This window comes from Rhamphochromis sp. 'chilingali' (assembly GCF_963969265.1).
Source record: "Rhamphochromis sp. 'chilingali' genome assembly, chromosome: 10".
NCBI classification, from domain to species: Eukaryota; Metazoa; Chordata; class Actinopteri; order Cichliformes; family Cichlidae; genus Rhamphochromis; species Rhamphochromis sp. 'chilingali'.
The window spans coordinates 30,569,549-30,814,283 of record NC_137937.1 but is presented as its reverse complement, the minus strand read 5'-3'; the positions used below and the strand labels follow the sequence as shown (position 1 = coordinate 30,814,283).

The window sequence follows — 244,735 nt, the reverse complement described above, 5'->3', positions numbered from 1 at the left end:
TTCCTCACCCGAGCAAATCCACCTCAATTTGTATGAACTTAAAAAGCATCAACACACAAATGTGTTAGATTGTGCTTTCAAATATCTTCATCTAAAAGCACAAAACACGTTTCTCTTCATGTAAATGGTTTGGATCCAGTGGTACTGACCAATATTTATCAGCATCGCATTTTTTCCTCGATTTTTCTCCCTATGTATTTCTTCTAATGTCACCTTAACACGTTTAACTTACCCAGTGTGCGCAGAGCGGTGGACTCAGAGAAGCAGATCAAAGTGAGGACAAGTTCACCTCGACCTGGCTCATCAGTCAGTCCATTATTGAGTACACACCAGGAAGCAGCGTCCTCTTACATTTGGATGACAAGAGTGTGTCGTAACCAACGCAAACACAAGAAAATGCTGCCTTCACGTGACCTCCGTAAGCTCGTATTTTCGCCTTTCTCCCTCGTTAAGGTTTTTCTGTGGTGGTCCAACAAATCTTTTGATTCAGTGCGTCAAAGCAGTGCTTAGAGAATTTATTGAAACAGTAAAGCTGTAATGCCATGTAGTTCACTTTGATGACTGGAATATAATCAAACAGTGGCATGGCCAAACGTTGTATTGTCATATTAACACCATTACTGGTGGCAGAGTGTGTCATAAAAAATTTTGAGAAAACTGAAAAGACAGCCTTTTAGTCAATCCATCTTCTGTTCGCTGATGCCTCATCAGAAATGGTTTCAGTGGCTGTCAAGAAGCCAGTGGTAGAAAACAGGGAGAAAATGCTCAGTATGCCAAATTGCACAAGAACTGGGCTGAAAATCAGTGACAGAAGTTCTTATAGAGGGCTGAATCCAGATGTGAAATGTTTAGTTCAAATTGTCAATATGTATAGAAGAGGTTATGGTGGAGGTGCTGTCATGGTTTGGGGTTTCATTTCAGCCAGTGGTGTTGGGGATCTTATTAAAAAGCTTTTGATCAAACATGGAAAATCATGTAGGAAAGCATCTGCTTGGCAATAAGAAAATTTTTCACAAGACTGATCCCCAAACACACCTCCTATGCAGTGAAAGAATATTGGGATAGAAAAAACACACACACAACTGAACCCAGTCAGTCATGGATTTTCCTTCCCAGAGCCCGGAACTTAATATTACTGAAGCAGTGTGGGATTATATTGACAGAGAACAAAACCAAAGTCAACAAACATCCAAAGAATTACAAGAGAAGCACTCAAGGGAACAAGGCTAGGTTAAGAGAGTTCAGTTTGTGTTGATGAAAAAAGGTGGCCATACCAAGTATTGAATTTCAGGCTCATCAGAAATGTCCAATCAGACTTTTTTCTCAGTATACTGTATTTCTATTTTCACATTTTTATAATTTGCTACACCCATTTCCTAGATCCACATCAAAATTAAAAAAAAAAAAATAGGGGTGGGTAAGCCATTTGCACAGTATTATTTAGCTAATGCGCACATTGCTCTTTACATCAAGACATTTGAGATCAAACATTTATTGTTGTAACCAGATTATATTTTCTTAATGCACTATTTGATTTTTGCTACAGGGCAACACTTTTAATACAAAGCATCCATGTTTTATAATACAAGGATATGAACACACGTGGTCTCATAACACATTAACTTTTTAAACTTGAACTGTGTTTCAGTCTTCTGTAAATGTCCCTGATTAGTTCTTGGTCCAGCCTGCGTCCGTTTTTTGCTGTTGTTCAAGAAATTGAAAAAAAATGGACCATTTATTAATCATTTATGACCTATTGTGCACAAGTCTGTATCTTCAGATGTACTGCCTTTTCTGACACCAGTGACATCTACTGTAATGGTAAAATTAACTAAAAATGTTTAAATTCACCACTTTCATAGAAGGCGCCACTCTAAGCTAGGAGGAAAATAAATATCAGGTGCTGCAAACACACTTTAAATTCAAAACAAATTGAAGTATTAAAAAAAATAAAATAAAAAAAATAAAAATTGTTAACATGGAATACCAAACTAAATACTGATATTTTACTGTCAACTATTTTCCTTTTCAGTACAAAATACACAATAAAAGTGTGTTGAAATACCAAACAACACCTGAAGGCAGCATTTAATGAACTTTCTGTTATGGAAGTTGGTTCAGTTTGTGGCATTTAACTCTATGTAAACGTTTTCATGTAAAATTAGTTCACAGTGTAGAGGTTTCTGCAGATTTTACAGTAATAACTTCTCGTAAATAATACCTCCCTGCACAAACTACAGGAATAAAAATGAACTCTTGATGACAGTTGATCACGGCCATTATCCATTAGTGTTTAAAAAAAAATACAAAAAAAATTCTAAAGATTTTAAATACAGTGTGTCACACATAATACATTCACCATATTGGTTCAAAGTTTTATTTACTGAATCACATCTATGTTTAACAGCTTTACCATAAAAGCATTTTATAGGAAGAAGTTTAAAAATGCACAAAAAAGGAAACGTAAATATGTAAACGTACAGTTAGATAAGATATGAGAATAACAAAATCTAAAATGCGTAACTCAACACAACACTGGAAGGAACTTTCCATAAAATGGAAACCCAAATAAAAAAAACGTGGAAAAGACTGTTAGATTCCATGCCGCATGACGTGACGCTTCAGTTCAGAGCTGTTCACCAAATTTCTTCCACAGAACTCACAAGTAAATCGTTTCTGCTCTGTAACCGAGGAGCACAGGACTTCAGCAGGTTCTTTTGTTGTTGTATCTAAGGGAGGGGACAAAACAAAACAAATCAACAACGTAATTATCCCATACCGAAGATTCCTCAAAATCTATTTATGTTCACAACCCAATACTTACCTACAGTTAGTTATCACAAAAAAGTAGATAAAAGCTCAGAAAAAGAGTAAAAAATTACCATTAGAACTTAAGAAAAACCCGAGAAGTTCTCATATTTTTTGCTTGAATGACTAAATAAACAATGATCACACACATAGATCATCTCCTTTTGAATCACTTTTTATCATCAGATTTGTCTGTAATCACACACAGTTATTAAATTAATATTAGGAATGCACTAAGATACAGTCATGTGAAAAAGAAAGTACACCCTGTTTCAACTCTAAGGATTTACATATCAGCACATAATAAGAAAATATAACAACACTGTATATATGTAATACACTATATGTATTACTAATATTACATTTATTTAACAGAAACTCAGCCAAAATGCAGAAGCAGTGTGTGAAAAAGTAAGTACACCTTATATTCAGTATCTTCTAGAACCATTCTTAACAGCATTCATCGTCTGTATGACTTTATCAGTCTTTACAACATTGCTTCAGTTCAGTTTGAGGTTTTCAGGCATTCATTTAAGCACAGCCAGTCCTGTGGATTGGAAACTAGCCTAAATCATCGCCCCTCCACCACCCTGCTTGACAGGTGCTGCAAGGTGCTTGTGCTGTTATCCTGTTTGGTTTTCTCCAAATGTGATGCTTTGCAGTATTGCTAGACATCGCTATTTAACCCTTTAGAGCATAGGTGTCAAACTCTGGCCCGCGGGCCAAATTTGGCCCACAGCCTAATTACATTTGGGCCACGAAGCCATACCAAATGACTATCAAAGATGGCCTACTGGTATTATACAGCTAATATATATATTGTTTAGTATTAAGCTTTGTTTGTTCCATATTCAGTTTTTCAGCAAAACGTGTTTGAGTCCATAAGAAAAGATTCATTCTTATATCACAATACACAATATTGTGTATTTTGTTGTACAGTTATTTTATTTTCAACTTTAATTTATATATTTATCTTTATCTTATTCTTCCCAGTTAAATTTACCCTTCATTCTAATTTGTGTTGTACAGTTATTTCATTTTTAACCTTAATTTATATTTTATTCCTTCCTAGTTAAATTTACCCTTTTTAATTTTTCATATTTATTTCCTATCTTATTCATAGCCTTTTCCTTTTTTGTTCTCTTTAGGTCACGAGCAGTTGTCCAAGCATTTCACTACATATCGTACTGTGTATGACTGTGTACGTGACAAATAAAATTTGAATTTGATTTGATCTGGAGGAATAAATATATTTCAATAAATATTAACGTTAGCCCGCGACTTTGTTCCAGTTTTGAATTTTGGCCCACTGTGTATCTGAGCTTGACACCCCTGCTTTAGAGTCTCAGATGTAGCTCTTCTACATATATTTCTTTGGTTTGTCTGAGCATCTTCGCCTTGTGCATTGTTTTATCACACATGTGAATCAGATCAATGAACTGCCAGACAATTTGTTTTCATAGAGGTCACCATACTTGCTGATGATTGTAGCATCTGGCTGTTACTTACCTTCTTACATCCTATAGACGCAGCAAAGATGGCTCTTTTAGTTTTTCCACACTGCTTCTGCATTTTGGCTCATTTTTTGTTAAATTATTAATGACATAATAGTTCATCTTTAATTGTACTTATCTAAAGTCCTGACACATAAAACCTTACAATTCAAAGAGGGAGCACTTTTATTTTCATAACTCTATCATTGATGTTGCCCAATATCTGCATTTACCATCTCTTTTTCTGTACTTTAAACAAGTGTTAAAGTGTACTTAAGAGTGTACTTTTAAGTGTACTTAAAATATGTGTTTTGCTTACAAAAATGCACAAAAACTAATATTTTAATTCACTCATAATTTCTTTTTACCTTCAGGCTCTTGCAGACAATCATCATCCTTCATCCCGTCGTGGTCACCAGGCGCCTGATCTTGGTGTCGTTCCTCGTCTTCTGTGAGCATCTCAGATTCTTGGTTCTGCTTCTGCTCGAAAGGACCGTTCTCTTCTTCCTCCTTGAAGCATTCAGGAGAGTGCACTTCCTTCTTCAGACATTCTTTCTCAAGTACTGGTATTTCTGTGCAAGGTTTAGGTTCCTGTTCACTGCTTTGCTGAGTGTGCACTTCTTCCCGCTTTAATTTTGTAAACGAGACACCTAAAATATCGCCGGTGATCATCTTAAGTCGTGCACAAGTGGGCGGGAGGGTTAACATATGTCTTTCAATTTTTAAACTCTCCTTTGTCCTCGTGTTATTTACATGTGCAACATTTAGCTTTGTTAAGGCTGAATTTGCCTCTATACCAACTTGACTCTTTGGATTCTGGAACAAAGGGAAGTTGCTCTCTTCAGCTAATGGGATATCACTTGCCTCAGTGCCCTTCTCCATCTTGACCGTTTTACCCTCATCTGCCTTGTTATGCATCTTGCTGTCATCATTGGCCAACTGTAAGATATGACGCAGTATGTCATCTTCTACCTTTGCCTCAATGTTCAGTGTTTTATGCTCAAGTGCTTTAACGTCTTGCTTTTGAGCTGGTGTTTCTTCATCCACTTTGAAATCATTTCCTGTCTCCATTTGTTGTTTGTCTCCAGATTCTGTGAATTCAGGTTGGGCTTGGTTTTCATATGTCTGCCTCTCTTCCTCTGGATTGCCGTAATCCTCACATGGGGTATCTGTAATTTTCACTTCTCTTACACTTTGTTCCACATTTCCTGTCTCCTGTTCTCTTGCAGTCTCTAGCAGCACAAGCTCCGCTTGTTTTTGCAGCTCTTGTTGGACAGTAGAGTTTGGTTTTGCATTTTCACGTTGAATGCCTGATTCGGAAGTCTGGCCAGGACTTTCTCCGTTGGTTTCCTGGCATTCCCTGATCTGGAGTGCACTTTTCTCTGTGGTATAGTTTTCTTCCAGGTTCTCAGCTTGTGGAACCTCATCACAGTCTGCAAAAAGGTCCTCCATTTCTACATCTTCTCTGTCCTCATCGAGCTGGTCCATGTTAGACAACTGTTCCTCTTTTGTTACTGGCACATTACCAACGCTTGCCTCCAGCTGATCAAGGCTCACCTGACCCACGAGTTCATGATTCCTCACGACCTGCATAGACAGAATCAAGGTCCAAATTATGATACACTTTTCCATCACATTATATTGGGGTGAGGGTGGGGCCCTGATGATGTAGAAGCCTCAAAAACTCATTTATCCAATATAATACACTTGGAGTTATGGGGTTGAGATAAGACTCCCAGTCCTATAGTTTATGGGAAGCCAGACATGACATGGTAAACACTTTCGTGGTGAGTTTATGGGCTTAGTCCCTGATTTTGGAGGCATACTGAATAAAAAAAAATGGTAAATGGCCTGCATTTGTATAGCTCTTTTCTAGTCCCTAAGGACTCCAAAGCGCTTTACATATCCAGTCATCCACCCATTCACACACACATTCACACACTGGTGATGGCAAGCTACATTGTAGCCACAGCCACCCTGGGGTGCACTGACAGAGGTGCCCCAGGGTGGTAAAACATTATTACAACTATTTTGCAAATCATGTTTAAATTGCTTAAAAATGTTGGATTATCTTTTGTCTGCTTACTGCATAGAGATAGCAGTTTCACAGTCAGTCCCTCTCCTTCTCACCACATCTTATTCTTTGAAACTAAGATGGTTGTGGTGAAAATGCTAATCTTGGGGTATCAAAACACAATTTCAGAAACCAACGGATAATGTCACAGTAGTTGTCCATGTCCATCTTTGACATTACCTATGGTTTAATCCCCGTAAATGTAGCACTTTTCAATAGCCAAGGAATTGGGGTAGGATATGCACTGCATCACTCCATTAGGTGCAACCTTAATCAATCTAAGGAGCTTGCAAAGAAAAGCGTCTGGACTTCTTTGAGTTGCTTGAAGACGTTTCACCTCTCATCCGAGAAGCTTCTTCAGTTCTAAGGGTCAAATGGTGGAGAGACCCAGATTTAAACCCAGTGGGAGTTTCCCCCCACAGAGGGACAAAGGACCCCCTGATGATCCTCTACCTAATCATATGAGCCAAGGTGTGAAAGCGGGTGTGGGTCACAATCAGCCAGGGTTTCGGGTGAGCTCATTGTGAAGCCTGGCCCCACCCTATCATGTGATTTCCTGAGGTCAGATGGCCCAGGATGTGAGTGGGCGTTAAGGCATCTGGGAAGGGATCTCAAAACTGGATTATAGATGGCAGACAGTTGGTGTCATAAACCACCGCCTCTGTTCAAAGATGGTCGCTCACAGTGGACGTAAATGGCTTCTTTCACTCCTCTTTCAAACCATCTGTATTCTCTGTCCAAAATGTGAACGTTGGCATCCTCGAAAGAGTGACCTTTGTCCTTTAGATGCAGATGAACTGCTGAGTCTTGTACAGTGGAGGTGGCTCTTCTATTTTGTGTTATGCGCTTGTGAAGTGGCTGTTTGGTCTCGCCGATGTAGAGGTCTGGGCATTCCTCGCTGCACTGTACAGCATACATCACGTTGTTAAGTTTGTGTTTAGGAGTTTTGTCTTTCGGGTGAACCAGTTTCTGTCTGAGTGTGTTGCTGGGTCTGAAGTACACTGGGATGTCGTGCTTGGAGAGAACCTTGAGTTTCTCTGATACACCGGCTACATAGGGGATGACAATGTTGTTGCGTCTGTCTTTCTTATCCTCCCTCGCTGGTGTCTGATCTTCTTTTCTGTGCATCTTTGCTGACTTTATAGGATTCCACTTCTAGGATATAAGGATTCCACTTCTTGTCTTTTGATTTTGACCCAGGTGCCATCTACATATCTGTACCAATGGCTGGGTACTCTCCCTTTAAAAGAGCCAAGAGCCTTTCTTTCCACTTCCTCCATGTAAAGGTTGGCTCTTCAAGCAACTCAAAGAAGTCCAGACGCTTTTCTTTCCAAGCTCCTTAGACTACAATGACCTGGATGACTGAGAACCTTCACAGACACAACCTTAATCAATATTAAACCGATTTGTGGCAAAGTTTTTGAACTACAAAAACATTCAGACTAAAGGAATCAAATGGCCCAGTGCCAATGTCTCCGTAGCGAATGTGATATGTGAATAAAACCATTCTTTTGCAAAAGTAAGTCCACTGTCTATATGTAGCTTGTGAAAGTGATGCAGTGCTACTAAACAAGATACATGGTTGACATTTAAAAATGTCATTCTGATGAATTCTTTATGTTCATTTTTATATCTATTCATATTTTTAGGATGTATGCTCCCACTCTCTTTCGTTGGCTACTCCCTTCAAATATCAGACATGTTGACGTCTGACATCTAATTGCTGCTTACGTTTTTTATAGGCTTAAATAACTTCATTCTTCATTCAACTTCATATTCTCTTGATTTTCTAAATCTTCATGGTTATGACAGCAGTGTGTAGAACAAGAGCACTGTCAGCCCATCAGTTAAAGAAACAACGTTTTTTGACCCAAAGGAATTCCAAGGATGCACAGAAGGCTTTAGAGAAATCCTGACCTGATGCTTATCGCTCAGGTGTGCCTCCAAATCACTCAGCCGGGTGCAGTCGAAATAGCACAGCCGACACTTGTAGGGTTTGATGTCATCGTGCCTCATCATGTGCAAATGCAGGTTTTCTGGGCTGCCACTGGTGAAAGTACATTTGTGACAGCGAAAGATGATGCCTTGAAGGTAACGTGACAGTTTGGGGCGACGAACCTCTATTGGCACTACACGTTCCTCTGTAAAGAAAAAAAAAAGGAAAAAAGGGAATGCTTGTGTGACAGCGTCAGGTATCGGAAAGCAGAACACGTTCCTACAAATCCTGCAAATGCTCCAACATACCACGATGCAAGACAATGTGATCAATCATGTTGTTCTTGTTCTTAGTTTGGTACAGACAGAAAGGGCAGCAGAGGTCCTTCTGATGAGTAGGCTTTGACTGGCAGGTAGAGTGACCCGTCTCCATGTGCATTTCCAGAGTTTTCCTAATGACAACAGGAGAAATCAGTGATAACATTGCAAATCTGTCGGTGTTTGGTGACAACTCGTGTTGAGTAATGAGTAGAAATGACAAATTCAAGATGTCTGTCAAGTCAAATACCTCATAACACTCATCCAAGTTATTTCCATACATCTAAAATAATTGACAACAATGTCTAAATTTGAATAAAAGAAGCTTCTTCTTCAAAAAGGGTTCAAACAGCAGATAGCGCGGCATGTTTGATTTAGCACACTTTTATGCCAGATTCTCTTCCCGATGCCACCCCAAAGGGATTTGTGTCTCCTGCTTGAGGCAAACCAGGAATGCATTATGTCACCTGACTATAGAAACTAGTCAGATCCTGCACATCTGTGATGATGCAGAATTAAAAGTATTAATTACAATTTGCAGATTTTTAGTAACACACTAAATTTTATTAAAGAAAAAAAAAAAGGCCAAAAATCTTTTGTACACAGCAAAATACAAACTCTTGCAGCACCTTACCTTAAACCTGTGAAAAAGTTGCAGTCTTTACATCTGAGGATTTTCTTTCCATGCCGATTTAGGTAGTGCCGCCGGATACTAGACAGGTGTCCAGTGCTGAAATTGCAGAACTCACAGTGAAGCACGCTGTTCTCAGGTAATTTTGAAAGTTGCACGTTCACTTTAGATTTGATGCTGCTCTGTGCCATCATGGTGTAGTGGTTTAACTGGCGCCGCACATCTGGGGGCTCCAAGTACAGAGATCCTGTCAAAGTTTCAAGGACCCACAGTCTGTTAGTACTGCTACAAAACCAAAAACTGTTTGTTTTATGAAAACCAAGACCAAGTTTAAAAAACAAACAAACAAACGCACACACACACAAAAAAACATGAGATATGACTTGCCTTTAATCAGTTCAGGTCGCTCATCAATTTCAGGCAAGCTGTTCATTTTCTCTGATGAATTAGAGGACTCCTTAAACCTCTCTTCACTCTCATCTTTGTCTTCAGTCTCAGCTGCAGCCATGATGAGATCTAAGCATTCAGCAAAAGAATAACCAAATGAAAAAGGAAAGACATAAACGCAGACATAAAGCCACACGAAATCTCTCAAACCCCTTCTTGTGAAAGATGTGGCTGTCTTTAAAACTAAGCCAAAACCATCCCAGTCTGAACAGTTAAAGTCAGCTTCTAATATAAAATGCACCTGCGACAACTCATATTAACTTGACCAAATCCAGCATACAGAAAACTTATGCTAATAATCTACAACAAAAGACTAATTTTAAAAATTCTGGTGATTTTGAAATCAACGTTCGCAGATCAAAGACAATGCATTTGACACTTAATGCTCATAAGATACCACTGGTGATCTTACAAATGAGTTCTTACCATTATGCTTTTTCATAAAATGACTCCTCCAGAGGCCAAAGACTGTTGTCCGATAGGTACAGCAACTACACAGAAAAGGTCTCAGAGTTCCAGATTTGTGGATGAGATATTTGCTAATGCTGGTGAGGTAAAAAGAAAAAAAAAAGGTTCACAATCATTCAACTCTCACAAAAAATACAGCTTGGGGTGTTTGGGACTTGCTTTAACGAACAAAGCAATCAAAATTCAATTTCAACAAGCCTGCGAAAGATACATTAGTCAAACAGAGAGTAGATGAAGTAACTCCTAAAATCTGTAAAGGAGGTATAATTTCTTGACTTTGGTTCTCTTGTCAGAAAGCCATTGTTTCGATTTATGAGGAAACGGTCTTCTTGTGCAGTTTAAAGTTATACAGGAGTGGATAGAGGTGGAATTGAGGAAAGCGGGAAAGGGGAGTCTAACTTTTTATTTAACCAGGAAGTGAAAATGTTGAGATAAAGAAGCTTTTCTGCAAAGGTTTTCCAATACCCAGATAGGCACTGTACTTTTTCAGACTAAACAAGACCAACTGCTAAAATTTCCATTTGGCTATGTTACTTTTTAAGTGAGCCCACAAAAAAAAAAAAAAGCGTGGCAAAATGGGGTGACTGCTTTAATAGCATTATTAATACTTTTTTTTAGTTTAGTTTTTAACAATAAAAAAAGCCCAAAGTTCTTACTTGTGTTTTAATCCAGATGTGGAGCTATTGTCCAATTTCTTGATGGCTGCCAGGGCTGCGTGGCTGTGCTCATGGGAATGCAAGCCTTTCAATGACATAAACATCCGGCCGCACTGTCTACACGTGTGTTTGTCTCCATTCGATTCTAGTTCTGGCTGCTGTACATCAGAGAGTTCTGATGTAGCGGCGCTCTGTACTGGTGTCCCGTTCCAACGATTAACCTCGTTCACAGTTTCCAATGTGGTCGTTTCATCTTGCCTGCAGGGCTGGAAAAAAAAAAAAAAAAAAAATCACAGTAATGGTCAAATAACACGAGTAGATCAGAAGACAAAGAGCGTAGACAGGAATTACAGCGTCAACTTACCTCACTGGATTCTTGCTCTAGTGTTGTGCTAATAAGCGACTCCTTTCTCTGCGCAGCCTTGGCCTTCTCTAGCATCCTTGCTCTGTGGCGATCCATGTGATAACACAACTTTCTAATCCCATTTAATTGTGTGTTGCAGTGGTCACATTTGTAAACCCCTGTGGTTTTCTTTTTCGTCGATCCTAGTGACAACACAGTAAAGTCCAATTTCCACTCTGAGCGGTGAAAAGTACTATAGTGGTCAATGAGCAGCTGCGACGACTTGAATGTTAATTCTGGACATTTCAAACATTTAACCTTTGTGCTGTTGCCTGATTTAAGTATGTTGCTGGGAAAGTTCCATTTACGCTTATTATATTTCTCAAGAAGTTTGTAAATACTGACTGCATCCAATTTGTGAGTATTTTTGTAGTGGCACTGGAGGTATTTTCGATACAGTCCTTTATAGGTGCACATCTGGCACTTGTACAACTGTTTGTTGCTGCGGAGGCCGGACAGCAAAGTTGATGGGGATGCCTCAGGAGTTTCCGTTTGTGGAGCCTGTCTACTTTCCGCAATGCTTACTTCTCTCGAAGTTTTGTTTTTCACAGAGGCATCCTCCCATGCTGAGCCCTGAGATGTGTGAACCGGCTGGCTTTCAGTGTCTGTGTGCTCATACACTTCTGTGTCATGATGAACCCTCTTACAGTGAGCATTGAGTTTTGTCAGTGATCCATGGATTTGTGAACATTTTTTACACAAGTACCCTCTTTCATTAGAACCTTTTCCTAAAGTACAATTGACCATGTTTGATACAAAGACTTCACCTGTCTCAAGTTCATCTGCCCGGACTACAATTGCTGGATGCTTCATTTGACAGTGAGTGAGGGTCCCGTGGTAGCTAGCATTCACATATGGACAGTTTGGACACTTGTAGATCAAGAGGCTTTCTTCTGCTGTTATGCTAGACTTAAATGTCTCAGAGGCTTTTTCTTGTTGCTGAGTTGATGGGTCTTCAAACGGCGATGGCGCTGTCTTCTTGAGAGGCTGTTTGTATATGGGCACGTAGTATTTTAAATAAGCCTCCTTTCCATGCGTCACTGCATAGTGGCCTCCAAGATGCTTTTTCCTGAAGTAAACTTTAGAACACAGCACACATTTGTATACGCAGTCCTTTGAAATAGTATGCTTGTGGTTAGCAAGCAAATGGCGACCAAGAGCAAGTTTGGTGGTGCATGTGTAAGAACAGTGCTGGCAGTTGATCACGGCATAGATTTTCTTGCTTAAAACTGAAGTCTTTGATACAGATCCATGTGTACTGTAGGCTTTAGATAGAAGTATTTTACTTTTAACTAATGGCTTAGGAGCAGGTTTGGCCGTGCTTTGTGCTGTGCTTGCACCAGTCTTCTTGTGGTCTCGCTCGCAGTGTTTGTTCAGTTTCTCCAGGGTTGCGCAGATTTGGGGACAGGTTTTACACATGTGCCCACAAAGTTTCAAAGTCTCACCAGGAGGACTGCTTTTCCGGGTTTCGTCCAAATTTTCAACATACACCATATCCACATGGAGACTATCGGCCCTGGATGGGAGGTTGGGATGCTTCATCTGGCAGTGAGTGAGAACACCCTGATAAACGGTATTGACGTAGGTACAATACGGACACTTAAAGACATGCAGACGTTTTTGGAGCTGCTTTTTTGGTTTTTGTTCTTGTTCAAATTTTTTGATTACAACTTCCGGGTGTTTCATTCCACAGTGAATATGGAGACCGTGTTTGCTATTAAAATTTGCAGAGCAGTAAAGGCACTTGAACACTGTGGAGGACGCCTTTGCTTCATCCTGTGATTTACCAAACTGGTAGGAGTCAAATGAGCCAGGTCTGTCACTTTGGTCTTGCACCCGCCAGCTTGCGTTTGTTTTCTTGGAAAGTTTTGCACTCAAAGGATGAACCATTCGGTAATGGTGTGCCAGATCTGACAAAGAGTTAGATTTAAAAGAGCATCTTTTGCAAGACAAACCAGCTTTATTTTGTCCGGATCTTTGGGATAGCAATCTGTTTTCAGTGCCACTGCCTCCACTCTGCTCTAGATCAGGCTTCTTCTTTTTACAATGGACCATTCCAGGACCAGCATATAACCGAGAACTTACATACTCAACGCAGGGGACACGTCCTAGGTGGCGTTCCTGGTAGTGCTCATAAACTGCTGCAGCTTTTTCATGTCTGAAAACACAGAATTCACAATAATAGCCGCGCTCTAATGATCCTTGTCTAAAATAATATCTTAAAATATCTGTGACTGTACGCTTTACTTTGTGAATTTTCCTTAAATGCGTCTTCAGAGCATATATCACGTCAGTTTTGTATGCGCATGAGTAACAGTTCAGGGACCTCTTTGTGTGTGGGGTTGTCACTGAGGGTGTTGCTGAAATGACCAAAGATTTTGAATGCTTCTTTGTTTTTTTCTTTTTCATTTTCATCTTGAGGATTTCCTGAGCAGCTTCTTCATTTTGAGTGGATGTTAGAAGAGATTTCTGTGCCTGATCGTGGATCTTAGATGTATGCAGAAGGATTTCTGAAGGCTTCGCCTTAAATCCATGATGTGTTTTGCTGTAATGGCGCATTACCTGATCCAAAGTACTATGCCTGTAGTTACAAAAGTGGCAAAAAAAAGCTTTTTCTTCGCCTTCATTTATTATAGGAAGAGGTAGATGGGAAGAAGAGGAATCCTTTGCATTTGCTTTCCTGATTTCATCATGGATTAAAGCTGTATATTCAAGAACACACTTAGTGCTGGAATTACACTTTCGATGAACCTTGGCCTGATGGTTAATTACTCCTTTTACAGACGGATTTCCGAAGTTGCATTTGTGGCAATAAAACAAGTTTTCTGGACATGCGTAGGACTTGTTCTGTCTCTCTCCTGTTTCGGAGGCATCTGCTGTGTAATCCTCCTTATACAGATCTTCTTTTTCCCTACACATCTTCACTTGTTTACTAGTATTAAATTGGGAAGATGAAGGACTTTTTGACATCTTAGATTCACTCTGACGTTTCTGCATCTCAGCACTATACCATAGGACATCATCAGTACCTATTGGTGCATCCATAGAATGTTTTGCATTGTGATGACCAAGGATACTCTTAACCTTGGTACTTGTGTAACTGCAGAACTGGCAGTAAAATGTTTCATTTGGTAAACTGGATGAGGAAATGTCCAGTCCAGTAGTAATTTCATTACTGGATTTTGTTGGAAACTTCGAAGATTCCCCTTTCGTGGTTTGGGAAGATTCTGAACGATTCTTACAGGCTTCTGGTGTGGTCTCTGAATGATCTACTACAATCACAGAATCTGAACACTTCTCAGATGTCATCTCTGATGCTGCATGTGATGTGGGACAAGCTGACTGTTTGATTTTATCTAATGTGATTACTTCATCTGGGTGGCTTTTTTGGTAGTGAACATGCATAGCAACAACTGACCTGTGACTAAACATGCATTTCTGGCATTTATACAAGGCCATGTCTGCTCTTTTAGAAGAAGAATTTTGGGATGTGTGGGCACGCTCAGGAGAAATTCCATCTGATTTTTCTAAACTCAGCTGAGACGATTCCTTTTGGGATTCAGACATTGAATATCTGCAGAACAATAAGGAATTCTCCACTTCATATGTTGCATGCTTTGCCTTGTAATGTTCTTTCAAAGACTTCAATAGATTGGTAGTAAATTTACAAAGAAAGCATTTGAAAACCAAACTGAGGCCACATGATTTCATGGCAAATACATCTGGGGCATCTGGATGATTTTCCAAGTAGTGCCTCTTGAGGTCAGCTGTGCTTAAAAACTCAACTGGACACTCCAAGCAACGAAAGGTGGCACTGTGATCACTTGCGTCCTGAATGTAGACAGAATTGTATCTGATATAAGGGTGGTCACTTTGATAATGGGCAGAAATTCGCCTGATGCCCACGTCACTGTAGTCACAATGTTTACAAGAATACACTTTTGCCACGTCTGCCTCGTCTTCATCTTCGCTGACTTCAAATGAAAACTCGTTGCTGCTGGATGACTGCTGTCTTTCATTTTCTTTTTCCGTGAGCATCTCTTCGTTATCCAACTTGGCTTTTTTGACAGGATGACTTTTTAAACTTTTACCACTGGATCTCTTCACAGCACTGTCAGGAACAGTTTCTTTTCTGAATTGTTCCGGAGTTTTAGATGGTGTCAAATCAGTAGTCAAGTCAGTGTGCAAAAAATGGTACGACTTACTTCCGGTGATATCTATCACAGACTTTGCTGTGACTTTGAACACACCACTACTGTTTGGACAGGAGCTTGAAGGAGATTCCTGCAAAATGATAGTTCCTTTGGTTCCATCAGCTAATTTTTCAGCAGTCATTGCATTTGATTCAGATGACACTGAGAAGTACTTTGTAATGGTTTGCAATGGCCTCTTGTAGGTTTTCAGGTCCTTTAACGTGCATTTCCCTTCTGAGGTAGAAATATCTGAAAGAACTGATGGATCTTCCGATGTTCCTGCAGCTTCATTGTTCTGGTTTGCTGAAATGACACTTAAAGTGCTGTCGAGGTTTTCTGAAATGATGACACCTCCTGACACGTTAGGATTTTCTGAAGTTTTGTGACACAGTTCCTCGTGTTCACTTAAACCATCCCAACTACAAGCTTTAAAATCACACCTCTGGCATTTAAAATTATCTCCTGAACTGCTGCTGCTGTTCTCTGTGTTGGCTTTGTCAGTCCCAGGGCATAAACCAGCCTCTCTGAGAGAAATTTCTGTATTGAGGCCATGCACCTTGTTGAGGTGTTCAAAAAGGTACACCTTCGATTTGAAGACCAGCACACAGTGACTACAATGGAAAGCCTTAACTTGGGATTCTTCAGTGACTGCTTGGCTGATGACTTGCTTGATGTGGCCAGAGGTGGAGCACTCCACTGTATCTGAGGGGGCAGGCAACAGACCAGTATAGATCAGCATAGGTCAGTATCTATTCACAAAGACGTTGCATACCTCTGTGATACATACCGTTTTCCATCTTGCATGCCTCTTTTAACCCACAGCCTTACACATTAAGTGACACACCTAGACAACTGAAAAAACAGATTATTATTTTTCTCAAGGCACAGAAGCAGCACAACATAATCCGACACTACTTCGTTATCCGTTATTAAGTTAAACACACAAGTGAATACTTAAAAAAGAGAGCGAGAGAGCGAGATTGTACGCTTTGCTAATATTATCTTTAAATATGGCAGCACAAAGAACTCAACACCTCTATTTAACTTTCAGTGTAGCATATTCAACAGGAAGGAGACGTAAAACGAGTCAACCGAATAAACAGATCCTACCTATTTTAACAAAATGCCGAAATGTGCAACTCGCTAAAGTGCGCGATGCACGCAAGGTTTTTACTCACGCATGCACACAAAAACAGGACAAGGCTTAGGAGGCACCGTTTTGAACCGCTGCTGGAAGTCGCATGAACACGGAACACGTTTCCGCCATTTTTCCCGCGAGTGTGACTCTCCCTGGCCTGTGCTTCCGCCACCGCAACAAAACATCTTCACTTCCGTAGAATTCACCAACCCTTCAAAATAAAACTACCTGAAAACTACCTCCGCTGTGTAAGTAATTAAAATATCAGTTATAATGTTTTTTTCCAGCAGTTACACGAGATTCGATATAACGACAGGATATTTTGGTTTAATACGAACTAGGATTTCTTAATTGTATTTTTTTTAAATTTTATCAATTTGATTAAAAAAAATGTGTGTTTGTTAATATTCACGAAAACGTATGGAGTTTTTTGTTGTTGTTTTTTTTTTACTTCCACGCTTAGTTCATTGTGAAATCTGGGGAAACAGTAACCGGAAGTGCGTAGATTTCATGCCTTAACGCCAAGCCCCCCTTTTAAAAGTCTTTTCTGTTTTTGTGATGGTGTTGTTTTCTGTTTCTATGGCCGGCGATATAGGTATTATAATGTCCAGTGAAGGGTATTAACAAATCCTCCATACTGTAAGTGTTATATAGCACCGCATATTTAAATAAATGGGCGCTATTGTTATTAAAAACTTATAACAGAAATCCTTTTTTCAGGCTCGGTTTCTATCGCAGGCAGTTGGCCACGTGCTTGCAGTGACGATGCTTGCTGAGCTGCACAGGTCACAAAGAAAGCAAGAAAAGCTTTGTTTTACCAATATCACCTTGGTATCCCAGAGAAATTTTATACTGATGTTGCAGACTTTTGCAGAGGGTCTGGCTTTTACAACAAGATGAAAGCTAAAACATTCTAGGAAAAAAAATAAAGGATCTAGATTTGTGTCATATATCACGTCTTCACAGCATTTTTTGCTCAATATGTTTCAAATTCACTCTTTATATGTTCATGATGCGCAAATCCTTTCGAGGCAGATATCCTGCTTTAAGCAGGAGGCCGTTTGTGTAAAAAAGGAACGACCATCTCTCAAACGAGAAGGGGCTTAAGAGTTTATCTTTCACGATCTTATAATGCGGTGAATGCAGCCATTCCTCATCTCACAATGAATAGTACTCATACTAAAAAAGTACAAAATGAAAGCATGTTTCTCATTATCAACTGCACCACTTAACCAGCCACACTGCTCTGTTTCTATTCTCATTGTAGTCTTTGGGGCGATCGTGGCTCAAGAGTTGGGAGTTCGCCTTGTAATCGGAAGGTTGCCGACATACATCGCCGCTTTACGTCAACTCCGAAGCCCTTTGGAACAGGGCCCTGTGCAGCACTGTTCAGCAAGAGCAGTGAGGTTTCAGTTGTAACGCTGCTTACATTTGTCACATGTTTTTTGCATATGCAATAATGTTGCATATTCCACAGCCCTACCCTGTCTTGACAAGTAAATTTAAGAATCTGTTTAGGACTTATTTAGCTTATTACTCACTTTGAATTTCTTTTTTTATTGAAACTAAGCTTCTGGCTTATTGGTGTTATTTTAGTCATTATGCAGCCGTATTGTTTGTAAAGTTGGTGAAGCCTGCAGTCGGCTGAAACTGAAGAAGTCACATAGATAAGTGATAAAATGTTTCTACTAAACGCTGGGTCCAGATGAACAGAAATAAATTTCTAGGATCCGATCAGTTACTACTCCATGGTTGTTTTGTATGTTAACAAGAACAAAATAAGTGAAGTAGACTTACAGGGCTTGTTCAAAGAGGTTTTCCAACATATGGTTTTAACCAAAAAAGCATGGGTGCTTTTTCCTTAAAAAGTGCAAAAAAAGAAAGAAACAGGCAATTGTTAAGAACGCCTTAGGTGAAGCAGTGTTAGATAAACTAACAAAACACTGCTATTAAAAAAACTATTGGCATATAAAAGCTTCCATTAAGCTGAATATTATTTATATTATTGCATACATATGGTTGACAGAAAGTGACCTCTGTAGCTATTTCCCATTGAGGATTGCAAAAGAAACCACAAAAACGAATAAAACCAACTTACTGATTGTTTGTACATGTGCAGAGGAGGCAAAGTGGATATACTGGATAAAGAATGCTGAATATGGAGCTGCCATAATAAAAAATAAAAACTAGTTAGTGTGAGACCTGGTTTTTATTTAACCAGTAAGGAAATTGTGATGCACACTCCACACCAGTTGGAGGCGCTGGTCCTCCAACTTGTCTGTCAGCCTCAAAGAAGAGACGACCAATGACGACCCAGCAGGGAAGTATTGATGTGGTTGTCATCTGTCCAGTGTTTGGTCTTTTTAAAATCGGTATATTCTCTATTGTAACCTTCATTGTAAGCTTGCTTTGGCGTTATATCACACTAGAGTTAGCAAGTGTGTTGGTAGCATTCATTATATTTTCAGTGATAGCTTAGCCTTGTTACTGTAACACCAGCTTGTCTCATGTAGGTGTGTGCAGTGTCTTACCTAAACAGCTAAAACAGTCAGGTTGTTTCAGCCAAAAGTTTCACACATGTCTGTTTCTGTTGTACCAAATGTATTTGTTTAACCTTCTTTGCATGTGTCTTTCTGCTTCTGTGTGTGCAGGGGTGGTCTTTATGAGTGCAGAGACACCATGTTCCCAGCCAAGCTAGCTTTGAGCACTCTGAAAAGGATCCACCATGGAGCTTGTTATCGATGTCTTTCTACCTGCTTCATCCAGAAGGAAGGGATACAGGCTGGAGATGGGCCCCCCTCAGACTCCCGTGTGTGGAAGAGAAAGCCTAAGAACCAATCTGCAGTCTGGTCATCAATAAGACTTCTTGAAACACAGCAAAACGGGAGAAGACGGTTCAGTTTATCAGCTGCTACTATAGTAAATTCAGCACCAGTACACGTCCAACCGTACCTCCGGCTGATGAGGCTGGACAAACCTATAGGTTTGTACTTATATGAACATCACATTGTTGGGTTGTCGTGTCTTCATTCGCTCACCCCAACCAGTCGCGACAGATAGCCGTCCCTCCCTGTTAAAAGGGAGTTTTTCCTTCCTACTGTGACAAAGCAAGCTCATGTACTGAGGTTTAACTTCAGCAGGTCATTATGACCATGTCTACATGCTTAAACACATTCATTTTCTGCTATGCAATGACTTTTATCTGTGTCAGTTTAAAAAAAAAAATTGATATCTAGAATATTGCAGAATTTTGACTTTATTCCAAACATGCACTCTTTAAGCCCAGAACAATTTTTAGCAGCATTTTCACCATGTTAACAAAACAGAACAAAACAAGAAGCTATATAACATTAATACAGTCTTCAGAAAACAAATGGCTAAAATAAGCACGTCATCTTTGACCTTGTAGAGCTATTAACTGGCACTAACAGGGAAGCATCTTTGTAAGCATGTAGCCCTAACTCATGATGTAGATAATAATTGTTAAAATTGTTCTTTGAAAGAATCCTACCAAACTGTAAAACTCTTATGTAATTACTGTGTAAGACAATGAGTCTAAAATATCTTGCCCCTGCATTTTTTCAGTGTCACTGCACAGATGCATCTAAAACCAAACCACATTTAAAATGCCACCAGATTAATGTAGCTATTGGCTGCGCATTCATCTCTTTGTGGGCTTTGTTTCTGTTCTTATCTTACTTCCTTGTTTAATTCCCTTGAAATTCATTGCCTTTTAATCATAGGGACATGGCTGCTGTACCTCCCCTGTACATGGAGCATTGCTCTGGCTGCTAACCCTGGATGCTTCCCAGATCTGGGCATGCTCACACTGTTTGGTACAGGTGCTCTTCTCATGAGAGGGGCCGGCTGCACCATCAATGACATGTGGGACAAAGACTTCGACAAAAAAGTAAATGAGATTTTCTTACAGCTGACTCCAAACAAAGAACAGGACATGTTTTTGCAATAAAGTAAATTAAACTTCCATTTCTAAGCAGACGTTAGTCTTACCTGTGTCACTGTCACTCCCCTGCTCAAAGTGTTTCTTTATTTTTCAGCTCTGATAAATTGAAAGTGTTCGTGTTTTTGCGCAGGTGTCCCGCACAGCCTCTCGACCAATCGCATCAGGAGAGATTTCTCGAATGCAGGCGCTGGTCTTCCTGGGAGGGCAGCTCTCGCTTGCACTTGGGGTTCTTTTGTGTCTCAACTATTACAGGTACTCAGAATCAATTTTATGTATGAACGTTAATGACATTTTATTAAGAAAATATAAATAGAAGAATAGGAACAGGTATATAGGTTAGATTAAATCCTCCGAGTCATGAGAAAAAAAAATTAGTGCAACAGTTGAACTGGATCACAATATTACTACAGTGTGTTAATTTTCATAGTGTAACTAAAAGTGATTATTTATCCAGTTATTTTGCAGTCTTTCCCTCACATTGTTCAAAATGCTCTCACAGTATAGCTCTGGGTGCTGCTTCTTTATCTCTTGTTATCACCTACCCGCTGATGAAGAGGTTCACTTACTGGCCACAGTTTGTGTTGGGTATGTGCTGTGTAAAGTTATCTTGTAGTGTTCTTTGTCTAGAGTTAATATTTTACAGATTATCAGAACTATAGCTGTTCTCTTGTTCTCTTCTCTCACTTTAGGACTCACTTTCAACTGGGGCGCTCTGCTCGGCTGGTCCGCTATTAAAGGCTCTTGTGATTGGTCCGTGTGTCTCCCGCTATACTTCTCAGGAGTGATGTGGACGCTGGTATATGACACAATATACGCACATCAGGTAAAGTAGTGGGCCTGAGAGATCGCACCACTTCGTTCCTATTAAACACAATTCTTTCCTTAAACCAAAGGCTGAGTGCAGTAAATGTAAAAGAACGCTCTCATACACCAACACTACCCTGAACCAATGATACCTGGCAACATGCTTTTTTTAATGCCAAATTCTGACACTGCCATTTAAGTGTTGCAGCAGAAATCATGACCAAGGTCATCAGCACCAGACCAGGAAAGCAGTTTTTCCAGTCACCTGTTGTCCAATTTAGCTTGCAAATGATAGCTTCAATTTCCTGACAGGAGCCCCCAATGTGCTTTTCTGCTGCTGTAGCCCATCGTGTTGTGCGTTGAGAGATGCTTTTTAGCAGATGTTCTTCTGAGTGGTTATTTGAGTTAACCTTGCCTTCCTATCAGCTTCCTTTCTGTCCATTCTCCTCTAACCTCAGACATCAATAAGGGATTTTTGCCCAGGTGAACTGGTATACATAATAAAGTGACTGTTGAGAACCTGTAAATTTAAGAAGAAAGGAACCGAGAAACTGAAACTAATTTAAAAACAGTTTAAACTGTGAGTACATGGTAGCTGTTCCTTTATATTTAAGAAATGCAGTTTAAGGGATTGCAGTTTACTGTGTTTACTGATGTTTTTCTTTGAGGTGAACATGAGATTAATGTGTCCCGTGTTACAGTAGGGACCTTGATTGACTATGACCTCGTGTTGTTTTGTCTTTCATAAATAGGATAAGGAGGATGACATCAAAGTAGGAGTCAAATCTACTGCACTGAGGTTCCAGGAGCAAACCAAACCCTGGCTGAGTGGCTTCGTTGTGGCCATGATGTCTGGACTGGTATTAGCTGGGGTCAATGCTGAACAGACTCTCCCTTACTATGCTGTACTCACCGGTGTAGCAATGCACCTGACAAACCAGGTGAGGATCATGGTCAACTTTAATACAACATTTAAATGAGAAACATGCACAGATTCATGTGTTTTAAGATTAGGTTTTCCATTGAAGTATATTTATTTTCTTCTCTCGTAGATTTACACATTAGACATCAACAAACCAGAAGACTGCTGGAAAAAGTTTGTTTCAAACAGAAACCTTGGACTGTTGTTGTTTTTAGGTATTGTTGTCGGGAATTTGTGGAAAGAATAAAGACAGACTCTGAAGAAATGAACAAGCCTTCATATAATTAGAGACGATGTTTTATTACATTTGTGTTTTTTATGAGAAGCACTCTTTTAACAACTTAAGTATTTTCAAAAATGCCAGCAAATCTAAATTGAAATTGCTGCAATAAGTTTGACCACCAGGGAGCAGTATGATTCCTCCTACCTGATGAATGTACTGTACGCCAGTGGCCTCATTACTTTGTTTTGGTTCATAAAACACATAAATATCTGGGTCTTTGCGCGACATCCTTCATAAGTCACTGGTTGACATTGGTGCTCTTTGTTTTTATGCTGGCCAGGCAGCATTTACCCACTTTACCTGTGCTTATGTGTCAGAAACCACTTCCAGTTATTAATTATAGGACTTTGGTGAGAGTCGGCATGTAGATCTGCAGACTTTACTGGTTTTTATAGTGCTTTTGCAACATGAGACTGCTCTCACCCATGATGTTTCAGTACTCTAAAACTTTTAAACAAATTTGAAAGAGAATTCATTTACATCCAGTCCAGTGAAAAACTAAGTACATCTTCCAATATAGAAGGTATGTTTAGTTGCAATAACTTAATCATTTTCTCTATGAGTTTATCAGTTCCTTACATTGTTGTAGAGGAATTTCGGCCCACTCTTCTTTACAGTGTTGCTTCAGCTCGATATTTGCAGGCATTTGTTTATGCAAAAGTTTCTTAAGGTCCCACCACATCAATTCAATCAGGTTGAGGACTGGACTTTAACCAGTCAATTGCAACACTTTGATGTGTTTCTTTTTTTAGCCATTCTGTTGTAGATTTGCAGGTGTGCTTGGGATCAACGAGCCATAGTCAACGTTCTTTTTGCTTTAATAATATATCTTTGTTTGACTACTGTTCTAGTGAATTGAGGTTTAAAACGATAAAGTGCAGGATTATATTAACAAGTGGAAAAAGACCTATGTATGTTTTGGATAAAAGTCTCAAACCAGACGAATTTCTAAATTCTACCGCTATAACAATGCAGGTAACAATCATTTGAGTGTTTATCCAGTTTACAAAAGTGTAGATTTTTCTCTGTGTCGGTGTAATATTTGGGAAAAGGTTCCTGTGAATATGATGGTCTGCTTTCACTGTTGCTGCCCAGGTGAAAAACCCCACAAAGTGTCCTAAGTGTAAACCGTGCCACCACAGTGAAAAACCAAAGCACATGAGCAGTGGGAAGTGTTTGTGCCTTGCATAAACTAGTCTATGCAGCCATGAAGCTGTTGTGGCGTTCCAGCGACGAGCAAACTGTGACATGCATATCGATGCCTCAGTGGTCCAGAAGTCCCCATCGGATAGTCCGCTCCATTTGGAGAAATAGTCCCCAGATGAATCTTCCCAAAAGCCAAACCCTGCTGCGTTATTGAGGCATTCGCTGATCTTCCAGTGAGAGTAATACTGTATTCTTAAAACCAGTCCAAGACACCAGGTCGACAGGATGCCATACAGCAGACCTTCCCAAAGTGTTGGGCCCGCCCCTGGGGGGGGGCATGAAAAGGGGAAAAAACAAAGCTTGGACACTGCTAGCACGGCGCCCACACAAACGCAAAGCAGGAGCTGAAGCATAGCTGCATATGTTTCCAAACCAACTTCATTCTATGCCAAAGACTAGAAAATACAGTGAAGCATAACTTCCCTTTGGTTTCACCTGCACAAGTCCAAGGTAGGTCTCCCCTGCAGAATTGGTTTTCCCTTCGTCGGGAGCAGCGCTGGGCTCTCCAAATCACGGACAAACAGTATCCCACATTCTTGATTTTTAGTTCAAACATTTGTTGTAATGACTAACTACTCCTGACATTTTGGAGATGTTAGCTCTTTATACAGTAAAGTTACAGTGGGATACAAATAACACCAGGCTGATACTGCCACGATTTGTTCCCCCCATCTAAATCACGGACAAACAGCATCCCACAGTTGTTTATGTTTTTAAACCCATTTGGCACAGAGGCATTTTTTTTTTGAAAAATTTATTGATAGCAATGTTGAATATTACATAGGAAAAAAACAACTACATGTAAAATACACCGTGACGCCTCTGCCTTTCTAAATGGAGGGACAGTAACTGCGTGTTTATATGTAAGCATGTAAAACCTGAAGATGGAGACAAAATACTGTTAATCTGAATAGCTGCCATTCTGCAATTCCTCTCATGTAAACAATAACATTGCCCACAGCCTGACATGAATAAAGGCACATGCCTTTAATGTTGCATGACGAACTCTGTATTCCTCGTTCACACATAAACACAAAAAATGAGTTTTAAAAAAAAATCTCAGATTCGAAACACCATTTACGTGTGGACGAAACAGCTGCGTTTTCAAAAATACCAGTGTAGGCGTGGACGTAGTGTAAAAGAGTTAGTAGTTTATTTTCTTACTACCAAGGTTATTATTGCTAACGAAAACTAACGAAATAATGAAAACTAGAAGTGAAAAAACATTTTTGTTAATGGAAATAAAAATAAAAACAAAAAAAAGGAAAACTAACTAAAACTGTAATGAGTGTTCACAAAACTAATTAAAATTAACTGCATTTATAGCAAAACTGTGTTTAGTTTTCATTGATGTGTGCGTGTCATACAATAGTCAAGGGTGAAAATGAAGTTTAGTTTCCAGATTTTTTTTGCTGTCTAATTATGCCAGCAGGTGGCAGTACGTTAGTCGAGTCGTCTGTGTTGCTGCTCCGTCCACGCGCAGAATCATGTCAGGAGAAAGCGCCAGATTCCAATTTGGGATTACTTTGAATATGACTGTGTTTTGGATAAAGCAAGTGTCTTGTAGTGGAAAGAAACAAATTATGAGGGACATTTCTAAAGGGAAAAAATTCCCACAAACCTTAAAGTGCACTTGAAAAGCTCACACAAGAAGGCTAACCTAGCTTACCATGAGAATGTAAGGGAGCACACTCAACCCTCATCCCCAGAAAACAGAAGCTAACCCCAGGCAAGGCAGCGTGATGCATCCCGATGGTAGCTGGAATCGCAACATACTCAAGGATAAGCAGAAGAGAATGACTGATATGATGAAACTGGGATTTTGTTACACTTAATTATTGCAAACACAACTAAAACTATAACTGAAACTAATCAAAACTAAACTGAAACTAAGGATTTTCAACAAAATAAAAACTAAACTAGCAAACAATTGGTAAAAACTAATTAAAACTGATATAAAATTGAAAATCTGAAGTCAAAACTAAATATAAAATAAAAACTAATGAAAATTGCAAAACTATTAAAACCCTGCTTACTACCTGCAGATTACTTGTATTTGCTCAATTGTTTACTAAATGTTTGAGGTGTGAAATAAACCGCAATTGAGCAAAATATGGGTGTGTGTGGTTGGAGGATGTGTTAGTGCGTGCGTGCGTGGGTGTGTGTGGTTGGAGGATGTGTTAGTGCGTGCGTGCGTGCGTGCGTGCGTGCGTGCGTGCGTGCGTGTGTGCGCGAGCAAGGGGGAGGGGGCGAAGAACACTTTTCTGTAAAACAAAGGGGGGGCCCAGCAAAAAAAGTTTGGGAACCACTGCCATAGAGGATGCCAGGGTTGAAATCATGGATAAGATGTTTCAGAAAAAAGACAAGATAAAATCTAACCCACTCTAGCATTAATACTTGCATCAGCTTTAGGAAAACTACACCTAGAGGACTGGGTGGCGAGGTGAGGTTGATCCCCTCCATTAGAGTAATGAATTGTCCATAGGAATCCAAAGGACCACCAAGCAGTGTGGTAAAATTGAGGATGTAGTTGATTAGAGGGAGAAGCGTGACACAAGTCTGCCTTTTGGATGGTGTCAGTACGACTCGTTTCTCCTGAAGGTCCAAAGACACAGAGGTGATTCTCTGGGTGAGCAGCATCAAAGTGGACACTGCCAAGAACAGTCTGAAAGTGAAAGAGATATTGCTGTGATTAAATAGGATATCTGTATACATATAATGTTTTTACTTTAGATGTAAAAACATTATGTCTAACTTAGGCTAAGAGTTCATCTATAATGGTGAAGAAATGGCCTCTGACATTCATATCAGAGTCTTTTTAGTACATTAGCTGTTCTAGAGCTGTGATCACACAAAGTTGATTCTTGGAAACGGCATCTGAAAGGTTAGGCAACAACATAACAATTCTTGGAAACGAAACAAAGTCAACAGGCTGCTAAAACCACGTGATGTGGTTGAATGCTTCAAGCAACAGATTGTTTTATTGAAAAACACATGGTCGTTTTGAGTTTGACATATTTCACAAAAGTGTGATTAGGAACATTTTTGCCACTGTGTTTACAACCCTGTACGCGTTTGAAAACTGAAGGGACTGTGCTGTGTTCTAATCCTATCAAAGATCAGAACATAGCTTATATAATTGAAAGAGCAAGATAAATTGCTCAGGAGTTTCACCTCATCTCCCAACCGTTGTGGCAGACATCTGTCCCTCCCTGGAGGCTTCTTCCTGTTAAAAGGGAGGGTTACCTTCCCACCATCACCAAGTGCTTTGCCTATAGGGTATCATCTGATTGTTGTGATTTTCTCTCTAATACTGTAGGGTCATTGCCTTACAACTTAAAGACCTCACTTTTGTGATTTGGTACTAAATTCAAATGACGATTTTATGTTCTACATTGTTATGTTTCTAATTTCATGATGCAAATGTGTTCTTTCTTATGTAAATATGATCTTTCTTAAAAAAGCCGTTGTCTCTGTTGTTCTAAACCTAGTAGATACTATTAAGCATTAGTGATACCTTTGAAGGTAATCGATGCCTGGATACCATCACGGATACTTGATTTTGAAATATGTGCTAAGCATGAACTGCACCTTCTTAAAGTATCCAAAAATGTACTGCTCTGGTCACAGGTCCTCATTCTTTTTAAAGGTGCCAACTTTCTGTAACTTGTTATAGAAGAGAGAGGGGTTTTAAATATTTTTTTAAAATAAATACCATAGAGATACCATACAAATCACTGCATGCTGCATTATTTATATTTTATACAACATCCTAACTCTGAACAGGCTTGATTCATACATCTGTACACCCTAGAGAATATTCACTTACGAAAGGTTCGGAGGATATAGCATGAAAACTGTCCCATATGTTTATGTAATTTGTAATGGCAGAGTGAAATCAAGATTAATACCTGATGATGACTGGTTCGTGCAGGTAGTATTCCCTGTTAGGGCTGCCACAAACGATTATTTTGATAGTCGACTAGTCAAAGATTATTTTTGCAATTAGTCGACTAATCAGATCATGCGTCCACTGGACGTAAAAGTACATCTTATTGCACCAGCAGCATCTGCTCTTATATAACTATCATTAGCTTACAGCTTTAAGTGTTTAAGGTCTGTGCTAACTAAAAATAAAGACAAGATGGTAGTTTATTAAATTTTAATGAAATTTGCAGATTGTTTCGGTGAAGTTTAATAAACTCCTTGCTATCTAAAATATAACAGGACACTGGAGTCTATTCTCGAGAATCTCACACTTCTGATAATCAGCTGTCTGCTTGACGTTTATTCAGCTATGTAAAAACTATAACTTTAATCTCACCCAAACTGATTTACTCAGGAACAAATAAAATACTAAAAAAAGCTAAACAATAACATTGTTAAGTTATCTAAGTGACTTATATATGTTTAACCTGAGTAGCGAAAGACAGCGGTGGGTCTCAGGGCACTAGTGAGCCTAGCCCCCGGCTCGCTATCGAGCTAGTGGGTAACAGACGTCTCCGAAAACGTCGGAGCGCTTTTGAAAATATGTGGTGTCTTGATAAACTGAGCAGATATTTGAGGTTTACACAGCTACATTCTCGCCTGAACATATGTTAAACCTTTATTTTGTGACCCAGAAAGAATAATAAGAGTAATATTAAAACTAACTAGCTGCCGCCGTTTGAGCTGGGCTGCGCTATGAATTCTGGGACACTGCTTCTTCTTCTTCGGGGTTTAACGGCAGCTGGCATCCTTGTACATGCAGTGCTGCCATCTTCTGTATCAGTCCGTTATTACACTCTTAAATCCTACTACTTATTCCTGCGTCTTTTGTGATCTTACAAAGCTTCAAACGACGCGTCGACTATTAAATCAGTCGTCGATGATTTTGATAGTCGACGTAATCGTGACTAGTCGACTAATTGTGGCAGCCCTATTCCCTGTACTGTATAAGTAGGTGCCAGAAGGTTTGCCACAACATCTGCATAACAAATGCCCAGGTGTGGATACAGCTGTGATCTACACAGCACACGAGTAGAACAAAGGCAAGTGTGGAGGTGAACAGCTTGTGCTGTTATCCTGTTTGGTTTTCTCCAAACGTGATGCTTTGCAGTATCGCTAGACATCGCTATTGAAGCCTTTAGAGTCTCAGATGTAGCTCTTCTACATATATTTCTTTGGTTTGTCTGAGCATCTTCGCCTTGTGCATTGTTTTATCACACATGTGAATCAGATCAATGAACTGCCAGACAATTTGTTTTTACAGAGGTCACCATACTTGCTGATGATTGTAGCATCTGGCTGTTACTTACCTTCTTACATCCTATAGACGCAAAGATTTAGTTTTTCCACACTGCTTCTGCATTTTGCTTACAAAAATGCACAAAAACTAATATTTCAATTCACTCATAATTTCTTTTTACCTTCAGGCTCTTGCAGACAATCATCATCCTTCATCCCGTCGTGGTCACCAGGCGCCTGATCTTGGTGTCGTTCCTCGTCTTCTGTGAGCATCTCAGATTCTTGGTTTTGCTTCTGCTCGAAAGGACCTTTCTCTTCTTCCTCCTTGAAGCATTCAGGAGAGTGCACTTCCTTCTTCAGACATTCTTTCTCAAGTACTGGTATTTCTGTGCAAGGTTTAGGTTCCTGTTCACTGCTTTGCTGAGTGTGCACTTCTTCCTGCTTTAATTTTGTAAACGAGACACCTAAAATATCACCGGTGATCATCTTAAGTTGTGCACAAGTGGGCGGGAGGGTTAACATATGTCTTTCAATTTTTAAACTCTCCTCTGTCCTCGTGTTATTTACATGTGCAATATTTAGCTTTGTTAAGGCTGAATTTGCCTCTATACCAACTTGATTCTTTGGATTCTGGAACAAAGGGAAGTTGCTCTCTTCAGCTAATGGGATATCACTTGCCTCAGTGCCCTTCTCCATCTTGACCGTTTTACCCTCATCTGCCTTGTTATGCATCTTGCTGTCATCATTGGCCAACTGTAAGATATGACGCAGTATGTCATCTTCTACCTTTGCCTCAATGTTCAGTGTTTTATGCTCAAGTGCTTTAACGTCTTGCTTTTGAGCTGGTGTTTCTTCATCCACTTTGAAATCATTTTCTGTCTCCATTTGTTGTTTGTCTCCAGATTCTGTGAATTCAGGTTGGGCTTGGTTTTCATATGTCTGCCTCTCTTCCTCTGGATCGCCGTAATCCTCACATGGGGTATCTGTAATTTTCACTTCTGTTACACTTTGTTCCACATTTCCTGTCTCCATTTGTTGTTTGTCTCCAGATTCTGTGAATTCAGGTTGGGCTTGGTTTTCATTTGTCTGTCTCTCTTCCTCTGGATCGCCGTAATCCTCACATGGGGTATCTGTAATTTTCACTTCTGTTACACTTTGTTCCACATTTCCTGTCTCCATTTGTTGTTTGTCTCCAGATTCTGTGAATTCAGGTTGGGCTTGGTTTTCATTTGTCTGTCTCTCTTCCTCTGGATCGCCGTAATCCTCACATGGGGTATCTGTAATTTTCACTTCTGTTACACTTTGTTCCACATTTCCTGTCTCCATTTGTTGTTTGTCTCCAGATTCTGTGAATTCAGGTTGGACTTGGTTTTCATTTGTCTGCCTCTCTTCCTCTGGATCGCCGTAATCCTCACATGGGGTATCTGTAATTTTCACTTCTGTTACACTTTGTTCCACATTTCCTGTCTCCATTTGTTGTTTGTCTCCAGATTCTGTGAATTCAGGTTGGGCTTGGTTTTCATATGTCTGTCTCTCTTCCTCTGGATTGCCGTAATCCTCACATGGGGTATCTGTAGATTTCACTTCAGTTACACTTTGTTCCACATTTCCTGTCTCCATTTGTTGTTTGTCTCCAGATTCTGTGAAATCAGGTTGGGCTTGGTTTTCATATGTCTGTCTCTCTTCCTCTGGATTGCCGTAATCCTCACATGGGGTATCTGTAATTTTCACTTCTGTTACACTTTGTTCCACATTTCCTGTCTCCATTTGTTGTTTGTCTCCAGATTCTGTGAATTCAGGTTGGGCTTGGTTTTCATTTGTCTGCCTCTCTTCCTCTGGATCGCCGTAATCCTCACATGGGGTATCTGTAGATTTCACTTCTGTTACACTTTGTTCCACATTTCCTGTCTCCATTTGTTGTTTGTCTCCAGATTCTGTGAATTCAGGTTGGGCTTGGTTTTCATTTGTCTGCCTCTCTTCCTCTGGATCGACGTAATCCTCACATGGGGTATCTGTAATTTTCACTTCTGTTACACTTTGTTCCACATTTCCTGTCTCCATTTGTTGTTTGTCTCCAGATTCTGTGAATTCAGGTTGGGCTTGGTTTTCATATGTCTGTCTCTCTTCCTCTGGATTGCCGTAATCCTCACATGGGGTATCTGTAGATTTCACTTCTGTTACACTTTGTTCCACATTTCCTGTCTCCATTTGTTGTTTGTCTCCAGATTCTGTGAATTCAGGTTGGGCTTGGTTTTCATTTGTCTGCCTGTCTTCCTCTGAATCGCCGTAATCCTCACATGGGGTATCTGTAATTTTCACTTCTGTTACACTTTGTTCCACTTTTCCTGTCTCCTGTTCTCTTGCAGTCTCTAGCAGCACAAGCTCCGCTTGTTTTTGCAGCTCTTGTTGGACAGTAGAGTTTGGTTTGGCATTTTCATGTTGAATGTCTGATTCGGAAGTCTCGCCAGGACTTTCTCCGTTGGTTTCCTGGCATTCCCTGATCTGGAGTGCACTTTTCTCTGTGGTATAGTTTTCTTCCAGGTTCTCAGCTTGTGGAACCTCATCACAGTCTGCAAAAAGGTCCTCCATTTCTACTTCTCCTCTGTCTTTATCTAGCTGGTCCATGTTAGACAAATGTTCCTCTTCTTCTTCTGTTACTGGCACATTATCAACGCTTGCCTCCAGCTGATCAAGGCTCCCCTGACCTACGAGTTCATGATTCTTCATGACCTGCATAGACAGAATCAAGGTCCAAATTATGATACACTTTTCCATCACATTATATTGGGGTGGGGCACTGATGATGTAGAAGCCTCAAAAACTCATTTATCCAATATAATACACTTGGAGTTATGGGGTTGAGATAAGACTCCCAGTCCTATAGTTTATGGGAAGACAGACATGACATAGTAAACACTTTCCTTGTGAGTTTATGGGCTTAGTCACTGATTTTGGAAGCATACTGAATAAAACATTACTACAACTATTTTGCAAATCATGTTTAAATTGCTTAAAAATGTTGGATTATCTTTTGTCTGCTTACTGCATAGAGATAGCAGTTTCACTGTCAGCCCCTCTCCTTCTCACCACATCTTATTCTTTGAAATAGAAGTGGGCGGTATAAACGGTATACGGTAGAAACTATATAAATTTGGCTAACGGTAGAGATTTTGACTATACCGCTCTACCGCGATAGCGTATGTTGATGGTGTCATCAAGCTGCGCCTGTTTTGGTTGAAAGCATTGCAGCGACTAAAAACAACATCATCTGCAATTTTTACTGAGTGACAGTAATAGCAAAGAGACAAAGCACTTTTGGAATATGGGGATAGCCAAAAACTCCACTCCTCCACTTCCGTCCCATTGATTCATTCAGTGGGGCAAAAAAGTATTTAGTCAGCCACCGATTGTGCAAGTTCCCCCACTTAAAATGATGACAGAGGTCAGTAATTTGCACCAGAGGTACACTTCAACTGTGAGAGACAGAATGTGAAAAAAAAAAAAATCCATGAATTCACATGGTAGGATGTGTAAAGAATTTATTCGTAAATTAGGGTGGAAAATAAGTATTTGGTCACCTCAAACAAGGAAAATCTCTGGCTCTCACAGACCTGTAACGTCTTCTGTAAGAAGCTTTTTTGTCCCTGTTACGACCCGGCTCAAAAGCCGCAACATAAAAAAAAAAGGAGATGAATAACAGAGTGTGGGTGAGAAGAGGTTTCATCCTAAAATGGAAAACCAGGTTGGCTAAAATGGCTGGTGCCACCAAGGCAAAGACTAGTGCACTGCCGGAAAGCTTGCCTCAGGTATGCTTTTATCCACACCTGACTAGGTGTGGCCAATTAGCACCAGCTGAAAACACTGAGACGATTAAAAGCTGCAGAGGGACGTAACACCTCCTCCCTTAAAAGGGTTCCTCTAGGACCCTTAAATTTATTAAAAGCCCCTCTGAAGCCTTCAGTTCCTTGACCCACAAACCTGAAATAAAAGTTAAAGCTAACAGAAGCACAGTGTTCACGTTATAGTTGGCATCTCTAAGCATGGATGGGCATGAGGATTTGAAGTTGCCACACTGAACAGACAAAAAGTAACATGTGACCAACACAAAGGAGCACAACAGTCAAACCCAAAATTATTACCTGATCTGCTACAACACAAAACCAAAAGTAGCAACAAATAATCACAACTAAGTGATCTGTTGTCTCCACCACACAAACAGTCACATACAAGTGGCCCTATACCACAACAAGTTACTTTAATCCAAGAAGTTCAGTAAATCAAGCACACTAGTGACCAACCACAAAATGGAGAGCTATGGCCACACAATGATCACATCAAGGGTGGCTCAGCACCCCACAGTGTTATTGCCATCACCTGGCCAACAACACTCACAAGTGATCCAACAAAATAGCCATATTCCCCACAACACTAAAGGTCACAGCACAAAACACTCACCTCACAAGGATCTCATTAGCATCCATCCACACTGACATATGCACACACAGGGTGTGCACACAATGCCAACTTAAAAACAGCCTACCTGCCTCAGCTACAGACCATAATCAAGAATGGTCTCAAACCTCCTACCAAGTTTGGTGCCACTGATTTACTATGTGCAACTCCCAGCCTAAAACACTAAAAACAACAAAACCCTAACTTTACCTACCCTAGTCTTCAGTGGTGTACCAGGCTCGAGGCAACTTTAAACGCGAACTCGAGAGCAGGCAGCAGACCAGAGATATAGTCTCCTACCAAACTCTGAAGCGTACCCCCACCCAGGATAGCCACCAAACACAATAAACTAAAACAATAAAGCAAAACAACAAACAAGTGCTTCGATGGAAGGGCAGCACAGCCACCCAGCTGAAACACACTTACTAAAGTGAGTTTGCACAATTACAGTGACCACCATCACTCACCCACTTAAAAGCAAAACAAACTGACATTCAGTCTCCACTAAAATGTCCAAATATCCCGGACGTGCCACCACTTATGTTACGACCCGGCTCAAAAGCCACAACATAAAAAAAAGGAGATGAATAACAGAGTGTGGGTGAGAAGAGGTTTCATCCTAAAATGGAAAACCAGGTTGGCTAAAATGGCTGGTGCCACCAAGGCAAAGACTAGTGCACTGCCGGAAAGCTTGCCTCAGGTATGCTTTTATCCACACCTGACTAGGTGTGGCCAATTAGCACCAGCTGAAAACACTGAGACGATTAAAAGCTGCAGAGGGACGTAACAGTCCCCCACTCGTTACCTGCATGAATGGCACCTGTTTGAACTCATCATCTGTATAAAAGACACCTGTCCACAGCCTCAAACAGTCAGACTCCAAACTCCGCCATGGCCAAGACCAAAGAGCTTTTGAAGGACACCAGGAAAAGTATTGTAGACCTGCACCAGACTGGGAAGAGTGAATCTACAATAGGCAAGCAGCTTAGTGTGAAAAAAATCAACTGTGGGAGCAATCATCAGAAAATGGAAGACATACAAGACCACTGATAATCTCCCTCGATCTAGGGCTCCACGCAAGATCTCATCCCGTGGGGTCAAAATGATCATGAGAACGGTGAGCAAAGATCCCAGAACCACACGGGGGGACCTGGTGAATGACCTGCAGAGAGCTGGGACCAAAGTAACAAAGGTCACCATCAGTAACACACTACAACGGCAGGGAATCAAATCCCGCAGTGCCAGACGTGTTCCGCTGCTGAAGCCAGTGCATGTCCAGGCCCGTCTGAAGTTTGCCAGAGAGCACATGGATGATACAGCAGAGGATTGGGAGAATGTCATGTGGTCAGATGAAACCAAAGTAGAACTTTTTGGTATAAACTCAACTTGTCGTGTTTGGAGGAAGAAGAATACTGAGTTGCATCCCAAGAACACCATACCTACTGTGAAGCATGGGGGTGGAAACATCATGCTATGGGGCTGTTTTTCTGCCAAGGGGACAGGACGACTGATCCGTGTTAAGGACAGAATGAATGGGGCCATGTATCGTGAGATTTTGAGCCAAAACCTCCTTCCATCAGTGAGAACTTTGAAGATGAAACGAGGCTGGGTCTTCCAACATGACAATGATCCAAAACACACCGCCCGGGCAACAAAGGAGTGGCTCCGTAAGAAGCATTTGAAAGTCCCGGAGTGGCCTAGCCAGTCTCCAGACCTCAACCCCATAGAAAATCTGTGGCGGGAGTTGAAAGTCCGTGTTGCTCGGCGACAGCCCCAAGACATCACTGCTCTCGAGAAGATCTACATGGAGGAATGGGCCAAAATACCAGCTACTGTGTGTGCAAACCTGGTAAAGACCTATAGTAAACGTTTGACCTCTGTTATTGCCAACAAAGGTTATGTTACAAAGTATTGAGTTGTATTTTTGTTAGTGACCAAATACTTATTTTCCACCCTGATTTACGAATAAATTCTTTACAAATCCTACCATGTGGATTCATGGATTTTTTTTCACATTCTGTCTCTCACAGTTGAAGTGTACCTCTGGTGCAAATTACTGACCTCTGTCATCATTTTAGGTGGGGGAACTTGCACAATCGGTGGCTGACTAAATACTTTTTTGCCCCACTGTTAATGCTGAATTCTCTCGCAGCTGCTATATTCCCATGTTGTTGCAGTATATTAATGACTAACCTCGTATTGTGGATGGATTATCTCAGTTGTTCTCCTGACTGAAGTTTGGTCCGTTTACAGCATCCTGCCATGCAATTGCATTTGTCCCTAACCACTAGAAACCCTCACGTTAACTTTTATCGAGTGGGAAAAAGTTGGCATTCATCCTTCAGCTTCACTGTGCTAATGTTATGCTAACGTAGCTGTGTCGCTAGCAATCACGTAGGACATCATTATATACCAGCTAGCCCAACTTCAGTAACCTTACAAATGTCACTGCTGTTTAGTTTTCTGTCTTCATTTATGTTGGAAGTGATAGCAGAGCTGTACGTTTTAATTTTTTCAGAAATCTCTCAGTCAGAACATGCTATATGATGTTTAGGTGGAAGCTAGCGAGCAAATTTCCTGCTAACTTCTAACTCCATTCAATTTAATAGATTCTGTTTTCATGGATGCCTGGATGTTAAACTTAATTGTTACACCTGGTAGAGCAGAAACGCTGATCATTTTATTAAAGATGAAAGAATTGCGATAGTTTGTAACTCTCAGTGACGCTGCAGTGTTTGACTTTGGGACCTGAAGTGGACGGAGTTTTGGATTACTCCGCAAGGCTCCTGACTACGGCAGCCGTAATGCTCCGGCAATCCATCAAGCGGTGCGCTTTCATAGCTCTCCAAAGTCGTACTAAAACATTTTTTGATTTCTACGCACCGTGTAACACAAAATCGGTTTGAGGTCAGTAAGCACAACCAGAATTCATACATAAGGCACACTGTCGATTTTTGAGAAAATTAAAGGATTTTAAGTGTGCCTTATAGTGTGTAAAATACGTTATACAGAAGAAAAGAATATATCCTGATATATATCGTTACCGCACATGCTTCAAATTATACCGTGATATGGATTTTAGGCCATATCGCCCAGCCCTACTTTGAAACTAAGATGGTTGTGGTGAAAATGCTAATCTTGGGGCATCAAAACACAATTTCAGAAACCAACGGATCGTGTCACAGTAGTTGTCCATGTCCATCTTTGACATTACTTGTGGTTTAATCCCTGTAAATGTAGCACTTTTTAATAGCCAAGGAATTGGGGTAGGATATGCACTGCATCACTCCATTAGGTGCAACCTTAATCAATATTAAACCGATTTGTGGCAAAGTTTTTGGACTACAAAAACATTCAGACTAAAGGAATCAAATGGCCCAGTGCCAATGTCTCTGTAGCCAATGTGATATGTGAATAAAACCATTCTTTTGCAAAAGTAAGTCCACTGTCTATATGTAGCTTGTGAAAGTGATGCAGTGCTACTAAGCAAGATGCATGGTTGACATTTAAAAATGTCATTCTGATGAATTCTTTGTTCATTTTTATATCTATTCATATTTTTAGGATGTATGCTCCCACTCTCTTTCGTTGGCTACTCCCTTCAAATATCAGACATGTTGACGTCTGACATCTAATTGCTGCTTACGTTTCTTATAGGCTTAAATAACTTCATTCTTCATTCAACTTCATTTTCTCTTGATTTTCTAAATCTTCATGGTTATGACAGCAGTGTGTAGAACAAGAGCACCGTCCGCCCATCAGTTAAAGAGAATACCTTTTTTGACCCAAAGATGATGCCTTGATGGCAACGTGACAGTTTGGGGCGACGAACCTCTATTGGCACTACACGTTCCTCTGTAAAGAAAAAAAAAGGAAAAAAGGGAATGCTTATGTGACAGCGTCAGGTATCGGAAAGCAGAACACGTTCCTACAAATCCTGCAAATGCTCCAACATACCACGATGCAAGACAATGTGATCAATCATGTTGTTCTTGTTCTTAGTTTGGTACAGACAGAAAGGGCAGCAGAGGTCCTTCTGATGAGTAGGCTTTGACTGGCAGGTAGAGTGACCCGTCTCCATGTGCATTTCCAGAGTTTTCCTAATGACAACAGGAGAAATCAGTGATAACATTGCAAATCTGTCGGTGTTTGGTGACAACTCGTGTTGAGTAATGAGTAGAAATGACAAATTCAAGATGTCTGTCAAGTCAAATACCTCATAAAACTCATCCAAGTTATTCCCATACATTTAAAATAATTGACAACAATGTCTAAATTTGAATAAAAGAAGCTTCTTCTTCAAAAAGGGTCCAAACAGCAGATAGCGCGGCATGTTTGATTTAGCACACTTTTATGCCAGGTTCTCTTCCCGATGCCACCCCAAAGGGATTTGTGTCTCCTCCTTGAGGCAAACCAGGAATGCATTATGTCACCTGACTATAGAAACTAGTCAGATCCTGCGCATGTGTGATGATGCAGAATTAAAAGTATCAATTATTACTCATCCTGAATGCAAATGCGAGAATAAATGCAACATTTAAAACAAATGTGAAAACGAATATTTACTAGGGCTGCTCGATTATGGCAAAAATTATAATCACAATTATTTTCACTGAAATTGAGATCTCGATTATTTGACGATATTTATTTAACAATAACAATGTATTGAATAATGACTTTAAAGATTGTCAAAAAATAATATAAAATAGTGTGCAAATAGTGATAACAGTGCAAATGTTTGCAATATAAAAAATAAATGAAAAATGTAAACATCTATGTTTAGTGAACTTTGCAGTGTTGCTCTGTGGTGCAGCTACGACACTGTAGCAAAGTTTACACACTATGTCTACTTGATCCACGTCTGACTCCGCCAACCCATAATGTTTCCACACCACTGAAGTTTTTTTTACCTCTCTTTTCAACCAACAGCAGTCACTCTCCTCTCCAAATAACTTCTGCTTAGCTTTCGGAGCTTCCCTCGGGTCCTCTTAATTGTTGTGACACGTGTTCGAAATGCAGAGAGGTGCGCTCGATTTGCCACACGAAGCAGCGCGAGAGTAAAGCACGAGGGAGGGGCTAATAATCCGCTCAGTCATTTTTAATGATCGTTGAAAGCCCAGATCGTAATCGTGATTAAAATTCGATTAATTGAGCAGCCCTAATATTTACATAAAAATATTTTCGAAGTTTTCAATCCCAGAATATCATTTGTGTACATTTTCCATTTTCAAAAACAAAAGCTAAATAGTTAAAGCTAAGTAGTACAATTTGCAGATTTTTAGCAACACACTAAATTTTATTAAAGAAAAAAAAAGCCAAAAATCTTTTGTACACACAAAACTACAAACTCTTACAGCACCTTACCTTAAACCTGTGAAAAAGTTGCAGTCTTTACATCTGAGGATTTTCTTTCCATGCCAATTTAGGCAGTGCCGCCGGATACTAGACAGGTGTCCAGTGCTGAAATTGCAGAACTCACAGTGAAGCACGCTGTTCTCAGGTAATTTTGAAAGTTGCACGTTCACTTTAGATTTGATGCTGCTCTGTGTCATCATGGTGTAGTGGTTTAACTGGCGCCGCACATCTGGGGGCTCCAAGTACAGAGATCCTGTCAAAGTTTCAAGGACCCACAGTCTGTTAGTACTGCTACAAAACCAAAAACTGTTTGTTTTATGAAAACCAAGACCAAGTTTAAAAAACAAACAAACAAACAAACACACACACACACAAAAAAACATGAGATATGACTTGCCTTTAATCAGTTCAGGTCGCTCATCAATTTCAGGCAAGCTGTTCATTTTCTCTGATGAATTAGAGGACTCCTTAAACCTCTCTTCACTCTCATCTTTGTCTTCAGTCTCAGCTGCAGCCATGATGAGATCTAAGCATTCAGCAAAAGAATAACCAAATGAAAAAGGAAAGACATAAACGCAGACATAAAGCCACACGAAATCTCTCAAACCCCTTCTTGTGAAAGATGTGGCTGTCTTTAAAACTAAGCCAAAACCATCCCAGTCTGAACAGTTAAAGTCAGCTTCTAATATAAAATGCACCTGTGACAACTCATATTAACTTGACCAAATCCAGCATACAGAAAACTTATGCTAATAATCTACAACAAAAGACTAATTTTAAAAATTCTGGTGATTTTGAAATCAATGTTCGCAGATCAAAGTCAATGCATTTGACACTTAATGCTCATAAGATACCACTGGTGATCTTACAAATGAGTTCTTACCATTATGCTTTTTCATAAAATGACTCCTCCAGAGGCCAAAGATTGTTGTCCGATAGGTACAGCAACTACACAGAAAAGGTCTCAGAGTTCCAGATTTGTGGATGAGATATTTGCTAATGCTGGTGAGGTAAAAAGAAAAAAAAAAAAGGTTCACAATCATTCAACTCTCACAAAAAATACAGCTTGGGGTGTTTGGGACTTGCTTTAACGAACAAAGCAATCAAAATTCAATTTCAACAAGCCTGCGAAAGATACATTAGTCAAACAGAGAGTAGATGAAGTAACTCCTAAAATCTGTAAAGGAGGTATAATTTCTCGACTTTGGTTCTCTTGTCAGAAAGCCATTGTTTCGATTTATGAGGAAACGGTCTTCTTGTGCAGTTTAAAGTTATACAGGAGTGGATAGAGGTGGAATTGAGGAAAGCGGGAAAGGGGAGTCTAACTTTTTATTTAACCAGGAAGTGAAAATGTTGAGATAAAGAAGCTTTTCTGCAAAGGTTTTCCAATACCCAGATAGGCACTGTACTTTTTCAGACTAAACAAGACCAACTGTTAAAATTTCCATTTGGCTATGTTACTTTTTAAGTGAGCCCACAACAACAATAAAAACAAACAAAACAAAAAAAAAAACGTGGCAAAATGGTGTGACTGCTTTAATATATGAGTCTAAATTTAGCCATTATTACTTTTTTTTTAGTTTAGTTTTTAACAATAAAAAAAGCCCAAAGTTCTTACTTGTGTTTTAATCCAGATGTGGAGCTATTGTCCAATTTCTTGATGGCTGCCAGGGCTGCGTGGCTGTGCTCATGGGAATGCAAGCCTTTCAATGACATAAACATCCGGCCGCACTGTCTACACGTGTGTTTGTCTCCATTCGATTCTAGTTCTGGCTGCTGTACATCAGAGAGTTCTGATGTAGCGGCGCTCTGTACTGGTGTCCCGTTCCAACGATTAACCTCGTTCACAGTTTCCAATGTGGTCATTTCATCTTGCCTGCAGGGCTGGAAAAAAAAAAAAAAAAAAATCACAGTAATGGTCAAATAACACGAGTAGATCAGAAGACAAAGAGCGTAGACAGGAATTACAGCGTCAACTTACCTCGCTGGATTCTTGCTCTAGTGTTGTGCTAATAAGCGACTCCTTTCTCTGCGCAGCCTTGGCCTTCTCTAGCATCCTTGCTCTGTGGCGATCCATGTGATAACACACCATTCGAATCCCATTTAATTGTGTGTTGCAGTGGTCACATTTGTAAACCCCTGTGTTTTTCTTTTTCCTCAATCCTAGTGACAACACAGTAAAGTCCAATTTCCACTCTGAGCGGTGAAAAGTACTATAGTGGTCAATGAGCAGCTGCGACGACTTGAATGTTAATTCTGGACATTTCAAACATTTAACCTTTGTGCTGTTGCCTGATTTAAGTACGTTGCTGGGAGAGTTCCATTTACGCTTATTATATTTGTCAAGAAGTTTGTAAATACTGACTGCATCCAATTTGTGATAATTTTTGTAGTGGCGCTGGAGGTATTTTCGATACGGTCCTTTATAGGTGCACATCTGGCACTTGTACAACTGTTTGCTGCTGCGGAGGCCGGACAGCAAAGTTGATGGGGATGCCTCAGGAGTTTCCGTTTGTGGAGCCTGTCTACTTTTCGCAATTTTTACTCTTCTCGAAGTTTTGTTTTTCACAGAGGCATCCTTCCGTGCTGAGCCCCGAGATGTGTGAACCGGCTGGCTTTCAGTGTCAGTGTGCTCATACACTTTTCTGTCATGATGAACCATCTTACAGTGAGCATTGAGTTTTGTCAGTGATCCATGGATTTGTGAACATTTTTTACACAAGTACCCTCTTTCATTAGAACTTCTTCCTAAAGTACAATTGACCATGTTTGATGCAAAGACTTCACCTGTCTCAAGTTCATCTGCCCAGACTACAATTGCTGGATGCTTCATTTGACAGTGAGTGAGGGTCCCTTGGTAGCTAACATTCACATATGGACAGTTTGGACACTTGTAGATCAAGAGGCTTTTTTCTGCTGTTATGCTAGACTTCAATGTCTTATGCCTTCTTTTTTTGCGCTGCTGTTTTGGTTTTTGTTCTTGTTCAAATCTTTCAATTACAGCTTCCGGGTGTTTCAATCCACAGTGAATGTGGAGACCCTGTTTGCTATTAAAATTTGCAGAGCAGTAAAGGCACTTGAACACTTTGGAGGACAATGAGCGAGATCTGTCACTTTGGTCTTCCACCCGCCAGCTTGCGCTTGTTTTCTTGGAAAGTTTTGCATTCAAAGGATGAACCATTCGGTAATGGTGTGCCAGATCTGACAAAGATTTAGATTTAAAAGAGCATCTTTTGCAAGACAAACCAGCTTTATTTTGTCCGGATCTTTGGGATAGCAATCTGTTTTCAGTGCCATTGCCTCCACTCTGCTCTAGATCAGGCTTCTTCTTTTTAGAAAGGACCATTTCAGGACCAGCATATAACCGAGAATTTACATACTCAACGCAGGGGACACGTCCTAGGTGGCGTTCCTGGTAGTGCTCATAAACTGCTGCAGCTTTTTCATGTCTGAAAACACAGAATTCACAATAATAGCCGCGCTTTAATGATCCTTGTCTAAAATAATATCTTAAAATATCTGTGACTGTACGCTTTACTTTGTGAATTTTCCTTAAATGCGTCTTCAGAGCATATATCACGTCAGTTTTGTATGCGCATGCGTATGAGTAACAGTTCAGGGACCTCTTTGTGTGTGGGGTTGTCACTGAGGGTGTTGCTGAAATGACCAAAGACTTTGAATGCTTCCTTGTTTTTTTCTTTTTCATTTTCAGCTTGAGGATTTCCTGAGCAGCTTCTTCATTTTGAGTGGATGTTAGAGGAGATTTCTGTGCCTGATCGTGGATCTTAGATGTATGCAGAAGGACTTCTGAAGTCTTCGCCTTAAATCCATGATGTGTTTTGCTGTAATGGCGCATTACCCGATCCAAAGTACTATGCCTGTAGTTACAAAAGTGGCAAAAAAATGCTTTTTCTTCGCCTTCATTTATTATAGGAGGAGGTAGACGGGAAGAAGAGGAATCCTTTGCATTTGCTTTCCTGATTTCATCATGGATTAAAGCTGTATATTCAAGAACACACTTAGTGCTGGAATTACACTTTCGATGAACCTTAGCCTGATGGATAATTACTCCTTTTACAGACGGATTTCCAAAGTTGCATTTGTGGCAGTAAAACAAGTTTTCTGGACATGCGTAGGACTTGTTCTGTCTCTCTCCTGTTTCTGAGGCATCTGCTGTGTAATCCTCCTTATACAGATCTTCTTTTTCCCTACACATCTTCACTTGTTTACTAGTATTAAATTGGGAAGATGAAGGACTTTTTGACATCTTAGATTCACTCTGACGTTTCTGCATCTCAGCACTGTACCCTAGGACATCATCAGTACCTATTGGTGCATCCATAGAATGTTTTGCATAGTGATGACCAAGGATACTCTTAACCTCGGTACTTGTGTAACTGCAGAACTGGCAGTAAAATGTTTCATTTGGTAAACTGGATGAGGAAATGTCCAGTCCAGTAGTAATTTCATTACTGGATTTTGTTGGAAACTTCGAAGATTCCCCTTTCGTGGTTTGGGAAGATTCTGAACGATTCTTACAGGCTTCTGGTGTGGTCTCTGAATGATCTACTACAATCACAGAATCTGAACACTTCTCAGATGTCATCTCTGATGCTGCATGTGATGTGGGACAAGCGGACTGTTTGATTTTATCTAATGTGATTACTTCATCTGGGTGGCTTTTTTGGTAGTGAACATCTAGACTCAGCTGAGACGATTCCTCTTGGCATTCAGACATTGAATATCTGCAGAACAATAAGGAATTCTCCACTTCATATGTTGCATGCTTTGCCTTGTAATGTTCTTTCAAAGACTTCAATAGATTGATAGTAAATTTACAAAGAAAGCATTTGAAAACCAAACTGAGGCCACATGATTTCATGGCAAATACATCTGGGGCATCTGGATGATTTTCCAAGTAGTGCCTCTTGAGGTCAGCTGTGCTTAAAAACTCAACTGGACACTCCAAGCAACGAAAGGTGGCACTGTGATCACTTGCGTCCTGAATGTAGACAGAATTGTATCTGATATAAGGGTGGTCACTTTGATAATGGGCAGAAATTCGCCTGATGCCTACGTCACTGTAGTCACAATGTTTACAAGAATACACTTTTGCCGCGTCTGCCTCGTCTTCATCTTCGCTGACTTCGCTGCTGGATGACTGTTGTCTATTTTCTTTTTCTTTTTCCGTGAGCATCTCTTCGTTATCCAACTTGGCTTTTTTGACAGGATGACCTTTTAAACTTTTACCACTGGATCTCTTCACAGCACTGTCAGGAACAGTTTCCTTTCTGAATTGTTCCGGAGTTTTAGTCAAATCAGTAGTCAAGTCAGTGTGCAAAAAAGGGTACGACTTACTTCCGGTGATATCTATCACAGACTTTGCTGTGACTTTAAACACACCACTACTGTTTGGACAGGAGCTTGAAGGAGATTCCTGCAAAATTTTCAGGTCCTTTAATGTGCAGTTTGCTTCTGAGGTAGAAATATCTGAAAGAACTGATGGATCTTCCGATGTTCCTGCAGCTTCATTGTTCTGGTTTGCTGAAATGACACTTAAAGTGCTGTCGAGGTTTTCTGAAATGATGACACCTCCTGACACGTTAGGATTTTCTGAAGTTTTGTGACACAGTTCCTCGTGTTCACTTAAACCATCCCAACTACAAGCTTTAAAATCACACCTCTGGCATTTAAAATTATCTCCTGAACTGCTGCTGCTGTTCTCTGTGTTGGCTTTGTCAGTCCCAGGGCATAAACCAGCCTCTCTGAGAGAAATTTCTGTATTGAGGCCATGCACCTTGTTGAGGTGTTCAAAAAGGTACACCTTCGATTTGAAGACCAGCACACAGTGACTACAATGGAAAGCCTCGACTTGGGATTCTTCAGTGACTGCTTGGCTGATGACTTGCTTGATGTGGCCAGAGGTGGAGCACTCCACTGTATCTGAGGGGGCAGGCAACAGACCAGTATAGATCAGCATAGGTCAGTATCTATTCACAAAGACGTTGCATACCTCTGTGATACATACCGTTTTCCATCTTGCATGCCTCTTTTAACCCACAGCCTTACACATTAAGTGACACACCTAGACAACTGAAAAAACAGATTATTATTTTTCTCAAGGCACAGAAGCAGCACAACATAATCCGACGCTACTTCGTTATCCGTTATTAAGTTATACACACAAGTGAATACTTAAAGAGAGCGAGAGAGCGAGATTGTACGCTTTGCTAATATTATCTTTAAATATGGCAGCACAAAGAACTCAACACCTCTATTTAACTTTCAGTGTAGCATATTCAACAGGAAGGAGACGTAAAACGAGTCAACCGAATAAACAGATCCTACCTATTTTAACAAAATGCCGAGATGTGCAACTCGCTAAAGTGCGCGATGCACGCAAGGTTTTTACTCACGCATGCACACAAAAACAGGACAAGGCTTAGGAGGCACCGTTTTGAACCGCTGCTGGAGGTCGCATGAACACGGAGCACGTTTCCGCCATTTTTCAAGCGTGTGTGACTCTCCCTGGCCTGTGCTTCCCCCACCGCAACAAAACATCTTCACTTCCGTAGAATTCACCAACCCTTCAAAATAAAACTACCTGAAAACTACCTCCGCTGTGTAAGTAATTAAAATATCAGTTATAATGTTATTTACCAGCAGTTACACGAGATTCGATATAACGACAGGATATTTTGGTTTAATACGAACTAGGATTTCTTAATTGTATTTTTTTAAATTTTATCAATTTGATAAAAAAAAATATGTGTTTGTTAATATTCACGAAAACGTATGGAGTTTTTTGTTGTTGTTTTTTTTACTTCCACGCTTAGTTCATTGTGAAATCTGGGGAAACAGTAACCGGAAGTACGTAGATTTCATACCTTAACGCCAAGCCCCCCTTTTAAAAGTCTTTTCTGTTTTTGTGATGGTGTTGTTTTCTGTTTTTATGGCCGGCGATATAGGTATTATAATGTCCAATGAAAGGTATTAACAAATCCTCCATACTGTAAGTGTTATATAGCACCGCATATTTAAATAAATGGGCGCTATTGTTATTAAAAACTTATAACAGAAATCCTTTTTTCAGGCTCGGTTTCTATCGCAGGCAGTTGGCCACGTGCTTGCAGTGACGATGCTTGCTGAGCTGCACAGGTCACAAAGAAAGCAAGAAAAGCTTTGTTTTACCAATATCACCTTGGTATCCCAGAGAAATTTTATACTGATGTTGCAGACTTTTGCAGAGGGTCTGGCTTTTACAACAAGATGAAAGCTAAAACATTCTAGGGAAAATTAAAGGATCTAGATTTGTGTCACATATCACATCTTCACAGCAGTTTTTGCTCAATATGTTTCAAATTCACTCTTTATATGTTCATGATGCGCAAATCCTTTCGAGGCAGATATCCTGCTTTAAGCAGGAGGCCGTTTGTGTAAAAAAGGAACGACCATCTCTCAAACGAGAAGGGGCTTAAGAGTTTATCTTTCACGATCTTATAATGCGGTGAATGCAGCCATTCCTCATCTCACAATGAATAGTACTCATACTAAAAAAGTACAAAATGAAAGCATGTTTCTCATTATCAACTGCACCACTTAACCAGCCACACTGCTCTGTTTCTATTCTCATTGTAGTCTTTGGGGCGATCGTGGCTCAAGAGTTGGGAGTTCGCCTTGTAATCGGAAGGTTGCCGACATACATCGCCGCTTTACGTCAACTCCGAAGCCCTTTGGAACAGGGCCCTGTGCAGCACTGTTCAGCAAGAGCAGTGAGGTTTCAGTTGTAATGCTGCTTACATTTGTCACATGTTTTTTGCATATGCAATAATGTTGCATATTCCACAGCCCTACCCTGTCTTGACAAGTAAATTTAAGAATCTGTTTAGAACTTATTTATTTTATTTCTCACTTTGAATTTTTTTTTATTGAAACTAAGCTTCTGGCTTATTGGTGTTATTTTAGTCATTATGCAGCCGTATTGTTTGTAAAGTTGGTGAAGCCTGCAGTCGGCTGAAACTGAAGAAGTCACATAGATAAGTGATAAAATGTTTCTACTAAACGCTGGGTCCAGATGAACAGAAATAAATTTCTAGGATCCGATCAGTTTACACTGACTACTACTCCATGGTTGTTTTGTATGTTAACAAGAACAAAATAAGTGAAGTAGACTTAGAGGGCTTGTTCAAAGAGGTTTTCCAACATATGGTTTTAACCAAAAAAGCATGGGTGCTTTTTCCTTAATAAGTGCAAAAAAAGAAAGAAACAGGCAATTGTTAAGAACGCCTTAGGTGAAGCAGTGTTAGATAAACTAACAAAACACTGCTATTAAAAAAACTATTGGCATATAAAAGCTTCCATTAAGCTGAATATTATTTATATTATTGCATACATATGGTTGACAGAAAGTGACCTCTGTAGCTATTTCCCATTGAGGATTGCAAAAGAAACCACAAAAACGAATAAAACCAACTTACTGATTGTTTGTACATGTGCAGAGGAGGCAAAGTGGATATACTGGATAAAGAATGCTGAATATGGAGCTGCCATAATAAAAAATAAAAACTAGTTAGTGTGAGACCTGGTTTTTATTTAACCAGTAAGGAAATTGTGATGCACACTCCACACCAGTTGGAGGCGCTGGTCCTCCAACTTGTCTGTCAGCCTCAAAGAAGAGACGACCAATGACGACCCAGCAGGGAAGTATTGATGTGGTTGTCATCTGTCCAGTGTTTGGTCTTTTTAAAATCAGTATATTCTCTATTGTAACCTTCATTGTAAGCTTGCTTTGGCGTTATATCACACTAGAGTTAGCAAGTGTGTTGGTAGCATTCAGAGCATATTTCTCCTGTTTTGGCTTCCCTTCATTGGCTTCCTGTTAAGTCCAGAATTGAATTCAAAATCCTGCTCCTCACATACAAGGTCTTAAATAATCAGGCCCCATCTTATCTTAATGACCTTGTAGTACCATATCACCCTATTAGAGCACTTCGCTCTCGCTCTGCAGGCCTACTTGTTGTTCCTAGAGTATTTAAAAGTAGAATGGGAGGGAGAGCCTTCAGTTTTCAGGCCCCTCTTCTGTGGAACCAGCTTCCAGTTTGGATTCAGGAGACAGACACTATCTCTACTTTTAAGATTAGGCTTAAAACTTTCCTTTTTGCTAAAGCATATAGTTAGGGCTGGATCAGGTGACCCTGAATCCTCCCTTAGTTATGCTGCAATAGACATAGGCTGCCGGGGGATTCCCACGATGCATTGAGTTTTTCCTTTCCAGTCACCTTTCTCACTCACTATGTATTAACAGACCTCTCTGCATTGAATCATATCTGTTATTAACCTCTGTCTCTCTTCCACAGCATGTCTTTTATCCTGTCTTCCTTCTCTCACCCCAACCGGTCGCAGCAGATGGCCGCCCCTCCCTGAGCCTGGTTCTGCCGGAGGTTTCTTCCTGTTAAAAGGGAGTTTTTCCTTCCCACTGTTGCCAAAGTGCTTGCTCATAGGGGGTCATATGATTGTTGGGTTTTTCTCTGTATCTATGAAGCGCCTTGAGGCGACTTATGTTGTGATTTGGCGCTATATAAATAAAATTGAATTGAATTGAATTATATTTTCAGTGATAGCTTAGCCTTGTTACTGTAACACCAGCTTGTCTCATGTAGGTGTGTGCAGTGTCTTACCTAAACAGCTAAAACAGTCAGGTTGTTTCAGCCAAAAGTTTCACACATCTCTGTTTCTGTTGTACCAAATGTATTTGTTTAACCTTCGTTTGCATGTGTCTTTCTGCTTCTGTGTGTGCAGAGAGACACCATGTTCCCAGCCAAGCTAGCTTTGAGCACTCTGAAAAGGATCCACCATGGAGCTTGTTATCGATGTCAATTGTTAGATTATAATATTATTTTATGCCATGTTATACCCCTAACTAAAGATTGTGAATTATTATGTAGTTTTAGTTTGCATTATTCTCCTGAATTAGAAGAAGCTGATAACTATTGCATTCGTTAAACTGATTTGCATTACATTAGACTGCTGATTTATTGTGGATGAATGATATTGTTTTATGATGTTATAAGAAATACTGTTTGCAGAAAGTCATCGCCTTATTTGTCTGATTAGAAGAGAACAGAATATACTGGAGTTTTCTGCCCCAACTCAGCAGGAGCAGATAAACGGGGAGCCAAGGTCGTAGCTTAGGCGCCGTGTGAGAGAAAAGCATGTGAATGTTTAGGCTTTTATGATAAGGTGGGAGAACCAGAGGCTATAAGAGTTTGAGCAATGCTCCACCATTTTGAGATCTGAGGCTGTCTGCATCAGTGTCCATCTCCCACGTGTGTGATCATTAAAATCATCGTTTGACTTGACCCGGCCGGATCAGTGTTGTTATTGTGGTTTTTCTCTTGTCTCCATCCCCAATATTTTGAACCATAACACTTTCTAGGATACATCACTGAAGATGCGTACCAGTGCATCCAGGAGATGTGTCTTTATAGTTTAACTCTGGCTGAGCCAGTGACGCCTAGGAAGAGTCTAGGTGACAACCAAGAAAGTTTGGTGACGACTGGAGAGACAGATGACAGCTCGGAAAGACGGCTCCAGGGGCAGGGTGGGCTAGCATCCCGGTCTGCAGTTTTCGCGAGAAAGCACCCAAAAAGCTATGGAAAGCCCTAAAGAAAGATACCCCCAGGAGACCCCGAGAGGGGGGAGAATGAGGTCTCCAATCGGACGGACTTAAGGTTAACGACTAATGCAATGGAAAGGACTACGAGTAAGACATGTATCTGCGGCAAGCTGTGCAAGAACCAGCGTGGCCTAAAGGTCCATCAGGCTAGAATGAAATGTTTGGAGCGGCAGAGTGAGGTGCAACGCACAGGTCCTGAACCTGGTGAGACGCAGGAGGAGCCCGGCCAGGAGGCACCCCACAGAGCCCAGTCCCTCCATGCACAGGACTCTTCCAATCCAAGCAGTGTAGTTCCACAACAGCGGATTAAGTGGCCCCCAGCCAGCAGCCAGAGCGAGTGGCAGAAGTTTGATGAGGATGTCTCCAACATCATACAAGCTGTGGCCAAAAGAGGTGCCGACAGCAGGCTTAAAACAATGACCACCATCATAGTCAGCTACGCCTCAGAAAGGTTCGGCCTGATCGAGAAGCGTAACAACAAGACCCCTTACACCATGAACCGCAGGGCCATGAAGATTCATCAACTACGCCAGGAGCTTAGGAGCCTTAAGAAGCAGTTCAAGAACGCTGATGCGGAGGAGAAGCAAGCTTTAGAGGAGCTGCATAACATCTTGCGGAAGAAGCTGATTACCCTCCGTAGAGCAGAATGGCACAGGAGGCGAGGAAGAGAGAGAGCCAGGAAACGTGCAGCTTTCATTGCTGATCCCTTTCGATTTTCCAAACAATTGCTTGGGGTCAAGCGAAGCGGGCAGTTGGAGTGCTCAGCAGAGGAGGTGAATAACTTCCTTCATGAGACCACGAGTGACCCATTGAGGGAACAAGACTTGGGACCAAACAAAGCTCTCATCAACCCTGCCCCACCATCAGTAGAGTTCAAGTTGACGGAGCCAAGTTTGAAGGAGGTGTGTGAGGTCATCAAAGCAGCCCGCTCAGCATCCTCCCCAGGTCCCAGTGGCGTACCCTACCTTGTCTATAAGCGCTGCCCAGAGCTGCTCCGCCACCTGTGGAAGATCTTAAAGGTGATATGGCGGAGAGGGAGAGTTGCTGATCAGTGGAGGTGCGCAGAGGGAGTCTGGATTCCCAAAGAGGAGGATTCGAAACATAAACCAGTTTCGGAGTATCTCGCTATTGAGCGTGGAGGGGAAGGTGTTTTTTAGTGTTGTCTCCCGGAGATTGACCGAGTATCTCCTTAGAAACAATTACATTGATCCATCAGTTCAGAAGGGGGGAATCCCAGGAGTTCCTGGTTGCCTAGAGCACACTGGTGTAGTTACACACCTTATAAGAGAAGCACATGAGAACAGAGGCGACCTAGCTGTATTGTGGCTGGACCTAACTAATGCGTATGGGTCGATCCCACACAAACTGGTTGAGCATGCTTTGCACCTCCACCACGTCCCCAGCAAGATCAAGGACCTAATCCTGGACTATTACGCCAATTTCAGGCTTAGGGTCACTTCTAGGGCAGTTACTTCAGACTGGCACCGACTCCAAAAAGGTATAATAACAGGCTGTACCATCTCAGTTACGCTCTTTGCCCTGGCAATGAACATGGTGGTAAAGGCTGCGGAGGTGGAGTGCAGAGGGCCGTTAACAAGGTCAGGTGTTCGTCAGCCCCCTATCAGAGCCTATATGGATGACCTCACCATTACAACATCATCAGTTCCCGGGTGTAGGTGGATCTTGCAAGGTCTTGAGAGACTCATCTCATGGGCAAGGATGAGTTTTAAACCTTCCAAGTCAAGATCGATGGTACTGAAGAAGGGCAAGGTGACGGACAAGTTCCGGTTCTCAATTTCAGGAACCATTATTCCATCCATAACGGAACAACCAGTTAAGAGCTTGGGGAAACTCTTTGACTCCAGCCTGAAAGACTCTACTGCTATCCAGAAGGCAAATGAGGAGCTGGGAGCGTGGCTTATTAAGGTGGATAAGTCCGGCTTGCCTGGAAGATTTAAAGCCTGGATCTACCAGCATTCCATCCTGCCCCGAATCCTGTGGCCCTTGCTTGTCTATACAGTTCCAATAACTACTGTGGAATCCCTTGAAAGAAAGATCAGTGGCTTTCTTCGTAAGTGGCTGGGACTTCCCCGCAGTCTCACCAGCGCTGCCTTCTATGGGACAAGCAACAGCGTGCAGTTACCCTTCAGTGGTCTCACAGAAGAGTTCAAGGTGGCTCGCACACGAGAAGCCCTACAGTACAGAGATTCTAAAGACTGCAAGGTGGCATCAGCAGGCATTGAGGTAAGGACAGGAAGAAAGTGGAAGGCTGAGAAGGCAGTTGAGGTGGCGGAGTCACGCCTAAGGCAGAAAACACTAATGGGGGTCTTAGCAACAGGGGGAGCAGGCTTGGGGTACATCCCAAAGGCCCAGGTCAGCAGGGCACAGGGAAAGGAGAGACACCAGCTACTCCAGGAAGAGGTCCGAGCAGGTGTGGAGGAGGAGCGAGTAAGCAGAGCTGTAGGCCTTAAGCGGCAGGGAGCATGGACAAGGTGGGAGAGCACCTTGCAGCGCAAGGTCACCTGGGCAAACATCATGCAGGCAGACTTCCACCGGATCCGATTCCTAGTGCAGGCAGTATACGACACTCTGCCAAGCCCAGCAAACCTCCATTTGTGGGGAAAGAGCGAGACATCTGCCTGTCCCCTGTGCTCTGGAAGAGGGACCCTAGAACACCTCCTTAGCAGCTGCCCAAGGGCCCTGGCCGATGGTCGGTATCGTTGGCGGCACGACCAGGTGCTCAGAGTAGTTGCTGAAAAGATTGCCTCAGCAATCAGCATCAGCAAGCATCATCATGCTCCGAGGAAGGCAATCTCTTTTATTAAGGCTGGAGAGAAACCCCAGGGGCGCCCACATTTGACAACTGGCCTTCTCAACACAGCCTCTGATTGGCAGCTACAGGCTGACCTGGGTAAACAACTAAAGTTTCCTCAGAACATTGCAGAAACATCACTCCGGCCAGACTTGATAATTATTTCTGAGGCCTCAAAACAGCTGATCATGCTGGAACTCACAGTGCCCTGGGAAGAGCGGATTGAGGAGGCTAATGAAAGGAAACGAGGAAAGTACCAGGAACTAGTGCAAGAGTGCAGGGGAAGGGGCTGGAAGACTTTCTATGAGCCCATAGAAGTGGGTTGTAGGGGCTTTGCAGGACGATCACTCTGCAAAGTTCTAGGCCGGCTGGGCGTGGCTGGGGCAGCCAAGAAGAGGGCCATCCAGGCTGTGAGTGAAGCGGCAGAGAAAGCCACAAGGTGGCTGTGGATTAAGAGGGCTGATCCGTGGGTAGCTACTGGTACGCAAGTCGGGGCCTGATCACCCCCGGCTGGGTCGCCTGGGCGAGGGTGTATGATGTTGTGAGACCCAAAACACCTGATGACCCTAGGATACATCACTGAAGATGCGTACCAGTGCATCCAGGAGATGTGTCTTTATAGTCTACCTGCTTCATCCAGAAGGAAGGGATACAGGCTGGAGATGGGCCCCCCTCAGACTCCCGTGTGTGGAAGAGAAAGCCTAAGAACCAATCTGCAATCTGGTCATCAATAAGACTTCTTGAAACACAGCAAAACGGGAGAAGACGGTTCAGTTTATCAGCTGCTACTATAGTAAATTCAGCACCAGTACACGTCCAACCGTACCTCCGGCTGATGAGGCTGGACAAACCTATAGGTTTGTACTTATATGAACATCACATTGTTGGGTTGTCGTGTCTTCATTCACTCACCCCAACCAGTCGCGACAGATAGCCGTCCCTCCCTGTTAAAAGGGAGTTTTTCCTTCCTACTGTGACAAAGCAAGCTCATGTACTGAGGTTTAACTTCAGCAGGTCATTATGACCATGTCTACACATTCATTTTCTGCTATGCAATGATTTTTATCTGTGTCAGTTTAAAAGAAAAATATTGATATCTAGAATATTGCAGAATTTTGACTTTATTCCAAACATGCACTCTTTAAGCCCAGAACGATTTTTAGCAGCATTTTCACCATGTTAACAAAACAGAACAAAACAAGAAGCTATATAACATTAATACAGTCTTCAGAAAACAAATGGCTAAAATAAGCACGTCATCTTTGACCTTGTAGAGCTATTAACTGGCACTAACAGGGAAGCATCTTTGTAAGCATGTAGCCCTAACTCATGATGTAGATAATAATTGTTAAAATTGTTCTTTGAAAGAATCCTACCAAACTGTAAAACTCTTATGTAATTACTGTGTAAGACAATGAGTCTAAAATATCTTGCCCCTGCATTTTTTCAGTGTCACTGCACAGATGCATCTAAAACCAAACCACATTTAAAATGCCACCAGATTAATGTAGCTATTGGCTGCACATTCATCTCTTTGTGGGCTTTGTTTCTGTTCTTATCTTACTTCCTTGTTTAATTCCCTTGAAATTCATTGCCTTTTAATCATAGGGACATGGCTGCTGTACCTCCCCTGTACATGGAGCATTGCTCTGGCTGCTAACCCTGGATGCTTCCCAGATCTGGGCATGCTCACACTGTTTGGTACAGGTGCTCTTCTCATGAGAGGGGCCGGCTGCACCATCAATGACATGTGGGACAAAGACTTCGACAAAAAAGTAAATGAGATTTTCTTACAGCTGACTCCAAACAAAGAACAGGACATGTTTTTGCAATAAAGTAAATTAAACTTCCATTTCTAAGCAGACGTTAGTCTTACCTGTGTCACTGTCACTCCCCTGCTCAAAGTGTTTATTTTTCAGCTCTGATAAATTGAAAGTGTTTGTGTTTTTGCGCAGGTGTCCCGCACAGCCTCTCGACCAATCGCATCAGGAGAGATTTCTCGAATGCAGGCGCTGGTCTTCCTGGGAGGGCAGCTCTCGCTTGCACTTGGGGTTCTTTTGTGTCTCAACTATTACAGGTACTCAGAATCAATTTTATGTATGAACGTTAATGACATTTTATTAGGAAAATATAAATAGAAGAATAGGAACAGGTATATAGGTTAGATTAAATCCTCCGAGTCATGAGAAAAAAAAAATCAGTGCAACAGTTGAACTGGATCACAATATTACTACAGTGTGTTAATTTTCATAGTGTAACTAAAAGTGATTATTTATCCAGTTATTTTGCAGTCTTTCCCTCACATTGTTCAAAATGCTCTCACAGTATAGCTCTGGGTGCTGCTTCTTTATCTCTTGTTATCACCTACCCACTGATGAAGAGGTTCACTTACTGGCCACAGTTTGTGTTGGGTATGTGCTGTGTAAAGTTATCTTGTAGTGTTCTTTGTCTAGAGTTAATATTTTACAGATTACCAGAACTATAGCTGTTCTCTTGTTCTCTTCTCTCACTTTAGGACTCACTTTCAACTGGGGCGCTCTGCTCGGCTGGTCCGCTATTAAAGGCTCTTGTGATTGGTCCGTGTGTCTCCCGCTATACTTCTCAGGAGTGATGTGGACGCTGGTATATGACACAATATACGCACATCAGGTAAAGTAGTGGGCCCGAGAGATCGCACCACTTCGTTCCTATTAAACACAATTCTTTCCTTAAACCAAAGGCTGAGTGCAGTAAATGTAAAAGAACGCTCTCATACACCAACACTACCCTGAACCAATGATACCTGGCAACATGCTTTTTTTAATGCCAAATTCTGACACTGCCATTTAAGTGTTGCAGCAGAAATCATGACCAAGGTCATCAGCACCAGACCAGGAAAGCAGTTTTTCCAGTCACCTGTTGTCCAATTTAGCTTGCAAATGATAGCTTCAATTTCCTGACAGGAGCCCCCAATGTGCTTTTCTGCTGCTGTAGCCCATCGTGTTGTGCGTTGAGAGATGCTTTTTAGCAGATGTTCTTCTGAGTGGTTATTTGAGTTAACCTTGCCTTCCTATCAGCTTCCTTTCTGTCCATTCTCCTCTAACCTCAGACATCAATAAGGGATTTTTGCCCAGGTGAACTGGTATACATAATAAAGTGACTGTTGAGAACCTGTAAATTTAAGAAGAAAGGAACCGAGAAACTGAAACTAATTTAAAAACAGTTTAAACTGTGAGTACATGGTAGCTGTTCCTTTATATTTAAGAAATGCAGTTTAAGGGATTGCAGTTTACTGTGTTTACTGATGTTTTTCTTTGAGGTGAACATGAGATTAATGTGTCCTATGTTCGTTCAATCAATCAATCAATCAATCAATCAATCAATCAATCAATCAATCAATCAATCAATCAATCAATCAATCAATCAATCAATATTTATAAAGCACTTTTCATACAAAAAATGTAGCACAAAGTGCTTTACATAGTTAAAAGCAGCCCACCCCACCCTCCAACTCACTCCCCACACTCTCATTAACATAAATGATGTGAATACACACATATCCCCCCCCCACACACACACACACACACGCGCACACTTAAAGAGTAAAAATTGGGCTGGGTTCACATGAGCCAAGTGAGGAAACATTATAACAGAGAGCCGTCTGCACCGAGAGCCGGTCACAGACCGCAGCCTCCAGGCTGGGCACACAGCAGGAGGGAGGCAAAGGAGCCCCCCAGCCAGGCTGAGAGGACCCCCAGCGACCCAGCAGCCACGGTCGATCACAGCCCCGGTGCAGAGAGCCCCCTCCGAGGAAACACTGGAGATATGCCACAATAGGCTATATACAGGGTAAAATGATAAAATAAATAAGAAGGGGATACAATATAAATATAAATAGAGTAAGAAGATTAAAAAATGGATAAGAATAAAATCAATAAATATTAGGTAAAGCCTAAATTAATAATAAAATAGCAGGATAGAATAAATAAGCATAAAATAAATAAACGCTAAGTAAAAGCTAAATTAAAAAGGTGGGTCTTGAGCCTGTTCTTAAAAACATGTACGTTCTCTGCGGCCCTGAGCTCCTCCGGCAGGCTGTTCCACAGACGAGGACCATACCACTGAAAAGCTGCCTCTCCGTGAGTATGTGTCCTGACTTTAGGGACAATCAAAAGGCCAGTACCAGAGGACCTCAGGGTCCGCGAGGGTTCATATGGTAAAAGCAGATCTGAGAGATAAGAAGGCCCAAGACCATTAAGACATTTAAAAACCAATAAAAGAACTTTAAAATCTATCCTGAAACACACGGGGAGCCAATGCAGCGATTCTAAAACCGGTGTAATGTGGGCCCGCCCTCTGGTCTTCGTCAGCACACGAGCTGCCGAGTTTTGCAAAAGTTGTAAAGTTGAAATATTCTTCTTAGGAAGACCAGAGAGCAGGGCATTACAGTAATCAATGCGACTGGTAATAAAAGCATGCATCAGCATCTCCGTGTTGGCCCGAGAGAGAATTGGGCGGACTCTGGCTATATTTTTTAGATGATAAAATCCAATTTTGGTTACATGTTTAATATGTGGGATAAAACCAAGCTCAGAGTCAAAAATAACACCCAGGTTTTTCACTTGTAGCGAAGGACATAGTGAAAATGCCTCTAATTTAGACAAGAGTTTCTCTCTCTGAGCCTCAGGACCGACAATTAAAACTTCAGTCTTGTCCTGGTTAAGCTGTAAAAAGTTTTCTGCCATCCAAGATCTTATATCCAAGATACAGTTAAAAAGGGCATCCATTGGTCTGGTGTCATCAGGAGACACAGAGATGTACAGCTGCGTGTCATCAGCGTAACTGTGAAAGTTCACTCCATGCCTCCTGATGACACTGCCGAGAGGGAGCATATACAAATTAAAAAGTACAGGGCCTAAAACCGACCCTTGAGGCACACCACATGTCATTTTATGGATCTTAGAGGAGCATGTATCCATACTCACCATAAAAGTTCTGTCAGAGAGATAGGAAGTGAACCAGTTGTGTACAGCACCAGAGAGGCCTACCATGTGTTTCAGTCTGTTTAAAAGAATAGCGTGGTCTACTGTATCAAAGGCTGCGCTTAGATCCAGTAGCACCAGGACTGAGAGCTTTTGGGCGTCCCAGTTACATCTAAGATCATTTAAAACCTTTAGGAGAGCCGTCTCTGTGCTGTGGTTCACCCTAAATCCAGACTGGAATATCTCCAGGATCTTTCTATCATTTAGAAAATCATTAATCTGAGTAAAAACAAGTTTTTCTAAGATTTTACTTAAAAATGGTAAGTTGGATACAGGTCTGTAGTTATTAAAATCATTACAATCCAAATTGCTCTTCTTCAGAAGGGGCCTCACCACCGCCGTTTTAAAGGCAGCAGGGAAGACACCCAACTGAAGAGAGCAATTCATCATGTATAAAAGCTCAGCCTCAAAAAATCCATAAAGTGTTTTAAAGAGTGAAGAAGGGATTGGATCTACAAGACATGTGGTGGGTCTCACTGTGGAGAAAACTTTCTTAAGGTTCTCAGCATTAACCAGGACAAAGCTGTCCAGTGTCTCCTCAGGTACAATCGAGCCCGCAGATGTGTTTACAAACATATCGCGATTAGATAAAATATCAGATCTGATGGCGCTGACTTTTCCCCTGAAGTGGTCTGCAAACTGCTCACAGAGTGAGTCTGTGGGGGTTCTTTGGGAGCTGTTAAAATCAGGGTTAAATAAATGATCTATGGTGGAAAAGAGGACCTTGGGATTATTTTTGTTATTACTGATTATTTTGGCGAAGTATGAATTTCTTGAATTCCTTAATGTATTATTGTACACTTTAAGTTGCTCGCAAAATATTTGATGGTTGATAGTATTTTTATTTTTCCTCCACCTCCTTTCTGCTGCCCTGCAATTTCTTTTGAGTTTTTTGACTTCTTCGTTTCTCCAGGGTGATACGTGTTTTACGTTAATGTTTTTGGTGGTGAGTGGAGCAACGGAGTCAAGGCTTTTTTTCAGTTTGCTGTTGAAATGATTAAAAATCAAATCGCAGGGTGCAGGTAAAATCGCAGGGGGGCATTCGTCTAAAACCCTGGTAAAATTTGCAGCCACTTCAGAGGTTAGATAGCGCCTCCTCACAGTTCGCACCGAGGTCTCCCGCTGAATAAAACCGGTGATGTTAAAAAACACACAGTAGTGGTCAGAGACAGCCAAGTCAACAACAGAGGACACGCTGGTGGACAGCCCATGGGTGATGACCAGGTCCAGAGTGTGTCCTCTGTTGTGAGTCGGCTGTGTGACGTGCTGGGTAAAATCCAAACAGTGAAGAATGTTTAAGAATTCTTTTGATGCAGGGTCAGAAGGATGATCTATGTGCAGGTTAAAATCACCGGTTAAAATTATCATATTATATTTTGAATGTATGTTTGTTAAAAATTCTGAGAATTCCTTGATAAAAGCAGCACTGTCTTTAGGTGGTCTATAAATTGTGACAGATGAAACTGGAGGGCTGCTGAAAACAATAGCGTGGAATTCAAAAGTGGTAAAATGATCAAGTAAAATTTGTTTGGAGGTGAGTGTGTTGTTGGCTAAAGATGCAGTCCCACCACCTCTCTTACCACTTCTAACAGAAAAAGAGAAATTAAAATTTGGTGGGGAGGCCTCAGTGAGAACAAACTGGTGCATCCGAACCCAGCCATGTTTCAGTTAAAAATAAACAGTCAAGTTTATTATCTAAAATTAAATCATTAATAATAAAAGACTTGTTCAACAGAGAGCGGACATTTAAAAGTGCCATACTGATTGAGACTGGTGGATTTTTGACAATAGAGTTGAATGGATGTTGATATTTTTGAAGAGGCCGGAGGTTATTAATGTTTTTGGAGTTACTAGATTTATGATAATTCTGTTGCTCTCTGTTTGTGATTATGACGGGTATTGTGTTGACTGTGGGAGAGAGAGGTCCGAGTCCAGAGTTTTGTGTATTACTGTTAAAAGTGGAACAAATATAGGAGCAGGGACCAGGGGAACATCAGTCAGTGGCAGACAGATCTGCAGGTAATGTCAATTTGGGGTAGTGACAGGGCGATGTGCGGGAGTGCTGTACGCCAAATGCCAAATTGGCGGACAGCAAACGGCGTCCCCAGGCGTTGAGGTGGAGCCCGTCTGCCCCAAAAAGATGCCTCCTCTCCCAGAAGGCATCAAAATTGTTAATAAAACCCACGCCGTGGGAGACACAGGCGGAGGAAAGCCAGGTGTTAAGGCTGAGCAGCCGGCTGAAACGGCCTATCCCTCTGCCACAGGTGGGGGTGGGCCTGGAGATAAAAGCACTCACCTGCAACTGACCAAGGAGGCTGAAGAGTTGGAGGAAGTCCAACTTCAGCAGCTCAGATTGCTGTTTGGGGATGTCATTGGTGCCGATGTGGATGATGAGCCGGTTAACCTGTGGGTGGGATGCCAGAATGTTGGGAATTCTGTCCACTATGTCAACAACAGTGGCTCCCGGGAACGACAGCGTGAGCGCCCCCCTCATCCGCACGTTCCTGACGATGGAATCCCCGAGGACCAGCGTGGAGAGAGGAGGTGCTACCGGGGGCTGCTGGCCATCTGAGACGCCCGCGCCGCGGCACCGGGGGTGTTCAGATGGAGATGCGCCAGCCGGACTGCGTGAGTGACTCCCAGGTAGCCGCGCCGTGGGTCCTCTTCTCCGAGGAGCCGGGGTAAAGCACAGCTCTCCGCGGTGAGTTTGCACCACAGCGTCGGGTTGCCCACCGCGGCTCCGGGGGCGTAGTGGTGGAGATGGCGCAGACCTCAGCGACACAGCGGGATGGCGAGGGCTAGCGGTCAGAGGAGGAAAGTCCACAGGATCCAGGATGTTAAAGTAGGGACCTTGATTGACTATGGCCTCGTGTTGTTTTGTCTTTCATAAATAGGATAAGGAGGATGACATCAAAGTAGGAGTCAAATCTACTGCACTGAGGTTCCAGGAGCAAACCAAACCCTGGCTGAGTGGCTTCGTTGTGGCCATGATGTCTGGACTGGTATTAGCTGGGGTCAATGCTGAACAGACTCTCCCTTACTATGCTGTACTCACCGGTGTAGCAATGCACCTGACAAACCAGGTGAGGATCATGGTCAACTTTAATACAACATTTAAATGAGAAACATGCACAGATTCATGTGTTTTAAGATTAGGTTTTCCATTGAAGTATATTTATTTTCTTCTCTCGTAGATTTACACATTAGACATCAACAAACCAGAAGACTGCTGGAAAAAGTTTGTTTCAAACAGAAACCTTGGACTGTTGTTGTTTTTAGGTATTGTTGTCGGGAATTTGTGGAAAGAATAAAGACAGACTCTGAAGAAATGAACAAGCCTTCATATAATTAGAGACGATGTTTTATTACATTTGTGTGTTTTGTTTTTTATGAGAAGCACTCTTTTAACAACTTATGTATTTTCAAAAATGCCAGCAAATCTAAATTGAAATTGCTGCAATAACTTTGACCACCAGGGAGCAGTATGATTCCTCCTACCTGATGAATGTACTGTACGCCAGTGGCCTCATTACTTTGTTTTGGTCCATAAAACACATAAATATCTGGGTCTTTGCGCGACATCCTTCATAAGTCACTGGTTGACATTGGTGCTCTTTGTTTTTATTCTGGCCAGGCAGCATTTACCCACTTTACCTGTGCTTATGTGTCAGAAACCACTTCCAGTTATTAATTATAGGACTTTGGTGAGAGTCGGCATGTAGATCTGCAGACTTTACTGGTTCTTTTTAGTGCTTTTGCAACATGAGACTGCTCTCACCCATGATGTTTCAGTACTCTAAAACTTTTAAACAAATTTTAAAGAGAATTCATTTACATCCAGTCCAGTGAAAAACTAAGTTCAAGGTTCAAGGTTCTTTATTATTTGTCACATGCATAGTTACAAATAATAAAGAACCTTGAACTTAGTTTTTCACTGGACTGGATGTAAATGAATGTCCAGTGAAAAAAACTAAGTACATCTAAGTACATCTTCCAATATAGAAGGTATGTTTAGTTGCAATAACTTAATCATTTTCTCTATGAGTTTATCAGTTCCTTACATTGTTGTAGAGGAATTTCGGCCCACTCTTCTTTACAGTGTTGCTTCAGCTTGATATTTGCAGGCATTTGTTTATGCAAAAGTTTCTTAAGATCCCACCACAGCAATTGAATCAGGTTGAGCATGAAAAGGGGAAAAAACAAAGCTTGGACACTGCTAGCACGGCGCCCACACAAACGCAAAGCAGGGGCTGAAGCATAGCTGAATATGTTTCCAAACCAACTTCATTCTAAGCCAAAGACTAGAAAATACAGTGAAGCATAACTTCCCTTTGGTTTCACCTGCACAAGTCCAAGGTAGGTCTCCCCTGCAGAATTGGTTTTCCCTTCGTCAGGAGCAGCGCTGGGCTCTCCAAATCACGGACAAACAGTATCCCACATTCTTGATTTTTAGTTCACAAGCACTTGTTGTAATGACTAACTACTCCTGACATTTTGGAGATGTTAGCTCTTTATACAGCAAAGTTACAGCGGGATACAAATAACACCAGGCTGATACTGCCACGATTTGTTCCCCCCCATCTAAATCACGGACAAACAGCATCCCACAGTTGTTTATGTTTTTAAACCCATTTTGCACAGAGGCATTTTTTTTTTTGAAAAATTTATTGATAGCAATGTTGAATATTACACAGGAAAAAAACAACTACATGTAAAATAATTACACCGTGACGCCTCTGCCTTTCTAAATGGAGGGACAGTAACTGCGTGTTTATATGTAAGCATGTAAAACCTGAAGATGGAGACAAAATACTGTTAATCTGAATAGCTGCCATTCTGCAATTCCTCTCATGTAAACAATAACATTGCCCACAGCCTGACATGAATAAAGGCACATGCCTTTAATGTTGCATGACGAACTCTGTATTCCTCGTCCACACATAAACACAAAAGATGAGTTTAAAAAAAAAAAAATCTCAGTTTTCGGTGATTTGAAACACCATTTACGTGTGGACGAAACAGCTGCGTTTTCAAAAATACCAGTGTAGGCGTGGACGTAGTGTAAAAGAGTTAGTAGTTTATTTTCTTACTACCAAGGTTATTATTGCTAACGAAAACTAACGAAATAATGAAAACTAGAAGTGAAAAAACATTTTTGTTAATGGAAATAAAAATAAAAACAAAAAAAGGAAAACTAACTAAAACTGTAATGAGTGTTCACAAAACTAATTAAAATTAACTGCATTTATAGCAAAACTGTGTTTAGTTTTCATTGATGTGTGCGTGTCATACAATAGTCAAGGGTGAAAATGAAGTTTAGTTTCCAGATTTTTTTTGCTGTCTAATTATGCCAGCAGGTGGCAGTACGTTAGTCGAGTCGTCTGTGTTGCTGCTCCGTCCACGCGCAGAATCATGTCAGGAGAAAGCGCCAGATTCCAATTTGGGATTACTTTGAATATGACTGTTTTGGATAAAGCAAGTGTCTTGTAGTGGAAAGAGACAAATTATGAGGGACATTTCTAAAGGGGAAAAAATTCCCACAAACCTTAAAGTGCACTTGAAAAGCTCACACAAGAAGGCTAACCTAGCTTACCTTGAGAATGTAAGGGAGCACACTCAACCCTCATCCCCAGAAAACAGAAGCTAACCCCAGGCAAGGCAGCGTGATGCATCCCGATGGTAGCTGGAATCGCAACATACTCAAGGATAAGCAGAAGAGAATGACTGATATGATGAAACTGGGATTTTGTTACACTTAATTATTGCAAACACAACTAAAACTATAACTGAAACTAATCAAAACTAAACTGAAACTAAGGATTTTCAACAAAATAAAAACTAAACTAGCAAACAATTGGTAAAAACTAATTAAAACTGATATAAAATTGAAAATCTGAAGTCAAAACTAAATATAAAATAAAAACTACTGAAAATTGCAAAACTATTAAAACCCTGCTTACTACCTGCAGATTACTTGTATTTGCTCAATTGTTTACTAAATGTTTGAGGTGTGAAATAAACCGCAATTGAGCAAAATATGGGTGTGTGTGGTTGGAGGATGTGTTAGTGCGTGCGTGCGTGGGTGTGGGTGTGTGTGGTTGGAGGATGTGTTAGTGCGTGCGTGTGTGTGTGTGGGTGTGTGTGGTTGGAGGATGTGTTAGTGCGTGCGTGCGTGGGTGTGGGTGTGTGTGGTTGGAGGATGTGTTAGTGCGTGCGTGCGCGCGTGTGTGTGGTTTGGAGGATGTGTTAGTGCGTGCGTGCGTGCGTGCGTGCGCGAGCAAGGGGGAGGGGGCGAAGAACACTTTTCTGTAAAACAAAGGGGGGCCCAGCAAAAAAAGTTTGGGAACCACTGCCATAGAGGATGCCAGGGTTGAAATCATGGATAAGATGTTTCAGAAAAAAGACAAGATAAAATCTAACCCACTCTAGCATTAATACTTGCATCAGCTTTAGGAAAACTACACCTAGAGGACTGGGTGGCGAGGTGAGGTTGATCCCCTCCATTAGAGTAATGAATTGTCCATAGGAATCCAAAGGACCACCAAGCAGTGTGGTAAAATTGAGGATGTAGTTGATTAGAGGGAGAAGCGTGACACAAGTCTGCCTTTTGGATGGTGTCAGTACGACTCGTTTCTCCTGAAGGTCCAAAGACACAGAGGTGATTCTCTGGGTGAGCAGCATCAAAGTGGACACTGCCAAGAACAGTCTGAAAGTGAAAGAGATATTGCTGTGATTAAATAGGATATCTGTATACATATAATGTTTTTACTTTAGATGTAAAAACATTATGTCTAACTTAGGCTAAGAGTTCATCTATAATGGTGAAGAAATGGCCTCTGACATTCATATCAGAGTCTTTTTAGTACATTAGCTGTTCTAGAGCTGTGATCACACAAAGTTGATTCTTGGAAACGGCATCTGAAAGGTTAGGCAACAACATAACAATTCTTGGAAACGAAACAAAGTCAACAGGCTGCTAAAACCACGTGATGTGGTTGAATGCTTCAAGCAACAGAGATTGTTTTATTGAAAAACACATGGTCGTTTTGAGTTTGACATATTTCACAAAAGTGTGATTAGGAACATTTTTGCCACTGTGTTTACAACCCTGTACGCGTTTGAAAACTGAAGGGACTGTGCTGTGTTCTAATCCTATCAAAGATCAGAACATAGCTTATATAATTGAAAGAGCAAGATAAATTGCTCAGGAGTTTCACCTCATCTCCCAACCGTTGTGGCAGACATCTGTCCCTCCCTGGAGGCTTCTTCCTGTTAAAAGGGAGGGTTACCTTCCCACCATCACCAAGTGCTTTGCCTATAGGGTATCATCTGATTGTTGTGATTTTCTCTCTAATACTGTAGGGTCATTGCCTTACAACTTAAAGACCTCACTTTTGTGATTTGGTACTAAATTCAAATGACGATTTTATGTTCTACATTGTTATGTTTCTAATTTCATGATGCAAATGTGTTCTTTCTTATGTAAATATGATCTTTCTTAAAAAAGCCGTTGTCTCTGTTGTTCTAAACCTAGTAGATACTATTAAGCATTAGTGATACCTTTGAAGGTAATCGATGCCTGGATACCATCACGGATACTTGATTTTGAAATATGTGCTAAGCATGAACTGCACCTTCTTAAAGTATCCAAAAATGTACTGCTCTGGTCACAGGTCCTCATTCTTTTTAAAGGTGCCAACTTTCTGTAACTTGTTATAGAAGAGAGAGGGGTTTTAAATATTTTTTTAAAATAAATACGATAGAGATACCATACAAATCACTGCATGCTGCATTATTTATATTTTATACAACATCCTAACTCTGAACAGGCTTGATTCATACATCTGTACACCCTAGAGAATATTCACTTACGAAAGGTTCGGAGGATATAGCATGAAAACTGTCCCATATGTTTATGTAATTTGTAATGGCAGAGTGAAATCAAGATTAATACCTGATGATGACTGGTTTGTGCAGGTAGTATTCCCTGTTAGGGCTGCCACAAACGATTATTTTGATAGTCGACTAGTCAAAGATTATTTTTGCAATTAGTCGACTAATCAGATCATGCGTCCACTGGACGTAAAAGTACATCTTATTGCACCAGCAGCATCTGCTCTTATATAACTATCATTAGCTTACAGCTTTAAGTGTTTAAGGTCTGTGCCAACTAAAAATAAAGACAAGATGGTAGTTTATTAAATTTTAATGAAATTTGCAGATTGTTTCGGTGAAGTTTAATAAACTCCTTGCTATCTAAAATATAACAGGACACTGGAGTATATTCTCGAGAATCTCACACTTCTGATAATCAGCTGTCTGCTTGACGTTTATTCAGCTATGTAAAAACTATAACTTTAATCTCACCCAAACTGATTTACTCAGGAACAAATAAAATACTAAAAAAAGCTAAACAATAACATTGTTAAGTTATCTAAGTGACTTATATATGTTTAACCTGAGTAGCGAAAGACAGCGGTGGGTCTCAGGGCACTAGTGAGCCTAGCCCCCGGCTCGCTATCGAGCTAGTGGGTAACAGACGTCTCCGAAAACGTCAGAGCGCTTTTGAAAATATGTGGTTGTCTTGATAAACTGAGCAGATATTTGAGGTTTACACAGCTACATTCTCGCCTGAACATATGTTAAACCTTTATTTTGTGACCCAGAAAGAATAATAAGAGTAATATTAAAACTAACTAGCTGCCGCCGTTTGAGCTGGGCTGCGCTATGAATTCTGGGACACTGCTTCTTCTTCTTCTTCGGGGTTTAACGGCAGCTGGCATCCTTGTACATGCAGTGCTGCCACCTTCTGTATCAGTCCGTTATTACACTCTTAAATCCTACTACTTATTCCTGCGTCTTTTGTGATCTTACAAAGCTTCAAACGACGCGTCGACTATTAAATCAGTCGTCGATGATTTTGATAGTCGACGTAATCGTGACTAGTCGACTAATCGTGGCAGCCCTATTCCCTGTACTGTATAAGTAGGTGCCAGAAGGTTTGCCACAACATCTGCATAACAAATGCCCAGGTGTGGATACAGCTGTGATCTACACAGCACACGAGTAGAACAAAGGCAAGTGTGGAGGTGAACAGCTTGTGCTGTTATCCTGTTTGGTTTTCTCCAAACGTGATGCTTTGCAGTATCGCTAGACATCGCTATTGAAGCCTTTAGAGTCTCAGATGTAGCTCTTCTACATATATTTCTTTGGTTTGTCTGAGCATCTTCACCTTGTGCATTGTTTTATCACACATGTGAATCAGATCAATGAACTGCCAGACAATTTGTTTTTACAGAGGTCACCATACTTGCTGATGATTGTAGCATCTGGCTGTTACTTACCTTCTTACATCCTATAGACGCAAAGATTTAGTTTTTCCACACCGCTTCTGCATTTTGCTTACAAAAATGCACAAAAACTAATATTTCAATTCACTCATAATTTCTTTTTACCTTCAGGCTCTTGCAGACAATCATCATCCTTCATCCCGTCGTGGTCACCAGGCGCCTGATCTTGGTGTCGTTCCTCGTCTTCTGTGAGAATCTCAGATTCTTGGTTCTGCTCGAAAGGACCGTTCTCTTCTTCCTCCTTGAAGCATTCAGGAGAGTGCACTTCCTTCTTCAGACATTCTTCCTCAAGTACTGGTATTTCTGTGCAAGGTTTAGGTTCCTGTTCACTGATTTGCTGAGTGTGCACTTCTTCCTGCTTTAATTTTGTAAACGAGACACCTAAAATATCGCCGGTGATCATCTTAAGTTGTGCACAAGTGGGCGGGAGGGTTAACATATGTCTTTCAATTTTTAAACTCTCCTCTGTCCTCGTGTTATTTACATGTGCAACATTTAGCTTTGTTAAGGCTGAATTTGCCTCTATACCAACTTGATTCTTTGGATTCTGGAACAAAGGGAAGTTGCTCTCTTCAGCTAATGGGATATCACTTGCCTCAGTGCCCTTCTCCATCTTGACCGTTTTACCCTCATCTGCCTTGTTATGCATCTTGCTGTCATCATTGGCCAACTGTAAGATATGACGCAGTATGTCATCTTCTACCTTTGCCTCAATGTTCAGTGTTTTATGCTCAAGTGCTTTAACGTCTTGCTTTTGAGCTGGTGTTTCTTCATCCACTTTGAAATCATTTTCTGTCTCCATTTGTTGTTTGTCTCCAGATTCTGTGAATTCAGGTTGGGCTTGGTTTTCATTTGTCTGCCTCTCTTCCTCTGGATCGCCGTAATCCTCACATGGGGTATCTGTAATTTTCACTTCTGTTACACTTTGTTCCACATTTCCTGTCTCCATTTGTTGTTTGTCTCCAGATTCTGTGAATTCAGGTTGGACTTGGTTTTCATTTGTCTGCCTCTCTTCCTCTGGATCGCCGTAATCCTCACATGGGGTATCTGTAATTTTCACTTCTGTTACACTTTGTTCCACATTTCCTGTCTCCATTTGTTGTTTGTCTCCAGATTCTGTGAATTCAGGTTGGGCTTGGTTTTCATTTGTCTGCCTCTCTTCCTCTGGATCGCCGTAATCCTCACATGGGGTATCTGTAATTTTCACTTCTGTTACACTTTGTTCCACATTTCCTGTCTCCATTTGTTGTTTGTCTCCAGATTCTGTGAATTCAGGTTGGGCTTGGTTTTCATTTGTCTGCCTCTCTCCCTCTGGATCGCCGTAATCCTCACATGGGGTATCTGTAATTTTCACTTCTGTTACACTTTGTTCCACATTTCCTGTCTCCATTTGTTGTTTGTCTCCAGATTCTGTGAATTCAGGTTGGGCTTGGTTTTCATTTGTCTGCCTCTCTTCCTCTGGATCGCCGTAATCCTCACATGGGGTATCTGTAATTTTCACTTCTGTTACACTTTGTTCCACATTTCCTGTCTCCATTTTTTGTTTGTCTCCAGATTCTGTGAATTCAGGTTGGACTTGGTTTTCATTTGTCTGCCTCTCTTCCTCTGGATCGCCGTAATCCTCACATGGGGTATCTGTAATTTTCACTTCTGTTACACTTTGTTCCACATTTCCTGTCTCCATTTGTTGTTTGTCTCCAGATTCTGTGAATTCAGGTTGGGCTTGGTTTTCATTTGTCTGCCTCTCTTCCTCTGGATCGCCGTAATCCTCACATGGGGTATCTGTAATTTTCACTTCTGTTACACTTTGTTCCACATTTCCTGTCTCCTGTTCTCTTGCAGTCTCTAGCAGCACAAGCTCCGCTTGTTTTTGCAGCTCTTTTTGGACAGTAGAGTTTGGTTTGGCATTTTCATGTTGAATGTCTGATTCGGAAGTCTCGCCAGGACTTTCTCCGTTGGTTTCCTGGCATTCCCTGATCTGGAGTGCACTTTTCTCTGTGGTATAGTTTTCTTCCAGGTTCTCAGCTTGCGGAACCTCATCACAGTCTGCAAAAAGGTCCTCCATTTCTACATCTTCTCTCTCCTTATCTAGCTGGTCCATGTTAGACAAATGTTCCTCTTCTTCTTCTGTTACTGGCACATTATCAATGCTTGCCTCCAGCTGATCAAGGCTCCCCTGACCCACGAGTTCATGATTCTTCATGACCTGCATAGACAGAATCAAGGTCCAAATTATGATACACTTTTCCATCACATTATATTGGGGTGGGGCACTGATGATGTGGAAGCCTCAAAAACTCATTTATCCAATATAATACACTTGGAGTTATGGGGTTGAGATAAGACTCCCAGTCCTATAGTTTATGGGAAGACAGACATGACATAGTAAACACTTTCCTTGTGAGTTTATGGGCTTAGTCACTGATTTTGGAAGCATACTGAATAAAACATTACTACAACTATTTTGCAAATCATGTTTAAATTGCTTAAAAATGTTGGATTATCTTTTGTCTGCTTACTGCATAGAGATAGCAGTTTCACTGTCAGCCCCTCTCCTTCTCACCACAACTTATTCTTTGAAATAGAAGTGGGCGGTATAAACGGTATACGGTAGAAACGATATAAATTTGGCCAACGGTAGAGATTTTGACTATACCGCTCTACCGCGATAGCGTATGTTGATGGTGTCATCAAGCTGCGCCTGTTTTGGTTGAAAGCATTGCAGCGACTAAAAACAACATCATCTGCAATTTTTACTGAGCGACAGTAATAGCAAAGAGACAAAGCACTTTTGGAATATGGGGATAGCCAAAAACTCCACTCCTCCACTTCCGTCCCATTGATTCATTAATGCTGAATTCTCTCGCAGCTGCTATATTCCCATGTTGTTGCAGTATATTAATGACTAACCTCGTATTGTGGATGGATTATCTCAGTTGTTCTCCTGACTGAAGTTTGGTCCGTTTACAGCATCCTGCCATGCAATTGCATTTGTCCCTAACCACTAGAAACCCTCACGTTAACTTTTATCGAGTGGGAAAAAGTTGGCATTCATCCTTCCGCTTCACTGTGCTAATGTTATGCTAACGTAGCTGTGTCGCTAGCAATCACGTAGGACATCATTATATACCAGCTAGCCCAACTTCAGTAACCTTACAAATGTCATTGCTGTTTAGTTTTCTGTCTTCATTTATGTTGGAAGTGATAGCAGAGCTGTACATTTAAATTTTTTCAGAAATCTCTCAGTCAGAACATGCTATATGATGTTTAGGTGGAAGCTAGCGAGCAAATTTCCTGCTAACTTCTAACTCCATTCAATTTAATAGATTCTGTTTTCATGGATGCCTGGATGTTAAACTTAATTGTTACACCTGGTAGAGCAGAAACGCTGATCATTTTATTAAAGATGAAAGAATTGCGATAGTTTGTAACTCTCAGTGACGCTGCAGTGTTTGACTTTGGGACCTGAAGTGGACGGAGTTTTGGATTACTCCGCAAGGCTCCTGACTACGGCAGCCGTAATGCTCCGGCAATCCATCAAGCGGTGCGCTTTCATAGCTCTCCAAAGTCGTACTAAAACATTTTTTGATTTCTACGCACCGTGTAACACAAAATCGGTTTGAGGTCAGTAAGCACAACCAGAATTCATACATAAGGCACACTGTCGATTTTTGAGAAAATTAAAGGATTTTAAGTGTGCCTTATAGTGTGTAAAATACGTTATACAGAAGAAAAGAATATATCCTGATATATATCGTTACCGCACATGCTTCAAATTATACCGTGATATGGATTTTAGGCCATATCGCCCAGCCCTACTTTGAAACTAAGATGGTTGTGGTGAAAATGCTAATCTTGGGGCATCAAAACACAATTTCAGAAACCAACGGATCGTGTCACAGTAGTTGTCCATGTCCATCTTTGACATTACTTATGGTTTAATCCCTGTAAATGTAGCACTTTTTAATAGCCAAGGAATTGGGGTAGGATATGCACTGCATCACTCCATTAGGTGCAACCTTAATCAATATTAAACCGATTTGTGGCAAAGTTTTTGGACTACAAAAACATTCAGACTAAAGGAATCAAATGGCCCAGTGCCAATGTCTCTGTAGCCAATGTGATATGTGAATAAAACCATTCTTTTGCAAAAGTAAGTCCACTGTCTATATGTAGCTTGTGAAAGTGATGCAGTGCTATTAAACAAGATACATGGTTGACATTTAAAAATGTCATTCTGATGAATTCTTTATGTTAATTTATATATCTATTCATATTTTTAGGATGTATGCTCCCACTCTTTCGTTGGCTACTCCCTTCAAATACCAGACATGTTGACATCTGACATCTAATTGCTGTTTACATTTTTTATAGGCTTAAATAACTTAATTCTTCATTCAACTTCATTTTCTCTTGATTTTCTAGATCTTCATGGTTATGACAGCAGTGTGTAGAACAAAAGCACCGTCCGCCCATCAGTTAAAGAGAATACCTTTTTTGACCCAAAGATGATGCCTTGATGGCAACGTGACAGTTTGGGGCGACGAACCTCTATTGGCACTACACGTTCCTCTGTAAAGAAAAAAAAAGGAAAAAAGGGAATGCTTATGTGACAGCGTCAGGTATCGGAAAGCAGAACACGTTCCTACAAATCCTGCAAATGCTCCAACATACCACGATGCAAGACAATGTGATCAATCATGTTGTTCTTGTTCTTAGTTTGGTACAGACAGAAAGGGCAGCAGAGGTCCTTCTGATGAGTAGGCTTTGACTGGCAGGTAGAGTGACCCGTCTCCATGTGCATTACCAGAGTTTTCCTAATGACAACAGGAGAAATCAGTGATAACATTGCAAATCTGTCGGTGTTTGGTGACAACTCGTGTTGAGTAATGAGTAGAAATGACAAATTCAAGATGTCTGTCAAGTCAAATACCTCATAAAACTCATCCAAGTTATTTCCATACATCTAAAATAATTGACAACAATGTCTAAATTTGAATAAAAGAAGCTTCTTCTTCAAAAAGGGTTCAAACAGCAGATAGCGCGGCATGTTTGATTTAGCACACTTTTATGCCAGGTTCTCTTCCCGATGCCACCCCAAAGGGATTTGTGTCTCCTCCTTGAGGCAAACCAGGAATGCATTATGTCACCTGACTATAGAAACTAGTCAGATCCTGCGCATCTGTGATGATGCAGAATTAAAAGTATCAATTATTACTCATCCTGAATGTAAATGCGAGAATAAATGCAACATTTAAAACAAATGTGAAAACGAATATTTACTAGGGCTGCTCGATTATGGCAAAAATTATAATCACGATTATTTTCACTGAAATTGAGATCTCGATTATTTGACAATATTTATTTAACAATAACAATGTATTGAATAATGACTTTAAAGATTGTCAAAAAATAATATAAAATAGTGTGCAAATACTGATAACAGTGCAAATGTTTGCAATATAAAAAATAAATGAAAAATGTAAACATCTATGTTTAGTGAACTTTGCAGTGTTGCTCTGTGGTGCAGCTACGACACTGTAGCAAAGTTTACACACTATGTCTACTTGATCCACGTCTGACTCCACCAACCCATAATGTTTCCACACCACTGAAGTTTTTTTTTTTACCTCTCTTTTCAACCAACAGCAGTCACTCTCCTCTCCAAATAACTTCTGCTTAGCTTTCGGAGCTTCCCTCGGGTCCTCTTAATTGTTGTGACACGTGTTCGAAATGCAGAGAGGTGCGCTCGATTTGCCACACGGAGCAGCGCGAGAGTAAAGCACGAGGGAGGGGCTAATAATCGGCTCAGTCATTTTTAATGATCGTTTAAAGTCCAGATCGTAATCGTGATTAAAATTCGATTAATTGAGCAGCCCTAATATTTACATAAAAAATTTTTTTTTTTTTTTTTTTTTAAATCTTGAGATAAAGAAGCTTTTCTGCAAAGGTTTTCCAATACCCAGATAGGCACTGTACTTTTTCAGACTAAACAAGACCAACTGTTAAAATTTCCATTTGGCTATGTTACTTTTTAAGTGAGCCCACAAGAAGAAGAAGAAGAAGAAGAAAAAAGCGTGGCAAAATGGTGTGACTGCTTTAATATATGAGCTTAAATTTGTCTATTATCAATACTTTTTTTTAGTTTAGTTTTTAACAATAAAAAAAGCCCAAAGTTCTTACTTGTGTTTTAATCCAGATGTGGAGCTATTGTCCAGTTTCTTGATGGCTGCCAGGGCTGCGTGGCTGTGCTCATGGGAATGCAAGCCTTTCAATGACATAAACATCCGGCCGCACTGTTTACACGTGTGTTTGTCTCTATTCGATTCTAGTTCTGGCTGCTGTACATCAGAGAGTTCTGATGTAGCGGCGCTCTGTACTGGTGTCCCGTTCCAACGATTAACCTCGTTCACAGTTTCCAATGTGGTCATTTCATCTTGCCTGCAGGGCTGGAAAAAAAAAAAAAAAAAAAAAAAATCACAGTAATGGTCAAATAACACGAGTAGATCAGAAGACAAAGAGCGTAGACAGGAATTACAGCGTCAACTTACCTCGCTGGATTCTTGCTCTAGTGTTGTGCTAATAAGCGACTCCTTTCTCTGCGCAGCCTTGGCCTTCTCTAGCATCCTTGCTCTGTGGCGATCCATGTGATAACACACCATTCGAATCCCATTTAATTGTGTGTTGCAGTGGTCACATTTGTAAACCCCTGTGTTTTTCTTTTTCCTCAATCCTAGTGACAACACAGTAAAGTCCAATTTCCACTCTGAGCGGTGAAAAGTACTATAGTGGTCAATGAGCAGCTGCGACGACTTGAATGTTAATTCTGGACATTTCAAACATTTAACCTTTGTGCTGTTGCCTGATTTAAGTATTTTGCTGGGAGAGTTCCATTTACGCTTATATTTCTCAAGAAGTTTGTAAATACTGACTGCATCCAATTTGTGATAATTTTTGTAGTGGCGCTGGAGGTATTGATATCGTCCTTTATAGGTGCACATCTGGCACTTGTACAACTGTTTGTTGCTGCAGAGGCCGGACAGCAAAGTTGATGGGGATGCCTCAGGAGTTTCCGTTTGTGGAGCCTGTCTACTTTTCGCAATTTTTACTCCTCTCGAAGTTTTGTTTTTCACAGAGGCATCCTTCCGTGCTGAGCCCTGAGATGTGTGAACCGGCTGGCTTTCAGTGTCAGTGTGCTCATACACTTTTCTGTCATGATGAACCATCTTACAGTGAGCATTGAGTTTTGTCAGTGATCCATGGATTTGTGAACATTTTTTACACAAGTACCCTCTTTCATTAGAACGTCTTCCTAAAGTACAATTGACCATGTTTGATGCAAAGACTTCACCTGTCTCAAGTTCATCTGCCCAGACTACAATTGCTGGATGCTTCATTTGACAGTGAGTGAGGGTCCCTTGGGAGCTAACATTCACATATGGACACTTTGGACACTTGTAGATCAAGAGGCTTTTTTCTGCTGTTATGCTAGACTTCAATGTCTTATGCAGACGTTTTTGGAGCTGCTGTTCTGGTTTTTGTTCTTGTTCATATCTTTCAATTACAGCTTCCGGGTGTTTCAATCCACAGTGAATGTGGAGACCCTGTTTGCTATTAAAATTTGCAGAGCAGTAAAGGCACTTGAACACTTTGGAGGACAATGAGCCAGGTCTGTCACTTTGGTCTTCCACCCGCCAGCTTGCGCTTGTTTTCTTGGAAAGTTCTGCACTCAAAGGATGAACCATTCGGTAATGGTGTGCCAGATCTGACAAAGAGTTAGATTTAAAAGAGCATCTTTTGCAAGACAAACCAGCTTTATTTTGTCCGGATCTTTGGGATAGCAATCTGTTTTCAGTGCCATTGCCTCCACTCTGCTCTAGATCAGGCTTCTTCTTTTTACAATGGACCATTCCAGGACCGGCATATAACTGAAAATTTACATACTCAACGCAGGGGACACGTCCTAGGTGGCGTTCCTCGTAGTGCTCATAAACTGCTGCAGCTTTTTCATGTCTGAAAACACAGAATTCACAATAATAGCCGCGCTCTAATGATCCTTGTCTAAAATAATATCTTAAAATATCTGTGACTGTACGCTTTACTTTGTGAATTTTCCTTAAATGCGTCTTCAGAGCATATATCACGTCAGTTTTGTATGCGCATGAGTAACAGTTCAGGGACCTCTTTGTGTGTGGGGTTGTCACTGAGGGTGTTGCTGAAATGACCAAAGATTTTGAATGCTTCTTTGTTTTTTTCTTTTTCATTTTCATCTTGAGGATTTCCTGAGCAGCTTCTTCATTTTGAGTGGATGTTAGAGGAGATTTCTGTGCCTGATCGTGGATCTTAGATGTATGCAGAAGGACTTCTGAAGTCTTCGCCTTAAATCCATGATGTATTCTGCTGTAATGGTGCATTACCCGATCCAAAGTACTATGCCTGTAGTTACAAAAGTGGCAAAAAAATGCTTTTTCTTCGCCTTCATTTATTATAGGAGGAGGTAGATGGGAAGAAGAGGAATCCTTTGCATTTGCTTTCCTGATTTCATCATGGATTAAAGCTGTATATTCAAGAACACACTTAGTGCTGGAATTACACTTTCGATGAACCTTAGCCTGATGGATAATTACTCCTTTTACAGACGGATTTCCAAAGTTGCATTTGTGGCAGTAAAACAAGTTTTCTGGACATGCGTAGGACTTGTTCTGTCTCTCTCCTGTTTCTGAGGCATCTGCTGTGTAATCCTCCTTATACAGATCTTCTTTTTCCCTACACATCTTCACTTGTTTACTAGTATTAAATTGGGAAGATGAAGGACTTTTTGACATCTTAGATTCACTCTGACGTTTCTGCATCTCAGCACTGTACCCTAGGACATCATCAGTACCTATTGGTGCATCCATAGAATGTTTTGCATAGTGATGACCAAGGATACTCTTAACCTCGGTACTTGTGTAACTGCAGAACTGGCAGTAAAATGTTTCATTTGGTAAACTGGATGAGGAAATGTCCAGTCCAGTAGTAATTTCATTACTGGATTTTGTTGGAAACTTCGAAGATTCCCCTTTCGTGGTTTGGGAAGATTCTGAACGATTCTTACAGGCTTCTGGTGTGGTCTCTGAATGATCTACTACAATCACAGAATCTGAACACTTCTCAGATGTCATCTCTGATGCTGCATGTGATGTGGGACAAGCGGACTGTTTGATTTTATCCAATGTGATTACTTCATCTGGGTGGCTTTTTTGGTAGTGAACATCTAGACTCAGCTGAGACGATTCCTCTTGGCATTCAGACATTGAATATCTGCAGAACAATAAGGAATTCTCCACTTCATATGTTGCATGCTTTGCCTTGTAATGTTCTTTCAAAGACTTCAATAGATTGATAGTAAATTTACAAAGAAAGCATTTGAAAACCAAACTGAGGCCACATGATTTCATGGCAAATACATCTGGGGCATCTGGATGATTTTCCAAGTAGTGCCTCTTGAGGTCAGCTGTGCTTAAAAACTCAACTGGACACTCCAAGCAACGAAAGGTGGCACTGTGATCACTTGCGTCCTGAATGTAGACAGAATTGTATCTGATATAAGGGTGGTCACTTTGATAATGGGCAGAAATTCGCCTGATGCCTACGTCACTGTAGTCACAATGTTTACAAGAATACACTTTTGCCGCGTCTGCCTCGTCTTCATCTTCGCTGACTTCGCTGCTGGATGACTGTTGTCTATTTTCTTTTTCTTTTTCCGTGAGCATCTCTTCGTGATCCAACTTGGCTTTTTTGACAGGATGACCTTTTAAACTTTTACCACTGGATCTCTTCACAGCACTGTCAGGAACAGTTTCCTTTCTGAATTGTTCCGGAGTTTTAGTCAAATCAGTAGTCAAGTCAGTGTGCAAAAAAGGGTACGACTTACTTCCGGTGATATCTATCACAGACTTTGCTGTGACTTTAAACACACCACTACTGTTTGGACAGGAGCTTGAAGGAGATTCCTGCAAAATTTTCAGGTCCTTTAATGTGCAGTTTGCTTCTGAGGTAGAAATATCTGAAAGAACTGATGGATCTTCCGATGTTCCTGCAGCTTCATTGTTCTGGTTTGCTGAAATGACACTTAAAGTGCTGTCGAGGTTTTCTGAAATGATGACACCTCCTGACACGTTAGGATTTTCTGAAGTTTTGTGACACAGTTCCTCGTGTTCACTTAAACCATCCCAACTACAAGCTTTAAAATCACACCTCTGGCATTTAAAATTATCTCCTGAACTGCTGCTCTCTGTGTTGGCTTTGTCAGTCCCAGGGGATAAACCAGCCTCTCTGAGAGAAATTTCTGTATTGAGGCCATGCACCTTGTTAAGGTGTTCAAAAAGGTACACCTTGGATTCGAAGATCAGCACACAGTGACTACAATGGAAAGCCTCGACTTGGGATTCTTCAGTGACTGCTTGGCTGATGACTTGCTTGATGTGGCCAGAGGTGGAGCACTCCACTGTATCTGAGGGGGCAGGCAACAGACCAGTATAGATCAGCATAGGTCAGTATCTATTCACAAAGACGTTGCATACCTCTGTGATACATACCGTTTTCCATCTTGCATGCCTCTTTTAACCCACAGCCTTACACATTAAGTGACACACCTAGACAACTGAAAAAACAGATTATTATTTTTCTCAAGGCACAGAAGCAGCACAACATAATCCGACGCTACTTCGTTATCCGTTATTAAGTTATACACACAAGTGAATACTTAAAGAGAGCGAGAGAGCGAGATTGTACGCTTTGCTAATATTATCTTTAAATATGGCAGCACAAAGAACTCAACACCTCTATTTAACTTTCAGTGTAGCATATTCAACAGGAAGGAGACGTAAAACGAGTCAACCGAATAAACAGATCCTACCTATTTTAACAAAATGCCGAGATGTGCAACTCGCTAAAGTGCGCGATGCACGCAAGGTTTTTACTCACGCATGCACACAAAAACAGGACAAGGCTTAGGAGGCACCGTTTTGAACCGCTGCTGGAGGTCGCATGAACACGGAGCACGTTTCCGCCATTTTTCAAGCGTGTGTGACTCTCCCTGGCCTGTGCTTCCCCCACCGCAACAAAACATCTTCACTTCCGTAGAATTCACCAACCCTTCAAAATAAAACTACCTGAAAACTACCTCCGCTGTGTAAGTAATTAAAATATCAGTTATAATGTTATTTACCAGCAGTTACACGAGATTCGATATAACGACAGGATATTTTGGTTTAATACGAACTAGGATTTCTTAATTGTATTTTTTTAAATTTTATCAATTTGATAAAAAAAAATATGTGTTTGTTAATATTCACGAAAACGTATGGAGTTTTTTGTTGTTGTTTTTTTTACTTCCACGCTTAGTTCATTGTGAAATCTGGGGAAACAGTAACCGGAAGTACGTAGATTTCATACCTTAACGCCAAGCCCCCCTTTTAAAAGTCTTTTCTGTTTTTGTGATGGTGTTGTTTTCTGTTTTTATGGCCGGCGATATAGGTATTATAATGTCCAATGAAAGGTATTAACAAATCCTCCATACTGTAAGTGTTATATAGCACCGCATATTTAAATAAATGGGCGCTATTGTTATTAAAAACTTATAACAGAAATCCTTTTTTCAGGCTCGGTTTCTATCGCAGGCAGTTGGCCACGTGCTTGCAGTGACGATGCTTGCTGAGCTGCACAGGTCACAAAGAAAGCAAGAAAAGCTTTGTTTTACCAATATCACCTTGGTATCCCAGAGAAATTTTATACTGATGTTGCAGACTTTTGCAGAGGGTCTGGCTTTTACAACAAGATGAAAGCTAAAACATTCTAGGGAAAATTAAAGGATCTAGATTTGTGTCACATATCACATCTTCACAGCAGTTTTTGCTCAATATGTTTCAAATTCACTCTTTATATGTTCATGATGCGCAAATCCTTTCGAGGCAGATATCCTGCTTTAAGCAGGAGGCCGTTTGTGTAAAAAAGGAACGACCATCTCTCAAACGAGAAGGGGCTTAAGAGTTTATCTTTCACGATCTTATAATGCGGTGAATGCAGCCATTCCTCATCTCACAATGAATAGTACTCATACTAAAAAAGTACAAAATGAAAGCATGTTTCTCATTATCAACTGCACCACTTAACCAGCCACACTGCTCTGTTTCTATTCTCATTGTAGTCTTTGGGGCGATCGTGGCTCAAGAGTTGGGAGTTCGCCTTGTAATCGGAAGGTTGCCGACATACATCGCCGCTTTACGTCAACTCCGAAGCCCTTTGGAACAGGGCCCTGTGCAGCACTGTTCAGCAAGAGCAGTGAGGTTTCAGTTGTAATGCTGCTTACATTTGTCACATGTTTTTTGCATATGCAATAATGTTGCATATTCCACAGCCCTACCCTGTCTTGACAAGTAAATTTAAGAATCTGTTTAGAACTTATTTATTTTATTTCTCACTTTGAATTTTTTTTTATTGAAACTAAGCTTCTGGCTTATTGGTGTTATTTTAGTCATTATGCAGCCGTATTGTTTGTAAAGTTGGTGAAGCCTGCAGTCGGCTGAAACTGAAGAAGTCACATAGATAAGTGATAAAATGTTTCTACTAAACGCTGGGTCCAGATGAACAGAAATAAATTTCTAGGATCCGATCAGTTTACACTGACTACTACTCCATGGTTGTTTTGTATGTTAACAAGAACAAAATAAGTGAAGTAGACTTAGAGGGCTTGTTCAAAGAGGTTTTCCAACATATGGTTTTAACCAAAAAAGCATGGGTGCTTTTTCCTTAATAAGTGCAAAAAAAGAAAGAAACAGGCAATTGTTAAGAACGCCTTAGGTGAAGCAGTGTTAGATAAACTAACAAAACACTGCTATTAAAAAAACTATTGGCATATAAAAGCTTCCATTAAGCTGAATATTATTTATATTATTGCATACATATGGTTGACAGAAAGTGACCTCTGTAGCTATTTCCCATTGAGGATTGCAAAAGAAACCACAAAAACGAATAAAACCAACTTACTGATTGTTTGTACATGTGCAGAGGAGGCAAAGTGGATATACTGGATAAAGAATGCTGAATATGGAGCTGCCATAATAAAAAATAAAAACTAGTTAGTGTGAGACCTGGTTTTTATTTAACCAGTAAGGAAATTGTGATGCACACTCCACACCAGTTGGAGGCGCTGGTCCTCCAACTTGTCTGTCAGCCTCAAAGAAGAGACGACCAATGACGACCCAGCAGGGAAGTATTGATGTGGTTGTCATCTGTCCAGTGTTTGGTCTTTTTAAAATCAGTATATTCTCTATTGTAACCTTCATTGTAAGCTTGCTTTGGCGTTATATCACACTAGAGTTAGCAAGTGTGTTGGTAGCATTCAGAGCATATTTCTCCTGTTTTGGCTTCCCTTCATTGGCTTCCTGTTAAGTCCAGAATTGAATTCAAAATCCTGCTCCTCACATACAAGGTCTTAAATAATCAGGCCCCATCTTATCTTAATGACCTTGTAGTACCATATCACCCTATTAGAGCACTTCGCTCTCGCTCTGCAGGCCTACTTGTTGTTCCTAGAGTATTTAAAAGTAGAATGGGAGGGAGAGCCTTCAGTTTTCAGGCCCCTCTTCTGTGGAACCAGCTTCCAGTTTGGATTCAGGAGACAGACACTATCTCTACTTTTAAGATTAGGCTTAAAACTTTCCTTTTTGCTAAAGCATATAGTTAGGGCTGGATCAGGTGACCCTGAATCCTCCCTTAGTTATGCTGCAATAGACATAGGCTGCCGGGGGATTCCCACGATGCATTGAGTTTTTCCTTTCCAGTCACCTTTCTCACTCACTATGTATTAACAGACCTCTCTGCATTGAATCATATCTGTTATTAACCTCTGTCTCTCTTCCACAGCATGTCTTTTATCCTGTCTTCCTTCTCTCACCCCAACCGGTCGCAGCAGATGGCCGCCCCTCCCTGAGCCTGGTTCTGCCGGAGGTTTCTTCCTGTTAAAAGGGAGTTTTTCCTTCCCACTGTTGCCAAAGTGCTTGCTCATAGGGGGTCATATGATTGTTGGGTTTTTCTCTGTATCTATGAAGCGCCTTGAGGCGACTTATGTTGTGATTTGGCGCTATATAAATAAAATTGAATTGAATTGAATTATATTTTCAGTGATAGCTTAGCCTTGTTACTGTAACACCAGCTTGTCTCATGTAGGTGTGTGCAGTGTCTTACCTAAACAGCTAAAACAGTCAGGTTGTTTCAGCCAAAAGTTTCACACATCTCTGTTTCTGTTGTACCAAATGTATTTGTTTAACCTTCGTTTGCATGTGTCTTTCTGCTTCTGTGTGTGCAGAGAGACACCATGTTCCCAGCCAAGCTAGCTTTGAGCACTCTGAAAAGGATCCACCATGGAGCTTGTTATCGATGTCAATTGTTAGATTATAATATTATTTTATGCCATGTTATACCCCTAACTAAAGATTGTGAATTATTATGTAGTTTTAGTTTTCATTATTCTCCTGAATTAGAAGAAGCTGATAACTATTGCATTCGTTAAACTGATTTGCATTACATTAGACTGCTGATTTATTGTGGATGAATGATATTGTTTTATGATGTTATAAGAAATACTGTTTGCAGAAAGTCATCGCCTTATTTGTCTGATTAGAAGAGAACAGAATATACTGGAGTTTTCTGCCCCAACTCAGCAGGAGCAGATAAACGGGGAGCCAAGGTCGTAGCTTAGGCGCCGTGTGAGAGAAAAGCATGTGAATGTTTAGGCTTTTATGATAAGGTGGGAGAACCAGAGGCTATAAGAGTTTGAGCAATGCTCCACCATTTTGAGATCTGAGGCTGTCTGCATCAGTGTCCATCTCCCACGTGTGTGATCATTAAAATCATCGTTTGACTTGACCCGGCCGGACCAGTGTTGTTATTGTGGTTTTTCTCTTGTCTCCATGCCCAATATTTTGAACCATAACACTTTCTACCTGCTTCATCTAGAAGGAAGGGATACAGGCTGGAGATGGGCCCCCCTCAGACTCCCGTGTGTGGAAGAGAAAGCCTAAGAACCAATCTGCAATCTGGTCATCAATAAGACTTCTTGAAACACAGCAAAACGGGAGAAGACGGTTCAGTTTATCAGCTGCTACTATAGTAAATTCAGCACCAGTACACGTCCAACCATACCTCCGGCTGATGAGGCTGGACAAACCTATAGGTTTGTACTTATATGAACATCACATTGTTGGGTTGTCGTGTCTTCATTCACTCACCCCAACCAGTCGCGACAGATAGCCGTCCCTCCCTGTTAAAAGGGAGTTTTTCCTTCCTACTGTGACAAAGCAAGCTCATGTACTCAGGTTTAACTTCAGCAGGTCATTATGACCATGTCTACATGCTTAAACACATTCATTTTCTGCTATGCAATGACTTTTATCTGTGTCAGTTTAAAAAAAAAAATTGATATCTAGAATATTGCAGAATTTTGACTTTATTCCAAACATGCACTCTTTAAGCCCAGAACAATTTTTAGCAGCATTTTCACCATGTTAACAAAACAGAACAAAACAAGAAGCTATATAACATTAATACAGTCTTCAGAAAACAAATGGCTAAAATAAGCACGTCATCTTTGACCTTGTAGAGCTATTAACTGGCACTAACAGGGAAGCATCTTTGTAAGCATGTAGCCCTAACTCATGATGTAGATAATAATTGTTAAAATTGTTCTTTGAAAGAATCCTACCAAACTGTAAAACTCTTATGTAATTACTGTGTAAGACAATGAGTCTAAAATATCTTGCCCCTGCATTTTTTCAGTGTCACTGCACAGATGCATCTAAAACCAAACCACATTTAAAATGCCACCAGATTAATGTAGCTATTGGCTGCGCATTCATCTCTTTGTGGGCTTTGTTTCTGTTCTTATCTTACTTCCTTGTTTAATTCCCTTGAAATTCATTGCCTTTTAATCATAGGGACATGGCTGCTGTACCTCCCCTGTACATGGAGCATTGCTCTGGCTGCTAACCCTGGATGCTTCCCAGATCTGGGCATGCTCACACTGTTTGGTACAGGTGCTCTTCTCATGAGAGGGGCCGGCTGCACCATCAATGACATGTGGGACAAAGACTTCGACAAAAAAGTAAATGAGATTTTCTTACAGCTGACTCCAAACAAAGAACAGGACATGTTTTTGCAATAAAGTAAATTAAACTTCCATTTCTAAGCAGACGTTAGTCTTACCTGTGTCACTGTCACTCCCCTGCTCAAAGTGTTTCTTTATTTTTCAGCTCTGATAAATTGAAAGTGTTCGTGTTTTTGCGCAGGTGTCCCGCACAGCCTCTCGACCAATCGCATCAGGAGAGATTTCTCGAATGCAGGCGCTGGTCTTCCTGGGAGGGCAGCTCTCGCTTGCACTTGGGGTTCTTTTGTGTCTCAACTATTACAGGTACTCAGAATCAATTTTATGTATGAACGTTAATGACATTTTATTAGGAAAATATAAATAGAAGAATAGGAACAGGTATATAGGTTAGATTAAATCCTCTGAGTCATGAGAAAAAAAAATTAGTGCAACAGTTGAACTGGATCACAATATTACTACAGTGTGTTAATTTTCATAGTGTAACTAAAAGTGATTATTTATCCAGTTATTTTGCAGTCTTTCCCTCACATTGTTCAAAATGCTCTCACAGTATAGCTCTGGGTGCTGCTTCTTTATCTCTTGTTATCACCTACCCGCTGATGAAGAGGTTCACTTACTGGCCACAGTTTGTGTTGGGTATGTGCTGTGTAAAGTTATCTTGTAGTGTTCTTTGTCTAGAGTTAATATTTTACAGATTATCAGAACTATAGCTGTTCTCTTGTTCTCTTCTCTCACTTTAGGACTCACTTTCAACTGGGGCGCTCTGCTCGGCTGGTCCGCTATTAAAGGCTCTTGTGATTGGTCCGTGTGTCTCCCGCTATACTTCTCAGGAGTGATGTGGACGCTGGTATATGACACAATATACGCACATCAGGTAAAGTAGTGGGCCTGAGAGATCGCACCACTTCGTTCCTATTAAACACAATTCTTTCCTTAAACCAAAGGCTGAGTGCAGTAAATGTAAAAGAACGCTCTCATACACCAACACTACCCTGAACCAATGATACCTGGCAACATGCTTTTTTTAATGCCAAATTCTGACACTGCCATTTAAGTGTTGCAGCAGAAATCATGACCAAGGTCATCAGCACCAGACCAGGAAAGCAGTTTTTCCAGTCACCTGTTGTCCAATTTAGCTTGCAAATGATAGCTTCAATTTCCTGACAGGAGCCCCCAATGTGCTTTTCTGCTGCTGTAGCCCATCGTGTTGTGCGTTGAGAGATGCTTTTTAGCAGATGTTCTTCTGAGTGGTTATTTGAGTTAACCTTGCCTTCCTATCAGCTTCCTTTCTGTCCATTCTCCTCTAACCTCAGACATCAATAAGGGATTTTTGCCCAGGTGAACTGGTATACATAATAAAGTGACTGTTGAGAACCTGTAAATTTAAGAAGAAAGGAACCGAGAAACTGAAACTAATTTAAAAACAGTTTAAACTGTGAGTACATGGTAGCTGTTCCTTTATATTTAAGAAATGCAGTTTAAGGGATTGCAGTTTACTGTGTTTACTGATGTTTTTCTTTGAGGTGAACATGAGATTAATGTGTCCTATGTTCGTTCAATCAATCAATCAATCAATCAATCAATCAATCAATCAATCAATCAATATTTATAAAGCACTTTTCATACAAAAAATGTAGCACAAAGTGCTTTACATAGTTAAAAGCAGCCCACCCCACCCTCCAACTCACTCCCCACACTCTCATTAACATAAATGATGTGAATACACACATATCCCCCCCCCCCCCCCCCCCACACACACACACACACACACGCGCACACTTAAAGAGTAAAAATTGGGCTGGGTTCACATGAGCCAAGTGAGGAAACACTATAACAGGGAGCCGTCTGCACCGAGAGCCGGTCACAGACCGCAGCCTCCAGGCTGGGCACACAGCAGGAGGGAGGCAAAGGAGCCCCCCAGCCAGGCTGAGAGGACCCCCAGCGACCCAGCAGCCACGGTCGATCACAGCCCCGGTGCAGAGAGCCCCCTCCGAGGAAACACTGGAGATATGCCACAATAGGCTATATACAGGGTAAAATGATAAAATAAATAAGAAGGGGATACAATATAAATATAAATAGAGTAAGAAGATTAAAAAATGGATAAGAATAAAATCAATAAATATTAGGTAAAGCCTAAATTAATAATAAAATAGCAGGATAGAATAAATAAGCATAAAATAAATAAACGCTAAGTAAAAGCTAAATTAAAAAGGTGGGTCTTGAGCCTGTTCTTAAAAACATGTACGTTCTCTGCGGCCCTGAGCTCCTCCGGCAGGCTGTTCCACAGACGAGGACCATACCACTGAAAAGCTGCCTCTCCGTGAGTATGTGTCCTGACTTTAGGGACAATCAAAAGGCCAGTACCAGAGGACCTCAGGGTCCGCGAGGGTTCATATGGTAAAAGCAGATCTGAGAGATAAGAAGGCCCAAGACCATTAAGACATTTAAAAACCAATAAAAGAACTTTAAAATCTATCCTGAAACACACGGGGAGCCAATGCAGCGATTCTAAAACCGGTGTAATGTGGGCCCGCCCTCTGGTCTTCGTCAGCACACGAGCTGCCGAGTTTTGCAAAAGTTGTAAAGTTGAAATATTCTTCTTAGGAAGACCAGAGAGCAGGGCATTACAGTAATCAATGCGACTGGTAATAAAAGCATGCATCAGCATCTCCGTGTTGGCCCGAGAGAGAATAGGGCGGACTCTGGCTATATTTTTTAGATGATAAAATCCAATTTTGGTTACATGTTTAACATGTGGGATAAAACCAAGCTCAGAGTCAAAAATAACACCCAGGTTTTTCACTTGTAGCGAAGGACATAGTGAAAATGCCTCTAATTTAGACAAGAGTTTCTCTCTCTGAGCCTCAGGACCGACAATTAAAACTTCAGTTTTGTCCTGGTTAAGCTGTAAAAAGTTTTCTGCCATCCAAGATCTTATATCCAAGATACAGTTAAAAAGGGCATCCATTGGTCTGGTGTCATCAGGAGACACGGAGATGTACAGCTGCGTGTCATCAGCGTAACTGTGGAAGTTCACTCCATGCCTCCTGATGACACTGCCGAGAGGGAGCATATACAAATTAAAAAGTACAGGGCCTAAAACCGACCCTTGAGGCACACCACATGTCATTTTATGGATCTTAGAGGAGCATGTATCCATACTCACCATAAAAGTTCTGTCAGAGAGATAGGAAGTGAACCAGTTGTGTACAGCACCAGAGAGGCCTACCATGTGTTTCAGTCTGTTTAAAAGAATAGCGTGGTCTACTGTATCAAAGGCTGCGCTTAGATCCAGTAGCACCAGGACTGAGAGCTTTTGGGCGTCCCAGTTACATCTAAGATCATTTAAAACCTTTAGGAGAGCCGTCTCTGTGCTGTGGTTCACCCTAAATCCAGACTGGAATATCTCCAGGATCTTTCTATCATTTAGAAAATCATTAATCTGAGTAAAAACAAGTTTTTCTAAGATTTTACTTAAAAATGGTAAGTTGGATACAGGTCTGTAGTTATTAAAATCATTACAATCCAAATTGCTCTTCTTCAGAAGGGGCCTCACCACCGCCGTTTTAAAGGCAGCAGGGAAGACACCCAACTGAAGAGAGCAATTCATCATGTATAAAAGCTCAGCCTCAAAAAATCCATAAAGTGTTTTAAAGAGTGAAGAAGGGATTGGATCTACAAGACATGTGGTGGGTCTCACTGTGGAGAAAACTTTCTTAAGGTTCTCAGCATTAACCAGGACAAAGCTGTCCAGTGTCTCCTCAGGTACAATCGAGCCCGCAGATGTGTTTACAAACATATCGCGATTAGATAAAATATCAGATCTGATGGCGCTGACTTTTCCCCTGAAGTGGTCTGCAAACTGCTCACAGAGTGAGTCTGTGGGGGTTCTTTGGGAGCTGTTAAAATCAGGGTTAAATAAATGATCTATGGTGGAAAAGAGGACCTTGGGATTATTTTTGTTATTACTGATTATTTTGGCGAAGTATGAATTTCTTGAATTCCTTAATGTATTATTGTACACTTTAAGTTGCTCGCAAAATATTTGATGGTTGATAGTATTTTTATTTTTCCTCCACCTCCTTTCTGCTGCCCTGCAATTTCTTTTGAGTTTTTTGACTTCTTCGTTTCTCCAGGGTGATACGTGTTTTACGTTAATGTTTTTGGTGGTGAGTGGAGCAACGGAGTCAAGGCTTTTTTTCAGTTTGCTGTTGAAATGATTAAAAATCAAATCGCAGGGTGCAGGTAAAATCGCAGGGGGGCATTCGTCTAAAACCCTGGTAAAATTTGCAGCCACTTCAGAGGTTAGATAGCGCCTCCTCACAGTTCGCACCGAGGTCTCCCGCTGAATAAAACCGGTGATGTTAAAAAACACACAGTAGTGGTCAGAGACAGCCAAGTCAACAACAGAGGACACGCTGGTGGACAGCCCATGGGTGATGACCAGGTCCAGAGTGTGTCCTCTGTTGTGAGTCGGCTGTGTGACGTGCTGGGTAAAATCCAAACAGTGAAGAATGTTTAAGAATTCTTTTGATGCAGGGTCAGAAGGATGATCTATGTGCAGGTTAAAATCACCGGTTAAAATTATCATATTATATTTTGAATGTATGTTTGTTAAAAATTCTGAGAATTCCTTGATAAAAGCAGCACTGTCTTTAGGTGGTCTATAAATTGTGACAGATGAAACTGGAGGGCTGCTGAAAACAATAGCGTGGAATTCAAAAGTGGTAAAATGATCAAGTAAAATTTGTTTGGAGGTGAGTGTGTTGTTGGCTAAAGATGCAGTCCCACCACCTCTCTTACCACTTCTAACAGAAAAAGAGAAATTAAAATTTGGTGGGGAGGCCTCAGTGAGAACAAACTGGTGCATCCGAACCCAGCCATGTTTCAGTTAAAAATAAACAGTCAAGTTTATTATCTAAAATTAAATCATTAATAATAAAAGACTTGTTCAACAGAGAGCGGACATTTAAAAGTGCCATACTGATTGAGACTGGTGGATTTTTGACAATAGAGTTGAATGGATGTTGATATTTTTGAAGAGGCCGGAGGTTATTAATGTTTTTGGAGTTACTAGATTTATGATAATTCTGTTGCTCTCTGTTTGTGATTATGACGGGTATTGTGTTGACTGTGGGAGAGAGAGGTCCGAGTCCAGAGTTTTGTGTATTACTGTTAAAAGTGGAACAAATATAGGAGCAGGGACCAGGGGAACATCAGTCAGTGGCAGACAGATCTGCAGGTAATGTCAATTTGGGGTAGTGACAGGGCGATGTGCGGGAGTGCTGTACGCCAAATGCCAAATTGGCGGACAGCAAACGGCGTCCCCAGGCGTTGAGGTGGAGCCCGTCTGCCCCAAAAAGATGCCTCCTCTCCCAGAAGGCATCAAAATTGTTAATAAAACCCACGCCGTGGGAGACACAGGCGGAGGAAAGCCAGGTGTTAAGGCTGAGCAGCCGGCTGAAACGGCCTATCCCTCTGCCACAGGTGGGGGTGGGCCTGGAGATAAAAGCACTCACCTGCAACTGACCAAGGAGGCTGAAGAGTTGGAGGAAGTCCAACTTCAGCAGCTCAGATTGCTGTTTGGGGATGTCATTGGTGCCGATGTGGATGATGAGCCGGTTAACCTGTGGGTGGGATGCCAGAATGTTGGGAATTCTGTCCACTATGTCAACAACAGTGGCTCCCGGGAACGACAGCGTGAGCGCCCCCCTCATCCGCACGTTCCTGACGATGGAATCCCCGAGGACCAGCGTGGAGAGAGGAGGTGCTACCGGGGGCTGCTGGCCATCTGAGACGCCCGCGCCGCGGCACCGGGGGTGTTCAGATGGAGATGCGCCAGCCGGACTGCGTGAGTGACTCCCAGGTAGCCGCGCCGTGGGTCCTCTTCTCCGAGGAGCCGGGGTAAAGCACAGCTCTCCGCGGTGAGTTTGCACCACAGCGTCGGGTTGCCCACCGCGGCTCCGGGGGCGTAGTGGTGGAGATGGCGCAGACCTCAGCGACACAGCGGGATGGCGAGGGCTAGCGGTCAGAGGAGGAAAGTCCACAGGATCCAGGATGTTAAAGTAGGGACCTTGATTGACTATGGCCTCGTGTTGTTTTGTCTTTCATAAATAGGATAAGGAGGATGACATCAAAGTAGGAGTCAAATCTACTGCACTGAGGTTCCAGGAGCAAACCAAACCCTGGCTGAGTGGCTTCGTTGTGGCCATGATGTCTGGACTGGTATTAGCTGGGGTCAATGCTGAACAGACTCTCCCTTACTATGCTGTACTCACCGGTGTAGCAATGCACCTGACAAACCAGGTGAGGATCATGGTCAACTTTAATACAACATTTAAATGAGAAACATGCACAGATTCATGTGTTTTAAGATTAGGTTTTCCATTGAAGTATATTTATTTTCTTCTCTCGTAGATTTACACATTAGACATCAACAAACCAGAAGACTGCTGGAAAAAGTTTGTTTCAAACAGAAACCTTGGACTGTTGTTGTTTTTAGGTATTGTTGTCGGGAATTTGTGGAAAGAATAAAGACAGACTCTGAAGAAATGAACAAGCCTTCATATAATTAGAGACGATGTTTTATTACATTTGTGTGTTTTGTTTTTTATGAGAAGCACTCTTTTAACAACTTATGTATTTTCAAAAATGCCAGCAAATCTAAATTGAAATTGCTGCAATAACTTTGACCACCAGGGAGCAGTATGATTCCTCCTACCTGATGAATGTACTGTACGCCAGTGGCCTCATTACTTTGTTTTGGTCCATAAAACACATAAATATCTGGGTCTTTGCGCGACATCCTTCATAAGTCACTGGTTGACATTGGTGCTCTTTGTTTTTATTCTGGCCAGGCAGCATTTACCCACTTTACCTGTGCTTATGTGTCAGAAACCACTTCCAGTTATTAATTATAGGACTTTGGTGAGAGTCGGCATGTAGATCTGCAGACTTTACTGGTTCTTTTTAGTGCTTTTGCAACATGAGACTGCTCTCACCCATGATGTTTCAGTACTCTAAAACTTTTAAACAAATTTTAAAGAGAATTCATTTACATCCAGTCCAGTGAAAAACTAAGTTCAAGGTTCAAGGTTCTTTATTATTTGTCACATGCATAGTTACAAATAATAAAGAACCTTGAACTTAGTTTTTCACTGGACTGGATGTAAATGAATGTCCAGTGAAAAAAACATCCAGTCCAGTGAAAAACTAAGTACATCTTCCAATATAGAAGGTATGTTTAGTTGCAATAACTTAATCATTTTCTCTATGAGTTTATCAGTTCCTTACATTGTTGTAGAGGAATTTCGGCCCACTCTTCTTTACAGTGTTGCTTCAGCTTGATATTTGCAGGCATTTGTTTATGCAAAAGTTTCTTAAGATCCCACCACAGCAATTGAATCAGGTTGAGCATGAAAAGGGGAAAAAACAAAGCTTGGACACTGCTAGCACGGCGCCCACACAAACGCAAAGCAGGGGCTGAAGCATAGCTGAATATGTTTCCAAACCAACTTCATTCTAAGCCAAAGACTAGAAAATACAGTGAAGCATAACTTCCCTTTGGTTTCACCTGCACAAGTCCAAGGTAGGTCTCCCCTGCAGAATTGGTTTTCCCTTCGTCAGGAGCAGCGCTGGGCTCTCCAAATCACGGACAAACAGTATCCCACATTCTTGATTTTTAGTTCACAAGCACTTGTTGTAATGACTAACTACTCCTGACATTTTGGAGATGTTAGCTCTTTATACAGCAAAGTTACAGCGGGATACAAATAACACCAGGCTGATACTGCCACGATTTGTTCCCCCCCATCTAAATCACGGACAAACAGCATCCCACAGTTGTTTATGTTTTTAAACCCATTTTGCACAGAGGCATTTTTTTTTTTGAAAAATTTATTGATAGCAATGTTGAATATTACACAGGAAAAAAACAACTACATGTAAAATAATTACACCGTGACGCCTCTGCCTTTCTAAATGGAGGGACAGTAACTGCGTGTTTATATGTAAGCATGTAAAACCTGAAGATGGAGACAAAATACTGTTAATCTGAATAGCTGCCATTCTGCAATTCCTCTCATGTAAACAATAACATTGCCCACAGCCTGACATGAATAAAGGCACATGCCTTTAATGTTGCATGACGAACTCTGTATTCCTCGTCCACACATAAACACAAAAGATGAGTTTAAAAAAAAAAAAATCTCAGTTTTCGGTGATTTGAAACACCATTTACGTGTGGACGAAACAGCTGCGTTTTCAAAAATACCAGTGTAGGCGTGGACGTAGTGTAAAAGAGTTAGTAGTTTATTTTCTTACTACCAAGGTTATTATTGCTAACGAAAACTAACGAAATAATGAAAACTAGAAGTGAAAAAACATTTTTGTTAATGGAAATAAAAATAAAAACAAAAAAAGGAAAACTAACTAAAACTGTAATGAGTGTTCACAAAACTAATTAAAATTAACTGCATTTATAGCAAAACTGTGTTTAGTTTTCATTGATGTGTGCGTGTCATACAATAGTCAAGGGTGAAAATGAAGTTTAGTTTCCAGATTTTTTTTGCTGTCTAATTATGCCAGCAGGTGGCAGTACGTTAGTCGAGTCGTCTGTGTTGCTGCTCCGTCCACGCGCAGAATCATGTCAGGAGAAAGCGCCAGATTCCAATTTGGGATTACTTTGAATATGACTGTTTTGGATAAAGCAAGTGTCTTGTAGTGGAAAGAGACAAATTATGAGGGACATTTCTAAAGGGGAAAAAATTCCCACAAACCTTAAAGTGCACTTGAAAAGCTCACACAAGAAGGCTAACCTAGCTTACCTTGAGAATGTAAGGGAGCACACTCAACCCTCATCCCCAGAAAACAGAAGCTAACCCCAGGCAAGGCAGCGTGATGCATCCCGATGGTAGCTGGAATCGCAACATACTCAAGGATAAGCAGAAGAGAATGACTGATATGATGAAACTGGGATTTTGTTACACTTAATTATTGCAAACACAACTAAAACTATAACTGAAACTAATCAAAACTAAACTGAAACTAAGGATTTTCAACAAAATAAAAACTAAACTAGCAAACAATTGGTAAAAACTAATTAAAACTGATATAAAATTGAAAATCTGAAGTCAAAACTAAATATAAAATAAAAACTAATGAAAATTGCAAAACTATTAAAACCCTGCTTACTACCTGCAGATTACTTGTATTTGCTCAATTGTTTACTAAATGTTTGAGGTGTGAAATAAACCGCAATTGAGCAAAATATGGGTGTGTGTGGTTGGAGGATGTGTTAGTGCGTGCGTGCGTGGGTGTGGGTGTGTGTGGTTGGAGGATGTGTTAGTGCGTGCGTGTGTGTGTGTGGGTGTGTGTGGTTGGAGGATGTGTTAGTGCGTGCGTGCGTGGGTGTGGGTGTGTGTGGTTGGAGGATGTGTTAGTGCGTGCGTGCGTGGGTGTGGGTGTGTGTGGTTGGAGGATGTGTTAGTGCGTGCGTGCGTGCGTGTGTGTGTGTGCGCGAGCAAGGGGGAGGGGGCGAAGAACACTTTTCTGTAAAACAAAGGGGGGCCCAGCAAAAAAAGTTTGGGAACCACTGCCATAGAGGATGCCAGGGTTGAAATCATGGATAAGATGTTTCAGAAAAAAGACAAGATAAAATCTAACCCACTCTAGCATTAATACTTGCATCAGCTTTAGGAAAACTACACCTAGAGGACTGGGTGGCGAGGTGAGGTTGATCCCCTCCATTAGAGTAATGAATTGTCCATAGGAATCCAAAGGACCACCAAGCAGTGTGGTAAAATTGAGGATGTAGTTGATTAGAGGGAGAAGCGTGACACAAGTCTGCCTTTTGGATGGTGTCAGTACGACTCGTTTCTCCTGAAGGTCCAAAGACACAGAGGTGATTCTCTGGGTGAGCAGCATCAAAGTGGACACTGCCAAGAACAGTCTGAAAGTGAAAGAGATATTGCTGTGATTAAATAGGATATCTGTATACATATAATGTTTTTACTTTAGATGTAAAAACATTATGTCTAACTTAGGCTAAGAGTTCATCTATAATGGTGAAGAAATGGCCTCTGACATTCATATCAGAGTCTTTTTAGTACATTAGCTGTTCTAGAGCTGTGATCACACAAAGTTGATTCTTGGAAACGGCATCTGAAAGGTTAGGCAACAACATAACAATTCTTGGAAACGAAACAAAGTCAACAGGCTGCTAAAACCACGTGATGTGGTTGAATGCTTCAAGCAACAGATTGTTTTATTGAAAAACACATGGTCGTTTTGAGTTTGACATATTTCATAAAAGTGTGATTAGGAACATTTTTGCCACTGTGTTTACAACCCTGTACGCGTTTGAAAACTGAAGGGACTGTGCTGTGTTCTAATCCTATCAAAGATCAGAACATAGCTTATATAACTGAGCAAGATAAATTGCTCAGGAGTTTCACCTCATCTCCCAACCGTTGTGGCAGACATCTGTCCCTCCCTGGAGGCTTCTTCCTGTTAAAAGGGAGGGTTACCTTCCCACCATCACCAAGTGCTTTGCCCATAGGGTATCATCTGATTGTTGTGGTTTTCTCTCTAATACTGTAGGGTCATTGCCTTACAACTTAAAGACCTCACTTTTGTGATTTGGTACTAAATTCAAATGACGATTTTATGTTCTACATTGTTATGTTTCTAATTTCATGATGCAAATGCAAATTTCTTATGTAAATATGATCTTTCTTAAAAAAGCCGTTGTCTCTGTTGTTCTAAACCTAGTAGATACTATTAAGCATTAGTGATACCTTTGAAGGTAATCGATGCCTGGATACCATCACGGATACTTGATTTTGAAATATGTGCTAAGCATGAACTGCACCTTCTTAAAGTATCCAAAAATGTACTGCTCTGGTCACAGGTCCTCATTCTTTTTAAAGGTGCCAACTTTCTGTAACTTGTTATAGAAGAGAGAGGGGTTTTAAATATTTTTTTAAAATAAATACCATAGAGATACCATACAAATCACTGCATGCTGCATTATTTATATTTTATACAACATCCTAACTCTGAACAGGCTTGATTCATACATCTGTACACCCTAGAGAATATTCACTTACGAAAGGTTCGGAGGATATAGCATGAAAACTGTCCCATATGTTTATGTAATTTGTAATGGCAGAGTGAAATCAAGATTAATACCTGATGATGACTGGTTCGTGCAGGTAGTATTCCCTGTTAGGGCTGCCACAAACGATTATTTTGATAGTCGACTAGTCAAAGATTATTTTTGCAATTAGTCGACTAATCAGATCATGCGTCCACTGGACGTAAAAGTACATCTTATTGCACCAGCAGCATCTGCTCTTATATAACTACCATTAGCTTACAGCTTTAAGTGTTTAAGGTCTGTGCCAACTAAAAATAAAGACAAGATGGTAGTTTATTAAATTTTAATGAAATTTGCAGATTGTTTCGGTGAAGTTTAATAAACTCCTTGCTATCTAAAATATAACAGGACACTGGAGTATATTCTCGAGAATCTCACACTTCTGATAATCAGCTGTCTGCTTGACGTTTATTCAGCTATGTAAAAACTATAACTTTAATCTCACCCAAACTGATTTACTCAGGAACAAATAAAATACTAAAAAAAGCTAAACAATAACATTGTTAAGTTATCTAAGTGACTTATATATGTTTAACCTGAGTAGCGAAAGACAGCGGTGGGTCTCAGGGCACTAGTGAGCCTAGCCCCCGGCTCGCTATCGAGCTAGTGGGTAACAGACGTCTCCGAAAACGTCGGAGCGTGTTACGTTTCGGTGTTGTCAGTGTTTTGTTTTTGCGTGACTGTCATGTGTTTCCTGTTTTACTTTGAAAGTCTGTGTTATCTTAGTCTTTTAAGTTTACGTTTCCCTGTCTCGTCAGTTCTAATTTGCCCCAGCTGTGTTTCCCTCCTGTGGTCCATTCCCTGATTGCCCCTTCTATGTATTTAAGCCTTGTGTTTCAGTGTGTCATGGTCGCGATCTTCCCCCCGTTGTAAATAGTTTGACGTCTTGTGTTTGGTGATGTAAATAAATGTCGTATCTTGCTTTAAATCTCGTTTTGGGATTATTTTTGTGGAAGCCCGTATTAGTTTTTCTCGTGTGTTTTTGCCTTATTTTTATTTTCCTGCGTTGCACCCCGGTTGCCTAGGCCGGGGTGTAACATATGGGGGCTCGTCCAATCGCTGAGGGGTCCGAGGACCGCTTCAGCCGTCCGCCGTCGCTGGAGGGTCCGAGGGCCGGTCCAGCCTTCATCCGCCTTCGCTGGAGGGTCCGAGGGACCGCCCCAGCCTTCGTCGTCTGCTGGAGGGTCCGAGGGACTACTCCAGCCTTCATCCGCCTTCGCTGGATGGTCCGTGGGACCGCTCCAGCCTTCGTCGTCTGCTGGAGGGTCGGTGGGGCCGCTCCAGCCGTCATCAGCTTCGTCTGCCTTCGCTGAGGGGAGGGTCCGTGGGACCGCCCCAGCCTTTGTCGTCGCTGGAGGGTCTGTGGGACCGCTCCAGCCTTCATCCGCCTTCGCTGGAGGGTCCGAGGGACCGCCCCAGCCTTTGTCGTCGCTGGAGGGTCCGTGGGACCGCTCCGGCCTTCGTCTGCTGGAGGGTCAGTGGGACCGCTCCAGCCTTCATCAGCCTTCGTCCGTCTTCGCTGGAGGGTCCGAGGGACCGCTCCAGCCTTCATCCGCCTTCGCTGGAGGGTCCGAGGGACCGCTCCAGCCTTCGTCGTCTGCTGGAGGGTCAGTGGGACCGCTCCAGCCTTCATCAGCCTTCGTCCGTCTTCGCTGGAGGGTCCGTTGGAGGGACCGCTTCAGCCTTCGTCTGCCTTCGCTGGAGGGTCCGAGGCACCGCTCCAGCCTTCGTCTGCCTTCGCTGGAGGGTCCGAGGCACCGCTTCAGTCTTCGTTTGTCTTCGCTGGAGGGTCCGAGGCACCGCTCCAGCCTTCGTCTGCCTTCGCTGGAGGGTCCGTGGGACCGCTCCAGACTTCATCCGTCTTCGCTGGAGGGTCCGTGGGACCGCTCCAGCCTCCACCAGCCTTCATCCGCTTTTGATCAAAAATTTCACTTGGGGTTACATGTTTGATTTTTGGGTGGGGGGAAATGTTACGTTTCGGTGTTGTCAGTGTTTTGTTTTTGCGTGACTGTCATGTGTTTCCTGTTTTACTTTGAAAGTCTGTGTTATCTTAGTCTTTTAAGTTTACGTTTCCCTGTCTCGTCAGTTCTAATTTGCCCCAGCTGTGTTTCCCTCCTGTGGTCCATTCCCTGATTGCCCCTTCTATGTATTTAAGCCTTGTGTTTCAGTGTGTCATGGTCGCGATCTTCCCCCCGTTGTAAATAGTTTGACGTCTTGTGTTTGGTGATGTAAATAAATGTCGTATCTTGCTTTAAATCTCGTTTTGGGATTATTTTTGTGGAAGCCCGTATTAGTTTTTCTCGTGTGTTTTTGCCTTATTTTTATTTTCCTGCGTTGCACCCCGGTTGCCTAGGCCGGGGTGTAACATAACTTTTGAAAATATGTGGTGTCTTGATAAACTGAGCAGATATTTGAGGTTTACACAGCTACATTCTCGCCTGAACATATGTTAAACCTTTATTTTGTGACCCAGAAAGAATAATAAGAGTAATATTAAAACTAACTAGCTGCCGCCGTTTGAGCTGGGCTGCGCTATGAATTCTGGGACACTGCTTCTTCTTCTTCTTCGGGGTTTAACGGCAGCTGGCATCCTTGTACATGCAGTGCTGCCACCTTCTGTATCAGTCCGTTATTACACTCTTAAATCCTACTACTTATTCCTGCGTCTTTTGTGATCTTACAAAGCTTCAAACGACGCGTCGACTATTAAATCAGTCGTCGATGATTTTGATAGTCGACGTAATCGTGGCTAGTCGACTAATCGTGGCAGCCCTATTCCCTGTACTGTATAAGTAGGTGCCAGAAGGTTTGCCACAACATCTGCATAACAAATGCCCAGGTGTGGATACAGCTGTGATCTACACAGCACACGAGTAGAACAAAGGCAAGTGTGGAGGTGAACAGCTTGTGCTGTTATCCTGTTTGGTTTTCTCCAAACGTGATGCTTTGCAGTATCGCTAGACATCGCTATTGAAGCCTTTAGAGTCTCAGATGTAGCTCTTCTACATATATGTCTTTGGTTTGTCTGAGCATCTTCACCTTGTGCATTGTTTTATCACACATGTGAATCAGATCAATGAACTGCCAGACAATTTGTTTTTACAGAGGTCACCATACTTGCTGATGATTGTAGCATCTGGCTGTTACTTACCTTCTTACATCCTATAGACGCAAAGATTTAGTTTTTCCACACCGCTTCTGCATTTTGCTTACAAAAATGCACAAAAACTAATATTTCAATTCACTCATAATTTCTTTTTACCTTCAGGCTCTTGCAGACAATCATCATCCTTCATCCCGTCATGGTCACCAGGCGCCTGATCTTGGTGTCGTTCCTCATCTTCTGTGAGCATCTCAGATTCTTGGTTTTGCTTCTGCTCGAAAGGACCGTTCTCTTCTTCCTCCTTGAAGCATTCAGGAGAGTGCACTTCCTTCTTCAGACATTCTTCCTCAAGTACTGGTATTTCTGTGCAAGGTTTAGGTTCCTGTTCACTGATTTGCTGAGTGTGCACTTCTTCCTGCTTTAATTTTGTAAACGAGACACCTAAAATATCGCCGGTGATCATCTTAAGTTGTGCACAAGTGGGCGGGAGGGTTAACATATGTCTTTCAATTTTTAAACTCTCCTCTGTCCTCGTGTTATTTACATGTGCAATATTTAGCTTTGTTAAGGCTGAATTTGCCTCTATACCAACTTGATTCTTTGGATTCTGGAACAAAGGGAAGTTGCTCTCTTCAGCTAATGGGATATCACTTGCCTCAGTGCCCTTCTCCATCTTGACCGTTTTACCCTCATCTGCCTTGTTATGCATCTTGCTGTCATCATTGGCCAACTGTAAGATATGACGCAGTATGTCATCTTCTACCTTTGCCTCAATGTTCAGTGTTTTATGCTCAAGTGCTTTAACGTCTTGCTTTTGAGCTGGTGTTTCTTCATCCACTTTGAAATCATTTCCTGTCTCCATTTGTTGTTTGTCTCCAGATTCTGTGAATTCAGGTTGGGCTTGGTTTTCATTTGTCTGCCTCTCTTCCTCTGGATCGCCGTAATCCTCACATGGGGTATCTGTAATTTTCACTTCTGTTACACTTTGTTCCACATTTCCTGTCTCCATTTGTTGTTTGTCTCCAGATTCTGTGAATTCAGGTTGGGCTTGGTTTTCATATGTCTGTCTCTCTTCCTCTGGATCGCCGTAATCCTCACATGGGGTATCTGTAATTTTCACTTCTGTTACACTTTGTTCCACATTTCCTGTCTCCATTTGTTGTTTGTCTCCAGATTCTGTGAATTCAGGTTGGGCTTGGTTTTCATATGTCTGTCTCTCTTCCTCTGGATTGCCGTAATCCTCACATGGGGTATCTGTAATTTTCACTTCTGTTACACTTTGTTCCACATTTCCTGTCTCCATTTGTTGTTTGTCTCCAGATTCTGTGAATTCAGGTTGGGCTTGGTTTTCATATGTCTGTCTCTCTTCCTCTGGATTGCCGTAATCCTCACATGGGGTATCTGTAGATTTCACTTCTGTTACACTTTGTTCCACATTTCCTGTCTCCATTTGTTGTTTGTCTCCAGATTCTGTGAATTCAGGTTGGGCTTGGTTTTCATATGTCTGTCTCTCTTCCTCTGGATTGCCGTAATCCTCACATGGGATATCTGTAATTTTCACTTCTGTTACACTTTGTTCCACATTTCCTGTCTCCATTTGTTGTTTGTCTCCAGATTCTGTGAATTCAGGTTGGGCTTGGTTTTCATTTGTCTGCCTCTCTTCCTCTGGATCGCCGTAATCCTCACATGGGGTATCTGTAATTTTCACTTCTGTTACACTTTGTTCCACATTTCCTGTCTCCATTTGTTGTTTGTCTCCAGATTCTGTGAATTCAGGTTGGGCTTGGTCTTCATTTGTCTGCCTCTCTTCCTCTGGATCGCCGTAATCCTCACATGGGGTATCTGTAATTTTCACTTCTGTTACACTTTGTTCCACATTTCCTGTCTCCATTTGTTGTTTGTCTCCAGATTCTGTGAATTCAGGTTGGGCTTGGTTTTCATATGTCTGTCTCTCTTCCTCTGGATTGCCGTAATCCTCACATGGGGTATCTGTAGATTTCACTTCTGTTACACTTTGTTCCACATTTCCTGTCTCCATTTGTTGTTTGTCTCCAGATTCTGTGAATTCAGGTTGGGCTTGGTTTTCATTTGTCTGCCTGTCTTCCTCTGAATCGCCGTAATCCTCACATGGGGTATCTGTAATTTTCACTTCTGTTACACTTTGTTCCACTTTTCCTGTCTCCTGTTCTCTTGCAGTCTCTAGCAGCACAAGCTCCGCTTGTTTTTGCAGCTCTTGTTGGACAGTAGAGTTTGGTTTGGCATTTTCATGTTGAATGTCTGATTCGGAAGTCTCGCCAGGACTTTCTCCGTTGGTTTCCTGGCATTCCCTGATCTGGAGTGCACTTTTCTCTGTGGTATAGTTTTCTTCCAGGTTCTCAGCTTGTGGAACCTCATCACAGTCTGCAAAAAGGTCCTCCATTTCTACTTCTCCTCTGTCTTTATCTAGCTGGTCCATGTTAGACAAATGTTCCTCTTCTTCTTCTGTTACTGGCACATTATCAACGCTTGCCTCCAGCTGATCAAGGCTCCCCTGACCTACGAGTTCATGATTCTTCATGACCTGCATAGACAGAATCAAGGTCCAAATTATGATACACTTTTCCATCACATTATATTGGGGTGGGGCACTGATGATGTAGAAGCCTCAAAAACTCATTTATCCAATATAATACACTTGGAGTTATGGGGTTGAGATAAGACTCCCAGTCCTATAGTTTATGGGAAGACAGACATGACATAGTAAACACTTTCCTTGTGAGTTTATGGGCTTAGTCACTGATTTTGGAAGCATACTGAATAAAACATTACTACAACTATTTTGCAAATCATGTTTAAATTGCTTAAAAATGTTGGATTATCTTTTGTCTGCTTACTGCATAGAGATAGCAGTTTCACTGTCAGCCCCTCTCCTTCTCACCACATCTTATTCTTTGAAATAGAAGTGGGCGGTATAAACGGTATACGGTAGAAACTATATAAATTTGGCTAACGGTAGAGATTTTGACTATACCGCTCTACCGCGATAGCGTATGTTGATGGTGTCATCAAGCTGCGCCTGTTTTGGTTGAAAGCATTGCAGCGACTAAAAACAACATCATCTGCAATTTTTACTGAGTGACAGTAATAGCAAAGAGACAAAGCACTTTTGGAATATGGGGATAGCCAAAAACTCCACTCCTCCACTTCCGTCCCATTGATTCATTCAGTGGGGCAAAAAAGTATTTAGTCAGCCACCGATTGTGCAAGTTCCCCCACTTAAAATGATGACAGAGGTCAGTAATTTGCACCAGAGGTACACTTCAACTGTGAGAGACAGAATGTGAAAAAAAAAAAAATCCATGAATTCACATGGTAGGATGTGTAAAGAATTTATTCGTAAATTAGGGTGGAAAATAAGTATTTGGTCACCTCAAACAAGGAAAATCTCTGGCTCTCACAGACCTGTAACGTCTTCTGTAAGAAGCTTTTTTGTCCCTGTTACGACCCGGCTCAAAAGCCGCAACATAAAAAAAAAAGGAGATGAATAACAGAGTGTGGGTGAGAAGAGGTTTCATCCTAAAATGGAAAACCAGGTTGGCTAAAATGGCTGGTGCCACCAAGGCAAAGACTAGTGCACTGCCGGAAAGCTTGCCTCAGGTATGCTTTTATCCACACCTGACTAGGTGTGGCCAATTAGCACCAGCTGAAAACACTGAGACGATTAAAAGCTGCAGAGGGACGTAACACCTCCTCCCTTAAAAGGGTTCCTCTAGGACCCTTAAATTTATTAAAAGCCCCTCTGAAGCCTTCAGTTCCTTGACCCACAAACCTGAAATAAAAGTTAAAGCTAACAGAAGCACAGTGTTCACGTTATAGTTGGCATCTCTAAGCATGGATGGGCATGAGGATTTGAAGTTGCCACACTGAACAGACAAAAAGTAACATGTGACCAACACAAAGGAGCACAACAGTCAAACCCAAAATTATTACCTGATCTGCTACAACACAAAACCAAAAGTAGCAACAAATAATCACAACTAAGTGATCTGTTGTCTCCACCACACAAACAGTCACATACAAGTGGCCCTATACCACAACAAGTTACTTTAATCCAAGAAGTTCAGTAAATCAAGCACACTAGTGACCAACCACAAAATGGAGAGCTATGGCCACACAATGATCACATCAAGGGTGGCTCAGCACCCCACAGTGTTATTGCCATCACCTGGCCAACAACACTCACAAGTGATCCAACAAAATAGCCATATTCCCCACAACACTAAAGGTCACAGCACAAAACACTCACCTCACAAGGATCTCATTAGCATCCATCCACACTGACATATGCACACACAGGGTGTGCACACAATGCCAACTTAAAAACAGCCTACCTGCCTCAGCTACAGACCATAATCAAGAATGGTCTCAAACCTCCTACCAAGTTTGGTGCCACTGATTTACTATGTGCAACTCCCAGCCTAAAACACTAAAAACAACAAAACCCTAACTTTACCTACCCTAGTCTTCAGTGGTGTACCAGGCTCGAGGCAACTTTAAACGCGAACTCGAGAGCAGGCAGCAGACCAGAGATATAGTCTCCTACCAAACTCTGAAGCGTACCCCCACCCAGGATAGCCACCAAACACAATAAACTAAAACAATAAAGCAAAACAACAAACAAGTGCTTCGATGGAAGGGCAGCACAGCCACCCAGCTGAAACACACTTACTAAAGTGAGTTTGCACAATTACAGTGACCACCATCACTCACCCACTTAAAAGCAAAACAAACTGACATTCAGTCTCCACTAAAATGTCCAAATATCCCGGACGTGCCACCACTTATGTTACGACCCGGCTCAAAAGCCACAACATAAAAAAAAGGAGATGAATAACAGAGTGTGGGTGAGAAGAGGTTTCATCCTAAAATGGAAAACCAGGTTGGCTAAAATGGCTGGTGCCACCAAGGCAAAGACTAGTGCACTGCCGGAAAGCTTGCCTCAGGTATGCTTTTATCCACACCTGACTAGGTGTGGCCAATTAGCACCAGCTGAAAACACTGAGACGATTAAAAGCTGCAGAGGGACGTAACAGTCCCCCACTCGTTACCTGCATGAATGGCACCTGTTTGAACTCATCATCTGTATAAAAGACACCTGTCCACAGCCTCAAACAGTCAGACTCCAAACTCCGCCATGGCCAAGACCAAAGAGCTTTTGAAGGACACCAGGAAAAGTATTGTAGACCTGCACCAGACTGGGAAGAGTGAATCTACAATAGGCAAGCAGCTTAGTGTGAAAAAAATCAACTGTGGGAGCAATCATCAGAAAATGGAAGACATACAAGACCACTGATAATCTCCCTCGATCTAGGGCTCCACGCAAGATCTCATCCCGTGGGGTCAAAATGATCATGAGAACGGTGAGCAAAGATCCCAGAACCACACGGGGGGACCTGGTGAATGACCTGCAGAGAGCTGGGACCAAAGTAACAAAGGTCACCATCAGTAACACACTACAACGGCAGGGAATCAAATCCCGCAGTGCCAGACGTGTTCCGCTGCTGAAGCCAGTGCATGTCCAGGCCCGTCTGAAGTTTGCCAGAGAGCACATGGATGATACAGCAGAGGATTGGGAGAATGTCATGTGGTCAGATGAAACCAAAGTAGAACTTTTTGGTATAAACTCAACTTGTCGTGTTTGGAGGAAGAAGAATACTGAGTTGCATCCCAAGAACACCATACCTACTGTGAAGCATGGGGGTGGAAACATCATGCTATGGGGCTGTTTTTCTGCCAAGGGGACAGGACGACTGATCCGTGTTAAGGACAGAATGAATGGGGCCATGTATCGTGAGATTTTGAGCCAAAACCTCCTTCCATCAGTGAGAACTTTGAAGATGAAACGAGGCTGGGTCTTCCAACATGACAATGATCCAAAACACACCGCCCGGGCAACAAAGGAGTGGCTCCGTAAGAAGCATTTGGCTAGGCCACTCCAGGACTTTCAGTCTCCAGACCTCAACCCCATAGAAAATCTGTGGCGGGAGTTGGAAGTCCGTGTTGCTCGGCGACAGCCCCAAAACATCACTGCTCTCGAGAAGATCTGCATGGAGGAATGGGCCAAAATACCAGCTACTGTGTGTGCAAACCTGGTAAAGACCTATAGTAAACGTTTGACCTCTGTTATTGCCAACAAAGGTTATGTTACAAAGTATTGAGTTGTATTTTTGTTATTGACCAAATACTTATTTTCCACCCTGATTTACGAATAAATTCTTTACAAATCCTACCATGTGGATTCATGGATTTTTTTTTTTTTTCCACATTCTGTCTCTCACAGTTGAAGTGTACCTCTGGTGCAAATTACTGACCTCTGTCATCATTTTAGGTGGGGGAACTTGCACAATCGGTGGCTGACTAAATACTTTTTTGCCCCACTGTTAATGCTGAATTCTCTCGCAGCTGCTATATTCCCATGTTGTTGCAGTATATTAATGACTAACCTCGTATTGTGGATGGATTATCTCAGTTGTTCTCCTGACTGAAGTTTGGTCCGTTTACAGCATCCTGCCATGCAATTGCATTTGTCCCTAACCACTAGAAACCCTCACGTTAAAAAGTTGGCATTCATCCTTCAGCTTCACTGTGCTAATGTTATGCTAACGTAGCTGTGTCGCTAGCAATCACGTAGGACATCATTATATACCAGCTAGCCCAACTTCAGTAACCTTACAAATGTCACTGCTGTTTAGTTTTCTGTCTTCATTTATGTTGGAAGTGATAGCAGAGCTGTACATTTAAATTTTTTCAGAAATCTCTCAGTCAGAACATGCTATATGATGTTTAGGTGGAAGCTAGCGAGCAAATTTCCTGCTAACTTCTAACTCCATTCAATTTAATAGATTCTGTTTTCATGGATGCCTGGATGTTAAACTTAATTGTTACACCTGGTAGAGCAGAAACGCTGATCATTTTATTAAAGATGAAAGAATTGCGATAGTTTGTAACTCTCAGTGACGCTGCAGTGTTTGACTTTGGGACCTGAAGTGGACGGAGTTTTGGATTACTCCGCAAGGCTCCTGACTACGGCAGCCGTAATGCTCCGGCAATCCATCAAGCGGTGCGCTTTCATAGCTCTCCAAAGTCGTACTAAAACATTTTTTGATTTCTACGCACCGTGTAACACAAAATCGGTTTGAGGTCAGTAAGCACAACCAGAATTCATACATAAGGCACACTGTCGATTTTTGAGAAAATTAAAGGATTTTAAGTGTGCCTTATAGTGTGTAAAATACGTTATACAGAAGAAAAGAATATATCCTGATATATATCGTTACCGCACATGCTTCAAATTATACCGTGATATGGATTTTAGGCCATATCGCCCAGCCCTACTTTGAAACTAAGATGGTTGTGGTGAAAATGCTAATCTTGGGGCATCAAAACACAATTTCAGAAACCAACGGATCGTGTCACAGTAGTTGTCCATGTCCATCTTTGACATTACTTATGGTTTAATCCCTGTAAATGTAGCACTTTTTAATAGCCAAGGAATTGGGGTAGGATATGCACTGCATCACTCCATTAGGTGCAACCTTAATCAATATTAAACCGATTTGTGGCAAAGTTTTTGGACTACAAAAACATTCAGACTAAAGGAATCAAATGGCCCAGTGCCAATGTCTCTGTAGCCAATGTGATATGTGAATAAAACCATTCTTTTGCAAAAGTAAGTCCACTGTCTATATGTAGCTTGTGAAAGTGATGCAGTGCTACTAAGCAAGATGCATGGTTGACATTTAAAAATGTCATTCTGATGAATTCTTTATGTTAATTTATATATCTATTCATATTTTTAGGATGTATGCTCCCACTCTCTTTCGTTGGCTACTCCCTTCAAATACCAGACATGTTGACATCTGACATCTAATTGCTGTTTACATTTTTTATAGGCTTAAATAACTTAATTCTTCATTCAACTTCATTTTCTCTTGATTTTCTAGATCTTCATGGTTATGACAGCAGTGTGTAGAACAAAAGCACCGTCCGCCCATCAGTTAAAGAGAATACCTTTTTTGACCCAAAGATGATGCCTTGATGGCAACGTGACAGCTTGGGGCGACGAACCTCTATTGGCACTACACGTTCCCCTGTAAAGAAAAAAAAAAAGGAAAAAAGGGAATGCTTATGTGACAGCGTCAGGTATCGGAAAGCAGAACACGTTCCTACAAATCCTGCAAATGCTCCAACATACCACGATGCAAGACAATGTGATCAATCATGTTGTTCTTGTTCTTAGTTTGGTACAGACAGAAAGGGCAGCAGAGGTCCTTCTGATGAGTAGGCTTTGACTGGCAGGTAGAGTGACCCGTCTCCATGTGCATTTCCAGAGTTTTCCTAATGACAACAGGAGAAATCAGTGATAACATTGCAAATCTGTCGGTGTTTGGTGACAACTCGTGTTGAGTAATGAGTAGAAATGACAAATTCAAGATGTCTGTCAAGTCAAATACCTCATAAAACTCATCCAAGTTATTCCCATACATCTAAAATAATTGACAACAATGTCTAAATTTGAATAAAAGAAGCTTCTTCTTCAAAAAGGGTCCAAACAGCAGATAGCGCGGCATGTTTGATTTAGCACACTTTTATGCCAGGTTCTCTTCCCGATGCCACCCCAAAGGGATTTGTGTCTCCTCCTTGAGGCAAACCAGGAATGCATTATGTCACCTGACTATAGAAACTAGTCAGATCCTGCGCATGTGTGATGATGCAGAATTAAAAGTATCAATTATTACTCATCCTGAATGCAAATGCGAGAATAAATGCAACATTTAAAACAAATGTGAAAACGAATATTTACTAGGGCTGCTCGATTATGGCAAAAATTATAATCACAATTATTTTCACTGAAATTGAGATCTCGATTATTTGACGATATTTATTTAACAATAACAATGTATTGAATAATGACTTTAAAGATTGTCAAAAAATAATATAAAATAGTGTGCAAATACTGATAACAGTGCAAATGTTTGCAATATAAAAAATAAATGAAAAATGTAAACATCTATGTTTAGTGAACTTTGCAGTGTTGCTCTGTGGTGCAGCTACGACACTGTAGCAAAGTTTACACACTATGTCTACTTGATCCACGTCTGACTCCGCCAACCCATGTTTCCACACCACTGAAGTTTTTTTTTACCTCTCTTTTCAACCAACAGCAGTCACTCTCCTCTCCAAATAACTTCTGCTTAGCTTTCGGAGCTTCCCTCGGGTCCTCTTAATTGTTGTGACACGTGTTCGAAATGCAGAGAGGTGCGCTCGATTTGCCACACGGAGCAGCGCGAGAGTAAAGCACGAGGGAGGGGCTAATAATCGGCTCAGTCATTTTTAATGATTGTTTAAAGCCCAGATCGTAATCGTGATTAAAATTCGATTAATTGAGCAGCCCTAATATTTACATAAAAAAAAATATATATATATTTTTTTTAAATCTTGAGATAAAGAAGCTTTTCTGCAAAGGTTTTCCAATACCCAGATAGGCACTGTACTTTTTCAGACTAAACAAGACCAACTGTTAAAATTTCCATTTGGCTATGTTACTTTTTAAGTGAGCCCACAAGAAGAAGAAGAAGAAAAAAGCGTGGCAAAATGGTGTGACTGCTTTAATATATGAGCTTAAATTTGTCTATTATCAATACTTTTTTTTAGTTTAGTTTTTAACAATAAAAAAAGCCCAAAGTTCTTACTTGTGTTTTAATCCAGATGTGGAGCTATTGTCCAGTTTCTTGATGGCTGCGTGGCTGTGCTCATGGGAATGAAAGCCTTTCAATGACATAAACATCCGGCCGCACTGTTTACACGTGTGTTTGTCTCCATTCGATTCTAGTTCTGGCTGCTGTACATCAGAGAGTTCTGATGTAGCGGCGCTCTGTACTCGTGTCCCGTTCCAACGATTAACCTCGTTCACAGTTTCCAATGTGGTCATTTCATCTTGCCTGCAGGGCTGGGGAAAAAAAAAAAAAAAAAAAAAAAAAAAATCACAGTAATGGTCAAATAACACGAGTAGATCAGAAGACAAAGAGCATAGACAGGAATTACAGCGTCAACTTACCTCGCTGGATTCTTGCTCTAGTGTTGTGCTAATAAGCGACTCCTTTCTCTGCGCAGCCTTGGCCTTCTTTAGCATCCTTGCTCTGTGGCGATCCATGTGATAACACAACTTTCTAATCCCATTTAATTGTGTGTTGCAGTGGTCACATTTGTAAACCCCTGTGGTTTTCATTGTCTTCGATCCTAGTGACAACACAGTAAAGTCCAATTTCCACTCTGAGCGGTGAAAAGTACTATAGTGGTCAATGAGCAGCTGCGACGACTTGAATGTTAATTCTGGACATTTCAAACATTTAACCTTTGTGCTGTTGCCTGATTTAAGTACGTTGCTGGGAGAGTTCCATTTACGCTTATTATATTTCTCAAGAAGTTTGTAAATACTGACTGCATCCAATTTGTGAGTATTTTTGTAGTGGCGCTGGAGGTATTGATATCGTCCTTTATAGGTGCACATCTGGCACTTGTACAACTGTTTGTTGCTGCTTTTTTCTGCTGTTATGCTAGACTTCAATGTCTTATGCAGACATTTTTGGAGCTGCTGTTCTGGTTTTTGTTCTTGTTCATATCTTTCAATTACAGCTTCCGGGTGTTTCAATCCACAGTGAGTGTGGAGACCCTTTTTGCTATTAAAATTTGCAGAGCAGTAAAGGCACTTGAACACTTTGGAGGACAATGAGCCGGGTCTGTCACTTTGGTCTTCCACCCGCCAGCTTGCGCTTGTTTTCTTGGAAAGTTTTGCACTCAAAGGATGAACCATTCGGTAATGGTGTGCCAGATCTGACAAAGATTTAGATTTAAAAGAGCATCTTTTGCAAGACAAACCAGCTCTATTTTGTCCGTATCTTTGGGATAGCAATCTGTTTTCAGTGCCATTGCCTCCACTCTGCTCTAGATCAGGCTTCTTCTTTTTACAATGGACCATTCCAGGACCGACATATAACTGAAAACTTACATACTCAACGCAGGGGACACGTCCTAGGTGGCGTTCCTCGTAGTGCTCATAAACTGCTGCAGCTTTTTCATGTCTGAAAACACAGAATTCACAATAATAGCCGGGCTCTAATAATCCTTGTCTAAAATAATATCTTAAAATATCTGTGACTGTACGCTTTACTTTGTGAATTTTCCTTAAATGCGTCTTCAGAGCATATATCACGTCAGTTTTGTATGCGCATGCGTAACAGTTCAGGGACCTCTTTCTGTGTGGGGTTGTCACTGAGGGTGTTGCTGAAATGACCAAAGACTTTGAATGCTTCCTTGTTTTTTTCTTTTTCATTTTCAGCTTGAGGATTTCCTGAGCAGCTTCTTCATTTTGAGTGGATGTTAGAAGAGATTTCTGTGCCTGATTGTGGATCTTAGATGTATGCAGAAGGACTTCTGAAGTCTTCGCCTTAAATCCATGATGTATTCTGCTGTAATGGTGCATTACGTGATCCAAAGTACTATGCCTGTAGTTACAAAAGTGGCAAAAAAATGCTTTTTCTTCACCTTCATTTATTATAGGAGGAGGTAGACGGGAAGAAGAGGAATCCTTTGCATTTGCTTTCCTGATTTCATCATGGATTAAAGCTGTATATTCAAGAACACACTTAGTGCTGGAATTACACTTTCGATGAACCTTAGCCTGATGGTTAATTATTCCTTTTACAGATGGATTTCCAAAGTTGCATTTGTGGCAGTAAAACAAGTTTTCTGGACATGCGTAGGACTTGTTCTGTCTCTCTCCTGTTTCTGAGGCATCTGCTGTGTAATCCTCCTTATACAGATCTTCTTTTTCCCTACACATCTTCACTTGTTTACTAGTATTAAATTGGGAAGATGAAGGACTTTTTGACATCTTAGATTCACTCTGACATTTCTGCATCTCAGCACTGTACCCTAGGACATCATCAGTACCTATTGGTGCATCCATAGAATGTTTTGCATAGTGATGACCAAGGATACTCTTAACCTTGGTACTTGTGTAACTGCAGAACTGGCAGTAAAATGTTTCATTTGGTAAACTGGATGAGGAAATGTCCAGTCCAGTAGTAATTTCATTACTGGATTTTGTTGGAAACTTCGAAGATTCCCCTTTCGTGGTTTGGGAAGATTCTGAACGATTCTTACAGGCTTCTGGTGTGGTCTCTGAATGATCTACTACAATCACAGAATCTGAACACTTCTCAGATGTCATCTCTGATGCTGCATGTGATGTGGGACAAGCGGACTGTTTGATTTTATCCAATGTGATTACTTCATCTGGGTGGCTTTTTTGGTAGTGAACATCTAGACTCAGCTGAGACGATTCCTCTTGGCATTCAGACATTGAATATCTGCAGAACAATAAGGAATTCTCCACTTCATATGTTGCATGCTTTGCCTTGTAATGTTCTTTCAAAGACTTCAATAGATTGATAGTAAATTTACAAAGAAAGCATTTGAAAACCAAACTGAGGCCACATGATTTCATGGCAAATACATCTGGGGCATCTGGATGATTTTCCAAGTAGTGCCTCTTGAGGTCAGCTGTGCTTAAAAACTCAACTGGACACTCCAAGCAACGAAAGGTGGCACTGTGATCACTTGCGTCCTGAATGTAGACAGAATTGTATCTGATATAAGGGTGGTCACTTTGATAATGGGCAGAAATTCGCCTGATGCCCACGTCGCTGTAGTCACAATGTTTACAAGAATACACTTTTGCCGCGTCTGCCTCGTCTTCATCTTCGCTGACTTCGCTGCTGGATGACTGTTGTCTATTTTCTTTTTCTTTTTCCGTGAGCATCTCTTCGTTATCCAACTTGGCTTTTTTGACAGGATGACCTTTTAAACTTTTACCACTGGATCTCTTCACAGCACTGTCAGGAACAGTTTCCTTTCTGAATTGTTCCGGAGTTTTAGTCAAATCAGTAGTCAAGTCAGTGTGCAAAAAAGGGTACGACTTACTTCCGGTGATATCTATCACAGACTTTGCTGTGACTTTAAACACACCACTACTGTTTGGACAGGAGCTTGAAGGAGATTCCTGCAAAATTTTCAGGTCCTTTAATGTGCAGTTTGCTTCTGAGGTAGAAATATCTGAAAGAACTGATGGATCTTCCGATGTTCCTGCAGCTTCATTGTTCTGGTTTGCTGAAATGACACTTAAAGTGCTGTCGAGGTTTTCTGAAATGATGACACCTCCTGACACGTTAGGATTTTCTGAAGTTTTGTGACACAGTTCCTCGTGTTCACTTAAACCATCCCAACTACAAGCTTTAAAATCACACCTCTGGCATTTAAAATTATCTCCTGAACTGCTGCTCTCTGTGTTGGCTTTGTCAGTCCCAGGGGATAAACCAGCCTCTCTGAGAGAAATTTCTGTATTGAGGCCATGCACCTTGTAAAGGTGTTCAAAAAGGTACACCTTGGATTCGAAGATCAGCACACAGTGACTACAATGGAAAGCCTCGACTTGGGATTCTTCAGTGACTGCTTGGCTGATGACTTGCTTGATGTGGCCAGAGGTGGAGCACTCCACTGTATCTGAGGGGGCAGGCAACAGACCAGTATAGATCAGCATAGGTCAGTATCTATTCACAAAGACGTTGCATACCTCTGTGATACATACCGTTTTCCATCTTGCATGCCTCTTTTAACCCACAGCCTTACACATTAAGTGACACACCTAGACAACTGAAAAAACAGATTATTATTTTTCTCAAGGCACAGAAGCAGCACAACATAATCCGACGCTACTTCGTTACCCGTTATTAAGTTAAACGCACAAGTGAATACTTAAAAAAGAGAGCGAGAGAGCGAGATTGTACGCTTTGCTAATATTATCTTTAAATATGGCAGCACAAAGAACTCAACACCTCTATTTAACTTTCAGTGTAGCATATTCAACAGGAAGGAGACGTAAAACGAGTCAACCGAATAAACAGATCCTACCTATTTTAACAAAATGCCGAAATGTGCAACTCGCTAAAGTGCGCGATGCACGCAAGGTTTTTACTCACGCATGCACACAAAAACAGGACAAGGCTTAGGAGGCACCGTTTTGAACCGCTGCTGGAAGTCGCGTGAACACGGAGCACGTTTCCGCCATTTTTCAAGCGTGTGTGACTCTCCCTGGCCTGTGCTTCCCCCACCGCAACAAAACATCTTCACTTCCGTAGAATTCACCAACCCTTCAAAATAAAACTACCTGAAAACTACCTCCGCTGTGTAAGTAATTAAAATATCAATTATAATGTTATTTACCAGCAGTTACACGAGATTCGATATAACGACAGGATATTTTGGTTTAATACGAACTAGGATTTCTTGATTGTATTTTTTTTAATTTTATCAATTTGATAAAAAAAAAATATGTGTTTGTTAATATTCACGAAAACGTATGGAGTTTTTTGTTGTTGTTTTTTTTTACTTCCACGCTTAGTTCATTGTGAAATCTGGGGAAACAGTAACCGGAAGTACGTAGATTTCATACCTTAACGCCAAGCCCCCCTTTTAAAAGTCTTTTCTGTTTTTGTGATGGTGTTGTTTTCTGTTTCTATGGCCGGCGATATAGGTATTATAATGTCCAATGAAAGGTATTAACAAATCCTCCATACTGTAAGTGTTATATAGCACCGCATATTTAAATAAATGGGCGCTATTGTTATTAAAAACTTATAACAGAAATCCTTTTTTCAGGCTCGGTTTCTATCGCAGGCAGTTGGCCACGTGCTTGCAGTGACGATGCTTGCTGAGCTGCACAGGTCACAAAGAAAGCAAGAAAAGCTTTGTTTTACCAATATCACCTTGGTATCCCAGAGAAATTTTATACTGATGTTGCAGACTTTTGCAGAGGGTCTGGCTTTTACAACAAGATGAAAGCTAAAACATTCTAGGGGAAAATTAAAGGATCTAGATTTGTGTCATATATCACATCTTCACAGCAGTTTTTGCTCAATATGTTTCAAATTCACTCTTTATATGTTCATGATGCGCAAATCCTTTCGAGGCAGATATCCTGCTTTAAGCAGGAGGCCGTTTGTGTAAAAAAGGAACGACCATCTCTCAAACGAGAAGGGGCTTAAGAGTTTATCTTTCACGATCTTATAATGCAGTGAATGCAGCCATTCCTCATCTCACAATGAATAGTACTCATACTAAAAAGTACAAAATGAAAGCATGTTTTTCATTATCAACTGCACCACTTAACCAGCCACACTGCTCTGTTTCTATTCTCATTGTAGTCTTTGGGGCGATCGTGGCTCAAGAGTTGGGAGTTCGCCTTGTAATCGGAAGGTTGCCGACATACATCGCCGCTTTACGTCAACTCCGAAGCCCTTTGGAACAGGGCCCTGTGCAGCACTGTTCAGCAAGAGCAGTGAGGTTTCAGTTGTAATGCTGCTTACACTTGTCACATGTTTTTTGCATATGCAATAATGTTGCATATTCCACAGCCCTACCCTGTCTTGACAAGTAAATTTAAGAATCTGTTTAGAACTTATTTATTTTATTTCTCACTTTGAATTTTTTTTTATTGAAACTAAGCTTCTGGCTGATTGGTGTTATTTTAGTCATTATGCAGCCGTATTGTTTGTAAAGTTGGTGAAGCCTGCAGTCGGCTGAAACTGAAGAAGTCACATAGATAAGTGATAAAATGTTTCTACTAAACGCTGGGTCCAGATGAACAGAAATAAATTTCTAGGATCCGATCAGTTTACACTGACTACTACTCCATGGTTGTTTTGTATGTTAACAAGAACAAAATAAGTGAAGTAGACTTAGAGGGCTTGTTCAAAGAGGTTTTCCAACATATGGTTTTAACCAAAAAAGCATGGGTGCTTTTTCCTTAATAAGTGCAAAAAAAGAAAGAAACAGGCAATTGTTAAGAACGCCTTAGGTGAAGCAGTGTTAGATAAACTAACAAAACACTGCTATTAAAAAAACTATTGGCATATAAAAGCTTCCATTAAGCTGAATATTATTTATATTATTGCATACATATGGTTGACAGAAAGTGACCTCTGTAGCTATTTCCCATTGAGGATTGCAAAAGAAACCACAAAAACGAATAAAACCAACTTACTGATTGTTTGTACATGTGCAGAGGAGGCAAAGTGGATATACTGGATAAAGAATGCTGAATATGGAGCTGCCATAATAAAAAATAAAAACTAGTTAGTGTGAGACCTGGTTTTTATTTAACCAGTAAGGAAATTGTGATGCACACTCCACACCAGTTGGAGGCGCTGGTCCTCCAACTTGTCTGTCAGTCTCAAAGAAGAGACGACCAATGACGACCCAGCAGGGAAGTATTGATGTGGTTGTCATCTGTCCAGTGTTTGGTCTTTTTAAAATCGGTATATTCTCTATTGTAACCTTCATTGTAAGCTTGCTTTGGCGTTATATCACACTAGAGTTAGCAAGTGTGTTGGTAGCATTCATTATATTTTCAGTGATAGCTTAGCCTTGTTACTGTAACACCAGCTTGTCTCATGTAGGTGTGTGCAGTGTCTTACCTAAACAGCTAAAACAGTCAGGTTGTTTCAGCCAAAAGTTTCACACATGTCTGTTTCTGTTGTACCAAATGTATTTGTTTAACCTTCGTTTGCATGTGTCTTTCTGCTTCTGTGTGTGCAGGGGTGATCTTTATGAGTGCAGAGACACCATGTTCACAGCCAAGCTAGCTTTGAGCACTCTGAAAAGGATCCACCATGGAGCTTGTTATCGATGTCTTTCTACCTGCTTCATCCAGAAGGAAGGGATACAGGTTGGAGATGGGCCCCCCTCAGACTCCCGTGTGTGGAAGAGAAAGCCTAAGAACCAATCTGCAGTCTGGTCATCAATAAGACTTCTTGAAACACAGCAAAACGGGAGAAGACGGTTCAGTTTATCAGCTGCTACTATAGTAAATTCAGCACCAGTACACGTCCAACCGTACCTCCGGCTGATGAGGCTGGACAAACCTATAGGTTTGTACTTATATGAACATCACATTGTTGGGTTGTCGTGTCTTCATTCGCTCACCCCAACCAGTCGCGACAGATAGCCGTCCCTCCCTGTTAAAAGGGAGTTTTTCCTTCCTACTGTGACAAAGCAAGCTCATGTACTCAGGTTTAACTTCAGCAGGTCATTATGACCATGTCTACACATTCATTTTCTGCTATGCAATGATTTTTATCTGTGTCAGTTTAAAAGAAAAATATTGATATCTAGAATATTGCAGAATTTTGACTTTATTCCAAACATGCACTCTTTAAGCCCAGAACGATTTTTAGCAGCATTTTCACCATGTTAACAAAACAGAACAAAACAAGAAGCTATATAACATTAATACAGTCTTCAGAAAACAAATGGCTAAAATAAGCACGTCATCTTTGACCTTGTAGAGCTATTAACTGGCACTAACAGGGAAGCATCTTTGTAAGCATGTAGCCCTAACTCATGATGTAGATAATAATTGTTAAAATTGTTCTTTGAAAGAATCCTACCAAACTGTAAAACTCTTATGTAATTACTGTGTAAGACAATGAGTCTAAAATATCTTGCCCCTGCATTTTTTCAGTGTCACTGCACAGATGCATCTAAAACCAAACCACATTTAAAATGCCACCAGATTAATGTAGCTATTGGCTGCACATTCATCTCTTTGTGGGCTTTGTTTCTGTTCTTATCTTACTTCCTTGTTTAATTCCCTTGAAATTCATTGCCTTTTAATCATAGGGACATGGCTGCTGTACCTCCCCTGTACATGGAGCATTGCTCTGGCTGCTAACCCTGGATGCTTCCCAGATCTGGGCATGCTCACACTGTTTGGTACAGGTGCTCTTCTCATGAGAGGGGCCGGCTGCACCATCAATGACATGTGGGACAAAGACTTCGACAAAAAAGTAAATGAGATTTTCTTACAGCTGACTCCAAACAAAGAACAGGACGTTTTTGCAATAAAGTAAATAAAACCTCCATTTCTAAGCAGACGTTAGTCTTACCTGTGTCACTGTCACTGCTCAAAGTGTTTCTTTATTTTTCAGCTCTGATAAATTGAAAGTGTTTGTGTTTTTGCGCAGGTGTCCCGCACAGCCTCTCGACCAATCGCATCAGGAGAGATTTCTCGAATGCAGGCGCTGGTCTTCCTGGGAGGGCAGCTCTCGCTTGCACTTGGGGTTCTTTTGTGTCTCAACTATTACAGGTACTCAGAATCAATTTTATGTATGAACATTAATGACATTTTATTAGGAAAATATAAATAGAAGAATAGGAACAGGTATATAGGTTAGATTAAATCCTCCGAGTCATGAGAAAAAAAAATCAGTGCAACAGTTGAACTGGATCACAATATTACTACAGTGTGTTAATTTTCATAGTGTAACTAAAAGTGATTATTTATTCAGTTTAAACTGTGAGTACATGGTAGCTGTTCCTTTATATTTAAGAAATGCAGTTTAAGGATTGCAGTTTACTGATGTTTTTCTTTGAGGTGAACATGAGATTAATGTGTCCTATGTTACAGTAGGGACCTTGATTGACTGTGACCTCGTGTTGTTTTGTCTTTCATAAATAGGATAAGGAGGATGACATCAAAGTAGGAGTCAAATCTACTGCACTGAGGTTCCAGGAGTAAACCAAACCCTGGCTGAGTGGCTTCGTTGTGGCCATGATGTCTGGACTGGTATTAGCTGGGGTCAATGCTGAACAGACTCTCCCTTACTATGCTGTACTCACCGGTGTAGCAATGCACCTGACAAACCAGGTGAGGATCATGGTCAACTTTAATACAACATTTAAATGAGAAACATGCACAGATTCATGTGTTTTAAGATTAGGTTTTCCATTGAAGTATATTTATTTTCTTCTCTCGTAGATTTACACATTAGACATCAACAAACCAGAAGACTGCTGGAAAAAGTTTGTTTCAAACAGAAACCTTGGACTGTTGTTGTTTTTAGGTATTGTTGTCGGGAATTTGTGGAAAGAATAAAGACAGACTCTGAAGAAATGAACAAGCCTTCATATAATTAGAGACGATGTTTTATTACATTTGTGTGTTTTGTTTTTTATGAGAAGCACTCTTTTAACAACTTATGTATTTTCAAAAATGCCAGCAAATCTAAATTGAAATTGCTGCAATAACTTTGACCACCAGGGAGCAGTATGATTCCTCCTACCTGATGAATGTACTGTACGCCAGTGGCCTCATTACTTTGTTTTGGTCCATAAAACACATAAATATCTGGGTCTTTGCGCGACATCCTTCATAAGTCACTGGTTGACATTGGTGCTCTTTGTTTTTATTCTGGCCAGGCAGCATTTACCCACTTTACCTGTGCTTATGTGTCAGAAACCACTTCCAGTTATTAATTATAGGACTTTGGTGAGAGTCGGCATGTAGATCTGCAGACTTTACTGGTTTTTATAGTGCTTTTGCAACATGAGACTGCTCTCACCCATGATGTTTCAGTACTCTAAAACTTTTAAACAAATTTGAAAGAGAATTCATTTACGTCCAGTGAAAAACTAAGTACATTTTCCAATATAGAAGGTATGTTTAGTTGCAATAACTTAATCATTTTCTCTATGAGTTTATCAGTTCCTTACATTGTTGTAGAGGAATTTCGGCCCACTCTTCTTTACAGTGTTGCTTCAGCTCGATATTTGCAGGCATTTGTTTATGCAAAAGTTTCTTAAGGTCCCACCACAGCAATTCAATCAGGTTGAGGACTGGACTTTAACCAGTCAATTGCAACACTTTGGCTAAAAAAAGAAACACATCATTCTGTTGTAGATTTGCAGGTGTGCTTGGGATCATTGTCCTGTTGTACAACCCACTTTTGGCAAAACTTTAGCTGTCACACAGATGGCCTCACATTTGACTCTAAAGTACTTCAGTATACAGAAGAGTTGAAGGTCGACTCAGTGAATATAAGGTGTCCAGGTCCTCGGCATCCTGTGTTTTGGTTTTTGCCAAACGTAGTTCTGTGCATTATGGCCATGTTGGGTTTTTTTTTTTGGTTTTTTTTCTTGTGTGTCATTCAGTTGAAACTTGGCAAACCTAAACTGCTGCTTTCTTTTTAGAAAGAGATTTTTCTTCTGGCAAACAAGCCACAACTGTTCAGTCAAAATTGTACTGCCATGAGAGTCTGAGATGTAGCCCATATTACATCTGAATGCTCCGACCCAGAAACCGCTGAAACAACCGCTTTCATAGAGGTGATCACATTTGCTTTTGCTTTTGTTTTTTGATTAACAGCATGTGGCTGCTACTTACCCTCTTAATTCATATAGAAGACGTAGGGGTGTAATTAGAGTTTTATAATTGCATCTGAAACGTAGAAAGTGTTATAATCTAAGCCCAGTTATATGTTATGTTCCTGAAGCCAAAGTCAACGTTCTTTTTGCTTTAATAATATATCTTTGTTTGACTACTGTTCTAGTGAATTGAGGTTTAAAACGATAAAGTGCAGGATTATATTAACAAGTGGAAAAAGACCTATGTATGTTTTGGATAAAAGTCTCAAACCAGACGAATTTCTAAATTCTACCGCTATAACAATGCAGGTAACAATCATTTGAGTGTTTATCCAGTTTACAAAAGTGTAGATTTTTCTCTGTGTCGGTGTAATATTTGGGAGAAGGTTCCTGTGAATATGATGGTCTGCTTTCACTGTTGCTGCCCAGGTGAAAAACCCCACAAAGTGTCCTAAATGTAAACCGTGCCACCACAGTGAAAAACCAAAGCACATGAGCAGTGGGAAGTGTTTGTGCCTTGCATAAACTAGTCTACGCAGCCATGAAGCTGTTGTGGCGTTCCAGCGACGAGCAAACTGTGACATGCATATCGATGCCTCAGTGGTCCAGAAGTCCCCATCGGATAGTCCGCTCCATTTGGAGAAATAGTCCCCAGATGAATCTTCCCAAAAGCCAAACCCTGCTGCGTTATTGAGGCATTCGCTGATCTTCCAGTGAGAGTAATACTGTATTCTTAAAACCAGTCCAAGACACCAGGTCGACAGGATGCCATAGAGGATGCCAGGGTTGAAATCATGGATAAGATGTTTCAGAAAAAAGACAAGATAAAATCTAACCCACTCTAGCATTAACACTTGCATCAGCTTTAGGAAAACTACACCAGGAGGACTGGGTGGCGAGGTGAGGTTGATCCCCTCCATTAGAGTAATGAATTGTCCATAGGAACCCAAAGGACCACCAAGCAGTGTGGTAAAATTGAGGATATAGCTGATAAGAGGGAGAAGCGTGACACAAGTCTGCCTTTTGGATGGTGTCAGTACGACTCGTTTCTCCTGAAGGTCCAAAGACACAGAGGTGATTCTCTGGGTGAGCAGCATCAAAGTGGACACTGCCAAGAACAGTCTGAAAGTGAAAGAGATATTGCTGTGATTAAATAGGATATCTGTATACATATAATGTTTTTACTTTAGATGTAAAAACATTATGTCTAACTTAGGCTAAGAGTTCATCTATAATGGTGAAGAAATGGCCTCTGACATTCATATCAGAGTCTTTTTAGTACATTAGCTGTTCTAGAGCTGTGATCACACAAAGTTGATTCTTGGAAACGGCATCTGAAAGGTTAGGCAACAACATAACAATTCTTGGAAACGAAACAAAGTCAACAGGCTGCTAAAACCACGTGATGTGGTTGAATGCTTCAAGCAACAGAGATTGTTTTATTGAAAAACACATGGTCGTTTTGAGTTTGACATATTTCACAAAAGTGTGATTAGGAACATTTTTGCCACTGTGTTTACAACCCTGTACGCGTTTGAAAACTGAAGGGACTGTGCTGTGTTCTAATCCTATCAAAGATCAGAACATAGCTTATATAACTGAGCAAGATAAATTGCTCAGGAGTTTCACCTCATCTCCCAACCGTTGTGGCAGACATCTGTCCCTCCCTGGAGGCTTCTTCCTGTTAAAAGGGAGGGTTACCTTCCCACCATCACCAAGTGCTTTGCCCATAGGGTATCATCTGATTGTTGTGGTTTTCTCTCTAATACTGTAGGGTCATTGCCTTACAACTTAAAGACCTCACTTTTGTGATTTGGTACTAAATTCAAATGACGATTTTATGTTCTACATTGTTATGTTTCTAATTTCATGATGCAAATGTGTTCTTTCTTATGTAAATATGATCTTTCTTAAAAAAGCCGTTGTCTCTGTTGTTCTAAACCTAGTAGATACTATTAAGCATTAGTGATACCTTTGAAGATAATCGATGCCTGGATACCATCACGGATACTTGATTTTGAAATATGTGCTAAGCATGAACTGCACCTTCTTAAAGTATCCAAAAATGTACTGCTCTGGTCACAGGTCCTCATTCTTTTTAAAGGTGCCAACTTTCTGTAACTTGTTATAGAAGAGAGAGGGGTTTTAAATATTTTTTTAAAATAAATACCATAGAGATACCATACAAATCACTGCATGCTGCATTATTTATATTTTATACAACATCCTAACTCTGAACAGGCTTGATTCATACATCTGTACACCCTAGAGAATATTCACTTACGAAAGGTTCGGAGGATATAGCATGAAAACTGTCCCATATGTTTATGTAATTTGTAATGGCAGAGTGAAATCAAGTTAATACCTGATGCTGACTCGTTCGTGCAGGTAGTATTCCCTGTACTGTATAAGTAGGTGCCAGAAGGTTTGCCACAACATCTGCATAACAAATGCCCAGGTGTGGATACAGCTGTGATCCACACAGCACACGAGTAGAACAAAGGCAAGTGTGGAGGTGAACAGGAGGGTGCTGTAGATGCCCATCGTGAAGACTGCCAGGACACTACCTCCAGCAGAAACAAACAGGTACCTATAGAGGGGAAATCATGCTGAAGGTTCTCAGTCATCCAGGTCATTGTAGTCTAAGGAGCTTTAAGTTGTTTGAATACGTTTCACCTCTCATCTGAGAAACTTATTCATTTTTAGAGTCAAATGGTGGAGCTTCCCAGATTTAAACCCTAATCTGCCTAATCACATGAAGCCAAGATGTGAAAACGGGTGTGGGTCACAATCAGCCAAAGTTTTTGACCTCAGGAAAGGGTGGGGCTACATTTTACAATGAGCTCACCTGAAACTTTGGCTGATTGTGCAAAGGATCATAAGGGGTCCATTGTCCCTCTTGGGGGGGACACTCCCACAGGGCTTAAATATGGTACTCCACCATTTGAACCGAGAACTGAAGAAGCTTCTCGGATGAAACATCCTCAAGCAACTTAAAGAAGTTCAGACACTTTTCTTTACAAGTTCCTTAGACCATCCTGAATACTAAAACTACAATGATTGGCCAGTTAATCAGTGTTTTTTTTGTTTAGTAAATACCAAATAATTTATTTCAGGTGGCAGCTTCTCTAGTTTGATGATACAGTTTTTCTTTTGACATGCAATGTATCACTATAAGCTAAATTTCTTTCAGCTGATGATGTCAAAAATTTAATGTCCTTTTGTAACATTTTCTCACCTTAAACCAAAAACATAACAAATAAAATGGCTAAAGAGTAAGATTTGTGTGTATGAGTGTATATATCTATATATCTATATATATAGATAGATACACACACACACACACACTGATTCATATAGTTAAAAAAAACACCAAATGATATGTTTACTCAAATATGTGATCCATTTGATAGTATTTACAATCCAGATGTTACAGTGTTTGTATATGTAAACCCGGATAAGTTCAATACACTTAAATCGTTTGAGGAAACCGATTCCCTTCAAATGATTTGAGTAATCAACCCAAAACAAAAAATTAACTGATTTAGTCAAGTAAACTTAAAAGTAAAATTGTCACAATTTACTATATTGAGTCATCGCTACCTAAAGTGTTTAAGTATTCAATATTTCAAAAATAATTTGTTTAAGTACAGTTAACTTAATATTAATAGAAAAAACTAAATTGTTTAAGTGGTGCTAATATTACAAAACTCACTTTTTTGCGTAGTGTTTAATTAAAAGCGTCTTTTAATTAAATGTATTATTATTACTAAAACTTAATATGTCAAGGCAAACACACTCAAAACCAAAGACCACTAAAGTGTTTTTTGTTTTTGTTTTCTACTTTATTTATAACAAAACAAGACTTTTGTTTTCCTTTGAACAGTATTCCAATTTTTACACATGACGCTTCTTAGAAGACATTTCTTTCAGAAACAAACACAATATTTCAGTTGTTCCTAGCCACTTTTTGACAAGAATTTATTTGTGGTCTCTGAGGTAGTTTTTTTTGAACAGTAAGTTTTTTGTTTGCACAATTGGACTTCCAATAAAACATTTTCTTTAAAACAATCCTTTTAAACAGATAAAACTGTGTATCACAAGTAAAGAACTTTGGTGCGACACTCTGGGTAACAAGTTGTAACAGTAAAACTTGTTTTCACAAATATTTTAACTTGGAAAAATAAAAACTATGGAATAAGGAATGGCCCCAGCGAGACAATGAAATTAAAGGAATAGTTCACTGATTTTACATAATAAGATATGTTCTTACCTTAGCTTTGACGAGTTGATGTGTACCAGTCTTGTCTTTGTGCGTGCCCTCAGTCATGCAAATGGAGCAAAGCCTCTCCCATATATTCCAAATACCTCCACTTTTTGCTCCTTTTCGAAGCTACCGAGCTCCCCCATGTTTTCCCTATTTATGTAAAATTACATGAAAAGTGACACTCTCCAAGTTTAGTTTAACTAAATTTAACGTGTGGATTTTCTAAGCCGATAAGAAGGGGTACTATATTACAAGGTGTAATAACACTGTAGGAGCACTTCTTCATCCCCCCAGTAACTCAGTCTATGCTCCAGAGTGCACTAGGGTTACTGCGCGCTTGTAATATAGTGCCCCTTTTTATCGGCTTAAAAAATCTATACATTAAATTTAGTGAATCTAAACTTAGATAGTGTAACCTTTCATGTAATTTTACATAAATAGGGAAAACGTGGAGGAGCTCGGTAGCTTCTAAAAGGAGCAAAAAGTGGAGGTAGTTGGAATATATGGGAGAGCCTTTCTCTCGCACAAAGACAAGACAGGTATGCATCAACTCTTCAAAGCTAAGGTAAGAACATATCTCAGTATGTAAAATCAGTGAACTACTCCTTTAAGCCCTGGTTTTGCCATCCACTAAAAACAAAAAAAGACAATTACAAACACAATAATGACTTCCTGAACTTGAGAAAAAGCTGCTCAATGAAGAGTGAACATTCAATGTATCTATGCACACATTGAAAGCTCATTTTTTAGCCTTTGGAGTTTTGGAGGAGGATCGTTTCATCCCAGATTCAGCATAATCTGCTGGATAAACAGGAATGTATTCTTCATGCACTTTGGGTACTCCAAGTGGAGTGCATAAGTCAGTCCAAACAGGAGACACATTGCCAAAGGAAGACTGCAGATGGAATCCATTACCACATTGCCCTCTAGAAGGATCCCCAGCTGGCAGGGGTTCAGTTCTTGCTCTGGACTTCCGTTTTCACCATTGAAGATGATTCCTATTGGGATTTCAAGGTCACCATCAGCAGCATTCTACAGAGGGGGGAGGGGGGGGGGGGGAACTGTGAGTTAACCTGTTGGTGGAGAGTAACACAAGTATAAAAGGTCAAAGTATTGTATTTCTATAAATGTTGTTTATTATTTAAGTACAAGTTAATTGTTCAAATAAAATAAAATAAAAACAGGAAAATGTGGGGAATCTGTAAGGCTTATTGTCATCATACAACTGTATAATGAAGTTTGTCCTCTGCATTTGACCCATTCTTCAATGTTGATAAGGCAGCAACCCGTAAAGAGAATGGCGCTGCAGCGGCGCACATGTTAATAAAGTAAACTTTACGAGAGGCCGTACAGGTGCAGAGGAGCGGTGTTCAGCCCCTCGAGCCTCAGCGAGGGGCTGAGTGTCAGAGCTCGGCTGTGCAGAGAATAATGACAGGTTTATTTGTCCGTGTGAACGGCTGGAGGTGCCCGGCCGTGCTCTGGTCCTCCTCCTCTGACCGGGGCCGGAGTCCGGACCCGGGCTAACCCTGAACATGGTTTGGATGTGCTCACATCACACAATGGAACCGCGCGGTTTGGATGGACGAGGAAGATGCTAGAACCATTACGCATGAGCAGGGGTTAAGGCTGTGAGGGTTACAGCCTTAAAACATTTATAATAAATAATTTTCACTACTTTGCGGATTTCACTTATTGCGGGTTGTTTTTGGGACGTAACCCCCGCGGTAAACGAGGGTTCACTGTAGATTGAATTAGCGTGCACATTTGCGTAATGTAACATGCAACTATTTTTGCTTAAAGTTGAAATAAAAAGATTTAACTCACCAGTGTGCGTGGAGGTTTGAGGAAAAGTACTCCCTATCGACTGTAGACTGAAACAAACATGTCCAATCCCAGGCAAAACCACCAAAAACGACTTGTCTTAATTTTTCCTGACAAACAAGTCCAGACGTCTCTTCGGTTCCAGTGCCGGGAAAAATATGGGAGGGGCAACAAAAACTTAAAAATAGTGAAAGTGCTTTCAACTAAACATGATCAGTAAACATCAAATTTACTTTTATTATTTGAGTGTTGAGTTTAAAACTTATTCTCTTATAAAAAATTGAACTTAAACTATTTATTAGAATAAACTTAAAATAGAAAGGACCATGTTAAATGTATTCATTTTAGTGCATCACATGCAAAACAATATAGGTTAAGTGCAAAAAGCTTCCACCAATGAGTTCTGTCTGACAGTTATATGATTTTAGTTTTACAAAGAAAATTAATTACCATCAGTGATTATAGCTAAACCATTTGAATGCAAATAACTTTTGGGATTACAGTGTAGTACAGATCATTGTATGATGCAATCAATCAGTGGACTCATAGGCCATAATTATACTGTACATACCTGTATGTCAAGGATAGATGCCCCCGTTTTGCAAGAAAATAAAATAAGAAAGCAAATGGAAGTGAAAGACATTGATACATTAAAAAACGATGTTGCTCCCACGACCAGCCGATCGAGCCCATGTCTGCATTTCAGGCTGAATACCACAGTTGAACTCAGGCAAGCACAGTAGAGATTTGATGCTGCTGCTATCAAATGTAGGTAAAATATTTGTTTTATCTGTGGTTCCTATTGCAGTTTTATAGTGGTCATTTCTTTTGTCTGGCCTTATCAGTGCTGATTGTCTGTACAAACAGTACTGACATTTGTATGGTTTTGTAACTGTTTGTCTGAGAAAGCTTGTCCTTACATATTTCTGCAACTGTAGCAACCAAAAGAAAAAAGAAATGTCTTTTTATTTTGCAAATTAAACACTGACTGTTCATCCTTACTTTGTTTGGATAAGGTTTCTACTCTACCTTGACCTTCAGCAGTTTCTATAGGCTTGAATCAAATATACTTTTTATATAAACTCATATACTCCTGTATATGAAAGATAAAAATGAGGTGTGGTGGTGTATTTGTGTGACGGTGTAGAAAACACGAATGAGTTTAAACAAAGCAGGAGGCTAAAAGGTTAAAGATAAAATGAGGGGTCAAACACAGTCACGTGGGCATGTGACATTTGTACTCCAGCAGTCAACAGCAAACTTTTGGAATTTACTCTAAAATAAACATCCAGCGAAGAAGAAACTCTGAAGGTCAAGAGATTTGTCATTATGAGATTTCCTCAATTGACAATAGATTGACAATATTATTTTTTTATTAGTTTCTAATCATTTCTAAGCTGAGCTTCGGTTGTAACCAAAGAAAATGTGACTTTTAATACTTTTTTAATGTTTCTGTGGCTTCAGGGTTATTGTTGTTACAGTCAGAACCAGTTTGTTTCAGAAAAATAAGAATATATTATATAAAATATAAAACATATATGGAGTGCTGTAGAGATGTGGAAATTTCTATGGGGTAAATGAGTGAGAATGGATTCAGTCATAGAGGAGTAAAAGTACACCACTTCTGACGTATGCAGGTTGAATTTCTCCAGTAGCTACAGGACATGGATCCTCCGATGTGTGGGGTTTTTTTTGTTGCCTTTTTTTTTGGACAGACATTTAGCTTCCACTTTAAGTCGTGGGAGAAAGACTCGTCAATGTCCACTGGGCAGGCAGGATGATGGGGCAGGGTTCCTCCTGAAGTCCAAAATCATCTCCACTGTTTTGACAGCAGCATCCAGGCTGTTGCCTCCCCACCGTGTTGCCAAATTGGCAATTTCAGCCCAAAGGATAAACATCTGAGATGAGCTCAATGAGAATTCGTATTAAAGTTTGACATTGGTGACTGAACACATTTTTCCTACCAACTGATCCTCTTGAAGAACTCGCTCCTAATTCAACAGTCGGAATCTGCATCATTCAAGATCTTGTATTTGTCACGTGCATACTAGTACACAAGTATAACACTCAGTGAAATGTGTCCTGATACGCTCCTCGACTGTGCAAAAATAGAGAGAAAAAACATTATATACAGTAAGTAAGTAAATATATACAAAGAGGCCATTGTGTGCAGTAAGTGAGTGAATTATATACATTAAGTACATTAAATAAAATAAAACAATCTGTTCAAAATTTGGGAATGTACATTGTGTAAGTGGGGTCAAAACTAATCTGGGATTCCCTTAACTATCATAACTTCCATAGTATATTAGCAGTTCCATTTAATATCATTTAACTTTACTGTTGATTGTTTTTGCAACAGAGAGAGAGAGAGAAAAAATTACAAAGACCAGTCAGGAAAAGAAAAGAGTAGAAAATTATGCCATGAATTGTAATGTTACACCAAAGAGCACATCCTTCTCCTGTGAGCATCATTTTAAGTATATGAACAGATTCCTTTTTGCTTCAGGTATCAGAGAGACAGATCTGTGACCTGTAATGTCATCTCAGTGAGTCTATCTGATGATAAAGACAAAACAAACAAAAAAACAATTAGTCCCATGAGTAAGACCCACACTATGCAAATATTGCTTCAGTGACACTATTGTTGAGTGTTTGTCCTCACAAGCATCAGAGAGAGGAGACCAGAAAGCATTTTCACTCGTGAGGTTTGGTGTTTGGTTTCTAAGGGGTTGCATTATTAACAGGATGATGCATCATTAAAGAGCTCCCGCGGTAAGCATTTCAATGATTATGAGGCTCACTATTACACAACACAGGTCATGTGGATCACAATGACTTAGATATAATAAATATAGCATTGGTTTGTTACTATTGGTGTTTTTTTTGAATCATTGGCTCTGTAGTGGTATTTCATATGGTACAAATGTCTCAAATGTTCAAGGTGAGGTGACCTTTAGACATCTAGAAATTTTTTAATTAAACTGCTACTTGTCCTGGCAGACATCCTCCCCTTTCTTTTCCTCAGTCAAGTCGGTCCCGTATCTAACAAGTGAAAATAAAAAATAAAATAAACAATAAAAGATGAATCAAATAGATCATTACGGCAAGGCTGGGATGGTCCATTTGGTAAAGTAAATCCGTTGGGCATCTTTCTTCGCCTTTAGACAATAATTCTAAAAGAACCAAACGGGACAGGCAAAAAAAAAAAAAAAAAAAATAGATTTCTGGTGTTTGGTAGTAACTGCTGTTGTGAGTTGGTGCTTTTATTCAGTGACTCATATTAAGCTGGGATGATATTCATACTACTAGTTAAGGTACAAAAAAGAAACAGTAATTTAGAGTTCAGGGTTAGGGTTGGGGAGTTTAGCAGTGCAGCTGTCAGGACTGTTGCCTCGAGGCAAGAAGGCTTGAAACTGAATTTAACAAGTTCCCTTTCAGAATTGGCTGTAGTTGTGGGTGTGAGACTTTGTGCCTGTCTGGTATTTGGTGGGAGTTTTTATGGCGTGTGATATCCCTGTGATATCCTGCCAACCTGCGTAGACTGAACCTGCATCTTTCTTAGAAAGGGCTGGCACAAGCTCACATATAAACTGCTCAGCATTAATAAACTATGATTCACCATCAAGTTGCTACTTGATGAAAGCTAATACATCCTGTGACTATGAAACAGTGGTGTTTAATTCTTTTGAAATTTTAGAGGTCTAGAAAGTTATTTAGCAAAAATACATTATGCACAACTGATAACTGTTGTTATCGTTTTAAGATTATTCGATCAATTTTTAATCAGATGTTTGTAAATCTGAGTTTCTGCCAAATGTTTTTTCACTAGATCTTCACTGAGCCTTGTAGTGAAACTCAATTCAGTGGGAGCTTAGCAGCACATTAGCATAACACTAGAAACCTTGAAGGCATTGTTTCACCTTATATTTATATATTATTTAGATTAAGGAAAATGAAGGGGGGAGGGGGGATTTTACCTGGAAAGTTTACCCTGGAAAGCTAGTTTTTCTCAGATGCTTTCATCCACATCTACCTTCTACATCACCATGATGCTTGCCAAGTGTGTCTTAACTATTAACTTTTGTTTTCTTCTTTCCAACACCCATTTCCTTGTGCTGTAAAACTGTAACATGCAAACAGAATTAAACCAAAGGTCTCCTTATTTGTCCTTAACCTGTTATTAGAAAAACACATTTCAATGACACCTTTGTTTTAGTGCAGGCAGTATTGTACAAGTTAAATCACATACAGTCATGTGATAAACTTTTCCCCAAACTCTATGTAGTTTTGTGAGAAAGTAAACTCCATGATTCAGTAGCTTGTAGAACCACAGTTGACAACAATAACTTAAAGTTTATCTTTTCTTCTTTGCATGCTCTGCACTTTGGGTCTTGTGTGTCCAACAGACATTCTTCCATTAACATTAAACATGCTAACTGAGGCCTATAGAGTCTGAAATGTAGCTCTTGAGAAAGCACTGCATAGACTGATGTTGGGGTTAATTTGCTGGGGTGTCCACCATTGCATGTGTTTGGACTGTGGGAAGAAGCCCTAATACCAGTTGAAAACATGCCCAAGTGCGCAAGAAGGGCCCCAGAAGGCCAGTGGACTTGAACCCTGCCTTCTTGCTGTGAGGCACCACAATGCTTTTGACTTGTGAATTATATTTTTGAACGATTAACATATTTTCCACCCCTATTTTAAAATATGAAATTTGCAAATCAGAGATGGCAGTAACAGGTAAAACAAGTCTGAATGACTCACCAGGAAGTAGTGTGTGTGAGAGAAATAAGTAAACCGATCAGAGCTCAACTGAAGCTGTGGTGAGAAGAACAGCTATCGACTCTCTGCATCACTGACTGGACAGGCAGCAATCTATAATAACCACATGCAAGAACTCTTTACAGCACAGCAGAGAATAATCTGCTCTCTTATGTAGTTTATTTCATCCCTGCACAGTCACCAAAGGGTGTACAGATTATATTTCCCAGAGTCATCTACACAGAATAGAGCGACAGCGTTCACCACTGAGATAAGACCTGTGTGGTTTGGAAACTTACGTTCAAGATCTGAAACAGCTGCGGAGACACTTTAATATCATCTGACATTTGCTGTGAGTGTGTTTTAACTAATTTAATAAGCCAGTTTCTAATAATTTTATTTGACTTTACTGATTTTTTAAACTGTCTATCTTATAGACCCACTTTATTACAGTGTATTCACTTTTCCCATAGCTTTTCATTTCCTTTTATAAAGATTTTTCACTCAATTAGCTTATTGAGCTCCTTTAGTGTTTCTTTACCTGAAATATCTTTATTCTGTGTAATTTCTTTTAGTTACTTGTGTGTTTATTCTATTTATTGAGCTGTTGTGGATTAAGTTGTTTTATTACAGATTATTTTTATCTTTCTTTAAACAACGATTTATTGGCATGTTTTCATCTCACAGGTTGTGGCTTTGTTTGTGAAACTGGAAAACACAAATAACGTGTTTAAAGTTCAGGTGTAACCACTTGCACTCACAGCACGTGCTGTTCCTAGTTTGTCTGTATTCTTGGCGGGTCGACTGATGAAATAATTCTGGATCCATACCCAACCTTATTATTCTTGCTCAATTGAAGATTATGGGCACGTGAAAAGTTGAGCAGCTGGTTAGCCGGGGCTCGTCACCGCGTCACGCAGCGTCTCCGCTCTGATTGGTCCGCTCTTGTGCAACTGTGCAGCCGTATAAACTCAGCAGTTTGAAGGAGTTGGCTGTATCTCCTGCGCCGGTCTCAGTGGGTAGAAAGTCTACTGAGTTAAGGGAGGGAAAGGCTTCACCAGTTTCTGCACGCTTGTCTCTCAGTGTGATTTAGAGATGCAGAGCTGCGCCAAGTCCTGGGGGGTCTTTTTGGCCAAGTCGGTGAATCCCGGCGCACCGCGCAGGCATTTGAGCGATAAGAGCCGCGTGGTTTGGAAACTTCAGTGCAAGATCCGAAACAGCTGCGCATCCCTAACAACATCAGCCCGGGCTCTGAGGACCTCTGCAACCGTCTCCTCCAGGCAGATAGAAAGGATTTTACCCAGACATGATGATTTTGCTGAGCGCCACATCGGTCCAGGTGAGAAGGAGAAGAGAGACATGTTGGATGTTCTGGGACTCGAGGTAAGATTTACGTCGCTGTTTCCCTCCCTCTATGAAATGGGCGCAAAAAAACCCACTCCTTTCATTTTCATTAAGACAAGTTTCAGCACAAAAACACCTGCACTGAGTGGCGTGTTTATGTCACTGGGTAGCGGTTTACGCGCCTTTGTTCATTAAACTTCCCCTTTTTCCTACAGTCAGTCGACCAGTTGATTGAAAACACAGTACCATCTTCTATCCGTCTGCAGAGGAGCTTGAAGATGGATGATCCAGTCTGTAAGTTTGGCCTGATGTGCACGTATGTGTTAGTGAAACAGTAGCTGAATCTCTTCCTGTTATTATAGCGCTGCAAGCTGCTGCCTAAATCTCCCTCGATGCGCCACCAATCTCAATTTCAAATTGTAAATGTAATTCAAATAAGTGTGTGTGTGTGTGTGTGTGTGTGTGTGTGTGTGTGTGTGTGTGTGTGTGTGTGGAGCGGGAATGAGTGTTAACCTCGTATTGTGCCGCTTTATTTCAAATTTTAATTTATTTTTTTTAAAAACATGTCGAGCTTTTCCCACACCCAACGGGCGCTGAATGAAGCCAAGTGAGAGGCTGAAATGTAGGTTGCCCTTCTATTGTGTGGCGCGGAGCGCTCTCCCCTGTTAAGTCTTCCTTTGAACATATTTGGAGTTGTTTTTGCGAAACTCGGCGAGCGGCACCAATCTCCTGTTGGGAAGCCGATGCTCATAGGATGGCAACTGGAGTGTAAAGTTTAGCCTTGAGCTCCGGTCCCAAGTCCAGTTCAATCTGGTTACAGCGTTCACGTTACGTTACATCACAGCCGGGGATCCTAATAAGGTGGTTTCATGATGATGCATGGATGGTTTTTTTTCTTGCTCCTATACAACACGGATAGCCTACATTTCAGCAGCAGACGCAGACTGCTGTGTTTAATCCTATACAGCAGTCAATCTTTTTAACGCTTTTTAAGCTGCGGCTTTTTCAGCTCTAAGCTGATGGCTTTCTGTGTGAATTAACGTGTATTTTCATGTGGAGCTGTATTTTTGCTCAGTTTGTTTTGTGAAGTAGGCCTGTCCCTATCAAATGTGCAAAAATAGGGCTGGAGAGACAGGAGATTAAAAACATTACATATATAAATAAAAAAGCAGCATAAGTTACCATGGTTTCACAGATATGGCTCACCCTGCTAAGAATGACCTTCTTAATACAGAAAATCCAGATTCAATGCTGAAGTTACCTGGATGACATGAAATCCTGCTTCACAGTACAGACCTCAGGTCATCAAATTAGACAGATACAACCCCTGATGAACATGACATATCACACAATGTCTTTAGATGTTTAGCAAAAACTAAAATGCAGAAGCAGTTAGTGACAAACAAAGTGTAATTTAACTACCTTTAGCAGCGATAACTTTTTAGTAATCGTTTCAATCTCTCGCCTCATTGTGGAGGAATTTGGGCCCACTCTTCTTTACGGCATTGCTTCAGGTTGTTGAGGTTTCATTTATGCACAGCTCTCTGAAGGTACTTCCATTCAGCATATCAATCAGGTTGAGGTCTGGACTTTGACTAGGCCATTGCAACACCTTGATTCCCCCCTACCCCTTTCTTTTTTCCTTTAGAGATTCTGTTGTAGATTTTCTGCTGTGCTTGGGATCATTGTCCTGTTGTATGACCCAGTTTCAGTCAAGCTTTAGTTGTTGGACAGATGGCCTCACATTTGACTCCAGAATACTTGGGTATACAGAGGAGTTGAAGGTCAAATCTGACTGCAAGGTGCCCGGGTCATGTGGCTGCAAAAACATGTCCTAATTTAAGACATTGTAATGTCCTGATATGTAAAACCGAAAGAGAGAGTACTTTGCTTTTACCATGACTGTATGCTTATGAACTTGGATAAGCAAAAAAATAATTGATGCTCAATCAATTATGAGGGGGGAAAAAAAAGGGGGGGGGGGGGGGGCATGCAATCAAAACAGACCAATGTGTATTAGCTCAAAGTCTTAATTGGGGTCAATAAATGGTGAAATTGAATTGCACCCAACTTAATGCCAGGCTATTGATTTGAGGCATGTCTAAAACCTTTACACTTGCAATGAATGATGACTGAGCTCTTTATGCACAGTCGAAAGAGCTAAGTCATGACAGTTTTTCTAAATTTAACATTTATAGTAATAAAAGGATCTTTATAAGAGGTTTCTAATGCTCAGGTACTCTAACGTGTCTATTAGCCAGAGTGACGCTGACCTGCCTGTATGTCAGCCCCTCCTGACACTGTCAGTTTTCATAATGCAACAAGCCATGCTGAAGGAACAAACTGGAGGCCGTGCTGGTTTTCTGCTTGTTCAGCTTTGAAGGGCTTCAGTTTGCAAAGCCAGCAAAGGATTCTCTCTTCAACAATAGACCTCCTGGATGGTTGTGAATCAGCTTTTTTTGCTGCCCTGTAGAACTCTGGGACCATGGGAAAGCAGTCCAACTGAAACGAACTCCAGTTCGCACGTCTCATCAACTCACCCTGAGCGTCATCTCCAAATGTACTTTTATTTATAGTTTGTCCTGAATTTCCGAATACTTCTGCCTTTCCCCCCCATCTTTTAAAGAAGCTGTAAATATTCACTTGTATACTGGCTGTGGTCCCTCACGCCACCACGACTAGAGGTGTCCTCCTTTCACCAAAACGGGAGTAGCCAGGACTCTTGGTTCAAACGGGTGGTATTGTCCATTCCTTGGAGTTGCTAGGCAGCCAGAAAGGCCAGAGGAATCTCAGAGGCTGGTTGTGTCCTGGCAGAGCTCCCTTACAGGACTGGGAAATGAAGCTTAATGAAATTGAGGAAGTAACAATATGTACTAGATTTTGGGGCCAGTTTTTAGGGAACATAAGATGTATTTCTCTCAGTATTAAAATTTTATGTTATTAGTGATATGAAAAAGATGGTTGAGGCTCTCAGTAGAAAACAGATTAGCATTGGATTTCACTGACTTTTTAAAAAAAAAACTATTTAGACCACCTGACTGCTCACTATAATGATTTTCTTCATCTTGTTACACAATCAGTGGCTCACGTGAGGGTTGCAATGTTGTTCATCAGACCTTCAGACAGGTGTTGTTGTTGTTTAGCAGCAGACATGACAGATGTATCACATGATGTAATTTAAGTAGAACTGTTTTAACACTTACCAACATCCTGTATTTCTCACTTATGACTCAGTGACTGTTGTTTGGAATAAGTTTAAACAGCTTCCTTTTAAATATTTTGCAGGTGAGAATGAAGTTCTGGAGTCCCTTCAAAAGATTGCATCAAAAAACAAAGTATGGAGGTCCTACATCGGCATGGGTTACTACAACTGCTCCGTACCACCGCCCATCCAGCGCAACCTCCTGGAGAATGCAGGCTGGTGAGTGCCGTCAGGCTACCTTGGATCGGAAGAAATGTGACAAAAGTGGTGTGAGCTGGTTTCTTCTGTGGACAATTAATGATATTTATTCCTAAATTTGGGATACTAATTTGAAGCTTAACTGTCATGGTGCAGAGTAACGTGCCCTCAATAAGAAGTCTTGTGATTTGATTTCACTTGGGGTCTTGTGAGAACTGCATTGCTCCAATGTTTTGCTGAACAAAATTTTCTTTCACACAGTTCCAAGTCAGCTATTCCGACCCACATTTTCTCTAAACTCTTAGGGTCAGAGAAGACATACAATGGCCTCCCCTGACCAGTCTTGGGTCCATAAATGCCATCGACTTTGTGCTATTGTTCTTCTGTCCAGTCTCGCTCTGTTGAATCATTGTTTTGGGTTTTGTTCACAGGGTCACTCAGTACACCCCTTACCAGCCTGAGGTCGCTCAGGGTCGCCTGGAGTCTCTTCTCAACTACCAGACCATGATCTGTGACATCACAGGCATGCCTGTGGCTAACGCCTCTTTGCTTGATGAGGGAACTGCTGCTGCTGAGGCCATGCAGCTCTGTCACAGGTATTTACATGCTGACCTGTTTAGACAAAAGTGCTCAGTTGATCAGAATCAGAAACTTTATTGTCATTGTCACGAGAACAACGAAATGAAGAATCTTGAATATAGTCTTGTGAAATTATATTTTGGCCACTAGAATGGATCGTAGTCTGTGCCACCTGTTGTAGATTCAAGATGTAGTGTGTGTGTATTAAACCTGCCTTACAGTGGTCTGTTATTGATTTTTGCTTCTCACAGACAAAACAAAAGAAGAACCTTCTACGTTGACCCACGCTGCCATCCCCAGACTATTGCTGTAGTGCAGACCAGAGCTAAGTATGCATCATAGACAGTCAATGTATGAGGTCTCCAGTAACAGTAAATCATAAAAAAGAATCTAAATATCTTTAATATTAAAATTACAAGATTGAAGTAAAAAATATTGCAAAGGTGTTGTCCTAGGCAACTTTATTTTATTTTTTAAATTCCCTGAGGTGTATTCTCTGTTGTGCCATCATGTCCTCCTCGGGGTTCTGTCTTTGTGCACCCTGGACCACGTCAGCTCTCCTGCTACATTTACTTGCCTTTGCAGTGTGTCCTGGATCGTCTTCATGCTGACAAAATGACAGCCCGTTAAGTTAGTTTTATTTTGGGGAAGAGGACAAAGTGGCAGGGTGCCAAACCTGGCAAGAAGGCTTGGTGATGTGCAACACTGGTATTTCATGCTGCCGGTGAGCGGTTGTACCCTGGAACACATCCCAGTTGAGGTCAGGATGTGGCCTTGGTGGTGTTTCCTGACCTGATGCATTGCATTTAGTCTTAGACACTGGCTGTTTCACTGTTCCGTTTTTGAATTGATGGAGCCTTGCGTCCATTGCTAACGATGATCGTCTACGTCAATGTTGTGTGACTTTTACACACAAGACAAAGTTTGCTCATCCAAGTGTTCAGACCTGAACGGGGAGATTGAAATGTAGCTGCAGGGGTACTTGAAGTGGTCCAGAACTGCACAAAAATACTACCTTGAAGGGGAATTTAAATTGGGGGTGCAAGTTTGATTGCATCCTATGTCTGTATTTTGATCATTCAAGTTTTGACTGCTGTGTTGCAGCTATATTGGGGTAAAAACTGTTCTAAAGCTGCCTCATGAGATGGACTTCAGTGGACAAGATGTGAGCGGTGTGCTGTTTCAATATCCAGACACTGATGGCAGAGTGGAAGACTTCACTGCGCTTGTAGATCAAGCACACAAGGGCGGGGTAAGAAAGCTTTAACCACAAAAAGAAATGTAAAAGCTCCCCAAAAGAACCGTGGGAGCAGGGGATATAATTAGGCTTAAGAATGATCTTAATAACAAATGGGAACATCTTTGTTCATTTCCACTGCTGAGATTGGTTTTTATCTCCTGTCCAGGCCCTGGCTTGCTGTGCCACAGACCTATTGGCACTGTGTGTGCTACGTCCCCCTGGAGAATTTGGTGTTGATATCGCACTGGGCAGTTCCCAGCGGTTTGGGGTTCCTCTTTGCTACGGCGGTCCACATGCTGCCTTTTTTGCGGTTAGAGAAAACCTGGTCCGGATGATGCCTGGCAGAATGGTTGGAGTCACCAAGTGAGAAGCGACCTTCAGGGTTCAAGATTGCTAATCTTCTTTTCTGAGTAAACTGATGACAGTAGTAAGATGGTTGAATGCTATGCTGTTGTTGCAGAGATGCAGCTGGTAAAGAAGTGTATCGTCTTGCACTGCAGACCAGAGAGCAGCACATCCGCAGAGATAAGGCAACCAGCAACATTTGCACTGCGCAGGTACGATCCAGGTTTATATGCGTCCTTCATTTTGGTGAAATGCATTACTCTAAATTAATTACAAAAAATTACTGTTTTCCTAGGCTCTGCTGGCCAATATGGCTGCTATGTATGCACTGTATCATGGCCCCCAGGGACTAAAACACATTGCGAAGAGGACACATGGTGCTGCTTTGATCCTTGCAGAAGGTATATAAATATATATGCAACATTGCAGTAAAACTTCAGTCCTCACTCAAATTGAGAAATTGTTATTTAAAAAAAAAAAAGCTTTCCTCCTTGTGAACTGCGAATTTCTCATTTTACTTTGTGCACGTTCTCAGTAATGAGTGGTTAAAGACTGGATAGAGACAAATATGTCACCAAATTTCTGTTCTTTGTCTTTATCCAAACTTCTCCCCGTAAACATGCCGTGCACAGTTAATTTGTACATTTTCTTTCAGGTCTGAAGAGAGCGGGACACCGGCTGCAGAGCGAAATGTTCTTTGACACACTAAAGATCAGCTGTAGCGTGGCTGCCAAAGATATCCTGGAGAGAGCTGAGCAGAGGAAGATAAACCTGCGAGTCTACGCCGATGGAGTGGTGAGGATCAAAAAATGTTTTGGGGAAAGCGCTGGACTGATTAAGGTGGTCTAAGCCTGCAGAAGTGCAGCGACTTGCAGTTTTTGGATAATGCTTTGTAATTGGTGCACTGCAAAAAAAGGAGTGGAAATTAATGCTGCCTCATGTATATGCAGAAACTTTTTTTTTTTTTTTTTTTTTTTTTTTTTCTCTTCCTGCAGTAGTTTTCAGGCTGAAATGGGAGGGGATAGGGGATCTTTGCCCAGAAGCAACTGATTGTTGTAGCTCCTAGAAAACTCTGAATATGGCTTATAGGGATGAAGGGAAGTTTAGCACATTAATTAGATCTAAAACTGGATAAGATGAAAAATCCTGTAATTGGACATGTGGGGAAAAATGTTGGGTGCAAAAGAGAATTCTTGAGCGGATCAAGAACCAGTGAATCCAATTTAAACTTTGTAAGAGTGGATGTGACTTTTTAGCTAGTCTAACACACTTCCTCACTCATACAGGAAGAGCCAAAATATAGGAGTGCATAACAGCAGGTTCATTGGTTTAAACATATTGACAAATCTACAAATGATGCATGTAATGTATAATGAATGGATTGATACATAAATCACTTGGCATTCCTGAGATCAGTGTCAATGTTCCCTAATTAACTTTTCTGCAGTACAAATTTTCAATTTCACTGAGCTGGGATTGCAAACAAACCCACTGTTTGTTATAGATAAGCTGTCAGAACAAGTGCTAGTCTCAAGTTTTCACCCCCCCCCCCCCCCCCCCCCCCTTTTTTTACTGTTTAGGGTGAAAGACTTGAGTCGCTGGAACACTTTAAAAAAAAAAAAAAAAAATCCTCTTTTCGTCTTCTCTTTGAACAGTTGGGCGTCTCTCTCGATGAAACGGTGACTGAGAGGGATTTGGATGACTTGCTCTGGGTCTTTGGCTGTGAATCTTCTGCTGTATGTTGATGGTTACTTCCATTGTTTGTTTGTGCTGTCTAAGTTATTCATTACTTAATATGTTACTGGTTTTTAATTTGAGCAGTTATTGTTTTATGGTTATGGAGATTGGTGAGAGAATGACTTGGCTTTAATTTGAACCTTTCAGGAGCTGATAGCTGAAAAGATGGGCGAGCGGGTGAAGGGGATCATGGGAAGTCCTTTCAAGAGGACAAGCAAATACCTTACACACCAGGTCTTCAACAGGTCTGTTCCCAGTTTAAGGACTGTACTGTTCCCAAGAAAGGTGTGTGTGTGTGGCATTTTAGCTGTAATAACCTTTGATTAACTGCACAATAAGAACTTTAATGGTGTTGCAGTCATATCTTACAACACCAGTAGTTCCATAAATGCAGTCTTGTATCCAGGCTTCCTGTGTCTGAGCCCTACGTTTATTCTTTGACATGATCCTTGACATAAAGAGGGTAAAACTTTTAGTTAACCTTAGGTAGTGTGTGCACAGATCAGCCACAACATTTGGACCATCTCCCCAATATTGAGCTAGAGTATTGTTAGCAGTGGGGTGGGGCCACTTTGGATTGACCATATTCTAAGGGTGTAACAACTCCAAAGACGATACCCATGTTGAACTGTTACTGCCTCATCAATGAAAGCTGTAATGCATGAGAATTTTTAACCTTACTTTTGTAATTTATCCCTTTTAAAGAGGTTGTGGTATGAACGTGTCGCTCGTATGATTGATGTGTTTGGGATGTGGAAATTTGGAGAGTCGGTGCTTTAGGGTATTTGCGGTGTTTCTGGAGCAGTCTTGGTTGGCTGCTGCATGTCCAAGATCCAAAACATAGCATTATTGCCATGCGAGCCCTCTAAGTGTTCGTGTCTCTGCTTCTTGTTTTTTCCTTCAGTTACCATTCTGAGACCAACATTGTGAGATATATGAAGCGTCTGGAGAATAAGGACCTCTCCTTAGTCCACAGCATGATACCCCTGGTGAGGCTACCATAAGTCAAGGCAGAGGTTCAGGTTCACAGATAGTTGAAATTTATAGCATGCTTTATACTAGTGTGATAAAGTAGTGGGAAAAAAAAAAGTTTTTATTTTCAGGGCTCCTGTACCATGAAGCTAAACAGCTCATCAGAGCTCATGGTGAGTAAAAACAGGAACTAGTTTTTCAGTTTTCTTCAGGTGTAACATGAAATGCTTTTGAGTAATTATGTCTCACTGCTGTATCCTCTGACAGCCCATCACATGGAGGGAGTTTGCCAACATCCATCCTTTCGTGCCCCTGGATCAGGCAGAGGGCTACCAGAAACTCTTCAGACAGCTGGAGAAAGACCTCTGTGAGGTGACAGGCTATGACAAGATCTCGTTCCAGCCAAACAGGTGAGGGCACAAAATTATGTACTTGTTGGTGCACAGACCGTATCAGTTGGGTGGGCATGATATTTGGTAAAGACGGGAGCATGTTCCTCTTTAAGATGATTACTTTGATGGTTCCGTGCAGTGCAATCAAATTATCCCGAACCCTCCTTCTGGATCATAGAACCTCTGCAGAAGGAAGGAAATGCTCAAAGCAAGCACTTAGCAATACAGTTTTCCTTTACAAACATTTGTGAAAGAACCGTTATTTCAGAGAGCTCACTGAATTGGAGAGTGGTGCTGAACGTAGGATGGGGATGGTGCCTTTGCAACACAAAAGTTTGTGGAAAATCTAAAAGGGAAGAAATTTCGCAATCGACTTTTAAAGGGGAATCTCAGCAACATTATTAAAGCGGTGCATAGCTGGTTTCACACTTGCAGGATTAACTTGCAGGATATTACAGCTGATAAGCGACACACCCACCTCTGCTCTCTGTCACTGCTTATCAGTGTGTTCATGGTGGCGCATGCTACATTGGCCAAGAATGCATCTAGCTTCATCCCATCTTTCCCTCCTCTTTTGGTAATGTCTGCAGACTGGTCTTTGGACTTTGAGGCTGTGTGTGTTCTATGCATGACTATGGTGTCTGCCTTATTTTTCAGTGGTGCTCAGGGAGAATATGCAGGCCTGGCTGCCATAAAAGCCTACCTGAACTCAAAGGGGGAGAGTTCAAGAAGTGTAAGTGTCCTGGAAAGAGCAAAAGTCTAACAGGATTGCAGTCATGGTTAATTATGTTATTTTATCCAACCCAAAATTATTTTAAGCTAGAGTCTCTAGTCTCTGCAAGAAAATGGAATCCTTTTTTAATTTAAACTTGACTCTGAGGAAGAGCCTCATCTTCTGGAAACTCTAGAGTTAAAATGATGATCCACTGAACTTTAAAAAAAAAAAAATACCTGGAGGTATAGAAACTTTGAGTTTCTAAGTTTCATTTTCAATTAAAGTGCTTACAAATATACACTGTTTAGCCACAACATTAAAGTTGCTGCCCTGGCATTGTGCAGTTCTTCTTTTTTTGGGTGACGTAAAGGCGGGCGGAGTGCACAATGCTTGGCAAGTGTTTTTCTATCAGTTCAGAGGAATCCTTTTGCAACTGGCACTAGGATGGCAGATTCTTTGGGTCCTGTGGGGTCCAGGGTGACATGTCCATGGATCAGGCTTGGTCTGTGCATGCAGAGCTTGAATTTTTGAGAGCAGCTGCTTCTGACGTTTTCCTTTTTCCTGAGCAGTTTTTGCAGTGTCCTAGTAACTATGCTCCTGTCATTGGGAGAGCTATTGCTGTTTGAGGTGTGCTTGGTCTGCAACAATATATAAGCAGATGGTATGCATCAAAGCAACATTCACATGAGTGCCAAAGGTTTCTGAGCAGAACTTCATATGGCAACTAAGTTATCAATGTTTAGCTGTTGGTGTATCTAATCAGGTGACATTGAGAAGACTTGTAAAGACTATTTACTATCAGTATTATCCTTCCTGATACTGACAGGCTAACAGAGTATTAGCACATATGCCCTACAGGGTAACCCCCCCCCCCCCCATCAGTGACAGGGTTATTGTTGTAAATTGAAACATCTGTGATGTTAAAGCATTCTCAACAGTAGCTCCTAAAGTATCCTGACATTCTTATTGATTGTTGAAGGATGATGAGATGCTACCCAAAATTAAAGACTAGCGTACTGAAGTATTTTCTCTTCTGTCATTTTATTATTTTTATTGCTTCCTAATAAGTAAATCTTAGTAGCCTGATTCCTGGAACTAGTCAAGGTCCAAACTGGCATCTGTTTGTGCAAACAAGGAGCTGAAAATGCTGTGATCCCATAGGCTAGCTGTTTTTTAAGACTCCATATTTGGAGGTTTTAAGACTTTGTCAAGTGAGAGTTCCTGGAGTGACAGCAAAGCACTGTTTTTCAGGTCAGTCATGTCTTTTTTGGCTAACACCGGATCCATGTGCCCTGGTTTGCCTGTGAAACTGGGTTGCAAAATGCCAGACGTGTCACCCTAATAAGGGATAAAAATCAGTTAATGACCTGCAGGCAGGTTACTCATTAGTAGCAGAGATCAAAGAGAGCTGCAGTTTCCTCCCACTGAGACCTTAAAAGTTAAGTTTTTGTATAAATGAAATTGTAAAAGTAGCTTAAGCCACCAGTCTCACTAATTTAATTATATCTATTTTTGTTTTTATTTAATTGAGCTTCACTTTGGATCTGAAATATCTATGGCTTTAATTGGCTCGGTTTCTCTTGTTGCATAACCTGCAGTCACAGCAGTTTTGGCGTGACTTTGGATTATGGTTAGGACAATGACTCAAGCTGCATTTTGCTTGTTCTGCTTTGCTGACTATTTTTCACATTGCCTCAGGTTTGTCTAATCCCCAAGTCTGCACATGGGACCAACCCAGCAAGCGCTCAGATGGCAGGAATGAAGGTTCAAGTGGTGGAGGTGGATAAGGATGGCAACATCGATCTGTCTCACCTGAAGGCCCTGGTGAGAAAACGGATGCTGTTGTACAAGATTTGTGTTGTCTGCAAATATTAACAGGTTTATCCAAGACAGACATGTCCAGTTTCATAGGTGGATTTGAAGGGAATCTATTTTTTTGGAGTATTTTTGCTCTGCATGACTCACAGCTCAAAATAATCCTCATTTATTGTAAACTCATGCAATCCTTCACCCTGTGAAACAAGCTCTTTTGATGCCTCTGGTCTTAAGTCGATCCTCACTCTAATCCAAATGTGTTCATTAATCCAAGTGTGTTCATGAAGGACTGGAACTTTGACTTCATGTAAATGATGTGACACAGCTTTATTATTATTTTTTTTACATGTTTATCTTTCCAGGTGGACAAACACAAGGCAAACCTGGCAGCCATGATGATCACCTACCCCTCCACCTTTGGTGTGTTTGAAGAGCATGTCGGAGACGTTTGTGACCTTATTCACAAAAACGGTGGCCAAGTGTACCTGGATGGCGCCAACATGAATGCCCAGGTAATGCAATAAGTACAGTGGGATGCAAAAGTTTGGGCAACCTTGTTAATAGTCCTTATTATCCTGTATAAATCGTTGGTTGTTACGATAAAAAATGTTAGTTAGATATATCATATAGGAGAAACACAGTGATATTTGAGAAGTGAAATGAAGTTTATTGGTTTTACAGAAAGTGTGCAATAATTGTTTAAACAAAATCAGGCAGGTGCATAAATTTGGGCACCATAAAAAAGAAATGAAATAAATATTTAGCAGATCCGCCTTTTGCAGAAATTACAGCCTCTAAACGCTTCCTGTAGGTTCCAATGAGAGTCTGGATTGTGGTTGACGGTATTTTGGACCATTGCTCTTTACATAACATCTCTAGTTCATTCAGGTTTGATGGCTTCCGAGCATGGACAGCTGTCTTTAACTCACACCACAGATTTTCAATAATATTCAGGTCTGGGGACTGAGATGAACGTTCCAGAACGCTGTACTTGTTCCTCTGCATGAATGCCTTGGGGGATTTTGAGCAGTGTTTCTGGTCGTTGTCTTGTTGAAAGATCCAGCCCCGGCGCAGCTTCAGCTTTGTCACTGATTCTTGGACTTTGGTCTCCAGAATCTGCTGATACTGAGTGGAATCCATGTGTCCCTCAACTTTGACAAGATTCCCAGTCCCTGCACTGGCCACACAGCCCCACAGCATGATGGAACCACCACCATATTTTACTGTAGGTAGCAGGTGTTTTTCTTGGAATGCTGTGTTCTTTTTCCTCCATGCATAACGCCCCTTGTTATGCCCAAATAACTCAATTTTAGTTTCATCAGTCCACAGCACCTTATTCCGCAATGAAGCTGGCTTGTCCAAATGTGCTTTAGCAAACCTCAAGCGGCTCTGTTTGTGCTGTGGGGGGAGAAAAGGCTTCCTCTGAATCACTCTCGCATACAGCATCTCCTTGTGTAAAGTGTGCTGAATGGTTGAACGATGCACAGTGACTCCATCTGCTGCAAGATGATGTTGTAGGTCTTTGGTGCTGGTCTGTGGGTTGACTCTAACTGTTCTCACCATTCGTCGCTTCTGTGTATCCGAGACTTTTCTTGGTCTGCCACTTCGAGCCTTAACTTGAACTGAGCCTGTGGTCTTCCATTTTCTCAATATGTTCCTAACTATGGAAACAGACAGCTTAAATCTCTGAGACAGCTTTCTGTATCCTTCCCCTGAACCATGATGGTGAACAATCTTTGTCTCCAGGTCATTTGAGAGTTGTTTTTGAGACCCCCATGTTGCTACTCTTCAGAGAAAATTAAAAGAGGAGGAAAACTTACAATTGACCCCCTTAAATACTCTTTCTCATTATTGGATTCACCTGTGTATGTAGGTCAGGGGTCACTGAGTTTACCAAGCCAATTTGAGTTCCAGTAATTAGTTCTAAAGGTTTTGGAATCAATAAAATGACAACAGTGCCCAAATTTATGCACCTGCCTGATTTTGTTTAAACAATTATTGCACACTTTCTGTAAATCCAATAAACTTCATTTCACTTCTGAAATATCACTGTGTGTGTCTCCTGTATGATATATTTAACTGACATTTTTTTTATTTTATTTTATTTTTTATTGTAACAACGGGAAAATGATGACTATTAACAAGGTTGCCCAAACTTTAGCATCCCACTGTATCTGTTTTTTGTAAAAGGGTAAAGACTGAGCTTATATCAGTTTTTTTTTTTCTTTTCTTGTTTTTGCAAGGTTTTTCTGTAGAATATTTAATTTAAATAAAAAAATTTGTTCTTGCTCTGCCTTGAAGGTGGGCTTGTGTCGTCCTGGAGATTACGGGTCGGATGTTTCTCACCTAAACCTGCACAAAACCTTCTGCATCCCTCACGGTGGAGGAGGGCCCGGCATGGGGCCAATTGGAGTGTAAGTCAGTGGATATAAAGGGAGAAATGGTGACTAGTTTGATGTGAATTTGTTTATAAAAAGAGAGAATTTTTTTTCTTTTTTTTTTTTTTTCTTTTTTTTTTTGGTTCTTATTTTGTGATGATTCTCTGACCCGACAGTATATTCATCTATTTCTTATCAGGAAGGCGCACCTTGCCCCCTTCTTACCAAGCCACCCGGTGGTTTCCATGCAGTCAGTGAACATCAGCAGCTCACTGGGCACCATCAGCGCAGCTCCCTGGGGCTCCAGTGCCATCCTGCCAATCTCCTGGGCTTACATTAAGGTCAGCACAGATAAACTGAGTTGAGACCACATTGAAACACATTGGTAAACTCGTTTCCACTAATCTGTTAGCATGTTTGAAACTGTTACTTAACAGTGTGTGATTTTTAAGTCTACAGTCACAAGTCACTGAAAACTTCCTGGGCTCTGTTTTTGTCACATGAGTAGTTGGTCACCTGGCTCTCACTTCAACTTAAGACAACATGAACAAAAGTGTTAATTTGTGATAAACATCCAGGGAAAGAAGTCATTAACTTTAACAGCTACTCTACATAGCTGATACATTTTGAGGCAGCAGCCCGCCACCCAAACTCCACCCTGTTTACCAGCAGGTGGAGGAAATATGCACATTATATAAAAAGAAAAGCAAAAAGAGGGGCAGTTGTTGGACAGAGTGCTAATACTGCTAATAAAGAAAAATGTTATATTAAAGCTGTATTAAAATGTTCTTTTGAACATTGGGCTTTTTGAAGCCCAGATGCTTTAATTCTGTTTTGGTGTTTAGATGATGGGATCCAGGGGACTGCGGCACGCTACAGAAGTGGCCATCCTTAATGCCAACTACATGGCCAAGAGGCTGGAAGGTCACTATAAAATCCTTTACAGAGGCAGGAAAGGTATGGTGCCGTCTCTGTGGACGTGTAGTGATGTACTCTCATTTTAAAATAAATAAAACCGCATAACTAACTATCTTTTTTTCCCCCTCCTTCTTTTTGTGCACAGGTTTTGTAGCCCATGAGTTCATTCTGGACGTGAGGCCATTCAAGAAGACGGCTAATATTGAGGCTGTTGACGTGGCCAAGAGGCTGCAGGATTATGGTACCACATCACTCTGTCGGCCACAGTGTTTCATTGGTGGCCAAAAAATACCTTTGATTTGAGTATTTGTAGAATATGTATGTATGTATGTATGTATGTATGTCCCTTTCATAATTTTTATCAGATGCATATTGATACCTATTGTTTATTATTGTAGTAGTATTATATATTTTCTTCTCTACTATTTGTGTCTAGGTTTCCATGCACCCACTATGTCTTGGCCAGTGGCAGGTACTCTTATGATTGAGCCTACAGAATCGGAAGACAAGGCTGAGATGGACCGTTTCTGCGACGCCCTGCTAGCCATCAGACAGGAGATCGCAGAAATCGAGGAGGGAAGGATGGACTCGCGCATCAACCCACTTAAGGTTTCTGTGCTGAAAACATACCATACAGTGGTTAATATAAAGCTGTGATATCTGAAGTCGTCATGCAAGTGTATGTCTTTGTGCCTGCGTGCAGATGGCCCCTCACTCTTTGGCGTGCATCTCAACATCCAGCTGGGACAGACCCTACTCCAGGGAGTGTGCTGCCTTCCCCTTGGTGAGTACCTTTATCCCATTAGACTTATTCAATGCCCCACACTCCAAAACGACTACAACTGACTTAATATGCAATGCATATTGTAAATTTTTCTCCTTTATTAAATTGAAAAACAACAACTTCAATTATGTTTCCTTTGTTGCAGGAAAAAATGCATAATATGAAATCCCTGTTACTTTTGGGAAAGTCAAACTCGGTGAAAGCAGCTGTACTGTTTAAAGAACTTGTATTTATCGCCCTCTAGTGGTGAAAAATAAGAAGTGTAATTTGTCTCATGTCCTGTAGCCAACAACTTTTTCAGATTACTTAGCAATAGAGTTTTGGTTTTAATTAAGTTATAGATGCCCTGATTTAGTCAACATTGGTAATGGGGTTTGTTGACTGTTCACAGTTTACATTTAATGCAAAGCCGGCTACTTGAAATGAGCTTTGTATAAATGTATTGTTTGAATTTTTTGACCCCTCTTTTCTCCCTTCTTCACAGCCCTTCATAAAACCTGAGACCAAATTCTGGCCTAGCATCTCCAGGATCGATGACATCTATGGCGACCAGAACCTCATGTGCACCTGCCCACCCATGGAGGTGTATGAGTCTCCATATGAGGAGAAGAGAGCCTCCTCCTAGATACTCTCTGTGGCTCAGTCCCATTGTCCAGCCAGCGCACAAAACCTCCAATTTTAAACATCTGTGATTTTTATAGAAGTTCTATATAGTGGTAAATTTCCTCAAAACCTGCACTAGGGCTCTGAAATCTCCAGGGAGACCCTCGAGTTTCTTAATTTTCACAGTGAAGCAGATCTGAGCTGCCGCTGATGTAACGGGTGGAAAAGTGTGCGAGGTGGATGATGGGACTGGCCTCTCTCTGACTGCACCCTTTTTGTGGGGTTGTAGGCTTTTGCCCTGACTTGAACTACTCAAATTGACCAAAGGTGTGACTTATTGCTATTCCAAGCTTGCGAAAATAAGCGCACCATTCAACACAGAGGCCGCTCCATAGCCCACCTCTGAAATGCTGTACTTTAAGCCAAGTGCAGATAATGTGACATCTGTAATTGCTCTTGGTGCCTCTGTTCTGTGTAAAATAGCTGCTTTCATTTCAACTTTTTTTTTTTTTTTTTTTTTTTAAACTGTCAGTATAGGAGTAATTAAGCCTTTTTTGTAACACTTTATAATAACCATCAATTGAATGAGTAATTGATAAACTTTATTTGATTCTGTTAAACTGAACTTAACATGTATGTAAACAGTCATCTGGATGGCAATTGTAAAGTCTGAAATGTTTATACTAGTTGTTTTACAGAGTAAGTAGGCAAGTGAGATGTCGATGGAGTAAACGCTGTAGACTGTAAATATGGAGGTCGTACATTTTCCTGCTTCACTGGCAATTTGGTTTTGTTTTCAGCATCTCCAACATCCCGGTTTTTGCTTTGCTGGCAGTTTGGTTCAGTTTAAGCACCAAACGCGCACCAGCGGGTTTGATTAAACGGCAGTATTTTATGATTAATTTGTGTGATAAATAAAAGAATCTTGTAAATAACAGCCATTACGTTGTTTGATGGTAAGTTAATTAAACATTACACAATATCAGGTCACAAGTGATGGTTATTTTAAGGTGTTACTTTTTTGTGAATATCTCTTTTATTTGAAAATGTTTTTTAATGTAGTAACAAAGTAGGTAGTCCTCATTTAAAATCAGTTTTTCTAATCTAAAGTATTTGTCTGTAGGAAAAATGAATGTATTAAAAGCATTCTCTCCAAAGTGTGTACATGTTTTGTATGAAGATTAACAAGATACGCTTAGTAAACTACTCAATAAGACATTTTGCCAAAAAACTATGCATATAATTGATTTTTGTGTAATGGGATGGTTGTGTCGGAAAGGGCATCAGATGTAAAAGTCGGTGCCAAATCAAACACGTGGATCATCTACTTTGTCAAATCCTCTGGGGAAAATAGAAGAGCAGGCAGAAGTACCCACGAGATATATAAAAGTGTGTGCTTAAAAAAAAAAGTAACCTGAACTGTGATGGCTAATTAGCTGCAGTAGCTGTGTGTCATCTTTTCAAGTCTGAACATTTACAGTTCACTACATATACCATAAAAACTGCACCATAAAATATGTTTCTGATTTGACAGAAATGAGGCTTGCTGATTTTAAACCACAATGCATGTTTACACTGACAGAGGCGAGGCTGCCGGACACTGGCGCCACCGGTCCTCTGACCACCACCAGTAGGCAACGGGTGAAGTGTCTTGCCCAAGGACACAACGACCGAGACTGTCCAAGCCGGGGCTCGAATCGGCAACCTTCCGATTACAAGGCGAACTCCCAACTCTTGAGCCATGATCGCCACGATTATAACATTTTCAACTGCATTAAAGGTCCAAAAACCAACAATTATGACTCTGATGTAATTATTTTTCCTCTTAAAATAGATTCTTCCTCTTAAAAGCATTTCACTGAGCCACACCGCTTTCCTGGGTCACCTGATAAAGATGGGGACTCTAGTGTAGCACTCCCCCCATAAAAACTATTCATTCTTATTGCTAAAAGGAAGAATCTAAAGTCTACGGTATTAACCCATCCAGCATATATACAGTTTACTCCTGCTTGTGTAATGTTAACTAAATAATATACTGCTTGAGGTAGTTATTGGAATTATAAAGGCTAATTTGGTACCATATGAGATTTGCTTCAGCAGCCACCCCCCCTCCAAGAAACAGATGAATTTTGGGAATGAGTTCCTCAGGACATCATCAGCCTTGTTATTTAAACTCTGCTGGAACTACTTTCAGTCACTTCTGCAGATGAAGACCTGCCTCACATCTGCTACAGACGTACAGCTGCAGTGTTTCAGTTTGGTAATTCCGCTTGTTTTATTTTTAAAGACCAAAGTATTTATTTTTACTCAGATGACGTGGTCCTCCGGGCTAACTTTGGATAATTATAGTGTCACAAGTTTGCAGCCCATTAACGATGGGTTATACAATTCTGATTACAAAATGTGTGACTGCACAAAAGTTCAAGCTGAAACAATACAGCTCCTTTTTGTGATATCTGTTCCCTGGTGTGTCTTAAAATCTGTTAAGGGATTCGAGTAATAAGCTGGTTCATTTCTCTGATTGAACACAGAAGAATAAAGCCTAATGAGACCTGAAAAGCACGGGAATAAATTCACCAGGTCATCTCACACAGGGCATACAAAACCTGTTTAACTAGGTCAAATCACCTATCTGCTGGCAGAAAACTAAATAGCTGGATTTTTTTGTCTGTAGAGTAACCACTCATTTGCTCTACAAATGGCAAAGCAGTTATTTTGTACTCATTTTTATAATAGCAGATTAATCATATGGAAAATGCAGAGACTTCTCTACATTTATCTCACTTCTTCAAGTGCATAAAATTTAAATAAGCAGCTTCAGATGAGGTGCCAACAACCAGAAGCTGTTTGGGGTGTGACATCTAAATAACTGACAAAGGCTTTCAGGTCAAAGAATGAAGTACATTAAGAAGTCATTCCACTGTAAGCCAAATTATCTGCAATCGATCACAGTATCTGCAGTTAACTCTTTCAACTGTTAGACTGCAAAAAAGGTGTGTTAGTAAAATAGAGTTAAACTAGTCTGCCAGTGAACGTGCAACACGTGTTTAGCTGTGAACAGCAGGATTGTAAGACTGCTTCACAGGAGAAGCAACACTGAAAAATCACCCCAAAGTTTGGGATTATTATCTCAAAAGTTTGCCTTACACAGAAGTTTGAGTTAGTCTGTCAGAATTTTGCGATATCTACCGTGAAATCTACCTGTCAATAAATGCTTTATGTCAGTGGTGGAAACGAGCTTCGACACATACTCACTGAGAAGCAAACAAGTGAAAATTAAGTGAAAGTGTTGTTTTTGGCGGATCCTTTGTTGTCACACTGACTCTGCTGACTGAGCTGAAAACCCCATCATATCAAGTAGTCTGATGCAAGGCCATCAGTTTAACTGCAAGCAGATTTCTGAACAGGAACACCAACGAATATCTCAAAACAGGCAGAACACACAAAAACCCCAACACTAAAACATCCTGAAACTGAAACTATTCTGCACAGAAGAAAAGCTGATACAACAGACGGGAAGAAGAAGAGTGCTGCTTCTGATGGTGCTTTCTCTACACATAAGTACTAATTTTCTATTTTGAATAAATAATTTAAAAAAGCTAAGTTTCTTTGTGTTTGTGTTCAAGTATGCCACACTTATCTGTTAGGATCCTATAATAGAGGATTCCATGCTTGGTTATTCTAGTGAAATGAAATTTCCAGGTGATGCAGTTACCTTCCTACATCACTATCTGTGAATATAGATTATTTATAAAAATACATGAAAAAATATCCGCTGATATCAGTATGTGCCCCTAAAAAACAGTATGCACCCCACAACTCTGCTGGGTTCTCCCTTTATGTAACAGTGTCTGACTCGGCTTTTGCCGTTTCCCAATCCTCCTGCTGGTCGATGGCACAATAAACTTGAGGCTCTGCTGCTTCTCTCCTCTTATGAACCAGGCGGTCGACCAGGACGACAAACGCTGTGGACACAATCAGGCAGACGCCCGAGAGGTAGAAGGCGACGCTGTAGTTGTTTGTGTAATCCACCAGCCAGCCTGCACAAGTAATCCAGGACAAGAAGAAACATCACACCACCAGTGCTGATGAATAAATGAACACGGGTATGCGTTCATGCAGAGAAATGTTTGAGACATTTACTGTAAAAGAGGTTTTGTTCTTTGATGACTTCTAACAAGCAGTCTTATTATTTGACATAAAAGCCAACAAGATCATGTCACGTCAGATTTAAATATTTAATGACCATAAAAAATTTAAATTTTTTTGTATCTGCTCTGTAATGTTTAACTGAACAGTTCACATCTGCTAGATGTGGCTAACAAACTGCTGAGTGCACCTGGAGCCATGAGATCACAGCTATGCACAGCAGCAGCTCCGACACACATAATTGTCAAAATGTTTAGGTTTACTTCAAAGGTAAAGGAGCTAGTGCCGCTTTTATGTCAGCAAAACCTGCACCCTGAATTTATATCATTTCTGCTACATAACTTTGGACTTTTGCTGTAACGAAACAAATTTCCCACCTGTGGGACTAATAAAGGTCATCTTATCTTATCTTATCTTATCTTATCTTATCTTATCTTATCTTAATAACTATACAAATAAAATTTAATTTCATTGAACTAAGCTGAAATGAAATTGTGTGTCAGGCTTTATCTTCATATGAACTAGTTCTTATATAGCACTTTTCTACTATATTTAAACTTGAGTGCATTTCTATCTTTAGCAAAAAGTATCAACATTTCATATTAAAGTCAGTCTTTTCCAGAATCTGAATCAGACTGGTGAAGACTCCAATCTGATCCACTGGATGGCTTTGTAAAATGAGAATTAAGACATCAATTTTGGACTTTTAACTCTATTTTCATTCAGTTTACATATTTCCAATAGATAAAGACCTCCCCTTTATGGCCAGTTATACTTGACCAAAGTAACTAAGTTTTTTATTTACACATATACGTCTCAGAATTTAAGCCCAAAGAGCCATGTTTTCATTTATTTACCACAGCAGCATGTCTTTATTGATAAGAGAAACTAAGAGATACTGTTGAGATTGCATTTTTTTTGTTATATTAAGCTATCTCAGGGATTAAATGAGTTAAATGTCTGTACCCTGATGGAAAGGGCAGTTTCACTGGCCTGGTGCACATGATCTCAAAGATGGTTTTAATAAACTGCAGTAAAATTCATCAAAGTCAAAACGTGAAATAAAAAAGCACTAAATGATCCTCATTCAGAAAATTGTTTTGCGACATTTGTAGTTCCATAACAAATAACAAAAAACATAATTGATAATCCGCATTACCTGCAGCAGGTGGACCAGTGAAACCTCCAATGCTCCTTAAAAGCATAAAGAGCCCGAGTCCACTGTCGAAACACTCCAGGGTTACAATGTCCACAATAGCTGTGACGTGAATGGCCACCACACAGCCAAACAGGAAGCCGTAGAGTGAGGCGAACACCAGAATGGCCCAGTAGTTTTGGCTGATGGGCAGCAGCAGGAGCACCACGCCAAGGAGAGTGGCCACCATGGTGAGCAGTTGCAGGTTTCTTACCAGCCTCATGTTGGCGATCCACCCACAAATCAGCCTCCCTGCCAGGTCAGCTGAAGCCAGAACAGAAAGAATCATAGCAGGCCAGTACTTATCCATACCCAGGCTGCTAGCAAAGGGGACCAGAAAAAGAGGTGGGATGAAAAACCCTGCAGCTGAAAATATTGCAAACAGGATGTACAGAAAAAATTCAGGTTTTCTCATGAGGAAGCACTGGAAGAAGGTCCTTCTCTTGGCTAGGAGTGTGGTTGCATCTCCCTCTAGACTGTCTTTGGTGTCCTGTGCAGGTCTCGTGGTCTTCTTCAGGGGTCTCATGAGTGCACCACACACACACAGGTTCAGCTGAAGGCCTCCAATGATGAGCAAAGCACCCCGCCAGCTGTAGGTGTCAATGAGCCACTTGAAGAACGGACTGAACATAACAGCAAAAACGCATTCACCTGAACTGGCGATGGCAAAGGCAATGGGACGCCATCGTACAAAGTAGTGGCTCACCATGCTGTTGGCAGAGATCCAGGAGAAGGAAAGACCTGTTCCTGGAAATAGAGATGATGAAAATTATTAACCACCCACTATTTTTTTTTACAAGACTCAGGTCTGCCAGTATTAGCATTACTTACATGTCCCAGATTCGTTTTAATTGTAGCGCGTCACTTCTAAGGACATGTGTGTGTCACTGTAAGTCTTTGCATACCATTTCATGCTGTTTTGTCTGTTTCAAAATGCAAACATTAAAAGAGTCCATTGCAATTGTAGTAGTAGTGCTGCTGGTGGAAAAACATGTTTCTTAACATGAAATGGAACGTGACGATTATCCTCAAAAATCACAAAATATTGAACTTTTAGTAGCAGTGATACTTTTCTTTTCTGCCCTAAAAATCAGTTTACAAGGTTAGTTTTTTCATTCAAACCCTCAAAATGGTTCAATTTGCTTTGTAGGATTTAGAGTATGTCCCGGGTGTGCTACCTTGCAGGATGCCCATGGTGAGGTAGAGCCAGGGCAAACTGAGGTCCAGTGAAGCCAGCACCATTCCTAAGGTAGCCAGCAAGCCTCCAAGCATGATGACTACTCTCTGAGAAAACTGTAAGGTCATCGCACTGGCTGCTGGAGCTGCAGAGAGAATAACAATGGCTCTACGAAAACGCCTTTGGTTTAAAAACAACAGATTGAAAACCACTTATTTACCTCCTAGATGAAGCATAGCAATTGTTGTGGAGGTCACCCAAGAGGTGGTGCTGGCCTGTACTCCGAAGTGATTCTGGATTTCAATGAAGAAGTGTCCAAAGTTTTTGAGAACAGCAGCAGTAAGGCCCATGGTGAAGAAGGCTGACATGACCACCACCCAGCCATACCCACCGTCGGGGGGTTCAACTTTTCTGGACTTCATCTTTTAAAAATTATCTGCAGGCTTTTTTCCTGCGGATGAAAAAATCTCCAGTTACGGCGGCGATCAGAAACTTCTCAGAAGTGAAAAACTATACAACTGTATGAGTGACTACACAGGGGCGTGTCTAAAGGGAGTGTATGGGGTGGCACAACCCCCTCTGAAAGCTCTTGTCTCTTCTCGCTGTAGGCTACTATGTATTAAGTTGGATTATGACTTTTACTTAAGAAAAAGAATTCCTACATTTTAAGCTAAAAAGCAGGTATCATGCAGAAACTGTTGCTGTGAAGGACTTTTCTGCTTGTTTTTCTAATGTATTTTGTTAGAGAAACAGCAGTTGGTGACCTGTTGTGCGCTTCACTTGTGATTTTGCCAGTTTATCAAGATAATATTGGCAAATCAAATGTTTTTGGCACAGTGGCGTATTCAGATGAGGAATCTGCTTGTTAAAGCAAACAAACAGGACAACCTTCAAACCGGAGAGTCTGTTGCTGACATAAATGAACCTCCTTCCCTGTATGCTGATGCGGAGATGTGGGTAAAAAAGGGTGACTCGATGCCGATTATGCTTCACAGAAAACAAAAAAAGTCCATCTTCAAAGCAGAGGTTTTTCTGAGTTTGATATGATATTTATTTAAACTGATATTTTTCAAACTGATAGCACTTTGTGCTGTTGAAATTTGAGCTCATTTTATATTAAATATTAATGGTATGTGCAGGAGGGTATTTAAGTCTTGCGTATTAAAACTTTTGTTACATTTAATTGCATCATCTTTATCTGAGGAGGAAAATCCGAGAGTGAGAATATTGTTCATATTAATTTTATTAAATATACATTAGTGTTCTTGTAAAAGCTGTGGCTATAATAACTGCAATAACTGCTAATAATTATTCTATAAAACGTACACAGACAGGAACATGCTCATGTTTTTGTTTTGCGAATATGCTTATCTTACATTTCAAATTATTATAAGTTTATATGCCTCACGCTTGTTAAAGAGTCTTTTTAGAGGTATTTAAATGTTAAAATTGTATCATCCCTATTGTTGTTGTTGTTTTTAAAAAATATTTATTTCTAACATTAACATTTCTAACATTTGCAGCCGGGTTTCACAAGCTTAGCTCCCAATGAGCGGACTAAACATTTAAAATAATGTTCGATCAGCATCATTTGTCTTATTGTCTACAAGGCTGGTACACTCACTGCGTCTCCTTTACGTTAAAGGTATTGACATAAACAGAAAAAAGTGGAAAATCACCTGCCAAGCTAACGTCCTTCCCCGGGTCTTCTCGGAATATCTGCTGCTAACATACCGGCTTATGTAGTGTGGTGAAGTCGCATCTGCGCTGTGAAATCCAGCTCTCCTCGGAATTAAAGTGCACTCTCATTTGGACGTTTGTGGTGACTGAGAGGACAGAAAGAGGTTACCGTTGGGATGTGTGCCATTCAACTTTAAAGATTTCTTCGCAGTTATCAAAACCACGACAGCTCACAACCTTTAACGTCCGCTTTAAACACGTAAAGTCCGCCTACCATCATTAGCGAGTACGAAGTCACAGCTCAAACGTCGTCATCCGGATTTCAAAATAAAATATCAATTTCCATATATGTTGTATTATCTGTTGCTTTTGAATTAGCAAGTAAAAAGCAATTAGACATGTAAAGAGCGATTCATATTTACCGTGGAAAGCTACATGCAAGGTTCCTTTGTAAAGAGATCGGTGTGACCTTTTCCGCAAAGTCTATTTATAGCTTTTAGCAGTTTGAATCAGCAGCCAATGGACGTCAACTTACACCAGGAGGAAAAAACGAAAACAGCAGTAAAATAAAGAATGTGATCTTTTTATTAAAAAAACAAAACAATCACTATTTGACTCCAAAGAAGTTATTTCTGGATTTTTGACCTATTCTCTCTTTTTGCTGGTGTCACAAAATCAGAACAAAGTACTGTATGAGTAGCAGCAGAGTCTAATCTAGAGAGCCATGTGAAGCACATCTTAAGAGAAAAATCTGTAACAGCACACAGGGAATCAAAGACTTTGGTGAACACATCCACTAATCACCTTGACACCAATCTCAGATGATCCCTTCATCTCAAGGCAGCATTTTCAGTGAGAGCAACATTTCCAAGCGACTTCTTTCCAGAATCAGCTTTATGTGACTTTCTTACCTGGGTTATTGACAAAGACACTGGTGTAAATGTTTGTGAATCTTCAGTCATTTATTTTTTGCTGTTGCTTGGAAGGTTCTCATTTGTCACTATCCAATAACTGGCCCTATTAACAGCACGATACTTTATGCTGAAAAATGGCGTTAAAAGGAACTGAACACAAAAAAAATCTGCACAACATATACACAGTTGAATTATACCGTTTAATTTTCACACAACCTCTTACATTGCAAACAAAACAATTCTTAAAGTAATTTTTGCACATACTTCATTTACAATAACATGGCAGTTCAAATATAATATTTAGTTTAATTTTACAAAATTATAAAATTTTACTGGACATATATACACAAATATACTGTAGGTATATACAAACATAGATAGAAAAACAGCTTTTGTCTATTTCTCTGGTTGGACAAGGACAAGAAATGGCAAGAGCTAGCCCTGCTAGCTGTTTGTATAGACACAACAGGCACTCACTCTCACACAAACAGACGCTTGCACACAAAACTTGTTCGCAACAAGCATCTGTAGCTTTAGGCCTGGCAACAGTCTACTCACAGTCTAACACCTCAAAACTTTTCTGTTACAAATTTGACCAAACAGATTCAGAATTCAGGAACATCACCTTCCACTTTCAAACCGTCCAAGCTCCTCCTCCATTTCCACTGTGCTGTGGGCCAACATGGGGCACCTTGCTTAAAAGGCACTAGTTTATAAGCAGGCTCTCGTTCCAAACCTCAACTTTTCCATTTGCAAGCTGCTCTGCCACATGCTGGGATCCATCAGGAGAAGGACCTCACTTTGGGCTTTGTCCCTTTGCCACAAGTAGGGCAATAACATTAAGAGCATCTCGGGTGAAGAGGAGCAGGGCACTTTGGGTGAATTTAAAACGCTTTACTGTCCCTGAACAGGTCGATGCGCAGGGCCAGCTCCTTGAAAGAAGGGCGCAAACCAGGGTCTTTGTCCCAGCACTCCTCCATGATTTCATGTATCTGAAAAAGAGTAGGACACGAACAAATAAACAAACAAACAAACAAAAAACTACTGGTAGTGATTTGATTCCTGATATGGAAACGGAGTCATAACAATCCTCAGAAGGATTTCTGTTGATTTTCCTGATGACTAACAACAAAACTCTTGAATGTCTAAACTATTCTCAATGGGCAACTTGTTGAAGCTCAAACTGAACTTAGAATGGGGAAAAAGATGATTTAAGTGACTGTGAATGTGGCACAGCTGTTGATGCCAGACAGGCTGGGATTGTCACACACCTGCAGAAACCACTGGTAGTCATCAGTGCTTCCCTCAGCCTCCTAGTAGGCACATCTATGGGATCAATTTCAAACTCCTATGCTGCTTTGTACTCAAGTTATAACATTCACAGCCACAACCACAGTGTACCCATTAGGGCTGGGCTATATCATACCGTTCACGGTAATACCGGTGTAATTTTGGGCAACGATAGGAAAATGAAATATCGTGATAGAATATGGGTAAAACGCGCATGCGCAGTGCCTATGTTTACATACGCACATGGCGGTGACGCAGAATGAGAAGAGCGAAAGTGGATTGTTGAATGAAACGGATGAACCAGAAGTGGTTTGTAAAAGTGCTGCAACTTCAGTGGTGTGGAACTGGTTTAGCTTTCGTCCGTCAGATACACAACAAAGCACTATTTTTGGTAGCGCATGCTAGCCGGTCGTCGTTATTACCGTGTTGTTTGGAAAATACGACAGTGCCCCTTATAATCCTGTGTGCCTTATGTATGAATTCTGGTTGTGTTTACTGACCTCGAAACGATTTTATGTGTTAGACGGCGCTCGAAAATCTGTCAAATGTTTTAGTACGACTTTGCTAAGCTACGAAGCCGCACCGCTTGATGGATTGTCGGAGCATTACGGCAGGAGCCTCGGGGAGTGATACGTACTGTGCTTCAACATAATATTACCGTATTGTGTGTGTGTATAACCTCTTTTTAAGTTTTGTGGATATTATACATGGTTATGCTGAGGATATGCCGGCCAGTTTCCACTGGAAATGCCTTTTGGTTAGATTGTCAGCAAGGAATTTGCACTGTTACATTTTTATATAACTTTAATGCACATAAAAAACAGCTACTTGTTTAAGTGAAAATACATTGATGGGGTTTTTTGCACTAATAAAGTTGTGGAGTTGTAAAGTATTTTGTCTAGTGTCAATTATATCGTCAGTTATATCCTTATCACAAATTTTCAAATGTATATCGTGATAAATATTTTTGGTCATATCGCCCTGCTCTAGTACCCATTTTGTAATAGTAGCTCAGAGCATGATAAGACCACGTTACAGAGTTCTAATGATGTCAAACTCATTCCCCTAACATGACTGAGTTTACTGTAAGAATTAGGCCAACCACGAAGGCAAAAGGGCATACAACCCAGTACTAGGCAGGGAGTACCTAATAGAGTGGCAGAGAAAAGCATGACTTCAATTTAAAGATACAATTGCTTGATGTGTAACTAAGCAACTACTTGGGAATAAAGCCGTCCAATCAGTTTGTCTATGTTCTGGTCGAAATTTGTTAGGGCTGATAACTTGACAAGAAAAACAAACAACCCCAAAACAAAAGAACAAACAGCAGAGCACGATGATACCTCTGTAGGACATCCCAGGGGTTGAGGCAGCCTGCTGCCTGATTTGAGGAGCTCAATGAGGTGATAGACAATCAGCTGTCCTTGCTTGTCATTCCCCATCATGGCCATGAAAACCTGAGCAGGAGGAGAGGAAAAAATGTTTCAAATAGCTTGGCTTTCACCATATGACTTAAGCTAAATAAAACTTAAGCTCTTGAGAAAGCGCAAGAATATCCTTACAGATAAAGCAAACTGAAATCTAATCTAAGACTAGGCATGACTGGAACCAGCCTCTCCTTTACAAAATATAAAGTCACTTAGTGAATCAACAAAGTATAACTAAAATATAAAAAATACACTTAAACGTCTAATAATTTTAATGATTAATTTTAATAAAATAATGTCCCCCCCCCCAAAGAAAAAAAGAATCCTATCTCGGGCTCTCTGGAAACAGACGCTCTACCTGGAAAGTGCATTTATGTGCACACCTCGACTCAGCGATGCTTCAGGTGAGGGAGGGAGAAACAAAAAGAATGCTGCTGCAAAGCTTTTAACTAAGACACGAAAAACTGGGAGCCAGTTCATTACACTGGCTCCCAGTACATTTTAGAATTCATTTTAAAATCTTGGTGCTGACTTTTAAAGCTTTGAATTGTGATGCCCCTGCCTACATTTCTGATCTTTTAGAACCCCACGCTCCCTCTCGCAGCCTGAGATCATCTAATCAAAGGCTATTGGTAGTCCCACGAACTCGTTTTAAGACCAGAGGTGATAGATCTTTTAGAGCAGTGGCCTCCAGGTTGTGGAATGCTCTCCCTCCATTATTACGTTGCCTTGATTGCATTTATTCTTTTAAAAAGCAGCTTAAGACTCATTTATTTAGATTGGCTTTTAATTAGATTTGTGCTGTATGTTTGATTATTGATGTATTTTATGTATTTCTGTTTTTATATTACTGTGAAGCACTTTGTGGTTTTTATCCTGTGAAAGGTGCTATATAAATAAATTGATTTGATTTGAAAAAGAGCCTCTTTTTTTCCTGGAGCAGTCAGATAACCTTTCAGTTGTTGTCAGGGTTCAAATGTTATGATTTTTTGTTTTTTTTACAGAGTATGAATCACTGCATGATGTTAAAGGCATGCATTCTCCAAAAGACACATGCTGACAGGTCTGTGAAGACGTATTTGTTCAGTTGTTCAGTTGGAGGGGGTTCCTTCAAATTTATTTAGCATTTTTGTGTTTGAAGGGATTTCCTGGCTCACAATGAGCCTTTGGCGATGACTAAATGCTATTGTAAAAATGCTCTGTCTTAATAGATTAAAGGAATTAACTGAGTTCATTTTATTTCACTCAAGCTGGATATCAAAATAACCAAGTTTAGACAGTAATATACTCACTCACTACTCACTATCATAAACAAGCTAACTAGTTAACTCAATAACTGATGGATTAAAACTAACAGCATGTGTTCCAGTTTGTTTTATTTTGTTTGGGGTTTTTTTGCTGTATAGGTGGAGAGAAAAAGACCTCTTGATGGGGTTAATTTTTGCATTTTTTAAACAAAATGTCTTCCAATCTGTTTCAGATTGTTGACGGGGCCACTATCAGCATACTCTTTCCCCCTTGGACACCTACTAGTAGTAACTCTTATATAGCTTACTAGGGCTTCACTTGGAATATATATTGGCATAAAAGAAAACAAACCTCCATGAATGATTATAAATTACTTTTAAACGAAAACTTTATTTAAACACAGATATAAACCTGAAACTCTGCCCTATGCATTTATGAAGGGGATTAAATATGATTGCTCCATTTTTCCAGGCATATGAAAACTCCTTGAAAACTAATGTTTAGTTTGGTCAGGTGTAAAATTAAAAAAACAAAATACATATCTGATATGTGTGCGTTCTGAACACCATCTTATGTATTGTGTTGTACCTGTTACTTCAAAACAGCAGACTAGCTCATTTCTGTTAGGTCTGAAAGAAAATCTGAATTCACAAAGATTTTGAGGCGATTTCCACACACTCCTTTTTCAACATGAGAACCTTTTTTAACCGATGTTCCTACAAGCTATGAAGTTAACCTGAAGGGTGTGACTCAAGGATTGTCCAGGTGTGAGTCAGGTCACAACACTACTCCACTATTAACTAGAATAAAAAAACCACTATGGTGCAATGCCCAAAAGACAAAAGGCAATACTGCCTGCTAAAAATGGAATGTTGATCTGTTTGTTAGATGTCAGGGTGCAATGAGTGGATTTTGGTAATGCACACAGAGATGTGCTCTTAAAACTCTAAAGTTACTTTCTTTTTTCTTTCTATACACACATAAAAACTTGAAATGCACTGTATGTATGATGTATTACTTACTGCAGGAGGACTGCAGTTCTTGTCACTGTGGGTGAAGAGCTCATAAAGTACAACTCCAAAGCTCCAGACATCCGACGCCACAGAGAACTTGCTTTCAGTCAAAGACTCGGGGGCATACCTGTGAAGCAGCACACCAGGTCACCAGATTTCTCTGAAGTTAATTTATAAGGCTATACTAAACTAAAAATAGAGAAGAGGATCACAGTTAAATTCTAAAAAACAAACATATTCTGACCAGAATATGGGGCTCTCTCCAGGATCCTTCACCATGTAGTAGTCTTTGTCCTGAGGCAGGACTTTGGTGAGGCCGAAATCCCCGATTTTTACTCTGAGTTCGCTCTCCACTAGGATATTTCGTGTTGCCAAGTCTCTATGGATATACCGCTTACTTGATAGGTACTCCATACCCTATGTAAAGATGTAACAAAAACAAACAATTATATTTTATCACTAGTTTAACTGGTCAGAAAAACGAACAAACAAGGGACAAACTGGCCATGTCTGCAGTACCTTGCAGATCTGAGAAGTGTAATGGACAAGCTTCTGATGCTCGATTCGCTCTCGGTTTTTTATGAGGTAATCTCGCAGACTTCCAAAGGGAAGATATTCCATGATGAGACGGAGGTTTCGTCGACCTGAAGGAAGGAAAATTTCCAAAATACAAAATGCTCATCTGTAACCGAATTGTAGGAGGACATAATGAAGCCACACTGGGGGGAGGATACTAAGAAATATGTATGTAGAATTATTTTTTCCATTCCCACATAAGATAAAAAAGTAGAAAATGTTTGTACCATGCATTTAGTTAATGAAAATGTAAAACAGCCTGCTTACTTTGTTTCTGTAAGAGAAAAACCAAGCTACAGAGACGTTGATCAAAAGTACCTGCACTGTAGCAAACACCCTTGTACTTGACGATGTTCTCATGCTGAAGAGATTTTAGGATCTCGATCTCCCGCTCGAAGTCTCGCATGTGCTCTGCGGTGCTGTGCTGAAGTTTCTTCACGGCCACGACCTCTCCGGTGTTGTCCTGCAGTGGGTCATATCGACACATCTCCACACTGCCAAAGTTTCCCTTGAACAGAAGAACAAATAATTGAGCCGTCGTTGTTTATTCATAGTTTGATTTTTAATTGTACTGTATCCTTTTTGAATGCACATTTTGTTCAAAAATACCTCAACCTCCACATTTATCATACCTTGCCCAGCTGCTGTAAGAATATGAGGTGTCTCTCTTCAAACTGAGCTGGATCCTGATTGTCAAACCCACCAGATGCCCACGCAGAGCCCACTGTCCTATTTGGCAGGATGTCACTGTCCACGATCAACTCATAGTCTGGGAAGAAAGAAAGAAAGGAGAAAACTCTTGTGTCTGGATGGAAAAGACATTGGACTTGTCTGGCCTCCCCAGGCATGAATCATAGTTGAGGGATAATGGACACTTGTGAAATCTCTTTTTTTGTCATCAGGATCATGTAAAAACCAGCTGTGAAGTGGAGGGGTGAGTCTGACAGTGAAACTGCAGGCAGACCGACCCCAGGGTAAATACTACGGATGACCAAGATTTAAAAAGAGACTTAATTTTGCATTCAATATGACCCACTTCTATGAAACCGGAAGTTTGTTTTATTTTTTGCATCCACAGCTATATCCATCTGGTGGCCTTCAGCTAGAATCCAGATTTAAGGCACTTCCACATTATTTTTTTTTAATGTTGTGACCCAGAAGATACTACATTCATGTTTCTGGTTATGTTTTTACAACTTCAGTTTAGTTTTTGAGGCGTCTACCAACCTGGTGTGAAGAGGCTGTGGAGGTCACGGATAACGGCACGAAACGTAGGCCTGAATGTGGGCTCATAGTCCATGCAGCTAGAAATCAGATTAGCCAGTTCAGTCCACTTTGGTGCAGGAAGCTGGTGGTGATCCATGTAAAACAGGGTTTTCTAGGACAGAAAATTGGGGATTAATGCCGGTGTGCAGATGCAGATGGAGTGACTTAAAGCAACTCTTCAATTAGCATGCATTTATATGGAAACAATATATATATATGAATATATGTTTTACATGTTGCCACTCAGCTTTACCTTGGAGTTGTCTAGTGTTGCTAAAGGTTTATCACCACCACTGCAGATTTCCCACAGTGTAGTGCCAAAACTCCACTTGTCAGCAGCCAGACTCAGTTTGGCAGGGTCCTCAATACATTCAGGGGGCACCCAAGGGATCCTCTCAATGAGAACTGATTACAGACAAAAACATTTGACCTTCCACTTTTAGCTCTTCACTTACCAAATGCTTGCAGAACAAGACAGCAAATAACTCATTTTAGCTCTGTTTTTGTAACAAAAAAGTAATAAAGCTCACTGCAGTTACATTAATATATTAACTAGCTATCTACTGCCCCCTGCTGATCTTCGACACAACGGACAAACTCACTTTCTTTGGGCAGGACAGTGATGCTGATACCAGGATCACTTAGTTTGATGAAAGGTGGGTTCCCAGCCCTCCGATCCTCTTCTCTGATCAGGAGAACATTTTTTGCACACACATTCCCATGAACAAGATGTTTTTCTTCCTACAGGAACAGAAAAGAGAAGCTATCACACTTTCTTATTAACAAAACACTTCCTATGTTCTTACATTTATTTTTATAATGTACTTTAGTTTTAAAGTTTCACTTCTTTTTAAAAAAAATGTTTTCAGTACTAAACAGCTGTAAGCAACAAAGAAATCTATATTTATCAATATTTTAGCAATGACATGACCTAAAATGAAGCGGCACATATTTTCATACCAGGAAGTTCATGGCCCAGGCCAGCTGCTTCGCCACTTCAAGCTTCCACAGAAGGTTAATAGAGTTCTTGTTTTTCTTCAAGTAGGTGTCCAGTGAGCCGAATTTCACATACTCCTGAACCATGATGTCTGGAAAGAAGTTTTTAAAAAAAATAAATACAATGACTTAAAGATGTGGGAATTATGGTTTGTACAGTACAGCGATTTATAGATTTATTACAAAAACCAAATTCAGGAACTGAATGTTTCTAACAGAATCTCAGATGGGCTACAGCTCGGTTTTACATTACAATCAGTTTAGATACATGTTTTTAATATATACCCACTGAGTATATATAAAGAGTGGCTGTCACTTATCAGTCAGTGTGTCCTCGTCTTAAAGCCTCAATCTTTTTTCCAGTCGTCATCTTAACATAACAAGTAAACAGATCTGGTTTAAAAACTCAGCGACATTGCAGTCATACGGCAGCGGCTTGTTAACATTTTCTAAACGACCATCATTTAGAAAATGACCATCATGCTGTACTCAGAAACAGCTGGCGATTGACACCATAAAGCCACTGGTCAAGTGTTTAATGATGTCATAGCTTATGAAAGCTATGAGGGTAGCTTTCCTTTAGCCCAAAGTCCAACCAGGTCCAAATGTACTCCCCACAAACACTTTCACTTAAAACCTTCACAGTGGACTTCTGGCTGTTAAATAAACATGTTGACTCTTGAAGATTTACACAACCAACAAAACCTTAGTTTACATTGAAATATTTACTGATTTCTTAGCTCAGCAAAAACGGGTTTTGGCATTAAAAAGTTCTGTATTAGTATTACTAGTACTACTAATCAGTACTTGGTTGTAAGTACTAATTAGTATTAACGTTAAAGTCGAACGACAAGATCATGTGTAAGATGTGGGAATTTTGGCGACTGACCCCGTTGCATATGGATTTCTGGGACTACCTTTCTCAAGGATGTATGAACAGCCAAGTTCAGCCGGTCAAGATTGTGGTAAAGCATGGTGCATAGTTGGCACATTAGGCTTAATGACATGGCTCAAATTGTTTGCCAAATAAATAGGTACTGAGACAACTTACTCTCTTCTCCACAGACACAAACGCCGTAGTTTAGAATAAGGTGTACGTGAGACAACTGGCTCATCATGCTGGCGGCTTCAAAGAACGACTGCAGGACAAGAAAAAAAAAAAGAAAATATATATTTGTTTGCTGATGGAAAAAATACCCCCAAACAAAACTATATTACGTCAGTGTTTTAGCTATATTTGTCTAACAAAACCTAAGATAAGCTCCAATATTACTCCAAGAATACCTCCTACTCTAAGGCTGTGCAATGAATAATCAAATTAAATTTAGGGCTTCCAATGATTATGAAACCAGGATGATTGAGATAAAATTCATTTTTGCGGATCCTGTTATGCAATGGTGATCTTGTTTTATCTTGTTTTTTTGTCTTTCCTTTACAATGATGCACTTCTGCCCCTTTCTAAAAAAAAAAAAACAACAACCCCAAAACCAGAAAAAAAAAAAAAAAAAAAAAAAAAAGTGACTCAAGGCAACAAAATAAAAAAATTAAAAATAGATACCCTCTCCAGCAAACAGTCAAAAAAAAAATAGAGCCAAATGATGCTTTTATAAATCAGGAAAAGCTTATGAAAAGAAGTCACATGGCTCCTGCTTGAAATTTCCACCGTTAAAGAGTTCCTTAAAATATGCCAGTAAAGGGACTCAAGAGCGGTGGTGTAAATTTCCAGTGTTTATGCTGATGATCTAAAGCACACCACAAAATGAATTCAACTAACTACCAGTACTAGTCAAAGCCTTTGTTATGCCCCCCGACGTAAATATAATAGAAAATCTGGGCAATCACACAAATTTACAAAAATCAACGCCTCTGTAAGCAAAACATGCACAAAAGCCACAGACCTCAGAGAAGTTCCTGTGGGCCTGGTCCAGCACTTTCATGACTACTTCCGTTTGGTGCTCTCCATAGTCTCTCAGCTCCTTTCGAACCCCTTTAAAGATCTTCGTAAAAGTCCCTTGACCGAGACTCTCCATCTAAGAGAAAGATCATCATTGTATAAAAACTCATAACACCAGCACATTTAACTTATTGGTGAAAATATGGAGGGTATCCTATAAAGGTATAGCAATTCAATACTATAACATAATAATGCTGAACATTAGAAACATTCATGTAAAGAATGACTGGATAAATGAGGGCATACAGACATATTAAACGCTCTGAACATGTAAACTAAGCTTACAAATTCCAGATCTTCTTTCCTGATCTTGTGAAACACCATTTGACTGATGTTGTGTCGATGTAGTGATGGGGACAGTGGCACTTCTGAACCTTTGTTGCTCCTGCACACGAGGAGGCACGACTTTTCTGTTATTGGAAAGAAAAGAAAACATACTTTCAAGTTTTACTCGTTGGCACAGCCTCTACCTTAACCAAATCTCACAGTTTCTCCATTAATATTGAAAATTCCCCCTTCCTTCCACGCAGGTAAAGAGTTTGGGTGTTATACTTGACAGTACTCTCTCATTTCAGTCTCACATTAATTACATAACCCGGTCTGCATACTTTCACTTACGTTTTAGGTGTATTCATAACCTTGCCCCTCCTTATCTCTATGATCTGCTTCATATTACCACAGTTTCCCGCTCTCTCAGATCTTCATCTGCCACTCAATTTGTTGTTCCTTCTGCTCGGCTTATCACTATGGGGCACAGAGCTTTCAGTCGCTCTGCTCCTCGGCTGTGGAACTCACCTCCTTCAGCCTTAAGAAATATAGATTCCCTTCCCTTATTCAAGTCACAACTCAAAACCTACTTGTTTAAACTGGTTTACTCGCTTTAATGCAGATTTTACTTGCTGTCAAATCGTGTTTGGTTTTTTTGTTGTTGTTTTTTTTAAATTTTGTTTGTGGTTGTATTTTGCTTTTCTTTTGTATTTTAATTCATTAGAATCTATTTTAATCTACTGTTTTATTGACGTCTTTTTCTCTTTGTAAGGTGACCTTGGGTTTTAGAAAGGCACCCTCAAATAAAATGTATTATTATTAAGAAACTATTTACTAAGTATCCTGCAATAAAATGTAACAATCCAACTGAGAGAGAAGCACGGGAACTGATGACAAAGACTCGAGAAGTTCCATGCTGTGTTTCTTCATCAGTTTCTGGGAAAAAGACTTGTGGTAGAATTATGAAAGCAGACAAAGACCGAGGCACCTTTGAGTCATCCTGCCTGGTAGTTTGTGTTTCGTGCATTTTTCTTCTGTAGTATAAGATTGCTAGAAAATCAAATTTAGTACTTTTGTGACCTTTACAGAATAAAGAACACACAAAACCTCATTTACAGCTTTTCAAAATGCATGGCAAATGTGACATGGACATTTCATTTGGTACTCCACAAAAACATACAACAGAATAGTTTACATGGGGAAGTTGTTTTCAACTGTTCTACATTAAATATAAAGTTTAGGGTTTTTGCACACAACTAATGACAAATACAGAAGCAAAAGCTAAGACTATGAAATCAAGATTTACAGCCTAGACACCAGCAACCTCGTGGAAACTTGTAGTCACTAGGGAAAAAAAAAAAGTGTCCTCCCCAACCAGTTTACAAGCGGTGAAGTCAGTCAGAAAGTGGGTGCTGCATCAAAAACCTCATTGTGCTTGCTTTGGTGCCAGCAGATTCCCATGATCACCTCTAGTTTGTGTGGACTGTGATATCTCTGCAAACACTTGCCATTTAAACTCCGAACAGTACTAAAAACACAAGCAGTGCAACATAAACTGGAAATGAAAAACAGTCACCTTTGATAGTTAATGTTGTACCTGTGCTGCAACGAGCACACCTCAAACAGTGCAACTTTTACTTTTTACCGAATACACAATATAGTGTACGCTACTGACGTGTAACACAGACGAGCCAAAGATTGTTTTCTTTACATACTTTTTTTTTTTTTTTTTTTTTTTTTATGTATACATTTTAAGTATACATACTTAAAATGAGTATAACACTTGAATGTTTCTTTTGAATCCTTTGTCTTAACTTGTAACAAGCCAATATAATGTCTTGATTCATGCTCAACCGGCCAGCTAAATAAATCCCAGAACGTTGATTCTGTTCATCGGAAAGTTGCATTTTAAGTGGGAGAAACACTCCACCAAGTCACAAAATAGAATCTACTAATCACAAACTATACAGTTTCACACACACTACCAAGGCTAGTTGTGTACTGAATTGAAAAAACAAAACAAAACAAATGTCATCAATGATCACAGGCACCAGCCTGACCATCCCTGCCCAATACATTTGTTAAATTTATTTAAATTTCCATTGGTTAGAAAGAACTAATGTGTTAACTTATAAACGAATGCGAAGAGATAGAGTCATTATCCTTTCAGGATACAGTACATTTTCCATTCATCACAATTTGTGGAGTTTACAGACTCCACAAAATCCTTCTGATGCAATATCTACCATCTGTGCTCTGCTAACATGCACCTAAATTGGACAAATCCAGATTCTGTTAGTTTTACCTTTGGATTTAGGAGGGCAGCACTTGCTGAATTGGAAAATGATGCTGTCTGAGCGCACTGTTTCCTTCTGGTAGCAGCTGAGCAGTTCTTGCAGACTGCTGAAGTTTCTTTTGGTTCCACTGAGGTTGAACTCTCCACTTGCAGACCTGGTGATCTGGCAGTGCTTGTGTTCTATAGCATCATACACCTGGCAAACGCAAAGAGGACACCAAATTAACCATTTCAATGATGAATTTAATGTAAACCTAGAATCCTTTAATCATGAAAGACATCACAATAATACAATACAATACCAGAAAGAATTAGTAGGTATTAATAAACACATACTGGTGCATTTCAACAACAAATGTGATAACATGACAAAAGTTAATCTAAAAGATAAATATAGAATGTATGAAAGTTACTTACCTAGAAACTAAAAATCTAGCCAGCCAATTTGCCAGACCAAACCCACTCATGGACTCTTATGTCACATTTGGGCAATACACACAAACAAACAAACAAAAAAATGAAATGAAAGACCACAACTGAGTGTCACCTACCTCAACGGGGAAAGTCAAAAAGTATTTGTTGAAATCTTTCGGGCTACATCTCAAAATGTACAGTCCCCGTTTGTTTCCAGACTTCTGAAGCCAATTAACTGCAAACTCCATTCTACAAGAAAAACAACAAAATAAAATTGATGGAGGAAAATGCAGTATTACCAGTTAGAAAGCCTTTATTGACATCATATTTGGGATTCAATACAAGTGGGATATATAAACTCCAACTGCCAAAGGAATCTGTCTACATTTTGGCCACATTACTAAACATTAAATAGGAACACAATAGTATAAACATTTTAAATACCCATATTTATTTATGAGTGTAAAACACCTAAGTGTTTGTTTTAGTTTAGTCTAACCTAAAACAAACACACTTCCAATAAAAGCATAATGCAGGCTCAAATTGCAGAAATACCGTATTTCCCGGACTACAAAGCGCACCTAAATATTAGCCGCACAAGCTAAAATCAGGGGAAAATCCTGTTTTGTACATACATTAGCCGCACCTGACCAAAAGCCGCAGGTGTTTCAATGTTGACTTATCATATGTAAGAGAATATGCACAAAGGGAATTGTCAGGAAAGAGATGGCTGTTTGGAGACATCACTTTTATTAATATTTTGAAAAACAAGTTATGGGTACATATTTGCACATGTAGTACATAACAGTAACCTACAGCACACCAGAAAAATAGATTCGGACTACCTTTTAGGCTCAGGTGCAGTGACACAGCTTTAACAAGAAGAAAAGTCAGTCATTCACCACCATCTTTCTCTTCTTCCTGCGCACTAAAACCACCAAAGTCCTCTTCTCCAGTGTCGGATACAAACAGGCTCAGGATGGCTTCGTCATCCACTCTTCTTCTCTCCTTCGTTGTCACTTTCAAAACCAAAGAAATCCTCATTGTCAGTGTCAGAGTCGAACACCCTCAGAAGGGCCGTGGCGGTGTCCTCCTCTCCATCATGCAGCAGTCCAGCCCTTCAAAATCCGTTGGTGATCGTGGATGTTTTCACACTTTTCCACGCTGTCAGAATCCACCGGTGGAGTTGGGCATAACTTGCTTTTTGGGCATAACTTGCAAGTTTATCGCCGCTCATCATCCACGCCTCCCGCTGAATGTGTAGCGCTACTTTGAAGTTTGTTTTTCGCGCTACTTCGTACGGCACTACGTTGCCTGGCGGACGGACATGTGACTAACATACCACTCTTGAACCCCGATCCTTCCGCCAGGCAACGTAATGCCGTACAACAGCGGAACACACAAAACAAATCGTCTTACGATATGACAAAAATCACGGACAATCCATAGAAAAGCCGCACCTGACTAAAAGCCGCAGGGTTCAAAGCTTGTGCAAAAAGTAGCGGCTTATAGCCCGACATTTACGGTAATCATATTTAAACATCTAGGAATTATCTCACACTCTCTTTCACACACACGCAAATATATTATTACCATTTGCTGTTAAACTGACAATTTAGCATCAGCCAAAAACCTGCGATGACAGAAAATTAAAAAAAAAAAAAAAAAAAGATGACAAAAATATCAATATTCATGAAATTATCCATCCATCTGTTATAGTCACACACACACACACACACACACACACACACACACACACACACACACACACACACACACACACACACGTCTCTGTCTTTCTCATTAACAGCATAATGTAAATCTAGACTGGGAAACAGCTTTGCTAATGTGCAAGTGTTAAACTTACACATGCTCAGTGTTGCATATGCTCTGAGTTTAATGACCGACTCTGAAACATTGTAGACTGGTGAAAGTGGTAATGTTTAAAGATTATACATGTAAAGAATTAACTGAGAAAACACTTGTTGAGCTGAAAGGAGAGGAGCGGTTTTTGTAGAAACAAAGAATAATATATAGGTTTGCCTTTTTGTTTTAGAGACTGGCTGTTCTGTCAGTCTGATTTAAAAAGTAAACTGACAAGGACAGTTCCCCATAAGATGATATTAAGTGGTTTTACTTCTTTGATCACCCATATCTACAAAATACAGTACTGTGCAAAAATCTTGCAGCCACCCCTTATTTCTGAATATTGTGTTTCTAAGGAGCCAGACTTTCTTGTAGATTTTGAAAATGGTCTCCAAGATTCTGAAAGTGTTTCAAAGATTTCTTTGAACATTGGCTGCTTTTTCACTCATTGACAGTGTTGTCTTTGTATCTAACAATTTCAGAGGAATGTTTTTTTTTGTTTGTTAGGCCACTTAACACTGACCAATGAATCACTCAAACATAAAGGCCAGTAACACAAGGGGTAAACCACTATTCTGCTCACACATAGAGGACAACTCAGAAAATAACCACTTTTTAATTGAATCATTAGGCACTTTCTTTCGAGCAGCCTGTGGTGTGAAGTGTATCATTAAAACTTTTGAAGAACTTCAAAACCTTGCTTTAAAGAATTTTGAGGTCTTACAGCCTTGACTTAAACATAAATAAATAATCTTATTAAATACACACACACAGTCCCCACTGCTGCATAGGCCTAAAAGTCCTCAGTGAGATCATTAACATTAACTCACTCAGGCTATAGTCTACGAAATGGTTTAAAGTCAGCCACCTCCTCTGCATGGATGACATCAAGCTGTATGTCAAGAGCAAACAAGACATCAATTCATTGATCAACACCACTAGGATCTACAGCAACATTTGAATGCCATTCAGGCTGAAGAAGTGTAGTCGCATCAATCGCCAAATATGTGCAAAGGTTTAAAGCAAGTCTTGAGGATGAACGGGAAGAACAAGATCTAGGCAATCAATACCTACGCCCAGCTGGTGATCAGATACCCTGCTTGGATAATAAGCTGGGCAAAGTAGAAGATGGAAGCCACTGACATCAAGACAAGAAAGCTTGTTACTATTCATGAAGGTTTCCTGCATGGAGGGAAGGTGGGCGAGGAACAGTGAGTGTCAGAACCACGATCAAGCATGAAATAGCAAACATCCATGAGTTCATCTGGAAGATGGCTACAACTACTCACATGCTTAGTGAATACCTCAGGCAGCAGAAACCCAAGCAAGAACAGAAAACATCATGGAAGGAGAGAACCCTACACAGCATGTATCACCGCCAGATGGAAGTGGAAGCTGATATCTACTAATGGATGGACAAAGCTGACTGAAAGACTACATAAAGGCACTAATCGTGGCAGCACAGCAATTAGACCTGATCACAAGATCCATAGTCTGCTGCACCAAGTTGCAAGATGCTAGCAGGCAGGGCATATACGGAACGCCATAACCAAGTGGCTGGCATAGTATACAGGAAAATCAGAGTATGGCCTGGAAGTCCCAACGTCAAAATAGGGTGGTTGAGAATAACCGAACTAAGATCCTGTGGGAATTCCAGATAGAGACAGACAAACTGGTGATGACTAACCAACTGGACAAGCAGAGGAACAAGGCCATTAGGGCTGGGCGATATGACCCAAAATTCATATCTCGATATTTTTTAGCTGGATGGCGATATAAGATATATATCTCGATTTTTTTTTTAAAGCCATAAGTTAAGAACAAAAAGAGAGTTCTTAGTCACACTGTGTCCCAGATGTCACACGGGCACTTTTATTTACATACAGCGTAGATGTACATGAAGAAATTACTCAAAAATAAATTATCAGCATTTATTAAATAATCATGGTCCATAAATAAAAAGAAAATGTTGTTTTTGTGCATAACAAAAAGCTCACAATTGTGCAGTCAAAATGTAAACTAATAGACGCTGAGCATAATAACAAAGAGACAGATTTCACAGCTGCACCACGTCTCTGAACAGGTGCCATTTGTGGTCCTTATACACACACAGTACGTATCACTCCGCGAGGCTCCTCCCCGGTAGCCGTAATCCTCCGACATCAAGCCGTGCAGCTCCGTAGCTTAGCAAAGTCATATTAAAACATTTTTTGACAGATTGCTGAGCGCTGTGTACCACATAAAATCGGTTCGCGGTCAGTAAGCACAACCAGAATTCATACATAAGGCGCACTGTCGAGTTTTGAGAAAATGAAAGGATTTTAGGCCGTGCAGCCCCTCCGGGCTGCATGTCGTTAGCGCGGTTAGCTCGTTAGCGTGGTTAGCTCGCTAACACGTTGACGCCGTCCAGCTCTACTAGAGCTCCAAAGCCTCTAGTAGAGGACCCAAGCTTGAAGGATAAAGACTGCCCACAAGGCAAGTGGGAAATTTTATTCACCTATATAAATGAATAAAACATCAAATACATCGTGTTTTACATCATTCAAGCTGGATTTTTTTAAGGGGGAAGTTCTTACACATGTCGATGTTACAATATAATATTTTACATACGTGATTGGACCGTGGCAATGAGAAGATATGGCCTCAACCAGCCTAGGGGGAGCCACTTCTTTACAAAGGTAATGATGTGCATCTGTGGTCAGTCGATAGTAGCCATCAACGAGGGACACAAAAGAGAGGGCTTCAAGCAGGCTGGGGAATTCCAGTTCCTAAAATATCAAGAAAAATGTAACAGACCACATCGTTGATTTGTGTCACACAAACCAACAAAGAAATGTGAATTTATCGGTATATTAAAAGGCATGAGTAGACACTTAGGTGATGGCTGTGGTGAGAGTCTACAAAGAAATAGATTTATAAGATGAAATTACCAGATTCTTGCCATCTTGCTTGTTAATGGTAACCACCCGACTCTCTGCAGTGCCGTCTTTGTTGGCCTGTTTGATGCTGATGTTGGTGACATCAGGGAAATCACACAAGGTCTGTAGTTCCTGGCAAAACAGTGTAACATAGGAACTTAAAAGAAACAATAGTTGGGTTGCGGTCACGTGGTTCTGATGACGTGCGGAGGCAGCGCGATTTTTGAGTGGAGGGCGGAAGTAAACATGGAGGACACTGTGGAGAGTCAGGAGAGCAGCTATTGTGCAACTTTAGACCCCGTTTCTCGGGAGAGATATAAACAGATAGTTAAAAAATATATCGGACGTGATCCGTATTCTTTGAAAATGTCCGAATACACCACAGAAGTAAAGGATTTGCCTACTATCGAGGCTGTGGATATCACCAACTACTTGGTCCTCCAGACTTCTTACTACACTAGGCAGCAAATGAAAGCTTTCAAGAGTCTGGAGGCGTACAATTTTTTTGTCAGCGGGTGGGTCCACAACCTTGGAACAAAACGTCTCCGTGATGGATACAGTTTGGTGTTTGCAAGGGTGAGTGTTTGTTCTTATATTGCTTTATCTTAAACACGCTAACAGTTAGCGGTAGCGGCTTTAACGTCAACAAACATGCCACATCCTTAGGACTTCGTTAGAGTGACAGTTGTTTGTTTCAAGGTAAACCATTCTCAGAGGTCTAACGAGACACCTCTGAAGACTTGGGTAATTGCAAAGGAGGATGGAGAAGTGATTGCAGCTCATTGCAATTGTATGGCAGGGTTAGTAGCCTAATTAAGTAGGCTCAAATCCGGGCTCTCAGCCGTCTGTTGCATATCCAAAATCGCCTCTGCACATCGATGCTGTTCTGCCTTAAGCTTCATTCTTTTCTCTCGTTTGAGAACTGATTCCGATCTGGGTTTTCGTTCGTAGCCGAGATTGACCGTCGGAGCCCAGTCCTCCGACTCTTCGTCATCCAAAGCACTTGGACAGCCTATAGTCCCAATCAAGTCAATATTAGACTACTAACTTAAAAGCACTAAGTAAACGAGAATGTAACGACAACCTAATGCTAATAAGTTCGTTTGCAAACATAACATTACCTCTGACGAAGTGGTCGCTGCAGACACGGGCATTGGCAGACTCTGCTCCTCCCGACTGTAAACGTAAATTTAAAATCCATTTTTTCCTACGTTTTTCGGTTAGAATTTTCCATTTTTCTCCTCTTCGTTGGGCTATTTTTGGTACCCTAAAATACCGTTTATCAGTTTCTCGGGTCGACCTACTGGAGCATCCGTAAACACAACAGGACATAGGCATTTTGCGTACTGTCTGTCTGTGATTTTGCGCTTATCTTTTTCACTTCCGACCGCCAGTCAAATTTCGCGCTTTACGTCGACGTCACGTCTACGTCAAATGAAACCTGGCTATTACTACAATAACAATTCAATGCTGCATTAAGGCCCTTTTACAAAGAAAGCAGCATGTGCTGCACTGACTGATACCTAGGTGGAGTTGATAGTTTAAATCTGTTTTCTCAGAATCTAAACACTTGTTTGTTACCTCAAGGACTATCAAAAAAGATGTTCCAGTGAAACGTCAGTTTCTTTATCTTCCAAAATATACACTAACACAGTAGTACTCATTGTACCAACCTGTTCCGAGTCCTTACTCAACTCCCGACACCACTGTATGCCAGTATCTGCTGCCACCAGGATGATGCGCTGGACGCCTGATGGCTCCTTGACCTGGAAGGTCTCTGTATAGAAGGACTTCTCCAGAGACTCCATGCTGATGAGGTACTTAAGCTTAAGGTCACGAACTGTAGTCCGACACTGGCTAAACTGCTGGATAAAGCGCTTGAAGCGGAAGCGGATGCGTTTACGTGTCAAGAAGTTGCAGTCCTGGATCTGAGCTCGCATGTCCTTTGGCAAGAAGGACTTGTAGCTAAAAGAGATTCAGTAAATTCTCATGTCAGCGTGATATGCCAAGTATCATGAATCCTTTAAATGTCTCACAAAAAAAAGCTCTGCACTTCCACATATTTTGTACAAAATTATAAAATAAAAGATAGCAACACAAATTTAAAGAGTTGTTCTTTGATGTTTCAAGTTCAAATACACTAAATGGACAAAGGTTTTGGCCAACACCACATAATATTATGACCACAAAATGTTCACTTGATCAAGCATCTAGCCATTCAGTCTGCCTTTACAAACATTTGTAATCAAATAGATGGTTCTAAAGAGTTCGCTGATTTCCCATTTGGTACTTTACTAGGATGTCACCATCGCAATAAGTTTGTTCTTAAACATTCCATAATCAACCTTATGTAAAATTATTGCAAAGTGGAAGCATTCAGAAATCATGACAACTCAGTCACAATGTGGCAGACAGCATAAAGCTATAGAGTGAGGTCAGTGAGTGTTGAGGTGCTGTAAAAGTCACAGATTCTCTGCTGACTCCATAAATGCAGAGCTCCAAACCTCAGCAAAAACTCTGCGCCAGGAGCTTCATGGTATGGACTTTCATGGTATGGACTTTCATGGTATGGACTTTCATAGCTGAGTAGCTCCTGTATGTTTAACCTCCTAAGACCCGAAGTCTTCCATGACATGCATTTTTAATTTCTGTTTGATATTTGGGCATATTGGGGCCCGATGAATGTAAAAACAAAGAATTACCAGTTGTTGGGGTTTTTTTTTTTACCTTATTTTTGTTTTTAAGAAAAATAAGAGCCACATATGAGGATATTCGTTTAAAATTTCGATAGAACAGTAGCAGTATAATTTCCTCGTAAGTGGATATCAGGCACCTGTAGAGCAAAATTGAGTATTTTGGTCTAAATAACCCAAAATGTGTGGTCCACATATGTGAACACCAGGTCCTAGGAGGTTAAGTCTATAGGTGCCTCAGTAATTACGTTCACCTGGTGCAAATTTGCCAAATTCCTTTCACAGCTGTTTTTGTTAAGGCAAGTCAGCATTATTGATGCACAACACGAGTGAAATCAATTAGTAGCAGTGAAACAGATAAAACCCATAAAAGCAACTCTAAGTACCTTATAGAGTGATATATATCAAGAGGCGACAGCTGCTTTTCTTTGGCTGATCTTGTCATGTCAAGTACAGCCAAACCAAGGCACTCTTCTTGTGTCTCATGGGAGTTGGAAAACTTCACCAAGCCATTCAGATAGTCATTCCTCCACTGCGATGAGAGAAAAATACCAATCATTGTTAGTTGTATCTGCTAACGTTCAGGTGAGTGTACTGCTGTCTGTCCATATTTTCAAGTCTACCGTAACTCAACTTAAGTAATTCCTGTATACCAAGTGTAGGGCTGTTCGATAGAACAATATAAAAACAGTCTATCGTTTCATTTTACGCTATCGTTTGTTTCGTGGTGTCGCAAAATAAACTGCTTACGGCAATATTTGTTTCATCGTTTTGGCACTTGGTCACTGTAGTGGCTATATTAATTTCTTAAAGTTCTCTCTCTCTCTTATATTTAATATAACCACACTATGGACAGACAAGCGCCTGTTTTCTTAACGACGGTAAAACCATCGCGTGTCTGCTTGTTTATTTTCTACATAAACCTTTCACAATAAAGCTCAAGATCCTGTTGAGACTTTTCAAAATAAACTGAATCACGTGAAAGAGTATGCAGATTATTTACAGATGAAAAGCAAAAAAGAGCCGTCAGGTGCTAAAAAAAATAAAGCTTAGCCTCAATCGTTAGAACAGGCTTTTCCCCGCAGCACACGTGTAATAAATACTCACAAAGAAAACGGCGGCCGTTACAACTTATGTCTAAAAATGTATCGTTTCATGCATGTTAAAAACACTCGACTCCAGGTACACGACGCCCAGCTGGAAACAATTCATGCAAGTCGAGCTGCCCGAGATTCACAGAATTTACAGAAAATGTTACATTTTTGTGATTTATATCGTTATCGGACGCTAGATGTCTTATATCGGGATATGAGATTTTGGTCATATCGCACAGCTCTAAGCAAGTGTGACAGTTTTTAATTAAACCAACAATCTCAGGATATGCTCCTATTAAAGCACACAAAAGACTGATATTTAAAATGGGTATGGACCATACAATCACTACCAGGCTTACAAACAATTGCCTCATTTTTTGTAAGCTCAGTTATGGTGTTAATCCAAAGCAGGCAATGCTATCCGTGTTCAGTAATGTGCAACAATAAATTTAAAATTAATTCAAATTTATATTTTTATTGATCACAGCCTCATGTCAAGGTTCTTCCTCCCATTCTCTTTGCCTTGTTTTTTTTTTTTTCCCTATGTACAAATATTTCTCTGTCACCTTCTGACCCTAACAGTTTAGAGAAAAGTTAGGTACAACATAGGTTGCTTGCAGTGACTGGATCAAACACTGATTATGCAGGGTGGCTCTTTACCACAACTGACCAATGAATGAGCTTCCCGTGAGGCCCTCTGGCGTCATATTTGCAGCTCTTGTTTTGACTGTAATAAGAAGCCAGTGTGAACACTAAACAAGAGCAAAACTACAAGATAACGTTCAACCCTTTTTTTTAACATATGGCATTGGGCACCAATTACAAGCTATTGTTATTGTGTCTTCAATAAAACAGTTTTTTGTTATTACACCCAACACTGAAAAAAGGGTTTATTAAAATGACAGCAAATTCTAAAATTCAACAATGCCCCCTCATTTTGGTCTTGCCCTTTTACAAATTATCAACTTTCTTGTCAGAAGCACAGACTGTAAGCTGACTAGACCACAAAGAGTTTAACATATCCTATAAATGAACGCAAGCATACAGAATAGCTTTAACGGCTGCAAACACACTAACATATTTAAATGACCTCTTGGGTGGTACTTCATCTCTCCCTCTTAGGGTTTTGCCGGGCCACCACGACAGACTTCCATCGCCATAATTCCACATAATCCTAAATTCATGCAGAGTTCAACTTCAGCCACATTGTAGGCTTAAACTATAACCATTCACCTACCCTGGAAATATTTCTATTACATTGTGGTCACTATACATTACATTTTTTTTAATTGTTTTAACTGGCTGTACAGTTTCGAGGACTCTTCTGATAAAGTTTACTGCACTTGTCACTTTCTTTCTTAAATAGATATTTTTCATTTGTTTAATGTTAAAAAAAATGAACTGTATATAACACAATTTCATTCTAAACAAAGCAAAACAAATGCAAGTACCCAATGCAGAGTAATATTTAAATATTTAAATAAACCTGTGAATTTCCAGCAAAAACATACAGTAGCAGGTACTGGTTTTGTTATTGATCCTTACTGGTACCCTAACTGTACCTTTCAATAACAGGATTTTTCTTTGTATTACTGACTTAATTAATAGGCCTTAAATGCCAGTTACATTTCTGGACAGTGACAGAAGAGAAATATCTGTGAAATGCAAGTAAGGAACTTGCTTTCACGTTAGGTTTCATAGATGCAGAGGGGTAAATTGCTGTATACAAATGCTAACACTACAGTCACATCTCTCTCTTTCGTGTGAGGGAGATAATGAGATACACTGAAGTTGCCAGATCAGAGAGAATAGAATAAAATACACCAGTATCTTAGTTTCTTATTCATATCTTTATATGTATCCCTGAGTAATGAGGAAAAAAAAAATCATTTAAACATGTGACCTAACTCATAATCTACCAAAGTCATAGCTCTGCACTTCAAGGATAAAAGCTGCTATTTTTTAACACGTTGTCTACATTACTGGTAATAAATGCTGCTCTTGAATATTTTTGTTAAATTAACCTACATATAAACAATCAACTTCTAACCTATTTGGGGTTTAGGTGAGAGCATTTACCTGAAAGAAGAGGTACGACATTACAAAGTCATCAATGACGGGGCTTTCTGAACCTTTTGTGACTCCGTATCGATAAGCCCTGGATGCCCCACCACTATACCAACCAGGGAAGTAGTACCTGTGAAAACAGGTTAGAAAGAAAATGCAGAGAGTCATTAAGACGTTTTCATTTTAAATCTCAAAAAGACACAAGAGAAATTGCAGAGGCAAAATAAGATATGCTACCGTATTCTGAAAAACACATCTTCAGATGCAGTCTCATCAAGCTGGAAGATGTGGTTGGGTGAAAACCACAAGTGATCCTGCTCTCGGAAAAGACCAAAAAGGCTGCAATAAAGTGGTGATATACCTACAGTGACGAAAGAATGAGAGGGCACATTATGTTCTGTAAACTTGGATTATATTCAATTAGGTAACTAACAACAAATGAATGCTTTATTTAGAGGGAGCTCTGAGGACTATGCCTCAGGATACATAGAGTAAAAAGTGAAAAAGGTCAATAAGATTGTCTAAAATGTCATTTGTGTTTGTTTTATCATCAGATGCACAATGCACAGGTGAGTGTAGTCCCACTCTGCAAAGCCATACTGTTGATGAATTTTACCTCTTAAAAAGAAAAAGAACACAGTACAAAGCTAAGCAACTTTATTTTTTCTTATCATTAAAGACAATAAAGGCAAAGTTTAAACACAGCATGGAGATGAGCGAACAAACTACCAATTTTTCTGTTATTAGGTTTTACTGTGGCCTCTTGATAACCTTATCTTGGGATCTATGCTCCAAGTTACAGAAAAAAAAACATGAATGGGAGTTCTTTATGGAGACTTGCACAGCGTGAGTACTCACTGCATGCCTTTGCCGCATCTATGCACAGCTCTTCAGCTACATAGTCCCCAGGTGGGTAGCTTAGAAAGCTGCCGTCGGCCACTCCCTGGTTGGTGTGATATAAATGAAGCCTTAGAACAACAGCAGCTGGTCTTGTGTCTGCAGATTCCCGATGGGCAGTCCCATTTTGGTGCGCCACTGGACATGTGTCTGTCACAGTGTCCATGGCTGGCAGGGAGGCCATCAACAGCATACAACCTTCAGTAATAATAATAGTAGTAAAGTTAATTAGTATAGAACCCATCAAAACCAGCATTACAAAATGTTTCCCAGAAACATAAAAAAAAGATATATATATATATATATATATATATATATATATATATATATAAAAGATGCATATAAAAACCATTTAACCATAAATTAAAACTGACAAAGCAAACAAAAGTGTACGTAAAAGAATGACTAGGATAGTGTGATTCCATTGTAATAAATAACTTAAAATTGACATAAAAATCTAAACATTAAAAGAATAAAATGAAAAAAAAATGTCTGTTAACATTTGACAGAAAATAAGGTTATTGAGGATAGTTGGATCAGTGGATTTTACTGGGAGAAAGAGCTGTCTGTCATCAGCATGGTAGCAAAACTAAATGCTATTTGACTAATGTGACCTACAGGTAGCACAACAAAAAAACAAACCCAGTACAGACCTCTGAGGGACTTCATATTTAAGAAAGGAGAACTACCAGTGAAACCAATGTTGTTGTTGTTGTTTTTAAATTGGTCAGATATGACGTAAACCAACAACTGAGCTTTCCCAGACATACCAACCCAGTGGCACAGGAAAATTTTATAGTCTACTGTAACAAATGATGCACACAAGTAGCACAAAAGGAGAACACTGACCAGAATCAGCAGTTTTTAAAATATTACTTGATAATCTAATAAAGACAGTAATTCGACATCTGTGACGCTGACTAAAACCTGAAAATTTTCAAAGATATTCTGAAATAATGTTTCACAGTGACTGGCATAAACTATGATAAAATGTTATGGCTGATGTAGGGGACATCATTAAAAGAATCAGGAGATACTATTTTTGGATTTTACGTCATTAATTTTATCACTAAACAACGTTTTTCACTAAACATGGTAATCTTACTAAAACTTGGCTTAAAAAGACAGTCACACAAAGGAGGTCAAAGTCAGGAATCGGGAGGAATACCAATGGTGGCTGGAAGCACTGATGAAAATTTTTGTCCTGTTTTCTCATTAAACGAGCATAAGCATACTGACACGACCTCTTTTGGCTCTTCGCTTGGAAAAAAGATATCAGACAGAATCAGAATCAGTTTAATGTGACATGTCAGCATACAGAATGATACAGAGTTCTTCTTTTTCGTCTCCTTTTTTTAAAGCACTCTGTGATAAATTCAATATTCTGATTATGGTACATGGAATGAACTTTTACATAAACTGTTATCAAACGTGTTGCATAAAGCTGAAGTACAGGGGAACCATTGTCAGGGCAGAAAGATTATAAAAGCTGTATATCTAATTCAACCAATGGCTGCCTTTACACGTAGAAGTCATTTTTTTGTCAATTACTTACACTTAAATAGTAAAGACTGTAGATATTAAAGCTCTAAAATGAGTACAATTTGCACTTTGCCACAACAAAGCAGCATAAGGAAATCGTCTTTCAAACAGCTGCTAATCCGCAAACCCCTACTGCTCTTGCCCTAATCAAATTGAGAGCTGAATTATGAGTGTTATGGTACTTCTTACAAAATTAAAACCTACTATAAATAGCTTATGATTGTGGGTTAAATAGGATGTATAAATAGGCCATTATCACAGTCCTGTGCTTATTTTATTGGACAACGAAAACACTAAACATCTTCAATTTAAAATAAAATTTGTTAATAAACTTCTAACAGCAAAGAAATGACAGAAATTAGCTCTGCTCAAGTGACTAGTGCTATAACAAAATAAGTGGAACTATGCTGGAGTATAAATAACTCCCTTTCCTTTGTCGTCACTTTTTGACATCACTGAATCAAAGCGGATGCAATTAAACTGAACAACAGGGAAAAAAAACAGCAGGAGTAACTTTTAAGTTCAGGTTCATATTGCTTAAATTGTGGACACTACCTTATACACAAATTCTGTTTAACTTTTTCTTGTGGAAGAATTTATAGATTCTTATTTGTTTTGACATTGATTCTGTAATTTTCATTATTGTTGACACTAAAAAAAATTTGCTTAAGAGCAACTGGAAAACAAGGCTGACTACAGTTAGACCTACCTACAAACGATTTATTTCAGAAAACATCAAGAAAGAAAAAAAAAGCAATACATGCTTGTTAAAGTTTCATTTACAGAAACTGCAACAGCTAACCGAAAACAAAAGCTCAAATTAAAAGGAACTAGAAAAAGTGAAAGCGCAGCATTTTTCTAGATAAATTATTTTTTTCCCCACTTACATGATTAATTTAAAATTACACTGGTTTGTAAGCAAAAGAAAAATACTTTGAATGCAGTTTGATACTTCCCAGAGAGAAAGAGGAAACCCATGACATTAGCTTTAATAAATTCTGACGTGCAAATACACTGAGCAAAAGGGGGTTTGGCTACATATACCATCTCCTATAATTTAAGACAAGGTTCTGCAATAATTGTTTCCTCAAGACTCCTAAATTTCTCTAACTTTTATTAGGATTACATGATACTACAGAATTTCTGGACGCGTAGTACATTAACCCAAATGTGACAGGTAGCAAAGTCACAAATCGATAGTGCGACTGGGCATATCCAGTGATATTTTATAAACTTGGCTTCAGAACAAAGTCACCAAGGCCATGATCTTGCGTGCTACCGTTAGCTATAGCTTCATTAGTTTAATTAAGCTGGCGCTAACAGCCAAGACACGCACCCATATTAGCTTAGATATCATGCAAATAAAGTATATAAATGCATTTAGCAACTCCAGTATTTAAAAGTGAACCGTACAACCATGTCAATGAACAATTTACGAGTGTAAACACTTACTTTGGTTGAGGGGCCAGACGTGCAGCTAGGTAGCTTTCTCCTAGTTACCTAGGCCAGCAGTGCAGCCAGGATGGGAAAGCTACTGCCAGACACTTCTGCTTCGGTTTTTGTAAGACCGGTTCTTGATAGCTGTCCGAATAAATAATAATTCATTTATGGCCTAAAGCCACTTGGAAATATTGTTTTTTCCATGTCGCACTCGGCTGGCTAACTCGCCACACAAGCTAGGCTACCTCTGGTCAGCCCAGCGCTACTCATATCACTCCGGAGGAACTTCAGTTGTTATCTTCACAATCTTCTAACTTCAGCCAGTGTTAACTCAAACAACGTCGCGCGTGCGTACGACTTGCCCGACAGCACGAAATTCATTTAAAGACCGTCATCTCTTTGTACGAGAACATTTGACGAGGGCTACATTATTGACATTAACTAGTGAACGACTAGCTACTTTCCCAGCCGTAGCTACAGCGAAACCAAAGCTCAGGCGAGTCAACAAGCCAGCCTTTTCCATCATACCAATGCTGCATTTAGGGACTGTCGGAAACGAATTACCACTTGTATGTGGTTATTCATAATTCAAAATGTCACACGTAACAACATACACGAGAACCATCAGCGTAACATTCGAAACTCATTAAGCAGTGGCTTGAAAATTAAAATGTACAACTATGCTTAACATTAACTTATTTACCATACTTACTAAACATCTGCACGACAAGAAAGCAGGAGATGAGTAATGTAACAGGAGTACTGTGAAGATTGGTGTACAGCAAAGAGAGAGAGGTGGCAATGGAAAAGGCTTGTTGTCAGTTGTAACTGAGGCTGGATACTTAAGGAAGTAGAAAAGGACTTGTATTTATATGTTAGGTAAAGATCGAGTTGGAAAGGATGTGCAGCTCTGGGGTAATTGTTTCCTCGAGACTCCCAAATTCCCCAGATTTTCATAAGTATTACATAATACTGCAGCAATTTCTGAACGCTACTAGTGTGGCATATTCAACACTCACCCAAATGTGCACAACAGGAAAGGAGAAGATGAGGAATGTAGACAGGAGTAATGGGAGGATTGGTGTACAGCAAAGAGAGAGGTGGCCAAAGAAAAGGCTGGTAGTAAATTGTATATGAGGCTGGAGACTAAGGAATGAGACAATGACTTGTATCAAGATCAAGCTGGAAAGGATTTTCAGTAGTTCAAGATGATTGAAGGAAAGAGATGGAAATATACTCACAAGTGATGAGAGTGTGCTGGGAAGATGGAAGGAGTAATTAGAGGAGCTAATGAATAAAGAAAATGTAAAAGAGAGGAGGATGAATGGAGAAATGATTGTTAATCCGGGAATGCAGAGGATTAGGAATGAGAAAGTAACGGCATCTATGAACAGGACGGGCGGTCGACAATTCAGTAGAAAAGAGTAGAAAGACAGCTGATGCTGATGATGACATACCTGTGGAAGTATCCAGACCTCTATGAGAGGGCAGCAGACTTTTTAACCATATTGTATAACAGAATCTTGAAGAGTGAGAGGAATTCTGAGTATGGTATTGATTTTCAAGAACAAGGGTGATCTCCAGCACTGCAGTGACTACAAAGGAATGAATTTGATGAGCCACACTATGAAACTATAGGACAGAGTATTTGAAGGTAGACTGAGAAGACAGATGACAATCAGCAAGCAGCAGGATTATTCTGAGTAAGAGCACTACAGATGCAATCTCTGCTAGGAAGTGTTGATGCTGGAGTAATATAGAAAAGATCAGAAAGAGTTTGACTTTGTCTTTGTAGATTTAGATATCTCTAAATAATAGAGTGTCAAGAGAAGAATTGTGGTACTGCACGAGAAAGTCAGGAGTTCCAGAAAAGTATGTTAGGGTGGTGAAGAACATTCTCGATGTCCTGAGAACAGTGAGACACAGACGAAGTAGATGGGGTAGACTAGTCAACATCTTTGATGAGTTCAGTGACTGGAATTTGGGACCTTAGTGGCTGGTTCTTGAAAGGGCAGTCATTAGTGTGAGGAAAAAGAGCATGTGCTCTAACTGTCCAAACTGCAAAGGTGACTTTCTTCATCTTCACCTGCTCTTTCCTGTTGGACAGGAAGATGTTGCCTCACTGGCAGATCAGAGGGGATGCACTAAACTGGGAGAGTTTGGATCATTTGGTGGATGATTTTCATCATCATTTTGAATGCCAAGCTGAAATCTATAAACAGGATCCTTGCACAAGTCCTTTAAGGTGTTCTAGGACAGCGGTCCCCAACCCCCGGGCCTCGGACCGGTACCGGTCCGTGAGTCGTTTGGTACCAGGCCGCGAGAGTCGAGGCTCAGAAAACTGTATAGTTTTCAGGGTTTTTATCGGTTTTCAGCGTTATTTTGTTATTGTTTTTATCGTTTACTCGGTTTTCCTTGGTCTTTTCACGTGTGTTATGAATAAATTTTCTTTTTTTCGGTACCGGTACTAGTTTTATTTTGTTGTATTTATCCGCGACACCGGTCCATGAAAATATTGTCGGGCATAAACCGGTCCGTGGCGCAAAAAAGGTTGGAGACCGCTGTTCTAGGATGTATTATCTTCCCATAATGATTGCATCATCACACCAACACAGACCTATTTGCCCAGTAAGTAAATAACAGGGTAACCAGCAGTTATCCTGTAATGGTCTTCAATAATCTCAACATCAGATGTTCAAAGGTCTTCATGACCACATACATTAGAGCAGGGGTGCCCAATCCCGGTCCTCGAGAGCTACCGTCCTGCAGCTTTTAGATGCATCCTTGTTCCCACACACCTGAATCAAATGAATGGCTTGTTATCAGGCCTTTGCCAAACATGATGGCATGCTGTAGAGATCAAACCATTTGATTCAGCTGTGTTGGAGTAGGGATGCATCTAAAAGCTGCAGGACGGTAGCTCTCGAGGACCGGGATTGGGCACCCCTGCATTAGAGCAACACGCCTGTAGCCATTCAGTCCTGTGATGGGGACTGGAATGATGGTGAAATATTTAAAGCAGGATGGTAGCTGGCACAGCTCGAGGGATGTATTGAAGATCTAAGTGAAGATAGGAGCCATCTAGACCTAGTTCTTTCTATCTGCGGAAGAAGCTGCTCACATGAGTGTCATACAAATTGCTGGTGCCATTTAAGGCTGAATATAAACCACAAAACCAAATCCGCTTTTGCTAATTGTCCAGTATACTGATCTGGGAGTGCTGGAGTTAATCCAGTAATCATATTGCTAACTGACTATGTTTATTCTGAAATGCTGAATGTTGATACAATCATTAATACCATTGTTTTATTGAATGTTATTACGAATGTACTATTGTTTTTCAGGTTGTAATACTCATTGGAATAAGAAAAAAAGATTTCATGCACATGTAATATTGTTTAGTTGAGACCAGTAAGAAAAATAGGGCTTAAAATTTTTCATGAAGTGAATATCAGTGAAATTAGTTTTTAAAGCAAAATGAAGCCCTAATTGTTGATGTTCTAAAGGTATTTATATACATCTATGATTGATTTAATTGGTATCACACAGTTTCGACAGTTTCTATTAGATGAAATGTGAACATCAAGATTTCCAGAAGCCCAGAAAGGCAGCATCTTCAAACTGAATGAGCCCTCATGGTGAAAAACTACATAACCCACGCACCAAAAGTAGAATGGACCTGTAGCTGCACTGATTAAATTATATAAAATGTATGAGTCAATAGTTTTTGAACAAATGGGGCGACCGTGGCTCAGGGGGTTGGGAAGCGTATCTGTACCGGAAGGTCGCCGGTTCGATCCCCGGGCTCTCTGTCCTGGTCGTTGTGTCCTTGGGCAAGACACTTTACCCTACCGCCTACTGGTGTTGGCCAGAGGGGCCGATGACGCGATATGGCAGCCTCGCTTCTATCAGTCTGCCCCAGGGCAGCTGTGGCTACAACCGTAGCTTGCTTCCACCAGTGTGTGAATGAATAGTGGCATTGTAAAGCGCTTTGGGTGCCTTGAAAAGCGCTATATAAATCCAATCCATTATTATTATTAAATGCCAATTAACTGAAATAAGCATATCTAGGCTACCTATAGGATGTGCCGTTCCATGTACACATGTGTGATTAACAACAATGAAGCAGACTAACCTGTAATTAAGCCTTATTATACATTTCTTTCTGTCAAACACTTTGTAACTTAGTTAAGATACTACTACTAATAATAATAATGATGATAGCAGTAGTGCTATTACTGTGTAGTGAAAAAGCAGAATCATAAAAGATACGTTCCACATGTAAATGGGACCTGTAATCACTTGGTAGTTCAGTCACTTTAGCAAGGTTGGTGAGTTCACTGGATCTCAAAGGTGTTGCAGGGAGTTAAACTCAGAGCTCCTTGCAAGCCAGCCACATTATCCACACCCAGCAGGGAAACTACGTATTTACAGCACAAGTGCATTGTTTTGCTGGGACAGGAAAATGGCCCTTCCCAAAAACTGCTGGCACAAAGTTGTAAATAGACCATTGTCTAAAAGTGTGGTTAACGATCTACTGTTCAAGACCATAAAAGGGGGTTGCAGAAGCAATCTGCAGAAAGGCTTTTTTCTTAAGAATTGTTGACAAATTTACTATGCTGTAATAATTAATGTGCAAACATGTGCTAATGAGAACCAAGCATAGTATCAGTGAGGCTGAAAAATGTAATTAACTTTCAAACTATTTCATTGTAAACTAAAGGTCTAAAGGTTTACAGAAATCATTATCATTGATTTTCTTGTTCGAAACTTACTCTGTCAGGCTCAAAGGAGACATATTATATATAAATGATTACTATTGTTGTGTCTTCTTTTAAAAAGCTGCTTGTATCCCTTGCAGTTGACTGATGTTTGCTTGAGTCACCACACAAAAGTTCGTTGTGTCTTTCTACAGTGACAAATCTTAATCTTAAAATGGCATGACAACATTCTATTTAAGATTTTTTATGGAAGACATGCCAGTGAATCATAAACTTTATTAGAACATACCATCTGCAAAATGTCTGTACAAAAATAACCTCTCACTTTATCAAGTCATGGCACTAACCTTTGTCCTCTGGGCACCACAAAGGTCTGCACAAAATTACGGGCAAGCAGATATTTCAGTCTGGACTTCCTGACAAACAGCATTGGTGTCCATGCAGCTGGAATGGTGAAACTAATGGAGTTGAGAAGGCTTGTAAAAAAGTGGATAGGCCTATTGTGTGATTCTATGGGACAGATAGATAAAGAGGTACGGAAAGAGGTTTGTAGTTTTACAGTTAAAATAAGGACAGAGAGACAGACAGACATATATACATACGTACATCTATGGGAGGCAGACATTTATGTCCCTTAATAAAAACCCATAGGCTTGCACCTGACACACACTCCCATACACACTTGAATGAATTGAAAGCATTAAGACAGTCCCGGGGCAATCAGTTGACACACATACACACACAGAAAAAATATCAGGTGTTTGAGTAAACACATATTCACGCACGTACACACACACACACACACACACACACACACACACACACACACACACACACACACACACACACACACACACACACACGGAACAAAGGAGTGTGTTTTGCTCCAACACACCAGTGGATCTAAAACAGCATCCCAGCCGGTTTGCCCTCGGCAGAGAGAGACGAGGTGGAGGGAGGAAACAAATGAGAGAATGGGAGAGCAGGAGACATGGGGAAATGAGAACACCAGAGGCATAAAGAGGAAGGAGGACAAAGTGGAGGAACTGAGAGAAAGACAAGAGAAAACAAGGGTGAGGTAGTGGAAGAAAGGGAAGTTTGGAAGAGAGGAAAGGGAGGAAGATTTAATGAAAGCAGCAAAGCCTTCAGTATCATTGTTCTTTTTTTTTGCAGTGCATTGGATCTTTTTTTTTTTAAATTAGCTGTCTATATTATATCCAGATAACCTATTAAATAATTTTTCCAATAACAAGACTGATAAATCATCAGCTTACTGTCACTAAACAGCCCTGCTTATGCCATCAATACTGAGGTCAGCCATCCAAAGCCGATCGATCGTAACTATATTGTCATGTGTAGTGAGATTGGGGAGCAGGTGGAAGAGAGCCTGGAGAGGTGGAGATATACTCTGGAGAGAAGAGGAATTAAAGTTAATAGAAGGACGACAGAATACATATGTGTGAATGGGAGACAGTGAGAAAGGGGGAAGGTGACCATGCAAGCAATAGTGAAATAGATACTGAAAGCGGGGTCAAAATACTAAACAGTTTTACCCATTGTAGTTTTACTCTTTCAGCTTTGTAGTCCTGGTTTTTAGTTAAAACTTAATGCACAGAAAAAGAGTTGGGATATAAAAGGTAAAATGATACAGGACAACAGCACAGCACACCTGATAGATACATCTACACAATGTTGGTAGCTCCTCATGTTTGGCAGGTTTTACACCAAATGCCACTCCTGACACAACACCTGAGGGAAGTGTGTCTCCTCCCAGAAATAAGCCAGTGATTTTTTTGCTTGTGTAAACCAATACACTATAGAGTCACTATTCTCAGCCAAGTTTAAAAAAAATACTTCCAATTTAATTTACACTCCAATAATAACATTTCTTCATAGAAATTCTGATATTTATTCTCAATCATACATTTTTAGTTCTTACAATAGATTATAACACAATTTCTGCTTAAAAACATAATATATAACACAGTAGCTGTGTTGAATGATGAATGGGCAATCATGATCCAAAGATAACTACTTGACCATGTTGGAAATATCATAATTTTGGTGTTCCTCTGAAATAAACACGTGGAATAAAGTTGTTTAAAGACACAGTTATGTCCTATCATCCTAATAACATAAGCACTATATTATTATACTATGTGTTAAGTGTAAAAACACACATTGTAATGTTATTGTAATGATTATCACATGCGAAGTTAGCTTCAGGTACTAAATATACCTACAGGACAACTTTTGCACAGTTTCCTTCGTGTTTCACTAGCAATTTGCTGGAAGTGGATCTCTGACCTTTTCATTTCATTCAAGCCAGAGATCTGAATCATCAGATTTACAGCTTTCTTAACGTCAAAGACATTACCCAATGTTTTCTGACAGGGTGTGGTATGTGTTGACGCATTTCTCTGACATGTCAGTAGTGTGCCAGTCTGCAATGACAGCAGAGCCATGATACAATAGCATTTCTTCACTGTCAGGTTGCTCAACATCTGTTAATGCAGGGGTGTTCAACTCCAGCCCTCGAGCGCTACTGTCCTACAGCATTTAGATGCACCCTTGTTCAGACACACCTTAATTAAATGAATGGCTTGTTACCAGGCCTTTGCCAAACTTGATGGCATGCTGAAGAGGTAATTTAATCATTCAATTCAGCTGTGTTGGAGTAGGGATGCATCTAAAAGCTGCAGGACAGTAGCTCTAGAGCAGTGGTCCCCAACCCCCGGGCCTCGGACCGGTACCGGTCCGTGAGTCGTTTGGTACCGGGCCGCGAGAGTTGAGGCTCAGGTGTGAAATGTATGGTTTTCAGGGTTTTTATCGGTTTTCAGCGTTATTATGTTATCATTTTTATTGTTAACTCGGTTTTCCTTGGTCTTTTCACGTGTGTTATGAATAAATCTTCTTTTTTTTCGGTACCGGTACTAGTTTTATTTTGTTGTATTTATCCGCGACAAGGCCAGTCCGTGAAAATATTGTCGGGCATAAACCGGTCCGTGGCGCAAAAAAGGTTGGAGACCGCTGCTCTAGAGGACTGGAGTTGGACACCCCTGTGTTATTGGATGGTGTATCAAGTAGCTTAGATGTGTACTTCTTGATTGTTTCAGTTTAAAAAAAAATCTTGCAGTTTTTTTTCACATAAGGTCAAAACTGACTATGTGTCACATTAATTAAATAATTTTAGAACATTTGTTTTGCAGACATCAAGATGATTGAAAGGTGCTTTTCATAGGCCTTACCACTAGATGGGGATAAATACACACAACTTGTATGGCATGGGAGACTGAGGAATGCACACACCTACACACACACACACACACACACACACACACACACACACACACACACGCACATACAAAAGAGTGAATATGAAACTGAAAAAAAAAGCAGAGAAGCCCAATGACAAGATAGAAAAATTGAAAGAACAGAGGTAAAAATGTTCTTCTCTCAGTCCCCGGTGGTTTTCACAGAGCCTGTAACCCACCACCTGCGTCTCCTTTTCCCTCAGCCAAACACACACACACACACACACACACACACACACACACACACACACACACACACACACACACACACACACACACACACACACAGTGCCATTTTCTTTTCCAAGTCCTCTCTAAAATAAATTGAGTTGTTGGAGACTTGAGAACAGCATCAAGCCAGACAGTCAGACGCTTTCCCACATAAAAATAAACTGGTCCTGTTCAAATCAAATCAAATCAAATCAAATCACTTTTTATTGTCACATCACATGCGAGTGAAATTCTTGTGTGCGAGCCCCACAAGCAACAGAGATGTGCAAACACAACAACACAAACGAGCAAAATACAAGAATGGCCAACCTGAAACTAATAAATATATGTACAATATATAATAGTGTATGCATTTCTGGATGTGTATACTAAATATTTTCCTACGTGTGTGTGTGTGTGTGTGTGTGTGTGTATACACATTTTTACAAATTAAATAGTAAAGAAATAAAATAAAATAATAATAATAATAATAATAATAATAATAAAATATATAAAATATACAGAGTTGAATATGTGCAAAACAAGTGGCATTTATATACAGTGTGGAGTGCATGATGTTGAAGTTCCAGTAGTGAAGCTGAGGTGTCTATGACGTGTTCAGCAGTCTGATGGCCTGATGGAAAAAGCTGTCTCTCAGTCTGCTGGTACGGGACCGGATGCTGCAGAACCTCCTTCCTGATGGAAGCAGTCTGAACAGTTTATGGCTGGGGTGACTGGAGTCCTTGATGATCCTCCCCGCTTTCCTCAGGCACCGCTTCCTGTAGATGTCTTGGAGGGAGGGAAGCTCACCTCCAATTATCCGTTCAGAGCACCGCACTACTCGCTGGAGAGCTGTTCCTACATTCTGTTAGCTTCTTAGTTTCTAATTACTCAAAGTAGTACTTACATTTCCATTTTGTCTGTTGTTTATTTATTTATTTTTACTAACGTTGATGCTTTATTGAACAGATTGAACTTTGCAGTTTCAAGCATTTTCAGCTCTAGTGAGCAAAAGCTCCCCCCAAACATCTGGTAAACTAAAGATGAAAACTGACACTTCGAGAAGTCTAATTCTGCCAAGAGATAAGCAACAGTTGTTTTTGCTAGAAATCTGTCCTGTCATACAGTCACAGCTACAATTGGAAAGCTTATTAACTGCAATTCATCACTCAATTTAGCAAATAAGGTAAGGGAACTACATGTTCCTTCAGTACCAACTAATATCTTTTCAGCTTTTTTGAGACAAATTAGAAATCACTGTAATAGAAAGGGAGTTGGACTTCACAGACGACAAAAAGTTGGAGAAACTGACCTTAATGTTCTCAGTAACACATGGTACCTTTTCTCTGCATACTAATTTGACCTTTAAAGAATGAAAAAACAGACATCTTATTCAGGAAACTGACCCACAGAAGGACAAAATTCAGTACAGATTAGGGCTGCACGATTAATCGTTAGAAAATCGCGATCTCGATTCATACTTATGTGCATCTCATTTCCAAATGACAACGATTTAAAAAAAAAAGAAAAAAAAAAAGACAACGACGACGATTGTACCGCATTTTGATCCGGGACGTAATCTGCATGAAAACAAGCGCTCACTCTTCCTGCTCAACAAATGACAAGGGCGGGGCCTTATACCACGTGATACAGAAGCTGTGCCGTGTGATGCTAAAATTAGCAGGGAAAAAACAACGGAGAGCACGTCAGGGATAACGAGAAAGTGACAGGAGAAAATCCGTCCCGGTCAACCACCCAAACATCAATAACGGGAACCTTATACAGCGCTTCCCTATACCCGTACTCTGAGTCCCTCCCGGATGGCTGAACTTCTCACCCTATCTCTAAGGGAGAGGCCAGCCACCCTTTGGAGGAAGCTCATTTCCGCCGCTTGTATCCGCGATCTCGTTCTTTCGGTCACTACCCACAGCTCGTGGCCATAGGTGAGGGTAGGGACGTAGATCGACCGGTAAATTGAGAGCTTCGCTTTTACTCTCAGCTCCCTCTTCACCACAACGGTCCGGTGCAGCATCCACATCGGTGCAGCGTCTGCATCACTGCAGCCGCCGCACCAATCCGTCTGTCGATCTCCTGATCCCTTCTCCCATCACTCGCGAACAAGACCCCGAGACACCCTTTTCCGGCTGAGAACCATGGCCCCAGATTTGGAGGTGCTGATCCTCATTCCCGCTGCTTCACACTCAGCTGCGAACTGTTCCAGTGCGAGCTGGAGGCCTTCACCCGATGAAGCCAACAGAACCACATCATCCGTGAAAAGCAGATGAGATTCTGAGGCCACCGAAGTGAAAGCCCTCCACCACTTGGCTGCGCCTAGGGGCCTGGCTCCGGGGTGGGGCCCGGGTAACCCTATCCCGGGCAGGGTAAACTGTTCCCTCGATGTTTTCTTCATAATCTCAACAATCATATACAAAATATCATTTTGTTCTGTACATGTTTAAACAATAAGAGAATGTATTTTCCCTTATATACAAACACAGTTTATTTGATCCAGGGTAAGGTCAACTACAACTTAATATGGACCTGGCCATAATCTGATCTCTCTAATTGCCTTGCAATGTCCATCTTTCTGTCTACTGTACACACAGAACCGTCTCTTTCTCCATGAAGCCTTTGTCTAACGTTGACCTTACCTTAACCTCAACCGAATTCTTACCTTAACCTCAAAATTAAAGCGTAATGCTGAAATTTGAAGAAAGCCCAAATGTTCTTAGTTTCTAACAACGTTCTTATTCTCAAGGTCTAAAATTTAAATCAGTCCTCACAAAGACAGAAGTATGGGACGACACAAACACACATAGATGCACACGATACCCACTACCTGAAACGACTCAGCCAAGCCGAGCTGGGAGGCACAATTATGAGGAGCTGCCTTCTTGACCTTCTATCTGCCAACCAATCAAATTGAATGATGATTATCATATGAGCGATAATCTCTTTAAAGCACTTTTATATAACTTTTTCTTTTTCCCTCTGACTGTTTGTCTTTTTCATTTCCCTTCTCCAGTATCTTTCTTTCAGCGCTTTACCTGAATCTCTCTCTCTTACACACACACACACACACACACACACACACACACACACACACACACACACACACACACACACACACACACACACACACACAAATGTTCCTTCATCTCCTGTTATATCTCTTCTACCTTCTCACTTGCTCTTTCCTTCCACTTTGGAAAAGGGCTCCCAAACGTCTGCGTTAAAAATGTCATATCATAACTGATCTTATCCATCACAGTCCTGCACTGCAAGAGGCGCATTTTTTAATGGTGTGCAGAAAAGTTATGTGATACATAACTGAGTAATGCTGAAATATGTATTATGTATACCTTCAGTGTTTCACTGTTGTAGTAACAAATTGAGAACATAGGAGCCTTAGCCTTCAGGTGTGCTCTCAACTTTGAATTCATTTACATTTTATGCACAAAATATGTTTAAAGTTTAAACCCTCTAGATTTTTTTCTTGAACTCAAATACATTTTTTTCCTAAAACTGCAATTAAATGAATAGGCAGCATGGTAGCCGAGGTTTGCACTGTTGCCTCACAGTTCTATATATTATGACTGAATGTAATTATATTTAATGTCCATCCATCCATCCATCTTGTTCTACTTAAGGGTTGCGAGGAGGCTGGAGCTGCAGAGGGTCTTGGGTTTGAATGCATTAAAGGCAGGAATGGTTGTCTCTCTGTGTTGGGCCTGTGCTAGAATGGCGACCTGTCCGAGGGCCTTGCCTTTTCCCTGTACCCTGCCTTTTGCTCCGTGACACGTGGCATTGGCTCCATCCAATGGATGGATAAATGGATTGCCATTAAATATAATTACATTCAGTCATTATATATTAGTAGATTCGTAGTGGTAGAGTCCATGACTCCAATGCTGATTGGAGTGCAGATTGTCTGCCCAAGCAGGGATTTGTGTATAAATGTAGTTCAGTGCAATCTAGCCTCATTAGCCTAATAATGTCTATCAATCTCCTTCTATGTGAGAATCTATTAAGTCACTGCTAATGAAAATTGAATAGTTCCTGCTTTAATATCTGTTTAATAAAAGGATGATCTGATATCGTTGTATTGTTCCCAGATCATCATGAAAATGGTGTTCCACGTTCAACATCGCAAGTGACCAATCACATTGTTGTGACGTTATTCTTTTGCGCAGCAAGCCATTCGTGCATTTATGAAATTCCAATGTTGCAAGGACAATATCAATTCTGCTTACCGTTTAGGGTTACGGTTAGGGTTAGGGTTAGGTTTAGGGTCAGGGTCCATTGATCGGCGGACAGAGGCGGTTTCTCGCAGTACAGTTTTTGGTGTTACGGCGATTTTTCCCGAAGTCACAAAAGTATGACATCACAACATTCTGATTGGTCACTTGCAATGTTGATCCTGGAACAACATTTAGTATGATGATCTGGGAACAACACCAACACGACGATATCAGATCGTGCTTAATAAAATGGCTGAACTGGTTTGAATTTTATTGTGAAGAAGACACCAGAAACAATTAACTGTAACAAATTATTATTAACTTTATATAGAACAAATATAAAAGCTGAATAGTTTAGAGAGGGATAAAAACAAGTGTTTCAGTTGTTATGACAGTAAATTTCTTCACAGAAAAAATATAAGTAACAAGATGAACATGTAAAAAATGTAAAGTTTTAAAGGGTGCATTTTTTGTGCATTGTTTTGGGAGGTGACAATAAGTATTTTAAAGCTGTCTGTGTTTATCCCCAGCATTTTTTGTTTAAGTTAAAGTATCTTTTAAATTTGATCACACCTTAAAATTCTACAGTATCTCCTTAATTATTAGAGGAGTAAAAACAGTTTTTTTAACACTATAAACAACCTGTGATTAAAACATGGTTTTATTTATGTTGTTTTTCCACAGCTGGTCAGGATCGTTTATAAGTGCAGAGGCCTTATTTTTTAACAGCTCATACTATAGCCCTGAACTCAGAAATCCAGTTAGACCAGATGCTTAATTTCAGATGATCCCATAAAATTCTGAAAATGATGACGATCTGTCCAAAAGTGTTCAAGCGGTAGCTTCTACCATCTGTTGAGCTAACTGTTTGGTCAAGCATCATACACAAGAACATACACAGATTGTGATTAAAGCGAGCCTTTGTGTTACACACAGAGGATCTTTGGTTGATATCTGTTGAGCTGAATCTTTCAATTTCACACTGTTCTGTGAGCACAGTGTAACTGAGACTAACGAAATTTTTAACATTCACTTGCCAAATGAAATATAGATCAAAGTGCAGTCACTGAGTGTAATCTATGTAAAAAGCATGTTGTGTTCACTGCATGCAGAAACTCCTCACGTGCATAATTTTCTCACAACAGAACTGATTGAAGTCTCCCACACAAAAATAGTGCATCCTTTGACGACATATGAATATGGTAAAAGGTATTTGTCGTGCGTAATGAGCTTCATATTTTGTCTGGCCTGTGCATCTAAGAGGAGGCATCTAAGCGTGAAAGATCATGTTTAAACCACTTCATTAGCTTTCAATGAAGCAAAAATGCAAAAATGGTTTGGAAGAGCCAGCACACAACAGACTAGTCTGTACAAAAGATGTGATTTCTGGCAGGAGGAGGACTTTTGTGTGTGTGTGTGTGTGTGTGTGTGTGTGTGTGTGTGTGTGTGTGTGTGTGTGTGTGTGTGTGTGTGTTTGCTTGTGTGTTGGGACAAAACTCTGTTTCCAGTCACATTTTATGAACTTATACTTCCATTTTGGGACACAAATCTCATGGCTGGTTTAAGGGTTACTACTCGTAGAACAAACACACCACGCTCACTTGATGTGCATTCACATCCCATTTGGGCAACAAAGTTACACCTCTGCAACTTAAACCATTATTAATTTTAGGGTAAACTTTTGCTGGGGTTTGTTTCACTACTCAGGATGAACAAATAATTAGAAATTTGCATATTGCATGACTGCAATATATATCTGGATACTACTTTAATTTTATATTTATTGTCTTGTGTATTGTAGTTGTATGTAAAGAACATCAATTCTGCAGGAACCAATGCAGTACACACGCTATCAGAGGGAGTTAAAAACAAAAACCAATGTACTTCATTGTATACATTTGCCACATTAGTGAAAAAGAACAAGCTTCGATGTATCTCTGTGGGTATGTCTGGGGTAAAGTGTTATCTATCCAGTACTTGACTGGCCTTTAAAACTAAAACAACATGTGAATGAGGCTTGCATGCTTCTCTGCACTTGATTAAAATGAACATTAATGAACAACCAGAAATAAACGTGAAGTTGCAGTCTGAGTCACAAAGTGGTAAACTGCTGAAGATAAGGGATGTTTCAATTAAAAGGCTAAGTCATTTTGATTTGAGTTGATGAACATCAAGTTAGCCCAAATGAAAGTGTTGTAAACCCAGTGACTGATTGTTGCCCCTGTAATAAATTGCCTCGGCACAGTGTTCATAAGCACTGGCTCACTTTAATGTATAAAGACAGGAAACTATAGAAGCTTCCCTACAGTATAATTCTCCTGTTATTTAGCTTTAACCTGCTACAACATCTCCATTTATCTTTTACGATAATGATGGGAGCTTACGTAAACTTTAAAAGGTGAGCTCCAGCCTGGAGTGCCTTTTCCTCACACTTGGTTTAGTTAAAATATCCCTTTATTTGAACCACTGGCCATGAGAGAGTGTTTGAGCTAAAAATAGTTTTGACATTTAGAGCAGAAAATACAGATCAATGGTGAACTGAAACACAGCAAATATATTACTGTAAGTGTAACAGTGAAAGGGTCACATCTATAAAGTAACAAAATGAATTAACAGCCTTAGCAAGAAGAAGAATAAAATGAAGGCATCAGTGAGACTGATGTGAGTGAGTATGCAGAAAATGGATGAGAGGCTGTGATGGAAGGGGATGGTTAAAGTTTATCACTATATGACTCAGACTCACTGAAGGAACTAAAAGGTCTAAATTAGGAACATCATCTCTCATATGTAATTTCACTGAATCAATCTGCATGGGCATAAAGTCGTCTTGTCCATCTTTTATTCATAGAAATGAGAGAAAGAAAACAGAGGGACATGCTGGCTGGTTATTCTTGCCCATACGCCAGTCATTTCCATTTCCACCTAAACCACCCACCCACCACTAAGTCTGTGTCTCATTTGTCCTTTCTGCTCACACATTTTATGTACCCATGTAACTCTGTGCGTATGTGGTTGTCGGTCTGTGTGCCCATGTGTGTGTATGTCTGGCTTGGACGGTTAATTCTCTCTGCCAGAAAATGTCCTGCAGCAAGAATTTGGAGTTGAGAAAGTGTCCACTGCTCTGTCTATATGCGACATGGTGCCAAAACGGGCATGAAGCCCCTTCCTATTAGCATGGAGCACAGCCACAGCAATGCCAAAGACTGGTCGGGAGTGCTGAGAAAATCTCCATATTGCCAGAAACAAGTTTGAGATGCAGCTAAAAAAAATCCCCCCAAACTGCCAAAAACTTTATTAATCCATAATCACATTAATCCTGTGATTAATACAAAAAATGTAAGCGAAGAAAACGAAAATTTGCCAGTCTTGTGTGTTTTTTGTTCACTGTTGGCCAACAATTACTGAAAATTAGTAAAAAAAAATTAAGGAACACAATGTCTTGGCCAAAGCAGAATTATCCTCATGCTTCTACTGTCAACAAACGATTAGAAGAACACGCTAGTGGTTTTGATGTGTTTAGTCCAGAAATATTTGGATTTTTCCACATTTGTGCTTCTTGTTTTAGGCCAGTCAGCATTTTCTGTAATCCTTTATTGTTGTGCAGTAGGCTTACTGCTTACTGTTGGTAGAAGTTTTCATATCTGAGAGTTTAGACTTGGCTGCTGACAGTTGTTGGTACATTTGGGAAGGGCCAAGTGGAGTAGTCTCCACTCGCTATGGTCTGCTTGCCTAATATTTCTTAGGTCTATGTTGTACCATCAAAACGACAGGACTGATTCCCTGGCGCTTGGACACAGGAACTTTATGGATGTCCTGTAGTGTTACCTGGCAATGGATCCTTTGAGTCTCCTTCGTTTTGGGTACAGACTTGTGCTAGATCTAGATCTGAATGAGATCTTGGAAGATTATCGGACGTCTCAATATATTTACCTCTTCTTAAGCTGTTCCTGAGCAGTTTTTGGGGTGAGACTGCATTGTGTTGCCAGGATGTGCTGGTGCAGTGGGTGAGCGCTCAATCTAACACACTGTTTTGGTTGTAGTAAAAATAAATATTGAATACTAGAATCTAAGGTTTCCCAGGACACCACTGTATCATACTAACATGATAAGGTTTATTGACTTAATCTGGTATTGGCTTGCCTTGGTTGTTTTTGAGCTTTAGAAACCAAGAAATCAATTGAGTTTCGGCAGTGATTGGGTATAGTACTGGTAGAAAACAAAGCAGCTCTGTAGTAAAACAGACATAAGTTAATGTGAACTCTGTTCTGGGACTCAGACCTCGAACTATACGCTAGTTTCTTTTAATCTGTTTGATCTGAGCTTTGAGCCAGTCTTTCCAAAGTGTTAACTTGCACTGCAGCATTGCCTCCCTCTCTTTCTCCATTTCCATTTCCCTCTTTGTTTCCATTGTGCTGGCAGTATTTAGGGCCACAGTTAACAAGCCATTTAAGTCCCATCTTCTCTGCTCCCTAATCACACTGTCAATACCCATACATGGCTGTCACTCATGCAGACGCATTAAGCCTGTCATTCCCTCTCTGCTCTCTCGCCGTCATCTCCTCATCTTTGCTGTTTCCCTTCCTACTCTCCACCCCGCTCTCATCTGTCTCCCGCTTCCATTTTCTCCTATTTCCTCTCTACCCTCCCTCCGTCTCAGCCATTCAGTCTCCTCCTCTCTTCCCATCTGCATGCAAAAAGAACGCGACATCTTCAGTCTTTTCATGTGATCGACTGAGAGGGACTGTGTTGAAAACTGTTTATCTTTTGATAAAGATGCCATGTGCAGGATCTGCTTATTAATAATAATTTGCTGTAAATCAGCCATGATGATACATTCCGATGTATGCCTCTCACATTCAAGTAAAACCGACAAGGACCTGCTTGCCATTTTAATTTGGGTGAATATGGGAGCTTGATTGCCTGCAAGAGTAATTGTTGATGTACCCGTCAACAGTATTTTGACGACTGACATAGTGAAATGCTGCCTTAAAAAAACAAATCACAATTCTGCCAATACTGGGAAAATTGCACACAATGCTTGCAAAGTAGCTGTATCACTGAACTTTAGGTGAATAGTTCTTGTGTTGAAGTTGCTTCCCGAGGCAGATTTAAGCCTTGTAGTGAGAGCTGCAACTGAGGACAAATAATGTTTGGGAAGTTAACTGTTAGCACAATAGCCAGTCACAAACAGGCTATGGCTAGCCAATCAATAGTTTCCTTAGTATTTTTTCTGTACAGGGTTCAGAAAGCAGACAGCAACTCAATATTGTTTTAGTGTGCTGTTGTAGCTACATAGGTGACTGCAAGACCACACACACACACACACACACACACACACACACGGTAGGCAGAGACAAAGTGAAAACAATGCCAGCTACACTAGCAAAGCTAGTGACAAAGCTAGAAAGCTGTGACATGCTGACCTTTGAGAAAACTGAAAATCATAAAGACAGTGCAGGAAGAATAGTTTATTATCTAGGCGCCCTAAAAAAGACAAAATAGTTTACCAATAAAAACAAAAGAGGAACACATAGTATAATATTTATTTTAAATATACTTACCTGTTGGCTACAGAAACAAACTTGCCAACTTGACTGTAGGAGTTGAGAAGGGAATGGTAACCTCGTATTTTTTTTCTTTTTAATTGCATAATCATTTAAACAAAATGCCCATGGTGACTACACAAAACAATGAGACTGGCAAGCTATTGTGCTATCTTTTTTTTTTTTTTTTTTAGCTGTTTAGTGCGTTTACCACACTCCCCAGTGTGGTATACAATCGAATTTTTCATCTCTTAAGTCTGACGCCATTAGCCATTTCCGGGTCCAAACTGTTTTTGGGTTTTCAAACTCAAAAATCAACAATGCAGCATCACTGAGAGTTTAAAACTTCCCAGATTCTTTGATTGTTAACAAAATCTTCCAGGTGTTACAATAAAATTTTACATTCAGGCATTTGGCTACAAAACGGATTTACAGTTTAACAGAGTTTGATGTTAGCTCTAAATTAGCTTGCTAGTATCCATCTAAAGATGATATGCCATGTTCTGGCTGAGGGATTTCTAAAAAACTAACTGTACAGGTCTGCTATCACTGTGGATAAACATGAAAACAGAAAAACTAATCAGCAGCAATCTTTGTAGGGTTATTGAAGTTAGGCTAGCTGGCTTATAATGGCGTGCTACCTAGTGGCTAGCTACCAAGCTATGAACACGTTAACACAGTAAAGACATAGGATGAGTGCTAACTTTTTTGTACTTAATAAAAGTTAATCTCAACATCCCTGATGGATGGAGACAAATGCAATCACACTGCATGAAATAGATTCTGAAAACAGACCAAACAGTTAAGAGAATACCTGACATGTTTCATCCACAGCACGAGGTTCGTCTCTGTTAATATTCTACATGGTTTGGATGACTCGCTATGAAAAATACCTGATCTGAAGCTTCGACAAAACATCGACCACTGATTATTTTTAGGGGCTTTTTTTAAATATTAAATCAAACAAGATATGAAGCATTCCAACCTGTTAAAAAGACAACAGCCCTAATGAACACAGTAGGAGTTTAGACCCAGAAGCAGCGTTGATATGTTACTTAACAGCCTGTTAGAGGTGTGTAGCTCGGTTCTAAGTGCCAGCAGTAAGAGGGTCAACAGATCACTTTATATTCCTGTCCTACGTATTTTTTATTTTATTTTTTTTTACTATTTCAGTATAGACTGTTCACAACTCTCCATATAAATTATCTTTACCTAATACATCACCATATTATATTTACCAGACTGAAAAAAGTAGCTGGTGTTGTTTTTACCTTTGTGCATTTCATCATGTCAATATATGCTTCTGGAAACACCTAATCCTTCCTTCTGTTGTCTCCCTGTCTGTCTATAAAAGAAAGATGCTATAAATAGAGTGCTGAAGTAGCTTGAGGCTGTAAAACGGATGGCAACTGTGTTAATTTACCATGAGCAAATAGAATTCAGGCTCACTTTAATTGCTTAAAATTTCTCATTAATAGCAATATGCAGACAACTGTGCGAGCTAATAAGTCTTCTTCGCTCACTCTTTCTGTCTCTACCTCCCTTGTTTGCTCTGCAGTTCTTTCTCTGTTAACGTCACGTCGCTAATCAGCATGAGTGTGGATGGATATCCAAATGCAATCACAGGCAATTATGCTCCTTGCTGTGTTTGTGTGTGCATGTGTGTGTGCATTTGTGTGCACATTTAAGCCCATTAGGAAGTGACGCACTGATTAACTGTCAACTCTCATGCTGCCTGACTGCCAGTCACACAGACAACAAACAAAACACAACACTCCCTGACTCCCGAAGACACACACAGACGCATATAATTTGCTCTCTACCCATTATGCACTCAGGATACTTGTCACAGTCATGGTCACAACAGCAGGATAAACTGCGGCTAATTCTGTTGAGTAAAATAACTGAAAGACCAGGGGGACACGTTATAAAACACCTTTCCAGTGCTGAATAAGGACAATAATTCTGTCAAACTTTCTGAGCTTTTTTACTGTTGTGCTACTTTGCTCGGTTTTGTTTTAGACTCCTTCAGCCTTTATTGTGCAAGTTCAGCTGCAGTCATCTATTTCAGCCGCACCGTGTCTCATTCTGCTTGTGGAAAAACTGTGCAGCCTGGTCCATTCTCCAATGTGCTGACCCAGTTGTGCGACAAGCTCACCCACCATCTGCCACACTCTTTTAGTGTTATTTAAATGATATTATGGTGCTTCTGCTACATCAGGATACTATTCTGTGTACAGTTCTGGTGAGGAACTGCTGCAGTTGGTGAGATGGTTTGTGTTCTCGGGAAAGCAATAAGTAAGATTTGTGCTGACACACAGCACAAAATGACCATACTGAAATACTGTACATCTGTGGGAGTTTGTTGATCATTACCACCACCACTGAGTACATGTTGCAATTTTTGGATTTCACAAGACACTTCCCACTTTGCAGAGTTTTACAACAAAAACTCTTTACCAATGGTATTTTGAAAGCACTCCCTTCCCCACAACATGCAAACACACACACACACGCAAACACACACACACACACACACACACACACACACACACACACACACACACACACACACACACACACACACACACACACACACACACACACAGATCCTCAACAACTCAGTCATAAAATGGTGCAGACAAATGTCTAAAGGTACAACCTCTTGAACCTATTCAAGTAGATTTGTTATTCTTTTTCTTGTTTTCTGTCAAATACACTCACTTGACATCAGGTGCAATTTTCTAGTAGTGGTTTTGGACTGTGTTTAGCCTTCAAAACTACCTTAATACTTTGTCAACAAGCTGCTGGAAACATTCCTCAGAGATTTTGGTATACCGATATGATGGTTTAAGAAACCAGCCATTCGAAAATGGATACTCTGTGGTCATAAAGAGATGGACATGGTCATCAAAAATATTTAAACAATCTTATTGTTTAAGGAACTAAGGGGCTAAAAGTGTGCCAAGAAAATATCCCTCACAAAATTATACCACCACCTCGAGCCTGTGCTTTTGATACAAGGATGTATGGATCCATGCCTTCTTGTTGTTTAACTAAGGTTCTGACCCTGCCATCCTAATGTCAACGCAGAACTCGACACTCACCAGACCAGCCAATGTTTTTGAAATGTTTTATTGGAGAGCAGGTGTGAATTTGGCCATTTTTGGTTGACTCCTTTCGTGGTGGTGGTGTGAGCAGAATCATCTGCAGCTCAATGTTGCAAAGACCAAGGAATTGATTGTCGATTTTAGGGAGACCAGGAAACCCTTGACCCCTGTTTCAATCCAAGGGGTCAACATGGACATTGTGGAGGACTATAAATACCTTGGAGTACACACAGACAATAAACTGGACTGGGTTAAAAACATGACTGCACTTTACAGCAAGGGCCACAGTCGTCTCTATTTTCTGAGGCGGCTGAGGTGCTTCAACATCGGACACTGTAGGACAATGCTCAGGATCTTCTTTGAGTCTGTTGTGGCCAGTGCTATCCTTTATGCTCTTGCATGCTGGGGCAGCAGGTTGAGGGTTGCTGATGCCAACAGATTCAATAAACTGATCCGCAAGGCCAGTAATGTTGTGGGGATGGAGCTGGACTTTCTTAAGGTGGAGTCGAGAAGGCGAACGTTGTCCAAGATAAAGACAATGTTGGATAACACCTCCCACCCACTCCATAACGTGCTGGCTAGCCACAGGAGCACGTTCAGTGAGAGACTGAGATGACCAAAAAGCACCACTGAACAACACAGGATACCACTCCTGCCTGTGGCCATCTCCCTGTACAACTCCTCCATCTAATACACTGTAAAAACTACAATAGTCACACCCTTTTTGCACACACTCTGTCTTACTCGGTAATGTTGCTGTCAATTTTTGTGATATTTATTTATAATCACATCTGCCAACTCTGGATATTTATTATTTAGTGATTTGTATATATTGTGCTATTCCTTAACAAATTGTATTGTTAAATAGTTTAGTCTGTAAACCACATAATTTCCCTACGGATTAATAAAATATGCTGATTCTGATTTTCTTTGTCCTCTAACATCAACTGTATGTTGTGAGGCTGTAAATGACATAACAAAGTATTAGACTTAGTTGACCGTGCTTATATTTGATAAAAAGTCCACATCTCATTTCTGTGCAGTCTAACCTATTTTAAACCTATGGAAGCAGCCGATGTTGCTTCTGAGAGCTAAGAGATATGTGCTGTCACGAAGCACCTTCATTGGCAGTCAGCAAAGGCGAGAGTCCTTAACCCCTAAGACCTGACCCAACATGCCATACATATCTAGAAAACGAGAGGTCGATTAGTCCTCTGTAAGCAACAGTAAATATTGAGCTTTAGATTGTTACTTGTTAGAATTTCTACATACATTCAGCATTTCCTCCTGTTACACTCTATATTTCTTTATACCACAAGGCGCAAAGATCACTTCCAAAAAACAGCAGAAGTCTTTTTAAAGCAGCCTATTAACTGCTCGAAGGCCAGAAGAAAAAAAAAAACAACAGAAAATTATACTTTGAAATCAGCAAGCAAAGCGCTGCTTTGTGTCACATATGTGAGCAGCATGGATCACAGTTCATGTCACCTCATGTTTCTGCTTTTCAAAAGCCATTTGGATAATTATAAGGCTACATCACTTCTGCTCATTCCATTGCATACACACGTCTCAAATTTAAACTAATGAACAGCGCCAGTGAATAACATTATTTCTGTTCCCCATCATTTTCTTTTCCTTGCTCTTCTCTGACAGAGAAGCTCTTATTTCTACTTTATTTTTTGCCCTATTTCCCTGTTGCTTTAATTTGCCACGTTGTTCAGCAGCAGCATAAACAGAACTTTGATCACTAGAGGAAAATAAGAAGGCACTGGGTATATCTTCAGTGGCATCTTTTCAGTAGATTTATTTACTGGTCTACCTGCTTTCCCCCTCACTACTATTAGTTGTCAGCCTGGTTATTTGCCAGTCTTCCTGCATCTCAGCCTATCGTCTGACTGATTTCTTGCCAACCTGCTTGTGCTTGATCCCATGCAATTGCAGACATTACAGGAGCCAGAGCTGACAGCAATGAAATCAATGGGTCACCTCCCATGACAATTAAAGATTCAGCATTGTCACAATTGGCTTCTGAACTGTCACACAACAAAAAGAGTGAGGCAACAGGCAGAATCTGCAGCGAAACAAAGAAGGAAGTAGAAAAAACCAACCACGAGGCAATCGTAAAGTGTTTGCTGACACTTGAGCAATCATCTTTGTAGTAAACTATAGATTTGTGTCTTAAGTGAAACAAAGATGAATGTTAAAGATAGGTTTCACACAACTAAATATTGTTGTTGAATGTTCATTGTTGACTTTTCAAATTATAGTCTGATGAAATGCAGTCATTAGTGTAACCACAGCTCCACGATGTGCAATTATTCACTCAGTGTGAAAATTACACTTTTCATTAATAACAATGCGAATAACAGTGACAGACTGAGTGATGACGTAAATGCCTCCAAGTCAGAGAATTTTTGGTTTCACGTGACATCAGTGCTTCAATGTCACATTATAATACAGTAGCAACACTGTCTTGCTCTAAGTATTCTACAGTGCCTAAGTGGCGGATGTGGCTCAAGAAGTAAAGCAGGTCATCCGCTAATTGTCCACATGCTCTGGTCTACATGTCCTTGGGCAAGATATTCATCTCTAAAAATTGCCCCATAAATGTGTGAGTGTGTGTGGGAAAAAGAAACACAAATAACCCTCTATGAATGAACTAGTGTGTACAGTGACTTTGTGATCTTATCGCCATTGAGATGGTTCCTTCAAAGACCACTCGCAGTCATTTGCCATCTTCAGAGCAACTTTGCTGCATCAAGAGAGCAACACAAGGGGAATAAGATCGAGTCAGTGTGCTGTGACTACAGCCAGATTACATGCAATCTGCTCGTGATAAATTGGTGAAATTCCAAAATCTTTTTCTGTCTGCTCTCTACAAATTCAGAAATGTATATCAAACAGAAATTCATATTACCTGCTTACATTCATAGATCTGAAACAGAAATTCCTCCAAAAATATTGATGTGGTTGCTACATGATGGTGATATTGCTGGAAAATCACAGGTGCTCAGCAACCTTGCCTTTATATAGGAAAACTACCAGAATTCAACCAGCTGGCAACCAGTTGAGTTGAGTCCCCTATTGTCAAAATATGAATCGCAAATGAGTGGATTTCACTGGTGTGGACCTACTCATTGATTGCAATGTGCTGGCAATATGTCTGCATTTATAAATTAGCCAACAATTATTTGAAAACTTTCACCAATTTGATTGAGAGTGATTACAGTCAGATTCTTTGGACACAGGTTGTCTCTCAGAAGACGTCTTGTTGATCCTTACCTTGCAATTTGAAAGATGTTGCACAGGGTGTTACACACATTAACCAAATTCTATACAATCACCAGGCAATTACATATTTTTCCTAATTGCATGGAGGTTAGTATCCTACTTTTACACTTTTTATATACAATACTATACGGTGACCCTGAGAGGCCAAACGGACTGCAACTTAAGAAAACACCAGCTATAAGAAAAAGCACACAAAACACAACAGAAATAGGAAAAACAACAATGGAAATAGAAAAAACAAAACACAAATAGGAAAAAAGAAAACGGAAATAGGAAAAAACTGATTTCCAAAAGCACAAGGGAAGTGTTTCTGGGGAGACAATAACCCGATGGACCAGTTGCAGAAACCAAAATATGCAAATTGAATTGCGCTGGGAGACACGTAAAAGAAGTGGAGGATCTATCGGTTTTGTGACGAAAGAAAAGATGAGAGGTAAGTGTGTTAGCCTAACTATTAGCCTATACATCCGCCATCAGAATCATATGAATCATAATAAAACACGCCTACCACGTTTTGGGTTCCTGCAACTGGTCCGTCGGGTTATTGTCTCCCCAGAAACACTTCCCTTGTGTTTTTTCCTATTTCTGCTTTCGTTTTTCCTATCTCTGTTTTCTTTTCCCCTATTTCTGTTTTCTTTTTCCTTATTACCGTTCTCGTTTTTCCTATTTGAGTTTTGTTTTTTCCTATTTATGCTGCGTTTTGTGTGCTTTTGCCGGGTTTTTCTTATTGCTGGTGTTTTCTTAAGTTGCAGTCTGTTTGGCCTCTCAGGGCCACCGTAATACTACTTAAAATCTAGTCTTGGAAAACATGGTATAGGTGTACAATTTTAAACAGGTTCACCTTGAAGCTGGGTCTACAAGCCAGTAGTGCTTGTTCCCAAACCTGGATAAATGGGGAGGGCTGCATCAGGAAGAGCAACTAGTGTAAGACATCGGCCAAATCAAACATGTATAACATGAAGAATGGTATAGAAATGGTAAGTAATTAAATCATATCTATGTAATATTTTTTTAAAATACAAAAATGCATTTTGTGCACACTAATTAATCACAAGCAGAAAACTGGAGCAACTGCAGCACAACATTAGAAGCACAAAGCCAGTAAAGACTTCAGCACCAAATTAAAATGGATGTACATACACAAGCTTGCAAACACACTGATGAAGAATCTGGTTGTTGCTTTCTCCGTGTTTTCTGACAGTCACTTTCACACTAATCAGCACGATACTGGCTAATCAAACACACACATGCACAGACTCATACATAGAATAACACACATGGCACAGGCTATGATTGTCAGTGATTGCATCTGGATACCTGCCCGTCCCTCCACTGATTAGCATTGTGGCACAAATAGCTGTTGGTTCCTTTGTTTCACAAATCAGCAAGTATCAAAACACAAACGTATCAGGCATAATTTTATTTTTATCTGACAGCCCTGTCTCAACCTTGATGTAACATCTCTTCACGAGATTTGTTAATTCTTCGTTTGAAAAAAAAAAGTCTTGCATCTGCTTTGCAGCTTGTCTCCTTAAGATTTCTAGAAATAATTTTGTTGTTGTTGGTGTTGTTCTTGTCGTGGCTGTTATTTTCCACTGTGAGGGAATGCTGCCACAGATCCTCTGTAGTGGATTCAAAGGGCTTCCTAACCCCAAGATCACCACAAACTGTTGATAAATCAGTGCAAAAACAAAAAATACACGTCAAAGGTGTGCTTTGGAGAAAAACAACTTTTTCTGCTTTTGTTTTTTTAGATACAAAGCTTCTATAGGGCACCAGCTACATCTTTACATCTGTGCGGCCTTTGGCTTGAAGATTTAATGGTGCTGGCAGCTGAGCGGGTATATTTTTTTCTGTTTAAGGCTGTATTGCTTGTGTGTGTTCTTGAAATTGTACATTTGGCTTTGAGGTGTTTAGTTACTAGAGTTTATCTCATTATGGTTGGTGGCTGGCTCTCATAGTACAGTTTACTGCACTTTCCTCTTTAGATGGCACAGAAGAAGGTAAAACTACACACGCATCATAAAACACAGCTAACTGAGGAGTTTAAGGAGTCTCCAGCATGTCTGGTATGAGCAACCCTTTGGTTTTATTGATGCATGTTACAGTTTTTATATAGAAACTGTGTCATGATGCAGAGCACGGTTCAGAAGTGCGCGGCGTCAGACAAGAGCAGAATAGATAATCTGACCGATTTTTCAAAACAAAAGACCCCATGCAGACCAAATGCTCCACTTCTGAAATGCTCCCAGTGTGATTTGAAGCCATGCAAAGGGTGTAATAAAAATGCATTAAACATACCCACCCTGTATATTTCAGGGATAAGTGTGGATTTTTTCATTTATTTTTTTGTTATTGCAACTTAACGTTCCATTTTCAGTAGCAGAGTTTGTAGATGAACAACCGTTTCATTTGGGGGCTGTGACAATGCTCTGGGCAGGCATGTCCATGCAGCAGTCTGATAGGCAGCATGTGGCTGTCATAGAAATTTAGGACTTGGCCTGAAAAATGAAAGCATTGGAAGTTCCAGCAAGATTTGAAGTCTGATTGTATGGAAGTCTGTGGAAAAACAGCCCTTGGTTTCCTCAATCAGTGATCCCAGGAAGTTTTCCTATCCATGGTTTCAATTGCTAGTTTGACATCCTATTGAATACAGCACTATGTTTAATAGAGTTAAACCAGAGGATCAAGCAGGGTATGCTTTAGGCTGTTCTTTTTTGTGACTGACAAGTCACAAGCATATGAGCATGAAGTGTTCCTCTCTTTGTCAAAAGAAAGTGTTCAGTTCAAGGTTTTACAACAGGGCTTCAATAACCAGTGGGTGATATAAGGGTTGCTATGACCATCTTTTTTATCTTGTCTATGGGTAACAGTCAGTCAGTCCTTCTCTCTCCTCTGGTTTCCACCTTTGTTGAATTTTGTTTTCAGATAATAGACAAATGTCCATGTGAATTTATTTAAAATAAACTGCATCGATAGTTATAACGCATATGTTGTCTTCTCTGTTTTGTCCAGCTGTTTGCCTTTGTGTGACAGCTGACATAATGCAATAATGTAATAAAGCCGTTATCATCCCCAAGAGAGCAAGAAATAAACAGAGATGGAGAGAGACAGGAAAAAGAAGGGAATTGCTCCTCTATTAAGATGCAAACTGCTCCTGCTCCTTTGGGAGGACAAACAAGTGGGAGAGGCAAAGAGAGGAGAAGTAGAAGGAGGAGAAGAATAAATGAAGAGGGGAAAAATGAAATGGGAGGACAGGAGAAGATGGGTTGGTAGCGCTGATCAAAGTGCGAATATGCACAGCACTCTTCTCTCCAAGATTAAATACTAATTACTCTCAACAGCTGCTCAGTGAGCTCGCTAAGACTCATTATCACAATGTACTACATGTGTACCACTTTAGAAATACAGGGTTTCATAGCTAAACAAGACGTCCACCAAGAGGAAATAAAAACAGCACCTTCTTGGGTACACTAAGTCCAAGAGGAAAATTTAAAACTTTATTACAAATATCCTGTGAAGACCCCCAGCAGAAAGGCTGTGCTGTTTTATTAACTAATCAATAAATGTTTATCTGTCACATCTGATTATTATATAACAGTTACTGACTGCGACCTTGTAATGTGAAGTTACAATTTTCTAAAACGATCTATGTGTAAAAGCTGTGCGAGGTACCATGCTTACTTTTTCCTTCATATTAATGCATGTTTGGATCAGTATTTTGGTGACAATAATATCTTCAGCCTGTTAACAATCTGCTGTTTTGTTTTGACTGTTACACCGTGTGCCCGTGAGTTGATGCTTAACTTTCAGTCGCAGTGCTATCCCACTGTAATCTCCACAGATAACATTAAGTGAACTGACACGCATTTGTACTACATATGCAACAGTCACTTTATTTATATCGTCACGTGAAAAAGTTTTCAAAGGACTCTTGTAAAAACCTAAAACCACAATCAGCCAAGGTTTCGGGTGAACTCTTTGTGAAAAATAGCCCCACTCTATCATGTGATTTCCTGAGGTCAGAAGGCCGAGGATGTGAGTGGGCGTTAAGGCGTCTGGGAAGGGATCTCAAAACTGGATTATAGATGGCAGACAGTTGGTGTCGCAAACCACTGCCGCTGTTCAAAGATGGTCCTTCACAATGGACATAGGTGGCTTCTTTCACTCCTCTTTCAAATGATCTGTCTTCACTGTCCAAAATGTGAACATTGGTATACAATGTACAGCATAAACTACATTGTTAAGTTTGTGTTTAGGAGTTCTGTTGATGGGATGAACCAGTTTCTGTCTGAGTGTGTGGCTGGGTCTGAAGTACACTGGGATGTCATGCTTGGAGAAGACTCTCCTGACTCTCCTGCTAGGTGATTCTAGCTTGTAGAATCACCTTTAGCAGCAATAACTTATGACTTCACAAGACTTTCATATTGTTGTGGAGGAATTTTAGCCCACTCGACATTGCTTCCCATATGGAAAAGAAATAGAAATGCTTCATATAGCAAGGTCAGTCTCTTAATTGCCCCTTGGGGATAAATAAAGTCTTCTGTATCTGAATATTGTGAATCATATATAATGTTACGAACTTGCATGTCCATGTGTTTATAACAATAAGTTATATGATTTACTCATGAAAGTGGCCACTTTCTCATTACTTTCACATATTGTTTTAGGAAGTATCCAAAACATACAAGTTCCATTTATATAATTTTTCAAGGGATCTTATATCTGTTTTCACTCTTGTATGCTTTTTGTACAAGTTTCACACAAGACAGATACAAACCTTATAAGATTTATATCTTTTCCATATGGGTTTAGTTCATTGAGTTTTGTAGCTAATTATATCTGTGCAGCTCTTGTAAGATGCCATTACGGCACCTGATCCTTTTCTTTTTCAGTCATTCTGTTACACATTTGCATCTAATACATGTAACACATCTGTTACATATTTGGTGGCATGCTTGGGATCACCTCTTGGGAACGTTGTGCTTACACAGTAATTGCGCAATACCCATAAGGTCTTTTAACCTTTTTTAGCCTGGAGTCTTACATGTACATAAGCACACACACACACTCACATACACATGCACACCAGCCTCAGGTTGCACTGTGACTCACCAAAGCATGCTAAATCAAACCTGAGGCACATAAAGCTCCCCACTAACAATAGTTGAAGGGTGTTATAAACAAAGCTGAGCCCTTGTCTTGCCTTTTTGCTTCTGTCTCCTCCGGGGAGTTCTGCTGTCCCCTTCCCTCTTTCTCTGTCTCCTAAGCTTTACCTTCTTTAATCCTTTGTGCTCTTGTTTCTATTCCTCCTCTCCTGCCCCTCTTTCCCTTGTCACTCCTTTTGCATTTTGCATCCATCTGTTCATAAGTAATCAAGGCAAACCTCAATAATGACACGGAGACTCGGGCATAAACTCTGCAGGGCTCAAATTGGATCCAGGTGTACTGCCCAAATGCCTTACCTTCAGGTTGCTCTAAACCTAATGATAATAAACATTCAAACAAATAAACAGAGGAGCTCTCTGGCCTTTTCCCCTCTTATGGGGAAGATAGAAATTGACATTAGGTGAGCAAATAACACAACTGGCACAACAGTTTTTTTTCCTTTTCTTGCTTTGTGGCTGCTGTTAATATTCGTCTGTCCTAGTTTTCTGTGATGAGATGCGTGGAAGTTTTTAAAGAAGGCCACAAGAAGTAGTTTTACACCTTGAGTCATTCTGAAAGTCAGTGCACGTTCACTGTCAGCAGTGTCAATGTATTGTTTCTAATCAGGTTACAACTCCTCCCTTGTCTGGTAATACAGCAGGATATCTGGGAGCAATGGCCTTGTTTTCTCAATGGCTTAAAAATAAATTTTGCTTCAACTTCAGGAAATAATTGGAATGTTTGACCTATTTTAGCAGAAAAATTACTGCTTTTACAGGCCCTGCATCCTGAGGTTTCTGGACTGGTTTGCTAACAAGTTTAACTAAATGATCCTGTCAGTCAGACTGGCCTTTGATTGATACATTATATGAATTCATGTTATCAAATCACAGTAAAAAACAAAAAACATCATATCATACAGCTTCCCCGTGCAACCACAGTCAGTGAAAGTTATGACGAAGCTTACATTAACTTTAATCACTCAAATCACTCCTAGATTTGAAAAAGCCCCTTCTGTTCACGACTCCTTCTGTACCTTCATCCTCTCTAACCCTCGTAAATCGTGTGAGAATTAAGTATTTATTCAGAGATATAAAAACTGTAATTCAAACTATAGTTTATCTTGGCAATGAGATTAAAATTCAGCTCAGCAATGGGCTGGATTAGCTTTTGGGGATAAAAAGAATATAACCAGCTGATTAAAGAAAGTGAATAACTTGACAAAATGTAGAAAATGTAGATATGTAAAAATGCAAGCACATTCAAATATAACAAGGAAAGCATTTTATCAAACAGGCCAAAAACTTAATTAAGAGTTATTCCTACAAAAACGAACAGGATGAATGACAGGCTGTACTTAAAGGATGACTGTAGCTTCAAAATCTGAATGTGAAGCCACTGCAGATTTGCCTTTAAACTGCATTACTTTGATTGGACACCAGGAGGCAATTCCTCTAGTTGCAAAACAGTCAAACTATACAGTAGTTTGAGAAAGTCTTCTCACTTGACATTTTAAAACAATTTTTTGCCATTTATGGCTTTATTTTTGATAGGGACAGTGAAGACTGACACGAAAGTGGAGGGAAAAGAGAGAGGGGAAAACATGCGGCAAAGTGCTGCAGTTCCCAGGCTGGCCGTTCTCAGCCGTATACGGAATATGGTCGCCTGTTCATTCCAGTGAGCTAAACCAGCGCCCTCTAATAAGTCATTATTGCATGCATTGGGCATGGCCACAGAGCATGTCCTTGTCACACCCATCCCTGTCTCCAAAATCCTTGGTGACAAAACAAAGTAGAAGTAATAGTAATGGGACGAAAATGTCCAAGTTCAAGTCAAGATTTCAGAAAGGGAGTCATCAAACCATGCATACTAACTATGCATAATCAACAGTATCCAACCAAATGTACATCCACACATTTTTGGGTTAGAGGCGGTAAGAGCAGCAGAGCTATCCAAAGACACCCCCTTCTTCCTTTCCACCCTCTCTGGGTCTTCCACAGGGGCACTGAGGTCCTCCAAACCAGCTTAGTGATGCAGTCTCCCCAGTGTATCATGACTCTATCATGGGGTCTCGTCCTGGTAGAACATTCCTGAAAAACCTCAACTAGAATGTGCCAAAGGAGGCATGTCAGCTGCATCTTAGCTCGGTCCTGTTGGTGGAAAGGAGTAGCAGCTCCAAACTACTGAGGGAAAAATTAATTTTGCCAGGTTTTGTATATATTTCATAGCTCCACAGGAATAAGTGCTTCACATTTTCTTCCAGTTTGATATTTAATGAGAAATGAAAATGGACTTTCCTACAGTTAAAAACAACAAAAACTATTAATAAAAGTCTCAGTTTAGTTTAATAGTATTCTTTGTCATGTAGTGTTCCTATGGTAACAGAGTGGTATCGGTTTTTGCCAGGTTTTATTATGCATTTTATTTCAGCAGTGAGAAAAACACAATATACAAAAGGAGGGAAAAGAAAGAAGGGAAGTTGAGTGGGGACAGAAAGAAATGAAAAGGGCTGAGAAATAGACCAAAAAATCTATTATGGTTATTTTTTTTCTCACACACTGACAACTGATATTTTCCCCTTCGTTTCAGCTGTGATGGAGGAACAGGCAGCTTGCGCTATGTGACTCACAAAAAGCCCCATTACAATTAAACACAATGTGCGTGTGTGTGTGCTCATGTCGAGCAGGTACAGCTGGTGATTTCAGCGGGGAAATCAAAATGATGCTGAGCAGGGCCTGATGTGAAAGCAGTGACCTGCACACACATGTGCGCAAATGCACGCATGCACACACACATTGTCTAACACATGCCTGATTGTAATAGCCTTCCAAGACACATTGGACTCTTACCAGCTTGGATACACCGCAACACCTTTTGATGACAGTGTGACAGTAGTGCCTGATGGAAAGAACGGTACATGGCAGCGTGTGTGCATTTGTGTGTGTGGCTGAAATGAGCTGTTTAACATAAGGCCTTGCAAATGTATGGAAATGAATAATTTTCTAATTAGTTGGTGTTACCTAAAGGTTTTTTTGTTTTTTATATTTGCAGTCTCTGTGTCGCTACATTTCTCTATAGGTGTGATTAACTTCAAGCTTCTCTGTGTCTGCATGTAAATAGAGCTGAGACAATAAGAGGCAGACGCTCAAACCAAGAGCATTCTCGTATACATTCTGTATTCCTTTCAATTACATTGCTCCTTCAAGGTCTCATAGATATACACAAAGACATGCCAACACAGATACAGCACAAAGCCTATAAACAAACGGTTTGTGCTAATAAGATTTTAATAAGGCTTTTGACTTCAACTCATATGTACACAAAAATAAGAAGGCAGGTTGAAAATTCTGTAGGAGAAACAGATAATAAACACACACACACACCCAACAATGTTATTTATGTCTAAAGCAAAATCTCCTTTGATTGCCAGTCTGTCTTCAGCCTCCCTGCTGTTGAATTGTTCTTTATAAAAAGCTTTATACAGTTGGTCTATTGGCTGTTTGGGCCAAATAACCCGGAAAAACACTTTAAGATTTAAATTGCTCAATTTTCTAGTTTGTGTAATAGCAGTGCCGGAGATAACATGCACTTACACCAAAATGTGGAACTCTGCAGATGCCACTGTGGGTACAAGAAATGTGGTTAGCTTTGGCTTATTGTGCTTTTACCTGAAAATGTCCAGTATTTTTTTTTCTAGTGATGACAATAGCCTGCTAAGTTATCAAGAGGCAGATTGTTTCTGTCATGAAGCAAAAGCAGAATTTTACTTTACTTGCATGTTTAATCGAAATGTTCTATACTTTATAACTTTATTTTTTTGCCACTTTAGTTTGCTTTAACTTAGATTATATAAGAATTAAGTAAATGGTAGCTATATATTAAAAGTGCTTGGAGAGAACACGGGGGATTTTATGAAACAAAGTTCCCTAGTTAGATTCAGGCACTCATTGAATCATTCATTAACATGTTGCATGTAGTTGCTATGGGATTCATGAAACATGGGAAATTTTGTCCTCACCACTGTGCCTGTGTTAATGAATCAGAAACATTTTCTATCTGCAGTAGCCTGACAGCTAAAACTACAGAGGCGGGAGAATTTTGAAAATGAAAAAAATGAACATTTGATGAAACATTTGATCTGTCAAAGCAAAATGAAAAACTCACTGCAGTTAATATGTGCTGCTGACGAGAACTAGGAAGAAGTATTTAAAAGTCTTTTTGCATCATCTTTAGCTTCTAGTTGCCTATCACAATTTGTTACTTTAAAAGGATAAGTTAAGCAAAAGAATCATTATATTTATTTTAAGTGAACATCACCTTGGATAACTGTAAACTATGACTAAATTAAATTAGAATGATGTTGATGATTATTAAGTTTAAAGATTTGTGTAAATATCTGACATTCATCTTTCATGCATTGGTGCAGCTTCCAAATCTGTTATAGGTTGTGTTAAGAAAATATGAAGTATGAAGTAATTAATTTACAGTTGCTTGATTTGTATTTTGTTCTTGCAAAAATGCAAATATATATTAGTGTATGCAACCTTGCTCTTGTTGTTGAAAAGGGAAATACAGTTCAGGGCACTGAAGACCCAGCTGTTTCCACCTTATAGCCTACTGACAGTGGGACGAGCATGTTGCAAGGGTGCAATTTGTGTATTTGCTTAGTTTAACTCTTCTTAAATGTTGCTACTGTAGCCAAGATGCTCAAAAAGGCACAACTTTACTTTGAACAGTCTATGTTTGCAGCTTTTTATGTGCTTGTTCAATTTTTGTTGTACAACTTGGATATTGGAACCTTTTCTTATGTACTTATGCTTGTAGTGAAAGGTATTGCACTTCTTCATTTTTATGCAAGAATAAGACACTGTTTACTGTTTTTAGGCAGCATCAGATGCTGAAGAATGAGCTCAAATTCATCAGGACAAGCAGCACAAGTAAGACAGTGAAAATAGGAAATATCCCATAAACTAGCATTTTGCACTGTACACTTTAAACAACTACAGTACTTGAATTATACTTCATGTACGGACCTTAATTAACCCAGCCACAGGAGGGCCAGGAGCCAGTGTACTCCTAGTGCTGGTTCAAAGCACAGAAAAATGAGGAGGCTTGTGTCAAGAAAGGCAACTGGTGTATCATATCTTCCAAATTAAATATTGAGATTTCCATAGTGGATTCATTGAGGCCTGGGTTCACAACGACCACCACTGGTGCTGTTAACCTGCAGGATGCTGGGAAAAACTGTGGTGCTGTTGGGCAAAGATAAAGGAGAAGCAAACGAGGAAGGCGTGTTTGGAAGAAGGAGTGACGTTTATGTATGGTTTGAGGTAGAGGTAGGAGGTAGAGCCTAGGTGGCAGAGTTGAAGATATTAGCTGTTTTACTGGAAGTGACCAGGACAGACACAAAAAAGAAAAAGAAACTACAAATGAATATTACGTCATTCACTTGGCTGTCCAAGAAGCCTCTGCTCCAGTTATTTTGAGTGAAATTCTAATTCTATTTATTTTATAGAAGCAGGAAGCAGGGATTGGTCCCATTTGACCTATAAGCCAGGGTTAGGAGAAGTGTACTCACATGTTGGTGCTGTACTCTATGTCATAAACTGTGCGTGGAAGGCAGGATTGGATCCAAATCGAGATGCACAGATAGGAGAAACAAACTCAAAATCAGCTTCATTGCTGGACACAAGAAAAAACAGAAAACTAAACTAGGAGCAGATCACACAGCTGCGTATGAGGGAGATCGCAACACAGGACTGAGGGAAACGTAGACATAAATACACAGAAGGATAACGAGGAAGCACCTGCCAGCACCGGAAACGTGCTCGTCATCTCCGAGCATGAAGTAAGGAGAGCCTTCAAGAGAGTGAACACCAGGAAAGCAGCAGGACCAGACGGCATCCCAGGTCGTATCCTAAGAGACTGCGCATACCAGCTAGCTCCTGTGTTCACTGAGATATTCAACATCTCTTTATCTCAGTCGGTGATCCCCACATGCTTCAAAGAGTCCATCATTGTTCCTGTCCCGAAGAAACCCCACCCTGCTTCTCTCAATGACTATCGCCCTGTAGCCCTCACCTCAGTAGTGATGAAGTGCTTTGAACGCCTGGTCAGAGACTTCATCATTTCTTCACTACCAGACACACTGGACCCACTACAGTTCGCTTACCGTCCAAATCGTTCCACAGACGATGCCATCTCTCATCTCCTCCACACATCACTCACTCACTTGGACACTAGAAGGGGGAATTATGTTAAAATGCTCTTCATAGACTACAGCTCTGCATTTAACACCATAATTCCCTCCACACTCACCACCAAGCTGGAGCATCTGGGACTCAGCTCATCTATGTGTCAGTGGATCTCCAACTTCCTAACTGGCAGACCACAGGCAGTAAGGATGGGCGGACATGTCTTAGCCTCCACCACTCTCAGCACTGGAGCCCCCCAGGGGTGTGTTCTGAGCCCCCTGCTGTACTCTTTGTACACATATGACTGTGTGGCCACTACCAGCTCCACCACCATCATCAAGTTTGCTGACGACACCGTCGTGGTGGGCCTGATCTCTGATAACAACGAGACGGCCTACCTGAAGGAGATTAGGAATCTGGAGAACTGGTGCCAGAGGAACAACCTCCTTCTAAACGTCAGTAAGACAAAGGAGCTGATAGTGGACTTCAGCACTAAGCAGGAGAGGAACTACCAGACCCCCGTCATCAACGAGTGCCCAGTGGAGAGAGTGGACAGCTTCAAATACCTCGGAGTTCACATCACGCAGGACCTGTCATGGTCCTGTCACATCAACACCGTGGTGAAAAAGGCCCGACAGCGTCTCTACCACCTCAGACGCTTGAGAGACTTCCAACTGCCCTCCAAGGTGCTCAGGAACTTTTACTCATGCACCATAGAGAGCATCCTGGCGGGAAACATCTTAACCTGGTTCGGGAACAGCACCATGCAGGACAGACGAGCTCTACAGAGGGTTGTGCGGTCAGCTGAGCGCACCATCCGCTCCGAGCTCCCTGACCTGCACTCAATCTACAGCAGGCGGTGCTGGACCAAGGCCAGGAAGATCGTGAAGGACCTCAGCCATCCCAACAACAGACTGTTCTCTCTGTTGAGGTCAGGAAAGCGATTCGGCTCCCTGAAGACCAACACAGAGAGACTGAGGAGGAGCTTCTTCCCGCAGGCGATACGGTCTCTCAATCACACCACCACACAGTACTGACCCACACATATAGTTCTTACACACACACTGGACATTCTGGACTTTGGTTTTGCACAACACTGGTCACTATATTCTTCATTTCCGGTTAATACTTGTACAGCTGCTGTTATTGTGTATATATTTATTTATATTCAGATTTCTTCATACATTCTTATATAGTTCTATATTGTGTGTTGTGTATTTTGTTGTACAGTTATTTTATTTTCAACTTTAATTTATATATTTATCTTTATCTTATTCTTCCCAGTTAAATTTACCCTTCATTCTAATTTGTGTTGTACAGTTATTTCATTTTTAACCTTAATTTATATTTTATTCCTTCCTAGTTAAATTTACCCTTTTTAATTTTTCATATTTATTTCCTATCTTATTCATAGCCTTTTCCTTTTTTGTTCTCTTTAGGTCACGAGCAGTTGTCCAAGCATTTCACTACATATCGTACTGTGTATGACTGTGTACGTGACGAATAAAATTTGAATTTGAATTTGAATTTGAAGGGAAAACACGCGGGGAACACAGCTGACACAAATTAACACGACGCCAGAGGGGAAGCAAAACAAGACACATCGAACATGGAAACGCGAGACCTTCACAATAAAACAGGAAATGGAGGAACACAAGACTGACACATGTTTGACAGAGGAGTGGAGGAAAGGCAGACGAGAGAGAGCAAGGGAACACTAGGGAGAGAGAGGAGACATGACGGGCTGGGGAAACAGAGTAGAGCACGAGAAGGGAAACAAAATGCCAGGGCTCACACAACATACAGTGGCTTGCAAAAGTATTCGGCCCCCTTGAACTTTTCCACATTTTGTCACATTACAGCCACAAACATGAATCAATTTTATTGGAATTCCACGTGAAAGACCAACACAAAGTGGTGTACATGTGAGAACTGGAACGAAAATCAAATCAAATCAAATCACTTTTATTGTCACATCACATGTGCAGGCACACTGGCACAGCACATGCGAGTGAAATTCTTGTGTGCGAGCCCCACAAGCAACAGAGATGTGCAAACACAACAACACAAACGAGCAAAATACAAGAATGGCCAACCTGAAACTAATAAATATATGTACAATATATAATAGTGTATGCATTTCTGGATGTGTATACTAAATATTTTCCTACGTGTGTGTGTGTGTGTGTGTGTGTATGTATGTGTGTGTGTGTGTGTGTGTGTATACACATTTTTACAAATTAAATAGTAAAAAATAAATAAATAATAATAATAATATATAAAATATACAGAGTTGAATATGTGCAAAACAAGTGGCATTTATATACAGTGTGGAGTGCATAATGTTGAAGTTCCAGTAGTGAAGCTGAGGTGTCTATGACGTGTTCAGCAGTCTGATGGCCTGATGGAAAAAGCTGTCTCTCAGTCTGCTGGTACGGGACCGGATGCTGCAGAACCTCCTTCCTGATGGAAGTAGTCTGAACAGTTTATGGCTGGGGTGACTGGAGTCCTTGATGATCCTCCCCGCTTTCCTCAGGCACCGCTTCCTGTAGATGTCTTGGAGGGAGGGAAGCTCACCTCCAATTATCCGTTCAGAGCACCGCACTACTCGCTGGAGAGCTTTGCAGTTGTAGGCGGTGCTGTTGCCATACCAGGTGGTGATGCATCCAGTGAGGATGCTCTCAATGGCACAGTGATAGAAGGTCCTGAGGATGCGGGGGCTCATGCCGAATCTTTTCAGTCTCCTGAGAAAGAAGAGGCGCTGCTGCGCCTTCTTCACTGTTTTGTTTGTGTGTACTGACCACGTAAGATCCTCAGCCAGATGTACTCCAAGGAACCGGAAGCTGCTCACTCTCTCCACAGCAGCGCCGTTGATGGTGATGGGGGTGTGTACTTCTCTGCACCTCCGGAAGTCCACTATCAACTCCTTTGTCTTTGCGACGTTGAGGGTGAGATGGTTGTCTTGACACCAGTGGGTCAGGGCGCTGACCTCCTCCCTGTAAGCCGTCTCATCACCGTTGGTGATAAGACCCACCACTGTAGTGTCGTCCGCAAACTTCACAATGATGTTGGAGCTGTTAGTGGCTGTGCAGTCGTAGGTGTAGAGTGAGTATAGGAGAGGGCTCAGTACACACCCCTGTGGAGCACCAGTGTTCAGTGTGATGGGGGATGAGGTGATGCTGCCCAGTCTGACCACTTGGCGTCTGTCAGACAGGAAGTTAAGGATCCAGCTGCAGAGGGAGCTGCTCAGTCCTAGATCCTGCAGTTTCCTGTCCAGCTTCGAGGGAACGATGGTATTGAATGCTGAGCTGTAATCTACAAACAGCATCCTCACATACGTGTCTCTCTTCTCCAGGTGTGACAGGGCAGTGTGTAGTGTCAGGGCTATGGCATCATCAGTGGACCTGTTGTGGCGGTATGCAAACTGTAGAGGGTCCAGTGAGTCGGGTAGTGCAGAGCAGATGAAGTCCCTGACCAGCTTCTCGAAGCATTTGCTTACGATGGGGGTCAGGGCTACAGGTCGCCAGTCGTTCAATGAGGAGATGGTGGAGGATTTGGGTACAGGGACGATGGTGGCCATTTTGAAGCAGGCTGGGACTACAGACAGAGAGAGGGAAAGGTTGAAGATGTGCGTGAACACTCCAGCCAGCTGAGCCGCGCATGACCTGAGGACGCGGCCGGGAAATCATACATGATTCCAAACATTTTTTACAAATAAATAACTGAAAAGTTATTTATTTGCAAGCCACTGTAAACACAGACACACCGAGAGAGACACTGTCACGGGCTGGGTCTGTGACCCAGCACTTTGTGTTTATTTTCTGTATTGTTGACTTGTGTTTTTACTGAAAATATGTCTAGTTCTTGTGGCTTCTATTATTTGGATAGGTTTGTTTTATTAGATTAATCTAGTTATCTTAAGCCCGTAAGTTGCTTAGTCTTTAGTTCTGTTTTATTAGGTCACTTTGTGTCATCACCTTCTGTGTTTAGTTTATGTTGTTGGTTCATGTCGTCCCCTGTCATGTTTCATGTCTGTGTGGTTCATGTTTGTCAAGCTCATGTCATGTTTCCTGTTTATTTTGAAGGGTTTTGTTTCATGTTCTGTGCTTAGTGTACACTTCCCCCGTTGTGTCATTATGTGCATTTGTGTCAGCTGTTTCCTCATGTGTTTCCACTTCCCATGATCATCCCTTGTGTATTTAGTCTGTGTGTTTCCAGTTGTTCCCTGTCGCGTCGTCTGTGTTACCCCCAGTGTCTTCATAGCCATAGTTGTCACAGTCTTTGTATTCATAGTCATAGTTTTCTTCGTCATAGTCTTCTGAGTTTTCATAGCTGAATCACAGTATTAGTTTCCCAGTTTAGTTCTAGTTCTGTTTCGTCATTGTGCTTTTTGCCTTGTTTGGACTCAATGATGTCAGCCATAATAAAGGTTCGCTTTCGTTTAAACTCAGTTTTGTCTCCTCGCCTGTGTCTGTGCCTGGGTCCTCACTCCCTCACACACGGTCTCCCCCCGCAGACAGCCAGAGAGGGCAAAGACGCAAGAGGGAATCTACTAATCAATAATCTAAACAGGGAATAACAGAAACTCATAATAGAATAACTAAGACTACAAATGAACCTGAACAGAAACCATAATACAAAATATTACTAGAACACAAGAAACTCAAAACGGTGGGTCAAAGGACCCAGGACCATGACACTCTATGCCTTTCTGGCAGCTGTAAATACAGGTTTACGATACCACAGCAACTATCTGGCTATGTTAAACTTAAAGATTTTCAAAGGATGGCTGGAGGACAAACGACAGCAGTAATCCTTTGTCCTTCTCGTGGGTGTGTCCCAGCAGCTCTGACATTATGTGAAAACTGTGAAATCCACATGGATAAACTGAGCAAATCAAGTTCGATAGCTTAGCTGATCACTACGAACATGTTATGACCAAATATGGTCGATTCGGGCCCAAAGAAACAAAGATTGAATCGTACAGGCTCCCTTGTATATACAGTCTATGGTTTGGGGTTCTGAGCCTTATTTAACCAAATTTGTCAAAAAAACAAAACATAACAAACAAACAAACAAACAAACACCCCAGTTCGTCACGCCTGAAACACTCTGAAGAAAAAACTTTTTGAAAATGTCCTCACTCACAGGACGTTAAACTTAAACTGGTCTTCACAAAGATAGAAATGCAGGGAAGGCGCACATCACCTGCCTATTCATCCTGTGCATAGTGCACTCGCACGTGTGCACACACACACACACACACACACACACACACACACACACACACACACTGAGCTGAATGCAATGTGCTTGCCAGTGAATGAAAATCGATAGAGCAAGTTTAGTGTAATTGAATGAGTGTGTGTGTGTGTGTGTGTGTGTGTGTGCACTTGTATAGTGAATGGATAGAGGTAATTGAATGTTAGAGAGACTGTATACGTGTGTGCGTCAGCATGTGTGTGAGAGCCTTTAAAGTGAAGCGATAGGGGTAATCTGTATAAGTGCTGCTACACTACTAAACCTTAAAAAGACTTGTCTTGTGTGAGATTTACCTAAGTGTGTCTTTGTGTACTGCATGCGCTTCTGAATGAGTGAGGCTGCCTTCAACACCACTGGGAGGTCATTTTAAACAGTGTTTACAGCAAGTAAATGTAAAGACAAGAAAAACACTCCCACACAAGCACAAATGACATCAATAGTGTTGAAAAAGAAGGCCAACACCTGAAAGAAGCTGGAAGCAAGAGAACGTCTTGACATCAAATGGTGGAAACCATACATAACATGAATCGCTTTTCACTTGAATCCTTTAGTTTTTCATTAGGTCATTGATTGAAACCAAAAAGTCATTACTGAGGTATTAAATCAAATGAGAAGTAGTGTTATTTAATTATTTATTTTTTACAGACATCTTATTCTTACAACCTATAGACTGTACATAAAGAAGGACATAGCTTCCAGGTCCAAAAGTCAAGTCAATGTATAAGTACCTTAAATCTGCCTTCTTTTTAATGGCCCACTGGTGGTGACTGCTGTGGCTCCAAAAAGAAATTGATCCTAGACTTCACTGTTTTTAGACCTCAGTGAATTCTGTCCCATGGAGTTTGTTGACTCGATTTATAGATTTAAATTATATTGTTTGTTTTTGTGCTTTATTTTCAAAAATCAAACTTTGTTTTTTTGTTTTAGGAGAGGTGTGCATGTGAGTGGATGTAGTATGTGGTGAGTGAACTTTTCTGTCAGCAAGTGCTGCTGTTTTCGTAGTCAACAGCGACAACAAAAACAGCAGCACTTACCAACTGCTGTTAGCCGGCGTTAATGAAACTTTCACTTTAGTCTGAGATCAGTGCAATAGTGTTAAAAATAGGCTAAAGGAAAATTCAAAAGGATCCTGGGAAACACATAAAGGATATATGGGACTACCAGAGCTGGTAGTTGCAGTATGATAGAGGACTAAATCCCAAATTATGGCCACATGATAGCTCTGCAGGGCAATTCAATTAAATTCATTTTCATTTGAACCTCAAGGTGGATTATATTGAAAGGTAAAGACTCTACAATAATACAGAGAAAACCCCAACAATCACACGACCCCCTATGAGCAAGCACTTGGCGAGAGTGGGAAAGAAAAACTCCCTTTTGACCAGAACAAACCTCTTGCAGAACCAGGCTCAGCATAGGGCAGCCATCTGCCTCACTATTAAGTGGGGAGTCTCCTCTGCTTTACTGTTACTAGTATTATTTAAAGTGATAATGGATACAACAAAGTTTATTTTTTAAATTATGATCCGTATATCCGAGTTTTCATAGTTTCACAGTCTGATCTACCCCTGCTTGTGACACCTGGCTTCAAAAACCAGGGATGGGGATGGTAAATGGACTGATTCTTATATAGCGCTTTTCTACTCTCACAGACTACTCAAAGCGCTCTATACAACATGCCTCATTCACCCAATCACACCCATTCTCACAAGCACTTTATCTACACTTAGGGCTTTCTAACGACATTCATACACATTCATACTCCGATGGATGCATCGGAGAGCAAGTTGGGGTTAGTATCTTGCCCAAGGATACTTGACATGCAGAATGGAGGAGTCAAGGATCGAACCACCGACCTTCTGATCAGTAGGTGACCTGCTCAACCTCCTGAGCTAAAGCCATCCTGTGGATGGAAAAAGGCTTAGCTTGAAGCTTCACAATGGGACTTTTTCTAATTAATGTGTAATATCTATCTTCCATATACAATCCTTGTTGCAACTAGTAGTATCATTAGAACGATTACAGATTTGAGTAGCTTACATATGTCTGTGAAGGTTCTCAGTCATCCAGGTCATCGTAGTCTAAGGAGCTTGGAAAGAAAAGCGTCTGGACTTCTTTGAGTGGCTTGAAGACGTTTCACCTCTCATCCGAGAAGCTTCTTCAGTTCTAAGGGTCAAGAGTCCCAGATTTAAACCCAGTGGGAGTTTCCCTCCAAAGAGGGACAAAGGACCCCCTGATGATCCTCTACCTAATCACATGAGCCAAATCACATGATAGGGTGGGGCCAGGTTTCACAATGAGCTCACCCGAAACCCTGGCTGATTGTGACCCACACCCGCTTTCACACCTTGGCTCATGTGATTAAGTAGAGGATCATCAGGGGGTCCTTTGTCCCTCTTTGGGGGGAAACTCCCACTGGGTTTAAATTTGGGACTCTCCACCATTTGACCCTTAGAACTGAAGAAGCTTCTCGGATGAGAGGTGAAACGTCTTCAAGCAACTCAAAGAAATCCAGACACTTTTCTTTCTTAGCTCCTTAGACTAGCTTACATATGATTCGCATAAACAGTCTATATAAAACAAAGAAGATTGTTTTACGCAAAAGACGGGGTTCAAATCCACAGACCTGTTTGTGGTTTCAGCAACAACGTACCACATTTTTGAAGAGGTCATGTTTTGCTTATAGATGTATGTGTAAGTCAGAGTGGATGTGGTTCGTATCGAACCCAAACACAGTCTTCCCTTGACCTTAAATAAATAAGTGCCTGAAATGCCTTGTTATGACCATATAAATGAATGACGTCACTATGTGTACATACAATATGAGATCTTTTTTGCAGTTAAAAAGTAATTCAATTAACTTTGCAGTGTAAAGTTTACTTAAAATGTTTTTGCTTTGGTCAAATATGTCAATTCGTTTTATTGTTGTTTTATTTGTATAGAAGAAAGTATCTTGCTGAAACTTGTTTGCTTTTTGCAATTTTGTTGCGTATCACAATTTATAGGAGACTTGGTGAAGGAGAATATTTCTCTTGGACAATTGTGCATATTTGAAAGTACCCATTTGAATCCTGATAAAAATGATTACAAACATGCTCAGTAAAAATAGCTTCAGATATCACAAACACATCTCGAAGAGCATGATTTATCTTTCCAGTGTAAACAGATCAATAATATAAACAGATCAATGCTACACAAAGCCACGTTTATGTTTGGGGTTGTCGTAATTACTTGTTGTCGAGGCACATCTGTATTTGAAAGCAGTATTCCCGTTACAACATCCTCTGCGGTGTCTCGACAGATGAATCAAGCGCTAACTTTTAACGCGCTTTAATATAGAAAACCAAACGATGTAAACCACGATGTCTCGGGCCAGCGCGTTTTCCGATTAACAGACTCATCGCCATAAACGAATCGAACCAGAAATCTGTGTCGCTTTTGTTTTGACAGTTGGACTAAATGTCGCTGTAGTTATTTTCTGTCTCTGGTTTTTGGCTGCATATTTGTGTGTAGGTTCCAATGTGTTCACTGAGCACATTGTGCCTGAGTTTGTGTTTGAGTGTGTGTGTCTGTGTGTATGATACAGGTCACAGAGTATCAACAATGGAAAGAGATGAGTTCCACATGAACGGTTCACCACCTCGGCTGCCCCTGTCTCTCTTTTCTCACTCCATCCATCCATTTTCTCTCTCTTCCTCTGTTCTCACTCTCTACATCTCTTGCTCGGTTTTGCCGTTTTTCTCCACCGGGTCCACTCTGACTCTGTTGAAATTTTTGGTCCATATCCTACCCATCCTTTCATTCCCTCTGCCCACTTAACCTTTTATTTCCTTCATCGTTTTCTTTCTGTTTCTATCTCTCAGCTCCTCTGTCCTTGAAAATTTGAACTTTGCTCAAAGTTTTCTTCACTTTTCATCTTAACATGCTTTTATTCATTTACTCCACCTCGTTTCTATTTTGTGGAAAAGTGGATTTTAACATTGGGAATCAAAAATATACTACTGCTGGTCAGTCTTGCATCATCCCTCTATGACATTAGCGCACGTAGTCAAAGAGTCATTTTGAATTGTTTGCCCAAGTGGTCAATTCTAATGAATATTATTTCTAATAGACTGCACTTTAAAAACAACAATTAAATGGGTTGGTACTACAGGTGTGATACCCTTGTCAGGTATTTTTTTTTGAGTCATCATGAACAGCGACCACCATATCTAAGCGTATGCTATAAACTCAAACCATCTATCAGAAGCCCAAAACAGATTTAACCCTGCTAGAGTAACATAAAGAAAAATGTAAGGGCTATAAACATGGAAGTAATAAGAGAAGCCTGTTAACCACAGGTCCTCACACTGACTGGATGGGTCACTGTACAAGTACAACCATTTATAGAATTCATCATGCACCAGTTGTTTCCAATGGACCAGCTTCCACATCTAGATCTCTCTCTCACACATATTAAAGTATGTGTGCATATTACCAACATGTGGCAACCATGCTTCAATCCTTCTTTAAATACATAAAGTACTCAGGCATCAGAAGGTCATCTTTTGCTCTCGGGCTCAACAAAGTCATTGGCATCACTGTTAAAATCCAAAGTCCTGGAAGTACGCTCTGCTCTCTTCTCTCGTCCATCTTTTAAGCACCACTTTTTTATTTGCTTTAAAATGCCGCCGCACCGGCTAACTACCCAATAAGGCCTGTCGAAAAACAAATTGTTGCATAGTTGATGTCAACAGCTTTGGAGTTATTTTGCACAAATGACACGGAGCAAGGTTAGGAAGTACAAGTAATATATTTCCCTCCACGCCCCTCTACCCTCAGAACTTTTCAGAAAATGTGCCTACTTTAGGCAGTGGAGTGTAAAATGACTGAGTAAATATTTGCAGAGCTAAAATTCAATTCATCAGGAAAATGTAGACTGCATAAAAAAGTTAAGTTTGGTTCACAAGATAGATCACCGAATATCTGTGTAATGTAGAGCAGAGGTCCCTGTCATGGTCCCTACAACCTTCAGGACCCCCCTACCCTACTATGTCTTTGCATATATACTGTACTTAACTATAAGTAGCAGTATATAGCAGTTTTTTACTATAAGTCCCATTCACACAACATTTACGCATTCAAATGTGCTTTCTCACGCTCTGACAGATACTTGAGGATGCTTCAGCATGCAGACTGAAGGAGCCAGGGATCGATCCACTGACTTTCCGATTGGTAGATGACCTGCTCTACCAGTAAAATTCAAATTTGTATTAGGAACTTAAAACCACTGAGGTTTTAAATCGACATGAGCTTGACCTCAAATATAAAGTCTATGGACCATCGCTGAGCAGGTATGCGCAGAGGTCTACATAGCAAGAGAGGCTAGGGAACAAAATGTTTGGCTTTATACTGGACAATCAATGTTGATTTGAATGAAATCTCTGGAAATACATGGATTTGAAAAAACACCCCCAAAACAAAACAGCACAGTGATAAATAAACATGGGGAATTCTGAGAGATCTTGTCTGGGTTTATGTTTATGTTGTTTACGTACAAGAGCAAAAAAAAAAACAACAACCCCAAAACATCATCCTCACCTTACACACCAGTATGCAGCCTGCAACTGTAACTTCTGGACTAAAATCAATCATCAAAACTAAGGATGAACACATGAAGTGCAGACAAATGAAGACAGAGTAGCCACGAACATGCTTGAAAACACTTAAACTCCATAGTGCTTGCACATTTTAAGGCTGTCTGCATTTATGTCATAGTCTCAGTGGTGTCTCAATCAACATGCCCCTACTGCCCGTTTTTAACTCTGATCGCCTATTACCTCTAATGCTTTTTTCAGTTACACCTCATCCACTCATTCCGCTGTTCCACACCTCTACCACCACATCCACCTCTGCGTCACACTGTTTATTTGTTATTTGTTCGCTTTGGTCTGCTGCCCTCTCTGTCTCTGCTAGTCTCTAGGTTAAATAAGACACATGGGCATGCAAAGTGCAGACCCACACAAGCACATGCACTGCTTCACACATATAAGAACACTGTAAACAAGCGGTAATGATGAAACCCGTAACATCCAAATGCAAATAAGCATAGACATGCAAGTACAAACATTCATAAACACATCTAGACTGTGCAATAGTACAAACAGTTCCCCATACCTAGCAGGTAAGTCCTGGCAGTTCTGTGTTCTTACCACTTGAGGGAAGTAGAGGGCTTTAGCTTAGCGATATATTGTACCACACCATACAAAACACACATAAACGTATGTGAACACACCCGCACTGGAGGGATACAGGAAGGTGACAGTATTATACAGTCGAGTCCCGGAGCAGTGGCGCTCGCTCATTGTGTGACAAATCACAAGCTTTTTATACGCTCAGGCTACTGTAAATGTATATGAAGGTCCCTGGCATTGTTTAGGTGTGAAATTTAGTCTCTGAGTCAAAACATGATGTGAATTGAAGGGATGCAGATTTTTTTATTTTGTTCAGCAGACTCTTTTTCAACTGCGGGTGTGGCGAGGCTGTGCTTTACAGAGGCCTTCCATAACCAAAACAGGTCAATTTTTTAAAGATTATTTCACGGTTGTGGGGTTTACTTTTCAACAGCGTACAGGATAGGGTGACAGGAATGAGAATGGCCGGGTACATGGAGGGGGTGGTGAGTGCTGGTCCCAACCTTGTGACTCTAAAAGTGTACTCCATGCACAAGGTGACATGCATACACACTGGCACACACAAACGCGCACAGCCTTTTAAAACTTGATCAAGACAGAGAGCTCCAATCCTCCCCTGCTGCTTGATCCTCCAGCAAACACAGCAGTGCTTGATTTTCTTTAATCTCACCAGTAATGTGTCTCGCTTTCTGTTCCAGTCTGCTGAAGTAAATCAAGTGCCCCTGAACTTGTTCGAACATTTGAAGTTGAAGTGACATTGTTAACACAGACAACGAGATTTTGGCTTTTGAGAGAAAAAGGTGCCCATCCAGATATAAACCTGTTTTCGTAGCTGATCCAGCCGGGATTATTCTAAAGGCACAGGAGCAGAAAGCATGCGACACAGAAATGACGCATTTCTAGCGTAAATTTTACTTTTCCCTTGGCCTTCACTAATTTCTTCTCTTTGCTGCATTCCGATTGTAGGGAAAAAAAGAAGGCCACACATTAGCAGATTTGATTTTATTATTCATCATGGTGTAATCTTTAAGATCCAATCAGAAAACACATCAGAGTCGTTCCTGTTTTAGTAATTGCCTGGCGTGGACAATAAAACAAGCACGGCGATGCTGCATACAGAATCAATGTAAATTTCAGCAGGCCAACAGGGAGCAGCCACGAAGACGAAATGAGAAATTGCAATGAAGCTACAGTAACAGACACAACATGTGATTCTGCTGAGATTTGTTTTTTCGTTAAAGAACATTTTAAATAAAGTTTATTGGATATGCAACCAGTAAGTGGATTCTTCAAAACAAGCTCTCATGTTTAATACAGCTTTTATTTTGCATTTCTTTTACAACTTTGTGCAGATAATAGGTGTCAGATACTTTGGTATACTATGTTTAATTTGCAAGTTGTGAAGTGGCAATTAATTAGAAAAATTCTGTCTTCAGAAGGTCAAAAAAACATAATGTTAAAGTTTCCAAGAGCACGTCCTTGCACTGATTATTTATTCCAGCAGGTACCAGAATGATATTAATAGATTTCCTGGGGCTTTGCAATAGAGCAATAGAACATTTTTTCAGTGTACGATTCCCTGTTTCATTTACCCCAAGCGTGTATGCGATTTAGTAATTGAACAAATATAAGCAGCAGGTCCTCACATTGGAGAAGGCAAAGCCAGCAAACGATTGGAAAATAAATAATTTAAGCTCAACTTAAACCATTTACAAACAGTTACACTGTGTGACACTGTGTAATACGAAAAGCATCACTCACAGTGAAAAGCCTACAGATAATTATCACATTACTCTGCAGCTCCAATTATATCCAGTGACCTTTTCTTTTTAGATGTTTTTCTCAGTGTTTTTATTTGAAGACATGCACTAACACAGTGGTTCCCAAACTTTTTTGCTAGGCTCCCCTTTGTTTTACAAGAAAAATGTTTGCGCCTCCGCCCCCACACACACACGCACACACGCACAAACATATCCTCCAACCACACACACCCATATTTTGCTCCATTGCGGTTTATTTCACACCTCAAACATTTAGTAGACAATTAAGCAGCAATAAATTACTCTTTTACGCTAAGTCCACACCTACACGGGTATTTTTGAAAACGCAGCTGTTTCGTTCACACGTAAACGGCGTTTGGAATCACCGAAAACGAGATTTTTTAAAACTCCTTTTTTGCGTTTACGTGTGGACGAGGAATACAAAGTTCTCACGCAAAGTCAAAGGTCTGTGCCTTTTTTCACGTCACGCTGTGCGCCACGTTATTGTTTACATGAGATGAATTGCAGAATGGCAGATAGAGACGAAATACTGTTAATCTGACTATCTTCAGGTTTTACACGCAGTTACTGTCCCTCCATTTAGAAAGGCAGAGGCGTCACGGTGTAATTATTTTACATGTAGTTGTTTTTTCTCCTGTGTAATAATGTTCAACATTGCTATCAATACATTTTTCAAAAAAAATGCCTCTCTGTGCAAAATGGGTTCAAAAACATAAACAACTGTGGGATGCTGTTTGTGTTTGTGATTTGAACTGAGGGAACAAATCGTGGCAGGAATGGCCTGATATTATTTGTATCCCACTGTAACCTTACTGTATAAAGAGCTCACATCTCCAAAATGTCAGGAGTAGTTAGTCATTACAACAAGTGTTTGTAAAGTAAAAATCAAGAATAAGGGATACTGTTTGTCCGTGATTTGAACAGCCCAGCGCGTGCTCCCAACAAAGGGAAAACCAATTCTGCAGGGGAGACCTCAGCAATTGTGCAGGTGAAACCAAAGGGAAGACATGCTTCACCATATTTTCTAGTCTTTGGCTTAGAATGAAGTTGGTTTGGAAACATATTCAGCGATGCTTCATCTCCTGCTTTGCGTTTTTGTAGGCACCCTGTGCTAGCAGTGTCCAAGCATTGTGTTTTTTTCCCCTTTTCATACCGCCCCGCCCCCCAGCCATTGCCGGAGGGGGGGGGGGGGGGGGGGGCACACACTTTAGGAAGGTCTGCACTAACATAATCTCCGTTTTAAGTATAAACAGAACGTACAGCTGGCCAACACTGCGACTTGGAATCTTTGTAATAATGCTCCATATCTGCTAAATATGTAAGCATGTAACTGCAACAATATACACATAAAATGTGCAAAAGGATAAAAAAAAAAAGCCCCACTATCCTTCGGTGTAGCATTCTGTTGGCAGCTTTGACTTCCACCTTAATGTCAGATTTTCTGACATTTCAACACCCCTTTCAAGTCCCAGCTGTTCTGTTGATCCTGAAAAGGCTCAAAATAGCATCTCTTTTTAGCAAATGTCAGATCAACTGTTCACAGTGAGGGTAAAATTTCTTCACATTTATGCAAATATGTCAGTGTAAAAACAATGAAAATTATCTGTAAAATAAAACTCATCTTCTGTCAGTCATTACTGAAGTTTAACAGGTCTGTCGCTCTCAAAGGGGTGAGTGTATGCACATGCTAAGGGAGCCTTGTGCTGAAGTGCTAATGGACAAAGGTGTGATTAACACCATACCACATGGTCTGATAGTGCTAGCCACACTTATCACCATGCTGTTCTGTATGTGTGTGTGTGTTTGTGTGAATGAAACCGGATGCTGGTGACAGAGAGCGTGTGCGTGTTACTCAAGCTGTCACCTAGCCTCCAGACATCTCGGTAAAAAAAAGACTTGGTTGAGAAAAGTCCTTGACCTGGAAGGTTTCTCCAAATTTGTAAAGAAAAAATCCAAGAAATGAGGAAATAATAGGACTGCACTATTCTTCATGAAGGATTCAAAACATTTTAACAGATTAATGATGTGGACTAATTGCAACTGAAGTTAAATATTTCTTGGTGACTTTGCAATCCAATAGGTGTCAGATACTTTGGTATACAATCCACAATCTCAACACAAGAAACTTTGTTTTAATATCACATTGACTTCATTAAACAGTTTTTTGTCCACTGTAAGCACTTTTAAAAAAGGGAGAAAATGCACATTTTAAATCAAAAATGATGATCACGCGATCAATGCTGGAACCTCCAGAAAACTTCTAGGTTGATGCCAAACTGGGACTTGAAAATGAATTATATGATTCATTTTCATATGTTTTAAGCTGTTGCTGAGTAACTGTAACCTTACTTTGCTGTGCTGTGTGGAGTAGGGCTGAACGATATATCGCATTTGCGATAATATCGCGACATGATCAAGTGCAATTTTCTAACCGCAAAGGCTGCGATTATACTCTGGACATGTCCAAATTCATGGGCTGCATCCTCCTGAGGCCGCATTTGTAGACCGATTACGTCACAGCGACGCGCCGAAGGCTGTCCAAATTACTACCATATCCCAGAATTCATAGCGCGGCCCAGCCAAACTCCAGTTTCCAGCAATGGCGGCCGCTACTAAGTTTTAAAATTACTCATACTAATCTTTCTGGGTCACAAAATAAACTTTTAACATATTTTCAGGCGAGAAAGTAGTTGTGTAAACATCAAATATCTGCTCGGTTTATCAAGATATCCCATATTTGCAAAAGTGCTTCGACGTTTTCAGAGGCGTCTGCTACCCACCAGCTCGACAGCTAGCCGGGAGCTCGAGGGTTACTGATGCGGCCGAGAACGGCACAACTCCCGGCACATCATTTTCAGATCACCGCGGAGTTTCGCTGCTCGGGTTAAACGTAATATATAAGTCACTTAGACAACCTAAAAATGTTATTGTTGGGCTTTTTTCAGTGTTTTGTTTGTTCGTGAGTAAATCGGTTTGGCTGAGATTAAAGTTATTAGATTAGATAAAATAAAACTTTATTAATCCCCCGGGTGGGTTCCTCCTTGGTTTTCACACAGCTGACTAAACGTCAAACAGAAAACTTATTAAACAGAAGTATGAGACAGTCGAGAATTTACACCAGTGTCTGGTTATATTTTAGATAGCAAGAAGCAGACGGCCGAGTTTATTAAACTCCACCGAGACAGCGGTGACGCTAATCAGAACTAGACCGTCCAATTTCACGCCTTTAAATTTTAAAGGCGTGTGTGTGTGTGTTTATACAATTGCTATTATGTTTGAACTTTATGTGTAATGTTACTGACTGCAGAGATCAGTAAGATGTGTGTATTTTTTATTTATTAGTTTTATTTATTTAATATTATTTTTTAATTGAATGACTGTCTAGTAGTTCACAGATGTCGAAAAACTGAGTGTGGTAAAGCCACTGATTTTTTTTATGTATATTTCTGCAATCTGCACATTGTACTGACTTTCATTTTAATGTTTACACCAGGGTTCCTTGTCAGCACTTTATGCTCAGATGTTTGTAAGCTAAAAATAAACTATTGTGTATGTTCAAATATACTGTTGTGATTGAAGAAGTTAAATAAAAATGTCAGTCATCAATTCATGCATCACCTCATGTCATCATAACAGAGGTCTGTCTTCCAGGAAAGAACAGTTTAAAATTAATGTAATATAGTATTGGCCATACTATATGATGTATTGCTTGTCTTTGTTTAATAATACAGAAGACAAAGACCTTAAAAAATAATCGCATATCGCATCGCAATCGCAATATTGGGGCAAAAAATCGCAATTAGATTATTTTCCATAATCGTTCAGCCCTAGTGTGGAGGGCTTATGTGAGATAGTTTTCTAATCAAAGAAAAGTTGTTTTTTTCCTTTTGATCAAGAAAGACTGATTTGTCACACCCACTAACTTAGAGCTAAGAAAGACAGCCCTAAGGCAGAGTGCATCATCGGTTGAAAGAAGGTACCTAATCTTAACATGGTGCCAAGCAAGCTAAAGAGGTCCTCAGGTACCAAACATGCCTTCTGAGAGATCTGAACTGAAGGCAGCATCAAACACTTTCACAGAAAGTCTTTGATAAGGCAATAGAGGTGCAGGTCCAGGTCCCATAAGCGGGATGGCAAAATTCCCTTTACTGACAATACAATCAAAATAACTGATGACATCTCAGATGGCATAGAAGCTATTCTGTGCAGATGAGAATACAAATGTGCCTTGAAATTTTGGCCCTCCCTTCAGTGTGACTTGGCACAAAAAGTTTGAAAATCACTGCAGTATGCATCCAATAATAAATAAATCCTCAGTTATGTGTAAAAAACACATAAAGATGAATCTATGTGCAGTGACACACACTGGAGATCCTGAGATAGCGTAAAAGTCCAAAAGGTCTGGCACAAAACGGACAGGAAACAGAACAAAGGCTGGAAATACAAAATTTAAAGCGTCAGATAAGATTTCAAAATAAAATGGGAAACAAGTAATACGACACAGGTGCGGCTAAAAAGGGTGTGCTCAGGGATGCCCGAATTTTGAAATTAAAAATAAGATTTTACTTGACAGTAACTAGAAGGATTACACTAATGCGACAGATTAGATTTAAAACTTACCTTCTCAGCTGAGATGACATCAATCTGAAATGCCAGAGGCTCCAAACTCATTAAGCCCTTTGGAAGTTTTTTTTTTATTGAAGCAGAAAGACATGCGGAGAAGACATAAAACAGTCGGATAAACACAACTTTGAATCTCTCTCGCTGTATAACTAACTGTCAGTTGCCCTCCATCATCATAACTGCTTACTAATTCACCCAATTTTTTCCCCCCTCTCCCTGTAGCAATGTGCAACTCACGAGTGATTAGTTCATTTGCAACTAATCTCTTTCGCGAATGGGGTCATTAGGAGTATTGTGAGTGATGTCATGTTATTTGCGTGCCACTGGATGCCAGGATGTGGTCAATTGCTGCTCAACTTTGGACATTAAGTTGCTTTTGATGACTAAGACCTCTGAAGAGGCGATCATTTGCTTGTCTCTTTTTATTGGTTTTAGATCTAATCATTAACCCTTTACAGCCGATCGGAGCGGGCACGCTCTGTTTTGCGTAACTATTTTTAAATCCCGGTAGCGCTGCAACCAAGTAAGCTAGCGCAATAATTTTTTTTGCATATGAAACTGGAGGAGTTGTACTTACATCTTATGCCATCAGCTTGTCCTAGGTCACAGTTTCCTTCCACATATAGCTTTGCAAAAACTGCATAAAAATCACTTGCAGCAACAAAAACATGATATTCCAGAAACACGCTTCGCCGATCCATCAGCTGTTTGTAACACTTCCTACGTCCATCAGCGCGAACTATCACATGACCGCATGACCAGCCCGAAACCGGAAGTGACGTCATTTTGCGGAAATGTAGTTTTTTACGATCGGGGCCTTATGAGCTTGTGTTTTACTTGTTATGTGTTTTAAAAAGTTATGTTTGACTTTATGACTTTCTGTGTCGTTTCTGGGATGCTTAAGACTCATATTGCACTGCTGGAAATAGTTTATTTTGATGCATATGCTGTTATTTTGCAAATTTGCACTATAATATTTATTTTCGTTTTTCCTGCAGTATATAAAAATTGGTGTATTTCAAAAATAAAACTATGAAGACACTCAAAATAAATTTCCTGTGGTGGGAAACTAGTTTGTGTAACTTTTTTGTATTTACAGTTTTGAGGGATAAGCCTCTTAAATTTCTCTAACTAGAAATATATGTTAAAAAAACAAAAACGATTTTCAATTTTTTTGTAGTTTATTGCACTTTTTTGCAATTTATGTAATTACTATGCACCTAATGCAGACATATTATTAAAGTTTGGGCTATAATGGTTGTATTGATGTATAGCAACTTGAAATGCTCCCAAAAATGGCTCCACAGCATGTAAAAATATAATATAAGCTCTGGCGAACTTGGTTCTATGGTAGGTCTTAAAGGGTTAAACCACTGGGCGATGTAAATAAATAAAGGCTCATTCTTGTTACTACTAATCTATTAATATGAATCTACAGAGATAATTAACTGTCTAACCAGTATGTAGGATCAAACCATCCACAGAGGCACCTATTATCCTGCGTGACTCTAGTTTTATAAATCCAGAACCAGACTGTTACCTCCAGGCTAAATCCTGAGCCCCGTTGCACTCAAGCCCTCAACCCAAAAAATAAATTACCATACACCTTCATTCATCATGCTGATAGTTAGCAGGTCTTGAAGTTGCTGTGTAGAAAAGGAATTTTATCCACAGTCCCTGTTTTAAGCCAGGTATATGTTCTTGAATCCAAAATCCAGCCCAGTAAAAGTCTATTTTACTGATGACAGTTAATGGTGTGTGTCGTGAACACACTGAATGCAATCAGTACTAGATTGATAAAAGAGTCAAGAAGAGTCTCTTCGAAAAGAACCCAGGAGAAAGATTAAGGAGTATCATTTGTATTTTCTGTTGTCCCTCAATTTCTGCCAAGTGCGGTACATAAAGGTTTATGTTAAGTGATATAGTGAAACCCTTACACCATCACTTGCGTCACAAAGGACATTTTAATCCTAGACGTCTTGACTCCTCGCCGGACTGACATCTACAGACAGGACTGTCTGCCATAGAAGCATGATAGGTGAGGAAAGCAGTGCGTGGAGACTCCAGTACCTAGTCAGCAAAGAAGGCTAACTCTCTAAATCATATTCCTAACCAACATCAAGTCCTTGGAAAGTGAAATGAACAAACTACTCAGTAGACTAGCTACACAGAGGTGTGGGTTTAGTGCAACTTGGCTTGGATAGAGCACACCAAATGAGTCCATAGCACCAACAAATGCATGCTCTTCAGAGCTGACTGTAATGCTATGGAGTACGGTAAAACCTCAGGGAGAGACAAGATGCAGACATAGATGTTTTTAAGGAGGCTACAGATTAAATCCATAATTAGACAGAAACTGTTTGTAATGACTTTAATCAGTGAACCTCCATCTCCATCATCTCCTGTTTGTGTTTCAATAATGAAAAGCCCTGGTTCAACAATAACATATTGTACAATGTATTACTATTAATGACTTCCTCTAAGGCCTGTAGCACTCATAATAGCTGGTACTCAAATCTATAAAAATATCCAATTCAGATACAGCAAACTGGCAAACCTACACTTCGCCTGCTGCCCATACAGGGCAGTGGCTCTGATGCTTTACACATATGCGTGTGTGCTCTTTCTGGATTATAGCTCTGCGTTTAACACCATACAGCCAATAAAGCTAACTGCAAAGCTAGCAGATTTTAAAACTCTCTTCCCCCCAAACACCATCAGTATGCAGAGAACACTGTCATTCTCATCTGCATTAAAGGAGGGGACAAGTCATCATATAGAGGACTAGTAAACAACCTTACCTGCTATGGAGAGGATAACGACCTTGGTCTCAAGATAGAGAAAACTAAAGACCTGCTAATAGATTTCAAGACGATACCACCCTCACAGAAAGGAAATCTCTTCAATGAGTCATAAAAACGGCAGAGAAAACATTGGCTCTGATCTCCCGTCTGTGGACACTCTTTACACCTTCTGTGGGAGGAAGGCACAAAATATTCTCAGAGACCACCATCACACAGTATCATTTCCTGTTCAGTCAGAGGGAATCAAAGTGCAACCTAAGACCTCACTGGCCAGTGAGCATCAGCACCCACAAGGCATAGTTCTGCAACAGTTGTTTTCCCAGTTACAGTCAGACCACTTGTTGGAGGAAATATCACAGCATGAAATTCATAATGTTGTCATTTAACACTACGCTCACACACATCAGGTCTGAGCCCAGTGAAAATTCATCATCTCCACCCCCCGAATCTGTAGGTCTCTGTATGTGGAGACCTCTGCTTAGCCCCTCTACCAAGGTGCTTAAAAAAGGTTTAAACACAACAGTGCACTAACTTCACTATTCTCACCTTGTAGTCAGGGTCAATTACTTTTTTGATATATAATTTCATATTGTGTCTCAATTATTTGTTATTGTATATCTCTATATTTATATATATTGTGTATTAATTACTAAATTAGCTGCTTATTAACGGCTTTTATTTCTTAAAAGCAAAGTCTATTTAATCTAATCTAATCCAATTCACGAGCGAAGACTTTTTGCACTGCAGAAAAAAAAGCGTAATATTTTTTCAAGCATACATTTAATAATGACAAATGCATCAGTTTAATAAGATGTTGAAACGTGTCAAGCAGCACTTAAAAGTTTTATATAATCCCAAAACATAAACTTACAATGTTACAAACTAACAGATGCTAACCAAAACTGACCTGACACAAGAGAGACAACAACCCAGTTTAAATTACTATTAAACAAAAGAATTAAATGAAATAAACAAGATATTTCAAGTAAATCACTCCCCAGTATGTGAACACTTCGATTAATCTAGTTGACATTTCCGGTATTTATGTACACTTCCATCCCATCATCAATACATCCATATGTAGCCCTGTCTGCAATTATTCGGGCTTGCAGTATAAAGAAAAAGTCTACTGTTATAAGAAATGGTTAAAATATAAATAGTTGATAAAAGGTTTAAAAATCATATGCTTGGGTACAAATGTATTTCATTTACAGTTAAGAGTCCAATAAATATAAGGGTTTCATGATTTAGAGTTCATTTTCTGTGCACAATAAATATGTTGGGGTGTAACCTAAATTTATTTACCCATCTAATGTCAGTTATCTCAATATTGTATTGTCATTGGTTGTTGTGCTGACGAGCCAGTCAATGTCACTCTTCTCTGCTATGGGGGCGGGACGAGTGTGAATCTGTGGGAGCGGACACAGAAGCTAAGTCTGAAGAGAGAGATGTCGTAAGGCAAACGTGGTGTGGATTTTGCATCTAAGTGTATCGTTGAGGTCGACTACCCGTGGTCCTGATATTACTTATTTGTGATCTGCAAGAGGTAAATGAGACTGTGTGCCTTGACATTTGTACTGTAACTATTCGTTATAGTGATAAAATAGCGTGATATGTGATGCTAACTAGCGGCTTGCTAATTAGCGCAGCTTACCGCGTTATGTGCTGTGATGCCATGCTGTATGTTTAGCTCTGTGATTTTCAGTCAAAGCATGCTAATGCTAAATCGTTATGTGATAGCATTTGGTATTGTAGCTCAAGTGTTTAAATATGTTTAGAAGCCGAGGGACGCTCTGAAAGGAGAGGGAGAGAGAGGTTTCTGCCCGGATGGACCCTGCTGTTTTCTCACCCCTGGCTGTTTCCTCGCCCCTGACTGTTTTCTTACCCCTGACTGTCTTCACTACTGGTGAACTAACTGCCCGTTTCTGATTGCCCCACTAACAAACTCATTGGACTCGTGAGTACTAACTGGAACTAAAGTGCACGTATTTTGTTTATTGCTCAGTTTGAGTGAAGCGGCCATCAGTTTTAGGCCTCACCGCACCCGAACTTCGAATCAGGCCTGCAACAAGCACCGTGCTACAGGTGTAGTGTGGACAGGTTAAAGTGCGTGTGTGTGTGTGTGTGGGCCCACTGTTACAAATTTGGTTTAATTTGAGTAAGTGTGTAGTTTTAATCAAAGTTATTATCAAAGGTTGAAATTCATCCATTTTAAAGGTGTGAGCTGTTGTAACTGAAATAACAGTTGGCACCTAAGAAAGAGGTATTTTGTGTGGATAATCTTTATTTATAATCCATGTAGTCACATTTACTAGGGCTGAACGATTATGGAAAATAATCTAATTGCGATTTTTTTGCCCCAATATTGCGATTGCGATGCGATATGCGATTATTTTTTAAGGTCTTTGTCTTCTGTATTATTAAACAAAGACAAGCAATACATCATATAGTATGGCCAATACTATATTACATTAATTTTAAACTGTTCTTTCCTGGAAGACAGACCTCTGTTATGATGACATGAGGTGATGCATGAATTGATGACTGACATTTTTATTTAACTTCTTCAATCACAACAGTATATTTGAACATACACAATAGTTTATTTTTAGCTTACAAACATCTGAGCATAAAGTGCTGACAAGGAACCCTGGTGTAAACATTAAAATGAAAGTCAGTACAATGTGCAGATTGCAGAAATATACATAAAAAAAAATCAGTGGCTTTACCACACTCAGTTTTTCGACATCTGTGAACTACTAGACAGTCATTCAATTAAAAAATAATATTAAATAAATAAAACTAATAAATAAAAAATACACACATCTTACTGATCTCTGCAGTCAGTAACATTACACATAAAGTGCAAACATAATAGCAATTGTATAAACACACACACAAACACGCCTTTAAAGTTTAAAGGCGTGAAATTGGACGGTCTAGTTCTGATTAGCTAATCAGAAGGCTAGTTCTGATTAGCGTCACCGCTGTCTCGGTGGAGTTTAATAAACTCGGCCGTCTGCTTCTTGCTATCTAAAATATAACCAGACACTGGTGTAAATTCTCGACTGTCTCATACTTCTGTTTAATAAGTTTTCTGTTTGACGTTTAGTCAGCTGTGTGAAAACCAAGGAGGAACCCACCCGGGGGATTAATAAAGTTTTATTTTATCTAATCTAATAACTTTAATCTCAGCCAAACCGATTTACTCACGAACAAACAAAACACTGAAAAAAGCCCAACAATAACATTTTTAGGTTGTCTAAGTGACTTATATATTACGTTTAACCCGAGCAGCGAAACTCCGCGGTGATCTGAAAATGATGTGCCGGGAGTTGTGCCGTTCTCGGCCGCATCAGTAATCCTCGAGCTCCCGGCTAGCTGTCGAGCTGGTGGGTAGCAGACGCCTCTGAAAACGTCGAAGCACTTTTGCAAATATGGGATATCTTGATAAACCGAGCAGATATTTGATGTTTACACAACTACTTTCTCGCCTGAAAATATGTTAAAAGTTTATTTTGTGACCCAGAAAGATTAGTATGAGTAATTTTAAAACTTAGTAGTGGCCGCCATTGCTGGAAACTGGAGTTTGGCTGGGCCGCGCTATGAATTCTGGGATATGGTAGTAATTTGGACAGCCTTATAATCGCAGTATAATCGCAGCCTTTGCGATTAGAAAATTGCACTTGATCATGTCGCGATATTATCGCAAATGCGATATATCGTTCAGCCCTAACATTTACAGTATTTTTTGTTTGTTTATTTTAATTCAATTCATTTTATAAAAGTAACTGTTTATATTAATTTCTTTGCTGTCTAAATAAATACCCGGTGAGGGATAGATTTGTGTAAAATACAGTTGTGGTGGTCCTTATTAGTTAAATTAGAGGGTATCAGTTATCATTATTAGTAGCACTACGAACCCAGGCCCAGTCTCATTGTACTATATACTCTAGCTTTACCATAGCTACGTGGGACCTGGGTTACACATACAATAATACAGACGTCTATCTTTGGGGGCAGCAGTCTGAGAACAGTTGCCCAGACAACATGAGATAAAAAAATTAACAAAGTTTAATATACAAAACTTTTTATAGTTTTTTGTTTGAGTTTATGTTTGTGTATGCTTCAAACAGAACGAATGAATTTTCATCAAACGCTAAATAAACATGAGTATGTGTTAAGACTAGAGATGGTTAGTAACGCGTAATCCGATTACTTTTTTCAAGTAATTTAACCAATGCTGGTTATAACCCAGCTCAAGCGTAACAACATAAATATGGAGACTGACACCAGAGTTTAAAAGGATTAGGTTTTATTTTAAATGATATTTGAAGTCAGCTAAAACATTGGTACTATAAAGACAAAACTGCTGTGCGCCTCAGGCCTTTTTCAATACCTCATCAGGTGTGGTCAATTAGCAATTCCAGACAACACCCGAAGACTCCTACACTTCCACTGCAAAGAGAATAGGATTTGCAGAAGGACGTAACAGTTTGGTATATGAACGATTAGGTATTGTTATCAATAGTTAAAGTAGGAGGAATTATCTGGAACAGCTGATAATTTCAAATGCGTGTTTGCTGATATTTTCTCCAACAAATGCCAGCAAGAGCATAATTTGTTTATGAATAGATTGGAGCAAAATCTATAGTATATGCTTCTTCTATATGTCTATTCCAAAAGTGCATTCATGAGGTCAGGCACTGATATTGGAGGCCTGGCTCACAGTCTGTGCTCTAATTCATCCCAAAGGTGTAGGGATGTGGTCAGGACTCTGAGCAGGTCAATCAAGTTCTTCCAACTCATTCATCCAGACCTTTATGCACCTTGCTTTCTGCATTAGTGAGGAGAAAGTGACCATCCCCAAACTGTTCCTACAAAGCTGGGATCATGAAATTGTCCAGAAATTGCTGAAGCATTAAGAGTTCCTTTCATTGGAACTAAGAGGTTGAGCCCAACTCCTGAAAACAATCCTACACCATAATTCCCCCTCCACGAAACTTTACACATGGCACAAACCAGTCAGACAAGTACCGCCAAATCCTGACTTGTCCATTGCCAGGAATGTGGTTCGTCTGTATAGAGAACACATATGAGTCCAATGGCAGTGCGCTTTACACCTCTGCATCCGACACTTTCCATTATGCTAGGTGATGTTAGGCTCTGTAACAACATTTATCTCTGTCACACAGTTTTTAAAATCCCAGCTTCCAAAGTGCTGCACACGCTATATAAAATATACATAATTAACAATCTCTGAATCATCAATGATTATACACTAAAATACATAATAAAAATATAAACCTTGACCAAAAAACCTTCTCAAGAAAAATGTAGAAAAGAGAGGAAAGCAGAGGAAGATGAGAGGATTTTTTTCTTTTTTTTTTCCCCAGGGGTAGGATTGCTCAGAAAGTGCCAAGTGATAATATGGATATTTACAAAATGGCTGGATTTCCTTTTCATGCAGTTTTTGACAACCAAAATGAAAATAAATTTAGATGCTTCAAAAATAACTGCCCAAAAATGTACCCAGATGCATTTCACTGTTGCTGCTGAGTAACAGGAATTGCTTCTAGAAGGAGTCATCAATTTAAATTTAAGGTGATGATGTTCTTTTGTAATACTTGCCAAATTCTACTTTTATAGCTTTATACTAGCCAGAGGCTGGAAAACAGCCATGGTTAACTGATTTAATATCTCTTTATTTTGTGAAGAAGTTGGCTAAAAAAAAAACCAACTTAAAAAAAATTAAACCAGGAAACATCTGAACTAGCAGCTGCATGGTTAGCTGACCACAACCAATCCATAAAGATAATAAATAAAAAATAATAAAATAACTGACACACAGTAGAAATTATTATATGAATTATTTCTAAGCAGGTCATTTCCCTCTGCTTTCTCACTATCCTGGAACCCAAGTTACGCAAGCTCCACTTTAACACTATAATATTCAATATATTTAACGCATTAACAGCTCGCTGACACATATGTGCTTATGTGTTTCATGTGTATGTGCAATGTGGTTAAAAATTACAATTAAAAGTTTAAAAAGTAAATAAAAAGTCAATGCAATGATTTGCAAAACATATCAAACATTTCAACAAAAGATTAAAAAAAATAAGGAAAATATCCCCTTATTTTGAATTTAACAGCAGCAAATTATTTCAAAAATGTTCTCAATGTTTCCCAATGTGTAGCATCCACTCTTCTTTTGACAACAGTGTGTAAATGTCTGGGAACTGAGGAGACCAGTTCCTGGACTATTGGCAGAGGGATGTTGTCCCATTCTTCTAATACAGGATTCTAGCTGCTCAGCATTGCTGGGTTTTCTTTGTCATATTTTTTTTTTTTAATCTAATGATGCACCTGATATTGTCAACTGGTTAAAAGTCTGGACTGCAGGCAAGTCAGTCTAATTTTTACTGTGTAGTTATTATAGATGCATACAAATGCAGTGATACTCAAACTGTAATGTACAATTGTCTGCACTTTTTCTGTTACCAGAAGTCAACAGTATC

The 244,735-nt window shown here is 40.3% G+C and overlaps 13 protein-coding genes and 1 long non-coding RNA gene across 43 annotated transcripts in view; 6 read left to right on the top strand and 8 right to left on the bottom strand.

Annotated features, from left to right (window-relative positions):
• LOC308404302 (major facilitator superfamily domain-containing protein 10-like) overlaps positions 1-388 on the bottom strand; it is an 8,075-nt gene extending 7,687 nt beyond the window's left edge. Inside the window, exon 1 of one of the 2 annotated variants that reach the window (XM_080894303.1) lies at positions 233-388. The gene's annotated coding sequence lies outside the window, so the exon portion shown is untranslated. The remainder of the gene's footprint in view (positions 1-232) is intronic. The other variant, XM_080894304.1, reaches the window with a different exon arrangement.
• A 1,088-nt stretch (positions 389-1,476) lies between these two features.
• LOC308404298 (zinc finger protein 462-like) lies at positions 1,477-16,734 on the bottom strand. 3 transcript variants are annotated; one of them, XM_080894293.1, is made up of 11 exons: positions 16,605-16,734; positions 16,214-16,278; positions 11,195-16,128; positions 10,831-11,096; positions 10,133-10,251; positions 9,647-9,775; positions 9,263-9,506; positions 8,620-8,762; positions 8,293-8,516; positions 4,670-5,888; positions 1,477-2,729 (listed from the first exon to the last, which is right to left on the bottom strand). In XM_080894293.1, exons 2-11 carry the CDS (start codon positions 16,221-16,223, stop codon positions 2,593-2,595), a joined length of 7,425 nt encoding a protein of 2,474 aa, XP_080750419.1. In that variant the 5' UTR covers positions 16,224-16,278; positions 16,605-16,734; the 3' UTR covers positions 1,477-2,592. The 3 variants fall into 3 exon arrangements, with proteins under 3 accessions (XP_080750419.1, XP_080750420.1, XP_080750421.1); XM_080894294.1 differs by having other exon boundaries at positions 16,642-16,724; XM_080894295.1 differs by having other exon boundaries at positions 16,537-16,661.
• Positions 16,699-117,010, top strand: LOC308404303 (4-hydroxybenzoate polyprenyltransferase, mitochondrial-like). Of its 8 annotated transcripts, XM_080894308.1 has the most exons (10): positions 17,129-17,159; positions 17,832-17,970; positions 19,216-19,547; positions 20,308-20,474; positions 20,659-20,780; positions 21,028-21,113; positions 21,218-21,351; positions 22,085-22,273; positions 22,385-23,311; positions 116,891-117,010. In XM_080894308.1, the coding sequence occupies exons 1-9, from the start codon at positions 17,144-17,146 to the stop codon at positions 22,499-22,501; spliced, it is 1,302 nt and encodes a 433-aa protein (XP_080750434.1). In that variant the 5' UTR covers positions 17,129-17,143; the 3' UTR covers positions 22,502-23,311; positions 116,891-117,010. The 8 variants fall into 8 exon arrangements, with proteins under 8 accessions (XP_080750437.1, XP_080750439.1, XP_080750438.1 ...); XM_080894313.1 differs by lacking the exon at positions 116,891-117,010 and having other exon boundaries at positions 17,078-17,203; positions 17,832-17,965; XM_080894312.1 differs by lacking the exon at positions 116,891-117,010 and having other exon boundaries at positions 17,078-17,203; positions 17,832-18,962.
• Positions 26,284-45,349, bottom strand: LOC308404297 (uncharacterized protein). Of its 4 annotated transcripts, none has more exons than XM_080894289.1 (11): positions 45,193-45,349; positions 44,805-44,869; positions 40,758-44,719; positions 40,395-40,660; positions 39,660-39,778; positions 39,174-39,302; positions 38,786-39,029; positions 37,379-37,521; positions 37,197-37,276; positions 29,152-31,699; positions 26,284-26,408 (listed from the first exon to the last, which is right to left on the bottom strand). In XM_080894289.1, the coding sequence occupies exons 2-11, from the start codon at positions 44,812-44,814 to the stop codon at positions 26,383-26,385; spliced, it is 7,527 nt and encodes a 2,508-aa protein (XP_080750415.1). In that variant the 5' UTR covers positions 44,815-44,869; positions 45,193-45,349; the 3' UTR covers positions 26,284-26,382. The 4 variants fall into 4 exon arrangements, with proteins under 4 accessions (XP_080750415.1, XP_080750416.1, XP_080750417.1 ...); XM_080894290.1 differs by having other exon boundaries at positions 45,230-45,324; XM_080894291.1 differs by having other exon boundaries at positions 45,125-45,277.
• Positions 45,713-62,628, top strand: LOC308404309 (4-hydroxybenzoate polyprenyltransferase, mitochondrial-like). Its single transcript, XM_080894328.1, is given in 9 exon segments — positions 45,713-48,649; positions 48,652-48,654; positions 52,886-53,120; positions 53,872-54,038; positions 54,219-54,340; positions 54,589-54,674; positions 54,779-54,912; positions 60,179-60,367; positions 60,479-62,628. Coding segments are annotated over 9 exon segments (1,119 nt in total). The 5' UTR covers positions 45,713-48,583; the 3' UTR covers positions 60,596-62,628.
• On the bottom strand, positions 63,323-77,759 carry LOC308404300 (uncharacterized protein). Of its 3 annotated transcripts, none has more exons than XM_080894297.1 (8): positions 77,603-77,759; positions 77,215-77,279; positions 73,186-77,129; positions 72,818-73,083; positions 71,309-71,451; positions 71,127-71,206; positions 66,740-68,840; positions 63,323-63,990 (listed from the first exon to the last, which is right to left on the bottom strand). In XM_080894297.1, the coding sequence occupies exons 2-8, from the start codon at positions 77,222-77,224 to the stop codon at positions 63,965-63,967; spliced, it is 6,570 nt and encodes a 2,189-aa protein (XP_080750423.1). In that variant the 5' UTR covers positions 77,225-77,279; positions 77,603-77,759; the 3' UTR covers positions 63,323-63,964. The 3 variants fall into 3 exon arrangements, with proteins under 3 accessions (XP_080750423.1, XP_080750425.1, XP_080750424.1); XM_080894299.1 differs by having other exon boundaries at positions 77,640-77,738; XM_080894298.1 differs by having other exon boundaries at positions 77,535-77,689.
• On the top strand, positions 78,123-89,805 carry LOC308404308 (4-hydroxybenzoate polyprenyltransferase, mitochondrial-like). The gene is made up of 8 exons (XM_080894327.1): positions 78,123-81,092; positions 81,635-81,851; positions 82,612-82,778; positions 82,963-83,084; positions 83,332-83,417; positions 83,522-83,655; positions 88,902-89,090; positions 89,202-89,805. The coding sequence occupies exons 1-8, from the start codon at positions 80,994-80,996 to the stop codon at positions 89,316-89,318; spliced, it is 1,131 nt and encodes a 376-aa protein (XP_080750453.1). The 5' UTR covers positions 78,123-80,993; the 3' UTR covers positions 89,319-89,805.
• On the bottom strand, positions 90,980-111,260 carry LOC308404301 (uncharacterized protein). Of its 3 annotated transcripts, none has more exons than XM_080894300.1 (8): positions 111,124-111,260; positions 110,733-110,797; positions 107,142-110,647; positions 106,777-107,033; positions 105,279-105,421; positions 105,095-105,174; positions 97,205-99,605; positions 90,980-92,733 (listed from the first exon to the last, which is right to left on the bottom strand). In XM_080894300.1, the coding sequence occupies exons 2-8, from the start codon at positions 110,740-110,742 to the stop codon at positions 92,708-92,710; spliced, it is 6,423 nt and encodes a 2,140-aa protein (XP_080750426.1). In that variant the 5' UTR covers positions 110,743-110,797; positions 111,124-111,260; the 3' UTR covers positions 90,980-92,707. The 3 variants fall into 3 exon arrangements, with proteins under 3 accessions (XP_080750426.1, XP_080750427.1, XP_080750428.1); XM_080894301.1 differs by having other exon boundaries at positions 111,161-111,246; XM_080894302.1 differs by having other exon boundaries at positions 111,056-111,138.
• Positions 111,199-116,241, top strand: LOC308404306 (4-hydroxybenzoate polyprenyltransferase, mitochondrial-like). Of its 9 annotated transcripts, XM_080894320.1 has the most exons (7): positions 111,646-111,721; positions 111,803-111,867; positions 112,348-114,072; positions 114,824-114,990; positions 115,168-115,289; positions 115,662-115,850; positions 115,962-116,241. In XM_080894320.1, the coding sequence occupies exons 3-6, from the start codon at positions 113,688-113,690 to the stop codon at positions 115,684-115,686; spliced, it is 699 nt and encodes a 232-aa protein (XP_080750446.1). In that variant the 5' UTR covers positions 111,646-111,721; positions 111,803-111,867; positions 112,348-113,687; the 3' UTR covers positions 115,687-115,850; positions 115,962-116,241. The 9 variants fall into 9 exon arrangements, with proteins under 9 accessions (XP_080750449.1, XP_080750448.1, XP_080750444.1 ...); XM_080894323.1 differs by lacking the exons at positions 111,646-111,721; positions 111,803-111,867 and adding an exon at positions 111,199-111,331; XM_080894322.1 differs by lacking the exon at positions 111,803-111,867 and having other exon boundaries at positions 111,632-111,699.
• Positions 117,011-117,193: 183 nt separating the features above from the next.
• On the bottom strand, positions 117,194-123,738 carry mboat4 (membrane bound O-acyltransferase domain containing 4). Of its 2 annotated transcripts, XM_080894315.1 has the most exons (4): positions 123,438-123,738; positions 122,529-122,686; positions 119,712-119,936; positions 117,194-118,468 (listed from the first exon to the last, which is right to left on the bottom strand). In XM_080894315.1, the coding sequence occupies exons 2-4, from the start codon at positions 122,531-122,533 to the stop codon at positions 117,520-117,522; spliced, it is 1,179 nt and encodes a 392-aa protein (XP_080750441.1). In that variant the 5' UTR covers positions 122,534-122,686; positions 123,438-123,738; the 3' UTR covers positions 117,194-117,519. The 2 variants fall into 2 exon arrangements, with proteins under 2 accessions (XP_080750441.1, XP_080750442.1); XM_080894316.1 differs by lacking the exons at positions 119,712-119,936; positions 122,529-122,686; positions 123,438-123,738 and adding an exon at positions 119,393-119,678.
• Positions 123,739-129,158: 5,420 nt separating this feature from the next.
• Positions 129,159-145,939, top strand: gldc (glycine dehydrogenase (decarboxylating)). The gene is made up of 25 exons (XM_080893083.1): positions 129,159-129,581; positions 129,758-129,836; positions 132,828-132,963; positions 133,374-133,538; positions 133,773-133,850; positions 134,626-134,773; positions 134,928-135,124; positions 135,222-135,318; positions 135,402-135,507; positions 135,762-135,901; positions 136,762-136,842; positions 136,991-137,088; positions 137,748-137,832; positions 137,947-137,988; positions 138,083-138,225; positions 138,865-138,940; positions 140,621-140,746; positions 141,100-141,249; positions 143,039-143,151; positions 143,315-143,456; positions 143,961-144,072; positions 144,179-144,274; positions 144,470-144,642; positions 144,737-144,817; positions 145,302-145,939. The coding sequence occupies exons 1-25, from the start codon at positions 129,294-129,296 to the stop codon at positions 145,440-145,442; spliced, it is 3,093 nt and encodes a 1,030-aa protein (XP_080749209.1). The 5' UTR covers positions 129,159-129,293; the 3' UTR covers positions 145,443-145,939.
• Positions 145,940-147,670: 1,731 nt separating this feature from the next.
• LOC308403554 (monocarboxylate transporter 13) lies at positions 147,671-153,908 on the bottom strand. Its single transcript, XM_080893084.1, has 5 exons — positions 153,621-153,908; positions 152,162-152,392; positions 151,943-152,086; positions 150,729-151,511; positions 147,671-149,460 (listed from the first exon to the last, which is right to left on the bottom strand). Exons 2-5 carry the CDS (start codon positions 152,361-152,363, stop codon positions 149,258-149,260), a joined length of 1,332 nt encoding a protein of 443 aa, XP_080749210.1. The 5' UTR covers positions 152,364-152,392; positions 153,621-153,908; the 3' UTR covers positions 147,671-149,257.
• Positions 153,909-154,283: 375 nt separating this feature from the next.
• Positions 154,284-182,309, bottom strand: jak2b (Janus kinase 2b). Its single transcript, XM_080895121.1, has 24 exons — positions 181,812-182,309; positions 178,779-179,015; positions 178,158-178,281; positions 177,933-178,050; positions 175,146-175,291; positions 173,740-174,031; positions 172,079-172,198; positions 171,759-171,916; positions 167,420-167,531; positions 166,878-167,064; positions 164,591-164,715; positions 164,250-164,381; positions 163,403-163,490; positions 162,316-162,443; positions 161,958-162,096; positions 161,609-161,760; positions 161,317-161,467; positions 160,722-160,858; positions 160,408-160,597; positions 160,033-160,157; positions 159,758-159,930; positions 159,523-159,640; positions 157,169-157,282; positions 154,284-155,527 (listed from the first exon to the last, which is right to left on the bottom strand). Exons 2-24 carry the CDS (start codon positions 179,008-179,010, stop codon positions 155,420-155,422), a joined length of 3,369 nt encoding a protein of 1,122 aa, XP_080751247.1. The 5' UTR covers positions 179,011-179,015; positions 181,812-182,309; the 3' UTR covers positions 154,284-155,419.
• A 57,342-nt stretch (positions 182,310-239,651) lies between these two features.
• The window catches only part of LOC308404590, a 91,294-nt gene continuing 86,210 nt past the window's right edge, over positions 239,652-244,735 (top strand). For all 4 annotated transcript variants that reach the window (XR_013973151.1, XR_013973152.1, XR_013973153.1 and 1 more), the window contains exon 1: positions 239,652-239,760. This is a non-coding gene — a long non-coding RNA (uncharacterized lncRNA). The remainder of the gene's footprint in view (positions 239,761-244,735) is intronic.

What these genes read in the sequence shown, in the direction of transcription:
- mboat4 (XM_080894315.1), bottom strand. An exon ending in CACGAACGAGTCAGCATCAG is followed by an intron (nt 118,469 to 119,711) that starts GTATTAACTTGA and finishes TTTCACTTTCAG; the next exon opens with ACTGTTCTTGGCAGTGTCCA.
- LOC308404298 (XM_080894293.1), bottom strand. An exon ending in TAGAGCAAGAATCCAGTGAG is followed by an intron (nt 11,097 to 11,194) that starts GTAAGTTGACGC and finishes TTTTTTTTCCAG; the next exon opens with CCCTGCAGGCAAGATGAAAC. An exon ending in TCACATTGTCTTGCATCGTG is followed by an intron (nt 8,517 to 8,619) that starts GTATGTTGGAGC and finishes TTTTCTTTACAG; the next exon opens with AGGAACGTGTAGTGCCAATA.
- LOC308404306 (XM_080894323.1), top strand. Translation starts at nt 113,688, where the DNA reads ATGTATTTGTTTAACCTTCGTTTGCATGTGTCTTTCTGCTTCTGTGTG. An exon ending in GAGGCTGGACAAACCTATAG is followed by an intron (nt 114,073 to 114,823) that starts GTTTGTACTTAT and finishes TTTTAATCATAG; the next exon opens with GGACATGGCTGCTGTACCTC. An exon ending in ACAAAGACTTCGACAAAAAA is followed by an intron (nt 114,991 to 115,167) that starts GTAAATGAGATT and finishes GTTTTTGCGCAG; the next exon opens with GTGTCCCGCACAGCCTCTCG.
- LOC308404303 (XM_080894306.1), top strand. Translation starts at nt 17,759, where the DNA reads ATGAAAGCATGTTTCTCATTATCAACTGCACCACTTAACCAGCCACAC. An exon ending in TGTTCAGCAAGAGCAGTGAG is followed by an intron (nt 17,971 to 19,215) that starts GTTTCAGTTGTA and finishes CTGTGTGTGCAG; the next exon opens with GGGTGGTCTTTATGAGTGCA. An exon ending in GAGGCTGGACAAACCTATAG is followed by an intron (nt 19,548 to 20,307) that starts GTTTGTACTTAT and finishes TTTTAATCATAG; the next exon opens with GGACATGGCTGCTGTACCTC.
- jak2b (XM_080895121.1), bottom strand. Translation starts at nt 179,010, where the DNA reads ATGCTGTTGATGGCCTCCCTGCCAGCCATGGACACTGTGACAGACACA. An exon ending in GATGTGTTTTTCAGAATACG is followed by an intron (nt 178,051 to 178,157) that starts GTAGCATATCTT and finishes CTGTTTTCACAG; the next exon opens with GTACTACTTCCCTGGTTGGT. An exon ending in TCTTACAGCAGCTGGGCAAG is followed by an intron (nt 160,598 to 160,721) that starts GTATGATAAATG and finishes CTTCTGTTCAAG; the next exon opens with GGAAACTTTGGCAGTGTGGA.
- LOC308404300 (XM_080894297.1), bottom strand. An exon ending in TAGAGCAAGAATCCAGCGAG is followed by an intron (nt 73,084 to 73,185) that starts GTAAGTTGACGC and finishes TTTTTTTTCCAG; the next exon opens with CCCTGCAGGCAAGATGAAAT. An exon ending in TTGTCTGCAAGAGCCTGAAG is followed by an intron (nt 63,991 to 66,739) that starts GTAAAAAGAAAT and finishes TTTCACTTTCAG; the next exon opens with ACTGTTCTTGGCAGTGTCCA.
- LOC308404301 (XM_080894300.1), bottom strand. An exon ending in ACATCTGGATTAAAACACAA is followed by an intron (nt 105,422 to 106,776) that starts GTAAGAACTTTG and finishes TGTTGTCATTAG; the next exon opens with GAAAACTCTGGAAATGCACA. An exon ending in TTGTCTGCAAGAGCCTGAAG is followed by an intron (nt 92,734 to 97,204) that starts GTAAAAAGAAAT and finishes TTTCACTTTCAG; the next exon opens with ACTGTTCTTGGCAGTGTCCA.
- LOC308403554 (XM_080893084.1), bottom strand. Translation starts at nt 152,363, where the DNA reads ATGAAGTCCAGAAAAGTTGAACCCCCCGACGGTGGGTATGGCTGGGTG. An exon ending in TGCTATGCTTCATCTAGGAG is followed by an intron (nt 152,087 to 152,161) that starts GTAAATAAGTGG and finishes TTCTCTCTGCAG; the next exon opens with CTCCAGCAGCCAGTGCGATG. An exon ending in CACTGGTCCACCTGCTGCAG is followed by an intron (nt 149,461 to 150,728) that starts GTAATGCGGATT and finishes TTACTTGTGCAG; the next exon opens with GCTGGCTGGTGGATTACACA.
- LOC308404308 (XM_080894327.1), top strand. Translation starts at nt 80,994, where the DNA reads ATGTTCCCAGCCAAGCTAGCTTTGAGCACTCTGAAAAGGATCCACCAT. An exon ending in ACAAAGACTTCGACAAAAAA is followed by an intron (nt 82,779 to 82,962) that starts GTAAATGAGATT and finishes GTTTTTGCGCAG; the next exon opens with GTGTCCCGCACAGCCTCTCG. An exon ending in ACACAATATACGCACATCAG is followed by an intron (nt 83,656 to 88,901) that starts GTAAAGTAGTGG and finishes TTTCATAAATAG; the next exon opens with GATAAGGAGGATGACATCAA.
- LOC308404297 (XM_080894289.1), bottom strand. An exon ending in ACATCTGGATTAAAACACAA is followed by an intron (nt 39,779 to 40,394) that starts GTAAGAACTTTG and finishes TTACCTCACCAG; the next exon opens with CATTAGCAAATATCTCATCC. An exon ending in TTGTCTGCAAGAGCCTGAAG is followed by an intron (nt 26,409 to 29,151) that starts GTAAAAAGAAAT and finishes TTTCACTTTCAG; the next exon opens with ACTGTTCTTGGCAGTGTCCA.
- gldc (XM_080893083.1), top strand. Translation starts at nt 129,294, where the DNA reads ATGCAGAGCTGCGCCAAGTCCTGGGGGGTCTTTTTGGCCAAGTCGGTG. An exon ending in ACAGCTCATCAGAGCTCATG is followed by an intron (nt 137,989 to 138,082) that starts GTGAGTAAAAAC and finishes ATCCTCTGACAG; the next exon opens with CCCATCACATGGAGGGAGTT. An exon ending in TGTCTCACCTGAAGGCCCTG is followed by an intron (nt 140,747 to 141,099) that starts GTGAGAAAACGG and finishes TTATCTTTCCAG; the next exon opens with GTGGACAAACACAAGGCAAA.